The sequence below is a fragment of the Eleutherodactylus coqui genome, chromosome 11, assembly GCF_035609145.1.
Source record: "Eleutherodactylus coqui strain aEleCoq1 chromosome 11, aEleCoq1.hap1, whole genome shotgun sequence".
Classification (NCBI taxonomy): Eukaryota; Metazoa; Chordata; class Amphibia; order Anura; family Eleutherodactylidae; genus Eleutherodactylus; species Eleutherodactylus coqui.
In genome coordinates, this window is record NC_089847.1 from 91,993,807 (window position 1) to 92,282,164 (window position 288,358).

Genomic DNA, 288,358 nt, shown 5'->3' on the forward strand with positions numbered 1-288,358 from the left:
CACACCCATCTACTGTTCAGAGAAGTCTGGTCAGAAGTGATCTTCATGGATGATTTGTGGCCAAAAAGTCAAACCTCCCAAGTAGAAACAAGACCGAGTGACTCAACTATACAAAAAACATAGTGCAGCAGATGAAAGACACATCAGAGCACATTTACAAAAGAGCACATTTCCCACAGTAAAAAAGTACGCAGGTGCCTGTAATTTCCTGGGACCGAGTCCCTTAGGACTATTTCAGACGACCGTATAGCGGCTCGGTTTTCATGCCGAGCCGATATACGGTGTCCTTGTCTGCAGGGTGGGGAGGATGGAAGAGCCAGGAGCAGGAATTGAGCTCCCGCCGCTTCCCTGCCCCTCACCACTATTTGCAATGGGAGGGGTGGGGGCAGAGCTAAGCACCGGGACTTAGCTGCGCCCCTGTCTCGCCCCCTCCTATTGCAAATAGTGGCAAGGGGCGGAGAGGGGGCGGGAGCTCAGTTCCTGCTCCTGGCTCTTCCATCCTCGCCCCCCTGCAGACAAGGACACCGTATATCGGCTCGGCGTGAAAACCGAGCCGATATACGGTCGTCTGAAATAGCCCTAAGGGACTCAGTCCCAGGAAATTACAGGCATCTACATACTTTTTCACTGTGGGAAATGTGCTCTTTTGTAAATGTGCTCTGATGTGTTTTTCATCTGTTGCACATTATATATACGGTTGTCTAAATAAGCCCTTAGGCAGAGATCCCTTCACATGTGCAATCCTTTGGTGAGTGTTATGCCCAAAAGTTTATAAACACCTAGAGACCTAAGGATGTAGCAGAGCCAGTATGGTGTAGCTGTGTTTTCTCCAGTCATGGTAAGATTACGGCAACTCCCAATGAATCTTGTGATCATCAAAAGAAAATCTGACTGCATTCTCATAAGTAATTGTTCAGTTCAGAAAATGGTGACTGCCCTGCACTGGTGCCAGGTTGGCATTACCCCCTCAGTATGTGTTGTACATGGTACCAGTAATGCCTTCTTTTGCCTTGACAGAATGTGCAGTCATGATTGATGTCCGCACGGCTCCAGGATCCAACCTTTACCCAGTCTTGTTTGTAGATGACAAGCCGCTCAGCAATTATGCATTTGTGCTGACAAGTGGGAGCCCCGTGGCCACCGACAGGGGTGAGCATCTCGGAGATGAATGAGATTTACATAGATATTCTTACACTGTGGGTTGACATCTTGATGCCTGAATCTATAACTTTGTACTTGTTAGGTGCACTGTTCAGACACGGTCTTCTGTGTCTGGCAAACATGGGTGTCGTCCCATTCTGTCTGTTCCCTGAGCTTGTGTTTGGTGTCTTCCAGCACTCCTAGGGTTAATAGCTTCAGGCCTCCTGTAGCTGCCCTGGGCCTTTCAGACCTTGCTGCAGTGTTGTGTAAAAACACATGCATGTAAAGCATACCATTTTTGTTTTTAAGGGCTTATTCAGATGACCGTATATCGGCCGGGTATTCACGCCCGGCCAATATACGGCGTCCCTCTCTGGGGTGAGCTCAGAGCACTGCTCCCGGCTCTTCCAGCCTTCTCCTCCTGCAGAGAGGGACGCCGTATATCGGCCAGGCGTGAATGCCCGACCAATATACGGTCGTCTGAATAAGCCCTAATATTGTATGCACTGTATACCTTTTTGATAAATTTGATTTATTTTTGCAAATTTTTTTTTATGTTTAATAAAGTTTTGTAGTTGAACGCCTTTTTTTTTTTAAAGTCCCCATTTATGCCCATGTTTGCGGCTCCTGACAATTTTGCCACGGAGGTGGCATGGGATTGGAATTATAATCATACGTCAATTTATCATCAATTCTCATCAGCATTGTGGGCTATCGCCCACCACTTTCAAAGAGGGTCGCTGCCTGGCGCTGCCAACCCTCTGCAGTGTGTGCCTCCGGTTCCTCCTCACCCAAGACGCACTTATAAATAGACATGAGGCTGGTGTGGCTATCAAGACAGCGTGTGGCATGAGGGCAGCTGAACGCTGTGCATGGACAGTTTGGTGTGCGCTGTGGACGCAGGGTCGTGCGGGGGGGTTGGGCAGCATGTAACCCAGGAGAAGAGGCAGCGGTGTCACCTGCAGGCAGTTATTGTCCTTGGTTGCAGCTAGTGTGGTGCTTAGCTAAGATGTGCCAGCGCATGTGCCTTGCTACCTTTGGTCTGTCCCAAGTAAATTGTTAGAGGGGTGACTGCCAGGCTCTTGCCCCCAATTTGGCTTAATAGTGGGACCTGAGAGCCTCAGATGCACCCATGCATGCTGCCCCTGCCATTCCCTATCCATTTCTGTGGTGTTTCAATGACTTTCTGATTTTTTTTCAGATGTTTCACACAACCTCCCCCATGCGGAGCATCGGTCAGCTTGAAAAATGCTCCAGTCCCCCATTGACTTCAATGGGGTTCGTTATTCGAAACGAGCTCTCGAGCATTACGAAAAGTTCGACTCGAGTAACGAGCACCTGAGCATTTTGGTGCTCGCTCATCTCTAGTCCCAACCATCTGCTAAAAGCCACTGCCCTCTAATGTGGGCCACCATCTTCTACCATGGACTAGTGGCCTCTAATGAGGGTAACATCCTCTACCATGTGCTACTGGCCTTGTTGACAATCATCCCACCTCCAGTCAACGTTTTACAATAGTTAAAGCAACCACAGATACTGGAAGCCTTTTATATATTTACAAACAAATTATTGGTCTTGCTCAAATCCGTAATATACAGTATGTGATATTCTGTGTTTTGGCATTGTAAAAGACTTTTAATCACATGCAAAGTGAAAGTTGATACAAAAGAAGTAAACATTATTGTAGCGTTTGGCTTGAACAACTTAAAGGGGTTGTCCCGCGGCAGCAAGTGGGTCTATACACTTCTGTATGGCCATATTAATGCACTTTGTAATATACATTGTGCATTAATTATGAGCCATACAGAAGTTATAAAAAGTTTTATACTTACCTGCTCCGTTGCTGGCGTCCTCGTCTCCATGGTGCCGACTAATTTTCGCCCTCCGATGGCCAAATTAGCCGCGCTTGCGCAGTCCGGGTCTTCTGCTTTCTTCTATGGAGCCTTTCGTGCAGGATGCCGTCTCCGTGTAGCTCCGCCCCGTCACGTGCCGATTCCAGCCAATCAGGAGGCTGGAATCGGCAATGGACCGCACAGAAGAGCTGCGGTCCACGGAAGAAGAGGATTCCGGCGGCCATCTTCACAGGTAAGTATAGAAGTCACCGGAGCGCGGGGATTAAGGTAAGCGCTCCGGTAAGCTTTCTGTACGTCCCTGCATCAGGGTTGTCTCGCGCCGAACGGGGGGGGGGGGGGGGGGGTTTGAAAAAAAAAAAACCCGTTTCGGCGCGGGACAACCCCTTTAATAACTTTTTTAAAAGCCTTTCATTCAAACAAACAGGCTGTGCGGCTGCTCGGCGGGCGGAGATCTGTGGTGGGACGTTGCAGTGGTCTCTTATCATTCACAAGTGTCATCACATTTCCTAAAGGTTAGTTGACATGACCGTTGGGAACCTCCGTCGCTGATTTTCACTTTAAAAAACAGGATGAAATAGCGCAGAAAGCAGAGATCTCTCTCCCTCTCTCTCTCCCTCTCCCTCTCTCTCTCTCTCCCTCTCCCGCCTTCTCTCCCCCTCTCTTCCCCCCTCTCTTCCCCCCTCTCTTCCCCCCTCTCTTCCCCCTCTCTTCCCCCCTTCTCTCTCCCCTCTCTTCCCCCCTCTCTTCCCCTCTTCTCTTCCCCCCTCTCTTCCCCTCTTCTCTTCCCCCCTCTCTTCCCCTCTTCTCTTCCCCTCTTCTCTTCCCCCCTCTCTTCCCCCCTCTCTTCCCCCCTCTCTTCCCCCCTTCTCTCCCCCCCTCTCTTCCCCCCTCTCTTCCCCTCTTCTCTTCCCCTCTTCTCTTCCCCTCTTCTCTTCCCCTCTTCTCTTCCCCTCTTCTCTTCCCCTCTTCTCTTCCCCTCTTCTCTTCCCCTCTTCTCTTCCCCTCTTCTCTTCCCCTCTTCTCTTCCCCTCTTCTCTTCCCCTCTTCTCTTCCCCTCTTCTCTTCCCCTCTTCTCTTCCCCACTCTCTTCCCCACTCTCTTCCCCCCTCTCTTCCCCACTCTCTTTCCCACACTCTCTCTCCTCCACAACCCCCCGCTCACCCCTGCGTTCCCCCCAAATCTTCAGGGACGAGCCAGCAGGTACTCAAAAAAGGCGATGCTCTCTCAAGTATATCGCCTTACCGAGTATGCTCGCTGATCTCTAATTATATTCCAGAGAGCCAAGCTGTCTATTAATCATTATGTGACATACTGTATGTTGTGAGTAAAAGAAATGAAAAAGGAGGGTGGAGCAAGACCCAGTGAGGGTAGTGGAATATTTATGGAGTACAAAGAGTTTTCAATGATTGAGTATTTTGAATGGTGGAGGTGCTGCCAACCAGATGACGCTCCACCAGTGTGGGCGTAAGTGTAGCGAAAAGGATGTGAAAAGAACTGGTATGGAGGTGCAACACTCTAAGCTACTAGAAGATGTAGATCAAAGTCCAATGTGTAATGGTGAAAGCACTTCTTTTTTATTATTTTTTCAGAAATTAAAAACCAGCAATGGAATACGCGTTTCGGGGAAGAACCCCTTCGTCAGTTCGGCTGGATAGGACTGTGTGATAAGTACAAATAGATAATGGAGGAGTGATTAACAAAGAAGGGGAGGAGAGGGGAGAGGAAAAAAAAATTCATATACATAATGAAGTCTCACAAATGTGTCAATAAGAACAATAAATATATGATGAAAGCATCGATCTGAACAGTGATAAAATATATATGAGACAAAAAACATAAAAGAATAGGAGCATCCGTACATGTAAATTAACATGAAATTTATACAAAACAAATATCTGCTAAAATAGGATGAAGACAATCCTGAGTAAAATACCAATCTTAAAAGTACCAATATGAGAGCGGATGGACTCAAAATCGTGTGGTTGCTTTCAGCTGAATGGAATGACTACAGAATTAAAATGCATGTACAGCCTTCTCCCCCCCCCCCCCCCTCTTTTTTTTTTTTTCTTCCCAACTTTATCCCACACCATGAACCCAATGCTGTCAATGCACACCATTCTGAAGTAGCTTTCCAATAGATTCCCTTTTTTTTTTTCTTCTTTTCTCATTTTTACATACATATACACATTTATTTATGCACCCCCTCGGGTGTAGCAATCATATCATATTTCCCAATAGGCTGTACATGCATTTTAATTCTGTAGTCATTCCATTCAGCTGAAAGCAACCACACGATTTTGAGTCCATCCGCTCTCATATTGGTACTTTTAAGATTGGTATTTTACTCAGGATTGTCTTCATCCTATTTTAGCAGATATTTGTTTTGTATAAATTTCATGTTAATTTACATGTACGGATGCTCCTATTCTTTTATGTTTTTTGTCTCATATATATTTTATCACTGTTCAGATCGATGCTTTCATCATATATTTATTGTTCTTATTGACACATTTGTGAGACTTCATTATGCATATGAATTTTTTTCCCCTCTCCCCTCTCCTCCCCTTTCTTTGTTAATCACTCCTCCATTATCTATTTGTACTTATCACACAGTCCTATCCAGCCGAACTGACGAAGGGGTTCTTCCCCGAAACGCGTATTCCATTGCTGGTTTTTAATTTCTGAAAAAATAATAAAAAAGAAGTGCTTTCACCATGACACATTGGACTTTGATCTACATCTTCTAGTAGCTTAGAGTGTTGCACCTCCATACCAGTTCTTTTCACATCCTTTTCGATACTGTATGTTGTGTCACTACAACTTCTGCGGTGCAACACGAACCCTCTGTACAGTAGATAAAGCTACACATAGAGGTAACAGCTTATTCAGAACGGGGTCAAAGTCTAGAGCCACAACTATTAATGGGGTTGTCTGGGACTGCGATACTGATAAGCTATCCTCAGTCTATCAGTATCAGGACTCAAGCTGATCACCTGTCTAAAGTGACCGCAGCACTCAAGCGTACTCCATGGCCACTTCACTGCATATCACGCACAGCGCCATACATTTCATAGCAGCTGAGCTTGGTATGACAGCAGCTCAATTCCATTTTTCTGAATTGGACTGAGCTGCTCCTAGGTCACCGATGAAAAGGATGTCCTAGTCCTGATAAGAGGCTGCAGTGCTCACCCAAGCACCATAGGGGATTGATTGTGGGAGTCCCAAGCAGCGTATCTCCACCAATCTGATATTGATGACGTATCCTGAGGATAGGTCATTAATATCTTAGTCAATGAAAACCCCGTTAGGTATAGAAGCTACTACCTACATAATTTAGAAGTATTGCAAGGTTTGTTGTTCTAATAGGTGTAGGTACCGGTGGTACCATGTGTCTTAAAAAGGAGAGGGTAAAATAGCAACAAAAAAAAACATATTCTGTAAATTAAATTGTGATACGTTGTAATTGTGCACTGTGGACACCAGATGGCACTATTTATAATGTATAAAGTTAGTGAACTGCTTGCTGATTTGTCCCTATGTTAACCCTTGAGTGAACTGAAACAGTTGAAGCCTGTTTTAGATTCACCTTTGCTAAAAGTTTGGTTTGATGTTAAGCTGGACCATGGGTGGTTTGTCTCAGCCAAACCCAGTAAAAGGAGAAGGAAGGAGAAGAATAGGACGAGAAAGTAGGAAACAACAAGGGGAAGAAGGAAAAAGAAGAATGGAAAAGATGGAGAAGGGAAAGAAGAAAGGGGTGAAAAGGAAGAAAAAAGGGGAAGAATGGAAAAAGGAGAATAAAAAAATATTTTTCTTCTTTCTTTTACATTCTCCTCATTCTTCTTCTCTTCCTTCTTCTTGTTTTATTTTCCTTTTCTTCCTCGTTGTTTCTTCTTTAACTTTACCTTAAAAACAGATGAAAGGTACTTAGATACACTCCTAGATGATCTGAGGGTGTTTTATGGCTGTGAGACAGTGCTATACAGCAGTTTTAGGGATATTGGGGAAGTTCCAGCCCAGATCGAACTAACTTGTGCGTAACCGAACTTCATGCCGAAGTTCAGCAAAGCGGCAGAGCCAAACTTATTAGTTGGCTCATCGCTACTATTGTATATTGAGTTGCCCTTATCGTGAGCTTTGTCATTGCACACCCTGTCTTATCCACAGTAATGTCACATATATTATTTGTGAATTAACCCCAAAACATGATAGATCCCAGTAACAAATCTTTGGCTCTGTATTCAGCCTCATATACGATTGTCTACTTTTGGACCTCACAGGTCCCCGTGTCAGAGAGTCCCATTACATCCGTCTATCAGCTCAAACTTACTTGCAGCCGGATACAATTTCTTTACTGTACCTGACCTGTAGTGCCATCTTGTGTTGTACATGTGTGTCTCCACGCCCAGGAAAAGGATTCTTTAAAACAAAGTTCTACCTTTAAAGAGCGGGTTGGACGATTGTATAAATAGCAATAATCTAAATTACCTTTTTACTGGTAACTGCAGTTAGTGTTCTAAAAGTTCCCTACTTTATTCCCATACGGCCACCCATCTTCTTGGTGGTCAGCTCCTGTAAGAGAATCACTCCAATGTGTAATGTTGCCACAGCAATATAATGATGCAAAAATTGCATGAAGATTGTAGCGTGCACCAAAATTTGGTGTAGCATGCTCACTGGACACTAACCGATTGGTTGATGCCTTGACATAAAAAAGGGCAATTTCTGAAGCGTAGAGAGTTGACTAGGTGCCGAACTGAAGAGTAAGGCCGGGGTCACATCTGCGCTGGAACCTTCTCTCTAAGGTTCCATCCTAGATCCGGCACAAAATACCAAAAGAAATAGCACTGCATACAGCACTTTTTCTTCCAGTAAAATGCTGGGCAACTCAGTGGAAACTGAACGGACCCCATTATAGTCAATACGGTCTATTCAGCGCTGTTCAGTTCCATCATAAGACGGACCCGTTCAGCCAGGGGATTCTCCTTTCCTGCTCCCCGACACAGATGTGAAAGCAGCCTAAGAAGTTGCTGGCCATGCTGCCTTGAGGTGAGAAAGTGAGAGTAAGATAGCAATAGCCTTGACAGTGGGAGGACTGGCGTAACTATAGGGGATGCAGAGGATGTGTTACCATGCAGAGCGGCGCAGGGTCCCGCGGTCGGCGCACGCTGATCCGGTGTCGGCTCTGGTGTCCTGGACCTGTGGAGTCGGGGCTCTCCCGGCGGCGTGGGGCAGCCAGTGTGCGGCGGCGTGGGCGTGTCCGCCCGTAGGGTGCCGCCCGCACTCCTCCACCTTCTTATGCAGCAGTGGGAGAGTCGGCTCCTCCCACTCTCCGCCCCTGGGCAGAGGCTTGCAGTCATAAGGCTGGCAGTGACCTGAGCTCACTGCCAGTTATTGGTTCGGTCAGCGTCTAGTAGGTCCTGTCTGCAGCTAGCCTCAGTTCAGCCTCTAGTTTGCCTGTCTGCTTCCATCTCCAGCTTTGCTTTGCTCTGTATGTTCTGTTGGTCATTTCCATCTGCCTTCTCTGTCGGCACTCTGTCCCCCCATTTAGTTAGTCACATCTTGTCAGTCGCCAGGTCTCTAGCCAGTGCAGGGACCGCCGTCCAGTTGTCCGCTTGAGCTTAGCCAGGGCCGAGGCAAGTAGGCAGGGACAGTGGGGTGCAGGAAGTTCAGGGCGCCACCTGGCGCTCGGGGGGTCAGAGTGCCGTAACAGGATGCAGTTGCACCCGGGCCCAGAAGCCTTAGGGGGCCCATAAGGTCTCTCTTCTCCATATAGGGAGCCCAGTACTATGAATAAAGCATTATAGTTGGGGGCCCTGTTACAGGTTTTGAATTAGGGCCCAGGAACCTCAAGTTATTTACAGCACCTAGTGCCTGGAAATTTTGTGCTACTTGTCCATTAGAAGCCATAGACCAGCAGTCTGAAAATGGATATGAACCTCATTTGACATGCAAATTGACAATATCAGAAGTTCGTTAATGAATCAATGCAAGAAATGTGAAAGATATACGTGAGAGGTGGGCAAGCAAATTGGCGAGGGATGCAAGCAGTGGCACTCGGTAACTCAGCATCTCCAATCTCGACCTTTAGAGGCACTGAAACTCCCTCCAAGTACTCTGCCCAGACTGTAGTAGTTGAGGCATGCTTCAATCCTAAGCGCCTGGCACAACTCCTTCAGTTTTTTGGTATTTGCAGACTACTACAAACTCTCAGCAATCCACGTGTCTGGCAACATTCACTAATTGCAACTCCGCAGCTTAATTATTTGACTGCCTTATATTTTATCTCTACCTTTTGGAAGACCTCCATTGTGTAAAACTGGTATTTGTTCCCTAGCACCTAAGAGTACAAAACTTCAAACCATAAAAACAAGATTACATTAAACAAAACTTTAGACACAGATCGCCTTCTTACAATAGTTAGTCTTGTCGAGTCTGCTTAGCTCTATTACATTGCCAGAACCCTGTTCGGCTATAACACACTGTGAAAACCCAACACAGATCTGGTATATCATTGTGAAGGCTTGTCTGCTGGTCTACGCAGCAGAATTATAATTCATTTATTACCATTGGTTGATAAAACAAACACAACATGAATATGCAAGATGAAGAATTTAACATCTAAAATGTCAAACAAACATATGTAGGCGCAGTAGAATCATACATGATTGGCTTCTCGGAACACGGGTACACAAATGAAAAACAATAGAATGTTTAGTATAAATATTTTGGAACATATGCGAACAGCGAGAAACACGTCACGTCGACACGGGGGCCAGTCTGGAGGCGTTTTGATTATCTTCTGGTAGTTCCAGCCTCGGCTGTTCACTAAAGGCTTTTTGAACAACTATTTCTATTATCTGTAGTATCTTATTGTGAAGGGAAAAATGACATTGTATGAAGGATGATACAAGATCCCTACCGCATACATTCATTTCACTAACATAAGCTACTCCCTAATCTCCAGTCTGATCACAGTTTTGTAAGACTCCAACTGCTATTGTAGACATCGTCACACCAAGGAGTTGTGTTGGCCCTGCACTAATGTCTAAGTGGTCAATCTGTCCCTGTTGTGAATTTTTTATAGCATTTCCCTAGGTAGAAATATTATGTACCTACTACTATACACTTTGGTAGATACAACCTATATCAAGCTTTTCTTTTCTCATCCATGAAGAATATTTTCAGCCATGTGATATTTGAGTGAATTCTTGAATGCACAGCGCGTTTCGATTTTTTTTTTTTTTTTTTCCCCCTCAGCATCTTCTTGGGGGAGGGTGTATATATTAAACAGATACCCTCAATATAACATCTTATTTATTACCTTGTGGCCTGTTTTCTACCTTTCAGCAAGTACAGTAAGACACACGCCTCCAAACTAAACAGCATATGTTCTCTTGCCGATGAAATCCCCACAAAAGACTATTTGTTAGGAAGCAGAAAATCGTGAAAAGATCTGCAAATATAGGTGAAAATGAGAAAGTAAATATATTAAATGAATATATGGTATATTCAAATTCTTGTTTGTTTTTGTTTTACAAGACCCAATTTATTTAGTTCTGGTTGTAGATTTCTCCAGGGAACATTTAGATAAACTAATGGGTTGAAGTAAATAAGAAGACACTTACAACATACAAGACGATGTATGTGTGACTTGCCACACTTCATGCTTCTGTGGCATCTCAAGAGTCGCTTGTCTAAGGAATCCTGAAACTCCTTAAATACATGCTTGCAAATTAGGAAAATCAATTCAAAATATGTACAGTGCAGTTTCTTTAATGTGGCGTTAAAGCGACACTCTGGTTTCAGGGCAAAATTATATCCTGGTACTGGAGGGCTTGAAAAAATATTATCTGCAATTTTTCTTCTTTGCCGTCCGATCTGCTAGTTCTGGTCCTGGTTTTTGGCTGCTACAATTTCCTATCTAGCACACTGTGCACTGCTCTGACTGGCCAGTGCTGATCACGTGACCAACATCAGTCAATCAGAGAGCAGGTATAGTGCATTGATAGTCTAACACCACTAATGCACTATGAGGATTAGGTAATCTGAAAATTGTGTCAGCCATCTTGAACAGCTAAAAATGTGAACTGGAACCGGTAGTTCAGACAGACAGCAGTGAGAAACATCTGCAGGTAATATACCACAGGTATACTACAGATAATATACCACCCACTCTCTTCAGTCCCAGGATAGAATGTTGTCCAAAAACGGGAGGGTCGCTATAATGGTGTCAGGGAAATTCTAAGTACAGCACCAATCAGGCCCACCCCACTTGCCCCGCTGCCGGCGGAAAGAAGAAAACACCACACGGAGGTCTGGTATAGTTTCTCACACGGGGACATGACTGCGCTGCGCGCTTTATTACAGATTACATGAGATCTTATACCCTTTGGTCTCATCACTAGAAATGGGTGATGGGCTCATTGGCTAAAATTCACAGCATAACCATATATGGGAAGTCCGGATTTCCGGCCTGAGACAGTGAAAGTTCAGATGCATAGTTGAACGGTCTCCATCTTGATAAGGCACTTCTGGGAAAACAGCCAAGTACACGCGGCCTTGTGTCTGGTTCTTCTTGTGTTCAAGATACATTTTGTCTTCGCCTTGCAAGGCCTCTTGGAATATCTGATGTAAGGCGACATATAAGTTTTTCTCATTTTAACTTTGAATAGAACTTGCATACAGGTATAAAAGCATAAAGAACATATGGCAATATATACATATACCCTCACAAACCCCCCTAAAAACTTATATGGAGATCAAGCATCAGACCTTGCACTCTTCCTCGGTCGCCTCCCTTGCATCAGGGTTTCTCCACTGCCCGTAAGGCCCTACTCCTAGGAAGGGGATCCCTACCTCACCTCAGAAGGAGGCCATGGATTCCCTGGGCTCATTTCCGGACATCCATACCCTCTATCTGTACAAGTTAACACCCCACAGGGTGTGCCCTCGCTCGAACCTAAGGTCTTCTGCACTATCCCTAGGCAAATGGGAATTCCACTGACAGTCCATCTTAGGAGATTGGGGCAGGTGCAGTACTAGTACATTTCTCCATTCTTCTGATAACATATCTGGTTGGCATTATCGGAACTGGCTCTTCATCTTTTTCAAACAAGGGAAATTTTGGTCACATTATCCAGTCCCTTACTCATACTCTTTTTGATTAAAGGGATAATACACATACAGGAAGTTACATACCCCACCTCTTTCTGCTAAAATCATATCCAGGGCCACTCTAGGGCCATGGATGCAGTGGGCCCTAATTGGTCAGCTAACCCTTGTAAAGCATGCCTGGTGTAGTTTACAAACCTCTGCTGATTGGAATAGATATAATTCATCCAATCTACATTATTATTAACAGTGACAATAGCAAATAAGGACTCAAAACCTGCTTTAACCTGATCTCTAGAATTAAATTAATCTCGCACCCCCCTTGGTACTCCTATTACATCTATGTATACATGTGGATCAAAGTTACCACCTGGAGCGTCAACTTCTCTCTTAGCACAATGCGGTGTTAGATTCTCACCTTCAGTGTACTCTTCATATTGCACATTTGATTGTATTAATTTGTTCTGAAACAGGGGGCTAGTGTACAGTAGTCAAAGGTGTGTGTTAGAGGAATTGTACCACATTATAGCATGTAAATGATATGCAGGATCATGAGTTCTTTCAGTGCGAAGTGTGGATCCAAGTGGGCTTTCCTTCGAGCTTGACTGCAGTTGGGGTGGTGAACAACATCTGGTAGGGACATTCAAACAAGGTTTCTCTCTTAAATTTTTTCACATAGACCCTGTCACCTGGTTTCAGATTGTGACACTCATCTGTAGGACCTGGGAGAAAAGCAGAGACTGCAGAATGCATTATTGACAATTCCTTGGAGAGGCCTACCGGTATGACAAAATTAACAAGAAAATCATTCCCCAAATTCAGCTACTGTGGCATGTACCCTCCTGGGAAAAAGAAAAACTAATGAAAGACACTCAATTCAAAATTTGCCCATTTCCTCTATTGTCTTTTGTATCTACTTTCCCCCTACTCCGCGGATGGTAGGGTGTGTGAAAAGCCTGGAATATACCCAAAGCAGACATGATGTGTTGCATTATTTCACCTGTGAAGTGTGTACCTTTGTTTGACTCAATCACTTCCGGTGCCCCATATCTGCAGATTACCTCATTCATGAGCTTCTGTGCGGTTACCTGCTTATTTACTTTGGTAACAGAGTAGGTCTCTCCAACCTGAAAAACATCAACAATAGAGATGAGCGAGCACCAAAATGCTCGGGTGCTCGTTACTCGGGACGAAATTATCGCGATGCTCGGGGATTCGTTTCGAATAACGAACCCCATTGAAGTCAATGGGCGACCCGAGCATTTTTGTATTTCGCCGATGCTTGCTAAGGTTTTCATGTGTGAAAATCTGGGCAATTCAAGAAAGTGATGGGAATGACACAGCAACGGATAGGGCAGGCGAGGGGCTACATGTTGGGCTGCATCTCAAGTTCACAGGTCCCACTATTAAGCCACAATAGCGGCAAGAGTGCCCCCCCCCCTCCCAACAACTTTTACTTCTGAAAAGCCCTCATTAGCAATGCATACCTTAGCTAAGCACCACACTACCTCCAACAAAGCACAATCACTGCCTGCATGACACTCCGCTGCCACTTCTCCTGGGTTACATGCTGCCCAACCCCCCCGCACGACCCAGTGTCCACAGCGCACACCAAAGTGTCCCTGCGCAGCCTTCAGCTGCCCTCATGCCACACCACCCTCATGTCTATTTATAAGTGCGTCTGCCATGAGGAGGAACCGCAGGCACACACTGCAGAGGGTTGGCACGGCTAGGCAGCGACCCTCTTTAAAAGGGGCGGGGCGATAGCCCACAATGCTGTACAGAAGCAATGAGAAATATAATCCTGCGCCACCGCCATCAGGAGCTGCACACGTGGGCATAGCAATGGGGAACCTATGTGCCACACACTATTCATTCTGTCAAGGTGTCTGCATGCCCCAGTCAGACCGCGGTTTTTAATTCATAGACACAGGCAGGTACAACTCCCTATTGTGAAGTCCCTGTGGACCGACAGCATGGGTGGCTCCCTGGAACCCACCGGCGGTACATAAAAATATCCCATTGCATTGCCCAACACAGCTGAGGTAGTAATGTCGTGCTTAATGCAGGTGGGCTTCGGCCCACACTGCATGCCCCAGTCTGACTGGGGTTCTTTAGAAGTGGAAACAGATGCATTTATAATTCCCTGTGGACCCACAGCATGGGTGGGTGCCAGGAAGCCACCGGCGGTACATAAAAATATCCCATTGCATTGCCCAACACAGCTGAGGTAGTAATGTCGTGCTTAATGCAGGTGGGCTTCGGCCCACACTGCATGCCCCAGTCAGACTGGGGTTCTTTAGAAGTGGAAACAGATGCATTTATAATTCCCTGTGGTTCCGACAGCATGGGTGGCTCCCTGGAACCCACTGGCGGTACATAAAAATATCCCATTGCATTGCCCAACACAGCTGAGGTAGTAATGTCGTGTGCTTAATGCAGGTGGGCTTCGGCCCACACTGCATGCCCCAGTCAGACTGGGGTTCTTTAGAAGTGGAAACAGATGCATTTATAATTCCCTGTGGACCCACAGCATGGGTGGCTCCCTGGAACCCACCGGCGGTACATAAAAAGATCCCATTGCATTGCCCAACACAGCTGAGATAGTAATCTCGTGCTTAATACAGGTGGGCTTCGGCCCACACTGCATGCCCCAGTCTGACTGGTAATATGTACCTTAACAGTAACCTCGTTGGTGGTAATGTGGGGGTGACTGCGGACCTGGTAGCGCGGTTTTATGTAGTTGGTTTTCGGAATGTAGCCAGGATTAAGTGGGTCGTGGCGGGGGGATGGTGGTGGTGCTCTCTTGTTGTGTCGTTAAAGGTGAAATTCTTGGACTGCCACCAGACGGACCAATGCAAAGGTATTTGCGAAGAATGTTTTCATTGTTGGAGGAGGAGGGGGATGTTTTGGAGGCACTATGTGTCCTCTACACGTGTCCATGGTTATATGCACCTTAACAGTAACAGCGTTGGTGGGAAATGGCCTCGCCGCCATCATGTCTTTGTGAAGCCTCTGTTTCCACACCCCAGTGACATACCATTAGCAGCGGTATAGGCAGAGCCCACAATTATTAACATTTCAGCGGTAGCATTAGGGACAGGCCCCACTAACATATCACTAGCAGCAGTATAGGGGGAGCGCAGTCTTAGTTCCATTTCAGTAATAGTAGCACTCAAGACAGGCCCCAGTAACATTCCCATTGCAGCAGTTTAGGGAGATAACAGTCTCTTTCACATTTCAGTATCTGCAGTATAGACAAGGCCCCAGTTACATTTATGTAGCTAAAGTGTAGGCCAACCCCACACACCTTTCTGTACCATGAGTGCAGGCGAAGAACATAGAAATTACTATGATTGATTACACTGTAGGTGAGGGCCCAAAAAAATTGGTGTACCAACAGTAGTAATGTACCTCAGAAAAAATTGGCCATGCCCAACCAAGATGGCAGGTGAAACCCATTAATCGCTTTGGTTAATGTGGCTTAAGTGGTAACTAGGCCTGGAGGCAGCCCAGTTTAACGAAAAATTGGTTCAAGTTAAAGTTTCAACGCTTTTAAGAGCATTGAAACGTATAAAAATTGTTTAGAAAAATTATATGAGTGAGCCTTGTGGCCCTAAAAAAAATTGCCCGTTCGGCGTGATTACGTGAGGTTTCAGGAGGAGGAGCAGGAGGAGGAGGAGGAATATTATACACAGATTGATGAAGCAGAAATGTCCCCGTTTGGATGGTGAGAGAGAACGATGCTTCCATCCACGGGTGCAGCCTACGTATTGTTTAGGTATCGCTGCTGTCTGCTGGTGGAGAAGAAAAGTCTGGGGAAATCCAGGCTTTGTTCATCTTTATGAGTGTAAGCCTGTCGGCACTGTCGGTTGACAGGCGGATACGCTTATCTGTGATGATTCCCCCAGCCACACTAAACACACTCTCTGACAAGAAGCTAGCCGCAGGACAAGCAAGCACCTCCAGTGCATACAGCGCGAGTTCAGGCCACGTGTCCAGCTTCGACACCCAGTAGTTGTAGGTGGCAGAGGCGTCAGGGAGGACGGTCGTGCGATCGGCTACGTACTCCCTCACCATCCTTTTACAGTGCTCCCGCCGACTCAGCCTTGACTGGGGAGCGGTGACACAGTCTTGCTGGGGAGCCATAAAGCTGTCCAGGGCCTTAAAGACTGTTGCACTGCCTGTGCTGTACATGCTGCTCGATCTCCGCACCTCCCCTGCTACCTGGCCCTCGGAACTGCGCCTTCTGCCACTAGCGCTGTCGGATGGGAATTTTACCATCAGCTTGTCCGCCAGGGTCCTGTGGTATAGCAACACTCTCGAACCCCTTTCCTCTTCGGGAATGAGAGTGGAAAGGTTCTCCTTATACCGTGGGTCGAGCAGTGTGTACACCCAGTAATCCCTAGTGGCCAGAATGCGTGTAACGCGAGGGTCACGAGAAAGGCATCCTAACATGAAGTCAGCCATGTGTGCCAGGGTACCTGTACGCAACACATGGCTGTCTTCACTAGGAAGATCACTTTCAGGATCCTCCTCCTCCTCCTCAGGCCATACACGCTGAAAGGATGACAGGCAAGCAGCATGGGTACCGTCAGCAGTGGGCCAAGCTGTCTCTTCCCCCTCCTCCTCCTCATGCTCCTCCTCCTGAACGCGCTGAGATATAGACAGGAGGGTGCTCTGACTATCCAGCGACATACTGTCTTCCCCCGGCTCTGTTTCCGAGCGCAAAGCGTCTGCCTTTATGCTTTGCAGGGAACTTCTCAAGATGCATAGCAGAGGAATGGTGACGCTAATGATTGCAGCATCGCCGCTCACCACCTGGGTAGACTGCTCAAAGTTTCGAAGGACCTGGCAGATGTCTGCCAACCAGGCCCACTCTTCTGAAAATAATTGAGGAGGCTGACTCCCACTGCGCCGCCCATGTTGGAGTTGGTATTCCACTATAGCTCTACGCTGCTCATAGAGCCTGGCCAACATGTGGAGCGTAGAGTTCCACCGTGTGGGCACGTTGCACAGCAGTCGGTGCACTGGCAGAGTAAACCGATGTTGCAGGGTCCGCAGGGTGGCAGCGTCCGTGTGGGACTTGCGGAAATGTGCACAGAGCCGGCGCACCTTTACGAGCAGGTCTGACAAGCGTGGGTAGCTTTTCAGAAAGCGCTGAACCACCAAATTAAAGACGTGGGCCAGGCATGGCACGTGCGTGAGGCTGCCGAGCTGCAGAGCCGCCACCAGGTTACGGCCGTTGTCACACACGACCATGCCCGGTTGGAGGCTCAGCGGCGCAAGCCAGCGGTCGGTCTGCTCTGTCAGACCCTGCAGCAGTTCGTGGACTTTTGAAGGACTCAGTTTCCACAACCCTATACGGCAGCATCTCAAGGCTAATAAATTTGGCTATGTGGACGGTTAACGCTTGAGCGTGCGGGTGCGTGGCGGCGTACTTGCGCTTGCGCTCAAACACTTGCGCTAGCGACGGCTGGACGGTGCGGTGCGAGATATTGCTGGATTGGGCCGAGGACAGCGGAGGTGAGGGTGTGGGTGCAGGCCAGGAGACGGTAGTGCCTGTGTCCTCAGAGCGGGGTTGGATCTCAGTGGCAGGTTGGGGCACAGGGGGAGAGGCAGCGGTGCAAACCGGAGGCGGTGAACGGCCTTCGTCCCACCTTGTGGGGTGCTTGGCCATCATATGTCTGCGCATGCTGGTGGTGGTGAGGCTGTTGGTGGTGGCTCCCCGGCTGATCTTGGCGCGACAAAGGTTGCACACCACTGTTCGGCGGTCGTCAGGCGTCTCTGTGAAAAACTGCCAGACCTTAGAGCACCTTGGCCTCTGCAGGGTGGCATGGCGCGAGGGTGCACTTTGGGAAACAGTTGGTGGATTATTCGGTCTGACCCTGCCTCTACCCCTGGCCACCGCACTGCCTCTTGCAACCTGCCCTGCTGCTGCCCTTGCCTCCCCCTCTGAAGACCTGTCCTGAGTAGGCGTTGCAAACCAGGTGGGGTCAGTCACCTCATCGTCCTGCTGCTCTTCCTCAGAATCCTCTGTGCACTCCTCCCTCGGATTTACTGCCCTTACTACTACCTCAGTGATAGACAACTGTGTCTCATCGTCATCGTCCTCCTCACCCACTGAAAGGTCTTGAGACAGTTGCCGGAAGTCCCCAGCCTCATCCCCCGGACCCCGGGAACTTTCCAATGGTTGGGCATCAGTGACGATAAACTCCTCTGGTGGGAGAGGAACCACTGCTGCCCAATCTGAGCAGGGGCCCGAGAACAGTTCCTGGGAGTCTTCCCGCTCCTGAGCATGTGTCATTGTAGTGGAGTGAGGAGGCTGGGAGGAAGGAGGAGCAGCAGACAGAGGATTCGGATTTGCAGCAGTGGACGGCGCAGAACTGTGGGTGGACGATAGGTTGCTCGAAGCACTTTCTGCCATCCACGACAGGACCTGCTCACACTGCTCATTTTCTAATAAAGGTCTCCCGCGTGGACCCATTAATTGTGCGATGAATGTGGGGACGCCAGAAACGTGCCTCTCTCGTAATCGGGCAGCAGTCGGCTGCGATACACCTGGATCAGGAGTTCGGCTTGTGCCCACGCCCTCACTTGGCCCTCCGCGTCCTCGGCCGTGTCCACGTCCTCTAGGCCTACCCCTACCCCTCAGCATGCTGTATTACCAGTGATTTGATTTCCCAGGCAGGAAATAAATTGGCGCAAGCCTGCTGTTAAACGTAGCTGGCTGCGTATGATTTCTTTACGTTCTCCACCCACCACACACGTACCCAGAACGCTGAGGACTGTCAGAGGCAGGCCAAATAGAATGTTTCCCTTTTTTTTTAAAGGGAAGGCCCACTGACTATATTCAATCAGATTAGAAATGTGTTCCACAGAACTGCAGTGTTATATGAAGTGCAGCAGAGCGGTGATTTTTCCCAGGCAGGAAATAAATTGGCGCAAGCCTGCTGTTAAACGTAGCTGGCTGCGTATGATTTCTTTACGTTCTCCACCCACCACACATGTACCCAGAACGCTGAGGACTGTCAGAGGCAGGCCAAATAGAATGTTTCCATTTTTTTTTTAAAGGGAAGGCCCACTGACTATATTCAATCAATAATATATGTCTTCTGGCCCTACCTACACAGTTCTGTCCCTGTAGTATTACTGCAGGGCGCAATGCTCTGCACAGCCGATTTTGAAAAAAAAAAAATGCAACACTGCTAACAGCAGCCTGCACAGTACTGCACACGGTTAAATGTGGCCCTAAGAAGGACCATTGGGGTTCTTGAAGCCTACACTCACTCCTAACACTCTCCCTGCCTAACCACCACTTCTGTCCTTGTAGTATTACTGCAGGGCGCAATGCTCTGCACAGCCGATTTTGAAAAAAAAAAAAAATGTGCAACACTCCTGACAGCAGCCTCCACACTACTGCACACGGATAGATGTGGCCCTAAGAAGGACCGTTGGGGTTCTTGAAGCCTACACTCACTCCTAACACTCTCCCTACAGCAGCTCCAACACAACAGCACTTTCCCTCAGCTAACTCACAACGCATCTGAGGCGAGCCGCGGGAGGGGCCGATTTTTATACTCGGGTGACATCTGATCTCGCCAGCCACTCACAGCAGGGGGTGGTATAGGGCTTGAACGTCACAGGGGGAAGTTGTAATGCCTTCCCTGTCTTTCAATTGGCCAGAAAAGCGCGCTCACGTCTCAGAGATGAAAGTGAAAGTAACCCGAACACCGCGTGGTGCGCGTTAAGAGTAACGAGCATCCCGAACACCATAATATTCGCCCGAGCATCAAGCTCGGACGAGTACGTTCGCTCATCTCTACTCTTAACACATTAAAGAATTTCGTAGAAGGCAATGCATTGGAGGACAGGATATGCCCAGAGTTTCTGACATTGCTTGCATTTGAAATGAAACTTTCTGGTGTTCAATCCGAGTTCTAATTTGTATATGACGCTGCATATAAAAGGTCAAAATCAGAAAGGCAGGTCTTTGGCAGTGTTACACTAATAACGGCTGCACAAATAGTGTCTAACCTATCTATCTACCCATCTCATAACTATCTATCTATCTATCTCATATCTATCTATCTATCTATCTCATATCTATCTATCTATCTCATATTTATCTATCTATCTCATATTTATCTATCATATATCTATCTTAATATCTTTTTATCTATCTCATATCTATCCATTTTATATTTATCTATCTCATAATTATCTATCTTATATCTATCTTAATATCTGTTTATCTATCTATTTCATATATATCTAATATCTATCTATCTAGTATCTATCTATATATTTATCTCATAACTATTTATCTATCTATCATCTATCTTCATATCGATTTATCCATCTACCTCATGTATATCTATCTATCTCCTATCTATCTATCTATCTATCTATCTATCTATCTATCTATCTATCTATCTATCTATCTATCTATCTATCTATCATCTATCTATCTCATATTTATCTATCTTATATCTATCTTAATATCTATGTATCTATCTCATGTATATCTATCTATCTTCTATCCATCTCATATCTATTTATCTACCTATCATCCATCTATCTATCTATCTATCTATCTAATATCTATTAATCTCTCTATCTATCTATCTTCTATCTATCTCATATCTATTTTTCCATCTATCAACTATCTATCTTCTTTCTATCTATCTAATATCTATCTATCTTTCTCATATCTATTTATCTATCTATCTATCACCTATCTATCTTATATCGATCTATCTATCTATCTATCTATCTATCTATCTATCTATCTATCTATCTATCTATCTATCTATCTATCTATCTATCTATCTATCTATCGTATATCTATCTATCAGAAGTGGCAATTGGTATAAATGGTTTAATAATATGAAATGTTGTGCTGCTGTTTTATTGCTCTTTTATATGTCTATTTATTATGTACAGGGTGGTGGCTCTGTCTCTATCACAGGCCAGGCTCACACAACATTGTAAGCTGGTGTGCCGCAAACGAGAGCCGCTGGCACAGCATGCAGCAAATATGCAATGATATTGCATACCTGCTGTGTATCACCATGCACTATCTTGGCGTGTATGCTCGTGTTTTATGTGCCGAAATAGTGCATACTGCGATTTTTCTTGTGCGCGTAGTTCATCTAATTTGTATGAGCTGCAACATTGCAGCCTATGGGAGATTGGTGCAGCGTATTTGCTAGGTACCTGTATCCCCAGAGGCCCCTTTTTTAAGGAAGAGGTACTGTTAGGGTTGCTGCTGGGATCTGTTGTACTGTATAGGTTTTCAGCAGCATAGTCCCACAGGAGTGGAATGATTGACCTTGTTGGGTGTGGATTTCCCCAGTCAGCCAATCCCTAAGGTCTGTGCTCATATATATACCAGCTCCTTTGCGTGAGACTGCTGTTCTTTTTCCAGTCTGTTCTGGTCTGAACAGTGTCATGCTCCTGCGTGTCTGAGCAGGCTCTGTTCTGCATGAACTGTGCCTTACTTCTGCATGTCTGTGCAACCTTCTGTATCTTTTGTGCTTATTCTGTATTTCCAGTGTGAACAGTGTTTGTTCCTTAAGTGTCTGCGCAGCATTCAGGATGTTCAGTGTGAACAGTGTTTGTTCCTGAAGAGTCTGTGCAGCGTTCAGGATATTCAGTGTGAACAGTGTTTGCTCCTGAAGTGTCTGTGCAGCGTTCAGGATGTTCAGTGTGAACAGTGTCATGCTCCTGAATGTCTGTGGCTCTCAGTATGTGTGGTGTGAACTGTATCTTGGTGTGGGTCGTGTATCATCTAGAACGAGGTAGGTCCCTAGGTTCCAGCACAGGGTCGACCCTATCAGGACGATCGCCCCACATTGCAGGAAAGTTTTCCTGGGGTTAGTTGTCTCATTAGTGTAGGGACTCTTGAAGTTGGGCTCGCTGGCTTTTAAGTATCTTGGCCAAAATACAAACTAATTTCATTGGTTCATTCTATAGTTATTCAAACTGGCTATGCGTGCAAGAATGCTGGTAAGTGTTTTGAGTGTTTGTCAGTCAGTGTATTATGTCTATCCTTTAGTTATGTTTGCTGCTTCTGAGTTTGCCTGCTGGCGATTTGCATGTCCAGCCCGCAGTTCGGCAGTTTGCGGGCCAGTAAAACTCTGTTGAGTGTTCATGACCCAGTTTGATGTTACAGTATTACTCGCTCAAAACCTGCTCATGTAATAAACTGTGACCATACGCTCATGTAAGTCAGGCCTCACGCTGCTATACAAATTGAGGTCATTTCCCAAAGTCTATGCAAAGCAGGGGAATGAGTAAAGGTTATATAGTCTAGACCTCAGCTTGTGAAGCTTAGAGTAAGCTTACAAAGCTTGTAGTCCTGCATTGAGTTTGGTTACGCCTGGAAGATGTGGCCTATTGATTGATTCAAAGCAGAATAGCTTGAACATAGAACTACCACCACTTGTCAGCATGAAGGATGAGAGCAGGGGCAGTGAGGCCTGGTGTATGCCACCAGCAATATTGGTGCTGAACCTGACCATACATAGTAGGTGTGATTCTGCAAGAGGGTAAAGGGGAACATTTTCAGTGAAGTGCAGAAAGCAGGAAGTCATTGGCCGACTGGGGCACCTAGCTGTGGAACGAATCTGAGTGGGTGGAACTAATAACCATAAGAAGTAACCAAGGTCCAGTAACATTGACTGAGATGGAGTGAGAGTGCTACAGCCACCTGTTAGGTTGTGCTTCTGGGACCTGTAGTATTATGGGTTGTCAGGACTACATTTCCACAGGTGTGGAATGATTGAGCTGGCTGGGTGTGATGTTCTCTAGCCAGCCAATCATCACCGGTCTGTTGCATATAAAAATCAGCCCTCTGGCTGGAAAGAGCTGGTATTACTCATTCCCCCTTGTGTTTGCATTCATGCTTGTTGCTTTGTGGTTGTGAGCTCTGATGTGTTCTGTGTGACTGAGCTGGTTGCAGAGATGTAGTGTAAACAGTCCTGTTCCATTTTGTATGTGTTTCCATGCTGTATTAGTGTGAATTGTGTCCTAATCTGCTTTGATTATTTACCATATCTGGGTGAGTTAGTACTTGGTTTGCAGCATGGGGCTGTCCTAATCAGATGATCACCCTGTTTGCAGGCCGGTTTTCTGGGTGTAGTTGTCTCATTAGAGTAGGGACCCGCAAGACAACAAGGACCTTTGAAGTGAGCTTGCGGGCTTAAGTGACTTGGCCAATCCACAAACCAATACCTCCTACATTCTTGATCTGTTCCCCCTATTATGTGTGTAGGTATGTATGGTGCATGTTTTGGTTGCCAGTCCATTAGTTATGCCTGCTGTCTCCGTGTTCCACCGGGGTTTGACAGTTCATGTGCATGAAAGACATAGCACCACCACTACGAGTAACTGGTCAGTTTTGGATAAATTTTTAAATTGTGTGTAAAGTGCGCAATCATATACAGGAAATATCCAGGTTATATCAGAATGGTCAATATCACTATATACAGGAAATGTATAGCTTATACCAGTTGTACATATATAATTATATACAGGAGATGTGATTTTTTTTTTTATTATAAAAAATTGCTAAAATGTAACAAAAACTATATAAATTAGGTATCGTCACAAAATGAAGCTAAAATATTTGCACTGTGTAGTGAACTCTATAAAAGCAACCCCCCCCCCAAAAAAAAAATTAATTGTGTTTTTTTCCCTATTTCTTCTCACAAAAAATTGAAAGATGGGCTTTCCTCATATGTACAACTCTGCTGAAAAAATGACAACGAAGGTATAGGCAATGAAAAATAAGCCAAAGGAAGCCCCGAAACGATAAACTTCAGCCGGGGCCCCAAGAATCGTCACCGCTGACATAAAGCTGGCAGTCAGGGATAATGCCACCGGTCCGCATGTCATCTGTTTACCGCCAACAAGAAAGTCAGCCGAGGTTGTTTTTTTTCTCTCTTTTACAGCAAAAAATACTCCAATTCCTGCAGATATCAAAAACAACGACCCAAAAACAAGGTAGTCCCACACCGCAAATGTGATGATTTCTGGAATCTGTAATCTGGGCATTTTGTTATTAAATTATTATTGAATATTTTGAGGGAAAAATCTTCACTATTAACATTGAGAAGAAAAGTCATTAAGAAGGGCAAGAAGTTCAGAAAGGCCTTTTATGTACTTTTTTGGATCGAGTTAACCATTAGTTATATACTCAGCAGTTCTCCACCTCTAATTTACTGCCTGTGACAATGTTGGATTCAAGAGTAGACATCATTTCTGAAATGCCTCCCTAAGTTAAATGGCATTGGTTTCTTAAAAATTATTCTATAATTATATTATTATCACATATGTTGAAATAAGGCCCATCACCATCACATTTACCTTCTTACATTAATTAGTTCTTAGATGAAAATCTAGTTTTACCTATATAATTTCAGTGGCTGCCACTAGTAATTGTATCCCTTAGTGTTCCCAAAAGTAGTAGTGCTCCAATAGTAGAAATACCTGCAGTAGTAATAGCACCCTCAGAGGTCACCCCAATAGTAATAGTGCTCAAAGGAGTGGCCCCAATAGTTACAGTACTCAAAGTAGTGGCCCCAGTAGTAACAGTGCTCTCAGTAGTGCCCCAGTAATAACAGTGTCCACAATAGTGTCCCCATAGTAACAATGCACCTAGTAGTGGCCCCAATAGTAACAATGCCTGCAGTAGTAATAGTACTCCCAGAAGTGGCCCCAGTAGTAACAGTGCCCACAGTAGTAGTGTCCCCAGAAGTGGCCCCAATAGTAACAGTGCTCATAGTAGCAATAGTACCCCCAGAAGTGACCCCAATAGTAACAGTGCCCCAGTAATAACAGTGTCCACAATAGTGTCCCCATAGTAACAATGCACCTAGTAGTGGCCCAAATAGTAACAGTGCCCACAGTAGTGGTAGTGCCCCCGAAAGTGGCCCCAATAGTATTAGTGTTCTCAGTAGTGCCTTAGTAGTAATAGTGCCCGCAATAGTGTCCCCATAGTAACAATGTACCCAGTAGTGGCCCCAATAGTAACAGTGACTGCAGTAGTAATAATGCCCCCAGAAGTGACTCAATGGTAACAGTGCTCATAGTAGTAATAGTACCCCCAGAAATGGCCCCAATAATAACAGTGCTCTTAGAGATGCCCCAGTAGTAATAGTGCCCACAATAGTGTCCCCATAGTAACAATGCACCCAGTAGTGGCCCCATTAGTGACAGTGTCTGCAGTAGTAACAGTGCCTCTTGTAGCAATAGTGCTTCTATTAGTAACAGTGCTCCCAGTAGTGGTCCCCAGTAGTAATAATGCCCCTAGTAGTGGCCCCCAATAGTAATAGGGCTCCCATTGTACACTACCCACCTTGAACCTGCGGCCAGGCAGCAAACCAGCACCATCCAATATGTCAGTCACTCTGTCTAGCTCCTATCCGGTCGCCACTGTTGTGATCAGAGGATGTGACTCCTGACCTCTCCTCCTGGCATCTGCAGTGCATGCAGGACATAGATGTTGGGAGGAGAGGTCAGCGGTCACAGTGTCTGTTTACAACAGCAATGGCCCACTGGAAGCTTGACAAGGTAAGTGACATACTGGATGGTGCTGGATTGCTGCCTGGCCACAGGTGAGACCACCTGACATTTATTTTTTATTACCCATTAATATGGCTGATGAAAAATAAATACTGGTACCGAGGCCTTTGGACTTGATTACCAACTGGGCCAGTGAGTTACCGGCTGGGTGTCAACCCTATCGAGCTGGAATGCCTACAGGTCGTAACCAGATAAACACTTCTGAAGTTCCAGTAGAAGATGATGGTTTATAACCACACTGAAAACCTTAAAAACGTTTGATTACCATTCTCTGACAGCAACTTTGGGTAACCGGAATATCCCTTTAATAGTAACAGATTTTAATTATTTAACCCCTTCATGACATGGCCTACTTTAGGCTTAAGGACGCAACAATTTTTGGCGGATTTTCTTCTCCGTTTATCAAAGCCATAACTTTTTTATTTTTCCGTCGATGCGGCCGTATAAGGGCTTGTTTTTTGCGTGGCAAACTGTAGTTTTTATCCGTGCCACTTTTGGATACATTGACTATATTGTAAAACTTTTATTTTTTTTTATGATAGCATGGAGAGAAAACGCATCAATTCTGCCATAGATTTTTTTTTCTTTTTTTACAGCGTTAATCATGCAGCATAAATGAGACATTCCATTTTTTCTGCGGGTCGGTACGGTTACAACGATACCAAAATTCTTACATTTTTTTTTCCACTTTTCTGCAATAAAATCCCTTTTTTTTTCTAAATCGCTGCATTCAAAGTCCTGTAACTTTTTAATTTTTTTATGTACGGAGCTCTGTGAGGGCTTATTATTTGTGAGACGAGCTGCAGTTTTTATTGGTACCATTTTGGGGTACATACGGGTTTTTTGATCACTTTTATTGCATTTTTAGGGAGGCAAAATGCTAAAAAGTAGCATTTTGCCTCAGTTTTGTAGCTTTTTTTTAACGCTTTTTTCCATGCACACTCAAAAGCATGTGCAGCTTATTGTACGCGTCGTTGTAGACGCGACAATACCAAATATGTGGGGTTTTAATTTTTTTAACCTTTTTTTTATGGCAATATGAGAAAAAGCATAAAAAAAGGGTTTTTTTAAACAGTTAACTATTCTATTAGTCATTGATGCAGAAAACCATTATGGTAATGATCGGCAAATTTGTACAATAAATAACTAGACATCATGGGAATGACCTGTCCAGGATCAGAGCACGCTGTAGTATCCGGGTAAGCAAATGTAAGCAGCACTCTCTGCAAACATCCTTTAATCTGTTCCCCAACTCCAGTCCTCAGGGACCCCCACACATCATGTTTTCAGGATTTCCTCAGTGTTGCACAAGTGATGTAATTATTGTCAGTGCCTCAGACATTGCCACAGGTGTTCTTACTAGAGGATATCCTGAAAACATGACCTGTCGGTTATGACCTGGTGACATGACCTGGTCATTAAATGGCCAGGATCTGGGGTTTCTTTGATTCCAACAGTTAGAGCAGGAGCCTGGCTGTCAGGCATCTAAGCCCCAGCTCTTCCTAGAATGGGATTTACATGGCAGACTTAGTAGGACACCGTGTGTTTATGGTACCACTGTAAAAACACGTATTCCCAGCTTGATAATCCACAAGCCTCTGTGCATTGTCTTTATTATTTACTTTTGAAATTGTTTTGTGACCCCACTTACTTGCGTTGGCCTCAACTCTTGCCAAGGTGAACCTACGTACAATTGTAGCAATGCTAACACAAATCTCATTAGCATGCTACAGAGGTAGCGAGACTATTTGTGTAGCACAGACAGCCATTAAAACTAAATGGCAGCGGACATGCTAGAGTAGCATAGCCACCTACTCAATTTATGTAGCGTGCCAGCTGTCATGGTTGGCTGTACTATATTGGGTCTGGAAAATCTTCAGACCCTTATACTTTTATTTACATTTTATGTTGTGGCTAGAGATGAGCGAGCATGCTCGGTTAAGGCAGGTACTCGAGCGAGCATCGCTCTTCTCGAGTAACTGGATACTTGCCTGAGCAAATGTGGGGGGGGGGAGGGGGGCGGCAGAGGTGAGCGAGGGGAAACGGGGGTGAACGGGGGAAGAGAGAGATCTCTCTCACTCTCCCCTTGCCCCCCCAGCATTTGCTCGGATGAGTATTCAGTTACTCGAGAAGGGCAATGCTTGCTCGAGTATCTGCCTTAACAGAGCATGCTCGCTCATCTCTAGTTGTAGCCTTGTGCAAATTAAAAATATATACACTACCGTTCAAAAGTTTGGGGTCACATTGAAATGTCCTTAATTTTGAAGGAAAAGCACTGTACTTTTCAATGAAGATAACTTTAAACTAGTCCTAACTTTAAACAAATGCACTCTATACATTGCTAATGTGGTAAATGACTATTCTAGCTGCAAATGCCTGTTTTTTTGTGCAAAATCTACAAAGGTGAATAGAGGCCCATTTCCAGCAACTATCACTCCAGTGTTCTAATGGTACAATGTGTTTGCTCATTGGCTCAGAAGGCTAATTGATGATTAGAAAACCCTTGTGCAATCATGTTCACAAATCTGAAAACAGTCTAGCTCGTTACAGAAGCTATAAATCTGACCTTCCTGTGAGCAGATTGAGTTTCTGGAGCATCACATTTGTGGGGTCAATTAAACGCTCAAAATGGCCAGAAAAAGAGAACTTTCATCTGACACTCGACAGTCTATTCTTGTTCTTAGAAATGAAGGCTATTCCATGCGAGAAATTGCTAAGAAATTGAAGATTTCCTACAACGGTGTGTACTACTCCCTTCAGAGGACAGCACAAACAGGCTCTAAACGGAGTAGAAAAAGAAATGGGAGGCCGCGTTGCACAACTAAGCAAGAAGATAAGCACATTAGAGTCTCTAGTTTGAGAAACAGACGCTTCACAGGTACCCAACTGGCATCTTCATTAAATAGTACCCGCAAAACACCAGTGTCAACATCTACAGTGAAGAGGCGGCTGCGGGATTTGGGGCTTCAGGGCAGAGTGGCAAAGAAAAAGCCATATCTGAGACTGGCCAATGAAATAAAAAGATTAAGATGGGCAAAAGAACACAGACATTGGACAGAGGAAGACTGGAAAAAAGTGTTGTGGACGGATGAATCCAAGTTTGAGGTGTTTGGATCACAAAGAAGAACGTTTGTGAGACGAAGAACAAATGAAAAGATGCTGGAAGAATGCCTGACGCCATCTGTTAAGCATGGTGGAGGTAATGTGATGGTCTGGGGTTGCTTTGGTGCTGGTAAGGTGGGAGATTTGTACAGGGTAAAAGGGATTCTGAATAAGGAAGGCTATCACTCCATTTTGCAACGCCATGCCATACCCAGTGGACAGCGCTTGATTGGAACCAATGTCATCCTACAACAGGACAATGACCCTAAACACACCTCCGAATTGTGCAAGAACTATTTACAGCAGAAGCAGGCAGCTGGTATTCTATCGGTAATGGAGTGGCCAGCGCAGTCACCAGATCTGAACCCCATTGAGCTGTTGTGGGAGCAGCTTGACCGTATGGTACGCCAGAAGTGCCCATCCAACCAATCCAACTTGTGGGAGATGCTTCTAGAAGCGTGGGGTGCAATTTCACAAGCTTACCTCAACAAATTAACAGCTAGAATGTCAAAGGTGTGCAATGCTGTAATTGCTGCAAAAGGAGGATTCTTTGACGAAAGCAAAGTTTGATGTAAAAACAATGTTATTTCAAATACAAATCATTATTTCTAACCTTGTCAATGTCTTGACTCTATTTTCTATTCATTTCACAACGCATGGTGGTGAATAAGTGTGACTTTTCATGGAAAACACAAAATTGTTTGGGTGACCCCAAACTTTTGAACGGTAGTGTATATATATCAATTTCCCTCCCATTATTCACACTCATTACCCCATAATAACAAAGAGAAAACAGAATTTTAGAAATCTTTGTAATCAAAAAAGAAAAATTAAAAACTAATATTTTGCATTCACATAAGTGTTCAGACGCTTTGCCATGACACTTAAAATTTAGCTCTAGTGCCTCCAATTTCTCTTGATCATCTTTGAGATGTATGGCTTTATGGCAGAGTGTCCAGAAAGAAGCTTTACTCACACATGAAAGCCCATCTGGAGTTTGTCAAAAAGCACCTAAAGGACTCTCAGAGTGTGAGAAACAAGATTTCTGATCTGATAAAACCGAGACAGAATTTTTTAAATCTCAATTCTAAGCGTTCTGTCTGGAGGAAACCACCCACTGCCCATCACCTGCTCAATACCATACCTATAGTAAAGCCTAGTGGTGATGGCATCATGTTGTGGGAGTATTTTTCAGTGGTTGGGTCAAGGAAACTGGTTAGAGTTGATGGAAAGCTAAACGGAGCAAAGTAGGAAGATGTTCTTAATGAAAACCTGATTTAAAGTGCAAGAGACCTCAGACTGAGCAGAAGGTTCACTTACCAACAAGACAATGACCCTAAGCATACATCTAAGACAACACAGGAGAAGCTTAAGGACAACTCTGTAAATGTCCTTGAGTGGCCCAGCCAGAGTCCTGGCTTGAAGTCAATTGAACATCTCTAGAGTGACCTGAGAATGATGTCCACAAACGGTCACCATCCAACCTGACAGAGCTTGAGAAGAACTGCAGAGAGGAATGACAGCAAATCCCAAATCCAAGTGTGCTGGGATTTTCTTATACTAGAGTGAGATCAACTTGGATTCCTGAAGTGGCACTACCCAACTGCTGCAAAGCGAGTGCCAGAGGTTGGTCTGCCAAGCAGATGTCAGCTGCAACTATCGACCACAAGTGCCGAACTTTCACTGGGAAAGAAATCACCAGTGAGAGCAAAAAGACTGAGCGCCAGTATCTGGATATTAAAGTTTTGGTGGTATGTAATCATGAGTGCCATCACCCAGGCTCATCACCAGTAAGGATGGCTTCAGACGAGCGTATATTTTGTGCGTGCAGAAGCACGCACAAAAACACACGTCTATTGGCCCCAATGCATTCCCTATGGTGTGTGCACATGTCTGTGCTTTACAGGCATGTGCCTGCAAAGATAGGACATGTGTGCACCATAATGAATGCATGCATTGTTTTCAATGGAGCCGCGGCTGCTCCCAGCGGCTCCATTGGAAGCAATGGTCTGCCGGCACCCTTGATTTGTTTTTCATGGAAGGGCTTTACATATAAGCCCTTCCCTGAAAAACAAAAATTTTAGTGTAAAAAATAAATAAAAAAATAAACTTACCCGTCCGCCGCTGCCGTGTACCCCGCAGGGATGAAGAACACATCTGGCCTGTCATTCATTCAGCGAGAGCTGCCTGTGATTGGCTGAGCACCTCAGCCAAGCACATTTAGTTGTTTTAGCAGGCGGAGATTTCAAATCCCCACCTGCTGATAGATCAGCACTACAGAGCAGGGGCCAGCAGGAGAAGATGTGGCTGAGCCCCGGCAGCTGAAGCAAGGTGAGTATCTATTTTGTTGTTGTTTTTTACAGCCCTTTTACTTGATTTTCAGGGAATGGCTTATATTTAAAGCCCTTCCCTGAAAACCAATGACAGGGTGCCGGCAGGAGCATCCTCTACCCCAGCTGTCATGTGTGACAGCTGCGGTAGAGAATTGAAGAATTCCTTTGCTGCATCTGTCACAGATGTGGCAGATGTAGTAACAAGGAATTCTTTTTACTAGCAGGGATGAAGGAAACATCTGCCGCATGCGGCAGATGTGTTCTTCATCCCTGCAGAGTACATGGCAGCGGTGGACAGGTAAGTTTATTTATTTATTTATTTTTTTATACTAAAATTTTTGATTTTTCAGGGAAGGGCTTATATGTAAAGACCTTCCCTGAAAAACAATGCAGGGGTGCCGGCAGACCATTGTTTTCAATGGAGCCGCCTGCAGCAGCCGCGGCTCCCTTTTAAACAATGCACAGACCTGCATTCACGTGTGTTTTTGCAAGTACATGAGTGCGCACTTATGTACACACCTATGTACGCACAAAAACACGCTTGTGTGAAGCCACCCTAAAACGGATAGTTCTTACTTAATCACTGCCCGGCCTCCCCAGAGGTTCTGTGCTAATAATTTGTTCAGGGAACAGTGATTGAATATTTCGGTTAGCAGATTTAGTCATTTCGTTAACTGAAGTTCCTGCCGAACTAAATTATTTTAAAGGAGACTTCTACTTTCCACCAGCATCTGTGGGGCTATTTACCCCTGGCCAGGGTAAACCATTTATTGACTGTGATAATTCTATATTGTGTGCAAAATATTAAGGACACCCTATTTGTACGGTATGGACCAAGTTAAAGCATTGCTGAATGTTTGTAAACTGCAGTGTATCCAAATAATACCATTGTATGCTATCGCCATATGATTTTTTATTCTAATTTAGTAAAGCATTGTTTGTTTAACCGAACTTGTGTAAAGTCTCTGCATAACTGCTGTCATATTCCACACCTGCAACCCATTTCACCCGGTCCCATTTTCAGGAGTTAGGACCCTTTTACATGAGATAACCTGTCAGACACAGATGCGCAACATGTCCCTGTGCAAAACTATCGCTCAGGGGGCGTGGCCAGCGAATGAGCGGAGGGGGCGTGGCCAGCGAATGAGCGGAGGGGGCGTGGCCAGCGAATGAGCGGATAGGTCGCGTTCCTGCACCGCTCCCGAGCCCAGCACCGCAAAACAGCTCCGGAGGAGACCGGGACCCCACAGCAGTTCAGCATAGGCAAAAGAAAGACGCTGGAGACACCAAAGAAGACGGCGGGCACGCTGGGAGGACGACTCACGGCTTACCTGCGACCACAGACGGAGCCAGGAGGAAGCGGAGAGAGGAGCAAGATGGCGCCGGCAGGGGAGAAGGAGGAAGACCACGTGACCGGCCGGCGGCTGAACACAGCGCACAGCGAGAGCGCCGCATCCAGAGCGGAGAAGCGAGAAGAGAACGGGTCCGACGGACAGGTAATGGGAGCGGAGGCAACGGGGCCCCCAGCAGGCGAACCCCTGACGAACGAGCAGGAGAGGGAGAGCAGTCTCAGGGCCAGCGCTCGAGAAGGGCGCACATTAAATAGCACAATGGCCAAACAGCCCTGCACGAGCACACAGGGAGGAGGGGGCAGCATGGAGGAACTTTATACAGATTCCCCAGCTCTTGCCAGAGCAGAAGAAAAGAGGAACGAGGACACTCTAAAAGCCCCGCAGAAGGGCAGCTTAAAGGGGGCCTCCTCACACCAAGATGCAGCATAGAACCCCCCGTACGAAGGTCAAAGTGCAGAGGCGAGAAGACACCCCTCCCCCTCCCACCAGCCCCATTACCCGGACCCGCAGGAAACGAGAAGGGACATGAGACCCCTCACGAACAGCCCCAGCTCCGCAAGGGAGAAGCAAACCAATTGGGGAAAAGCAAGGGGAGATGACACAGCCCCAGAACCAGAGCCCCCGGCCCCGGAATATAGGGGTGGCAAAAACGACTGCACAAGGTACCAAAACAGAAGCCCAGAACATGCAACCCCCCACGCAGAATGGGACTGGAAGGCACATCTTCAGGCCCTCCCCACTAGAGGGGAAATAAACGAACTTTTTAAAAACATGGAAGCCTCGCACAAAAAAAATATTATAGTACTACAACAAGACATCCGTCACATAGGGCAAAGGGTGGAAACAGTAGAAGAGAGTCAGGAACAAATCTCTAATACCATTGACTCGCATACGCAGGAACTACATCAACAAGCACAGCAGATAACAGAACTCTATGCCGCGATAGACGACTTAGAAAATCGCCACTGTAGAAATAACATTAGGATCAGGGGCCTCACGGAAGACATCACCCCCCCTCAACTAGAAACTTGGGCACGCAAGTTTTTCAATGACCTTTTGCAAAAACCCAAAGACGCGGCTATTGAAATAGACCGAATCCATCGCTCGCTAGGCCCAAAACCATCCGATCCGAACAAGCCCAGAGACGTTATTTGTAGAATACACTTCTACTCAACCAAAGATCAGATTCTCCAGCGTGCGAGAAGAGCAGGAGACCTATCATACCAGGGAGTACCGCTGTTGATCCTCACAGACCTCTCACGCCGCACACTACAATTCCGCAGGGCCCTGAGACCACTTCTGGCGCTACTCAAAGAAAAAGAAATTAATTACCGCTGGGGATTCCCATTCCAGCTATTTGTCAATAAAGATGGCAAGACCGCCCGGTTCGGAGGACTGGGAGATCTGCCGAAACTACTAGCCACATTTGAACTGCCATCCATAGCGCTACCAGATTGGCCTAACATATGCTCCCTGCCAATCCCGCCGCCAAGAAATGAGTGGCAAGAAGTGGACCAAAGAACAAGACGCAGATCCGCGCGCAAAGGGTCGCAAGGGACACGCGCGCCATCAGCCAGCGGCCACACTTGAGGAACCAGTGTTACTCCTGCTAATTTATTTAGTTAGACGGATACAAATATGTCCGAGAGGGGTCCTGGGCCTATTTGGAGTTGAAATCAGTTTGCAACGTTACATAATAAACGTACGGTGCGGGTGGAGGAAGCGGGGACGAGTTTGTCCAAAAGTTGTTCGCTTCCACGAACCCACCGGGAAGCGAGGGTCTGAATAACCCTTGCTGTCAGTCGTATAACGATAGTTCCCGCATGTTTAATACAGTTATACAAAGTTTCCCCAAGTCTCGTGTGTCTCCTACCCTCTGTGTCCACCCACCCTTCCCACCTCTCATTCCACCCCCCCTTCCCAACCCACACCTGGGGGGAACATGGGCGTTTACTTGACATCCCAAAATGGCTTCAACAATAGCAGGTGACCTAACATGCTGCACATTTAATGTAAAGGGCCTGAATATTGCGCAAAAGAGAAATCAGATACTCCTACACCTGCACAAAAAGAGGGTGATGGTGGCCATGCTCCAAGAAACGCATTTTAAAGCAGAAGGGGTCCCCAGCTGCGCGACCAAATATTACCCTGTCTGGGTTCATGGCCCCCACCCCTCGAAAAAAGCAGGAGGAGTATCGATTGCCTTCCACAAGGAATTTAGACACCAGATACTAGAAGCCAAAATTGACCCAGAAGGGCGATACGTTTTCCTAAAGCTAGAAACAGAAAACAATGTTACAACAATAGCTAACATTTATCTTCCAAACCAGGAGCAAGTCAAGTACGCGACGAGATTTCTACAGCTGCTGGCAGACTTCGCAGGAGGCTCCAAGATTCTTCTAGGTGGAGACTTAAACCTGGCCCTGGACCCGGACCTGGACACGTCTTCAGGTAGGACTTCTACCCCCAAAGCAGCAATCCGATCACTTAAACGCACACTGGATGCAATGCATTTAGTGGACTTATGGAGGATACTGCACCCGGGGATCAGGGACTACACATTCCACTCACTAGCCCACAATTCGTACAGTAGGATAGATCTACTACTAGTATCCCAGAGTTTCCTAGACTGTACCCCGAGATGTTCACAGGGCGACTTCATCTGGTCCGATCACGCACCAGTATTAGGTGGGTTCTCGGGCTTGAGAGAACGTAAGAGAGGACTCTCATGGAGGCTTAATGACAACTTGCTTAAAGATTCGCTCTGCATCCTAGAGGTTAAAAAAACAATAGCAGAATTCATAGAGGTACATAAAAAAGACAAAACGAGCGCCCCTAATCAGTGGGAGGCACTGAAGTGCATAATAAGAGGAGTATTAATATCCCATGACTCAAGACTTAAAAAAGAAAATTCAGCAAAACTGACCAAATTAATCAACAAACTCCAGGCGAAAGAATCAGCAAATAAAAACTCACAACAAGATACCTTAAAAGCAGAAATCTCCATTTTAAGACAGGAAATACTAAGTGTTTTAGATCAGAGGTCCCTAGCACTAAGAGATAAATACCGAAGGGGAGCCTTCGAGTTTGGAGACAAATGTGGAAGCTGGTTGGCCAAAACCCTACACCCCAAAATCCAAGCAACACATGTCCCCAAGATACAAGTAAGTGGAGGAGGGATAGTGCACGCCACTTCAGACATCATAAGGGAGTTCAAAAACTACTATGAAAAATTATACAACATAAAAAGCAACAGCTCAAACAGTAACTCAGAGGGAGGGACTGAGACAGAGGCATATCTCCACCTTAACGGCCCAAACAGAATACCACACGAGGATACGGAGACCCTAGAACTGGACTTTACCACAGCTGAACTGGCAGAAATCATAAGAAATCTAAAAGTAAACAAAAGTCCAGGCCCAGACGGGCTTACAGGGAGATTTTATAAAACATTCAGAGAAGAAATCACGCCCATCCTACTAAGAGCATTCAATGCTATAGGAGGAGGGAACCCATTCCCAACGCAAGCGCTCATGGCACACATTTCGGTTATACCCAAGCCAGGCAAGGACGCCTCGATCTGCGGCAACTACAGACCTATATCACTGCTCAATATAGATGTTAAAATGTTCGCTAAGCTAATCGCAACACGCTTGCAAGATATCATCCCGGGTTTGATACATAAGGAACAAGTCGGTTTTGTCCCGGGCAGAGAGGCCAGGGACAATACAATCAAGTCCCTGAGCATCATAGCCAGAGCTAAGCGGGGGGGCCGTCCCCTGTGCCTCCTGGCAATAGACGCTGAGAAGGCGTTCGACAGGGTCAATTGGAATTTCTTACGGTCAACTTTGATTAAGATCGGAATAGGACAGCGGATGTTGGAGAGGATAATGTCCCTGTACAGAGACCCCTCTGCCAGAGTTAGAGTGAACGGAACCCTGTCGGACGTCTTCCAAATTAAAAACGGCACTAGGCAAGGGTGTCCCCTGTCTCCGTTCCTCTACATTCTCATAATGGAGGCACTGGCGAACGCGATTCACTCGAACGATTCCATAGCGGGATGTCGTTTCGGAGGTGTGGAACACAAGATGGCACTCTTCGCAGACGACCTCTTGCTATATTTGTCTAACCCACGCATCGGACTACCAGCTTTACACCGAGAGTTCATGCAGTTCGGTAGATTGAGCAATTATAAAGTCAACTTGCAAAAATCAGAAATACTCAATGTCTCGTTGCCGCAGACCGAGGTGTCACAATTAGAGGGCCAGTTCCCCTATCGCTGGAAACACACGGCAATAAAATATCTAGGAATACAACTGCCAGCAGATACCTCACAAGCTTTCGAGTTAAATTACCGGCCTTTCGCCACGAGCCTAGAAAGGGATTTGAGCAGATGGAGAGCCCTGCTCCTCTCGTGGGGGGGGGAGGATCAATGCCCTTAAAATGGACTATGTTTCAAAATTTTTGTATATCTGCCAGACAGTGCCTGTGAAACTTCCAAGCACTTTCCTTAAAAAACTAAGGTCACTACTTACAGCGTTTGTATGGAGGGGAAGGAAGCCCCGAATGCGATATTCCCTACTCACTAGGCCAAGAGGAAAAGGGGGGTTGGGCTTGCCTGACCTGGCCATGTATTATAAAGCGAACATAGCTAACTGTATGGTTGATATACTAAAAAACGAAAACACGAAACTTTGGGTGGAAATGGAGAATGAACCATCACCGGGATCATTACAGGGAGCAATTTGGATCCCGCCTAGACTCATTAAAGACATACCCAAGATATCCCCGTTCATGGAACACCTCCTACGAACATAGGCGGAGTTCGCGCCAAACGCAGGTCTCATAACCGTTCCGGGCCCTCTCACCCCGTTAACATATAACCCTCAATTCAAGACAACCGTACAGGGGTCCCTGATACTGGGGATGCCGCCCTCCCCAATCCCACGCCTCAGGGAGGTGCTGAACCCTTCAGGAATGAAGTCACTACTGGAAATCTTGGGAGACAGGGGAACACAACCGGGATCGTGGCTGCAGTATTTTCAGCTTAAGGGGTTTGTGGGGTCCCTGGTCCCTCGGGTGAACCTCACTAAAACACTCACAGCCTTTGAGCAACGCTGCATGTCTACAGACACCCAGAAACATGCAATATCCAGGGTTTACGATATGCTGCTGGCACAGGGGTTGGAGTCCCAAGCACCTGCATACGTGTCCGGTTGGGAGAGAGAGCTGGGACGGAGCATTCCAAGGGAGGATTGGGAGAAAGCATGGACCATGTGTCATAAAATGTCCTCTGCATGCAAACTACAGGACCTCAATTTTAAGATAATGTCCCGGTGGTACAGGACCCCGGAAACCCTAAATAGGATCTACCCACTCACCCCTCCCACATGTTGGAGATGCAACACAGGCAGCGGGGACATGTCCCACATCTGGTGGAGCTGCCCAACAGTGGCCACCCTGTGGAGGGAAGTGATGGAGGTTCACAATACAATTTGCGCCACACAGATATCACTAACAATATAAATGGCCCTTCTCTCAATCCTCCCAGGCTCAATTAAAACAATCAAAAGAGGAATATTACGCTTCTTCATTCTAGCGGTTAGAAGAATTATCCCAAGACTGTGGTGGTCCACTTCCCCTCCGACGAGGACTATGTGGGTTGAGGAACTAAATGAACTAATGAGATTTGATGAAATGGGTGCTGAGGGGGATGGAGCGATGAATAAATTTTACGGAGTGTGGCAGACATGGATTTCTTTCCGAGCTTCGGGAAGATTCACAACCTGGATAGACACAGGCCAACTGTGAAGTCCAAGGCCTCAAAAAAGTTACCTGGAGAAACAAAGGGAAAAGGGGAGCTCCGCTCCCGTCAGCACCTCATAAATTGCTCAAGCCCATCCACCCCCTCCCCTTCTCCACCCTACCCCCACCCCCACTTCCCCCACACACACCTAATGTGTTTTAGTCCAGTTAAATGTTATTTGTTTGCAGGCCTTAATTAAAGTTTTAGGTCAAATAGCAGTGAAGAAATATTTCAAAGGCGATTGAAGAATGTTTGATTTTTATTGCGCTCTGCAGGATCTAAAGATATATGCACATTTTGTTGATTTGAACGTAATGTATGTAACTGATAGAAAATGCAAATAAAAATTGTTTGAACAAAAACTATCGCTCAGCGAGCCACTGTCCAAGCTGCCTTAGGTCAGGAGTAAAACTCTACTGCATCATTGCCTTTGCTTCTAGTCGCACTCCAGCTGCCCCATTGGGTTGAGGTAGTTACACAACAACTTTTTCCTTCTGGACCTCTGGCAGCTTGCATACCAGGTCCCTGTGTGCAGAGCCCACTGCACTTTCCACACAGGCAGGCTCTATGCTCCCACTACTCTTCTTCTGCCTCATCATCCGCAGACCCTCTGTAAGCTATGACACCTCTTTCTAATGGTGCTCCAGGAGCATCTCCTGCTTACTACTGAAGACTCTGTGCTGTCTTGTTGAGAAGCAAGATATTGTCCCATTTATATGCAAGGCATCAACCACTCAATAAGTGTCCACTAGGCATCTATGCTGAAGATGGCACAGAAGTTGGAGCACATAATAATTTAGTGCAGATTTTGATGCATTTTACAGTCTGTTACTATAGCAAAATGTTAAGCCTTTAGGGTAGCCCCTTACTTTAGCATCCATCTCAAGAATGTTCTTCTGTAGTGTAGAGTGACCTGGCGAGTCTACCAGAACCTTCCAGCAGGTTCCTTTAGATTAACATTGCTCCTTTCATTTCTAATGGAGAATGTCTTTTTCTCCATATTGGAGCTACCTCTTGTTTCCAAACCTGGTACTGCAGTATCTCATATATCAACAGTAGCAGACAACCTGTATCAGGGGATTCTGACACCCTGCTACAGCAGAATACAATTTAACATAATGCACTAGTAAGATTGCTAGTTGCATAGTTATAGTTCCTCATAAAGTCCATTATAAAATCTTGGAAAATGAAAAAAAAATGGTGTAAAACATTGCAAATAGTTTCCTTTGTACACCTACTATGCAGCAGCTGCAACAGTGACAAAACACAAGGCAATGTAAAAGACTCTGCAATTTCACTCATGTGGAAAAAGGACCTTTTTCTCTGCTGAATTGATACAGGTAAATCTCAGATTTTGGAAGATATTTCCTTGTTATATACAAAATCCTGTATATTAAAATATAGAAGTCAACTAAACAGAACCAATGAGATAGTGCCGGAGAGTCTGTGGGCTTCCAGTTCTTGATGATTGCCGAGTGCCAGACCCTTGGGTGGGGAAGACAGTGGGGAGAAATTATGGTTGTCTACGGTGGCTCTGCTGTCTCCTCCCATTACACCCAAAATACGGCCTGAACTGGCTGCGTGCAGGGGTAAAGTTAGCAACCGTGCTAAGAAGACTTATGACTTACTGTTTCATGTGACGCCAGTGCCCTTTTTTCAAGTAATTAAATAAACGAGTCATCAGTCAAATTGCAAGTTTAAATCGGAGGCACACGGTTCTTTACTTAACATTTCCAACTGTTAAACAGCAGAATAGAACAGTTACAGAAAACTTGTGCAGTTTTTTTTAAGACTTAGGGTATGCAAAAATTGCAAATGAGAATTAACCCATTGAACCCAAATATAAGCCACCCTTAAAGGGGTATTACAGAAGATGGGAACATTTTTCAAAATGTCATTATCATTTCCACTTATTGTCATATTCCAAACACTTATCTAAATCGTCAAATTGAACTCCAATACCTTTTTTGCTGACCCGCACCACTGCGCGAGCTTCAGATTTCCACATTGCTATCTAAAATGGTGCCAAGAAGTACTAAAAATACATCTCCCACAATGCCCCATTGCAAGTGCACATTCACAACTGTAGAAACTGTGTCATCATTACAGAACGAGAAGGCGCTGAGTATACCTGACTAGTAAAACAATAAAACATTCAGGCTTTAATCAATTGAGAACTAAGCGGATGGAAGGAGGGGGGGGGGGAGATCACAAAAACAATATCTCAGCAGCTTTGTAAAACAAGTTCTAACATTATATTGAAAAATTACATGTTATCACTAGAGATGAGCGAACGTACTCGTCCGAGCTTGATACTCATTCGAGTATTAGCGTGTTCGAGATGCTCGTTACTCGTAACGAGTACCACGCGGTGTTCGAGTTACTTTCACTTTCCTCTCTGAGACGTTAGCGCGCTTTTCTGGCCAATTGAAAGACAGGGAAGGCATTACAACTTCCCCCTTGCGACGTTTAAGCCCTATACCACCCCCCTGCAGTGAGTGGCTGGCGAGATCAGGTGTAAAAAGTCGGCCCCTCCTGCGGCTCGCCTCAGATGCGTTGTGAGATAGCTGAGGCACAGTGCTATTGCTGCCGGAGCTGCTATAGGGAGAGTGTTAGGAGTTAGTGTAGGCTTCAAGACCCCCAACGGTCCTTCTTAGGGCCACATCTAACCGTGTGCAGTACTGTGGAGGCTGCTGTTAGCAGTGTTGCACATTTTTTTTTTTTTTTGCTATATCGGCCGTGCAGAGCATTGCGCCCTGCAGTAATACTACACGGACAGAAATGGTGGTTAGGCAGGGAGAGTGTTAGGAGTTAGTGTAAGCTTCAAGAACCCCAACGGTCCTTCTTAGGGCCACATCTAACCGTGTGCAGTAGTGTGGAGGCTGCTGTTAGCAGTGTTGCACATTTTTTTTTTTTTTGCTATATCAGCCGTGCAGAGCATTGCGCCCTGCAGTAATACTACAGGGACAGAATTGTGTAGGCAGGGCCAGAAGACATCTTATAGATTGAATATACGCAGTGGTCCTTTTGCAAAAAAAGATTTGAAAAAAATCTATTTGGCCTGCCTGTCACTGTGCTCAGTGTTGTGGGACCGTGTGTGCTGGGGGTAAAATTTCTCCAAATAAATACGCAGCCAGCTAAGTGTTACAGCAGGCTTGCGCCAAATTATTTCCTGGCGTTCCGTAAACGAAGTCAGCCTCCAACCACAGGCCAATAAGCGGCACATTTAATTACAGCGTTCTGTTTCTGCACTACTGCTAATACACCATGCTGAGGGGTAGGGGTAGGCCTATAGGACGTGGACGCAGGCGAGGACGCGGAGGCCCAAGTCAGGGTGTGGGCACAGGCCGAGCCAGTGCGGTGTCCAGGGGTAGAGGCAGGGCCAGACCGAATAATCCACCAACTGGTTCCCAAAGCGCCCCCTCGCGCCATGCCACCCTGCAGAGGTCAAGGTGCTCTACGGTGTGGCAGTTTTTCACAGAGACACCTGACGACCGACGAACAGTGGTGTGCAACCTTTGTCGCGCCAAGATCAGCTGGGGAGGCACCACCACCAGCATGCGCAGGCATATGATGGCCAAACACCCCACAAGGTGGGACGATGTCCGTTCAGCGCCTCCGGTTTGCACGACTGCCTCTCCCCCTGTGCCCCAACCTGCCACTGAGATCCAACCCCCCTCTGAGGACACAGGCAGTACCGTCTCCTGGCCTGCACCCACACCCTCACCTCCGCTGTCCTCGGCCCCATCCAGCAATGTCTCTCAGCGTAGCGTCCAGAAGTCGCTAGCGCCGCAGTTTGAGCGCAAGCGCAAGTACGACGCCACGCACCCGCACGCTCAAGCGTTAAACGTGCACATTGCAAAATTGATCAGCCTAGAGATGCTGCCGTATAGGCTTGTGGAAACGGAGGCTTTCAAAAGCATGATGGCGGCGGTGGCCCCGCGCTACTCGGTTCCCAGTCGCCACTACTTTTCCCGATGTGCCGTCCCAGCCCTGCACGACCACGTCTCCCGCAACATTGTACGCTCCCTCACCAACGCGGTTACTGCCAAGGTCCACTTAACAACAGACACATGGACAAGCACAGGCGGGCAGGGCCACTATATCTCCCTGACGGCACACTGGGTGAATTTAGAGGAGGCTGGGACAGAGGCAGAGCCTGGGACCGCTCACGTCCTACCCACCCCCCGAATTGCGTGCCCCAGCTCGGTGGTGGTATCTGCGGGGGTGTATGCTTCCTCCACTAAACCCTCCTCCTCCTCCTCCTACGCAACCTCTGTCTCGCAATCAAGATGTGTCAGCAGCAGCAGCACATCACCAGCAGTCGGTGTCACGCGGCGTGGCAGCACAGCAGTGGGCAAGCGTCAGCAGGCCGTGCTGAAACTACTCAGCTTAGGAGAGAAGAGCCACACGGCCCACGAACTGCTGCAGGGTCTGACAGAGCAGACCGACCGTTGGCTTGCGCCCCTGAGCCTCCAACCGGGCATGATCGTGTGTGACAACGGCCGTAACCTGGTGGCGGCTCTGCAGCTCGGCAGCCTCACGCACGTGCCATGCCTGGCCCATGTCTTTAATTTGGTGGTTCAGCGCTTTCTGAAAAGCTACCCCCACTTGTCATACCTGCTCGTAAAGGTGCGCCAGCTCTGCGCACATTTCCGCAAATCCCACACGCACGCTGCCACCCTGCGGACCCTGCAACATCGGTTTAATCTGCCAGTGCACCGACTGCTGTGCGACGTGCCCACACAGTGGAACTCTACGCTCCACATGTTGGCCAGACTCTATGAGCAGCGTAGAGCTATAGTGGAATACCAGCTCCAACTTGCGCGGCGCAGTGGGAGTCAGCCTCCTCAATTATTTACAGAAGAGTGGGCCTGGTTGGCAGCCATCTGCCAGGTCCTTGGAAAATTTGAGGAGTCTACCCAGATGGTGAGCGGGGATGCTGCAATCATTAGCGTTACCATTCCTCTGCTATGCCTCTTGAGAAGTTCCCTGCAAAGCATAAAGGCAGACGCTTTGGAATCAGAAACGGAGGCGGGGGAAGACAGTATGTCGCTGGATAGTCAGAGCAACCTCATGTCTATATCTCAGCGCGTTGAGGAGGAGGGGGAAGAGCATGAGGAGGAGGGGGAAGAGACAGCTTGTCCCACTGCTGAGGGGACAGATGCTGCTTGCCTGTCATCCTTTCAGCGTGTATGGCCAGAGGAGGAGGAGGGGGAGGAGCATGAGGAGGAGGGGGAAGAGACAGCTTGGCCCACTGCTGAGGGTACAGATGCAGCTTGCCTGTCATCCTTTCAGCGTGTATGGCCAGAGGAGGAGGAGGAGGAGGTACCCTGGCAGGTACCCTGGCACACATGGCTGACTTCATGTTAGGATGCCTTTCTCGTGACCCTCGCGTTACACACATTCTGGCCACTACGAATTACTGGGTGTACACACTGCTCGATCCACGGTATAAGGAGAGCCTTTGCACTCTCATTCCCGAAGACGAAAGGGGTTCGAGAATGATGCTATACCACAGTGCGCTGGTGGACAAACTGATGGTAAACTTCCCATCCGACAGCGCTAGTGGCCGAAGGCGCATTTCCGAGGCCCAGGTAGCAGGGGAGGCGCAGAGATCAGGCAGCATGTACAGCGCAGGCAGGGGAACACTCTCTAAGGCCTTTGACAGCTTTATGGCTCCCCAGCAAGACTGTGTCACCGGTCCCCAGTCAAGGCTGAGTTGGCGGGAGCACTGTAAAAGGATGGTGAGGGAGTACGTAGCCGATTGCAGCACCATCCTCGGTGATGCCTCTGCCCCCTACAACTACTGGGTGTTGAAGCTGGACACGTGGCCTGAACTCGCGCTGTATGCCCTGGAGGTGCTTGCTTGTCCTGCGGCTAGCGTCTTGTCACAGAGTGTGTTTAGTGTGGCTGGGGGAATCATCACGGATAAGCGTACCCACCTGTCAACCGACAGTGCTGACAGGCTAACACTCATCAAGATGAACAAAGCCTGGATTTCCCTAGACTTCTCTTCTCCACCAGCGGACAGCAGCGATACCTAAGCAATGCGTAGGCTGCACCCGCGGATGGAAGCATCGTTCTCTATCATCATCCAAAACGGGGACCTTTTCGCTTCATCTATCTGTGTATAATATTCCTCCTCCTCCTCCTGCTCCTCCTCCTGAAACCTCACATAATCACGCCGAACGGGCAATTTTTCTAAGGCCCACAAGGCTCAGTCATATAATTTTTGTAAACAATTTTTATACGTTTCAATGCTCATTAAAGCGTTGAAACTTTCACCTGAACCAATTTTTATTGTAACTGGGCTGCCTCCAGGCCTAGTTACAAATTAAGCCACATTAACCAAAGCGATTAATGGGTTTCACCTGCCCTCTTGGTTGGGCATGGGCAATTTTTCAGAGGTACATTAGTACTGTTGGTACAGCAATTTTTGTGGGCCCTCGCCTACAGTGTAATCAAATTAATTTTTAGCCCACCTGCATTAAAGCTGACATTACCTCAGCTGTGCTGGGCACTGCAATGGGATATATTTATGTACCGCCAGTGGGTTCCAGGGAGCCACCCATGCTGTCGGTCCACAGGGAGTTGTAACTGCATGTGTCCACTTCTAAAGAACCCCAGTCTGACTGGGGCATGCAGTGTGGGCCGAAGCCCACCTGCATTAAACATGACATTATTACCTCAGCTGTGATGGGCACTGCAATGGGATATTTTTATGTACCGCCAGTGGGTTCCAGGGAGCCGCCCATGCTGTGGGTCCACAGGGAGTTGTAAATGCATCTGTTTCCACTTCTAAAGAACCCCAGTCTGACTGGGGTATGCAGTGTGGGCCGAAGCCCACCTGCATTAAACATGACATTACTACCTCAGCTGTGTTGGGCAATACAATGGGATATATTTATATACCGCCGGTGGCTTCCTGGCACCCACCCATGCTGTGGGTCCACAGGGAGTTGTAAATGCATCTGTTTCCACTTCTAAAGAACCCTAGTCTGACTGGGGCATGCAGTGTGGGCCGAAGCCCACCTGCAATAAACATGACATTACTACCTCAGCTGTGATGGGCACTGCAATGGGATATTTTTATGTACCGCCGGTGGGTTCCAGGGAGCCACCCATGCTGTGGGTCCACAGGGAGTTGTAAATGCATCTGTTTCCACTTCTAAAGAACCCCAGTCTGACTGGGGCATGCAGTGTGGGCCGAAGCCCACCTGCAGTAAGCACGACATTACCTCAGCTGTGATGGGCGCTGCAATGGGATTTATTTATGTACCGCCGGTGGGTTCCAGGGAGCCACCCATGCTGTGGGTGCACACGGAATTCCCATTGCGGAGTTGTACCTGCCTGTGACTATTTATAAAAAAACGCGGTCTGACTGGGGCGTGCAGACACCTTGACAGAATGAATAGTGTGTGGCACATAGGTTCCCCATTGCTATGCCCACGTGTGCAGCTCCAGATGGAGGTGGCACAGGATTGGATTTCTCATTGCTTCTGTACAGCATTGTAGACTATCGCCCCGCCCTTTTAAAGAGGGTCGCTGCCTAGCCGTGCCAACCCTCTGCAGTGTGTGCCTGCTTTTCCTGTGGCAGACGCACTTATAAATAGACATGAGGGTGGCGTGGCATGAGGGCAGCTGAAGGCTGGGCAGGGACAGTTTGGTGTGCGCTTTGGACACTGGGTCGTGCAGGGGGGGTTGGGCAGCATGTAACCCAGGAGAAGTGGCAGCGGAGTGTCATGCAGGCAGTGATTGTGCTTTGTTGGAGGTAGTGTGGTGCTTAGCTAAGGTATGCATTGCTAATGAGGGCTTTTCAGATGTTAAAGTTGTTGGGGGGGGGCCCACTCTTGCCGCTATTGTGGCTTAATAGTGGGACCTGAGAACTTGAGATGCAGCCCAACATGTAGCCCCTCGCCTGCCCTATCCGTTTCTGTGTCGTTCCCATCACGTTCTTGAATTGCCCAGATTTTCACAAATGAAAACCTTAGCGAGCATCGGCGATATACAAAAATGCTCGGGTCGCCCATTGACTTCAATGGGGTTCGTTACTCGAAACGAACCCTCGAGCATCGCGAAAAATTCGTCTCGAGTAACGAGCATCCGAGCATTTTGGTGCTCGCTCATCTCTAGTTATCACCTTATAAAGCCTCGAATTTTCACTTTAAATAATCAAAAAACTCCTTTAATAGTCAGGTTATGCCTACATTTGTTGATAGCACTTGTGTAAATTTTCTGTGCCACTGAGAGACCGAGAGTGGCTACTCCCTACCACATGTGCCGCCTAGGCATTGCTCACATGATTGCACCCGTCTCTTTTTCATCGCCCAATATGCGCATAGCCTCTTGGATATAGGAGGACTTGTCACGTAGAACAATGTCCCCTGATTTCTCGGATTTGGCCCATCCTATCACAGGATCCTTAGCTCACCAAACATATTCCACAAAATCTACAAATTACCTTAAGAAGGGCACGTATACTGAAATCAATATTGGCACCTTGTAAACTAAAATTGGCAGCAAAACCACAATGGCGTGCCCTTATTTCCCAATTAATATGTTGTTACCATTGTGGGAAAAGAGGCTACAAGAAAAAATGTTTTACAAGCTGCGTGACTGACGAGAGCTTTCCAATTAAATCACCTTTAAATTGTTACTGAATTTTGTTATGTATTTACTAGAATGTCCCTGCCGCTTACATTGAATGTATCACCCAGGCATTAAGGTGCCAGATCAACAAGCACAGATCCAACTCCAACTTTTTTAAACACAGCCTTTCCAGACATTACCCAAAGGCCAAATGCCCACGGCCGGGTCGGATTCCGACTGCAAAATCTCTGCAGATCCGAAACTTGCAGTGGGACGGACGGTTTCCATTCACTGCAATGGAAGCTGCCCGTGCAAGGCCGGCACTAAAATAGGACATGCTGCGATTTTCCTCCATGAGCGGAAAATTGCAGTTGATTTCCGCTCGAAGGCATGGAAATTTGTTTTCTTTTCATGTCCTATGGGGAGTATTTACTGCGAGATCCGGGGGCGAACGCTCACTCCAGATCCCGCAGTACAAATACGGCCATGGGCATTGGGCCTAACAAAGATTTTACAGTATTCTCTGTTACCATTTTGGAACAAGAAAGACTAGATAATCTTTATGATGGGCCATAGATCCCACTGGAAAGCAGCAGTTTGAAAAAAAAGTTTTTATTGCCCATGTTCCCCGGCACACGAGGCGGCACTTCCGCACACATCCACAGAAAAAAGAAGACCTGGACAGGTAAGCACTGGCCGTGGGCAGGTTCAGATTCCGCTGTGGGCTCTCGCATGCGGAATCTGACCCGCCCGTGGACATGAGGCCTTAATGCAGCGGATGAGTAGATGCCAGAGAGTTAAACTTCAAAATATATTTATGAAATGTAATGTATCAGAATAAGGAACCCACGGGGCAATAGGCTTCTCGGTCTTGAGTTCATGCTGCCCGTAGTTCAGGTAGCATAAATCTTTCAAAATTATCCCTTTAAACAGGAAGACAGCGCAGAATGACAGATTATTCCCATTACTGAAGACCTGAGATTACTTCGGAATAACAATGGGTGTTTTTATAACCTGACAGCTATAGTAGGAATTGTAGCTCTGGAATTGCACTTCCATCAGCAAAGAGTTTGGACCCTGATCCTTGTTAATGGTACAACCCTAAATGATCATTAACAAAACCACCAGTATTATTTGCTGTACACATGTTTAAAAGGAGAATTACAACTAAAGGCCATAAGGTTAAATACAAGGTAGAATCTCAATGCTACTCTGTTTTGCTTCAGAGCTTTTAGTAGAAGACTATGTTTCCAAGACCATCGGTTACCTCAAAAATTTGCATGGTGTTTGTCAGGAGGGGACTTGCGGCCGTCGGCGGTCATGAGCGGCACGGGTGTGGTGGAGTGCCTAGGGTCGTTGGTGGCCTTGGTGATGTCACCCGGGGTCTCCTGGGGTGGTTGGTGTCTGGTACGGTGTTGGGTGTGGGGTCCATGGCACTGCTGGGCGGGGCCTCGGCCGGGCTCGGAGTTCCCCTGTTACGGGGCGCGGCCGGAGGAGGGCTTCATGCTTTACCGGCTGGCGCGTCACCAGGTTCTGCCTCAACCTAGGTGGGGCTTTGGGTATTTAGCTCTGCAGACACTGTCAGTCCCTGCCAGTGGTTGCTAATTGTTCTCCAGCTAACACCCGCTCACATTGCTCGCTCCAGTCCTCTAACGCGGTTTGCTCTGACCTATCTGTCTTCCTTTGGATTCTTTGGTAGTTCTTTGGTGATTATTTGACCCTCTTAGTTCTAAGTTGGATTTTGTGATATTCTGTCTTCTGGTTAGTTGGTCTCTCCTGTCCCTGTCCCCGGGGTTTAGCCCAGGGGGACAAGTAGGTAGGGACAGGGGAGCGGGTTGGTTGTAGAGACTTCCTGTCATCCGTTCCTAAACCTGTCACGACAGTGTTCTTGTTTTGCAATTAAGGGTGCCTACCCACTTGCGATTTTTTTTCCTGCGATGTTTTGCGTTTTTTCTCAAGAGCAATTAGTATAGAATGTGTTCTTGTCCATCTGGGTTTTGTTTTCCGTTTCGTGGGGTTTTTTCACATAGGAACTGTCAGTTGCATATGTGTCCTTATTTTTCTCTTAATGCACCCATGATTGTCAATGGAGGGCTGCAAAAAACGTGCAAAAAACGCCACGACAAACGCACAAAAAATACGCGAAAATGCCGCGTTTTTCACGCGTGAAAATCGGCAACGCAAGTGGGTAGGCGCCCTAAGGCAGATAGTAGACCGTAATGAATGTGTAGTATGTGTCTTCATCTGCAAATAAAGTTGAATTTGTTAAGAACTTTTTTTTTTTTAAATGAAGGTACGGTAGGCTAGAAAACGGCAAATCCCATCTACAGTTGGCTAGGGCACAAAATATAAGATTGTCTTATGTTTATATGTATTCATCCATTCCAACTGTATTCCCTCTAGCGAAGTACAGGAAACAATGCAAAACCGATCCTGCAGTTTTCTAAGGGGTCGGTTCGGATCAGGTGATGACAATTTTTCCATCGGTTGGACAAAAAATAACCAGGAAAATGTATGTTACTGAAAGCACAGTTGGGTGGGGTCATGGTCTGTTTTTAAAGATGTTCTATGGTTTGTGTAGGGTCAGATGTCTATTTCTCATGTGTGGGTTCATTAAGGGGTTGTATCAGAATCACAAGTTACAACCTATTCGCAATATAGCGGATAGCTCACTGATTGGTAGGGGTCCGACCACTGAGACACCCATTGCTCTCGAGAATGGGCGGTCCCGTGTACCCCTACTTTCCTACACCCCTCGTAGTGATGAGGAAGCTAAATGGTTAATTTTATATGGGACTGCCAGAGATAGCCAAGTAGCAAGCACTCAAGTACTTCCGTCAGCCCCATTGAAATTAATGGAGTCGCGACTGTGCATGCTCAGCAATCTTGGGATTGGTTTAAATATGAACTAATAGTGCTTCCCCTGTAGGTTCAATCTCCAAAATGCAGCTATGCTCCGTACCGGTGAGCGCAGTTGCGCATACGCCCATTTGAAGAAGCACTAAGTTAAATAAACTTTATTTGTGCAGTACTGAAAACCCCCAAAAGTGTTTGTTTGGGACATTAAAATTAATGAAAATGCAAATGCATAAAAAATGTATCGCCCTCTAATAGCTAGACAGTGCAATCTTAGATAGTCTAAAAATGTATCAGATTTATCAGAGTGATGTATGCTGAATGAAGAACTGGCAAATTTTTTAGTCAGCTCTGTCTAACTTTATTCAACTTATTGGCTTAGTTTACTCCAGTTTTTCCACCAAAGTTTTGGTGCAATTTTTGACATGCGATGTCCTATTTATGTCACTTCCCCTTTCCCACTAAACCACACCCTCTTCCAGTGAAGCCACGCCCCATTTCAGGCACAGCAAAAAGTGTCAAAAAATGTCTACAACAATCATGACGTGGTATAAACATGTAGGGCAGTTTTTTGCTACAGTTTGTACATTTTCTGGTGCATCTTCAACAGCAAATCTGCCCTAATATGCCTAGCAAAATGCCATCACCTCTTCTGTATTATATTCATATACATTTACCCCTGAGGCATGCTTCATTTGAAAGTGACATTCAGTGGATATTATTTAGACTGCAGTTTCAAATGCACAATTTTTCATACATTAGGCGCATCTCGGGCGGTCCAAGCGTCTAAAAAGAAATCTACACCGGCTGTGAGCTTGAGTAGATTTCTGGCACAATTTATGCCAGTTTCTGATGTAAATATATATATATATATATATATATATATATATATATATATATATATATATAAAGGTGAAAGCACTGACTGACTGACTGACTGACTCACTGACTGACTGGCCACTAAGGATGAGCGAGTATACTCGCTAAAGCACTACTCGTCCGAGTAATGTGCTTTAGCCGAGTATCTCCATGCTCGTCCTTAAAGATTCGGGGACCGCTGCGGCTGGCAGGTGAGTCGCGGCGGGGAGCAGGGGAGAGCGGGCGGGAGAGAGGGAGAGAGAGATCTCCCCTTTGTTCTTCCCCGCTCTAACCCGCAGCTCCCCGCTCCGCGGCGGTCCCTGAATCTTTAAGGACGAGCAGGGAGATACTCGTCTAAAGCACATTACTCGGACGAGTAGTGCTTTAGCTAATATACTCGCTCATCCTTACAGGCCACTAATTCTCCAACTTCCCGATGTCGTAGAAACATGAAATTTGGCATGAGCATTCTATAGGTCCTAAATAGGAAAAGTAAAGGGGTTAGACCTCTATCAGTTAATGCTAAGTGCAAAAGTAAGTGCGCCCCTATGTAATATAACTTCCTGGTGTCAGCGTAAAATTTGGCACAAGCATTCCTTAGGTCCTAAACTTGATTATTCAATTCTAAGTGTAAAAAGTCAGTGTCTATATCTGTCTATATACTGATTAGAATCTACCTCATACATCCGGGTTTATACTGAAGAGAATATAACACTGTTCTGTGTGAGTATAGTGAGGACAATCTACATTACCTATCTGCCTACATACTGATTACATAAGGAAGTGACCATGGACTGCAGACATGGAGCATGCCTTTAAGGCATGCTTTGGAGATACAGTGACATGTCATTGTTTTAGAGTTTACATTTTTATTTTTTGGGAAATTTTTTTTCTTGGGGGGGGGGGGGGGAGTTGTCACACCTCTCAACTGACAAAACACAACATTCTCCGTATGTTTGTAGGTTATAAACATAATAAATGTTCCTATGATTGAGTTACATATCGTTTCTGTTTTTCTTTTTTTTTAGAATTTCTAGTTTTGGAACGCTTTTGAAGTGTAAAATTTGCTATATCAAAATGCCACAAAATTGTGTCAATTTAGTGAATAATGTTTATTAGATTTGTGGGGAAATAACATTTTCGTCACAGAAACACAATCTGACGCCTCTTGTGAAGACTGCCTATCATCATTTTTTTGGTATGAAGGTCGGGGACCAGGATAAGGTTTGGCTCCACATATATGTTGCAGCTCTTGTTCAGTTAAACTACGAGAATGGCTGAAAAATAAAAAACGCTCTATGGCTTTTGCTGTGCCTAGGGTTTGGCGGGAGCCTACAAACCATACAGATGACTGCTATGTCTACTTGACTCCACCTATAAAGGCAGGATTGTCAATGAAGAAAATAGGAACAGTTCAATACCTGAATCTTCCATCTGCTATTCGACCTATTCCACATTTAGATAGTTTACCATTCCTACTCCACCACAACATTACGAGCTTGAAGTAGAAAATGAAGAAAGTGTGGAAAAAGAGGAACCCAACAAGCCTTTCACATCCCATGACCCTGAGTTTCCCATGGGAGAGTTGAGGGCCCCAAAAATAAGCCTTAGCAAGATGTTTAAATAGTGTCCCGACAGTTATATGTGTAAAAAAATAAATATTTTGGAGCAAAAGTTAATATAAGACCCTGTCTTATTTTCGGGGAACACGGGATTATGGATCATTTCTGGGAGTTGTGGCATTTTTCTCTCTGTAGGTATAGGAGGTGAGGGGATGTAGGACATGAAGCTGCAGAGCCCAGCTGAGGAGGAGGTTTTTGAAGGATTAATTCCTTGTCAGCTTAAATGGAAAGCCCCATATGTATTGTATCCTTTCTTGTTGCAGGATCAATAAGTACAGCTTGAGGGCCCTCCTCTTGGATAGTGTTGATGGTGCGAAGTTGGGAAACAACTGATAGTTAACCCCTTAGTGACGAAGCCTGTTTGCGCCTTAGTGACGGACCCAAATTTTGGAAATCTGACATGCGTCGTTCAACATAGCATAATGCCGTAACGTTTTTGCATATCCAAGTGATTCTGACATTGTTTTTTCGCCACATGTTGTACTTCATTTAGGTGGTAAGAATAGACCCATAGCATTTGTGTATATTTATTAAAAGTGCCAATATTGGAAAAATTTTCAACTGTAATATCTCAAATATGTCCAAATATACTGTACAAATTTTTTGATAGGATATATATTTCCATCTGTTTACTTTATTCTAAATGCACATATGAAAAACTTGTGTTTTTTTTAACCATTTAGATGACGTACAAATTTAACATTACTTTTCAGCATTTTGAGGAACACTTTGTTTTCTTTCAGCAAGCCAAATTTGCAAAGGCTCATAGGTGTCAGAATGATAGATACTCCCCCAAATGACCCCATTTTAAAAACTACACCCCTTAATGTATCCACAGTTTTTTTTTTCAGGAATTAATTCAATTTAGAGGGGAAAAAAATAAAATTTCATATTTTTCAAATATTTCATTTTAAAGAAAATGAGGATTGACACCCAAAATGGATCCCCCTGTTTGTCCTGTGTTCAGAAACATACCAATTGGGGCCCTAATCTTATGCCTGGATGCACAACGGGGCAAAAACCGAAAGGAGTAGTCAGTGTCTTTCAGAACATACATTTTGCTTGAAGGCGTTTTAGGCCCCATAGCACACTTGTAGAGCCCTTGAGCGTCCAAAACAATAGAAAACCCCCACAAATGACCCCATTTTGAAAAATAGGCCCCTTAACGAATTTATCTAGGGGTGTACTGCCCATTTTGACCCTACAGTTTTTGAATTAATTCAAGCAAAGCAAAAGGAAAAAAATTGTGATTTTCCTTTTTTTAGCAATTCTGTCATTTTAAAAACAGCTTTTTTGGTACAGCACACATATGAATGAAGACTTTCACCCCAAAATGGATACCCCTATTTGTCCCGTGTTCAGAGACATACCCATTGTGGCCCTATTCTTATGTTTGGATGCATAATGGGGCCCAAAATGTAAGGAGTAGTCGGTGGCTTTCAGAACAGAAATTTAGCATGAAGGTGATTTAAGCCCCATTGCCCACTTGTAGAGTTCTTGAGCGGCCAAAACGACAGAGAACCCCCATAAATGACCCCATTTTGAAAACTACATCCTTAGCAAATTCCTCTAGGGGTGTACTGTGTATTTTTACCCTACAATTTTTGAATAAATCTAAGCAAAGCAGTAGGAAAAAATTACAATTTTCAGTTTTTTGGCAATTGTATCAATTTAAAAACTGTTTTTTTTTGTACAGCACACAAATGAATGAAGACATTCACCCCAAAATGGATCCCTCTGTTTGTCCCGTGTTCAGAAACATAACCATTGTGGCCCTAATCTACTTAAAGGACACATGGCTAGGCCTATAATGGAAGGAACACCCGTTGGATTTCAGGGTACAACGGAATAAATTCCGGGCCCCATCTCCCACTTATAGAGCTATTTAGCATCTAAAACGATAAAGAACCCCCACAAATGACCCCATTTTGAAAACTAGACTTCTTAACTAATTCATCTAGGGGTGTACTGCATATTTTGACCCCACAGTATTTGAATGAATCTAAGCAAAGCAGAAGGAAAAATTACGATTTTAATTTTTTGGGCAATTTTGTCAATTTAAAAACAGGTTTTTTTTGTACAGTGTACATAGGAATGAAGACGTTAACCCCAAAATGGATCCCCCCGTTTGTCCCGTGTTCAAAAACATACCCCTTGTGGCCCTAATCTACTTATAGGACACATAGCAAGGCCTGCAATGGAGGGAACACCCGTTGGATTGCAGGGCACAACTGAATAAATCCCAGGCCCCATTGCTCACTTGTACGGAATAAAAATTGACACGTAAAAAAAAATTCCCTCCACCCCCCCCCCCTTGCTCCCAAATCTTAGATAAAAGTAATAATATGAACTGTGTGGTATTTCCGAAGACAGGGGCAATTACGGAGGCTGCTTGGGGTAATTAAACCGGTATCCCCCCTCCTCTCATGCTTTTTGGGGGTATTTTGTGACCTCAGTGGCGGGTATGGGGTGTAAAAAGTATCACTCTGTGAGGCTCCGTAAGCTTAATGAGGTGCGGCGGTCTCACACAGAAGACGCTCAATAAGCTGCTCCTGGAACTGCAGGAAGGCGAGCGTTCCCGGGGCTTCTTGTAAATTACGTATTACAGGTAGCGGTCTGAATAAGGCCGGGCTCACGCAGCCGTAGGTGGAATCCGCTTGCGGAGGTCCGCAACGGATCCCATCTGTGAGCCCGGCTGTGGCCCTGCGTACGGCCGCTTAATATACTGCGCATAACTGCCTACTCACACAGGCGGTCATGCGCAGTACATTTTTTTTGTTGTTTGTTTTTCCCGCACCGTCACTTAGCGATGACGCGGGTACCCACTGCCCATATACAATGTAGTAGCGTATGGGCTGCGGGTATATCCGTGACCATGGAGCACAATGGGCTCTATGTTGCGGATATCCACGGTAAAATAGAACATGCTGCGTTCTCTTTTCTGCGAATGGATTATGCAATTCCAACCCGCTAATGTGAGCGGAATTGTGTAATCCAATGCGATTGATCTGCGTATTACTGCGGATCAGACGCATGTGGAATCCGTAATTCCTATCCGGTCATGTGACACCGGCCTAATGTAGATCCTTTTTATCCTACCTTTTTATTACGTGACCGGCGACCGCTCAACAAGGTCACTGCTCCAGGCTCTTGGCGACCATTGGTTGCTGGGAGCAAGGAGATTTTACGTTTCCTGGGCTCCCCGCCTCCTGCCCATGCGTCCAGTGTTTTGCCGGTGGTCGCATGTGCAAAATCAGGGAAAGTTCACAGAGGAAGATCGCGTCGGGGTGCAAATACGGAGCCTCTGGTAAAAAGTTTCATCTCCTCTCACCGATCGCATTGGTGAGGGGAGATGAAGCTTCACATTTTTTTTACTTTTACGTGATCGCCATTATCCACTGGATAACGGCGAACACGTGATCAGGAACCGCTCACCACGGCCCCCGTGAAATCTTCAGGCTCTCGGCTAAGTTTTGTAGCCAGGAGGAGGGAGATTTTGAATTTCCCGGGCAATCTTTGACTTTCGCGAATGCGTCCGCAATTTTGGCGATTGGCGCGTGCGCAGAAGCTGGGGTAAGGTCCGCGGATAAGTCCGGGGGCCCTATGTAAGTCATTTCATGCTCCCTCGCGGATATGATCCGGTGGGGGGAGATGAAAGGTAAGCTTTTTAACTTTTTTTTTACTTTTCAAAACTTTTTTTTTTACTTTTAGCATTGTCCATCCTGTCTTGAAGAGTAATTGTCCTCTGGCTAAGCTCTCAGAATTCGTTGGAAAGTTTAGTCGTTATTTTGGAGTCTATTTAGAAACCAGAGTCTCTTTCTTGATACACTTTCGGTAGGATGCACTGGTGTGGCGATGCGTGCGTTATAGGTATGTTGTACTGCAGAGGCTACGGCAAGCTTTCGTCTGCGCTGTAACTAAAGCACGATTGCTTTTTGCTTGTCATAGCAATACTGACCACTACGTGGCAACAGATTCCTCCTACTGTGTATATCTAGCAAGGTGTACTGCAGTTGGAGAAAACTTAGAGCTTTGCAGTGGGTCATGAACTACCAGCACTGACCAATGTAGGTGAGGTGTTGTTCACAGTGCTGGAAGGGATAGAAAACCCTGCATGGGTCCACACAAGGTGGAGAATGCCCTTTTACAGAGCTGGCACTGGTTGTGGGGTGGAGCCAACTAGGAATGGTGGGAGAGTCCGGCCTTAGTGCAGGTGGTGGCCTTACAAGGCTTGCAGGTATTGTGGCAGTAGGGACTCTATTATAAGAGGCCATATGCAGGGTGCCGTCTGTCCTATGTGGTGCCCCTGTGGTTCTGAGTGGCCTATGGTGTATGCGCTGCCGGCTCTGCTGTGCGGGGTGTAGCAGAGCAGCAGGGGACTCACCCTGGTAGATGCTGCAGTCATTTCACCAGCACTCTGCAGGTCCAGCTGCCGTGCCTCCGCTGTGAATAGGGTTGCCACCCGACCTGTAAATCACCGGTCTGGCCAGTATTTTTACCGCCCAGGCTGGTGCCGGTATTTTTTTTTTACCGGCCCTATTACAGGCCAGTGTTATTATCGGGCCCCGGGGACTGCGGCAGGCTGCGACAAAAATACTGGCCTGTATAGTCTGCAGGAGGCAACCCATGATACAGGGCAGCGTCAGTCAGCAGCCAGCAGACTATGCTGATGACGCGCCCCTGTCGTGTGTCCGCCAGAGCACAGGAAGTCTCGCACATGCGCTTTAGCCTCCTGGACTACTAGCGTGCGCAGGCAGCAGAGAGATACAGCCCGCGTGTGTATGGCGGGAGTCAGGACTCAGGAGTGGGAGTACTGACTCGGGACTTGGTCGGACCTTGGACATCGGTGGCTGTACAGGCAGGGGTGAGTCTGGTGGTGAGACCGTGACTGAGAGAGAGGTAAAAAGGCTGCAGAGCAGAACAGAAGACTAGTCAGTATGGTGGCGAGGAGGGGGCTGCTCGCTGCTTGGGGAGTGGGGACTCGGGAGTCTGGGTCCCAGGGAGTGTGGGACACACAAAAGAGCCTGAACGGTGCCTGACTGCAGACAGTCAATATAGGAGCACTGGGTGCGTGGGGATGTAGGAGCACTGGATGGGGCTACTATAGGAGCACTGTTATTGTATGGAGCTATAGGAGCACTGTATGGACTCCTATAGCTCCATACAGTGCTCCTATAGCTCCATACAGTGCTCCTGTAGTAGCCCCATTCAGTGCTCCTATAGCCACATACAGTGCTCCTGTAGCTCCATATAGTGCTCCTGTAGCCCCATCCAGTGCTCCTGTAGCTCCATATAGTGCTCCTATAGCCCCATCCAGTGCTTCTATAGCTCCATATAGTGCTCCTGTAGTAGCTCCATGCAGTGCTCCTATAGCTCCATACAGTGCTCCTATAGCTCCATACAGTGCTCCTATAGCTCCATACAGTGCTCCTATAGCTCCATACAGTGCCCCTATAGCTCCATACAGTGTTCCTGTAGCTCCATATAGTGCTCCTGTAGTAGCCCCATCCAGTGCTCTTATAGCTCCATACTATGGAGCTATAGGAGCACTGGATGAGGCTACAGGAGCACTGAATGGCGCTGTAGGTGCACTGGATGGCAGTATATGGCATACTTGTACGGCATCCAGAGGTCAGGCACAGGCTGCTGTCATTCCTGGTGGCCTGGGTACTAGCAGGTGAGGGTACAGCAGTCAGTAAGTGACACCAACTTTCCAGGTTGGATCACAACTGTTGCAGGAGGGGCAGTGGGCAGAGCAGTCACACAGAGATGTAGCAGAGCTCTGCTGCAGCCTGCGCCACATTACAGAAAAGTCACACTGAGATGTAGCAGAGCTCTGGGCATCTCCTGTATATAGCGATGTGCGGTCAGAATTTTCAATTGTGGGAAAGGGCACCAAGGGGGGAACTATTACCAGTGGAGCAGCTTAGGGGGCACTATCACCAGCAGAATGCCGTGATAAGCCACACCCAAGCCCCGCCCCCTTTTAACCATGGCCGGTATTTTTTCGTGACAAGGGTGGCAACCCTAGCTGTGCAGCTTCTTTCTCCCGGGGGCAGGGGGTCTTCTCTGACACCCGGGAGTACCTCAACCTGCAGAGGAGTGCTGTGAGCGTCTCGCGCTCTGTCACTGATGGGGAGCCGCTGGTCCCTCACACGTGGTTCTCTGAGCTGCGTCTAGCTGCCGGAGCTCCCGCTACCAGCGGTATGAGGAGTGCGGTGTGTGGCCTGCTGCTACTCTCTCTGTGGGAGCCTGCAGCGGTCCTTCCAGGTTTGCGGCAGATGAAGTGTGGCTCTCGTTTCCCGCTCTCCACATTGTAAACCATGTTAAATCACATTTTTGCTCACACTCGCAGATACGAATTATGTATTCCGTGACCAGGGGAAAAATTGCCGCATGCCATATTTTGCTACGGACTCCGCACAGACGGCCTCCATTGAAGTCAGTGGAGTCAGTCCAACCCGCAGCCCATACGCAGCTAACATTGTGTATGGCCCGCAGGTACCCATGCCATTGCTAAGCGACTGCACCGGAAATACAAGCATTAAAAAAGGAAAAAAAACTACAGCACATGACCGACGGACAGAAAATTCAGGTATGTGGGGTCACCGGCTTCATAGCCCGAATCCGCTGCAGGCCCTTCCGCATGCGGAATCCGGTTCGCCCGTGTGAAGCCGGCTATATTGTATCTTATCCATACAGCGTTTCACAAATCTCTACTTTTTTATTTATGGCCCTAGGTCGCAGCAAAAAAACAACCCAAGCATCCAGAGCTTCAAGATGCTGAACAAACTAATCAGGACGATGAAGTTGCTGTGTCACAACCTTCAAGGAGCCAAGAGGTATGTTATTACTTAGAAGGTTTTCCAGGACTACACTATTGATGACCTATCCTTAAAAGTAGGTCAACAATAGTTGATCATGGAGGGTGCAGGGCTTGGGATCCCCTCCGATTGAAATGCTGTGCTCTGATGAGTGCCACATCCTCTTCTCAGGCATGTGACATCACGTTCATCAGTCATGGCTAGAGAGCAGCTCAGTCCATTTCACTTGAACTGCAGTACCAGGCACAGGCACTGTACAGTGTATGGTGCTGTGCCTGGCATCGACTGAAGTGACAGAGGTTCTTATCCGAGTGTTGCTGTCTCTTCAGTCAGCTGATTGGTAGGGATCCCAAATAGTGGACCCTCACTGATCAACTATTGATGACCTATCCTGAGCACAGAAAACCACTTTAATGTTATTGGTCACAGCGTTCATCTGTTGTCCAGGGGGACATCATCTCTGCGGTTATGTAGGGAGGGCTTCATTCCACGTCAGATGACCTAATTTGGGAGAGGGTGCCTGCTCGAATATCTTCAATTTTTCTGAAGTTTTTAAAGAATGTTCATTGTTCATACACCACCTGTATGAAGTTTTGCAAAGTTCCAGCTTAGGGCGCAGTCACACGGACGTTTGTAACCGGCGTTTTTCCGCACGTCCAAAAATTGGCACCAGTTAGAACCAATGCTTTTCAATGTGAGCGGTCACATGGGCAAATTTTACATGCAGAAAAACGCCTGCGGTGAAAATTATAGAACAAACTGGTGTTCTGTGTATGCTGTCGCATCCGGGGGTTTCACCTTGTGCTTCATGTGGCCGGTGGCAGCAGTGCCGACCCCACTGAGAACATATATGAAGATAGTGATCCTCTGCCATAGCTGTCACAGCTGTGGAAGAGGAGAAAGATGTTCTCCCATTGAATTCAATGGAGCCGGCAATACAGCCGACTGCATTGAAAGCAATGGGCTGCTGGCAAGGGCTGCAGTGATTTTCGGGGAAAGGCTTAAAATATAAGCCCTTCCCTGAAAACCATCCTAAAAATGTGTAAAAATAAAAAAAAAACCAATGTATACTCACCTCTCTGCAGCTGCCAGGGCTCAGCCGTGTCCAGCCGCCTCTTCTCCTGCACTGCTCTGAGGAGCTTTCAGCAGGCGGGGATTTAAAATCAGTGCTATCAGTCGCCCCCCAGCCGGCGCGGCTGATCTCACACAGGCGTTGCGGAGATTCACCGCGGGAGCAAGAGCCAGCAGACAGATCTCCGCGGTGAGCCTATCTGACAGCCTATATTGTGCTGTGCATATAGAAGAGCTGTGTGTGTAAATACAGAGCGGATCATGGCACCACACTGTTATAAAAACTGTCTCTGTTACCAATAGCAACCAAACACAGCTGTGCTGTGATTGGTTGCTAAGCCTCTAGCTTAGATATAATCTGTGCTACAGATGGAGACTCTAGTACCCTGTTGTCCCACCTCTAGCTTGGATACAAGGTGTGATATGGGTTGGTATGGAAGCCCTAGTACCCAGTTGTACCACCGCTAGCTTGGATACAAGATGTAATAGGGGGGCATGGAGGCTCTAGTACCCTGTTCTACCGCCTCTAGCTTAGATACAAGATGAGATGGAGCATGGCGGCTCTAGTATCCTGTTGCACTGCCTCTAGCATGGATACAAGATGTGATACGGGCAGGCATGGAGGCTCTAGTACCCTGTTGTACCGACTCTAGCTTGGATAGAAGATGTGATACGGGCAAGCATGGAGGCTCTAGTACCCTATTGTACCGCCTCTAGCTTGGATAGAAGATGTGATACGGGCAGGCATGGAGGCTCTAGTACCCTGTTGTACCGCCTCTAGCTTGGATAGAAGATGTGATACAGGCGGGCATGGAGGCTCTAGTACCCTGTTATAATACGGTACCTGTACCTTGGATAGAAGATGTGATATGGTCAGACATGGAGGCTCTAGTACCCTGTTGTACTGCCTCTAGCTTGGATACAATATGTGATAGGGGCAGGCATGGAGGCTCTAGTATCTTGTTGTACCACCTCTAGCTTGGATACAAGATGTGATACAGGTGGGCATGGGAGCTCACGTAACCTGTTGTATCACCTCCAGCTTGGATACAAGGTGTGATATGGGTGGGCATGGATGCTTAGTATCTTGTTGTACCACGTCTACCTTGGATACAAGATGTGATGCAGGCGGGCATGGAGACTCTTGGAGCCTTTTGTACAGCCTCTAGCTTGGATACAAGAAGTGATATGGGTGGGCATGCAGGCTCTAGTACCCTGTTGTACTGCCTCTAGCTTGGATACAGTATGTGATAAGGGCAGGCATGGAGGCTCCAGTATCTTGCTGTACCCCCTTTAGCTTGAATACATGATGTGATACTGGCAGGCATTAAGGCTCTAGTACCCTGTTGTACCATATCTAGCTTAGACACAAGATGTGATACAGGTTGGCATGGAGGCTCTAGTACCCTGTTTTACTGCCTCTAGCTTAGATACAAGATATAATATAGGCGGGCATGGAGACTCTAGTACCCTGTTGTACCACCCCTAGCTTGGATAAAAGGTGTGATATGGGTTGGCATAAGGGCTCTAGTACCCCGATGGGCCACCTCAAGCTTGTATATAAAATGTGATACGGGCGGGCATGGATAATTTACTATCGTGTTGTACCACCTCTAGCTTAGATACAAAATGTGATACGGGCCACCTTAAGCTTGTATATAAGATGTGATACAGGTGGACATAGAGGCTCTAGTATCCTGTTGTACCGCCTCTAGCTTGTATATAAGATATGATACAGGTGGGCAAAGATGCTCTAGTATCCTGTTGTACTGCTTCTAACTTGTATATAAGATATGATACGGGTCGGCATGGAGGCTCTAGTACCCTGTTGTACCGCCCTTAGCTTGGATACAAGATGTCATACGGGTAGACATGGAGGCTCTAGTACCCTGTTGTAACGCCTTTAGCTTAGATACAAGATGTGATACAGGCAGGCATGGAGATTCTTGGAGCCTGTTGTACCATCTCTAGCTTGAATACATGATGTGATACGGGCGGGCATGAAAGCTCTAGTACCCTGTTGCACCGCCTCTAGCTTAGACAAAAAATGTGATACAGGTGAGCATGGAGGCTCTAGTACCCTGATGCGCCACCTCAAGCTTGTATATAAGATGTAATACAGGCGGGCATGGAGGCTCTAGTATCCTGTTGTACCGCCTCTAGCTTAGATACAAGATGTGATACGGGCGGACATGGAGGCTCTAGTACCCTGTTGGGCCACCTCAAGCTTGTATATAAGATATAATACGGGTGGGCATGGAGGCTCTAGTATCCTGTTGTACTGCCTCTAGCTTGGTACAAGGTGTGATATAGGCGGGCATGGATATACATATTTTCTGTATGATACCCTGCAGCTCATCGCTTCACATTTGCTGTTACTGAGCCTCTAGATCGTCCAAACTTGTTGTCTGTCGTAGTTGGCGCCAACGATGGTCCCATATATTAATCTGGTGCCCAGGCAGCCACGAAACTGTGACAATGTTGTGGAGGCTCCTGTGACGCCTTTGTGTGCGCGGCCAAGCATTATCCTGCTGGACAATATACAGGAGATGTATAACTTATACCAGCTGTACATATATACAGGTATACAAGGCCCCTGCAGCCTTTCTTTGTGTGTGCCCTCACATCACATCTCCCATTGATTTCAATGGTGCCGGCGGCATCATCGTACCATGTGCTGGGTGCATGCAATGCGATGCCAGGTTTCTCTGTTGAAACTACTTCCCCGGAGTGATGCAAGACATTTTTGATACAAAAATGCCTCGCATCCGCGGTGAATTCGCATATTGGCGAGCGCGATATCGGGCCGTGATTCCTGAAGCCACTCTCATTCAGACTTTTTTTTCAATGATTACAGCGGCGTTTTGAACGCCGAGGTAATCGCAGTATAACGCTCTCATTGATTTCAATGGGGGCTCACAGACATGTGCTCAAACGGGGCGCTTTTCGAGCGCTGTCTGTTTTATTTTTTGCCTATAGCGCACTTCATCAATGATGTGGTGTGCTAAAGCCACTGTTGCAGCCAGAAACGCTGCCTCCGAAAACGAAGGTAAAATGGCGGCAAAGCGCGGTGCTTTGCCAGGGCCATGTGTGATAGAGGCTTAAGGGGTCCAGAAATAAGTCATGTTTGGAAATGCCACGGCGCCAGATCATGTATGGAAATTTGCTTTGCAGCTGTATGCAGCACGGTTTAGGTATGGGTGCCGGTAAAGAAAGGGGGGCCAAGCTGAACTTTTGTATCCGGGCCCCTGAGCCTTTAGTTACGCCCCTGCTATATGTGCACGCTGGGAGCTACAGCAGCTGGAAACTGCAATACGCTAAGGCCTAGTGGCCCATTACATATAGTGGGGCTTCCCGGTTCCCTTCACCCCTATGTGCCATCCTCATCCACCATGTCGTCCATGTAGTCCTCCGGTTCACTGAATGACATCTCCTCCTCGGTGGCTTCCTCTTCCTCCATGTCGAGCTCCGGCTCATCTATCGTGTTATCCGCCTGGTGCATTTCCAACTCTCACCGCTCCGCTCGTACTCGAGGTCTCCGTGCTTCCCCATGGAGCTGCTGGGTTCGGGATCTCCCTCAGACTTTGGGGGTCACGATGGAACGACGTTCGAGGCTCGGCAGCACTAACAGGCCATGTGCACTGGACCCGGCGGCGGGCGAAAAAGGAGCGAACCAACGGACGGCAGAGGGGAGTACTCATCCCGGGTCATGGCTCTACATAACCTGTGCTGATATATAGAAAGATAATTATTGCTGACCTGTCAGTGCCGTATCCAGTCTCTTGTAGTTACAGGAAATGAACGTGACACAGCAGCCTCTGATTGGCTGCAATCAACTGACTACCTGTGGTGGCCGCTGTCACAACAAACACCAGTACTGCAGCGCTGGATCCTATCAGAGTGGTAAGTGTTGCGATTTATTAATTTAGTACAGACAGCCCTATTAGGCCGCGTTCACACATGGCGTTTTTTTGTAGAGTTTTTTTTTAATTCAGTTTTTAATTGCCGTTGAAAAACGCCATGTGTGAACACAGGTTTAAAAAGATTCTGTCTGGTAATTGGACAACCCCTTTAAAAGCAACCAGTCGTCCCCTATAAGCACTATGAAGTTTTGGTGCACATAGGACAGGTTAGGAGGAGTCCGGGGTGTGTTCTGCTTACCTCCCCAGCTCACGGTTCCTGCGGCGTAGCCCCTGGAAGTTGGCACGCGGTCTGTGTGATTCTTCAGTCAGTGTGCGCGCATACTGATCTCCAAGGGAATGCGCCTGCGCTGGCTGAAAAGTCCCGCTCACATCCCCGGACTACTTCAGACCTGAACTATGGGCGCCATAAGGCCGGCTTCACATGGGGGATACAATCACTCAAGATTTGTGCATTTTGAGACGCACAAATATGAACCACCACCTTCTGAATGGAGTCATACACATGAGCGATGCGGGAAACAAACCGCGGCATGTTCTATCTGGCTGCGTGATCTCGCATCCCAGCATCCATTGTTTTCAATGGGGCCGGCGGCAGCAATGGGGGAGGAAAGCGATTGCAGAGTTCCTCCCATGCTCTGCGACAGCTGCGGCAGAGGATTGATTCCTCCCGGAAGCCGTGCAAGGCTGTTTTCACATGAAAACGCCTCGCACCCCTGTGAATTCACATGGTGGGGGCGCGATATGGTGGTTTGGATTCACAGCCCCGTATCGCGCTCACCCGTGTGAAGTTAGCCTAACTTAGTTGTGACTTTGGACAGTATTGTGTCTCTCATTACACTGTGCGGCACATGACCTGTACATAGAGACTGGCCTAATGTAAGCAATAATGCACTGCACTACAAAAGTACTGCAGTGCAACATCATAGCAAACAGAGCTTTTATGGTTCAAATCCCCCACAGTGACATTAAAAAAAAATGGTGTTAAAAAAAGAAGTAAAGTTAAATTAACAAGAAAACTCTTTTACGCACTTTCTCCTTTCATTAAAAAATATATATATTTAAACCCACAATTTTGGTATCCGTAACGACATGTACAGTGAATTGAACGCACTATTCATCTTGCACAGCAAAAAACGTAAATATAAACCCTTAAAAAAGCAGAGGCAAAATGCTAATTTTGTTCATTTTGTCTCCCAAAATAACGCCAAGTCAGCGGAAAAAAATGTTATGTCTTTTGAAAATTGGAGATGAAAATACCCCAAAAATCTTCACGCCTTTATGGCCAAAATAGGCGGAGCGATCAGCTGGGCGGGCTGAACCATCTACTAGCAGCTTATTCGGCTCCAAAGTCCACCCCTCCCAACTCCTTAGCCGTGGATAACACAGTAGGCGTCATCCATGTAGCGCTGCCAAGTCTCACATGTGCGCCGCGAGGTCTTCCGCTGGCGCATGCACAGATGAACTGTCTCTTTGTGGGAATATTCACGTTACTCGTTGTCCATGCAGCGGTTGTGACCTCACGGCGCACACAAGTGCAAGTGCAAAATAACGCAGCATGTCCTGTTTTGAGGCAATTCCACTGCAAGAACTGCTCATTCTTTCTTTTTTATTATTTTTCACGTTTAAAATCGCACCTACAGTGATGCGAATAGCGCATTTTGAACATGGGAACGTTTCGCAGAAACCTGAAAAATGCAGGTTTACAACTGTGATATATATACACGATTTTCTCTCACCTATATCGCACTGGCCTGTGTAAATACAGTGTAAAGCACGCGGTGCGGAGCGCGGTGTGTAAGGGTATAGTCACACCAAATCTAAGAATCCCGGCAGTTTTGCCACAGATGTGAGATGTGTTTTTTGGTCACATGGCTTTTACAGGTAAAAGTACACGCGGTCTTTGATGTGGTTCTCAGCCGCACCCTGACTGCGACACGTGAATACGCTTTACGGACGTTTTTACTCCCGCGCATTTATAGTGACGTATTTTTCGTGACGTTTTTCTGGATTATTTTTTTCCATAAACCCTGCGGCCGGATTTTAGCAGTAGATCAACAGTGAAGTGTGGAGCTCCATAAACACTACAGGGATCCTTTGTGGGGGGTTTCTCTTTTAGTCGTGCGTTTCTTGGGTCAGTGGCTATTTTTGTAATCGCAGCATCCTGCAGGTTTGGCGTTACTGCAGGTCACCGCATCGTATGTGGTGCGGACATGTCAACGCTGGGACAGGAAGAACAGACAGGCTCATTAATCTAATCTATCTAGAAGACAAACCTGCCTTGTTGCCCATAGCAACCAATCAGAGCGCAGCTGTCATGTAACTAGAGCCGTTTCAGAAATCAGAGCTGTGCTGTGATTGGTTGCTATGGGCAACAAGGCCAAATTTTTTTTTCAGACAGCTTTGATAAATGAAGGCGAGAGAAGGGTGGTATCGCCAGCATCAGGGGGCAGGAGAGTGGTGAAGGGTCTTGGTAGCGCCGGCATCAGGGGGCAGGAGAGCGGTGGAGGACCCTGGTAGTGCTGGCATCAGGGGGCAGGAGAGCGGTGGAGGACCTTGGTAGCGCCAGTATCTGGGGGCCTGAGAGCGGTGAAGGACCCTGGTAGTGCTGGCATCAGGGGGCAGGAGAGCGGGTGGTGGACCCTGGTAGTGCTGGCATCAAGGGGCAGGAGAGCAGTGGAGGACCTTGGTAGCACCAGTATCTGGGGTCAGGAGAGCGGTGGAGGACCCTGGTAGTGCCGGTATCTGGGGGCAGGAGAGCGGTGGAGGACCCTGGTAATGCCGGTATCTGGGGGCAGGAGAGCGGTGGAGGACCCTGGTAGTGCCGGTATCTGGGGGCAGGAGAGCGGTGGAGGACCCTGGTAGTGCCGGTATCTGGGGGCAGGAGAGCGGTGGAGGACCCTGGTAGTGCCGGTATCTGGGGGCAGGAGAGCGGTGGAGGACCCTGGTAGTGCCGCTATCTAGGGTCAGGAGAGCGGTGGAGGACCCTAGTAGCGCCGGTATCTGGGGTCAGGGGAACAGTAATGTGACGGCTTCTCCTCTTATCTTACAAGATATATGATGTTTAACCCTCGCGATTCTAGTACACTAGCCGTTTTTATTAAGTTCAGGTCCCTGCAGGGTGTTAATGTGAGTGATTATCACATGTTTATGCTATATTGCACTGTGATATTCCTTGTAGTATTCGCCTACACGAACGCATTACACTGAATCTGTACCTGCAGTGTCATGCGGATCTGATCTTGTGATGGTGAAAATCCCGCATTGTCGTATTTTTTAGGTTTTTGACAGAAATCGTATTACAGAGCCCTCCCCAAGTAGCAACAAACGCGGCTCACATATTGCAGTATGGCGGCATAAGCTGCGTAACGCTGGGCTGAATATGGGGCGCTTCATCAGAACATATAGTCAAATATTGGTGAAAGGGTCATAGTCCGGTTTGGTTGCTGATTTAGCACCGAAATTCCAATTAGAGTCAAATACCGGTGAATGGGGATTTCACTCACAGCGGAAAACAATCTGCCGTGGATTGGAGTCTCGCTGGATTTTCCCCTTCCCAGCATGCTCTGCAGGTTGTGGATATTTCAAGGCGGATTTTATTCATTTTAATATGAGTGAAATCTGCGCCAAAAGCCTCAGAATTTGTTGTGGATTATTCTGCTGAATTCCAGTGTGGATTTACGCAATATGTGAGAAATGAGCCTAAAACATGTATAGAAGATCCCTGGTTAGAGAGGCCTGCGGCCGGTCCTGCCCACCTGTGAGGGTGTGTGTATGTGCGGTCGAGTGAGGTCACAGGGGTTTCTATGGAATTCCTGTGAGGTCACAGCGGTCTGCAGTTCTAGAAGCAGATAGAACCCGTCCACACAGGCAGTTCCTGCAGCAGCGGCACTACAACAGTCACCGGAGCTCTGCTGCCTCTGCTACACCCCATAACTTCTCCTCAACCGTTGGCTGCGTACATCATCCCTGTCCGAGAGGAGCTTCTGGGCGCTCTAGGTGGACGTTACGTGGATATAACCGCTGCTGCTCGCTGTTAGCAGCCTACATCATCTCTGTCTGAGAGGAGCTTCTGGGCGCTCTAGGTGGACGTTACGTGGATATAACCGCTGCTGCTCGCTGTTAGCAGCCTACATCATCTCTGTCTGAGAGGAGCTTCTGGACGCTCTAGGTGGACATTACGTGGATATAACCGCTGCTGCTCGCTGTTAGCAGCCTACATCATCTCTGTCCGAGAGGAGCTTCTGGACGCTCTAGGTGGACGTTACGTGGATATAACCGCTGCTGCTTGCTGTTAGCAGCCTACATCATCCCTGTCTGAGAGGAGCTTCTGGACGCTGCAGGTGGACGTTACGTGGATGTAACCGCTGCTGCTCGCTGTTAGCAGCCTTCATCATCCCTGTCCGGAGGAGCTTCTGGCCGCTCACAGATAAGTGTCACATCTCTCTGGGTTTCCATGTTTATATACTGAGCCGGTGATTGTTAGATATCATGGGGAACCCTTTTATATGAGGGGATTGTATTCTCAGCCGCTCGCTAGAGAACATCTAATAGACAAGTCCTTCCTTTATACTGCAGGCGCATTTTTTTGTGTGTCTTTTTGATGCGCTTTGCTGCTAAACTGCTGTGAAAAATCATTTTTTTTAAACCCCTTAAGGACCACTTTTTCTGGATTTTACCTGTATGGTGATTTTACTCCCCTATTTTTTGTTTGTTTTCTTTAGCTACCAAAATGATTTTTGCTGCATTTTTCTTTCTATGACATATAGGGCCATTTTTTATTTATTTTTTATTTATTTATTTTTTTTTAAATATCTAGTAATAAGCTAAAAAATGTTGTTTTTTTTAAATAATAGTTGTTTATTTGTAAAATTAGAATATTTACACTAAAATAAAGTAGGGAATGGGTTCCTCATTTCGGTTTCGCTGTATAGATATATAATTTGTATAGTTTTAGATTACAGGGCGCAAATAGCGCTGATTTTGGCTGGCGTCGGTGTTGAGTCGTTTTATTTAATATATATTTAATTCTGTATTTATTTATTTTTACATCAAACACCTCCTGGGGGGTCATTTATATTGCCTCTTTTCTATTTCACACTTTCCCACTATAGCTGAGGCATCCATATCAGCCCCAGTTAGGGCTCATGTCCATGGGCGTTTTCCCACCACGAATTCCGCATGCATTGCACGCATGAGTGATATGCATAGAATGGAGGCAATGAAAGTATATGGGCTTCCATTGCTCCATACACACCTGCGTGTGGGCACTGCCTATCGATACGCAAGGGAAATAAATTGCAGCATGCACTATTCTCTGTGTATCACACTGCCCTTGTTTGGGCTGTGTATCAATACGCTGTCCATACACAATACATTGATACAGGCAGCGTTTCCATACACATCCCTGCGCTGTTCAGAGCAGGGAATTAAAAAGAGAAAATCAGACTGCGCATGTGCGTGACGACAGATTCCCAGGCATACGCAGTGCCATACACAGCCCATAAAAGGTCTCTGCCGGAGGAGTGTATTGGCTATATATGTGTACAACACTGCGGGAGACCCGAAGTGTTTTATATATATACCCGTGGACATGAGCCCTTAAAGGGGAGACATCCCCCTATAGTGACAATAGTGTGGAGGAGGGGAAGAAAAATGGATGGAGCGCCCCTGGGGAAGAGGAAATGGGATAAAAATGGAAGTGGGACTGCTTGATCTCGGGTGTTTTGTCAAAAAAGAACTCAGTTTTTTTTCATTTAAAACCAGCTTGTATCCGCGTCTGGGGGTTTGGGAACGTCTTCCTCAGTACTTGCTGGGGTTACACGATACAACACATTCATATATGGTGTAGAGTCACAGTGGAGTAAAAGGTGACGTGGACAGTAGTTGGTAGTGTGATATACCAGGCGCTTTTACGCTACGCAGGAAAGATAGTCCTGGAACTATCTTTCCCGGCCGGAATATAGCCACTGCCATAGACTCCTATGGGAGCCAATGACAGCTGCCGGAGAGGGGAGATGGGAGGGAGTTTAGCAGCGTGACTGCTGAACTCTCTCCCCCTTCTCTCCTCCTCTTTGCCCCTCGCCAGTTGTTTGCAATGGGAGGGGGCGGGGACGGAGCTAAGCACCACCCCTCCTATTGCTGGCGGCCAACAAGGGACGGAGAGGGGGCGGGAGCTTGGCACACTAGCTCCTGCCCCGTCCCGCCTCCTCCCTTTGCAGAGAGTCGGTGAGGGGAAGGGGGAGAACAGCTTAGCAGAGCTAAACTGTCTTCTTCCCCTGCCCAACGGCATTGCGGCTTCAGCGTATATGCACTGGGCTCAGGCCGTCTGAACGGGCGCACAAACGTTCGATTTCTGTGCCCGTTCACACGTTTTTATGGCGCCGGTGGGCACACGTCAAAACACCAACGGTCGTGTGAAAGAGCCCTCATAGTAATAAAACCAATAGTAGCGATAATGGCAATAGAGACTATCAAATAAAATGAGTCTTGGCATAACGTTAGTCCCTGCATGGCAGCTATAGGGCAAAAGAAAATGTACATTTAAAAGACGATATAACTAACTGTATATACCGTATTTTTTGCTTTATAAGGCCTTAGTCACAGGGGTGTTTTCTCCTGCGATTTGCGGATCGCATGACGGATGCGCATCCGCAAATCGCGTGACCGGGGCCGAAAAATCGCCCGACTGACTGAGCCCTAAGGGTGCATTCAGATGAGTGTGTGCGTGTGCCATACATAGGTGCGCACAAAGCACGCACCCACATATGTGCACAAACACGCGTGAATGCAGGTCCGTGTAGCATTGCTTTCAATGGAACACATAGGATGCCGGCAACCCCTGCAGTGATTTTCAGAGAAGGGTTTGAAATATAAGCCCTCCCCTGAAAATCAGCCATGGTTTCTCTTTAAGGAAAAAAATAATAATATATACATATATAGGCTGAAGACTTCCTCTGCCACAGCTCTTCCTGATTGGTTGAGCGCTTTGACCAATCACAGCTATAATATATATATTTTAATTTTTTTTTACTGCATCTAGGGCTCATTTAAGGGCTTTGACTAAGATTTCATATTGTCAAAGTTGCATCCATTTGCACGAAAACAGCATTTTTGTGCGAATCAAAAAAACATTGTCCTATTTTTTTGCAGGAGCGAATTGTTCACTAGTAAAAAATGGATATGTGACCACATTCATTACAAAGCATTTGCTCTATGGATGCGGGGAAAAACCGCTCCTCTGACTGAGCCCTAAAAATCTATATATTTTGGAAGACGTTTTTCCATGAAATAGATCTTAAGAGACGCCCGCAGTGCAATTGGCTGTGTGTGTGGAAAAAAAAGGATGTCTGTGGTGCGATTGGCTGTGTGTGGCAAAAAGAAAAAAAAAGATGCCCGCAGTGCGATTGGCTGTGTGTGGCAAAAAGAAAAAAAAAAGATGCCCGCAGTGCGATTGGTTGTGTGTGGAAAAAAAAGGATGTCTGTTGTGCGATTGGCTGTGTGTGGCAAAAAGAAAAAAAACATGCCCGCAGTGTGATTGGCTGTGTGTGGCAAAAAGAAAAAAAAGATGCCCGCAGTGCGATTGGCTGTGTGTGGCAAAAAGAAAAAAAAAAGATGCCCGCAGTGCGATTGGCTGTGTGTGGAAAAAAAAGGATGTCTGTGGTGCGATTCGCTGTGTGTGGCAAAAAGAAAAAAAAAATAGATGCCTGCAGTGCGATTGGCTGTGTGTGGCAAAAAGAAAAAAAAAAACATGCCACAGTGCGATTGGCAGTGTGTGTAAAAGAAAGGGTGTCTATGATGCGATTGGCTGTGTGTGGCAAAAAGAAAAAAAACATGCCCGCAGTGTGATTGGCTGTGTGGCAAAAATAAAAAAAAAGATGCCCGCAGTGCGATTGGCTGTGTGTGGCAAAAAGAAAAAAAAAAAGATGCCCGCAGTGCGATTGGCTGTGTGTGGCAAAAAAAAAAAAAAAGATGCCCGCAGTGCGATTGGCAGTGTGTGTAAAAGAAAGGGTGTCTGTGATGCGATTGGCTGTGTGGGGAAAAAAAAAAAAAAAACATGCCGCAGTGCGATTGGCAGTGTGTGTAAAAGAAAGGGTGTCTGTGATGCGATTGGCTGTGTGTGGCAAAAAGCAAAAAAAAAAAAGATGCCCGCAGTGCGATTGGCTGTGTGTGGAAAAAAAGGATGTCTGTGGTGCGATTGGCTGTGTGGGGCAAAAAAAAAAAAAAAACATGCCGCAGTGCGATTGGCACTGTGTGTAAAAGAAAGGGTGTCTGTGATGCGATTGGCTGTGTGTGGCAAAAAGGAAAAAAAAAGATGCCTGCAGTGCGATTGGCTGTGTCTGGCAAAAAAACCGTGTCTATGGTGCGATTGGCTGTGTGTGGCAAAAAGGAAAAAAAAACATGCCCGCAGTGCGATTGGCTGTGTGTGGCAAAAAGAAAAAAAAAAAGATGCCCGCAGTGCGATTGGCTGTGTGGCGCAAAAAGGAAAAAAAAAAAGATGCCCGCAGTGCGATTGGCTGTGTGTGGGGAAAAAATGGATGTCTGTGGTGCGATTGGCTGTGTGTGGCAAAAAGAAAAGAAACATGCCCGCAGTGCGATTGGCTGTGTGTGGCAAAAAGAAAAAAAAAAGATGCCCACAGTGCGATTGGCTGTGTGTTGAAAAAAAAAGGATATATATGGTGCGATTGGCTGTGTGGCAAAAAGAAAAAAAAACATGCCCGCAGTGCGATTGGCTGTGTGTGGCAAAAAGGAAAAAAAAAGATGTCCGCAGTGCGATTGGCTGTGTGTGGCAAAAAGGAAAAAAAAAAAGATGCCCGCAGTGCGATTGGCTGTGTGTGGCAAAAAGAAAAAAAAACATGCCCGCAGTACGATTGGCTGTGTGTTGAAAAAAAAGGATGTCTGTGGTGCGAATGGCTGTGTGGCAAAAAGAAAACAAAGATGCCCGCAGTGCGATTGGCTGTGTGTGGCAAAAAGAAAAAAAAAAAAACATGTCCGCAGTGCGATTGGCTGTGTGTGGCAAAAAGAAAAAAAAAACATGTCCGCAGTGCGATTGGCTGTGTGTGGCAAAAAGAAAAAAAAAAGATGCCCGCAGTGCGATTGGCTGTGTGTGGGAAAAAAAGGATGTCTGTGGTGCGATTGGCTGTGTGTGGCAAAAAGAAAAAAAAAAAAAGATGCCCGCAGTGCGATTGGCTGTGTGTGGCAAAAAGAAAAAAAAAAAAAGATGCCCGCAGTGCGATTGGCTGTGTGTGGCAAAAAGAAAAAAAAAAGAAGCCCGCAGTGCGATTGGCTGTGTGTGTAAAAGAAAGGGTGTCTGTGATGCGATTGGCTGTGTGTGGCAAAAAGAAAAAAAAGATGCCCGCAGTGCGATTGGCTGTGTGTGGCAAAAAAAAAAAAAAAAAGATGCCCGCAGTGCGATTGGCTGTGTGTGGCAAAAAAAAAAAAAAAAAGATGCCCGCAGTGCGATTGGCTGTGTGTGGCAAAAAGAAAAAAAAAAGATGCCCGGAGTGCGATTGGCTGTGTGTGGGAAAAAAAGGATGTCTGTGGTGCGATTGGCTGTGTATGGCAAAAAGAAAAAAAAAAAAAGATGCCCGCAGTGCGATTGGCTGTGTGTGGCAAAAAGAAAAAAAAAGATGCCCGCAGTGCGATTGGCTGTGTGTGGAAAAAAAAGGATGTCTGTGGTGCGATTGGCTGCGTGGGGCAAAAAAAAAAAAAAAAACATGCCGCACTGCGATTGGCAGTGTGTGTAAAAGAAAGGGTGTCTGTGATGCGAATGGCTGTGTGTGGCAAAAAGAACAAAAACATGCCCGTAGTGTGATTGGCTGTGTGTGGCAAAAAGAAAAAAAAGATGCCCGCAGTGCGATTGGCTGTGTGTGGCAAAAAGAAAAGAAAAAAAAGATGCCCGCAGTGCGATTGGCTGTGTGTGGCAAAAAGAAAAGAAAAAAAAGATGCCCGCAGTGCGATTGGCTGTGTGTGGCAAAAAGAAAAGAAAAAAAAGATGCCCACAGTGCGATTGGCTGTGTGTGGCAAAAAGGAAAAAAAAAGATGCCCGCAGTGCGATTGGCTGTGTGTGGCAAAAAGGAAAAAAAAAAAGATGCCCGCAGTGCGATTGGCTGTGTGTGGCAAAAAGAAAAAAAAACATGCCCGCAGTGCGATTGGCTGTGTGTTGAAAAAAAAGGATGTCTGTGGTGCGATTGGCTGTGTGTGGCAAAAAGAAAAAGAAAAAAAAGATGCCCGCAGTGCGATTGGCTGTGTGTGGCAAAAAGAAAAAAAAAAGATGCCTGCAGTGCGATTGGCTGTGTGTGGCAAAAAGAAAAAAAAAAGATGCCCGCAGTGCGATTGGCTGTGTGTGGGAAAAAAAGGATGTCTGTGGTGCGATTGGCTGTGTGTGGCAAAAAGAAAAAAAAAAAAAAGATGCCCGCATTGCGATTGGCTGTGTGTGGCAAAAAGAAAAAAAAAAACATGCCGCAGTGCGATTGGCAGTGTGTGTAAAAGAAAGGGTGTCTATGATGCGATTGGCTGTGTGTGGCAAAAAGAAAAAAAACATGCCCGCAGTGTGATTGGCTGTGTGGCAAAAATAAAAAAAAAAGATGCCCGCAGTGCGATTGGCTGTGTGTTGCAAAAAGAAAAAAAAAAAAGATGCCCGCAGTGCGATTGGCTGTGTGTGGCAAAAAAAAAAAAAAAGATGCCCGCAGTGCGATTGGCAGTGTGTGTAAAAGAAAGGGTGTCTGTGATGCGATTGGCTGTGTGGGGAAAAAAAAAAAAAAAACATGCCGCAGTGCGATTGGCAGTGTGTGTAAAAGAAAGGGTGTCTGTGATGCGATTGGCTGTGTGTGGCAAACAGCAAAAAAAAAAAAGATGCCCGCAGTGCGATTGGCTGTGTGTGGAAAAAAAGGATGTCTGTGGTGCGATTGGCTGTGTGGGGCAAAAAAAAAAAAAAACATGCCGCAGTGCGATTGGCACTGTGTGTAAAAGAAAGGGTGTCTGTGATGCGATTGGCTGTGTGTGGCAAAAAGGAAAAAAAAACATGCCCGCAGTGCGATTGGCTGTGTGTGGCAAAAAGAAAAAAAAAAAGATGCCCGCAGTGCGATTGGCTGTGTGGCGCAAAAAGAAAAAAAAAAAAAGATGCCCGCAGTGCGATTGGCTGTGTGTGGGGAAAAAATGGATGTCTGTGGTGCGATTGGCTGTGTGTGGCAAAAAGAAAAGAAACATGCCCGCAGTGCGATTGGCTGTGTGTGGCAAAAAGAAAAAAAAAAGATGCCCACAGTGCGATTGGCTGTGTGTTGAAAAAAAAAGGATATATATGGTGCGATTGGCTGTGTGGCAAAAAGAAAAAAAAACATGCCCGCAGTGCGATTGGCTGTGTGTGGCAAAAAGGAAAAAAAAAGATGTCCGCAGTGCGATTGGCTGTGTGTGGCAAAAAGGAAAAAAAAAAAGATGCCCGCAGTGCGATTGGCTGTGTGTGGCAAAAAGAAAAAAAAACATGCCCGCAGTACGATTGGCTGTGTGTTGAAAAAAAAGGATGTCTGTGGTGCGAATGGCTGTGTGGCAAAAAGAAAACAAAGATGCCCGCAGTGCGATTGGCTGTGTGTGGCAAAAAGAAAAAAAAAAAAACATGTCCGCAGTGCGATTGGCTGTGTGTGGCAAAAAGAAAAAAAAAAGATGCCCGCAGTGCGATTGGCTGTGTGTGTAAAAGAAAGGGTGTCTGTGATGCGATTGGCTGTGTGTGGCAAAAAGAAAAAAAAGATGCCCGCAGTGCGATTGGCTGTGTGTGGCAAAAAAAAAAAGATGCCCGCAGTGCGATTGGCTGTGTGTGGCAAAAAAAAAAAAAAAAAGATGCCCGCAGTGCGATTGGCTGTGTGTGGCAAAAAGAAAAAAAAAAGATGCCCGGAGTGCGATTGGCTGTGTGTGGGAAAAAAGGGATGTCTGTGGTGCGATTGGCTGTGTATGGCAAAAAGAAAAAAAAAAAAAGATGCCCGCAGTGCGATTGGCTGTGTGTGGCAAAAAGAAAAAAAAAGATGCCCGCAGTGCGATTGGCTGTGTGTGGAAAAAAAAGGATGTCTGTGGTGAGATTGGCTGCGTGGGGCAAAAAAAAAAAAAAAAACATGCCGCACTGCGATTGGCAGTGTGTGTAAAAGAAAGGGTGTCTGTGATGCGAATGGCTGTGTGTGGCAAAAAGAACAAAAACATGCCCGTAGTGTGATTGGCTGTGTGTGGCAAAAAGAAAAAAAAGATGCCCGCAGTGCGATTGGCTGTGTGTGGCAAAAAGAAAAGAAAAAAAAGATGCCCGCAGTGCGATTGGCTGTGTGTGGCAAAAAGAAAAGAAAAAAAAGATGCCCGCAGTGCGATTGGCTGTGTGTGGCAAAAAGAAAAGAAAAAAAGATGCCCACAGTGCGATTGGCTGTGTGTGGCAAAAAGGAAAAAAAAAGATGCCCGCAGTGCGATTGGCTGTGTGTGGCAAAAAGGAAAAAAAAAAAGATGCCCGCAGTGCGATTGGCTGTGTGTGGCAAAAAGAAAAAAAAACATGCCCGCAGTGCGATTGGCTGTGTGTTGAAAAAAAAGGATGTCTGTGGTGCGATTGGCTGTGTGTGGCAAAAAGAAAAAGAAAAAAAAGATGCCCGCAGTGCGATTGGCTGTGTGTGGCAAAAAGAAAAAAAAAGATGCCTGCAGTGCGATTGGCTGTGTGTGGCAAAAAGAAGAAAAAAAGATGCCCGCAGTGCGATTGGCTGTGTGTGGGAAAAAAAGGATGTCTGTGGTGCGATTGGCTGTGTGTGGCAAAAAGAAAAAAAAAAAAAAGATGCCCGCATTGCGATTGGCTGTGTGTGGCAAAAAGAAAAAAAAAACATGCCGCAGTGCGATTGGCAGTGTGTGTAAAAGAAAGGGTGTCTATGATGCGATTGGCTGTGTGTGGCAAAAAGAAAAAAAACATGCCCGCAGTGCGATTGGCTGTGTGTGGCAAAAAGAAAAGAAAAAAAGATGCCCACAGTGCGATTGGCTGTGTGTGGCAAAAACGAAAAAAAAAGATGCCCGCAGTGCGATTGGCTGTGTGTGGCAAAAAGGAAAAAAAAAAAGATGCCCGCAGTGCGATTGGCTGTGTGTGGCAAAAAGAAAAAAAAACATGCCCGCAGTGCGATTGGCTGTGTGTTGAAAAAAAAGGATGTCTGTGGTGCGATTGGCTGTGTGTGGCAAAAAGAAAAAGAAAAAAAAGATGCCCGCAGTGCGATTGGCTGTGTGTGGCAAAAAGAAAAAAAAAAAAAAAAAGATGCCTGCAGTGCGATTGGCTGTGTGTGGCAAAAAGAAAAAAAAAAGATGCCCGCAGTGCGATTGGCTGTGTGTGGGAAAAAAAGGATGTCTGTGGTGCGATTGGCTGTGTGTGGCAAAAAGAAAAAAAAAAAAAAGATGCCCGCATTGCGATTGGCTGTGTGTGGCAAAAAGAAAAAAAAAACATGCCGCAGTGCGATTGGCAGTGTGTGTAAAAGAAAGGGTGTCTATGATGCGATTGGCTGTGTGTGGCAAAAAGAAAAAAAACATGCCCGCAGTGTGATTGGCTGTGTGGCAAAAATAAAAAAAAAGATGCCCGCAGTGCGATTGGCTGTGTGTGGCAAAAAGAAAAAAAAAAAAGATGCCCGCAGTGCGATTGGCTGTGTGTGGCAAAAAAAAAAAAAAAGATGCCCGCAGTGCGATTGGCAGTGTGTGTAAAAGAAAGGGTGTCTGTGATGCGATTGGCTGTGTGTGGCAAAAAGCAAAAAAAAAAAAGATGCCCGCAGTGCGATTGGCTGTGTGTGGAAAAAAAGGATGTCTGTGGTGCGATTGGCTGTGTGGGGCAAAAAAAAAAAAAAACATGCCGCAGTGCGATTGGCACTGTGTGTAAAAGAAAGGGTGTCTGTGATGCGATTGGCTGTGTGTGGCAAAAAGGAAAAAAAAAGATGCCTGCAGTGCGATTGGCTGTGTCTGGCAAAAAAACCGTGTCTATGGTGCGATTGGCTGTGTGTGGCAAAAAGGAAAAAAAAACATGCCCGCAGTGCGATTGGCTGTGTGTGGCAAAAAGAAAAAAAAAAAGATGCCCGCAGTGCGATTGGCTGTGTGGCGCAAAAAGGAAAAAAAAAAAGATGCCCGCAGTGCGATTGGCTGTGTGTGGGGAAAAAATGGATGTCTGTGGTGCGATTGGCTGTGTGTGGCAAAAAGAAAAGAAACATGCCCGCAGTGCGATTGGCTGTGTGTGGCAAAAAGAAAAAAAAAAGATGCCCACAGTGCGATTGGCTGTGTGTTGAAAAAAAAAGGATATATATGGTGCGATTGGCTGTGTGGCAAAAAGAAAAAAAAACATGCCCGCAGTGCGATTGGCTGTGTGTGGCAAAAAGGAAAAAAAAAGATGTCCGCAGTGCGATTGGCTGTGTGTGGCAAAAAGGAAAAAAAAAAAGATGCCCGCAGTGCGATTGGCTGTGTGTGGCAAAAAGAAAAAAAAACATGCCCGCAGTACGATTGGCTGTGTGTTGAAAAAAAAGGATGTCTGTGGTGCGAATGGCTGTGTGGCAAAAAGAAAACAAAGATGCCCGCAGTGCGATTGGCTGTGTGTGGCAAAAAGAAAAAAAAAAAAACATGTCCGCAGTGCGATTGGCTGTGTGTGGCAAAAAGAAAAAAAAAAGATGCCCGCAGTGCGATTGGCTGTGTGTGTAAAAGAAAGGGTGTCTGTGATGCGATTGGCTGTGTGTGGCAAAAAGAAAAAAAAGATGCCCGCAGTGCGATTGGCTGTGTGTGGCAAAAAAAAAAAAAAAAAGATGCCCGCAGTGCGATTGGCTGTGTGTGGCAAAAAAAAAAAAAAAAGATGCCCGGAGTGCGATTGGCTGTGTGTGGGAAAAAAGGGATGTCTGTGGTGCGATTGGCTGTGTATGGCAAAAAGAAAAAAAAAAAAAGATGCCCGCAGTGCGATTGGCTGTGTGTGGCAAAAAGAAAAAAAAAGATGCCCGCAGTGCGATTGGCTGTGTGTGGAAAAAAAAGGATGTCTGTGGTGCGATTGGCTGCGTGGGGCAAAAAAAAAAAAAAAAAACATGCCGCACTGCGATTGGCAGTGTGTGTAAAAGAAAGGGTGTCTGTGATGCGAATGGCTGTGTGTGGCAAAAAGAACAAAAACATGCCCGTAGTGTGATTGGCTGTGTGTGGCAAAAAGAAAAAAAAGATGCCCGCAGTGCGATTGGCTGTGTGTGGCAAAAAGAAAAGAAAAAAAAGATGCCCGCAGTGCGATTGGCTGTGTGTGGCAAAAAGAAAAGAAAAAAAAGATGCCCGCAGTGCGATTGGCTGTGTGTGGCAAAAAGAAAAGAAAAAAAGATGCCCACAGTGCGATTGGCTGTGTGTGGCAAAAAGGAAAAAAAAAGATGCCCGCAGTGCGATTGGCTGTGTGTGGCAAAAAGGAAAAAAAAAAAGATGCCCGCAGTGCGATTGGCTGTGTGTGGCAAAAAGAAAAAAAAACATGCCCGCAGTGCGATTGGCTGTGTGTTGAAAAAAAAGGATGTCTGTGGTGCGATTGGCTGTGTGTGGCAAAAAGAAAAAGAAAAAAAAGATGCCCGCAGTGCGATTGGCTGTGTGTGGCAAAAAGAAAAAAAAAAAAAAAAAGATGCCTGCAGTGCGATTGGCTGTGTGTGGCAAAAAGAAAAAAAAAAGATGCCCGCAGTGCGATTGGCTGTGTGTGGGAAAAAAAGGATGTCTGTGGTGCGATTGGCTGTGTGTGGCAAAAAGAAAAAAAAAAAAAAGATGCCCGCATTGCGATTGGCTGTGTGTGGCAAAAAGAAAAAAAAAACATGCCGCAGTGCGATTGGCAGTGTGTGTAAAAGAAAGGGTGTCTATGATGCGATTGGCTGTGTGTGGCAAAAAGAAAAAAAACATGCCCGCAGTGTGATTGGCTGTGTGGCAAAAATAAAAAAAAAGATGCCCGCAGTGCGATTGGCTGTGTGTGGCAAAAAGAAAAAAAAAAAAGATGCCCGCAGTGCGATTGGCTGTGTGTGGCAAAAAAAAAAAAAAGATGCCCGCAGTGCGATTGGCAGTGTGTGTAAAAGAAAGGGTGTCTGTGATGCGATTGGCTGTGTGGGGGAAAAAAAAAAAAAAACATGCCGCAGTGCGATTGGCAGTGTGTGTAAAAGAAAGGGTGTCTGTGATGCGATTGGCTGTGTGTGGCAAAAAGCAAAAAAAAAAAAGATGCCCGCAGTGCGATTGGCTGTGTGTGGAAAAAAAGGATGTCTGTGGTGCGATTGGCTGTGTGGGGCAAAAAAAAAAAAAAACATGCCGCAGTGCGATTGGCACTGTGTGTAAAAGAAAGGGTGTCTGTGATGCGATTGGCTGTGTGTGGCAAAAAGGAAAAAAAAAGATGCCTGCAGTGCGATTGGCTGTGTCTGGCAAAAAAAACGTGTCTATGGTGCGATTGGCTGTGTGTGGCAAAAAGGAAAAAAAAACATGCCCGCAGTGCGATTGGCTGTGTGTGGCAAAAAGAAAAAAAAAAAGATGCCCGCAGTGCGATTGGCTGTGTGGCGCAAAAAGGAAAAAAAAAAAGATGCCCGCAGTGCGATTGGCTGTGTGTGGGGAAAAAATGGATGTCTGTGGTGCGATTGGCTGTGTGTGGCAAAAAGAAAAGAAACATGCCCGCAGTGCGATTGGCTGTGTGTGGCAAAAAGAAAAAAAAAAGATGCCCACAGTGCGATTGGCTGTGTGTTGAAAAAAAAAGGATATATATGGTGCGATTGGCTGTGTGGCAAAAAGAAAAAAAAACATGCCCGCAGTGCGATTGGCTGTGTGTGGCAAAAAGGAAAAAAAAAGATGTCCGCAGTGCGATTGGCTGTGTGTGGCAAAAAGGAAAAAAAAAAAGATGCCCGCAGTGCGATTGGCTGTGTGTGGCAAAAAGAAAAAAAAAAGATGCCCGCAGTGCGATTGGCTGTGTGTGGGAAAAAAAGGATGTCTGTGGTGCGATTGGCTGTGTGTGGCAAAAAGAAAAAAAAAAAAAAGATGCCCGCATTGCGATTGGCTGTGTGTGGCAAAAAGAAAAAAAAAACATGCCGCAGTGCGATTGGCAGTGTGTGTAAAAGAAAGGGTGTCTATGATGCGATTGGCTGTGTGTGGCAAAAAGAAAAAAAACATGCCCGCAGTGTGATTGGCTGTGTGGCAAAAATAAAAAAAAAGATGCCCGCAGTGCGATTGGCTGTGTGTGGCAAAAAGAAAAAAAAAAAAGATGCCCGCAGTGCGATTGGCTGTGTGTGGCAAAAAAAAAAAAAAGATGCCCGCAGTGCGATTGGCAGTGTGTGTAAAAGAAAGGGTGTCTGTGATGCGATTGGCTGTGTGGGGGAAAAAAAAAAAAAAACATGCCGCAGTGCGATTGGCAGTGTGTGTAAAAGAAAGGGTGTCTGTGATGCGATTGGCTGTGTGTGGCAAAAAGCAAAAAAAAAAAAGATGCCCGCAGTGCGATTGGCTGTGTGTGGAAAAAAAGGATGTCTGTGGTGCGATTGGCTGTGTGGGGCAAAAAAAAAAAAAAACATGCCGCAGTGCGATTGGCACTGTGTGTAAAAGAAAGGGTGTCTGTGATGCGATTGGCTGTGTGTGGCAAAAAGGAAAAAAAAAGATGCCTGCAGTGCGATTGGCTGTGTCTGGCAAAAAAAACGTGTCTATGGTGCGATTGGCTGTGTGTGGCAAAAAGGAAAAAAAAACATGCCCGCAGTGCGATTGGCTGTGTGTGGCAAAAAGAAAAAAAAAAAGATGCCCGCAGTGCGATTGGCTGTGTGGCGCAAAAAGGAAAAAAAAAAAGATGCCCGCAGTGCGATTGGCTGTGTGTGGGGAAAAAATGGATGTCTGTGGTGCGATTGGCTGTGTGTGGCAAAAAGAAAAGAAACATGCCCGCAGTGCGATTGGCTGTGTGTGGCAAAAAGAAAAAAAAAAGATGCCCACAGTGCGATTGGCTGTGTGTTGAAAAAAAAAGGATATATATGGTGCGATTGGCTGTGTGGCAAAAAGAAAAAAAAACATGCCCGCAGTGCGATTGGCTGTGTGTGGCAAAAAGGAAAAAAAAAGATGTCCGCAGTGCGATTGGCTGTGTGTGGCAAAAAGGAAAAAAAAAAAGATGCCCGCAGTGCGATTGGCTGTGTGTGGCAAAAAGAAAAAAAAACATGCCCGCAGTACGATTGGCTGTGTGTTGAAAAAAAAAGGATGACTGTGGTGCGAATGGCTGTGTGGCAAAAAGAAAACAAAGATGCCCGCAGTGCGATTGGCTGTGTGTGGCAAAAAGAAAAAAAAAAAAACATGTCCGCAGTGCGATTGGCCGTGTGTGGCAAAAAGAAAAAAAAAAGATGCCCGCAGTGCGATTGGCTGTGTGTGGGAAAAAAAAGGATGTCTGTGGTGCGATTGGCTGTGTGTGGCAAAAAGAAAAAAAAAAAAAGATGCCCGCAGTGCGATTGGCTGTGTGTGGCAAAAAGAAAAAAAAAAAAGATGCCCGCAGTGCGATTGGCTGTGTGTGGCAAAAAGAAAAAAAAACATGCCCGCAGTACGATTGGCTGTGTGTTGAAAAAAAAAGGATGTCTGTGGTGCGAATGGCTGTGTGGCAAAAAGAAAACAAAGATGCCCGCAGTGCGATTGGCTGTGTGTGGCAAAAAGAAAAAAAAATAAACATGTCCGCAGTGCGATTGGCTGTGTGTGGCAAAAAGAAAAAAAAAAGATGCCCGCAGTGCGATTGGCTGTGTGTGGGAAAAAAAGGATGTCTGTGGTGCGATTGGCTGTGTGTGGCAAAAAGAAAAAAAAAAAAAGATGCCCGCAGTGCGATTGGCTGTGTGTGGCAAAAAGAAAAAAAAAAAGATGCCCGCAGTGCGATTGGCTGTGTGTGGCAAAAAGAAAAAAAAAAGAAGCCCGCAGTGCGATTGGCTGTGTGTGTAAAAGAAAGGGTGTCTGTGATGCGATTGGGTGTGTGTGGCAAAAAGAAAAAAAAGATGCCCGCAGTGCGATTGGCTGTGTGTGGCAAAAAAAAAAAAAAAAAAGATACCCGCAGTGCGATTGGCTGTGTGTGGCAAAAAAAAAAAAAAAAGATGCCCGCAGTGCGATTGGCTGTGTGTGGCAAAAAGAAAAAAAAAAGATGCCCGGAGTGCGATTGGCTGTGTGTGGGAAAAAAAGGATGTCTGTGGTGCGATTGGCTGTGTATGGCAAAAAGAAAAAAAAAAAAAGATGCCCGCAGTGCGATTGGCTGTGTGTGGCAAAAAGAAAAAAAAAGATGCCCGCAGTGCGATTGGCTGTGTGTGGAAAAAAAAGGATGTCTGTGGTGCGATTGGCTGCGTGGGGCAAAAAAAAAAAAAAAAACATGCCGCACTGCGATTGGCAGTGTGTGTAAAAGAAAGGGTGTCTGTGATGCGAATGGCTGTGTGTGGCAAAAAGAACAAAAACATGCCCGTAGTGTGATTGGCTGTGTGTGGCAAAAAGAAAAAAAAGATGCCCGCAGTGCGATTGGCTGTGTGTGGCAAAAAGAAAAGAAAAAAAAGATGCCCGCAGTGCGATTGGCTGTGTGTGGCAAAAAGAAAAGAAAAAAAAGATGCCCGCAGTGCGATTGGCTGTGTGTGGCAAAAAGAAAAGAAAAAAAAGATGCCCACAGTGCGATTGGCTGTGTGTGGCAAAAAGGAAAAAAAAAGATGCCCGCAGTGCGATTGGCTGTGTGTGGCAAAAAGGAAAAAAAAAAAGATGCCCGCAGTGCGATTGGCTGTGTGTGGCAAAAAGAAAAAAAAACATGCCCGCAGTGCGATTGGCTGTGTGTGGAAATAAAAGGATGTCTGTGGTGCGATTGGCTGTGTGTGGCAAAAAGAAAAAGAAAAAAAAGATGCCAGCAGTGCGATTGGCTGTGTGTGGCAAAAAGGAAAAAAAAAAAGATGCCCGCAGTGCGATTGGCTGTGTGTGGCAAAAAGCAAGAAAAAAAAACATGCCCACAGTGCGATTGGCTGTGTGTGGAAATAAAAGGATGTCTGTGGTGCGATTGGCTGTGTGTGACAAAAAGAAAAAGAAAAAAAAGATGCCCGCAGTGCGATTGGCTGTGTGTGGCAAAAAGCAAAAAAAAAAAAGATGCCCACAGTGCGATTGGCTGTGTGTGGCAAAAAGAAAAAAAAAAAAACATGTCCGCAGTGCGATTGGCTGTGTCTGGCAAAAAGAAAAAAAAAAGATGCCCGCACTGCGATTGGCTGTGTGTAGAAAAAAAAGGATGTCTGTGGTGCGATTGGCTGTGTGTGGCAAAAAAAAAAAAAAAAAAAAAAGATGCCCGCAGTGCGATTGGCTGTGTGTGGTGGAAAAAAAGGATGTCTGTGGTGCGATTGGCTGTGTGTGGCAAAAAGAAAAAAAAATAAAAGATGCCCGCAGTGCGATTGGCTGTGTGTGGCAAAAAGAAAAAAAAGATGCCCACAGTGCGATTGGCTGTGTGTGGCAAAAAGAAAAGAAAGATGCCCGCAGTGCGAATGGCTGTGTGTGGCAAAAAGAAAAACAAAAGATGCCCGCAGTGCGATTGGCTGTGTGTGGCAAAAAGAAAAAAAAAAGAAGCCCGCAGTGCGATTGGCTGTGTGTGGAAAAAAAGGATGTCTGTGGTGCGATTGGCTGTGTGGGGCAAAAAAAAAAAAAAACATGCCGCAGTGCGATTGGCACTGTGTGTAAAAGAAAGGGTGTCTGTGATGCGATTGGCTGTGTGTGGCAAAAAGGAAAAAAAAAGATGCCTGCAGTGCGATTGGCTGTGCCTGGCAAAAAAACGGTGTCTATGGTGCGATTGGCTGTGTGTGGCAAAAAGGAAAAAAAAACATGCCCGCAGTGCGATTGGCTCTGTGTGGCAAAAAGAAAAAAAAAAATGCCCGCAGTGCGATTGGCTGTGTGTGGCAAAAAGGAAAAAAAAAAAGATGCCCGCAGTGCGATTGGCTGTGTGTGGGAAAAAATGGATGTCTGTGGTGCGATTGGCTGTGTGTGGCAAAAAGAAAAGAAACATGCCCACAGTGCGATTGGCTGTGTGTGGCAAAAAGAAAAAAAAAAGATGCCCACAGTGCAAATTGGCTGTGTGTGGCAAAAAGGGGGAAAAAAAGATGCCCGCAGTGCAATTGGCTGTGTGTTGAAAAAAAAGGATATATATGGTGCGATTGGCTGTGTGGCAAAAAGAACAAAAAAACATGCCCGCAGTGCGATTGGCTGTGTGTGGCAAAAAGGAAAAAAAAAGATGCCCGCAGTGCGATTGGCTGTGTGTGGCAAAAAGGAAAAAAACGAAGATGCCCGCAGTGCGATTGGCTGTGTGTGGCAAAAAGAAAAAAAAACATGCCCGCAGTGCGATTGGCTGTGTGTTGAAAAAAAAGGATGTCTGTGGTGCGATTGGCTATGTGGCAAAAAGAAAACATAGATGCCCGCAGTGCGATTGGCTGTGTGTGGCAAAAAGAAAAAAAAAGATGCCCGCAATGCGATTGGTTGTGTGTGGCGAAAAGGAAAAAAAAAAGATGCCCGCAGTGCGATTGGCAGTGTGTGGAAAAGAAACGGTGTCTGTGATGCGATTGGCTGTGTGTGGCAAAAAGCGAAAAAAAGATGCCCGCAGTGCGATTGGCTGTGTGTGGCAAAAAGAAAAAAAACATCATGCCCGCAGTGCGATTGGCTGTGTGTGGCAAAAAGAAAAAAAAAACATGCCCGCAGTGCGATTGGCTGTGTGTGACAAAAAGGAAAAAAAAAAGATGCCCGCAGTGCGATTGGCTGTATGTGGGAAAAAAAGGATGTCTGTGGTGCGATTGGCTGCGTGTGGCAAAAATAAAAGAAACATGCCCGCAGCGCGATTGGCTGTGTGTGGCAAAAAGAAAAAAAAAAGATGCCCGCAATGCGATTGGCTGTGTGTGGGAAAAAAAGGATATATGTGGTGCGATTGGCTGTGTGTGGCAAAAAGAAAAAAAACATGCCCGCAGTGCGATTGGCTGTGTGTGGCAAAAAGAAAAAAAAAAGATGCCCGCAGTGCGATTGACAGTGTGTGGAGAAGAAAGGGAGTCTGTGATGCGATTGGCTGTGTGTGGCAAAAAGCAAAAAAAAAAAGATGCCCGCAGTGGGATTGGCTGTGTGTGGCAAAAAGGAAAAAAAAACATGCCCGCAGTGCGGGCTAGAGTGGGGGCGGAGCTATAGGGCTTCTCTCAGATTTCCCATAGCAAATATATAGAGGGTGGGGCTAGAGCTTGGATCCTCCACCCACGCTTTCTGGAAAGCCCTCGGGAAAGCCCTGTAACTCCACCCCCTCTCTATTTCTGCTATATGGAAATCCCTGGGGGAGAGCATCCACTACTGCTCTGAACTGCTGGCTGGAGAATTGCCCACCAGCAGAGCTGGAGGAATACCCCGCTGGTTACAGCAGGACATTTTAAAACATGCTGCCGAGAAGCACATTGTAAATGTCCTGTTGTAAATTCCTGTTAGTCCCCGCAGGGATTAGGGGAACCCTCAGGGAGGACTAATAGGAGTTTACAGCAGTCATTTAAAATGTGCTTCTGGACAGCGGGTTTTAAATGTCCTGCATAAGCTCCTGCTCCCATAGGGGTCAATGGAAACTCCTGCACAGAGCACACCAAAAATAGGACAGGTCCTATCTTTGGTGCGCACCGCAGAGCTGCATGTGACCTGCGGCATGTCCTATCTTTGTTAGGTGTGCGAACCGTTTTACGCAACTACATTCTTTGATGTGAGCGCTTCCATAGGAACCCATTGGTTATTTTAGAAGCGCTATTTTTGCCCGCGCAAAAAATAAACACTTGCCTGACCCAGAAAAAGCCTTTAAATGAAATGTATAACCGGGTCACTAATGAATCATGTCAGCAAGGGGATTGGAATACCTAAGAGATGGTCTCTTGCCAGGAAAAACTGGGACAAGCCGGGAGCCGGCTAATTCTGACTAGGGGGCGCAATTTTTTTCAAATTTTAAGGGGGATTTCCTTTTCAGGTAGACACCTTTTTTCCCCCAGCAGATTTGTAGTGGTCACCTGGTTCATATATCCCCTGTGACACAGAGGGACAACCAACAGCCAATGCATGGCTAATCATTTCATTGACAAATCTAGGATCCACCTTTTAGCTCTCTTCACCGGGGTCATCAGCTGTCAAGTCCACAATACATAGGAATAGGAAAGGAACTGCTGTATCCGCCTATGTATTGTATCTACTATGGTGGACTAATAATTGTGGAAATGAATTCATCTCCAAACCACATGTAAGGTATGGGGCTGATGGATCGAGAACGTAGGATGTTAATGCTGATTTTCTGATTGTATCGTCTTATTTGGTATTGTGATATAACCTGAAAAAGTTTTTGGCAGATTACTGAAGGCTCGTGGTTGTCATCTGGCAGAGAAGCTACTGGACGAGTCCCCACAGAAGATACTTTGCTGCAGATGGAGAAACAAGCAGGTATGTGAAATTATCCACTTATTGGTATGTAATAAACTATGGCAGGAGCTGGTGCGGTGCGCATGGCTGAACAACCAGGGAGCTGCAGTTACCGATGTGCTACAGAAGACTGGGAGCTCTAGCTATCAATATACCACAAAGGAATGGGAACTATATCACCAGGGCCTTTAAATGTCACCGGGTCGCCAGGGCCTCTGGATATTGCGGCAGTTATGCACTTGAGAATCTTAATGAGGTCATTCAAATCATTTGGGTTTCATTTTCTTGCAGACTTGGAAGAAGAGTGTGCAGTCTGGAAGAGTCATGAGGAAGAGGAAGAACCCCAACCCCAGCCTGAAGTTCTGGAGGGAAGAGAGCTGTCCAGATGCCATACAAATTCATCTTCCCTGTCAGATTGCAGCTGGAACATGCGGAGGACATTGGGTGCCAGATTCGGAATCCTTATTTTCCCAGTTTTCAAAATAAAGATTTCAAAATAAAATGAAGTTTTAACAAGTGCTGTTCAGGTTTTTTTTTGAAAAGGCAAAAAAAAAAGGGCCAACATTGAGGACCGTAGATGCAGTGGTCGGCTAAGGGAGGTTGGTGCAGTAGCTGAAAGACACATCATGCTTACTTCCCTTCCAAATCAGAAAATGTCCAATAGTGCCACCAGCTCAGAACTAGTAGAGACCAGTGGGACCCAGGCACACCCATCTACTGTTCAGAGAAGTCTGGTCAGAAGTGATCTTCATGGATGATTTGTGGCCAAAAAGTCAAACCTCCCAAGTAGAAACAAGACCGAGTGACTCAACTATACAAAAAACATAGTGCAGCAGATGAAAGACACATCAGAGCACATTTACAAAAGAGCACATTTCCCACAGTAAAAAAGTACGCAGGTGCCTGTAATTTCCTGGGACCGAGTCCCTTAGGACTATTTCAGACGACCGTATAGCGGCTCGGTTTTCATGCCGAGCCGATATACGGTGTCCTTGTCTGCAGGGTGGGGAGGATGGAAGAGCCAGGAGCAGGAATTGAGCTCCCGCCGCTTCCCTGCCCCTCACCACTATTTGCAATGGGAGGGGTGGGGGCAGAGCTAAGCACCGGGACTTAGCTGCGCCCCTGTCTCGCCCCCTCCTATTGCAAATAGTGGCAAGGGGCGGAGAGGGGGCGGGAGCTCAGTTCCTGCTCCTGGCTCTTCCATCCTCGCCCCCCTGCAGACAAGGACACCGTATATCGGCTCGGCGTGAAAACCGAGCCGATATACGGTCGTCTGAAATAGCCCTAAGGGACTCAGTCCCAGGAAATTACAGGCATCTACGTACTTTTTCACTGTGGGAAATGTGCTCTTTTGTAAATGTGCTCTGATGTGTTTTTCATCTGTTGCACATTATATATACGGTTGTCTAAATAAGCCCTTAGGCAGAGATCCCTTCACATGTGCAATCCTTTGGTGAGTGTTATGCCCAAAAGTTTATAAACACCTAGAGACCTAAGGATGTAGCAGAGCCAGTAGGGTGTAGCTGTGTTTTCTCCAGTCATGGTAAGATTACGGCAACTCCCAATGAATCTTGTGATCATCAAAAGAAAATCTGACTGCATTCTCATAAGTAATTGTTCAGTTCAGAAAATGGTGACTGCCCTGCACTGGTGCCAGGTTGGCATTACCCCCTCAGTATGTGTTGTACATGGTACCAGTAATGCCTTCTTTTGCCTTGACAGAATTTGCAGTCATGATTGATGTCCGCACGGCTCCAGGATCCAACCTTTACCCAGTCTTGTTTGTAGATGACAAGCCGCTCAGCAAGTATGCATTTGTGCTGACAAGTGGGAGCCCCGTGGCCACCGACAGGGGTGAGCATCTCAGAGATGAATGAGATTTACATAGATATTCTTACACTGTGGGTTGACATCTTGATGCCTGAATCTATAACTTTGTACTTGTTAGGTGCACTGTTCAGACACGGTCTTCTGTGTCTGGCAAACATGGGTGTCGTCCCATTCTGTCTGTTCCCTGAGCTTGTGTTTGGTGTCTTCCAGCACTCCTAGGGTTAATAGCTTCAGGCCTCCTGTAGCTGCCCTGGGCCTTTCAGACCTTGCTGCAGTGTTGTGTAAAAACACATGCATGTAAAGCATACCATTTTTGTTTTTAAGGGCTTATTCAGATGACCGTATATCGGCCGGGTATTCACGCCCGGCGAATATACGGCGTCCCTCTCTGGGGTGAGCTCAGAGCACTGCTCCCGGCTCTTCCAGCCTTCTCCTCCTGCAGAGAGGGACGCCGTATATCGGCCAGGCGTGAATACCCGGCCAATATACGGTCGTCTGAATAAGCCCTAAGGCCTTAGTCAGACGGGCGTTTTTAGCCACGAATTGCGCATGCGCATGCGTCCGGCGATTTTATAAAACCATTGCTTTGCAATGGTATCGGACACATGAGCGCTTTTTATGCGCTCGTCCGATAAATTATAGAACAAAAAAATCGCAGATCGCACCTATCTGCGATCTGCGATTCCTGTTCTTTTCTCTATATGCGCTCAATGGGGCCGGCGGGAGCAGCGCCGACCCCATTGAGAACATATAGAAGACAAATCATTCTTCTCTGCCACAGCTGTGGCAGAGAAGAATGATGTTTGCCCATTGAATTCAATGGAGCGGCAATACAGCCGCTCCATTGAAAGCAATGGGCTGTCGGCGTGCGCGGGGTGAATTGTCGGGAAGGGGTTAAATATATAAACCCTTCACTGCAATTGATCCTAAAATGTGTTAAAATAAAAACAAATTGTATACTCACCTTTCCGCTGCAGCCGGAGTCCAGCCGCGGCCGCTGTCAGTTCTCCTGAACTGCTTCTCGGCACTATTCAGCCGGCGGGGCTTTAAAATCCCCGCCTGCTGAATGATCTGCCTCTGATTGGTCACAGCCCTGACCAATCAGAGGCAGGTTTCACTCACACACCCATTCATGAATTCATGAATGGGTGAGTGACTGCTGCCTCTCAGCTCTGAGCCAATCAGGGGCAGGTCTGACTCACATCCATTCATGAATTCATGAATGGGTGTGAGTGAGGCATGCATCTGATTGGCTCAGCGCTGAGCCAATCAGGGGGCAGGTCTGACTCACACCCCCTTCACACCCACTGCAGGACGGCCGCACGGAGCTCCGGCTCCCGGCAGAAGGTGAGTATACAATTTTTTTTTTTATTTTAACACATTTTAGGATTAATTGCAGGGAAGGGCTTATATATTTAAGCCCTTACCGACAATTCATCCCGGGCTCGCCCGCAGCGCATTGCTTTCAATGGAGACGGCTGTATTGCCGTCTCCATTGAATGCAATGCGCTGGACAGCTCCGGCCCGTTTCTAATGAAACGCGGCTAGGAGCAGATTTTCGGGCGATTTGCGGGCGACTTGCGCGCACCGATCACGCTATTTGCGGATGCGCATCCGTCATGCGATCCGCAAATCGCGCGAAAAAACGTCCGTCTGACTAAGGCCTAATATTGTATGCACTGTATACCTTTTTGATAAATTTGATCCATTTTTGCAAATTTTTTTTTTTATGTTTAATAAAGTTTTGTAGTTGATCGCCTTTTTTTTTTTTTTAAAGTCCCCATTTATGCCCATGTTTGCGGCTCCTGACAATTTTGCCACGGAGGTGGCATGGGATTGGAATTATAATCATACGTCAATTTATCATCAATTCTCATCAGCATTGTGGGCTATCGCCCACCACTTTCAAAGAGGGTCGCTGCCTGGCGCTGCCAACCCTCTGCAGTGTGTGCCTCCGGTTCCTCCTCACCCAAGACGCACTTATAAATAGACATGAGGCTGGTGTGGCTATCAAGACAGCGTGTGGCATGAGGGCAGCTGAACGCTGTGCATGGACAGTTTGGTGTGCGCTGTGGACGCAGGGTCGTGCGGGGGGGTTGGGCAGCATGTAACCCAGGAGAAGAGGCAGCGGTGTCACCCGCAGGCAGTTATTGTCCTTGGTTGCAGCTAGTGTGGTGCTTAGCTAAGATGTGCCAGCGCATGTGCCTTGCTACCTTTGGTCTGTCCCAAGTAAATTGTTAGAGGGGTGACCGCCAGGCTCTTGCCCCCAATTTGGCTTAATAGTGGGACCTGAGAGCCTCAGATGCACCCATGCATGCTGCCCCTGCCATTCCCTATCCATTTCTGTGGTGTTTCAATGACTTTCTGATTTTTTTCAGATGTTTCACACAACCTCCCCCATGCGGAGCATCGGTCAGCTTGAAAAATGCTCCAGTCCCCCATTGACTTCAATGGGGTTCTTTTTCGAAACGAGCTCTCGAGCATTACGAAAAGTTCGACTCGAGTAACGAGCACCTGAGCATTTTGGTGCTCGCTCATCTCTAGTCCCAACCATCTGCTAAAAGCCACTGCCCTCTAATGTGGGCCACCATCTTCTACCATGGACTAGTGGCCTCTAATGAGGGTAACATCCTCTACCATGTGCTACTGGCCTTGTTGACAATTATCCCACCTCCAGTCAACGTTTTACAATAGTTAAAGCAACCACAGATACTGGAAGCCTTTTATATACTTACAAACAAATTATTGGTCTTGCTCAAATCTGTAATATACAGTATGTGATATTCTGTGTTTTGGCATTGTAAAAGACTTTTAATCACATGCAAAGTGAAATTTGATACAAAAGAAGTAAACATTATTGTAGCGTTTGGCTTGAACAACTTAATAACTTTTTTAAAAGCCTTTCATTCAAACAAACAGGCTGTGCGGCTGCTCGGCGGGCGGAGATCTGTGGTGGGACGTTGCAGTGGTCTCTTATCATTCACAAGTGTCATCACATTTCCTAAAGGTTAGTTGACATGACCGTTGGGAACCTCCGTTGCTGATTTTCACTTTAAAAAACAGGATGAAATAGCGCAGAAAGCAGAGATCTCTCTCCCTCTCTCTCTCCCTCTCCCTCTCTCCCTCTCTCTCCCTCTCTCTCTCCCTCTCCCGCCTTCTCTCCCGCCTTCTCTCCCGCCTTCTCTCCCCCCCTTCTCTCCCCCCCTTCTCTCCCCTCTCTCTTCCCCTCTCTCTTCCCCCCTCTCTTCCCCCCTCTCTTCCCCCCTCTCTTCCCCCCTCTCTTCCCCACTCTCTTCCCCACTCTCTTCCCCACTCTCTCTCTCCTCCACAACCCCCCGCTCACCCCTGCGTTCCCCCCAAATCTTCAGGGACGAGCCAGCAGGTACTCAAAAAAGGCGATGCTCTCTCGAGTATATCGCCTTACCGAGTATGCTCGCTGATCTCTAATTATATTCCAGAGAGCCAAGCTGTCTATTAATCATTATGTGACATACTGTATGTTGTGAGTAAAAGAAATGAAAAAGGAGGGTGGAGCAAGACCCAGTGAGGGTAGTGGAATATTTATGGAGTACAAAGAGTTTTCAATGATTGAGTATTTTGAATGGTGGAGGTGCTGCCAACCAGATGACGCTCCACCAGTGTGGGCGTAAGTGTAGCGAAAAGGATGTGAAAAGAACTGGTATGGAGGTGCAACACTCTAAGCTACTAGAAGATGTAGATCAAAGTCCAATGTGTCATGGTGAAAGCACTTATTTTTTATTATTTTTTCAGAAATTAAAAACCAGCAATGGAATACGCGTTTCGGGGAAGAACCCCTTCGTCAGTTCGGCTGGATAGGACTGTGTGATAAGTACAAATAGATAATGGAGGAGTGATTAACAAAGAAGGGGAGGAGAGGGGAGAGGAAAAAAAAATTCATATACATAATGAAGTCTCACAAATGTGTCAATAAGAACAATAAATATATGATGAAAGCATCGATCTGAACAGTGATAAAATATATATGAGACAAAAAACATAAAAGAATAGGAGCATCCGTACATGTAAATTAACATGAAATTTATACAAAACAAATATCTGTTAAAATAGGATGAAGACAATCCTGAGTAAAATACCAATCTTAAAAGTACCAATATGAGAGCGGATGGACTCAAAATCGTGTGGTTGCTTTCAGCTGAATGGAATGACTACAGAATTAAAATGCATGTACAGCCTTCTCCCCCCCAACTTTTTTTTTTTTTCTTCCCAACTTTATCCCACACCATGAACCCAATGCTGTCAATGCACACCATTCTGAAGTAGCTTTCCAATAGATTCCCTTTTTTTTTTTCTTCTTTTCTCATTTTTACATACATATACACATTTATTTATGCACCCCCTCGGGTGTAGCAATCATATCATATTTCCCAATAGGCTGTACATGCATTTTAATTCTGTAGTCATTCCATTCAGCTGAAAGCAACCACACGATTTTGAGTCCATCCGCTCTCATATTGGTACTTTTAAGATTGGTATTTTACTCTGGATTGTCTTCATCCTATTTTAGCAGATATTTGTTTTGTATAAATTTCATGTTAATTTACATGTACGGATGCTCCTATTCTTTTATGTTTTTTGTCTCATATATATTTTATCACTGTTCAGATCGATGCTTTCATCATATATTTATTGTTCTTATTGACACATTTGTGAGACTTCATTATGTATATGAATTTTTTTTTCCTCTCCCCTCTCCTCCCCTTTCTTTGTTAATCACTCCTTCATTATCTATTTGTACTTATCACACAGTCCTATCCAGCCGAACTGACGAAGGGGTTCTTCCCCGAAACGCGTATTCCATTGCTGGTTTTTAATTTCTGAAAAAATAATAAAAAAGAAGTGCTTTCACCATGACACATTGGACTTTGATCTACATCTTCTAGTAGCTTAGAGTGTTGCACCTCCATACCAGTTCTTTTCACATCCTTTTCGATACTGTATGTTGTGTCACTACAACTTCTGCGGTGCAACACGAACCCTCTGTACAGTAGATAAAGCTACACATAGAGGTAACAGCTTATTCAGAACGGGGTCAAAGTCTAGAGCCACAGCTATTAATGGGGTTGTCTGGGACTGCGATACTGATAAGCTATCCTCAGTCTATCAGTATCAGGACTCAAGCTGATCACCTGTCTAAAGTGACCGCAGCACTCAAGCGTACTCCATGGCCACTTCACTGCATATCACGCACAGCGCCATACATTTCATAGCAGCTGAGCTTGGTATGACAGCAGCTCAATTCCATTTTCCTGAATTGGACTGAGCTGCTCCTAGGTCACTGATGAAAAGGATGTCCTAGTCCTGATAAGAGGCTGCAGTGCTCACCCAAGCACCATAGGGGATTGATTGTGGGAGTCCCAAGCAGCGTATCTCCACCAATCTGATATTGATGACCTATCCTGAGGATAGGTCATTAATATCTTTTTTTAAAAATTCGTTTTATTTATTAATGATAAGCAGTCTGTGAGACACATAATAGAAAAGGTTTGTACAGTACATATAAACGTAAATAGGAATATATTCGTACTTTAAAGGTTAACATCAAACTTGTTACTGTGTCTTCCAAACTATCCGTCTGTAACTTTATTAACAATAAACATTTTCAAACTTATATAAACCGTAAGTTGAGTTTTGCTCTTCCTTATTTTGGGTCTTAGTGGTTACAGGTCTTCCAGGCGCTTGTCAGTGTGGGGGGGGGGGGGGGGATGTTAGGGGGTGGGGGGGGGAGGGAGGGGATTTTCAGTTGATGATTAGAGTAGAGTAAGAGTTTAGCCAGGCTCCCCATACTTTTTGGAATTTAGCCGGGCATCCTCTGTGTTGGTATATGATTTTTTCATACAAGGTTACAGTATTTACGTTCTGAATCCAATGTAGGGTCGAAGGGGGTTCTATTGCCATCCATTTCATGGCTATTTCTTTGCAGGCCAGTAATAGTGTCTTCTGTAGGAAGACCCGAATATGGAATGGCCACACCTCCTCCTCCAATAAACCAAACAGCGCCACCTTAGGGTCTAGTTCAATGGATAATGGGGGTTGTAACAGCGAGTTTACAAGATTTATTACTTCTGACCAGAACTCCCTAACGTACTGACATTTCCAGATCAAGTGCCAGAAGTCCGCCCTTGGTTGGCGGCATCTCTGGCATGAATCCGAGGTCGTATTGCGCATTTTGTGTAGTCGATTGGGAGTGAGGTAGGCTTGGTGTATAATGTATAGCTGGATTAGCTTGTTATTTACAGCTGGTGATACTGATAGGTGGGATTCAGAAACATCCTGCCATTCCTCAGGTGTAAGGGAAGCAATGGCAAATTTCCATTTATCATATGCTGGGGGGGGTGGGGGGGTTAGGATCTATTTTAGCTGAGAGGAGGTGTGTGTATAGAGCTGATATTAGGCCTTTGGGTCCTTGGGATTTGAGAATTCCTATTGTGGGGAATTTGGATATGCGGGCCGAAGGGGGGGGGGGGGGAAATTGGGAGTTTAGTGCATGTCTTAACTGAAAGAATCTGAACAGTTGGAGGTGTGGGGCCTGTAGCTTATCTCGCAGTTGTGTAAAAGTGGGGAGTATTCCGTCTATATATATATCTTTTATTGTTTGTATCCCTTGGGCGATCCAGTATTGTGGGTCTGGGACGGTCTGTAGTGCGGTAAGCCCAGGATTGTTCCAGAGGGGGAGTTCTGGTATTACACCCTGGTAGTTCTGCAGAGTCTTTACTTCTTTCCAAACGCTAAGAGCCAGTTTATGAAGTGGGACTAATTTGGTGGTTTTGGTGCCTTCTGGGAATTCTAAGAAGTTCAGGAGATTTTGTCCTACTTGTTACTTGTTTAGCAAGTTGTTTGTCTGCTATGGGTAGTTCTTTTCCCAAGACCCAGGCTCTGATGTTTCGCAGTTGCCCTGCCAGGTAGTAAAGCCGGAGGTCCGGTAGGGCCATTCCGGCTTGCTCTTTGGGTCTTTGTAGGATTGATAGACTCAGCTTAGAGCGGGAGGAGTTCCAGATAAATGTTATAATTAGGGAATTTAGGGACTTAAAGAGGCGCTTGGGGACATTCACTGGCATATGCTGCAATATGTATAGGCATTTGGGTTGGACGACCATTTTGATAAGATTTATGCGTCCGGCTACGGATAGTCGTAGTTTAGCCCACCGCTTCAGTTTGTGTTTTATATTTTCTAAGAGTGGGTTTATGTTATCTGTTATTGCATTATTATGATCGTGTGACATGATCATACCCAAATATTTGAATGTTGAGACTGGTTTTAGTCCGTATCTTGCGACGCAGGGGTCGTTTTTTGGGTTGGCCTCTGTGTAGAGCAGTGTTTCTCAACTCCAGTCCTCAGGACCCCCCAACAGGTCAGGTTTTCAGGATTTCCTCAGTATTGCACAGGTGATGTAATTATTGTCGGTGCCTCAGACATTGCCACAGGTGTTCTTACTATAGGAGATCCTGAAAACATGACCTGTTGGGGGGTCCTGAGGACTGGAGTTGAGAAACACTGGTGTAGAGGATTGTTGATTTGGACCAATTAACGTGTAGTCCGGAAAAGTGGGAGAATCTGTCTATGTGTGTCATGGCTTGGGCAAAGGAGTCTGATGGGTTCGATAAGAATAGGATTGTATCATCTGCGTATAGTCCTAGTTTGCTTTCGAGGTCTGACCATTTAATGCCGGTTACACTAGGGGCACTTCTTAGTCGGATCGCCAGTGCTTCTATGGCTATGGCGAACAAGGCCGGGGATAGAGGGCATCCTTGTCGGGTACCTCTTGCCAGCTGGAAATCCGCCGAAGGGACACCATTGACGACCACATTTGCAGTCGGGGATTTGTATATAGTTTTAACCCATTGTTGAAATTTGGGTCCGAATCCGAAACGGATCAAACAGGCCTCCAGAAAAGCCCATTCCACAGAGTCAAAGGCTTTTGCCATGTCGAGTGAGACCAGAGCCCAGGGCATGTTGTATTGTTTACCTAACTGGATAGCTGTTTGGACTCTGCGGATGTTAATGGTTGTAGACTTCCCGGGCATGAAGCCCGTTTGGTCGGGGTGTATGATGGAGAGGATCACCTGGTTCAATCTAGTGGCCAGAATTTTAGTTAGGATCTTGTAATCCACGTTCACCAGTGATATGGGTCGATAAGATCCACAATCTGTGGGGTCTTTCCCAGGTTTCAGGATGACTACTATGGATGCTTTATAGAATGAGGCTGGGAGTGTTTTATCTAGTTGCGCTTGATTTAGAAGTTGTGGGCCTAGTTGCTCGTGGTATTTGCGGTATGTCTCTATGGGAAGACCATCGGGTCCTGGTGATTTGTTAAGAGCCATGTCTTGGATTATTAGCTGGATCTCTTCCAGAGTGAAGGGGGCTTCCAGGAGATTGACCTGTTCTTCAGAGAGGGTAGGGAAGTCTAGATCGTTCAGATAAGCCAAGACATCTGTTACCGTATTATGAGAGGTGGAGGTGTATAAGTTAGCATAGAATTCTTTAAAGCAATTGGTGATGGATGGGGCGTCAGTGTACTCTATTCCTTGCTGGTTTTTGATCTTAAGGATCGTGTTTGTTTGATTTTCCCGTTTGATGAGGCTAGCGAATAGGTGGCTGGATTGGTTCCCTAACTCAAAGTAATGTTGTTTGGAGAAAAATAGTTGACGTTTAGCTTTGGCATGTATTTGATGCTTATAGAGTCGGGATAAACTGAGCCAGGCTACTTTGTTGGCGTCTGTGGGGGCTGCTATATATGTTTTCTCGGCCTCTAGGGTTTGGTTTTCTATCTCCCTGTCGGCCTGGGATGTCGTTTTTTTAATGTGTGAGATAGCTGATTTGAGGAATCCTCTAATATAGGCCTTGAGTGTGTCCCATTTCAGGGCGGGGTGAGTATTGTCCTTATGGGCGTCTAGGAATAAGGAGATATGAAAAGGCATCTGGTCGTCCGATCCAATAAGCTTGAGCCAGAATGGGTGCAGTTTCCATGTGGGCCTTATTTTAATTTGTGGGAATTTTAGGGTTAGCAATATGGGGCTGTGGTCTGAGATGCCTCTCGGGCAGTGTGTTATGCTTGCGAGATGTATTGCCAGTTCTCTGGAGCTAAATATGTAGTCTGTTCTTGTCAGTGCGTTGTATCCCGGTGAGTGGCAAGTGTATTCCCGTGTCTCGGGGTGGCGTAGTCGCCAGAGGTCGACCCATCCGACCATTTCGATTAATTGTCTCAAAGGGGAGTTTGAGGTAGAGGTGGGATTAGAGGATGTGTAGAATTTGTCTTTAATAGGGTCCATTATCATATTAAAATCACCTAGACACATCACCTCCGCTAATGGATAGCGATGTGCAAACGCAATGGCAGCCTGCAAAATATGGAGATTATTGTGAGGCGGTTTGTATATGGATAAGATGACATATGGTTTGGAGTCTATTTCTCCGTATATAAATATGTACCTTCCTTCGGGGTCCCTGCGGGTGGTGATTGGGTTCCAGCGCACTGATTTGTGAACTAGCACCGAGACGCCCCTGGAGGAGGAGGTGTGAAAGGAATGGGAAGTCCACTGGATCCATGGTTTTGACATGGTGTCTGCTTTATCTTTGACGAGGTGGGTCTCCTGTAAGCTAATGATATGCGGACTTAGTTGTTTGATGTATGCGAATACAGTCCTTCGTTTGAGTGCTGTACCAAGCCCTCGGACGTTCCAGCTAAGGCATTTTAGGGACGTCATTGTTTACGTGGATGTAAGATTTAGTCTTGTGTCTGTGGTTTTGGGATGGGAGGGGGTTGGTATTGATGTGTGTAAGGGGGGGAATTGTGTTAGCGCCTGCTTGTGGAAGACATTGTTGAAGAGCAAAAACATAACAATTCAAAACATTGAACATTGACATCTCACTAAAATTATACCGTGGATATCAGAGAAAGCAGCAGAACAGAGAAGTTGAAGAAAGGGTAGGGAAGGGGGGGGAGGGGGAAGGAGAGGGAGAATAAGGAAAAAGGGGAAGACAAAGAAGAAGAAAACAAGAAAACAATTTAGCTACAATCTAATTAGAAGTAGCGGATGTTCTGTCTTTTTTGGGGGGGAGACTTCTGTTGGCCTTTAGAGGCTTAAGGCTGACCGCTGGGCTCCAACAATGAGTTTAGCAGTGTCCCGTTCGTGTAGCACACAGTCTATGTGTCAAAGGAGTGTTAGGCGTTTGGGTCACAACAAGGTTTAAAGTCCCATTAATTAATGTTGTGGGGGCGTTCATCCTTTTGGTGTTTCAGGGTGCATATCTAGCCACTCCAAGGCCTCTGCGGGAGATTGGAGGAAGATCGCCCTTCCCTGGGCTACGATTCGTAGGCGGGCGGGGTACGCCATTGAGTAAGGAATCTGTCTCTCTTTGAATTTTCTTTTCGTCTCTGTAAAGGTGGCTCTTTGTTTTTGTAGCTCAGCAGAGAAGTCAGGAAATATGGAAATCGTTGTGTTGTTATACTTTAGCGGACCTTTAATTCTGGCTTGGCGCAATGCCGCATCTCGGTCCCTGCAGTTTAGGATCCTTATTAGAAAGGGGGGCGGGGGAGCTCCCGACTGTGGCGGTTTTGCAGGGACTCGATGGGCTCTTTCTACTGTAAAGTGGGTAGAGAAGGTGTCGTCTCCTAGTAGTGTTTTTAGCCAGGTTTCGGCGAATGTTTCCATATGGGAACCCTCTGATTTTTCAGGTAAACCTATTATGCGTAAGTTGTTACGACGCGAGCGATTCTCCAAATCGTCTGCTTTGGATTGGCAGAATTCTATAGCTCTTGTTGCCTTTTTGACCGCCGTAGTTAATGGACGCAGTGAGTCTTCTGCGTTGGAGACACGTTCTTCCATTTCCCGCATTCTGTCGCGCATATTGTGTAAGTCCTGTCTCAGTAGGGAGACGTCAGATTTAATCTCTTCTATTTTATTAGTAAGAGAAGATTTACAAGTATTGATCGCGTCTAGGAGTTGACGCATGGTAGGTTCTGGGTTTTGCCCTGTTTCGGTTTCAGGTTCTTTCGCCTGTGTAGGTCGCGTTGCACGCGGGGTGTGATCAGGGGTTTCGGAACGAGAGAATTCCTTTAGTTTTTCGGTGGCAGTGCCACCTTTCGCGCGCGTACTCATGTTAGAACTCGTTGGGTTGGTATGGCGGGTTATGAGAGTTGTTGTTATAGTATAGACTGTGTCGGTATTTGCTTGTAGAGATCAGGGGTCTATATCTTTGCGTTGTCATGGGCTGCTAAACGGAGAGTGTTCGTTTGTCTAGATCTTGGTAGTGCCCGGTTGTCTCTGGCCTAGGTCTGGCCACGGTAAAAGATGGTAGGAGGTTATGCCACTCAAGTATGGCGGTCGACCGACCGCGGGATATTATAATCTGCTTCTACTGGTATAGTTTATAGTCAGGGATGGGTCGGTACCTGTTGCTGGGTCTTTTGTTTGTTGGCCCGGCCCTGTGCAGTCTGTTCGCAGGAGAATAAGAATAAGATAGCAGCCAGTCCCTCGGCAGTCTTAGGAATTAAGGTGATTCAGTTGTGTTATAGGCCGCCTGGCCTGTGCCTGCGTATGTGAGGAGTCTATACAGTCTTGGGTATTGTCCCCCAGCCCCTTGTACGTAACTCACGTTTTTTTCGTCGCCGGCTCCGCAGGACCGGTCTCGAAGGGGGGATTCCCTCAGGGGTCGAGCTTCAGATGGTGTAGTTCGCTGACGGCTGAGCAGACCGGTGATGTATTGATCCGCAGAAACTGATCAGTCTGGGGTGGTCGAATCCGCTGCAACCGACGCTGAGGATAGGGAGAGAGGCTTGCAGCTTGCAGTGCCGGGATCAGGTCGTCGCGTGGCCCTACACCCGGTACGTGAGAGGCGCCGTGTGCCAGCGGTATATGGCAATGGAGGAGCTGCTGTGTGATGGCTCCGGCGAGGCGCGGCTTCCGTCGGGTCCCGCGGCAGCAGTACGGGCGCAGGAGATATCTTCCGCCGCTCTCCAAGGAGGGGGATGTCCGGTGACGACGCAGCTCCGCTTCTGGCTCGATCGGCGGCGACTATTTACCAGCGGGGAGCGGGCGGGGAGCCTCGGTTTCTGCGATCGGCTTCGGATGAGCGGTGTCAGGGCTGCCGGCGCCGGCGGTCTCTCTGCGGCTCCTGCAGCAGTGGTCTGGGTCCGGGTGCGGCGTGAGCGGAGCGTCGCACCTCTCCGAGGTGAGTCTATCTGGTTCGGCCGGGGGGGCTGCCCCCACCCGACTTGCGGCAAGCTCCGGTCTCCGTGGTCCGGAGACAGCGCGGAGGGGGCTCCAGTGAGGCCGGAGCGGCGCGGCTGGTCCCAAGCGCCGGCGGGGTGGTAGCTGGAGGGAGGTAGCCCGTTAGGGCTCCGGGTCGGTCAGGCGGCGGGCTGGGGTGGCGAGGGTGGCTGTGTCTGAAGCGCGGGAAGAGTTAGCAGGGCGTTGGCGCCGTCTCCCTCTCACGGCTCTGTTGTAGGAGTTAGAGGGCTGCAATCGCTCTCGGGCTCGGTCCAGGATGTCCCTAAAGGTCTAGGAGCCCCTTGGTGTTGTTAGGGCTTCTCTGGTTCTGGTCAGGCCAGGATTTTAGCAGGATTTTGTTATCCCCCCTGGGGAGCTACTCTCAGTTGCGACCTTCCATGCTGGTCGCAGGCCACGCCCCCCAGGTCATTAATATCTTAGTCAATGAAAACCCCGTTAGGTATAGAAGCTACTACCTACATAATTTAGAAGTATTGCAAGGTTTGTTGTTCTAATAGGTGTAGGTACCGGTGGTACCATGTGTCTTAAAAAGGAGAGGGTAAAATAGCAACAAAAAAAACATATTCTGTAAATTAAATTGTGATACGTTGTAATTGTGCACTGTGGACACCAGATGGCACTATTTATAATGTATAAAGTTAGTGAACTGCTTGCTGATTTGTCCCTATGTTAACCCTTGAGTGAACTGAAACAGTTGAAGCCTGTTTTAGATTCACCTTTGCTAAAAGTTTGGTTTGATGTTAAGCTGGACCATGGGTGGTTTGTCTCAACCAAACCCAGTAAAAGGAGAAGGAAGGAGAAGAATAGGACGAGAAAGTAGGAAACAACAAGGGGAAGAAGGAAAAAGAAGAATGGAAAAGATGGAGAAGGGAAAGAAGAAAGGGGTGAAAAGGAAGAAAAAAGGGGAAGAATGGAAAAAGGAGAATAAAAAAAATATTTTTCTTCTTTCTTTTACATTCTCCTCATTCTTCTTCTCTTCCTTCTTCTTGTTTTATTTTCCTTTTCTTCCTTGTTGTTTCTTCTTTAACTTTACCTTAAAAACAGATGAAAGGTACTTAGATACACTCCTAGATGATCTGAGGGTGTTTTATGGCTGTGAGACAGTGCTATACAGCAGTTTTAGGGATATTGGGGAAGTTCCAGCCCAGATCGAACTAACTTGTGCGTAACCGAACTTCATGCCGAAGTTCAGCAAAGCGGCAGAGCCAAACTTATTAGTTGGCTCATCGCTACTATTGTATATTGAGTTGCCCTTATCGTGAGCTTTGTCATTGCACACCCTGTCTTATCCACAGTAATGTCACATATATTATTTGTGAATTAACCCCAAAACATGATAGATCCCAGTAACAAATCTTCTGCTCTGTATTCAGCCTCATATACGATTGTCTACTTTTGGACCTCACAGGTCCCCGTGTCAGAGTCCCATTACATCTGTCTATCAGCTCAAACTTACTTGCAGCCGGATACAATTTCTTTACTGTACCTGGCCTGTAGTGCCATCTTGTGTTGTACATGTGTGTCTCCACGCCCAGGAAAAGGATTCTTTAAAACAAAGTTCTACCTTTAAAGAGCGGGTTGGACGATTGTATAAATAGCAATAATCTAAATTACCTTTTTACTGGTAACTGCAGTTAGTGTTCTAAAAGTTCCCTACTTTATTCCCATACGGCCACCCATCTTCTTGGTGGTCAGCTCCTGTAAGAGAATCACTCCAATGTGTAATGTTGCCACAGCAATATAATGATGCAAAAATTGCATGAAGATTGTAGCGTGCACCAAAATTTGGTGTAGCATGCTCACTGGACACTAACCGATTGGTTGATGCCTTGACATAAAAAAGGGCAATTTCTGAAGCGTAGAGAGTTGACTAGGTGCCGAACTGAAGAGTAAGGCCGGGGTCACATCTGCGCTGGAACCTTCTCTCTAAGGTTCCATCCTAGATCCGGCACAAAATACCAAAAGAAATAGCACTACATACAGCACTTTTTCTTCCAGTAAAATGCTGGGCAACTCAGTGGAAACTGAACGGACCCCATTATAGTCAATACGGTCTATTCAGCGCTGTTCAGTTCCATCATAAGACGGACCCGTTCAGCCAGGGGATTCTCCTTTCCTGCTCCCCGACACAGATGTGAAAGCAGCCTAAGACGTTGCTGGCCATGCTGCCTTGAGGTGAGAAAGTGAGAGTAAGATAGCAATAGCCTTGACAGTGGGAGGACTGGCGTAACTATAGGGGATGCAGAGGATGTGTTACCATGCAGAGCGGCGCAGGGTCCCGCGGTCGGCGCACGCTGATCCGGTGTCGGCTCTGGTGTCCTGGACCTGTGGAGTCTGGGCTCTCCCAGCGGCGTGGGGCAGCCAGTGTGCGGCGGCGTGGGCGTGTCCGCCCGTAGGGTGCCGCCCGCACTCCTCCACCTTCTTATGCAGCAGTGGGAGAGTCGGCTCCTCCCACTCTCCGCCCCTGGGCAGAGGCTTGCAGTCATAAGGCTGGCAGTGACCTGAGCTCACTGCCAGTTATTGGTTCGGTCAGCGTCTAGTAGGTCCTGTCTGCAGCTAGCCTCAGTTCAGCCTCTAGTTTGCCTGTCTGCTTCCATCTCCAGCTTTGCTTTGCTCTGTATGTTCTGTTGGTCATTTCCATCTGCCTTCTCTGTCGGCACTCTGTCCCCCCATTTAGTTAGTCACATCTTGTCAGTCGCCAGGTCCCTAGCCAGTGCAGGGACCGCCGTCCAGTTGTCCGCTTGGGGTTAGCCAGGGCCGAGGCAAGTAGGCAGGGACAGTGGGGTGCAAGAAGTTCAGGGCGCCACCTGGCGCTCAGGGGGTCAGAGTGCCGTAACAGGATGCAGTTGAACCTGGGCCCAGAAGCCTTAGGGGGCCCATAAGGTCTCTCTTCTCCATATAGGGAGCCCAGTACTATGAATAAAGCATTATAGTTGGGGGCCCTGTTACAGGTTTTGAATTAGGGCCCAGGAACCTCAAGTTATTTACAGCACCTAGTGCCTGGAAATTTTGTGCTACTTGTCCATTAGAAGCCATAGACCAGCAGTCTGAAAATGGATATGAACCTCATTTGACATGCAAATTGACAATATCAGAAGTTCGTTAATGAATCAATGCAAGAAATGTGAAAGATATACGTGAGAGGTGGGCAAGCTAATTGGCGAGGGATGCAAGCAGTGGCACTCGGTAACTCAGCATCTCCAATCTCAACCTTTAGAGGCACTGAAACTCCCTCCAAGTACTCTGCCCAGACTGTAGTAGTTGAGGCATGCTTCAATCCTAAGCGCCTGGCACAACTCCTTCAGTTTTTTGGTATTTGCAGACTACTACAAACTCTCAGCAATCCACGTGTCTGGCAACATTCACTAATTGCAACTCCGCAGCTCAATTATTTGACTGCCTTATATTTTAGCTCTACCTTTTGGAAGACCTCCATTGTGTAAAACTGGTATTTGTTCCCTAGCACCTAAGAGTACAAAACTTTAAACCATAAAAACAAGATTACATTAAACAAAACTTTAGACACAGATCGCCTTCTTACAATAGTTAGTCTTGTCGAGTCTGCTTAGCTCTATTACATTGCCAGAACCCTGTTCGGCTATAACACACTGTGAAAACCCAACACAGATCTGGTATATCATTGTGAAGGCTTGTCTGCTGGTCTACGCAGCAGAATTATAATTCATTTATTACCATTGGTTGATAAAACAAACACAACATGAATATGCAAGATAAAGAATTTAACATCTAAAATGTCAAACAAACATATGTAGGCGCAGTAGAATCATACATGATTGACTTCTCGGAACACGGGTACACAAATGAAAAACAATAGAATGTTTAGTATAAGTATTTTGGAACATATGCGAACAGCGAGAAACACGTCATGTCGACACGGGGCCAGTCTGGAGGCGTTTTGATTATCTTCTGGTAGTTCCAGCCTCGGCTGTTCACTAAAGGCTTTTTGAACAACTATTTCTATTATCTGTAGTATCTTATTGTGAAGGGAAAAATGACATTGTATGAAGGATGATACAAGATCCCTACCGCATACATTCATTTCACTAACATAAGCTACTCCCTAATCTCCAGTCTGATCACAGTTTTGTAAGACTCCAACTGCTATTGTAGACATCGTCACACCAAGGAGTTGTGTTGGCCCTGCACTAATGTCTAAGTGGTCAATCTGTCCCTGTTGTGAATTTTTTATAGCATTTCCCTAGGTAGAAATATTATGTACCTACTACTATACACTTTGGTAGATACAACCTATATCAAGCTTTTCTTTTCTCATCCATGAAGAATATTTTCAGCCATGTGATATTTGAGTGAATTCTTGAATGCACAGCGCGTTTCGATTTTTTTTTTTTTTTCCCCCCTCAGCATCTTCTTGGGGGAGGGTGTATATATTAAACAGATACCCTCAATATAACATCTTATTCATTACCTTGTGGCCTGTTTTCTACCTTTCAGCAAGTACAGTAAGACACACGCCTCCAAACTAAACAGCATATGTTCTCTTGCCGATGAAATCCCCACAAAAGACTATTTGTTAGGAAGCAGAAAATCGTGAAAAGATCTGCAAATATAGGTGAAAATGAGAAAGTAAATATATTAACCCCTTAACGACCAATGACGTACCTGGTACGTCATGGAGCGTCGGGGTATGTATGAAGAGAGGTTGCGTGGCAACCTCTCTTCATACAGTGCGGGCATCAGCTGTTTATAACAGCTGACACCCGCGGGCAATAGCCGCGAGCGGCCGCGCGGCCGATCGCGGCTATTAACCATTTAAACGCCGCTGTCAATTCTGACAGCGGCATTTAAATCCCCCGAACGATGTTCGGGGGTCCCGCGCGGCCCCCCCGCGGTGAGATCGGGAGAGCCGTGCATGTGTCATGGCAGCCGGGGGCCTAATGAAAGGCCCCAGGGCTGCCTTAGCAGACTGCCTATCAAGCCGTCCCCGTGGGGTGGCTTCATAGGCTGCCTGTCAAAAAGCAGTATGACGTAATGCTATAGCATTACGTCATACTGCAGGAGCGATCAAAGCATCGCATCTTAAAGTCCCCCAGGGGGACTTCAAAGTAAAGTAAAAAAAAGAATCAATAAAGTTTTTTTTTAATTGAAAAAAAAAAAAGTTGTAAAAGTTTAAATCACCCCCCTTTTGCCATATCTATTATTAAAAAATCTAAATAATAAATTAAAAATATGTATTTGATATCGCCGCGTCCGTAAAAGTCCGATCTATCAAAGTAGCACATAATTTTTTCCGCACGGTGAACGTCATCCGAAACAAAAAATGAAGAACGCCAGAAATGCACTTTTTTAGTTACCATGTCTCCAAGAAAAAACGCAATAAAAAGCGATCAAAAAGTCATATGTATTCCAAAATGGTACTATCAGAAACTACAGGACATCCCGCAAAAAATGAGACCTTGCTCAACTACGTCGACGGAAAAATAAAAAAGTTATCGCGCGCACAAAATGACGACAGAAAATAATTGAAAAAAATGTTATGTCTTTTTAAAAAAAAAAGAGGAGTATAGTAAAAAAAAACCTAAACAAGTTTGGCATCGTAGTAATCGTACCGACCCATAGAATAAAGTTATCATGTCGTTTTTGTTGCCATTTGTGCGCCGTAGAAGCAAGACGTACTAAAAGATGGCAAAATGTCGGTTTTTTTCCATTTTACTCCACTTAGAATTTTTTAAAAGTTTTTCAGTACATTATATGGTACTTTAAATAGCACCATTGAAAAATACAACTCATCCCGCAAAAAACAAGCCCTCATACAGTGACGTGGATGGATAAATAAAGGAGTTATGATTTTTTTAAAGGGGGGAGGAAAAAACGAAAATGGAAAAAGAAAAATGGCCGCGTCATTAAGGGGTTAAATGAATATATGGTATATTCAAATTCTTGTTTGTTTTTGTTTTACAAGACCCAATTTATTTAGTTCTGGTTGTAGATTTCTCCAAGGAACATTTAGATAAACTAATGGGTTGAAGTAAATAAGAAGACACTTACAACATACAAGACGATGTCTGTGTGACTTGCCACACTTCATGCTTCTGTGGCATCTCAAGAGTCGCTTGTCTAAGGAATCCTGAAACTCCTTAAATACATGCTTGCAAATTAGGAAAATCAATTCAAAATATGTACAGTGCAATTTCTTTAATGTGGCGTTAAAGCGACACTCTGGTTTCAGGGCAAAATTATATCCTGGTACTGGAGGGCTTGAAAAAATATTATCTGCAATTTTTCTTCTTTGCCGTCCGATCTGCTAGTTCTGGTTTTTGGCTGCTACAATTTCCTATCTAGCACACTGTGCACTGCTCTGATTGGCCAGTGCTGATCACGTGACCAACATCAGTCAGAGAGCAGGTATAGTGCATTGATAGTCTAACACCACTAATGCACTATGAGGATTAGGTAATCTGAAAATTGTGTCAGCCATCTTGAACAGCTAAAAATGTGAACTGGAACCGGTAGTTCAGACAGACAGCAGTGAGAAACATCTGCAGGTAATATACCACAGGTATACTACAGATAATATACCACCCACTCTCTTCAGTCCCAGGATAGAATGTTGTCCAAAAACGGGAGGGTCGCTATAATGGTGTCAGGGAAATTCTAAGTACAGCACCAATCAGGCCCACCCCACTTGCCCCGCTGCCGGCGGAAAGAAGAAAACACCACACGGAGGTCTGGTATAGTTTCTCACACGGGGACATGACTGCGCTGCGCGCTTTATTACAGATTACATGAAATCTTATACCCTTTGGTCTCATCACTAGCAATGGGTGATGGGCTCATTGGCTAAAATTCACAGCATAACCATATATGGGAAGTCCGGATTTCCGGATTGGCACGGCTAGGCAGCGACCCTCTTTCAAAGGGGTGGGGCGATAGCCCACAATGCTGTACAGAAGCAATGAGAAATATAATCCTGTGCCACTGCCATCAGGAGCTGCACACGTGGGCATAGCAATGGGGAACCTATGTGCCACACACTATTCATTCTGTCAAGGTGTCTGCATGCCCCAGTCAGACTGGTAATATGCACCTTAACAGTAACCGCGTTGGTGGTAATGTGGTGGTGACTGCGGACCTAGTAGCACGGTTGTATTTTGTTGGTTTTCGGAATGCGGCCAGGATTAAGTGGGCCGTGGCGGGGGGATGGTGTGGGGGCTCTCTTGTTGTGTCGGTAAAGGTGAAATTCTTGGACTGCCACCAGACGAACCAATGCAAAGGCATTTGCCAAGAATGTTTTCCCTGTTGGAGGAGGAGGGGGATGTTTTTGAGGCACTATGTGTCCTCTCCACGTGTCCGTGGTTATATGCACCTTAACAGTAACCGCGTTGGTGGGAAATGGCCTCGCCGCCATCATGTCTTTGGGAAGCCTCTGTTTCCACACCCCAGAGACATACCATTAGCAGCGGTATAGGCAGAGCCCAGAATTCGTAACATTTCAGCCGTAGCATTAAGACAGGCCCCACTAACATATCAGTAGCAGCATTATAGGAGGAGCGCAGTCTTCGTTCCATGTCAGCAATAGTAGCACTCAAGACAGGCCCCAGTAACAATTCCGAAGCAGCAGTATAGCGGGAGCGCAGTCTTCGTTCCATGTCAGCAATACTAGCACTCAAGACAGGCCCCAGTAACAATTCTGAAGCAGCAGTATAGTGGGAGCGCAGTCTTAGTTCCATTTCAGTAGCCTTAGTATAGCCAAGGCCCAAGTTACATTTATGTAGCTAAAGTGTAGGCCAACCCCACACACCTTTCTGTACCATGAGTGCAGGCGGAGAACATACAAATTGCTATGATTACACTGTAGGTGAGGGCCCCAAAAAATTGGTGTACCAACAGTACTAATGTACCTCAGTAAAAATTGGCCATGCCCAACCAAGATGGCAGGTGAATCACTTTGGTTAATGTGGCTTAAGTGGTAACTAGGCCTGGAGGCAGCCCAGTGTAACGAAAAATTGGTTCAAGTTAAAGTTCCAACGCTTTTAAGCGCATTGAAACTTATAAAAATTGTTCAGAAAAATTATTTGAGTGAGCCTTGTGGCCCTAGGAAAAATTGCCCGTTCAGCGTGATTACGTGAGGTTTCAGGAGGAGGAGCAGGAGGAGGAGGAGGAATATTAGACACAGATTGATGAAGCAGAAATGTCCCCGTTTTGGATGGTGAGAGAGAACGTAGCTTCCATCCGCGGGTGCAGCCTACGTATTGCTTACGTATCGCTGCTGTCCGCTGGTGGAGAAGAGAAGTCTGGGGAAATCCAGGCTTTGTTCATCTTGATGAGTGTTAGCCTGTCGGCACTGTCGGTTGACAAGCGGCTACGCTTATCTGTGATGATTCCCCCAGCCGCACTAAACACCCTCTCCGACAAGACGCTAGCCGCAGGACAAGCAAGCACCTCCAGGGCATACAGCGCTAGTTCAGGCCATGTGTCCAGCTTCGACACCCAGTAGTTGTAGGTGGCAGAGGCGTCACGGAGGACGGTCGTGCGATCGGCTACGTACTCCCTCACCATCCTTTTACAGTGCTCCCGCCGACTCAGCCTTGACTGGGGAGCGGTGACACAGTCTTGGTGGGGAGCCATAAAGCTGTCCAGGCCCTTAAAGACTGTTGCACTGCCTGGGATGTACATGCTGCTCGATCTCCGCACCTCCCCTGCTACCTTGCCCTCGGTACTGCGCCTTCTGCCACTAGCGCTGTCGGCTGGGAATTTTACCATCAGCTTGTCCGCAAGGGTCCTGTGGTATAGCAACACTCTCGAACCCCTTTCCTCTTCGGGAATGAGAGTGGGTAGGTTCTCCTTATAGCGTGGGTCGAGCAGTGTGTACACCCAGTAATCCGTTGTGGCCAGAATGCGTGCAACGCGAGGGTCACGAGAAAGGCATCCTAACATGAAGTCAGCCATGTGTGCCAGGGTACCAGTACGCAACACATGGCTGTATTCACTAGGAAGATCACTTTCAGGATCCTCCTCCTCCTCCTCAGGCCATACACGCTGAAAGGATGACAGGCAATCAGCCGGTGTACCGTCAGCAGTGGGCCAAGCTGTCTCTTCCCCCTCCTCCTCATCCTCCTCATGCTCCTCCTCCTCCTGTACGCGCTGAGAAATAGACAGGAGGGTGCCCTGACTATCCAGCGGCATACTGTCTTCCCCCGTTTCCGAGCGCAAAGCAGCTGCCTTTATGCTTTGCAGGGAATTTCTCAAGATGCATAGCAGAGGAATGGTGACGCTAATGATTGTAGCATCGCCGCTCACCACCTGGGTAGACTCCTCAAAATTACCAAGGACATGGCAGATGTCTGCCAACCAGGCCCACTCTTCTGAAAGGAATTGAGGAGGCTGACTCCCACTGCGCCGCCCATGTTGGAGTTGGTATTCGACTATAGCTCTACGCTGTTCATAGAGCCTGGCCAACATGTGGAGCGTAGAGTTCCACCGTGTGGGCACGTCGCACAGCAGTCGGTGCACTGGCAGCTTAAAGTGATGTTGCAGGGTGCGCAGGGTGGCAGCGTCCGTGTGGGACTTGCGGAAATGTGCGCAGAGCCGGCACGCCTTTACGAGCAGGTCTGACAAGCGTGGGTAGCTTTTCAGAAAGCGCTGAACCACCAAATTAAAGACGTGGGCCAGGCATGGCACGTGCGTGAGGCTGCCGAGCTGCAGAGCCGCCACCAGGTTACGGCCGTTGTCACACACGACCATGCCCGGTTGGAGGCTCAGCGGCGCAAGCCAACGGTCGGTCTGCTCTGTCAGACCCTGCAGCAGTTCGTGGGCCGTGTGCCTCTTATCGCCTAAGCTGAGTAGTTTCAGCACGGCCTGCTGACGCTTGCCCACCGCTGTGCTGCCACACCGCGCGACACCGACTGCTGGCGACATGCTGCTGCTAACACATCTTGATTGCGAGACAGAGGAGGAGGAGGAGGAGGGTGCTTTAGTGGAGGAAGCATACACCTCCGCAGATACCACCACCGAGCTGGGGCCCGCAATTCTGGGGGTGGGTAGGACGTGAGCGGTCCCAGGCTCTAACTCTGTCCCAGCCTCCACTAAATTCACCCAATGTGCCGTCAGGGAGATGTAGTGGCCCTGCCCGCCTGTGCTTGTCCACGTGTCCGTTGTTAAGTGGACCGTGGCAGTAACCGCGTTGGTGAGGGCGCGTACAATGTTGCGGGAGACGTGGTCGTGCAGGGCTGGGACGGCACATCGGGAAAAGTAGTGGCGACTGGGAACTGAGTAGCGCGGGGCCGCCGCCTCCATGATACTTTTGAAGGACTCAGTTTCCACAACCCTATACGGCAGCATCTCAAGGCTGATGAATTTTGCTATGCGGACTGTTAACGTTTGAGCGTGCGGGTGCGTGGTGGCGTACTTGCGCTCCAACAGTTGCGCAAGCGACGGCTGGACGGTGCGCTGAACTACACTGCTGGATGGGGCCGAGGACAGCGGAGATGAGGGTGTGGGTGCAGGCCATGAGGCGGTAGTGCCTGTGTCCTGAGAGGGGGGTTGCATCTCAGTGGCAGGTTGGGGCACAGGGGGAGAGGCAGGGGTGCAAACCGGAGGCGCTGAACGGCCTTCGTCCCACCTTGTGGGGTGCTTGGCCATCATATGTCTGCGCATGGTGGTGGTGGTGAGGCTGTTGGTGTTGGCTCCCCGGCTGAGCTTTGCGCGACAAAGGTTGCACACCACTGTTCGTCGGTCGTCAGGCGTCTCTGTGAAAAACTGCCAGACCTTAGAGCACCTCGGCCTCTGCAGGGTGGCATGGCGCGAGGGGGCGCTTTGGGAAACAGTTGGTGGATTATTCGGTCTGGCCCTGCCTCTACCCCTGGCCACCGCACTGCCTCTTGCAACCTGCCCTGCTGATGCCCTTGACTCCCCCTCTGAAGACCTGTCCTGAGTAGGCGTTGCAAATCAGGTGGGGTCAGTCACCTCATCGTCCTGCTGCTCTTCCTCCGAATCCTCTGTGCGCTCCTCCCTCGGACTTACTGCCCTTACTACTACCTCAGTGATAGACAACTGTGTCTCATCGTCATCGTCCTCCTCACCCACTGAAAGGTCTTGAGACAGTTGCCGGAAGTCCCCAGCCTCATCCCCCGGACCTCGGGAACTTTCCAATGGTTGGGCATCAGCGACGATAAACTCCTCTGGTGGGAGAGGAACCACTGCTGCCCAATCTGAGCAGGGGCCCGAGAACAGTTCCTGGGAGTCTTCCCGCTCCTGAGCATGTGTCATTGTAGTGGAGTGAGGAGGCTGGGAGGAAGGAGGAGCAGCAGACAGAGGATTCGGATTTGCAGCAGTGGACGGCGCAGAACTGCGGGTGGACGATAGGGTGCTCGAAGCACTTTCTGCCATCCAGGACAGGACCTGCTCACACTGCTCATTTTCTAATAAAGGTCTTCCGCGTGGACCCATTAATTGTGCGATGAATGTGGGGACGCCAGAAACGTGCCTCTCTCGTAATCGCGCAGCAGTCGGCTGCGATACACCTGGATCAGGAGTTCGGCCTGTGCCCACACCCTCACTTGGCCCTCCGCGTCCTCGGCCGCGTCCACGTCCTCTAGGCCTACCCCTACCCCTCAGCATGCTATATTACCAGTGATTTGATTTCCCAGGCAGGAAATAAATTGGCGCAAGCCTGCTGTTAAACGTAGCTGGCTGCGTATGATTTCTTTAAGTTTCTCCACCCACCACACGCGTACCCAGAACGCTGAGGACTGTCAGAGGCAGGCCAAATAGAATGTTTCCCTTTTTTTTTTTTAAAGGGAAGGCCCACTGACTATATTCAATCAGATTAGAAATGTGTTCCACAGAACTGCAGTGTTATATGAAATGCAGCAGAGCGGTGATTTTTCCCAGGCAGGAAATAAATTGGCGCAAGCCTGCTGTTAAACGTAGCTGGCTGCGTATGATTTCTTTACGTTCTCCACCCACCACACACGTACCCAGAACGCTGAGGACTGTCAGAGGCAGGCCAAATAGAATGTTTCCCTTTTTTTTTTTAAAGGGAAGGCCCACTGACTATATTCAATCAGATTAGAAATGTGTTCCACAGAACTGCAGTGTTATATGAAGTGCAGCACAGCGGTGATTTCTCCCAGGCAGGAAATAAATTGGCGCAAGCCTGCTGTTAAACGTAGCTGGCTGCGTATGATTTCTTTACGTTCTCCACCCACCACACACGTACCCAGAACGCTGAGGACTGTCAGAGGCAGGCCAAATAGAATGTTTCCCTTTTTTTTTTAAAGGGAAGGCCCACTGACTATATTCAATCAATAATATATGTCTTCTGGCCCTGCCTACACAATTCTGTCCCTGTAGTATTACTGCAGGGCGCAATGCTCTGCACAGCCGATTTTGAAAAAAAAAAAAATGCAACACTGCTAACAGCAGCCTGCACAGTACTGCACACGGTTAAATGTGGCCCTAAGAAGGACCGTTGGGGTTCTTGAAGCCTACACTCACTCCTAACACTCTCCCTGCCTAACCACCACTTCTGTCCCTGTAGTATTACTGCAGGGCGCAATGCTCTGCACAGCCGATTTTGAAAAAAAAAATGTGCAACACTTCTAACAGCAGCCTGCACACTACTGCACACGGATAGATGTGGCCCTAAGAAGGACCGTTGGGGTTCTTGAAGCCTACACTCACTCCTAACACTCTCCCTACAGCAGCTCCAACACAACAGCACTTTCCCTCAGCTAACTCACAACGTATCTGAGGTGAGCCGCGGGAGGGGCCGATTTTTATACTCGGGTGACATCTGATCTCGCCAGCCACTCACAGCAGGGGGGTGGTATAGGGCTTGAACGTCACAGGGGGAAGTTGTAATGCCTTCCCTGTCTTTCAATTAGCCAGAAAAGTGCGCTAACGTCTCAGAGATGAAAGTGAAAGTAACCCGAACACCGCGTGGTGCTCGTTAAGAGTAACGAGCATCCCGAACACCCTAATATTCGCCCGAGCATCAAGCTCGGACGAGTACGTTCGCTCATCTCTACTCTTAACACATTAAAGAATTTCGTAGAAGGCAATGCATTGGAGGACAGGATATGCCCAGAGTTTCTGACATTGCTTGCATTTGAAATGAAACTTTCTGGTGTTCAACCCGAGTTGTAATTTGTATATGACGCTGCATATAAAAGGTCAAAATCAGAAAGGCAGGTCTTTGGCAGTGTTACACTAATAACGGCTGCACAAATAGTGTCTAACCTATCTATCTATCTATCTATCTATCTATCTATCTCATATCTATCTATCTATCTATCTATCTATCTCATATTTATCTATCATATATCTATCTTAATATCTTTTTATCTATCTCATATCTATCCATTTTATATCTATCTATCTCATAATTATCTATCTTATATCTATCTTAATATCTGTTTATCTATCTATTTCATATATATCTAATATCTATCTATCTATCTAGTATCTATCTATCTATCTCATAACTATTTATCTATCTATCATCTATCTATCTTCATATCGATTTATCCATCTACCTCATGTATATCTATCTATCTATCTATCATCTATGAATTTATGTATCTCATATTTATCTATTTTATATCTATCTAAATATCTATGTATCTATCTCATGTATATCTATCTATCTTCTATCCATCTCATATCTATTTATCTACCTATCATCTATCTATCTATCTATCTATCTATCTATCTATCTATCTATCTATCTATCTATCTATCTATCTAATATCTATTAATCTCTCTATCTATCTATCTTCTATCTATCTCATATCTATTTTTCCATCTATCAACTATCTATCTTCTTTCTATCTAATATCTATCTATCTTTCTCATATCTATTTATCTATCCATCACCTATCTATCTTATATCGATCTTTCTATCTATCTATCTATCTATCTATCTATCTATCTATCTATCTATCTATCTATCTATCTATCTATCTATCGTATATCTATCTATCGTATATCTATCTATCGTATATCTATCTATCTATCTATCTATCAGAAGTGGCAATTGGTATAAATGTTTAATAATATGAAATGTTGCGCTGCTGTTTTATTGCTCTTTTATATGTCTATTTATTATGTACAGGGTGGTGGCTCTGTCTCTATCACAGGCCAGGCTCACACAACATTGTAAGCTGGTGTGCCGCAAACGAGAGCCGCTGGCACAGCATGCAGCAAATATGCAATGATATTGCATACCTGCTGTGTATCACCATGCACTATCTTGGCGTGTATGCTCGTGTTTTATGTGCCGAAATAGTGCATACTGCGATTTTTCTTGTGCGCGTAGTTCATTTAATTTGTATGAGCTGCAACATTGCAGCCTATGGGAGATTGGTACAGCGTATTTGCTAGGTACCTGTATCCCCAGAGGCCCCTTTTTTTAAGGAAGAGGTACTGTTAGGGTTGCTGCTGGGATCTGTTGTACTGTATAGGTTTTCAGCAGCATAGTCCCACAGGAGTGGAATGATTGACCTTGTTGGGTGTGGATTTCCCCAGTCAGCCAATCCCTAAGGTCTGTGCTCATATATATACCAGCTCCTTTGCGTGAGACTGCTGTTCTTTTTCCAGTCTGTTCTGGTCTGAACAGTGTCATGCTCCTGCGTGTCTGAGCAGGCTCTGTTCTGCATGAACTGTGCCTTACTTCTGCATGTCTGTGCAACCTTCTGTATCTTTTGTGCTTATTCTGTATTTCCAGTGTGAACAGTGTTTGTTCCTGAAGTGTCTGCGCAGCGTTCAGGATGTTCAGTGTGAACAGTGTTTGTTCCTGAAGAGTCTGTGCAGCGTTCAGGATATTCAGTGTGAACAGTGTTTGCTCCTAAAGTGTCTGTGCAGCGTTCAGGATGTTCAGTGTGAACAGTGTCATGCTCCTGAATGTCTGTGGCTCTCAGTGTGTGTGGTGTGATCTGTATCTTGGTGTGGGTCGTGTATCATCTAGAACGAGGTAGGTCCCTAGGTTCCAGCACAGGGTCGACCCTATCAGGACGATCGCCCCACATTGCAGGAAAGTTTTCCTGGGGTTAGTTGTCTCATTAGTGTAGGGACTCTTGAAGTTGGGCTCGCAGGATTAAGTATCTTGGCCAAAATACAAACTAATTTCATTGGTTCATTCTATAGTTATTCAAACTGGCTATGCGTGCAAGAATGCTGGTAAGTGTTTTGAGTGTTTGTCAGTCAGTGTATTATGTCTATCCTTTAGTTATGTTTGCTGCTTCTGAATTTGCCTGCTGGCGATTTGCATGTCCAGCCCGCAGTTCGGCAGTTTGCGGGCCAGTAAAACTCTGCTGAGTGTACATGACCCAGTTTGATGTTACAGTATTACTCGCTCAAAACCTGCTCATGTAATAAACTGTGACCATACGCTCATGTAAGTCAGGCCTCACGCTGCTAAACAAATTTAGGTCATTTCCCAAAGTCCATGCAAAGCAGGGGAATGAGTAAAGGTTATATAGTCTAGACCTCAGCTTGTGCAGCTTAGAGTAAGCTTACAAAGCTTGTAGTCCTGCATTGAGTTTGGTTATGCCTGGAAGATGTGGCCTATTGATGGATTCAAAGCAGAATAGCTTGAACATAGAACTACCACCACTTGTCAGCATGAAGGATGAGAGCAGGGGCAGTGAGGCCTGGTGTATGCCACCAGCAATATTGGTGCTGAACCTGACCATACATAGTAGGTGTGATTCTGCAAGAGGGTAAAGGGGAACATTTTCAGTGAAGTGCAGAAAGCAGGAAGTCATTGGCCGACTGGGGCACCTAGCTGTGGAACGAATCTGAGTGGGTGGAACTAATAACCATAAGAAGTAACCAAGGTCCAGTAACATTGACTGAGATGGAGTGAGAGTGCTACAGCCACCTGTTAGGTTGTGCTTCTGGGACCTGTAGTATTATGGGTTGTCAGGACTACATTTCCACAGGGGTGGAATGATTGAGCTGGCTGGGTGTGATGTTCTCTAGCCAGCCAATCATCACCGGTCTGTTGCATATAAAAATCAGCCCTCTGGCTGGAAAGAGCTGGTATTACTCATTCCCCCTTGTGTTTGCATTCATGCTTGTTGCTTTGTGGTTGTGAGCTCTGATGTGTTCTGTGTGACTGAGCTGGTTGCAGAGATGTAGTGTAAACAGTCCTGTTCCATTTTGTATGTGTTTCCATGCTGTATTAGTGTGAATTGTGTCCTAATCTGCTTTGATTGTTTACCATATCTGGGTGAGTTAGTACTTGGTTTGCAGCATGGGGCTGTCCTAATCAGATGATCACCCTGTTTGCAGGCCGGTTTTCTGGGTGTAGTTGTCTCATTAGAGTAGGGACCCGCGAGACAACAAGGACCTTTGAAGTGGGCTTGCGGGCTTAAGTGACTTGGCCAATCCACAAACCAATACCTCCTACATTCTTGATCTGTTCCCCCTATTATGTGTGTAGGTATGTATGGTGCATGTTTTGGTTGCCAGTCCATTAGTTATGTCTGCTGTCTCCATGTTCCACCGGGGTTTGACAGTTCATGTGCATGAAAGACATAGCACCACCACTACGAGTAACTGGTCAGTTTTGGATACATTTTTAAATTGTGTGTAAAGTGTGCAATCATATACAGGAAATATCCAGGTTATATCAGAATGGTCAATATCACTATATACAGGAAATGTATAGCTTATACCAGTTGTACATATATAATTATATACAGGAGATGTGATTTTTTTTTTATTATAAAAAATTGCTAAAATGTAACAAAAACTATATAAATTAGGTATCGTCACAAAATGCAGCTAAAATATTTGCACTGTGTAGTGAACTCTATAAAAGCAATCCCCCCCCCAAAAAAAAATTAATTGTGTTTTTTTTCCTATTTCTTCTCACAAAAAATTGAAAGGTTTTTCAATACTATATATGTTACATTAAATGGTGCCATTAAAAATTACAACTCATTTCACAAAAAGCAAGCCCTCATACAGCTATGTCATGGGAAATATCAAAAAGTTATGGCTCTTGGGAGGTGGGGTGAAAAAAAAATAAAAAAAATAAAGCTGGCTGGTCTATAAGCGGTTAAAATTATGTTAATAGGAAAGTCATGCTAAATTATTAATATCACATCTAAATATTTTCCGTAATCACTGATTATAACATCCATTGTTGGCAATGTCTGGTAAAGATGGGCTTACCTCATATGTACTAGTAATTCCAGCTCTATAGAACACAGGTACAAACAACTCTGCTGAAAAAATGACAACGAAGGTATAGGCAATGAAAAATAAGCCAAAGGAAGCCCCGAAACGATAAACTTCAGCCGGGGCCCCAAGAATCGTCACCGCTGACATAAAGCTGGCAGTCAGGGATAATGCCACCGGTCCGCATGTCATCTGTTTACCGCCAACAAGAAAGTCAGCCGAGGTTGTTTTTTTTCTCTCTTTTACAGCAAAAAATACTCCAATTCCTGCAGATATCAAAAACAACGACCCAAAAACAAGGTAGTCCCACACCGCAAATGTGATGATTTCTGTAATCTGTAATCTGGGCATTTTGTTATTAAATTATTATTGAATATTTTGAGTGAAAAATCTTCACTATTAACATTGAGAAGAAAAGTCATTAAGAAGGGCAAGAAGTTCAGAAAGGCCTTTTATGTACTTTTTTGGATCGAGTTAACCATTAGTTATATACTCAGCAGTTCTCCACCTCTAATTTACTGCCTGTGACAATGTTGGATTCAAGAGTAGACATCATTTCTGAAATGCCTCCCTAAGTTAAATGGCATTGGTTTCTTAAAAATTATTCTATAATTATATTATTATCACATATGTTGAAATAAGGCCCATCACCATCACATTTACCTTTTTACATTAATTAGTTCTTAGATGAAAATCTAGTTTTACCTATATAATTTCAGTGGCTGCCACTAGTAATTGTATCCCTTAGTGTTCCCAAAAGTAGTAGTGCTCCAATAGTAGAAATACCTGCAGTAGTAATAGCACCCTCAGAGGTCACCCCAATAGTAATAGTGCTCAAAGGAGTGGCCCCAATAGTTACAGTACTCAAAGTAGTGGCCCCAGTAGTAACAGTGCTCTCAGTAGTGCCCCAGTAATAACAGTGTCCACAATAGTGTCCCCATAGTAACAATGCACCTAGTAGTGGCCCCAATAGTAACAATGCCTGCAGTAGTAATAGTACTCCCAGAAGTGGCCCCAGTAGTAACAGTGCCCACAGTAGTAGTGTCCCCAGAAGTGGCCCCAATAGTAACAGTGCCCCAGTAATAACAGTGTCCACAATAGTGTCCCCATAGTAACAATGCACCTAGTAGTGGCCCAAATAGTAACAGTGCCCACAGTAGTGGTAGTGCCCCCGGAAGTGGCCCCAATAGTATTAGTGTTCTCAGTAGTGCCTTAGTAGTAATAGTGCCCGCAATAGTTTCCCCATAGTAACAATGCACCCAGTAGTGGTCCCAATAGTAACAGTGACTGCAGTAGTAATAATGCCCCCAGAAGTGACTCAATGGTAACAGTGCTCATAGTAGTAATAGTACCCCCAGAAATGGCCACAATAATAACAGTGCTCTCAGAGATGCCCCAGTAGTAATAGTGCCCACAGTAGTGTCCCCATAGTAACAATGCACCCAGTAGTGGCCCCATTAGTGACAGTGTCTGCAGTAGTAGCAGTGCCTCTTGTAGCAATAGTGCTTCTATTAGTAACAGTGCTCCCAGTAGTGGTCCCCAGTAGTAATAATGCCCCTAGTAGTGGCCCCCAATAGTAATAGGGCTCCCCTTGTACACTACCCACCTTGAACCTGCGGCCAGGCAGCAAACCAGCACCATCCAATATGTCAGTCACTCTGTCTAGCTCCTATCCGGTCGCCACTGTTGTGATCAGAGGATGTGACTCCTGACCTCTCCTCCTGGCATCTGCAGTGCATACAGGACATAGATGTTGGGAGGAGAGGTCAACGGTCACAGTGTCTGTTTACAACAGCAATGGCCCACTGGAAGCTTGACAAGGTAAGTGACATACTGGATGGTGCTGGATTGCTGCCTGGCCACAGGTGAGACCACCTGACATTTATTTTTTATTACCCATTAATATGGCTGATGAAAAATAAATACTGGTACGGAGGCCTTTGGACTTGATTACCAACTGGGCCAGTGAGTTACCGGCTGGGTGTCAACCCTATCGAGCTGGAATGCCTACAGGTCATAACCAGATAAACACTTCTGAAGTTCCAGTAGAAGGTGATGGTTTATAACCACACTGAAAACCTTAAAAACTTTTGATTACCATTCTCTGACAGCAACTTTGGGTAACCGGAATATCCCTTTAATAGTAACAGATTTTAATTATTTAACCCCTTCATGACATGGCCTACTTTAGGCTTAAGGACGCAACAATTTTAGGCGGATTTTCTTCTCCGTTTATCAAAGCCATAACTTTTTTATTTTTCCGTCGACGCGGCCGTATAAGGGCTTGTTTTTTGCGTGGCAAACTGTAGTTTTTATCGGTGCCACTTTTGGATACATTGACTATATTGTAAAACTTTAATTTTTTTTTATGATAGCATGGAGAGAAAACGCATCAATTCTGCCATAGATTTTTTTTTTCTTTTTTTACAGCGTTAATCATGCAGCATAAATGAGACATTCTATTTTTTCTGCGGGTTGGTACGGTTACAACAATACCATAATTCTTACATTTTTTTTCCACTTTTCTGCAATAAAATCCCTTTTTTTTTTATCTGTTTTTTTTTTCTAAATCGCTGCATTGAAAGTCCTGTAACTTTTTTATTTTTTTATGTACGGAGCTCTGTGAGGGCTTATTATTTGTGAGACGAGCTGCAGTTTTTATTGGTACCATTTTGGGGTACATACGGGTTTTTTGATCACTTTTATTGCATTTTTAGGGAGGCAAAATGCTAAAAAGTAGCATTTTGCCTCAGTTTTGTAGCTTTTTTTTTACGCTTTTTTCCGTGCACACTCAAAAGCATGTGCAGCTTATTGTACGCGTCGTTGTAGACGCGACAATACCAAATATGTGGGGGTTTAATTTTTTTAACCTTTTTTTTATGGCAATATGAGAAAAAGCATAAAAAAAAGGGTTTTTTTAAGCAGTTAACTATTCTATTAGTCATTGATGCAGAAAACCATTATGGTAATGATCGGCAAATTTGTACAATAAATAACTAGACATCATGGGAATGACCTGTCCAGGATCAGAGCACGCTGTAGTATCCGGGCAAGCAAATGTAAGCAGCACTCTCTGCAAACATCCTTTAATCTGTTCCCCAACTACAGTCCTCAGGGACCCCAACAGGTCATGTTTTCAGGATTTCCTCAGTGTTGCACAAGTGATGTAATTATTGTCAGTGCCTCAGACATCGCCACAGGTGTTCTTACTAGAGGATATCCTGAAAACATGACCTGTCGGTGGTCCCTGAGGACTGGAGTTGGAAAATACTGAGTTAGAAGGATTACCAGTTCTAGATACATGTCTAATAGCTTTTGTAACATTCTAGCCCTAAAATAAGTACTAGAGATGAGAGAGTATACTCGCTAAAGGCAATTGCTCGAGCGAGCATTGCCTTTAGCGAGTATCTCCCCGCTCGAGACGGAAGGTTCAGGTGCCGGCGCCAGGGAGCGGTGAGTAGCGGCTGTCAGCAGGAGGGGGCGAGAGAGGGAGAGAGAGATCTCCCCTCCGTTCCGCCCCGCTCTCCCCCGAAGCTCCCTGCCCGCTGCCTGCACCCGAACCTTTGGTCTCAAGCGGGCAGGTACTCGCTAAAGGCAATGGTCACTCGAGCAATTGCCTTTAGCGAGTATACTCGCTCATCTCTAATAAGTACACACCACCACCACTTTAGTCAGAGTGTTATCGACGCAAGGGAGCCCACAGAAAATACGGCCATCATGCTGGTACTGATTCTACCACAACACCCTATCATACAGCACCCCATTGGTCCCTGCAATGTGATTGTGGAGTGCTGATGGTTTGCCATGGCAGCCTAGGGCCTATTGAATGTCAGGTCTTCAAGGACTTAATACATTTTTGAAAATTAGACTTCCTACCTGTATTCTTGCTAAATTATACTCAGCAATGTGTATCGGCATATTTTTTGGCATGCAGATGTCATCAGTTTACATGTCATGATAGATACCATGGCATTTAAGGGATTAAATGGCCAGGATCTGGGGTTTCTTTGATTCCAACAGTTAGAGCAGGAGCCTGGCTGTCAGACATCTAAGCCCCAGCTCTTCCTAGAATGGGATTTACATGGCAGACTTAGTAGGACACCGTGTTTTTATGGCACCACTGTAAAAACAGGTATTCCCAGCTTGATAATCCACCAGCCTCTGTGCATTGTCTTTATTGTTTACTTTTGAAATTGTTTTGTGACCCCACTTACTTGCGTTGGCCTCAACTCTTGCCAAGGTGAACCTACGTACAATTGTAGCAATGCTAACGCAAATCTCATTAGCATGCTACAGAGGTAGCGAGACTATTTGTGTAGCACAGACAGCCATTAAAACTAAATGGCAGCGGACATGCTAGAGTAGCATAGCCACCTACTCAATTTATGTAGCGTGCCAGCTGTCATGGTTGGCTGTACTATATTGGGTCTGGAAAATCTTCAGACCCTTATACTTTTATTTACATTTTGTTATGTTGTGGCTAGAGATGAGCGAGCATGCTCGGTTAAGGCAGGTACTCGAGCGAGCATCGCTCTTCTCGAGTAACTGAATACTTGCCCAAGCAAATGTGGGGGGTGGGGGAGGGGGGGGGGGGCGGCAGAGGTGAGCGAGGGGAAACGCGGGTGAACGGGGGAAGAGAGAGATCTCTTTCACTCTCCCCTTGCCCCCCCAGCATTTGCTCGGATGAGTATTCAGTTACTCGAGAAGGGCGATGCTTGCTCGAGTATCTGCCTTAACAGAGCGTGCTCGCTCATCTCTAGTTGTAGCCTTGTGCAAATTCAAAATATATATATATCAATTTCCCCCCCATTATTCACACTCATTACCCCATAATGACAAAGAGAAAACAGAATTTTAGAAATCTTTGTAATCAAAAAAGAAAAATTAAAAACTAATATTTTGCATTCACATAAGTGTTCAGACGCTTTGCCATGACACTTAAAATTTAGCTCTAGTGCCTCCAATTTCTCTTGATCATCTTTGAGATGTATGGCTTTATGGCAGAGTGGCCAGAAAGAAGCTTTACTCACACATGAAAGCCCATCTGGAGTTTGTCAAAAAGCACCTAAAGGACTCTCAGAGTGTGAGAAACAAGATTTCTGATCTGATAAAACCGAGACAGAATTTTTTTATCTCAATTCTAAGCGTTCTGTCTGGAGGAAACCACCCACTGCCCATCACCTGCTCAATACCATACCTATAGTAAAGCCTAGTGGTGATGGCATCATGTTGTGGGAGTATTTTTCAGTGGTTGGGTCAAGGAAACTGGTTAGAGTTGATGGAAAGCTAAACGGAGCAAAGTAGGAAGATGTTCTTAATGAAAATCTGATTTAAAGGTCTGCCGGAGCCGGAAGCCCGCAGGGCGGTAGGAGGAAGGCAGCATGATAGGGTTAACGGGGAGGAGGGGGGTTAATTAGAGTAGAGGATGGCAGGAGGGGGCGGAGCTTAGGAAGAGGGGGTTAAATAGAGAGCTTAGAGCAGGGAAAGGCATTACAGCGTCCAGAAGAAGAAGAAGAAAGAAGCTGAAGTTAGAAGAGCCCAGCGGACCGAAGACCCAAGCGGACCGAAGACCCCAGCGGACCGAAGACCCCAGCGGACCGAAGACCCCAGCGGACCGAAGACCCCAGCGGACCGAAGACCCCAGCGGACCGAAGACCCCAGCAGTCCCAAAGAGCCCAGCAGACCTGAGGTGCCCAGCGGAGCTGAAGAGCGCAGCAGACGTCAGCGAGGCAAGAAGACTGAAGACCGGAGACCCGAGGTGCCAGAAAAGAAGCAGCGGAGCCCGAAGACCAGCCACTTACCGGGAGAAGATGGAGGCGATCCTCGAGAAGATCCGGGTGAAGCCCTGGAAGCAGCGGCGGTATGCACGGCAGCGGCGGCAGAAGCAGGAGCAGCGGGAGCTCGAGTGGAGGCGGCGGGAGGTGCAGAGGCGGCTGCAGAGGTCCGGACCGCGGACCGGAGTCGGAGGACAGGTGCGGGGCCGGCGGCGGGAGCACCAGCGGGGCTGGCAAAAGAGCGGCCGCGGAGGGCGCGTGCACCCGAGAGACTGAGCCCCGAACATGCTCCCTCGCGCAGGCAGAGGCTGCGGAGTGCCTCTCCGGCCCCCCCCCCCCCCGTAGTAGGCTCCCCCCGGCAACACCAACAGGCAGGGGGAGCAGGGCGGGGAGGACTCCCGCCAAAAGACGAGGTGCGGCGGGCAGCGCGAGGTCCCGTGCTGAGAGGGGGGCGGGGCCAAGCGCTGCACAGAAAGCAAAGAGCGTGGTAGGGGTCAGGGGCTGCTCACCCGGAGGTGCATCGGAGGGGGAGCAGCCCTGCAACAGTTCCAGTGACGGGCGGCCCGCGGTTTCTCGGGGTCCGGCGGCGGAGTCATCCGGAAGGCGTGCGACGGCGACAGAGGTGGCCTATGTTTCTTCGGCACCAAGAAGATCAGCGGCGGTTGCGGTCCCAGCGGAGCGGTCACAGCCCGGCGTTAGCTGAGTCCAGGAGGAAGAGCAACAAGACTGGTCGGCGGCTGGTGGGTTCACAGCCCCTACGCAGCCAGGTGAGTCATGCTCTATGTCTGGTGTGTCCAGCAATGTTAGCCGCGTGGCGCATGCGGGGTCTAGTAGTGGGGTATTTGCGGGGGGTAGCGCTGCGTTAACTAACGCGCTAGGGGTAGGCGGCGAAGCAGGCGCATTGCTGGGGGTTGTATTAGAATTGTTTGTTAAGGAGGCAGGGGGTAGGTTACGCTCCGTCGCCTGTCACAGCATGGAGCTCACCATGCAGTGCGTCGTCCAGCATTAGGGACGGACCGGGAGGACCGTTGGCTGGTGGGACTGGGGTAGGACAGGCGGTTGGGGTGTTACAATCTGCCCCGCTGGTAGGACAGATGTCCACGGGCGGGTTACAGACGGGGGCACAATCCACTGGGGAAATCTCTCAAGTGGGGGGTGCAGCAGGTACGTTGGAGTCAGGGGGGTCGGCCGGGGTGGCAGTAGCGGTCCAGACAGAAAAGGACGGGGAGGGGGTGCGGCTAGACGATAAGGCAAAAGGCGAGGTCTACGTCTGCTTTGAGGGCCCGTTGGGGGGCCCACCTAAAAAAAGGTGAGGGAAAAGATTTGGAGGGACGAATATGTCGAGATATTCTCCCTCCTACCCTTGGAAAAATTTAATTTAGACAAGGGAAAGCGGACTGAGATTAAAAAAGAGGAGGAGGAGAAGCGTAGGTGGCGCCTTATACCCCAGACGTTCGCGAACTGGCTGCAGGCGTTTGCCATTCTAGCGAGCGTAATCGGAGAAAAAGCGCCGGACAATTGCTCCGGCCTTTTCTGTTACATGGACTCCATTCGTGAGGCCTATCGAGTATATGGGGGACAGACCTGTCTGCGCTATGATGAGCAGTTCAGGCAGCGCAAGGCAGTGTGCCCATCTATCAGATGGGATCACAAAGATATAGGGTTGTGGTTGAGAGTAATGGCCCCCGCGCGGTTCGGTCAGCCCTTTCAGGGCAGTGCCGGGTCCTTCGGCTCGGCCTCTAGTTCAGCCGGGGGGCAGGGTGGTTCAGCAGGGGGGAGTAGGACCGGGTACAGCTGGCAGTACAACGAGGGTCAGTGCAAATTCGGAACAACATGCAAGTTCCGTCATGCCTGCTCTCACTGCGGCGCGGGGTCTCACGGGGCTGCCAGATGTTTCAAGAAGGGAAAGGGTAAAGGTCCAGGGGGTTTTACGAAAAGGGATGACCCCAGTGATTCTGGAAGAGATGGTACCGTACCTAAGTAGGTACCCGGATAGAGAGAAGGCAGAGTTACTGTTTAAGGGTTTTAGGGATGGTTTTCGCATCCCGCCTCCGGTTCATGGGGTCCCCTTTTCGTTAAAAAATTTACGTTCGGCGTTAGAATATCCGGAAGTGGTGACGGAGAAGTTAATGAAAGAGGTTAGCTTATGGCGCATGGCGGGGCCGTTTGAAGAGCCACCCGTGCAAGAGTTTGTGGTGTCACCTTTGGGAGTGGTACCGAAGAAGGAGCCGAATAAATTCCGGCTTATTCACCACTTATCGTACCCAAAGGGGGCGTCTGTAAACGACGGAATAGACCCCGAGCTATGCTCGGTGGTGTATACATCGTTTGATGCGGCGCTTCAATGGGTTCGGAAATATGGAAGGGGGGCATTGATGGCAAAGGCTGACATAGAGTCAGCCTTTCGCTTGCTGCCAGTAACACAGGAAAGTGTGAGGTTGTTGGGGTGTTTTTGGGCAGGGAGTTATTTTGCGGATCGTTGCTTGCCCATGGGATGTTCAATCTCATGTGCATACTTCGAAGCGTTTAGTTCGTTTTTAGAGTGGGTGGTGAAGGACACGGCGGCAGTGCAGTCGGTCATTCATTACCTGGATGATTTTCTATGCGTAGGGCCCGGGGGTTCGCCAATTTGTGCGAACTTACTGGGAACCTTGCAATGGGTGGCCAAACGGTTCGGGGTGCCTCTGGCACTGGAAAAGACGGAGGGGCCCACAACTTGTTTAAGTTTTTTGGGCATCACCATTGACTCGGAGGCAATGGAGTGCCGATTACCAGAAGAAAAAATAAGAAACTTGCAGGAGGAATTAGGTGCGGCGCGGGTGGCGAAGAAAATCACGCTCAAAGGGCTGCAGTCACTGCTGGGCAAGCTGAATTTTGCCTGCAGGATCATGCCCATGGGCCGGGTTTTCAGTAGACGGTTGACGGCGGCAACAGCAGGGATTCGGGCCCCTCATCACTTTATCCGTTTGGGAGTTAGTCACAAGGCGGACCTGGCAGTCTGGTCCGTCTTTTTGGAGAAGTACAATGGCAGGTCGGTAATTATGGGGGAGGTCAGTAGCAACGTGGACTGGGAGCTCTATACTGATGCAGCAGGAAGCGCAGGGTTTGGGGCCTATTTTCAAGGTAGATGGTGTGCGGGGGAATGGCCGGAGCAGTGGAAGCAAGAAGGCTTAGTTCGGAACTTAGTACTATTGGAATTATTTCCAATAGTAGTGGCTATCACGCTGTGGGGTAACCACTTCCGGGATAGAAAAGTGAGATTCCACTGTGACAATATGGGGGTGGTGCAGGTAATTAACAACCTCTCGGCGTCATCCCCCCCCGGTGGTTAACCTGCTGCGTCAGTTGGTGCTAGAGGCCTTGTCATTAAACATGTGGGTAGTAGCTGTACACGTTCCAGGTGTCGAGAATTCAATTGCGGATGCTCTCTCTCGCTTTCAGTGGGAGCGGTTCCGGACACTGGCGCCGAGTGCGGAGAAGGAGGGGAGGAAGTGCCCGTCTCGAATCTGGAACGTGGTAAGCGAGCAGTGGGGGGCCTGATAGAACGGCCACTGGCTCGGCGGACTAGGGCGGCATATTGCGCAGCATGGAGCGAGTGGGAAGAATGGTTGAGGCAGCGTGGGGGGGAGCGTTCAGAGGAGGATAGAGTGGGCTTACTGTTGAGTTGGTTGGGAGTGAGTGCAGATTTGGGTCGGTCAGTGGCAAAAGTGAACCAGTTTATAGCAGGGGTGGCTTTTGGGTTTAAAATACGGGGGGTGGAGGACGCGGCGAAAAAATTTTTTGTAAAACAGGCGCTGAAGGGTCTGAGGAGAGGGAAGGGGAGACAGGACACTAGGCGACCGGTATCATTTGATGTTTTGGAGAAATTAGGGGAGGCGGTTGACGTTATTTGCGGAAAAGAGTTCGAGCGGCGGTTGTTTAGGGCGGCTTTTTCATTTGCATTTTTCGGGGCCCTACGGGTAAGCGAATTGGTGTCACCTAGCAAGAACGTGGGGGGCGGCCTGCAGGCGGAGGATGTACGGTTGGTAGACGGGAGGTTGGACTTGCTTATCCGTCGGTCCAAGACGGATCAGCAAGGACGCGGGCAGGTGATTCGGTTGGGTGAGGTGCCGGGGGCCAGTATGTGCCCTCTGAGTGCCTGGGAGCAGTATAGCAAAGGGTTAAATTTTCGCACGGGACCATTTTTGCGGCACGAGAACGGGCAGTTTTTGTCGCGTTTTCAGTTTATAGCGGTGTTCAAGAAGGCCTTAGAGGTGGCGGGTTTTAATAATACACAATTCGGGTCTCACTCATTTCGGGTGGGGGCGGCGACGGAAGCGTCAGTAAGAGGTATGGGGGAGGAGGCAGTGAAGAGAATAGGTCGGTGGGAGTCAGGGCGTTTTAAATCATACGTGCGACCCCACCTGCTTTAAGTTCAAGGCGGGGTCGTCTGGAGGGGGGGGGGGTCATAATGGCGGTTTGCTAATATAGTATTGTTGCTGTTTATTTTACAGATGGTCGTCCAGCATTAGTTTGGATCTTGGGAGACTCCTATGTTTTTTGGGGAGCAGAGAGAGCGGGGGTACGGCCGAATGGGAGGCAGCTACGGTTTAAAAAGAGTGAGGCGGTAGTGAGATGGATGGGGATTAGAGGGATGACTTGGGGCAGCGTATTGGAGGAAGTTGAAAGGAGGGTTAGGTGGGATAGGGCGCCGGAGGTTTTGGTCATACACGCGGGAGGAAACGATTTGGGAAAAAGGAGGTTTAGGGACCTATCAAGGGACATAAGGTATGACTGTCTTAGACTGCAAGCGTCATACCCGGGAACGGTCGTGGTGTGGTCCGAAATCGTGCCTAGGAAAGTTTGGAGGGGGGCGCAGTCGGAGAAGGACCTGAACAGAGCAAGAGTGAAGCTCAACAGGGAAGTGTCGCGGTTCCTGGGCAGCAAAGGGGGGGTAGCAGCGAGACATATAGACCTGGAGAAAGGGGTCGGCAATTACTGGAGGTCAGACGGCGTCCACTTAAATGACATCGGCATTGACCTATGGACGGAAGGATTACAGGAGGGCATTGAGCGGGCGCTATTGGTGTGGGGGGCGGCGCAGGCTCAAGGTGGTCGAGCCTCACTTGCTGTGGCAGGGGAGGGGGAGGGGCCCTTGGAGCCCGTGTAGAAGGTTAGTGGGGGAAAGCAGGGGCTACATAGCCCCTTCCCCCCTTTTTTGTATTTGGTCAATCGTGGCCTGTCGCCTCCTGGGTTAGAGGGCGGAGCCCTGATAGCCGGTGGGAGAGGCTAGCCAGGGGTGGCTAGCTGGCCTCGGGGTCGGGAAGAAACGGCGGCCGGAGGTTAATGGGGAATTTGCTTGGGCTCCCGAGTCTGCCACCGGCGGCGGGAGGAAGAAGGTTTTGGAAATAGCATCGCCTGAGTCAGCCAAGTTGCGGCGGGTGACCGGGACAGCTATTTCCTTTGTTGGTTTGAGGCGACAGGATATTTTTAGAAGTAGGAGGGGCTCCAAGGTCCTCTTCGCAGGTTTTTCATTAGGGAATGTTTATAATGGTTAGGAGGTTATAATGGTGTATGATATATTTGAAAGGAAATGCGTTTAAAATTGTATGTTAATGTTGTTTGTTTTAATAAATTGGCTGCTGTGGCCAAATTTTATCCAACAGATGGTGTCCGTGGTCTGTTCGGGTAATGGTAGGTGGGGAGGGGGATTTTAAAGGGGTAGGTCATAGCAGCATACGACTCCGTTATACCCGGGTCAAGTGCAAGAGACCTCAGACTGAGCAGAAGGTTCACTTACCAACAAGACAATGACCCTAAGCATACATCTAAGACAACACAGGAGAAGCTTAAGGACAACTCTGTAAATGTCCTTGAGTGGCCCAGCCAGAGTCCTGGCTTGAAGTCAATTGAACATCTCTAGAGACCTGAGAATGATGTCCACAAATGGTCACCATCCAACCTGACAGAGCTTGAGAAGAACTGCAGAGAGGAATGACAGCAAATCCCAAATCCGAGTGTGCTGGGGTTTTCTTATACTAGAGTGAGATCAACTTGGATTCCTGAAGTGGCACTACCCAACTGCTGCAAAGCAAGTGCCAGAGGTTGGTCTGCCAAGCAGATGTCAGCTGCAACTATCGACCACAAGTGCCGAACTTTCACTGGGAAAGAAATCACCAGTGAGAGCAAAAAGTCTGAGCGCCAGTATCTGGATATTAAAGTTTTGGTGGTATGTAATCATGAGTGCCATCACCCAGGCTCATCACCAGTAAGGGTGGCTTCAGACAAGCGTATATTTTGTGTGTGCAGAAGCACGCACAAAAACACACGTCTATTGGCCTCAATGCATTCCCTATGGTGTGTGCACATGTCTGTGCTTTACAGGCATGTGCCTGCAAAGATAGGACATGTGTGCACCATAATGAATGCATGCATTGTTTTCAATGGAGCCGCGGCCGCTCCCAGCGGCTCCATTGGAAGCAATGGTCTGCCGGCACCCCTGATTTGTTTTTCATGGAAGGGCTTTACATATAAGCCCTTCCCTGAAAAACAAAAATTTTAGTGTAAAAAATAAATAAATAAAAAAATAAACTTACCCGTCCGCCGCTGCCGTGTACCCTGCAGGGATGAAAAACACATCTGGCAGCTCTCGCTGAATGAATGACAGGAGAGATCTGCCTGTGATTGGCTGAGCACCTCAGCCAAGCACATTTAGGGCTCATGTCCACGGGCAAAATGTGATTTAAGATCCGCAGCGGATCTCCCGCATGCGGATCCGCATCCCATAGGGATGCATTGACCACCCGCGGGTAGATAAATACCCGCGGATCGTCAATAAAAGGGATTTAAAAAAAAATGGAGCATGGAAAAATCTGGACCATGCTCCATTTTCGTGCGGGTCTCCCGCGGGGACCTAAAATAGGAATTTAAAGTATTTACCATCCGTAGCGGACTGGGAAGGTCTCCTCTTCCTCACGGCCGCATCTTCCTTGCTTCGGCTCGGCGGATGTGCCCGGCGCATGCGCGCGGCACGTCGACGACGTGCCGGCGACGTGCCGCCGGCGTCAGGAATTCATCCGCCGGCCGAAAATGAAGATCCGGCCGTGAGGAACAGCTGACCTTCCCCGCCCGCGCCGGATAGGTAAATGCTTTTAAATTCTTATTTTCGGCGCTCATGTCCGCGGGGCAGGAGGGACCCGCTGCAGATTCTACATGGAGAATCTGCAGCGGATCTTATTTTCCCCGTGGACATGAGGCCTTAGTTCTTTTAGCAGGCGGAGATTTCAAATCCCCACCTGCTGATAGATCAGCACTACAGAGCAGGGGCCAGCAGGAGAAGATGTGGCTGAGTCCCGGCAGCTGAAGCAAGGTGAGTATCTATTTTGTTGTTGTTTTTTACAGCCCTTTTACTTGATTTTCAGGGAATTGCTTATATTTAAAGCCCTTCCCTGAAAACCAATGACAGGGTGCCGGCAGGAGCATCCTCTACCCCAGCTGTCATGTGTGACAGCTGCGGTAGAGAATTGAAGAATTCCTTTGCTGCATCTGTCACAGATGTGGCAGATGTAGCAGCAAGGAATTCTTTTTACTAGTGGGGATGAAGGAAACATCTGCCGCATGCGGCAGATGTGTTCTTCATCCCTGCAGGGTACATGGCAGCGGTGGACAGGTAAGTTTATTTATTTATTTATTTTTTTACACTAAAATTTTAGATTTTCAGGGAAGGGCTTATATGTAAAGACCTTCCCTGAAAAACAATGCAGGGGTGTTGGCAGATCATTGTTTTCAATGGAGGCACCTGCAGCAGCCGCGGCTCCATTTTAAACAATGCACAGACCTGCATTCACGTGTGTTTTTGCAAGTACATGGGTGCGCACTTATGTACACACCTATGTACGCACAAAAACACGCTTGTGTGAAGCCACCCTAAAACGGATAGTTCTTACTTAATCACTGTCCGGCCTCCCCAGAGGTTCTGTGCTAATAATTTGTTCAGGGAACAGTGATTGAATATTTCGGTTAGCAGATTTAGTCATTTAGTTAAAGGGGTTGTCCCGCGCCGAAACGGGTTTTTTCTTTTTTTTTAACCCCCCCTCCCCCCGTTCGGCGCGAGACAACCCCGATGCAGGGGTTAAAAAAACAAACCGGAGACTGCTTACCTGAATCCCGGCGGTCCGGCGTCTTCATACTCACCTGCTGAAGATGGCCGCCGGGGTCTGCTCCCTCCGTGGACCGCAGCTCTTCTGTGCGGTCCATTGCCGATTCCAGCCTCCTGATTGGCTGGAATCGGCACGTGACGGGGCGGAGCTACACGGAGCCGGCATTCTGCACGAGCGGCCCCATTGAAGACAGCAGAAGACCCGGACTGCGCAAGCGCGGCTAATTTGGCCATCGGAGGCCGAAAATTAGTCGGCACCATGGAGACGAGGACGCCAGCAACGGAGCAGGTAAGTATAAAACTTTTGATAACTTCTGTATGGCTCATAATTGATGCACAATGTACATTACAAAGTGCATTAATATGGCCATACAGAAGTGTATAGACCCACTTGCTGCCGCGGGACAACCCCTTTAACTGAAGTTCCTGCCAAACTAAATTATTTTAAAGGAGACTTCTACTTTCCACCAGCATCTGTGGGGCTATTTACCCCTGGCCAGGGTAAACCATTTATTGACTGTGATAATTCTGTATTGTGTGCAAAATATTAAGGACACCCTATTTGTAGGGTATGGACCGAGTCAAAGCATTGCTGAATATTAGTAAACTGCAGTGTATCCAAATAATACCATTGTATGCTATTGCCATATGATATTTTATTCTAATTTAGTAAAGCATTGTTTGTTTAACTGAACTTGTGTAAAGTCTCTGCATAACTGCTGTCATATTCCACACCTGCAACCCATTTCACCATTTTCAGGAGTTAGGGCCCTTTTACACGAAATAACCTGTCAGAAACAGATGCGCAACAGGTCCCTGTGCAAAACGATCGCTCAGCGAGCCACTGATCCAAGCTGCCTTAGGTCAGGAGTACAACTCTACTGCGTCATTGCCTTTGCTTCTAGTCGCACTCCAGATGCCCCATTGGGTTGAGGTAGTTACACAACAACTTTTTCCTTCTGGACCTCTGGCAGCTTGCATACCAGGTCCCTGTGTGCAGAGCCCACTGCACTTTCCACACAGGCAGGCTCTATGCTCCCACTACTCTTCTTCTGCCTCATCATCCGCAGACCCTCTGTAAGCTATGACACCTCTTTCTAATGGTGCTCCAGGAGCATCTCCTGCTTACTACTGAAGACCCTGTGCTGTCTTGTTGAGAAGCAAGATATTGTCCCATTTATATGCCACTCATCAACCACTCAATAAGTATCCACTAGGCATCTATGCTGAAGTTTGGCACAGATTTTGAAGCACATAATAATTTAGTGCAGATTTTGGTGCATTTTACAGTCTGTTGATATAGCAAAACTTTAACCCTTTAGGGTAGCCCCTTACTTTAGCATCCATGTCAAGAATGTTCTTCTGTAGTGTAGAGTGATCTGGCAAGTCTACTAGAACCTTCCAGCAGGTTCCTTTAGATTAACATTGCTCCTTTCATTTCTAATGGAGAATGTCTTTTTCTCCGTATTGTAGCTACCTCTTGTTTCCAAACCTGGTACTGCAGTATCTCATATATCAACAGTAGCAGACACCCTGTAGCAGGGGATTCTGACGCCCTGCTACAGCAGAATAAAATTTAACATAATGCATTACTAGTAAGATTGCTAGTTGCATAGTTATAGTTCCTCATAAAGTCCATTATAAAATCTTGGAAAATGAAAAAAAAATGGTGTAAAACATTGCAAATAGTTTCCTTTGTACACCTACTATGCAGCAGCTGCAACAGTGACAAAACACAAGGCAATGTAAAAGACTGCAATTTCACTCATGTGGAAAAAAGGCCTTTTTCTCTGCTGAATTGATACAGGTAAATCTCAGATTTTGGAAGATATTGCCTTGTTATATACAAAATCCTGTATATTAAAATATAGAAGTCAACTAAACAGAACCAATGAGATAGTGCTGAAGAGTCTGTGGGCCTCCAGTTCTTGATGATTGCCGAGTGCCGGACCCTTGGGTGGGGAAGACAGTGGGGAGAAATTATGGTTGTCTACGGTGGCTCTGCTGTCTCCTCCCATTACACCCAAAATACGGCCTGAACTGGCTGCGTGCAGGGGTAAAGTTAGCAACCGTGCTAAGAAGATTTATGACTTACTGTTTCATGTGATGCCAGTGCCCTTTTTTAAGTAATTAAATAAACGAGTCCTCAGTCAAATTGCAGGTTTAAATCGGAGGCACACGGTTCTTTACTTAACATTTCCAACTTTGATTTTCCAAACATTACACAGCAACGGTCTTTGACATAATACCTTTGGCATACTTGTTTCCCACTTTACAATCCCCAAACACATTTGCATTTGAGCGGCGCTTCTTCCCAGGAACACAGTCATCACCAGTCTTAGTTATCTGCTGGAAAACGTCCTTGGGAGAACACTTCGAAGACCAGGAGCATAACACACAGTGTTCTCTACTGTTCCTTACACCTCTTCCTTCTTCCAGTCCACCAAGAGAACATATCCCAAGACAAATTGGAATTTTCACATCCTGCGCTTAGACTTCAGAAGGAGAGCCTCAGCCTACATGTCCTTCTTTTCCGACAACATTCCGACTCTCAACCCACTTTACTTTAAGTAGAACAGAAGTATAATTTCGCTAGAGTCCCTACACGGCTTGACTTTTTTTCTCATACTTGGGCACAATCTGTTAAACAGCAGAATAGAACAGTTACAGAAAACTTGTGCAGTTTTTTTTAAGACTTAGGGTATGCAAAACAAGTAAATGAGAATTAACCCATTGAAACCAAATATAAGCCACCCTTAAAGGGGTATTACAGAAGATGGGAACATTTTTCAAAATTTCACTATCATTTCCACTTATTGTCATATTCCAAACATTTATCTAAATCGTCAAATTGAACTCCAGTACCTTTTTTGCTGACCCGCACCACTGTGCAAGCTTCAGATTTCCACATTGCTATCTAAAATGGTGCCAAGAATTACTAAAAATACATCTCCCACAATGCCCCATTGCAAGTGCACATTCACAACTGTAGAAACTGTGTCATCATTACAGAACGTGAAGGCGCTGAGTATACCTGACTAGTAAAACAATAAAACATTCAGGCTTTAATCAATTGAGAACTAAGCGGATGGAAGGAGGGGGGGGGGGGGTGAGACTACAAAAACAATATCTCAGCAGCTTTGTTAAACAAGTTCTAACATTATATTGAAAAATTACATGTTATCACCTTATAAAGCCTCTAATTTTCACTTTGAATAATCAATAACTCCTTTAATAGTCAGGCTGTGCCTAAATTTGCTGATAGCACTTGTGTAAATTTTCTGTGCCACTGAGAGACCGAGAGTGGCTACTCCCTACCACAACATGTGCCGCCTAGGCATTGCTCACATGATTGCACCGCCTCTTCTTCATCGCCCAATATGCGAATAGCCTCTTGGATATAGGAGGACTTGTCACGTAGAACAATGTCCCCTGATTTCTCGGCTTTGGCCCATCCTATCACAGGATCCTTAGCTCACCAAACATATTCCACCCAATCTACAAATTACCTTTAGAAGGGCACGTATACTGAAATCAATATTGGCACCTTGTAAACTAAAATTGGTAGCAAAACCACAATGGCGTGCCCTTATTTCCCATATAATATGTTGTTACCATTGTGGGAAAAGAGGCTACAAGAAAAAATGTTTTACGAGCTACGTGACTGACGAGAGCTTTCCAATTAAATCACCTTTAAATTGTTACTGAATTTTGTTATGTATTTACTAGAATGTCCCTGCCGCTTACATTGAATGTATCACCCAGGCATTAAGGTGCCAGATCAACAAGCACAGATCCAACTCCAACTTTTTTAAACACAGCCTTTTCAGACATTACCCATAAGGCCAAATGCCCACGGCCGGGTCGGATTCCGACTGCAAAATCTCTGCAGATCCGAAACTCGCAGTGGGACGGACGGCTTCCATTCACTGCAATGGAAGCTGCCTGTGCAAGGCCGGGACTAGAATAGGACATGCTGCGATTTTTCTCCGTGAGCGGAAAATTGCAGTCGATTTCCGCTCGAAGGCGTGGAAAATTGTTTTCTTTTCATGTTCCATGGGGAGTATCTACTGCGAGATCCAGGGGCGAACGCTCACTCCAGATCCCGCAGTACAAATACGGCCATGGGCATTGGGCCTAACAAAGATTTTACAGTATTCTCTGTTACTATTTTGGAACAAGAAAGACTAGATAATCTTTATGATGGGCCGTGGATCCCACAGGAAAGCAGCAGTTTGAAAAAAAAGTTTTTATTGCGCATGTTCCCCGACACACGAGGCGGCACTTCCGCACACATCCACAGAAAAAAGAAGACCTGGACAGGTAAGCAGGGTCACTGGCCGTGGGCAGGGTCAGATTCCACTGTGGGCTTTCGCATGCGGAATCTGACCCGCCCGTGGACATGAGGCCTTAATGCAGCGGATGAGTAGATGCCAGAGAGTTAAACTTCAAAATATATTTATGAAATGTAATGTATCAGAATAAGGAACTCACAAGGCAATAGGCTACTCTGTCTTGAATTCATGCTGCCCGTAGTTGAGGTAGCATAAATCTTTCAAAATAATCCCTTTAAACAGGAAGACAATGCAGAATGACCCATTATTCCCATTACTGAAGACCTGAGATTACTTCGGAATAACAATGGGTGTTTTTATAACTAGAGATGAGCGAACGTGTTCGTCCGAACTTGATATCCGTGCGGATATTAGGGTGTTCGGGATGTTCGTTATTCGTAACGAACACCATGCGGTGTTCGGGTTACTTTCACTTCGTTCCCTGAGAGGTTAGCGCGCTTTTCTGGCCAATTGAAAGACAGGGAAGGCATTACAACTTCCTCCTGTGTTGTTCCAGCCCTATACCACCCCCCTGCTGTGAGTGGCTGGCGAGATCAGGTGTCCGCCTAATATAAAAGTCGGCCCCTCCCGCGGCTTGCCTCAGATGCCTTGTGAGTTAGATGAGGGACAGTGCTGTTTGTACCGGAGCTGCTGTAGGGAAAGAATTGGTAGTTAGTGTAGGCTTCAAGACCCCCAAAGGTCCTTATTAGGGCCACTGATAGCTGTGTGTTGGCTGCTGTTAGCAGTGGCAATGTTTTTTCTTCTCAAAATCGCCTCTGCAGAGCGTTGCACCCGGCATTAGGGACAGAAGTGTTGCATAGGCAGGGAGAGTGTTAGGAGTGAGTGTAGCCTTCAAGAACCTCAACGGTCCTTTCTAGGGCCATATTTAACCGTGTGCAGTACTGTGCTGGCTGCTGTTAGCTGTGCTGCATATTTTTTTTCTTCTCAAAATCGCCTCTGCAGAGCATTGCACCCTCCATTGATACTGCAGGGAAAGAATTGTGTAGGCAGGGCCACAACACAGTTATTATTCATTGAATATACGCAGTGCGGCCTTTTGCTTGTAAAACAAGTGACAAAAATTCTATTTGACCTGCCTCTGTCCGTCCTAAGGGCTGTGGACACGTGTCGGCGGCGTGTGCAACGTTTAAAAATCAGACGCACCCAGCTACGTTTTACTGCTGGCTTCGCCATTTGCTTTCCTTAATTTGGAAAAAAAATACCAGCTCTGCCAGAGTTATAATAACTCTGCTACCCTCAAGTTCTGTGCCACATTAGCAGGGCCACAGCACAGTTATTAAACTTCTCATGTTCATTGAATATACGCAGTGCTGCCTTTTGGTGGAAAAAAACTGAAAAAAATTCTATTTGTCCTACCTCTGTCCGTCCTAAGGGCGGTGGACACGTGTCGGCTGCGTGTGCAACGTTTAAAAATCAGACGCACCCAGCTACGTTTTACTCCTGGCTTCGCCATTTGCTTTCCTTAATTGGGAAAAAAATACCTGCTCTGCCAGAGTTATAATAACTCTGCTACCCTCAAGTTCTGTGCCACATTAGCAGGGCCACAGCACAGTTATTAAACTTCTCATGTTCATTGAATATACGCAGTGCTGCCTTTTGGTGGAAAAAAACTGAAAAAAATTCTATTTGTCCTGCCTCTGTCCGTCCTAAGGGCGGTGGACACGTGTCGGCTGCGTGTGCAACGTTTAAAAATCAGACGCACCCAGCTACGTTTTACTCCTGGCTTCGCCATTTGCTTTCCTTAATTGGGAAAAAAATACCTGCTCTGCCAGAGTTAATAACTCTGCTACCCTCAAGTTCTGTGACACATTAGCAGGGACACAGCACAGTTATTAAACTTAGATTATTCATTCACTAGAGGCAGTGGGGCCTTTCCTTTTTTTAAAAAGGGAAAAAATTATATTTGGCCTGCAGTCTTGCGCCAATTTATTTCCTGCCTGTGAAATCAAATCACTGGTAATACAGCATGCTGAGGGGTAGGGGTAGGCCTAGAGGACGTGGACGTGGCCGAGGACGCGGAGGGCCAAGTCAGGGTGTGGGCACAGGCCAAACTCCTGATCCAGGTGTATCGCAGCCGACTGCAGCGCGATTAGTAGAGAGGCACGTTTCTGGCGTCCCGACAGTCATCGCACAATTCATGGGTCCACGCGGGAGACGGTTATTAGAAAATGAGCAGTGTGAGCAGGTCCTGTCCTGGATGGCAGAAAGTGCTTCGAGCAACCTATCGTACAACCGCAGTTCTGCGCCGTCCACTGCTGCAAATCAGAATCCTCTGTCTGCTGCTCCTCCTTCCTCCCAGCCTCCTCACTCCACTACAATGACACCTGCTCAGCTGCGTGAAGACTCCCAGGAACTGTTCTCTGGCCCCTGCTCAGATTGGGCAGCAGCGGTTCCTCTCCCACCAGAGGAGTTTATCGTCACTGATGCCCAACCATTGCAAAGTTCCCGGGGTCCGGGGGATGAGGCTGGGGACTACCGCAAACTGTCTCAAGAACTTTCTGTGGGTGCGCAGGACGATGACGATGAGACACAGTTGTCTTGCAGTCAGGTAGTAGTGAGGGCAGTAAGTGCGAGGGAGGAGCGCACAGAGGATTCTGAGGAAGAGCAGCTGGATGATGAGGTGACTGACCCCACCTGGTTTGCAACGCCTACTCAGGACAGGTCTTCAGAGGGGGAGGCAGGGGCAGCAGCAGGGCAGGTTGCAAGAGGCAGTGCGGTGTCCAGGGGTAGAGGCAGGGCCAGACCGAATAATCCACCAACTGTTTCCCAAAGCGCACCCTCGCGCCATGCCACCCTGCAGAGGCCGAGGTGCTCTAAGGTCTGGGAGTTTTTCACAGAGACGCCTGACGACCGACGAGCAGTGGTGTGCAACCTTTGTCGCGCAAAGCTCAGGCGGGGAGCCAACACCAACAGCCTCAGCACCACCAGCATGCGCAGACATATGATGGCCAAGCACCCCACAAGGTGGGACGAAGGCCGTTCACCACCTCCGGTTTGCACCGCTGCCTCTCCCCCTGTGCCCCAACCTGACACTGCTATCCAACCCCCCTCTCAGGACACAGGCACTACCGCCTCATGGCCTGCACCCACACCCTCACCTCCGCTGTCCTCGGCCCCATCCACCAGTGTAGTTCAGCGCACCGTCCAGCCGTCGCTTGCGCAACTGTTTGAGCGCAAGCGCAAGTACGCCGCCACGCACCCGCACGCTCAAGCGTTAACCGTCCGCATAGCAAAATTCATCAGCCTTGAGATGCTGCCGTATAGGGTTGTGGAAACGGAGTCCTTCAAAAGTATCATGGAGGCGGCGGCCCCGCGCTACTCAGTTCCCAGTCGCCACTACTTTTCCCGATGTGCCATCCCAGCCCTGCACGACCACATCTCCCGCAACATTGTACGCACCCTCACCAACGCGGTTACTGCCACGGTCCACTTAACAACGGACACGTGGACAAGCACAGGCGGGCAGGGCCACTACATCTCCCTGACGGCACATTGGGTGAATTTAGTGGAGGCTGGGACAGAGTCAGAGCCTGGGACCGCTCACGTCCTACCCACCCCCAGAATTGCGGGCACCAGCTTGGTGGTTGTATCTGCGGAGGTGTATGCTTCCTCCACTAAAGCACCCTCCTCCTCCTCCTCTGTCTCACAATCAAGATGTGTTAGCAGCAGCATGTCGCCAGCAGTCGGTGTCGCGCGGTGTGGCAGCACAGCGGTGGGCAAGCGTCAGCAGGCCGTGCTGAAACTACTCAGCTTAGGCGATAAGAGGCACACGGCCCACGAACTGCTGCAGGGTCTGACACAGCAGACCGACCGCTGGCTTGCGCCGCTGAGCCTCCAACCGGGCATGGTCGTGTGTGACAACGGCCGTAACCTGGTGGCGGCTCTGCAGCTCGGCAGCCTCACGCACGTGCCATGCCTGGCCCATGTCTTTAATTTGGTGGTTCAGCGCTTTCTGAAAAGCTACCCACGCTTGTCAGACCTGCTCGTAAAGGCGCGCCGGCTCTGCGCACATTTCCGCAAGTCCCACATGGACGCTGCCACCCTGCGCACCCTGCAACATCACTTTAAGCTGCCAGTGCACCGACTGCTGTGCGACGTGCCCACACGGTGGAACTCTACGCTCCACATGTTGGCCAGGCTCTATGAACAGCGTAGAGCTATAGTCGAATACCAACTCCAACATGGCGGCGCAGTGGGAGTCAGCCTCCTCAATTCCTTTCAGAAGAGTGGGCCTGGTTGGCAGACATCTGCCATGTCCTTGGTAATTTTAAGCAGTCTACCCAGGTGGTGAGCGGCGATGCTACAATCATTAGCGTCACCATTCCTCTGCTATGCATCTTGAGAAATTCCCTGCAAAGCATAAAGGCAGCTGCTTTGCGCTCGGAAACGGGGGCGGGGGAAGACAGTATGCCGCTGGATAGTCAGGGCACCCTCCTGTCTATTTCTCAGCGCGTACAGGAGGAGGAGGAGGAGCATGAGGAGGATGATGAGGAGGGGGAAGAGACAGCTTGGCCCGCTGCTGACGGTACACCGGCTGATTGCCTGTCATCCTTTCAGCGTGTATGGCCTGAGGAGGAGGAGGAGGATCCTGAAAGTGATCTTCCTAGTGAAGACAGCCATGTGTTGCGTACTGGTACCCTGGCACACATGGCTGACTTCATGTTAGGATGCCTTTCTCGTGACCCTCGCGTTGCACGCATTCTGGCCACAACGGAATACTGGGTGTACACACTGCTCGACCCACGCTATAAGGAGAACCTGCCCACTCTCATTCCCGAAGAGGAAAGGGGTTCGAGAGTGTTGCTATACCACAGGACCCTTGCGGACAAGCTGATGGTAAAATTCCCAGCCGACAGCGCTAGTGGCAGAAGGCGCAGTACCGAGGGCAAGGTAGCAGGGGAGGTGCGGAGATCGAGCAGCATGTACATCCCAGGCAGTGCAACAGTCTTTAAGGGCCTGGACAGCTTTATGGCTCCCCACCAAGACTGTGTCACCGCTCCCCAGTCAAGGCTGAGTCGGCGGGAGTACTGTAAAAGGATGGTGAGGGAGTACGTAGCCGATCGCACGACCGTCCTCTGTGACGCCTCTGCCACCTACAACTACTGGGTGTCGAAGCTGGACACATGGCCTGAACTAGCGCTGTATGCCCTGGAGGTGCTTGCTTGTCCTGCGGCTAGCGTCTTGTCGGAGAGGGTGTTTAGTGCGGCTGGGGGAATCATCACAGATAAGCGTACCCGCCTGTCAACCGACAGTGCCGACAGGCTAACACTCATCAAGATGAACAAAAGCTGGATTTCGCCAGACTTCTCTTCTCCACCAGCGGACAGCAGCGATACGTAAGCAATACGTAGGCTGCACCCGCGGATGGAAGCTACGTTCTCTCTCACCATCCAAAACGGGGACATTTCTGCTTCATCAATCTGTGTCTAATATTCCTCCTCCTCCTGCTCCTGCTCCTCCTCCTGAAACCTCACGTAATCACGCTGAACGGGCAATTTTTCTTAGGGCTACAAGGCTCACTCAAATAATTTTTCTAAACAATTTTTAAAAGTTTCAATGCGCTTAAAAGCATTGGAACTGTAACTTGAACCAATTTTTCGTTACACTGGGCTGCCTCCAGGCCTAGTTACCACTTAAGCCACATTAACCAAAGCGATTAATGGGTTTCACCTGCCCTCTTGGCTGGCCATGGCCAATTTTTGGGATGTACATTAGTACTGTTGATACAGCAATTTTTGTGGGCCCTCGCCTACAGTGTAATCAAATAAATTTTTAGCCCACCTGCATTAAGCACGACATTACTACCCCAGCTGTGTTGGGCAATGCAATGGGATATTTCTATGTACCGCCGGTGGCTTCCTGGCACCCACCCATGCTGTCGGTCCACAGGGAGTTGTAAATGCATCTGTGTCCACTTCTAAAGAACCCCAGTCAGACTGGGGCATGCAGTGTGGGCCGAAGCCCACCTGTATTACGCACGACATTACTACCTCAGCTGTGTTGGGCAATGCAATGGGATATTTTTGTGTACCGCCGGTGGGTTCCAGGGAGCCACCCATGCTGTAGGTGCACACGGAGTGTAACCTACATGTGTCCACTTGTAAAGAACCCCAGTCTGACTGGGGCATGCAGTGTGGGCCGAAGCCCACCTGTATTACGCACGACATTACTACCTCAGCTGTGTTGGGCAATGCAATGGGATATTTTTGTGTACCGCCGGTGGGTTCCAGGGAGCCACCCATGCTGTCGGTCGACAGGGACTTCACAATAGGGAGTTGTACCTGCCTGTGTCTATGAATTAAAAAGCCCGGTCTAACTGGGGCATGCAGACACCTTGACAGAATGAATAGTGTGTGGCACATAGGTTCCCCATTGCTATGCCCACGTGTGCAGCTCCTGATGGCGGTGGCACAGGATTCTATTTCTCATTGCTTCTGTACAGCATTGTGGGCTATCGCCCCGCCCCTTTTAAAGAGGGTCGCTGCCTAGCCGTGCCAACCCTGTCCAGTGTGTGCCTGCTGTCCCTCGTCATGGCAGACGCACTTCTAAATAGACATGAGGGTGGTGTGGCATGAGGGCAGCTGAAGGCTGCCCAGGGACACTTTGGTGTGTGCTGTGGGGGGGAGGGGGGGCGGTTGGGCAGCATGTAACCCAGTAGAAGTGGCAGTGGAGTGTCATGCAGGCGGTGATTGTGCTTTGTTGGAGGTAGTGTGGTGCTTAGCAAAGGTATGCCATGCTAATGATGGCTTTTCAGAAGTAAAAGTTGTTGGGAGGGGGGGGGCCCCACTCTTGCCGCTATTGTGGCTTAATAGTGGGACCTGTGAACTTGAGATGCAGCCCAACATGTAGCCCCTCGCCTGCCCTATCCGTTGCTGTGTCGTTCCCATCACTTTCTTGAATTGCCCAGATTTTCACACATGAAAACCTTAGCGAGCATCGGCGAAATACAAAAATGTTCTGGTCGCCCATTGACTTCAATGGGGTTCGTTATTCGAAACGAACCCTCGAACATCGCGGGAAGTTCGTTTCGAATAACGAACACCCGAACATTTTGGTGTTCGCTCATCTCTATTTATAACCTGACAGCTATAGTAGGAATTGTAGCTCTGGAATTGCACTTCCATCAGCAAAGAGTTTGGACCCTGATCCTTGTTAATGGTACAACCCTAAATGATCATTAATAGAGATGAGCGAACACCAAAATGTTCGGGTGCTCGTTATTCGGAACGAACTTCCCGCGATGCTCGAGGGTTCGTTTCGAACAACGAACCCCATTGAAGTCAATGGGCGACCAGAACATTTTTGTATTTCGCCGATGCTCGCTAAGGTTTTCATGTGTGAAAATCTGGGCAATTCAGCAAAGTGATGGGAACGACACAGCAACGGATAGGGCAGGCGAGGGGCTACATGTTGGGCTGCATCTCAAGTTCACAGGTCCCACTATTAAGCCACAATACCGGCAAGAGTGGGCCCCCCCCCCCCCTCCCAACAACTTTTACTTCTGAAAAGCCCTCATTAGCATGGCATATCTTTGCTAAGCACCACACTACCTCCAACAAAGCACAATCACTGCCTGCATGACACTCCACTGACACTTCTCCTGGGTTACATGCTGCCCAACCGCCCCCCCTCCCCCCACAGCGCACACCAAAGTGTCCCTGGGCAGCCTTCAGCTGCCCTCATGCCACACCACGCTCATGTCTATTTAGAATTGCGTCTGCCATGACGAGGGACCGCAGGCACACACTGCAGAGGTTGGCACGGCTAGGCAGCGACCCTCTTTAAAAGTGGCGGAGCGATAGCCCACAATGCTGTACAGAAGCAATGAGAAATAGAATCCTGTGCCACCGCCATCAGGAGCTGCACACGTGGGCATAGCAATGGGGAACCTATGTGCCACACACTATTCATTCTGTCAAGGTGTCTGCATGCCCCAGTCAGACCGGGCTTTTTAATTCATAGACACAGGCAGGTACAACTCCCTATTGTGAAGTCCCTGTCGACCCACAGCATGGGTGGCTCCCTGGAACCCACCGGCGGTACACAGAAATATCCCATTGCATTGCCCAACACAGCTGAGGTAGTAATGTCGTGCTTAATGCAGGTGGGCTTCGGCCCACACTGCATGCCCCAGTCTGACTGGGGTTCTTTATAAGTGTACAGATGTAGTAAAAACTCCGTGTGCACCTACAGCATGGGTGGGTGCCAGGAAGCCACCGGCGGTACATAGAAATATCCCATTGCATTGCCCAACACAGCTGAGGTAGTAATGTTGTGCTTAACCCTTTCCAATCCAATTTGTATATGGTTTTCCTAGGGGGCTTACTCTTTTTCTGCCGTTATACAACGGCGCTATATGCTGGCTAAAGCCAGTACTGCATGAGCTGACACGTAGGATAGGCTCCGACAGCAGAGAGGCTGGCAATATACAGTAAGAGAACCCCGACGGACGTCTACCAACAACGGAGCTGTACAGCCTTAAACCCTAATGTCTTCACAGGTCACACAGTGGACTGGAAAGGGTTAATGCAGGTGGGTTTCGGCCCACACTGCATGCCCCAGTCAGACTGGGTTTCTTTATAAGTGGAAACAGATGCATTTATAATTCCCTGTGGACCCACAGCATGGGTGGGTGCCAGGAAGCCACCGGCGGCACATAGAAATATCCCATTGCATTGCCCAACACAGCTGAGGTAGTAATGTTGTGCGTAATACAGGTGGGCTTCGGCCCACACTGCATGCCCCAGTCAGACTGGGGTTCTTTAGAAGTGGACACATGTATTAAAAACTCCGTGTGCACCTACAGCATGGGTGGCTCCCTGGAACCCACCGGCGGTACATAAAAATATCCCATTGCATTGCCCAACACAGCTGAGGTAGTAATGTCGTGCTTAATGCAGGTGGGCTTCGGCCCACAATGCATGCCCCAGTCAGACTGGGGTTCTTTAGAAGTGGACACATGTAGGTTAAACTCCCTGTGGACCCACTGCCTGGGTGGGTGCCAGGAAGCCACCGGCGGTACATAGAAATATCCCATTGCATTGCCCAACACAGCTGAGGTAGTAATGTCGTGCGTAATACAGGTGGGCTTCGGCCCACACTGCATGCCCCAGTCAGACTGGGGTTCTTTAGAAGTGGACACATGTATTAAAAACTCCGTGTGCACCTACAGCATGGGTGGCTCCCTGGAACCCACCGGCGGTACATAAAAATATCCCATTGCATTGCCCAACACAGCTGAGGGAACGTCAGCTGTAATGCAGGTGGGCTAAAAATTAATTTGATTACACTGTAGGCGAGGGCCCACAAAAATTGCTGTATCAACAGTACTAATGTACATCCCAAAAATTGGCCATGGCCAGCCAAGAGGGCAGGTGAAACCCATTAATCGCTTTGGTTAATGTGGCTTAAGTGGTAACTAGGCCTGGAGGCAGCCCAGTGTAACGAAAAATTGGTTCAAGTTACAGTTCCAATGCTTTTAAGCGCATTGAAACTTATAAAAATTGTTCCGAAAAATTATTTGGGGGAGCCTTGTGGCCCTAAGAAAAATTGCCCGTTCAGCGTGATTACGTGAGGTTTCAGGAGGAGGAGCAGGAGGAGGAGGAGGAGGAATATTAGACACAGATTGATGAAGCAGAAATGTCCCCGTTTTGGATGGTGAGAGAGAACGTAGCTTCCATCCGCGGGTGCAGCCTACGTATTGCTTACGTATCGCTGCTGTCCGCTGGTGGAGAACAGAAGTCTGGGGAAATCCAGGCTTTGTTCATCTTGATGAGTGTTAGCCTGTCGGCACTGTCGGTTGACAAGCGGCTACGCTTATCTGTGATGATTCCCCCAGCCGCACTAAACACCCTCTCCGACAAGACGCTAGCCGCAGGACAAGCAAGCACCTCCAGGGCATACAGCGCTAGTTCAGGCCACGTGTCCAGCTTCGACACCCAGTAGTTGTAGGGGGCAGAGGCGTCACCAAGGATGGCCGTGCGATCCGCTACGTACTCCCTCACCATCCTTTTACAGTGCTCCCGCCGACTCAGCCTTGACTGGGGAGCGGTGACACAGTCTTGGTGGGGAGCCATAAAGCTGGCCAGGCCCTTAAAGACTGTTGCACTGCCTGGGATGTACATGCTGCTCGATCTACGCACATCCCCTGCTACCTTGCCCTCGGTACTGCGCCTTCTGCCACTAGCGCTGTCGGCTGGGAATTTTACCATCAGCTTGTCCGCAAGGGTCCTGTGGTATAGCAACACTCTCGAACCCCTTTCCTCTTCGGGAATCAGAGTGGGCAGGTTCTCCTTATACCGTGGATCGAGCAGTGTGTACACCCAGTAATCCGTCGTGGCCAGAATGCGTGCAACGCGAGGGTCACGAGAAAGGCATCCTAACATGAAGTCAGCCATGTGTGCCAGGGTACCTGTACGCAACACATGGCTGTCGTCACTAGGAAGATCACTTTCAGGATCCTCCTCCTCCTCCTCCTCAGGCCATACACGCTGAAAGGATGACAGGCAATCAGCCGGTGTACCGTCAGCAGCGGCCCAAGCTGTCTCTTCCCCCTCCTCCTCATCCTCCTCATGCTCCTCCTCCTCCTGTACGCGCTGAGAAATAGACAGGAGGGTGCCCTGACTATCCAGCGGCATACTGTCTTCCCCCGCCCCCGTTTCCGAGCGCAAAGCAGCTTCCTTTATGGTTTGCAGGGAATTTCTCAAGATGCATAGCAGAGGAATGGTGACGCTAATGATTGTAGCATCGCCGCTCACCACCTGGGTAGACTCCTCAAAATTACCAAGGACATGGCAGATGTCTGCCAACCAGGCCCACTCTTCTGAAAGGAATTGAGGAGGCTGACTCCCACTGCGCCGCCCATGTTGGAGTTGGTATTCGACTATAGCTCTACGTTGTTCATAGAGCCTCGCCAACATGTGGAGCGTAGAGTTCCACCGTGTGGGCACGTCGCACAGCAGTCGGTGCACTGGCAGCTTAAAGTGATGTTGCAGGGTGCGCAGGGTGGCAGCGTCCGTGTGGGACTTGCGAAAATGTGCACAGAGCCGGCGCGCCTTTACGAGCAGGTCTGACAAGCGTGGGTAGCTTTTCAGAAAGCGCTGAACCACCAAATTAAAGACGTGGGCCAGGCATGGCACGTGCGTGAGGCTGCCGAGCTGCAGAGCCGCCACCAGGTTACGGCCGTTGTCACACACGACCATGCCCGGTTGGAGGCTCAGCGGCGCAAGCCAGCGGTCGGTCTGCTGTGTCAGACCCTGCAGCAGTTCGTGGGCCGTGTGCCTCTTATCGCCTAAGCTGAGTAGTTTCAGCACGGCCTGCTGACGCTTGCCCACCGCTGTGCTGCCACACCGCGCGACACCGACTGCTGGCGACATGCTGCTGCTAACACATCTTGATTGCGAGACAGAGGAGGAGGAGGAGGAGGAGGAGGGTGCTTTAGTGGAGGAAGCATACACCTCCGCAGATACCACCACCGAGCTGGGGCCCGCAATTCTGGGGGTGGGTAGGACGTGAGCGGTCCCAGGCTCTGACTCTGTCCCAGCCTCCACTAAATTCACCCAATGTGCCGTCAGGGAGATGTAGTGGCCCTGCCCGCCTGTGCTTGTCCACGTGTCCGTAGTTAAGTGGACCGTGGCAGTAACCGCGTTGGTGAGGGCGCGTACAATGTTGCGGGAGACGTGGTCGTACAGGGCTGGGACGGCACATCGGGAAAAGTAGTGGCGACTGGGAACTGAGTAGCGCGGGGCCGCCGCCTCCATGATACTTTTGAAGGACTCCGTTTCCACAACCCTATACGGCAGCATCTCAAGGCTGATGAATTTTGCTATGCGGACGGTTAACGTTTGAGCGTGCGGGTGCGTGGCGGCGTACTTGCGCTTGCGCTCCAACAGTTGCGCAAGCGACGGCTGGACGGTGCGCTGAACTACACTGCTGGATGGGGCCGAGGACAGCGGAGGTGAGGGTGTGGGTGCAGGCCAGGAGACGGTAGTGCCTGTGTCCTGAGAGGGGGGTTGCATCTCAATGGCAGGTTGGGGCACAGGGGGAGAGGCAGGGGTGCAAACCGGAGGCGCTGAACGGCCTTCGTCCCACCTTGCGGGGTGCTTGGCCATCATATGTCTGCGCATGGTGGTGGTGGTGAGGCTGTTGGTGTTGGCTCCCCGGCTGAGCTTTGCGCGACAAAGGTTGCACACCACTGTTCGTCGGTCGTCAGGCGTCTCTGTGAAAAACTGCCAGATCTTAGAGCACCTCGGCCTCTGCAGGGTGGCATGGCGCGAGGGGGCCCTTTGGGAAACAGTTGGTGGATTATTCGGTCTGGCCCTGCCTCTACCCCTGGCCACCGCACTGCCTCTTGCAACCTGCCCTGCTGATGCCCTTGACTCCCCCTCTGAAGACCTGTCCTCCTGAGTAAGCGTTGCACACCAGGTGGGGTCAGTCACCTCATCGTCCTGCTGCTCTTCCTCCGAATCCTCTGTGCGCTGCTCCCTCGGACTTACTGCCCTTACTACTACCTCACTGCAAGACAACTGTGTCTGATCGTCATCGTCCTCCTCACCCACAGAAAGTTGTTGAGACAGTTGGCGGAAGTCCCCAGCCTCTTCCCCCGGACCCCGGGAACTTTCGAATGGTTGGGCATCAGTGACGATAAACTCCTCTGGTGGGAGAGGAACCGCTGCTGCCCAATCTAAGCAGGGGCCCGAGAACAGTTCCTGGGAGTGCTCCCGCTCCTGAGCAGGTGTTATTGTAGTGGAGTGAGGAGGCTGGGAGGAAGGAGGAGCAGCAGACAGAGGATTCGGATTGGCAGCAGTGGACGGCGCAGAACTGCGGGTAGACGATAGGTTGCTCGAAGCACTTTCTGCCATCCAGGACAGGACCTGCTCACACTGCTCATTTTCTAATAACCGTCTCCCGCGTGGACCCATTAATTGGGCGATGAATGTGGGGACGCCAGAAACGTGCCTCTCTCCTAATCGCGCAGCAGTCGGCTGCGACACACCTGGATCAGGAGCTTGGCCTGTGCCCACACCCTGACTTGGCCCTCCGCGTCCTCGGCCGCGTCCACGTCCTCTAGGCCTACCCCTACCCCTCAGCATGCTGTATTACCAGTGATTTGATTTCACAGGCAGGAAATAAATTGGCGCAAGACTGCAGGCCAAATATAATTTTTTCCCTTTTTTGAAAACGAAAGGCCCCACTGCCTCTAGTGAATGAATAATCTAAGTTTAATAACTGTGCTGTTTTCCTGCTAATGTGTCACAGAACGTGAGGGTAGCAGAGTTATTAACTGTGGCAGAGCAGGTATATTTTTTCCCAATTAAGGAAAGCAAATGGCGAAGCCAGGAGTAAAACGTAGCTGGGTGCGTATGATTTTTAAAGGTGTCACACGCAGCCGACACGTGTCCACCGCCCTTAGGACGGACAGAGGCCGGACAAATAGAATTATTTTCCGTTTTTTGGCACCAAAAGGCAGCACTGCGTATATTCTATGAACATGAGAAGTTTAATAACTGTGCTCTGTCCCTGCTAATGTGTCACAGAACGTGAGGGTAGCAGAGTTATTAACTGTGGCAGAGCAGGTATTTTTTTTCCCAATTAAGGAAAGCAAATGGCGAAGCCAGGAGTAAAACGTAGCTGGGTGCGTATGATTTTTAAAGGTGTCACACGCAGCCGACACGTGTCCACCGCCCTTAGGACGGACAGAGGCCGGACAAATAGAATTATTTTCCGTTTTTTGGCACCAAAAGGCAGCACTGCGTATATTCTATGAACATGAGAAGTTTAATAACTGTGCTGTGTCCCTGCTAATGTGTCACAGAACGTGAGGGTAGCAGAGTTATTAACTGTGGCAGAGCAGGTATTTTTTTTCCCAATTAAGGAAAGCAAATGGCGAAGCCAGGAGTAAAACGTAGCTGGGTGCGTATGATTTTTAAAGGTGTCACACGCAGCCGACACGTGTCCACCGCCCTTAGGACGGACAGAGGCCGGACAAATAGAATTATTTTCCGTTTTTTGGCACCAAAAGGCAGCACTGCGTATATTCTATGAACATGAGAAGTTTAATAACTGTGCTGTGTCCCTGCTAATGTGTCACAGAACGTGAGGGTAGCAGAGTTATTAACTGTGGCAGAGCAGGTATTTTTTTTCCCAATTAAGGAAAGCAAATGGCGAAGCCAGGAGTAAAACGTAGCTGGGTGCGTATGATTTTTAAAGGTGTCACACGCAGCCGACACGTGTCCACCGCCCTTAGGACGGACAGAGGCCGGACAAATAGAATTATTTTCCGTTTTTTGGCACCAAAAGGCAGCACTGCGTATATTCTATGAACATGAGAAGTTTAATAACTGTGCTGTGTCCCTGCTAATGTGTCACAGAACGTGAGGGTAGCAGAGTTATTAACTGTGGCAGAGCAGGTATTTTTTTTCCCAATTAAGGAAAGCAAATGGCGAAGCCAGGAGTAAAACGTAGCTGGGTGCGTATGATTTTTAAAGGTGTCACACGCAGCCGACACGTGTCCACCGCCCTTAGGACGGACAGAGGCCGGACAAATAGAATTATTTTCACTTGTTTTACAAGCAAAAGGCAGCACTGCGTATATTCAATGAATAATAACTGTGTTGTGGCCCTGCCTATACAATTCTTTCCCTGCAGTATCAATGGAGGGTGCAATGCTCTGCAGAAGCGATTTTGAGAAGCAAAAAAAAATGCAGCACAGCTAACAGCAGCCTGGACAGTACTGCACATGGATAAATATGGCCCTAGAAAGGACCGTTGAGGTTCTTGAAGGCTACACTCACTCCTAACACTCTCCCTGCCTATGCAGCACTTCTGTCCCTAATGCCAGGTGCAACGGTCTGCAGAGGCGATTTTGAGGAAAAAAAAATTGCCACTGCTAACAGCAGCCAACACACAGCTATCAGTGGCCCTAATAAGGACCTTTGGGGGGTCTTGAAGCCTACACTAACTACCAATTCTTTCCCTACAGCAGCTCCGGTACAAACAGCACTGTCCCTCATCTAACTCACACGGCATCTGAGGCGAACCGCGGGAGGGGCCGACTTTTATGTTCGGGTGACACCTGATCTTCCCAGCCACTCACAGCAGGGGGGTGGTATAGGGCTTGAACGTCACAGGGGGAAGTTGTAATGCCTTCCCTGTCTTTCAATTGGCCAGAAAAGCGCGCTAACGTCTCAGGGAAGGAAGTGAAAATAACCAGAACACCGCATGGTGTTCGTTACGAATAACGAACATCCCGAACACCCTAATATTCGCACGAATATCAAGCTCGGAAGAACACGTTCGCTCATCTCTAATCATTAACAAAACCACCAGTATTATTTGCTGTACACATGTTTAAAAGGAGAATTACAACTAAAGGCCATAAGGTTAAATACAAGGTAGAATCTCAATGCTACTCTGTTTTGCTTCAGAGCTTTTAGTAGAAGACTATGTTTCCAAGACCATCGGTTACCTCAAAAATTTGCATGGTGTTTGTCAGGAGGGGACTTGCGGCCGTCGGCGGTCATGAGCGGCACGGGTGTGGTGGAGTGCCTAGGGTCGTTGGTGGCCTTGGTGATGTCACCCGGGGTCTCCTGGGGTGGTTGGCGTCTGGTACGGTGTTGGGTGTGGGGTCCATGGCACTGCTGGGCGGGGCCTCGGCTGGGCTCGGAGTTCCCCTGTTACGGGGCGCGGCCGGAGGAGGGCTTCATGCTTTACCGGCTGGCGCGTCACCAGGTTCTGCCTCAACCTAGGTGGGGCTTTGGGTATTTAGCTCTGCAGACACTGTCAGTCCCTACCAGTGGTTGCTAATTGTTCTCCAGCTAACACCCGCTCACATTGCTCGCTCCAGTCCTCTAACGCGGTTTGCTCTGACCTATCTGTCTTCCTTTGGATTCTTTGGTAGTTCTTTGGTGATTATTTGACCCTCTTAGTTCTAAGTTGGATTTTGTGATATTCTGTCTTCTGGTTAGTTGGTCTCTCCTGTCCCTGTCCCCGGGGTTTAGCCCAGGGGGACAAGTAGGTAGGGACAGGGGAGCGGGTTGGTTGTAGAGACTTCCTGTCATCCGTTCCTAAACCTGTCACGACAGTGTTCTTGTTTTTGCATTTTGAGACGCACAAATCTGAACCACCACCTTGTGAATGGAGTCATACACATGAACGATGCGATGCGGGAAACAAACCGCGGCATGTTCTATCTGGCTGCGTGATCTTGCATTGCAGCGTCCATTGTTTTTAATGGGGCCAGCGACAGCAATGGGGAGAGAACAGCCGCGGCAGAGGATTGAATTCACATGGTGGGGGCACGATATGGTGGCGGGATTCACGGTCTCGTATCACGCATACCTATGTGAAGTTAGGCCAACTTAGTTGTGACTTTGGCCAGTATCGTGTCTCCCATTACACTGTGCGGCACATGACCTGTACATAGAGACTGGCCTATGGTAAGCAATAATGCACTGCACTACAAAAGTACTGCAGTGCAACGTCATAGCAAACAGAGCTTTTACGGTTCAAGTCCCCCACAGTGACATAAAAAATGAAAGAAAAAAAAGAAGTAAAATTAAATTACCAAAAAAACTCTTTTACGCACTTTCCCCTTTCTATAAAAAAAAAAAAATAATATATATATATATATATATATATATATATATATATATATACATATACATATATATATATATATATATATATATATATATATATATATATAAACCCACATTTCTGGTATCCGTAACGATCTCTACAGTGAATTGAACGCACTATTCATCTTGCAAAAAACGTAAATATAAACCCTAAAAGATGCAGAGGCAAAATGCTCATTTTGTTCATTTTGCCTTACAAAATAACGCCAAGTCAGCGGAAAAATAAAAAAGTTATGTCTTTTGAAAATTAGAGATGAAAATACCCCAAAAATCATCATGACTTTATGGCCAAAATAGGCGGAGCGATCAGCTGGGCGGGCTGAACCATCTACTAGCAGCTTATTCGGCTCCAAAGTCCACCCCTCCCAACTCCTTAGCCGTGGATAACACAGTAGGCGTCATCCATGTAGCGCTGCCAAGTCTCACATGTGCACCGCGAGGTCTTCCGCTGGCGCATGCACAGATGAACTGTCTCTTTGTGGGAATATTCACGTTACTCGTTGCTCATGCAGCGGTTGTGACCTTACGGCGCACACAAGTGCAAGTGCAAAATAACGCAGCATGTCCTGTTTTGAGGCAATTCCACTGCAAGAACTGCTCATTCTTTCTTTTTTATTATTTTTCACGTTTAAAAACGCACCTACAGTGATGCGAATAGCGCATTTTGAACATGGGAACGTTTCGCAGAAACCTGAAAAACGCAGGTTTACAACTGTGATATATATATACGATTTTCTCTCACCTATATCGCACTGGCCTGTGTAAATACAGTGTAAAGCACGCGGTGCGGAGCGCGGTGTGTAAGGGTATAGTCACACCAAATCTAAGAACCCCGGCAGTTTTGCCGCAGATGTGAGATGTGTTTTTGGTCACATGGTTTTTACAGGTAAAAGTACACGCGGTCTTTGATGTGGTTCTCAGCCACACCCTGACTGCGACACGTGAATACGCTTTACGGACGTTTTTACTCCCGCGCATTTATAGTGACGTATTTTTAGGGACGTTTTTCTGGATTATTTTTTTCCATAAACCCTGCGGCCGGATTTTAGCAGTAGATCAACAGTGAAGTGTGGAGCTCCATAAACACTACAGGGATCCTTTGTGGGGGGTTTTCTCTTTTAGTCGTGCGTTTCTTGGGTCAGTGGCTATTTTTGTAATCGCAGCATCCTGCAGGTTTGGCATTACTGCAGGTCACCGCATCGTATGTGGTGCGGACATGTCAGCGCTGGGACAGGAAGAACAGACGGGCTCATTAATCTAATCTATCTAGAAGACAAACCTGCCTTGTTGCCCATAGCAACCAATCAGAGCGCAGCTGTCATGTAACTAGAGCCGTTTCAGAAATCAGAGCTGTGCTGTGATTGGTTGCTATGGGCAACAAGGCCAAATTTTTTTTTCAGACAGCTTTGATAAATGAAGGCGAGAGAAGGGTGGTATCGCCATCATCAGGGGGCAGGAGAGTGGTGAAGGGTCTTGGTAGCGCCGGCATCAGGGGGAAGGAGAGCGGTGGAGGACCCTGGTAGTGTCGGTATCTGGGGGCAGGAGAGCGGTGGAGGACCCTGGTAGTGCTGGCATCAGGGGGCAGGAGAGCGGTGGAGGACCCTGGTAGTGCTGGCATCAAGGGGCAGGAGAGCAGTGGAGGACCTTGGTAGCACCAGTATCTGGGGTCAGGAGAGCGGTGAAGGACCCTGGTAGTGCCGGTATCTGGGGGCAGGAGAGCGGTGGAGGACCTTGGTAGCACCAGTATCTGGGGTCAGGAGAGCGGTGGAAGACCCTGGTAGCGCCGGTATCTGGGGGCAGGAGAGCGGTGGAGGACCCTTGTAGCGCCGGTATCTGGGGTCAGGGGAACAGTAATGTGACGGCTTCTCCTCTTATCTTACAAGATATATGATGTTTAACCCTCGCGATTCTAGTACACTAGCCGTTTTTATTAAGTTCAGGTCCCTGCAGGGTGTTAATGTGAGTGATTATCACATGTTTATGCTATATTGCACTGCGATATTCCTTGTAGTATTCGCCTACACGAACGCATTACACTGAATCTGTACCTGCAGTGTCATGCGGATCTGATCTTGTGATGGTGAAAATCCCGCATTGTCGTATTTTTTAGGTTTTTGACAGAAATCGTATTACAGAGCCCTCCCCAAGTAGCAACAAACGTGGCTCACACATTGCAGTATGGCGGCATAAGCTGCGTAACGCTGGGCTGAATATGGGGCGCTTCATCAGAACATATAGCCAAATATTGGTGAAAGGGTCATAGTCCGGTTTGGTTGCTGATTTAGCACCGAAATTCCAGTTAGAGTCAAATACCGGTGAATGGGGATTTCACTCACAGCGGAAAACAATCTGCCGTGGATTGGAGTCTCGCTGCGGATTTTCCCCTTCCCAGCATGCTCTGCAGGTTGTGGATATTTCAAGGCGGATTTTATTCATTTTAATATGAGTGAAATCTGCGCCAAAAGCCTCAGAATTTGTTGTGGATTATTCTGCTGAATTCCAGTGTGGATTTACGCAATATGTGAGAAATGAGCCCAAAACGTGTATAGAAGATCCAGGTTAGAGAGGCCTGCGGCCGGTCCTGCCCACCTGTGAGGGTGTGTGTATGTGCGGTCGAGTGAGGTCACAGGGGTTTCTATAGAATTCCTGTGAGGTCACAGCGGTCTGCAGTTCTAGAAGCAGATAGAACCCGTCCACACAGGCAGTTCCTGCAGCAGCGGCACTACAACAGTCACCGGAGCTCTGCTGCCTCTGCTACACCCCATAACTTCTCCTCAACCGTTGGCTGCGTACATCATCCCTGTCCGAGAGGAGCTTCTGGGCGCTCTAGGTGGACGTTACGTGGATATAACCGCTGCTGCTCGCTGTTAGCAGCCTACATCATCTCTGTCCGAGAGGAGCTTCTGGACGCTCTAGGTGGATGTTACGTGGATATAACCGCTGTTGCTCGCTGTTAGCAGCCTACATCATCTCTGTCTGAGAGGAGCTTCTGGACGCTTTAGGTGGACGTTATGTGGATATAACCGCTGCTGTTCGCTGTTATCAGCCTACATCATCTCTGTCCGAGAGGAGTTTCTGGACGCTCTAGATAGACGTCACGTGGATATAACCGCTGCTGCTCGCTGTTAGCAGCCTACATCATCTCTGTCCGAGAGGAGCTTCTCGACGCTCTAGGTGGACGTTACGTGGATATAACCGCTGCTGCTTGCTGTTAGCAGCCTACATCATCCCTGTCTGAGAGGAGCTTCTGGACGCTGCAGGTGGACGTTACGTGGATGTAACCGCTGCTGCTCGCTGTTAGCACCCTTCATCATCCCTGTCCGGAGGAGCTTCTGGCCGCTCACAGATAAGTGTCACATCTCTCTGGGTTTCCATGTTTATATACTGAGCCGGTGATTGTTAGATATCATGGGGAACCCTTTTATATGAGGGGATTGTATTCTCAGCCGCTCGCTAGAGAACATCTAATAGACAAGTCCTTCCTTTATACTGCAGGCGCATTTTTTTTGTGTCTTTTTGATGCGCTTTGCTGCTAAACTGCTGTGAAAAATCATTTTTTTAAAACCCCTTAAGGACCACTTTTTCTGGATTTTACCCGTATGGTGATTTTACTCCCCTATTTTTTGTTTGTTTTCTTTAGCTACCAAAATGATTTTTGCTGCATTTTTCTTTCTATGACATATAGGGCCATTTTTTATTTATTTTTTATTTATTTTATTTTTTTTTAAATATCTAGTAATAAGCTAAAAAATGTTGTTTTTTTAAATAATAGTTGTTTATTTGTAAAATTAGAATATTTACACTAAAATAAAGTAGGGAATGGGTTCCTCATTTCGGTTTCGCTGTATAGATATATAATTTGTATAGTTTTAGATTACAGGGCGCAAATAGCGCTGATTTTGGCTGGCGTCGGTGTTGAGTCGTTTTATTTAATATATAATTCTGTATTTATTTATTTTTACATCAAACACCTCCTGGGGGGTCATTTATATTGCCTCTTTTCTATTTCACACTTTCCCACTATAGCTGAGGCATCCATATCAGCCCCAGTTAGGGCTCATGTCCACGGGCGTTTTCCCGCCACGAATTCCGCATGCATTGCACGCATGAGTGATATGCATAGAATGGAGGCAATGAAAGTATATGGGCTTCCATTGCTCCATACACACCTGCGTGTGGGCACTGCCTATCGATACGCAAGGGAAATAAATTGCAGCATGCACTATTCTCTGTGTATCACACTGCCCTTGTTTGGGCTGTGTATCAATACGCTGTCCATACACAATACATTGATACAGGCAGCGTTTCCATACACATCCCTGCGCTGTTCAGAGCAGGGAATTAAAAAGAGAAAATCAGACTGCGCATGTGCGTGACGACAGATTCCCAGGCATACGCAGTGCCATACACAGCCCATAAAAGGTCTCTGCCGGAGGAGTGTATTGGCTATATATGTGTACAACACTGCGGGAGACCCGGAGTGTTTTATATATATATACCCGTGGACATGAGCCCTTAAAGGGGAGACATCCCCCTATAGTGACAATAGTGTGGAGGAGGGGAAGAAAAATGGATGGAGCGCCCCCGGGGAAGAGGAAATGGGATAAAAATGGAAGTGGGACTGCTTGATCTCGGGTGTTTTGTCAAAAAAGAACTCAGTTTTTTTTCATTTAAAACCAGCTTGTATCCGCGTCTGGGGGTTTGGGAACGTCTTCCTCAGTACTTGCTGGGGTTACACGATACAACACATTCATATATGGTGTAGAGTCACAGTGGAGTAAAAGGTGACGTGGACAGTAGTTGGTAGTGTGATATACCAGGCGCTTTTATGCCACGCAGGAAAGATAGTCCTGGAACTATCTTTCCCGGCCGGAATATAGCCACTGCCATAGACTCCTATGGGAGCCAATGACAGCTGCCGGAGAGGGGAGATGGGAGGGAGTTTAGCAGCGTTACTGCTGAACTCTCTCCCCCTTCTCTCCTCCTCTTTGCCCCTTGCCAGTTGTTTGCAATGGGAGGGAGCGGGGCGGGGACGGAGCTAAGCACCACCCCTCCTATTGCTGGCGGCCAACAAGGGACGGAGAGGGGGCGGGAGCTTGGCACACTAGCTCCTGCCCCGTCCCGCCTCCTCCCTTTGCAGAGAGTCAGTGAGGGGAAGGGAAGGGGGAGAACAGCTTAGCAGAGCTAAACTGTCTTCTTCCCCTGCCCAACGGCATTGCGGCTTCAGCGTATATGCACTGGGCTCAGGCCGTCTGAACGGGCGCACAAACGTTAGATTTCTGTGCCCGTTCACACGTTTTTATGGCGCCGGTGGGCACACGTCAAAACACCAACGGCCATGTGAAAGAGCCCTCATAGGAATAAAACCAATAGTAGCGATAATGGCAATAGAGACTATCAAATAAAATGAGTCTTGGCATAACGTTAGTCCCTGCATGGCAGCTATAGGGCAAAAGAAAATGTACATTTAAAAGACGATATAACTAACTGTATATATCGTATTTTTTGCTTTATAAGGCCTTAGTCACAGGGGTGTTTTCTCCTGCGATTTGCGGATCGCATGACGGATGCGCATCCGCAAATCGCGTGACCGGGGCTGAAAAATCGCCCGACTGACTGAGCCCTAAGGGTGCATTCAGATGAGTGTGTGCGTGTGCCATACATAGGTGCGCACAAAGCACGCACCCACATATGTGCACAAACACGCGTGAATGCAGGTCCGTGTAGCATTGCTTTCAATGGAACACATAGGATGCCGGCAACCCCTGCAGTGATTTTCAGAGAAGGGTTTGAAATATAAGCCCTTCCCTGAAAATCAGCCATGGTTTCTCTTTAAGGAAAAAAATAATAATATATACATATATAGGCTGAAGAATTCCTCTGCCACAGCTCTTCCTGATTGGTTGAACGCTTTGACCAATCACAGCTATAATATATATATTTTAATTTTTTTTTACTGCATCTAGGGCTCATTTAAGGGCTTTGACTAAGATTTCATATTGTCAAAGTTGCATCCATTTGCACGAAAACAGCATTTTTGTGCAAATCAAAAAAACGTTGCCCTATTTTTTTGCAGGGGCGAATTGTTCACTAGTAAAAAATGGATATGTGACCACATTCATTACAAAGCATTTGCTCTATGGATGCGGGGAAAAACCGCTCCTCTGACTGAGCCCTAAAAATCTATATATTTTGGAAGACGTTTTTCCATGAAATAGATCTTAAAAGACGCCCGCAGTGCAATTGGCTGTGTGTGGAAAAAAAAGGATGTCTGTTGTGCGATTGGCTGTGTGTGGCAAAAAGAAAAAAAACATGCCCACAGTGCGATTGGCTGTGTGTGGCAAAAAGAAAAAAAAAAAAAGATGCCCGCAGTGCGATTGGCTGTGTGTGGCAAAAAGAAAAAAAAGATGCCCGCAGTGCGATTGGCTGTGTGTGGAAAAAAAAGGATGTCTGTGATGCGATTGGCTGTGTGTGGCAAAAAGCAAAAAAAAAAAAAAGATGCCCGCAGTGCGATTGGCTGTGTGTGGCAAAAAGAAAAAAAAAAAAAAAGATGTCCGCAGTGCGATTGGCTGTGTGTGGCAAAAAGGAAAAAGAAAAAAAACATGCCCGCAGTGTGATTGGCTGTGTGTGGCAAAAAGAAAAAAAAGATGCCCGCAGTGCGATTGGCTGTGTGTGGCAAAAAGTAAAAGAAAAAAGATTCCCGCAGTGCGATTGGCTGTGTGTGGCAAAAAGAAAAAAAAAAGATGCCCGCAGTGCGATTGGCTGTGTGTGGAAAAAAAAGGATGTCTGTGTTGCGATTGGCTGTGTGTGGCAAAAAGAAAAAAAAAAAAAAGATGCCCGCAGTGCGATTGGCTGTGTGTGGCAAAAAGAAAAAAAAAAGATGCCCGCAGTGCGATTGGCTGTGTGTGGAAAAAAAAGGATGTCTGTGGTGCGATTGGCTGTGCGGGGCAAAATAAAAAAAAAACATGCCGCAGTGCGATTGGCAGTGTGTAAAAGAAAGGGTGTCTGTGATGCGATAGGCTGTGTGTGGCAAAAAGAAAAAAAACATGCCCGCAGTGTGATTAGCTGTGTGTGGCAAAAAGAAAAAAAAGATGCCCGCAGTGCGATTGGCTGTGTGTGGCAAAAAGAAAAAAAAAAGATGCCCGCAGTGCGATTGGCTGTGTGTGGCAAAAAGAAAAAAAAAAAAAGATGCCCGCAGTGCGATTGGCTGTGTGTGGAAAAAAAAGGATGTCTGTGGTGCGATTGGCTGTGTGTGGCAAAAAGAAAAAAAAAAAAAGGTGCCCGCAGTGCGATTGGCTGTGTGTGGCAAAAAGAAAAAAAAAAGATGCCCGCAGTGCGATTGGCTGTGTGTGGGAAAAAAAGGATGTCTGTGGTGCGATTGGCTGTGTGTGGCAAAAAGAAAAAAAAAAGATGCCCGCAGTGCGATTGGCTGTGTGTGGCAAAAAGAAAAAAAAAAGATGCCCGCAGTGCGATTGGCTGTGTGTGGCAAAAAGGAAAAAAAAAAGATGCCCGCAGTGCGATTGGCTGTGTGTGGCAAAAAGGAAAAAAAAAAGATGCCCGCAGTGCGATTGGCTGTGTGTGGCAAAAAGAAAAAAAAAAAGATGCCTGCAGTGCGATTGGCTGTGTCTGGCAAAAAACGGCGTCTATGGTGCGATTGGCTGTGTGTGGCAAAAAGGAAAAAAAAAAGATGCCCGCAGTGCGATTGGCTGTGTGTGGGAAAAAAAGAATGTCTGTGGTGCGATTGGCTGTGTGTGGCAAAAAGAAAAGAAACATGCCCGCAGTGCGATTGGCTGTGTGTGGCAAAAAGAAAAAAAAGATGCCCGCAATGCAATTGGCTGGGTGTGGCAAAAAGGAAAAAAAAAAGATGCCTGCAGTGCGATTGGCTGTGTGTGGCAAAAAGGAAAAAAAAAAGATGCCCGCAGTGCGATTGGCTGTGTGTGGCAAACAGGAAAAAAAAAAGATGCCCGCAGTGCGATTGGCTGTGTGTGGCAAAAAGGAAAAAAAAAGATGCCTGCAGTGCGATTGACAATGTGTGGAAAAGAAAGGGTGTCTGTGATGCGATTGGCTGTGTGTGGCAAAAAGCAAAAAAAAAAAGATGCCTGCAGTGCGATTGGCTGTGTGTGGCAAAAAGCAAAAAAAAAAGATGCCTGCAGTGCGATTGGCTGTGTCTGGCAAAAAACGGTGTCTATGGTGCGATTGGCTGTGTATGGCAAAAAGGATAAAAAAAACATGCTCGCAGTGCGATTGGCTGTGTGTGGCAAAAAGAAAAAAAAAAAGATGCCCGCAGTGCGATTGACTGTGTGTGGCAAAAAGGAAAAAAAAAAAGATGCCCGCAGTGCGATTGGCTGTGTGTGGGAAAAAAAGGATGTCTGTGGTGCGATTGGCTGTGTGTGGCAAAAAGAAAAGAAACATGCCCGCAGTGCGATTGGCTGTGTGTGGGAAAAAGAAAAAAAAAAGATGCCCACAGTGCGATTGGCTGTGTGTGGCAAAAAGGGGGAACATAGATGCCCGCAGTGCGATTGGCTGTGTGTGGCAAAAAGGAGAAAAAAAAGATGCCCACAGTGCGATTGGCTGTGTGTGGGAAAAAGGAAAAAAAAAAAGATGCCCGCAGTGCGATTGGCTGTGTGTGGCAAAAAGAAAAAAAAACATGCCCGCAGTGCGATTGGCTGTGTGTTGATAAAGAAGGATGTCTGTGGTGCGATTGGCTGTGTGGCAAAAAGAAAACAAAGATGCCCGCAGTGCGATTGGCTGTGTGTGGCAAAAAGAAAAAAAAAATATGCCCGCAATGCGATTGGCTGTGTGTGGCAAAAAGAAAAAACAAATATGCCCGCAGTGCGATTGGTTGTGTGTGGCGAAAAGGAAAAAAAAAAGATGCCCACAGTGCGATTGGCTGTGTGTGGCAAAAAGGAAAAAAAAAAAGATGCCCGCAGTGCGATTGGCTGTGTGTGGCAAAAAGAAAAAAAAACATGCCCGCAGTGCGATTGGCTGTGTGTTGATAAAGAAGGATGTCTGTGGTGCGATCGGCTGTGTGGCAAAAAGAAAACAAAGATGCCTGCAGTGCGATTGGCTGTGTGTGGCAAAAAGAAAAAAAAAATATGCCCGCAATGCGATTGGCTGTGTGTGGCAAAAAGAAAAAACAAATATGCCCGCAGTGCGATTGGTTGTGTGTGGCGAAAAGGAAAAAAAAAAGATGCCCGCAGTGCGATTGGCAGTGTGTGGAAAAGAAACGGTGTCTGTGATGCGATTGGCTGTGTGTGGCAAAAAGCAAAAAAATGATGCCCGCAGTGCGATTGGCTGTGTGTGGCAAAAAGAAAAGAAAAATCATGCCCGCAGTGCGATTGGCTGTGTGTGGCAAAAAGCAAAAAAAAACATGCCCGCAGTGTGATTGGCTGTGTGTGGCAAAAAGGAAAAAAAAAAGATGCCCGCAGTGCGATTGGCTGTATGTGGGAAAAAACGGATGTCTGTGGTGCGATTGGCTGTGTGTGGCAAAAATAAAAGAAACATGCCCGCAGCACGATTGGCTGTGTGTGGCAAAAAGAAAAAAAAAAGATGCCCGCAGTGCGATTGGCTGCGTGTGGCAAAAAGGAAAAAAAAAAAGATGCCCGCAATGCGATTGGCTGTGTGTGGGAAAAAAAAGATGTCTGTGGTGCGATTGGCTGTGTGTGGCAAAAATAAAAGAAACATGCCCGCAGCGTGATTGGCTGTGTGTGGCAAAAAGAAAAAAAAAAGATGCCCGCAGTGCGATTGGCTGTGTGTGGCAAAAAGGAAAAAAAAAAGATGCCCGCAATGCGATTGGCTGTGTGTGGGAAAAAAAGGATGTCTGTGGTGCAATTGGCTGTGTGTGGCAAAAAGAAAAAAAACATGCCCGCAGTGCGATTGGCTGTGTGTGGCAAAAAGAAAAAAAAAAGATGCCCGCAGTGCGATTGACAGTGTGTGGAGAAGAAAGGGTGTCTGTGATGCGATTGGCTGTGTGTGGCAAAAAGCAAAAAAAAAAAGATGCCCGCAGTGGGATTGGCTGTGTGTGGCAAAAAGGAAAAAAAACATGCCCGCAGTGCGGGCTAGGGTGGGGGCGGAGCTATAGGGCTTCTCTCAGATTTCCCATAGCAAATATATAGAGGGTGGGGCTAGAGCTTGGATCCTCTAGCCCCACCCCCTCCACCCACGCTTTCTGGAAAGCCCTCGGGAAAGCCCCGTAACTCCACCCCCTCTCTATTTCTGCTATATGGAAATCCCTGGGGGAGAGCATCCCCTACTGCTCTGAACTGCTGGAGAATTGCCCACCAGCAGAGCTGGAGGAATACCCCGCTGGTTACAGCAGGACATTTTAAAACATGCTGCCGAGAAGCACATTGTAAATGTCCTGTTGTAAATTCCTGTTAGTCCCCGCAGGGATTAGGGGAACCCTCAGGGAGTCCCCTCATCCCCGCGAGGACTAATAGGAGTTTACAGCAGTCATTTAAAATGTGCTTCTGGACAGCGGGTTTTAAATGTCCTGCATAAGCTCCTGCTCCCATAGGGGTCAATGGAAACTCCTGCACAGAGCACACCAAAAATAGGACAGGTCCTATCTTTGGTGCGCACCGCAGAGCTGCATGTGACCTGCGGCATGTCCTATCTTTGTTAGGTGTGCGAACCGTTTTACGCAACTACATTCTTTCATGTGAGCGCTTCCATAGGAACCCATTGGTTATTTTGGAAGCGCTATTTTTGCCCGCGCAAAAAATAAACACTTGCCTGACCCAGAAAAAGCCTTTAAATGAAATGTATAACCGGGTCACTAATGAATCATGTCAGCAAGGGGATTGGAATACCTAAGAGATGGTCTCTTGCCAGGAAAAACTGGGACAAGCCGGGAGCCGGCTAATTCTGACTAGGGGGTGCAATTTTTTTCAAATTTTAAGGGGGATTTCCTTTTCAGGTAGACACCTTTTTTCCCCCAGCAGATTTGTAGTGGTCACCTGGTTCATATATCCCCTGAGACACAGAGGGACAACCAACAGCCAATGCATGGCTAATCATTTCATTGACAAATCTAGGATCCACCTTTTAGCTCTCTTCACCGGGGTCATCAGCTGTCAAGTCCACAATACCGTATATACCGGCGTATAAGGCGACGGGGCGTATAAGACGACCCCCCAACTGTCACCTTATACGCCGGTATTCAGTGGAGAAAAAAAAAAAATTTTATTACTCACCTCCCCCGGCGTCCTGTCGCGCTCCGGCAGGATGTCGCTCGCTCCGGCAGGCTGTCGCTCGCTCCTTGTCCCCGCCGCAGCATAGCTTTCTGAATGTGGGGCTTGAAATCCCCGCTTCCAGAAAGCTAATACACACGCCGGCAGCCATGACATCATTGAATGGCTGTGATTGGCTAAAGCACACGTGGCTTCAGCCAATCACACTATTCAATGACATCATTGAATGGGTGTGATTGCTAACACGTGCGCCTTCAGCCAATCACAGCCATTCAATGATGTCATTGAATAGTGTGATTGGCTGAAGCCACGTGTGCTTTAGCCAATCACAGCCATTCAATGCTGTCATGGCTGCCGGCGTGTGTATTAGCTTTCTGGAAGCGGGGATTTCAAGCCCCGCATTCAGAAAGCTATGCTGCAGCGGGGACGAGGAGCGAGCGACAGCCTGCCGGAGCGAGCGACATCCTGCCGGAGCGCGACAGAACGCCGTGGGAGGTGAGTAATAAAATTTTTTTTTTTTACACTTTTTTTTTTTTTGTATTACCGGCGCATAAGACGACCCCCGACTGCAGAGCAGATTTTTCGGGGTTCAAAAGTCGTCTTATACGCCGGTATATACGGTACATAGGAATAGGAAAGGAACTGCTGTATCCGCCTATGTATTGTATCTACTATGGTGGACTAATAATTGTGGAAATGAATTCATCTCCAAACCACATGTAAGGTATGGGGCTGATGGATCGAGAACGTAGGATGTTAATGCTGATTTTCTGGTTGCATCGTCTTACTTGGTATTGTGATATAACCTGACTAAGTTTTTGGCAGGTTACTGAAGGCTCGTGGTTGTCATCTGGCAGAGAAGCTACTGGACGAGCCCCCACAGAAGATACTTTGGTGCAGATGGAGAAACAAGCAGGTATGTGAAATTATCCACTTATTGGTATGTAATAAACTATGGTAGGAGCTGGTGCGGTGCGCATCGCTGAACAACCAGGGAGCTGCAGTTACCGATGTGCTACAGAAGACTGGGAGCTCTAGCTATCAATATACCACAAAGGAATGGGAACTATATCACCAGGGCCTTTAAATGTCACCGGGTCGCCAGGGCCTCTGGATATTGCGGCAGTTATGCACTTGAGAATCTTAATGAGGTCATTCAAATCATTTGGGTTTCATTTTCTTGCAGACTTGGAAGAAGAGTGTGCAGTCTGGAAGAGTCATGAGGAAGAGGAAGAACCCCAACCCCAGCCTGAAGTTCTGGAGGGAAGAGAGCTGTCCAGATGCCATACAAATTCATCTTCCCTGTCAGATTGCAGCTGGAACATGCGGAGGACATTGGGTGCCAGATTCGGAATCCTTATTTTCCCAGTTTTCAAAATAAAGATTTCAAAATAAAATGAAGTTTTAACAAGTGCTGTTCAGGTTTTTTTTTTGAAAAGGCAAAAAAAAAAAGGGCCAACATTGAGGACCGTAGATGCAGTGGTCGGCTAAGGGAGGTTGGTGCAGTAGCTGAAAGACACATCATGCTTACTTCCCTTCCAAATCAGAAAATGTCCAATAGTGCCATCGGCTCAGAACTAGTAGAGACCAGTGGGACCCAGGCACACCCATCTACTGTTCAGAGAAGTCTGGTCAGAAGTGATCTTCATGGATGATTTGTGGCCAAAAAGTCAAACCTCCCAAGTAGAAACAAGACCGAGTGACTCAACTATACAAAAAACATAGTGCAGCAGATGAAAGACACATCAGAGCACATTTACAAAAGAGCACATTTCCCACAGTAAAAAAGTACGCAGGTGCCTGTAATTTCCTGGGACCGAGTCCCTTAGGACTATTTCAGACGACCGTATAGCGGCTCGGTTTTCATGCCGAGCCGATATACGGTGTCCTTGTCTGCAGGGTGGGGAGGATGGAAGAGCCAGGAGCAGGAATTGAGCTCCCGCCGCTTCCCTGCCCCTCACCACTATTTGCAATGGGAGGGGTGGGGGCAGAGCTAAGCACCGGAACTTAGCTGCGCCCCTGTCTCGCCCCCTCCTATTGCAAATAGTGGCAAGGGGCGGAGAGGGGGCGGGAGCTCAGTTCCTGCTCCTGGCTCTTCCATCCTCGCCCCCCTGCAGACAAGGACACCGTATATCGGCTCGGCGTGAAAACCGAGCCGATATACGGTCGTCTGAAATAGCCCTAAGGGACTCAGTCCCAGGAAATTACAGGCATCTACGTACTTTTTCACTGTGGGAAATGTGCTCTTTTGTAAATGTGCTCTGATGTGTTTTTCATCTGTTGCACATTATATATACGGTTGTCTAAATAAGCCCTTAGGCAGAGATCCCTTCACATGTGCAATCCTTTGGTGAGTGTTATGCCCAAAAGTTTATAAACACCTAGAGACCTAAGGATGTAGCAGAGCCAGTATGGTGTAGCTGTGTTTTCTCCAGTCATGGTAAGATTACGGCAACTCCCAATGAATCTTGTGATCATCAAAAGAAAATCTGACTGCATTCTCATAAGTAATTGTTCAGTTCAGAAAATGGTGACTGCCCTGCACTGGTGCCAGGTTGGCATTACCCCCTCAGTATGTGTTGTACATGGTACCAGTAATGCCTTCTTTTGCCTTGACAGAATTTGCAGTCATGATTGATGTCCGCACGGCTCCAGGATCCAACCTTTACCCAGTCTTGTTTGTAGATGACAAGCCGCTCAGCAATTATGCATTTGTGCTGACAAGTGGGAGCCCCGTGGCCACCGACAGGGGTGAGCATCTCGGAGATGAATGAGATTTACATAGATACTCTTACACTGTGGGTTGACATCTTGATGCCTGAATCTATAACTTTGTACTTGTTAGGTGCACTGTTCAGACACGGTCTTCTGTGTCTGGCAAACATGGGTGTCGTCCCATTCTGTCTGTTCCCTGAGCTTGTGTTTGGTGTCTTCCAGCACTCCTAGGGTTAATAGCTTCAGGCCTCCTGTAGCTGCCCTGGGCCTTTCAGACCTTGCTGCAGTGTTGTGTAAAAACACATGCATGTAAAGCATACCATTTTTGTTTTTAAGGGCTTATTCAGATGACCGTATATCGGCCGGGTATTCACGCCCGGCCAATATACGGCGTCCCTCTCTGGGGTGAGCTCAGAGCACTGCTCCCGGCTCTTCCAGCCTTCTCCTCCTGCAGAGAGGGACGCCGTATATCGGCCAGGCGTGAATGCCCGACCAATATACGGTCGTCTGAATAAGCCCTAATATTGTATGCACTGTATACCTTTTTGATAAATTTGATTTATTTTTGCAAATTTTTTTTTATGTTTAATAAAGTTTTGTAGTTGAACGCCTTTTTTTTTTTTTTTTTTTTTAAAGTCCCCATTTATGCCCATGTTTGCGGCTCCTGACAATTTTGCCACGGAGGTGGCATGGGATTGGAATTATAATCATACGTCAATTTATCATCAATTCTCATCAGCATTGTGGGCTATCGCCCACCACTTTCAAAGAGGGTCGCTGCCTGGCGCTGCCAACCCTCTGCAGTGTGTGCCTCCGGTTCCTCCTCACCCAAGACGCACTTATAAATAGACATGAGGCTGGTGTGGCTATCAAGACAGCGTGTGGCATGAGGGCAGCTGAACGCTGTGCATGGACAGTTTGGTGTGCGCTGTGGACGCAGGGTCGTGCGGGGGGGTTGGGCAGCATGTAACCCAGGAGAAGAGGCAGCGGTGTCACCTGCAGGCAGTTATTGTCCTTGGTTGCAGCTAGTGTGGTGCTTAGCTAAGATGTGCCAGCGCATGTGCCTTGCTACCTTTGGTCTGTCCCAAGTAAATTGTTAGAGGGGTGACTGCCAGGCTCTTGCCCCCAATTTGGCTTAATAGTGGGACCTGAGAGCCTCAGATGCACCCATGCATGCTGCCCCTGCCATTCCCTATCCATTTCTGTGGTGTTTCAATGACTTTCTGATTTTTTTTCAGATGTTTCACACAACCTCCCCCATGCGGAGCATCGGTCAGCTTGAAAAATGCTCCAGTCCCCCATTGACTTCAATGGGGTTCGTTATTCGAAACGAGCTCTCGAGCATTACGAAAAGTTCGACTCGAGTAACGAGCACCTGAGCATTTTGGTGCTCGCTCATCTCTAGTCCCAACCATCTGCTAAAAGCCACTGCCCTCTAATGTGGGCCACCATCTTCTACCATGGACTAGTGGCCTCTAATGAGGGTAACATCCTCTACCATGTGCTACTGGCCTTGTTGACAATCATCCCACCTCCAGTCAACGTTTTACAATAGTTAAAGCAACCACAGATACTGGAAGCCTTTTATATATTTACAAACAAATTATTGGTCTTGCTCAAATCCGTAATATACAGTATGTGATATTCTGTGTTTTGGCATTGTAAAAGACTTTTAATCACATGCAAAGTGAAAGTTGATACAAAAGAAGTAAACATTATTGTAGCGTTTGGCTTGAACAACTTAAAGGGGTTGTCCCGCGGCAGCAAGTGGGTCTATACACTTCTGTATGGCCATATTAATGCACTTTGTAATATACATTGTGCATTAATTATGAGCCATACAGAAGTTATAAAAAGTTTTATACTTACCTGCTCCGTTGCTGGCGTCCTCGTCTCCATGGTGCCGACTAATTTTCGCCCTCCGATGGCCAAATTAGCCGCGCTTGCGCAGTCCGGGTCTTCTGCTTTCTTCTATGGAGCCTTTCGTGCAGGATGCCGTCTCCGTGTAGCTCCGCCCCGTCACGTGCCGATTCCAGCCAATCAGGAGGCTGGAATCGGCAATGGACCGCACAGAAGAGCTGCGGTCCACGGAAGAAGAGGATTCCGGCGGCCATCTTCACAGGTAAGTATAGAAGTCACCGGAGCGCGGGGATTAAGGTAAGCGCTCCGGTAAGCTTTCTGTACGTCCCTGCATCAGGGTTGTCTCGCGCCGAACGGGGGGGGGGGGGGGGGTTGAAAAAAAAAAAACCCGTTTCGGCGCGGGACAACCCCTTTAATAACTTTTTTAAAAGCCTTTCATTCAAACAAACAGGCTGTGCGGCTGCTCGGCGGGCGGAGATCTGTGGTGGGACGTTGCAGTGGTCTCTTATCATTCACAAGTGTCATCACATTTCCTAAAGGTTAGTTGACATGACCGTTGGGAACCTCCGTCGCTGATTTTCACTTTAAAAAACAGGATGAAATAGCGCAGAAAGCAGAGATCTCTCTCCCTCTCTCTCTCCCTCTCCCTCTCTCTCTCTCTCCCTCTCCCGCCTTCTCTCCCCCTCTCTTCCCCCCTCTCTTCCCCCTCTCTTCCCCCCTTCTCTCTCCCCTCTCTTCCCCCCTCTCTTCCCCTCTTCTCTTCCCCCCTCTCTTCCCCTCTTCTCTTCCCCCCTCTCTTCCCCTCTTCTCTTCCCCTCTTCTCTTCCCCCCTCTCTTCCCCCCTCTCTTCCCCCCTTCTCTCCCCCCCTCTCTTCCCCCCTCTCTTCCCATCTTCTCTTCCCCTCTACTCTTCCCCTCTTCTCTTCCCCTCTTCTCTTCCCCTCTTCTCTTCCCCTCTTCTCTTCCCCTCTTCTCTTCCCCTCTTCTCTTCCCCTCTTCTCTTCCCCACTCTCTTCCCCCCTCTCTTCCCCACTCTCTTCCCCACTCTCTTCCCCACTCTCTTCCCCACTCTCTTTCCCACTCACTCTCTCCTCCACAACCCCCCGCTCACCCCTGCGTTCCCCCCAAATCTTCAGGGACGAGCCAGCAGGTACTCAAAAAAGGCGATGCTCTCTCAAGTATATCGCCTTACCGAGTATGCTCGCTGATCTCTAATTATATTCCAGAGAGCCAAGCTGTCTATTAATCATTATGTGACATACTGTATGTTGTGAGTAAAAGAAATGAAAAAGGAGGGTGGAGCAAGACCCAGTGAGGGTAGTGGAATATTTATGGAGTACAAAGAGTTTTCAATGATTGAGTATTTTGAATGGTGGAGGTGCTGCCAACCAGATGACGCTCCACCAGTGTGGGCGTAAGTGTAGCGAAAAGGATGTGAAAAGAACTGGTATGGAGGCGCAACACTCTAAGCTACTAGAAGATGTAGATCAAAGTCCAATGTGTCATGGTGAAAGCACTTCTTTTTTATTATTTTTTCAGAAATTAAAAACCAGCAATGGAATACGCGTTTCGGGGAAGAACCCCTTCGTCAGTTCGGCTGGATAGGACTGTGTGATAAGTACAAATAGATAATGGAGGAGTGATTAACAAAGAAGGGGAGGAGAGGGGAGAGGGAAAAAAAATTCATATACATAATGAAGTCTCACAAATGTGTCAATAAGAACAATAAATATATGATGAAAGCATCGATCTGAACAGTGATAAAATATATATGAGACAAAAAACATAAAAGAATAGGAGCATCCGTACATGTAAATTAACATGAAATTTATACAAAACAAATATCTGCTAAAATAGGATGAAGACAATCCTGAGTAAAATACCAATCTTAAAAGTACCAATATGAGAGCGGATGGACTCAAAATCGTGTGGTTGCTTTCAGCTGAATGGAATGGTTTGATGTTAAGCTAGACCATGGGTGGTTTGTCTCAGCCAAACCCAGTAAAAGGAGAAGGAAGGAGAAGAATAGGACGAGAAAGTAGGAAACAACAAGGGGAAGAAGGAAAAAGAAGAATGGAAAAGATGGAGAAGGGAAAGAAGAAAGGGGTGAAAAGGAAGAAAAAAAGGGGAGGAATGGAAAAAGGAGAATAAAAAAATATTTTTCTTCTTTCTTTTACATTCTCCTCATTCTTCTTCTCTTCCTTCTTCTTGTTTTATTTTCCTTTTCTTCCTCGTTGTTTCTTCTTTAACTTTACCTTAAAAACAGATGAAAGGTACTTAGATACACTCCTAGATGATCTGAGGGTGTTTTATGGCTGTGAGACAGTGCTATACAGCAGTTTTAGGGATATTGGGGAAGTTCCAGCCCAGATCGAACTAACTTGTGCGTAACCGAACTTCATGCCGAAGTTCAGCAAAGCGGCAGAGCCAAACTTATTAGTTGGCTCATCGCTACTATTGTATATTGAGTTGCCCTTATCGTGAGCTTTGTCATTGCACACCCTGTCTTATCCACAGTAATGTCACATATATTATTTGTGAATTAACCCCAAAACATGATAGATCCCAGTAACAAATCTTTGGCTCTGTATTCAGCCTCATATACGATTGTCTACTTTTGGACCTCACAGGTCCCCGTGTCAGAGAGTCCCATTACATCCGTCTATCAGCTCAAACTTACTTGCAGCCGGATACAATTTCTTTACTGTACCTGACCTGTAGTGCCATCTTGTGTTGTACATGTGTGTCTCCACGCCCAGGAAAAGGATTCTTTAAAACAAAGTTCTACCTTTAAAGAGCGGGTTGGACGATTGTATAAATAGCAATAATCTAAATTACCTTTTTACTGGTAACTGCAGTTAGTGTTCTAAAAGTTCCCTACTTTATTCCCATACGGCCACCCATCTTCTTGGTGGTCAGCTCCTGTAAGAGAATCACTCCAATGTGTAATGTTGCCACAGCAATATAATGATGCAAAAATTGCATGAAGATTGTAGCGTGCACCAAAATTTGGTGTAGCATGCTCACTGGACACTAACCGATTGGTTGATGCCTTGACATAAAAAAGGGCAATTTCTGAAGCGTAGAGAGTTGACTAGGTGCCGAACTGAAGAGTAAGGCCGGGGTCACATCTGCGCTGGAACCTTCTCTCTAAGGTTCCATCCTAGATCCGGCACAAAATACCAAAAGAAATAGCACTGCATACAGCACTTTTTCTTCCAGTAAAATGCTGGGCAACTCAGTGGAAACTGAACGGACCCCATTATAGTCAATACGGTCTATTCAGCGCTGTTCAGTTCCATCATAAGACGGACCCGTTCAGCCAGGGGATTCTCCTTTCCTGCTCCCCGACACAGATGTGAAAGCAGCCTAAGAAGTTGCTGGCCATGCTGCCTTGAGGTGAGAAAGTGAGAGTAAGATAGCAATAGCCTTGACAGTGGGAGGACTGGCGTAACTATAGGGGATGCAGAGGATGTGTTACCATGCAGAGCGGCGCAGGGTCCCGCGGTCGGCGCACGCTGATCCGGTGTCGGCTCTGGTGTCCTGGACCTGTGGAGTCGGGGCTCTCCCGGCAGCGTGGGGCAGCCAGTGTGCGGCGGCGTGGGCGTGTCCGCCCGTAGGGTGCCGCCCGCACTCCTCCACCTTCTTATGCAGCAGTGGGAGAGTCGGCTCCTCCCACTCTCCGCCCCTGGGCAGAGGCTTGCAGTCATAAGGCTGGCAGTGACCTGAGCTCACTGCCAGTTATTGGTTCGGTCAGCGTCTAGTAGGTCCTGTCTGCAGCTAGCCTCAGTTCAGCCTCTAGTTTGCCTGTCTGCTTCCATCTCCAGCTTTGCTTTGCTCTGTATGTTCTGTTGGTCATTTCCATCTGCCTTCTCTGTCGGCACTCTGTCCCCCCATTTAGTTAGTCACATCTTGTCAGTCGCCAGGTCTCTAGCCAGTGCAGGGACCGCCGTCCAGTTGTCCGCTTGAGCTTAGCCAGGGCCGAGGCAAGTAGGCAGGGACAGTGGGGTGCAGGAAGTTCAGGGCGCCACCTGGCGCTCGGGGGGTCAGAGTGCCGTAACAGGATGCAGTTGCACCCGGGCCCAGAAGCCTTAGGGGGCCCATAAGGTCTCTCTTCTCCATATAGGGAGCCCAGTACTATGAATAAAGCATTATAGTTGGGGGCCCTGTTACAGGTTTTGAATTAGGGCCCAGGAACCTCAAGTTATTTACAGCACCTAGTGCCTGGAAATTTTGTGCTACTTGTCCATTAGAAGCCATAGACCAGCAGTCTGAAAATGGATATGAACCTCATTTGACATGCAAATTGACAATATCAGAAGTTCGTTAATGAATCAATGCAAGAAATGTGAAAGATATACGTGAGAGGTGGGCAAGCAAATTGGCGAGGGATGCAAGCAGTGGCACTCGGTAACTCAGCATCTCCAATCTCGACCTTTAGAGGCACTGAAACTCCCTCCAAGTACTCTGCCCAGACTGTAGTAGTTGAGGCATGCTTCAATCCTAAGCGCCTGGCACAACTCCTTCAGTTTTTTGGTATTTGCAGACTACTACAAACTCTCAGCAATCCACGTGTCTGGCAACATTCACTAATTGCAACTCCGCAGCTTAATTATTTGACTGCCTTATATTTTATCTCTACCTTTTGGAAGACCTCCATTGTGTAAAACTGGTATTTGTTCCCTAGCACCTAAGAGTACAAAACTTCAAACCATAAAAACAAGATTACATTAAACAAAACTTTAGACACAGATCGCCTTCTTACAATAGTTAGTCTTGTCGAGTCTGCTTAGCTCTATTACATTGCCAGAACCCTGTTCGGCTATAACACACTGTGAAAACCCAACACAGATCTGGTATATCATTGTGAAGGCTTGTCTGCTGGTCTACGCAGCAGAATTATAATTCATTTATTACCATTGGTTGATAAAACAAACACAACATGAATATGCAAGATGAAGAATTTAACATCTAAAATGTCAAACAAACATATGTAGGCGCAGTAGAATCATACATGATTGGCTTCTCGGAACACGGGTACACAAATGAAAAACAATAGAATGTTTAGTATAAATATTTTGGAACATATGCGAACAGCGAGAAACACGTCACGTCGACACGGGGGCCAGTCTGGAGGCGTTTTGATTATCTTCTGGTAGTTCCAGCCTCGGCTGTTCACTAAAGGCTTTTTGAACAACTATTTCTATTATCTGTAGTATCTTATTGTGAAGGGAAAAATGACATTGTATGAAGGATGATACAAGATCCCTACCGCATACATTCATTTCACTAACATAAGCTACTCCCTAATCTCCAGTCTGATCACAGTTTTGTAAGACTCCAACTGCTATTGTAGACATTGTCACACCAAGGAGTTGTGTTGGCCCTGCACTAATGTCTAAGTGGTCAATCTGTCCCTGTTGTGAATTTTTTATAGCATTTCCCTAGGTAGAAATATTATGTACCTACTACTATACACTTTGGTAGATACAACCTATATCAAGCTTTTCTTTTCTCATCCATGAAGAATATTTTCAGCCATGTGATATTTGAGTGAATTCTTGAATGCACAGCGCGTTTCGATTTTTTTTTTTTTTTTTCCCCCTCAGCATCTTCTTGGGGGAGGGTGTATATATTAAACAGATACCCTCAATATAACATCTTATTTATTACCTTGTGGCCTGTTTTCTACCTTTCAGCAAGTACAGTAAGACACACGCCTCCAAACTAAACAGCATATGTTCTCTTGCCGATGAAATCCCCACAAAAGACTATTTGTTAGGAAGCAGAAAATCGTGAAAAGATCTGCAAATATAGGTGAAAATGAGAAAGTAAATATATTAAATGAATATATGGTATATTCAAATTCTTGTTTGTTTTTGTTTTACAAGACCCAATTTATTTAGTTCTGGTTGTAGATTTCTCCAGGGAACATTTAGATAAACTAATGGGTTGAAGTAAATAAGAAGACACTTACAACATACAAGACGATGTATGTGTGACTTGCCACACTTCATGCTTCTGTGGCATCTCAAGAGTCGCTTGTCTAAGGAATCCTGAAACTCCTTAAATACATGCTTGCAAATTAGGAAAATCAATTCAAAATATGTACAGTGCAGTTTCTTTAATGTGGCGTTAAAGCGACACTCTGGTTTCAGGGCAAAATTATATCCTGGTACTGGAGGGCTTGAAAAAATATTATCTGCAATTTTTCTTCTTTGCCGTCCGATCTGCTAGTTCTGGTCCTGGTTTTTGGCTGCTACAATTTCCTATCTAGCACACTGTGCACTGCTCTGATTGGCCAGTGCTGATCACGTGACCAACATCAGTCAATCAGAGAGCAGGTATAGTGCATTGATAGTCTAACACCACTAATGCACTATGAGGATTAGGTAATCTGAAAATTGTGTCAGCCATCTTGAACAGCTAAAAATGTGAACTGGAACCGGTAGTTCAGACAGACAGCAGTGAGAAACATCTGCAGGTAATATACCACAGGTATACTACAGATAATATACCACCCACTCTCTTCAGTCCCAGGATAGAATGTTGTCCAAAAACGGGAGGGTCGCTATAATGGTGTCAGGGAAATTCTAAGTACAGCACCAATCAGGCCCACCCCACTTGCCCCGCTGCCGGCGGAAAGAAGAAAACACCACACGGAGGTCTGGTATAGTTTCTCACACGGGGACATGACTGCGCTGCGCGCTTTATTACAGATTACATGAGATCTTATACCCTTTGGTCTCATCACTAGAAATGGGTGATGGGCTCATTGGCTAAAATTCACAGCATAACCATATATGGGAAGTCCGGATTTCCGGCCTGAGACAGTGAAAGTTCAGATGCATAGTTGAACGGTCTCCATCTTGATAAGGCACTTCTGGGAAAACAGCCAAGTACACGCGGCCTTGTGTCTGGTTCTTCTTGTGTTCAAGATACATTTTGTCTTCGCCTTGCAAGGCCTCTTGGAATATCTGATGTAAGGCGACATATAAGTTTTTCTCATTTTAACTTTGAATAGAACTTGCATACAGGTATAAAAGCATAAAGAACATATGGCAATATATACATATACCCTCACAAACCCCCCTAAAAACTTATATGGAGATCAAGCATCAGACCTTGCACTCTTCCTCGGTCGCCTCCCTTGCATCAGGGTTTCTCCACTGCCCGTAAGGCCCTACTCCTAGGAAGGGGATCCCTACCTCACCTCAGAAGGAGGCCATGGATTCCCTGGGCTCATTTCCGGGCATCCATACCCTCTATCTGTACAAGTTAACACCCCACAGGGTGTGCCCTCGCTCGAACCTAAGGTCTTCTGCACTATCCCTAGGCAAATGGGAATTCCACTGACAGTCCATCTTAGGAGATTGGGGCAGGTGCAGTACTAGTACATTTCTCCATTCTTCTGATAACATATCTGGTTGGCATTATCGGAACTGGCTCTTCATCTTTTTCAAACAAGGGAAATTTTGGTCACATTATCCAGTCCCTTACTCATACTCTTTTTGATTAAAGGGATAATACACATACAGGAAGTTACATACCCCACCTCTTTCTGCTAAAATCATATCCAGGGCCACTCTAGGGCCATGGATGCAGTGGGCCCTAATTGGTCAGCTAACCCTTGTAAAGCATGCCTGGTGTAGTTTACAAACCTCTGCTGATTGGAATAGATATAATTCATCCAATCTACATTATTATTAACAGTGACAATAGCAAATAAGGACTCAAAACCTGCTTTAACCTGATCTCTAGAATTAAATTAATCTCGCACCCCCCTTGGTACTCCTATTACATCTATGTATACATGTGGATCAAAGTTACCACCTGGAGCGTCAACTTCTCTCTTAGCACAATGCGGTGTTAGATTCTCACCTTCAGTGTACTCTTCATATTGCACATTTGATTGTATTAATTTGTTCTGAAACAGGGGGCTAGTGTACAGTAGTCAAAGGTGTGTGTTAGAGGAATTGTACCACATTATAGCATGTAAATGATATGCAGGATCATGAGTTCTTTCAGTGCGAAGTGTGGATCCAAGTGGGCTTTCCTTCGAGCTTGACTGCAGTTGGGGTGGTGAACAACATCTGGTAGGGACATTCAAACAAGGTTTCTCTCTTAAATTTTTTCACATAGACCCTGTCACCTGGTTTCAGATTGTGACACTCATCTGTAGGACCTGGGAGAAAAGCAGAGACTGCAGAATGCATTATTGACAATTCCTTGGAGAGGCCTACCGGTATGACAAAATTAACAAGAAAATCATTCCCCAAATTCAGCTACTGTGGCATGTACCCTCCTGGGAAAAAGAAAAACTAATGAAAGACACTCAATTCAAAATTTGCCCATTTCCTCTATTGTCTTTTGTATCTACTTTCCCCCTACTCCGCGGATGGTAGGGTGTGTGAAAAGCCTGGAATATACCCAAAGCAGACATGATGTGTTGCATTATTTCACCTGTGAAGTGTGTACCTTTGTTTGACTCAATCACTTCCGGTGCCCCATATCTGCAGATTACCTCATTCATGAGCTTCTGTGCGGTTACCTGCTTATTTACTTTGGTAACAGAGTAGGTCTCTCCAACCTGAAAAACATCAACAATAGAGATGAGCGAGCACCAAAATGCTCGGGTGCTCGTTACTCGGGACGAAATTATCGCGATGCTCGGGGATTCGTTTCGAATAACGAACCCCATTGAAGTCAATGGGCGACCCGAGCATTTTTGTATTTCGCCGATGCTTGCTAAGGTTTTCATGTGTGAAAATCTGGGCAATTCAAGAAAGTGATGGGAATGACACAGCAACGGATAGGGCAGGCGAGGGGCTACATGTTGGGCTGCATCTCAAGTTCACAGGTCCCACTATTAAGCCACAATAGCGGCAAGAGTGCCCCCCCCCCTCCCAACAACTTTTACTTCTGAAAAGCCCTCATTAGCAATGCATACCTTAGCTAAGCACCACACTACCTCCAACAAAGCACAATCACTGCCTGCATGACACTCCGCTGCCACTTCTCCTGGGTTACATGCTGCCCAACCCCCCCGCACGACCCAGTGTCCACAGCGCACACCAAAGTGTCCCTGCGCAGCCTTCAGCTGCCCTCATGCCACACCACCCTCATGTCTATTTATAAGTGCGTCTGCCATGAGGAGGAACCGCAGGCACACACTGCAGAGGGTTGGCACGGCTAGGCAGCGACCCTCTTTAAAAGGGGCGGGGCGATAGCCCACAATGCTGTACAGAAGCAATGAGAAATATAATCCTGTGCCACCGCCATCAGGAGCTGCACACGTGGGCATAGCAATGGGGAACCTATGTGCCACACACTATTCATTCTGTCAAGGTGTCTGCATGCCCCAGTCAGACCGCGGTTTTTAATTCATAGACACAGGCAGGTACAACTCCCTATTGTGAAGTCCCTGTGGACCGACAGCATGGGTGGCTCCCTGGAACCCACCGGCGGTACATAAAAATATCCCATTGCATTGCCCAACACAGCTGAGGTAGTAATGTCGTGCTTAATGCAGGTGGGCTTCGGCCCACACTGCATGCCCCAGTCTGACTGGGGTTCTTTAGAAGTGGAAACAGATGCATTTATAATTCCCTGTGGACCCACAGCATGGGTGGGTGCCAGGAAGCCACCGGCGGTACATAAAAATATCCCATTGCATTGCCCAACACAGCTGAGGTAGTAATGTCGTGCTTAATGCAGGTGGGCTTCGGCCCACACTGCATGCCCCAGTCAGACTGGGGTTCTTTAGAAGTGGAAACAGATGCATTTATAATTCCCTGTGGACCGACAGCATGGGTGGCTCCCTGGAACCCACTGGCGGTACATAAAAATATCCCATTGCATTGCCCAACACAGCTGAGGTAGTAATGTCGTGTGCTTAATGCAGGTGGGCTTCGGCCCACACTGCATGCCCCAGTCAGACTGGGGTTCTTTAGAAGTGGAAACAGATGCATTTATAATTCCCTGTGGACCCACAGCATGGGTGGCTCCCTGGAACCCACCGGCGGTACATAAAAAGATCCCATTGCATTGCCCAACACAGCTGAGATAGTAATCTCGTGCTTAATACAGGTGGGCTTCGGCCCACACTGCATGCCCCAGTCTGACTGGTAATATGTACCTTAACAGTAACCTCGTTGGTGGTAATGTGGGGGTGACTGCGGACCTGGTAGCGCGGTTTTATGTAGTTGGTTTTCGGAATGTAGCCAGGATTAAGTGGGTCGTGGCGGGGGGATGGTGGTGGTGCTCTCTTGTTGTGTCGTTAAAGGTGAAATTCTTGGACTGCCACCAGACGGACCAATGCAAAGGTATTTGCGAAGAATGTTTTCATTGTTGGAGGAGGAGGGGGATGTTTTGGAGGCACTATGTGTCCTCTACACGTGTCCATGGTTATATGCACCTTAACAGTAACAGCGTTGGTGGGAAATGGCCTCGCCGCCATCATGTCTTTGTGAAGCCTCTGTTTCCACACCCCAGTGACATACCATTAGCAGCGGTATAGGCAGAGCCCACAATTATTAACATTTCAGCGGTAGCATTAGGGACAGGCCCCACTAACATATCACTAGCAGCAGTATAGGGGGAGCGCAGTCTTAGTTCCATTTCAGTAATAGTAGCACTCAAGACAGGCCCCAGTAACATTCCCATTGCAGCAGTTTAGGGAGATAACAGTCTCTTTCACATTTCAGTATCTGCAGTATAGACAAGGCCCCAGTTACATTTATGTAGCTAAAGTGTAGGCCAACCCCACACACCTTTCTGTACCATGAGTGCAGGCGAAGAACATAGAAATTACTATGATTGATTACACTGTAGGTGAGGGCCCAAAAAAATTGGTGTACCAACAGTAGTAATGTACCTCAGAAAAAATTGGCCATGCCCAACCAAGATGGCAGGTGAAACCCATTAATCGCTTTGGTTAATGTGGCTTAAGTGGTAACTAGGCCTGGAGGCAGCCCAGTTTAACGAAAAATTGGTTCAAGTTAAAGTTTCAACGCTTTTAAGAGCATTGAAACGTATAAAAATTGTTTAGAAAAATTATATGAGTGAGCCTTGTGGCCCTAAAAAAAATTGCCCGTTCGGCATGATTACGTGAGGTTTCAGGAGGAGGAGCAGGAGGAGGAGGAGGAATATTATACACAGATTGATGAAGCAGAAATGTCCCCGTTTGGATGGTGAGAGAGAACGATGCTTCCATCCACGGGTGCAGCCTACGTATTGTTTAGGTATCGCTGCTGTCTGCTGGTGGAGAAGAAAAGTCTGGGGAAATCCAGGCTTTGTTCATCTTTATGAGTGTAAGCCTGTCGGCACTGTCGGTTGACAGGCGGATACGCTTATCTGTGATGATTCCCCCAGCCACACTAAACACACTCTCTGACAAGAAGCTAGCCGCAGGACAAGCAAGCACCTCCAGTGCATACAGCGCGAGTTCAGGCCACGTGTCCAGCTTCGACACCCAGTAGTTGTAGGTGGCAGAGGCGTCAGGGAGGACGGTCGTGCGATCGGCTACGTACTCCCTCACCATCCTTTTACAGTGCTCCCGCCGACTCAGCCTTGACTGGGGAGCGGTGACACAGTCTTGCTGGGGAGCCATAAAGCTGTCCAGGGCCTTAAAGACTGTTGCACTGCCTGTGCTGTACATCCTGCTCGATCTCCGCACCTCCCCTGCTACCTGGCCCTCGGAACTGCGCCTTCTGCCACTAGCGCTGTCGGATGGGAATTTTACCATCAGCTTGTCCGCCAGGGTCCTGTGGTATAGCAACACTCTCGAACCCCTTTCCTCTTCGGGAATGAGAGTGGAAAGGTTCTCCTTATACCGTGGGTCGAGCAGTGTGTACACCCAGTAATCCCTAGTGGCCAGAATGCGTGTAACGCGAGGGTCACGAGAAAGGCATCCTAACATGAAGTCAGCCATGTGTGCCAGGGTACCTGTACGCAACACATGGCTGTCTTCACTAGGAAGATCACTTTCAGGATCCTCCTCCTCCTCCTCAGGCCATACACGCTGAAAGGATGACAGGCAAGCAGCATGGGTACCGTCAGCAGTGGGCCAAGCTGTCTCTTCCCCCTCCTCCTCCTCATGCTCCTCCTCCTGAACGCGCTGAGATATAGACAGGAGGGTGCTCTGACTATCCAGCGACATACTGTCTTCCCCCGGCTCTGTTTCCGAGCGCAAAGCGTCTGCCTTTATGCTTTGCAGGGAACTTCTCAAGATGCATAGCAGAGGAATGGTGACGCTAATGATTGCAGCATCGCCGCTCACCACCTGGGTAGACTGCTCAAAGTTTCGAAGGACCTGGCAGATGTCTGCCAACCAGGCCCACTCTTCTGAAAATAATTGAGGAGGCTGACTCCCACTGCGCCGCCCATGTTGGAGTTGGTATTCCACTATAGCTCTACGCTGCTCATAGAGCCTGGCTAACATGTGGAGCGTAGAGTTCCACCGTGTGGGCACGTTGCACAGCAGTCGGTGCACTGGCAGAGTAAACCGATGTTGCAGGGTCCGCAGGGTGGCAGCGTCCGTGTGGGACTTGCGGAAATGTGCACAGAGCCGGCGCGCCTTTACGAGCAGGTCTGACAAGCGTGGGTAGCTTTTCAGAAAGCGCTGAACCACCAAATTAAAGACGTGGGCCAGGCATGGCACGTGCGTGAGGCTGCCGAGCTGCAGAGCCGCCACCAGGTTACGGCCGTTGTCACACACGACCATGCCCGGTTGGAGGCTCAGCGGCGCAAGCCAGCGGTCGGTCTGCTCTGTCAGACCCTGCAGCAGTTCGTGGACTTTTGAAGGACTCCGTTTCCACAACCCTATACGGCAGCATCTCAAGGCTAATAAATTTGGCTATGTGGACGGTTAACGCTTGAGCGTGCGGGTGCGTGGCGGCGTACTTGCGCTTGCGCTCAAACACTTGCGCTAGCGACGGCTGGACGGTGCGGTGCGAGATATTGCTGGATTGGGCCGAGGACAGCGGAGGTGAGGGTGTGGGTGCAGGCCAGGAGACGGTAGTGCCTGTGTCCTCAGAGCGGGGTTGGATCTCAGTGGCAGGTTGGGGCACAGGGGGAGAGGCAGCGGTGCAAACCGGAGGCGGTGAACGGCCTTCGTCCCACCTTGTGGGGTGCTTGGCCATCATATGTCTGCGCATGCTGGTGGTGGTGAGGCTGTTGGTGGTGGCTCCCCGGCTGATCTTGGCGCGACAAAGGTTGCACACCACTGTTCGGCGGTCGTCAGGCGTCTCTGTGAAAAACTGCCAGACCTTAGAGCACCTTGGCCTCTGCAGGGTGGCATGGCGCGAGGGTGCACTTTGGGAAACAGTTGGTGGATTATTCGGTCTGACCCTGCCTCTACCCCTGGCCACCGCACTGCCTCTTGCAACCTGCCCTGCTGCTGCCCTTGCCTCCCCCTCTGAAGACCTGTCCTGAGTAGGCGTTGCAAACCAGGTGGGGTCAGTCACCTCATCGTCCTGCTGCTCTTCCTCAGAATCCTCTGTGCACTCCTCCCTCGGATTTACTGCCCTTACTACTACCTCAGTGATAGACAACTGTGTCTCATCGTCATCGTCCTCCTCACCCACTGAAAGGTCTTGAGACAGTTGCCGGAAGTCCCCAGCCTCATCCCCCGGACCCCGGGAACTTTCCAATGGTTGGGCATCAGTGACGATAAACTCCTCTGGTGGGAGAGGAACCACTGCTGCCCAATCTGAGCAGGGGCCCGAGAACAGTTCCTGGGAGTCTTCCCGCTCCTGAGCATGTGTCATTGTAGTGGAGTGAGGAGGCTGGGAGGAAGGAGGAGCAGCAGACAGAGGATTCGGATTTGCAGCAGTGGACGGCGCAGAACTGTGGGTGGACGATAGGTTGCTCGAAGCACTTTCTGCCATCCACGACAGGACCTGCTCACACTGCTCATTTTCTAATAAAGGTCTCCCGCGTGGACCCATTAATTGTGCGATGAATGTGGGGACGCCAGAAACGTGCCTCTCTCGTAATCGGGCAGCAGTCGGCTGCGATACACCTGGATCAGGAGTTCGGCTTGTGCCCACGCCCTCACTTGGCCCTCCGCGTCCTCGGCCGTGTCCACGTCCTCTAGGCCTACCCCTACCCCTCAGCATGCTGTATTACCAGTGATTTGATTTCCCAGGCAGGAAATAAATTGGCGCAAGCCTGCTGTTAAACGTAGCTGGCTGCGTATGATTTCTTTACGTTCTCCACCCACCACACACGTACCCAGAACGCTGAGGACTGTCAGAGGCAGGCCAAATAGAATGTTTCCCTTTTTTTTTTAAAGGGAAGGCCCACTGACTATATTCAATCAGATTAGAAATGTGTTCCACAGAACTGCAGTGTTATATGAAGTGCAGCAGAGCGGTGATTTTTCCCAGGCAGGAAATAAATTGGCGCAAGCCTGCTGTTAAACGTAGCTGGCTGCGTATGATTTCTTTACGTTCTCCACCCACCACACATGTACCCAGAACGCTGAGGACTGTCAGAGGCAGGCCAAATAGAATGTTTCCATTTTTTTTTTTAAAGGGAAGGCCCACTGACTATATTCAATCAATAATATATGTCTTCTGGCCCTACCTACACAATTCTGTCCCTGTAGTATTACTGCAGGGCGCAATGCTCTGCACAGCCGATTTTGAAAAAAAAAAAATGCAACACTGCTAACAGCAGCCTGCACAGTACTGCACACGGTTAAATGTGGCCCTAAGAAGGACCATTGGGGTTCTTGAAGCCTACACTCACTCCTAACACTCTCCCTGCCTAACCACCACTTCTGTCCCTGTAGTATTACTGCAGGGCGCAATGCTCTGCACAGCCGATTTTGAAAAAAAAAAAAAAATGTGCAACACTCCTGACAGCAGCCTCCACACTACTGCACACGGATAGATGTGGCCCTAAGAAGGACCGTTGGGGTTCTTGAAGCCTACACTCACTCCTAACACTCTCCCTACAGCAGCTCCAACACAACAGCACTTTCCCTCAGCTAACTCACAACGCATCTGAGGCGAGCCGCGGGAGGGGCCGATTTTTATACTCGGGTGACATCTGATCTCGCCAGCCACTCACAGCAGGGGGTGGTATAGGGCTTGAACGTCACAGGGGGAAGTTGTAATGCCTTCCCTGTCTTTCAATTGGCCAGAAAAGCGCGCTCACGTCTCAGAGATGAAAGTGAAAGTAACCCGAACACCGCGTGGTGCTCGTTAAGAGTAACGAGCATCCCGAACACCATAATATTCGCCCGAGCATCAAGCTCGGACGAGTACGTTCGCTCATCTCTACTCTTAACACATTAAAGAATTTCGTAGAAGGCAATGCATTGGAGGACAGGATATGCCCAGAGTTTCTGACATTGCTTGCATTTGAAATGAAACTTTCTGGTGTTCAATCCGAGTTGTAATTTGTATATGACGCTGCATATAAAAGGTCAAAATCAGAAAGGCAGGTCTTTGGCAGTGTTACACTAATAACGGCTGCACAAATAGTGTCTAACCTATCTATCTACCCATCTCATAACTATCTATCTATCTCATATCTATCTATCTATCTATCTATCTATCTCATATCTATCTATCTATCTCATATTTATCTATCTATCTCATATTTATCTATCATATATCTATCTTAATATCTTTTTATCTATCTCATATCTATCCATTTTATATTTATCTATCTCATAATTATCTATCTTATATCTATCTTAATATCTGTTTATCTATCTATTTCATATATATCTAATATCTATCTATCTAGTATCTATCTATCTATTTCATATATATCTAATATCTATCTATCTAGTATCTATCTATCTATTTATCTCATAACTATTTATCTATCTATCATCTATCTTCATATCGATTTATCCATCTACCTCATGTATATCTATCTATCTCCTATCTATCTATCTATCTATCTATCTATCTATCATCTATCTATCTCATATTTATCTATCTTATATCTATCTTAATATCTATGTATCTATCTCATGTATATCTATCTATCTTCTATCCATCTCATATCTATTTATCTACCTATCATCCATCTATCTATCTATCTATCTATCTAATATCTATTAATCTCTCTATCTATCTATCTTCTATCTATCTCATATCTATTTTTCCATCTATCAACTATCTCTCTTCTTTCTATCTATCTAATATCTATCTATCTTTCTCATATCTATTTATCTATCTATCTATCACCTATCTATCTTATATCGATCTATCTATCTATCTATCTATCTATCTATCTATCTATCTATCTATCTATCTATCTATCTATCTATCTATCGTATATCTATCTATCTATCTATCAGAAGTGGCAATTGGTATAAATGGTTTAATAATATGAAATGTTGTGCTGCTGTTTTATTGCTCTTTTATATGTCTATTTATTATGTACAGGGTGGTGGCTCTGTCTCTATCACAGGCCAGGCTCACACAACATTGTAAGCTGGTGTGCCGCAAACGAGAGCCGCTGGCACAGCATGCAGCAAATATGCAATGATATTGCATACCTGCTGTGTATCACCATGCACTATCTTGGCGTGTATGCTCGTGTTTTATGTGCCGAAATAGTGCATACTGCGATTTTTCTTGTGCGCGTAGTTCATCTAATTTGTATGAGCTGCAACATTGCAGCCTATGGGAGATTGGTGCAGCGTATTTGCTAGGTACCTGTATCCCCAGAGGCCCCTTTTTTAAGGAAGAGGTACTGTTAGGGTTGCTGCTGGGATCTGTTGTACTGTATAGGTTTTCAGCAGCATAGTCCCACAGGAGTGGAATGATTGACCTTGTTGGGTGTGGATTTCCCCAGTCAGCCAATCCCTAAGGTCTGTGCTCATATATATACCAGCTCCTTTGCGTGAGACTGCTGTTCTTTTTCCAGTCTGTTCTGGTCTGAACAGTGTCATGCTCCTGCGTGTCTGAGCAGGCTCTGTTCTGCATGAACTGTGCCTTACTTCTGCATGTCTGTGCAACCTTCTGTATCTTTTGTGCTTATTCTGTATTTCCAGTGTGAACAGTGTTTGTTCCTTAAGTGTCTGCGCAGCATTCAGGATGTTCAGTGTGAACAGTGTTTGTTCCTGAAGAGTCTGTGCAGCGTTCAGGATATTCAGTGTGAACAGTGTTTGCTCCTGAAGTGTCTGTGCAGCGTTCAGGATGTTCAGTGTGAACAGTGTCATGCTCCTGAATGTCTGTGGCTCTCAGTATGTGTGGTGTGAACTGTATCTTGGTGTGGGTCGTGTATCATCTAGAACGAGGTAGGTCCCTAGGTTCCAGCACAGGGTCGACCCTATCAGGACGATCGCCCCACATTGCAGGAAAGTTTTCCTGGGGTTAGTTGTCTCATTAGTGTAGGGACTCTTGAAGTTGGGCTCGCTGGCTTTTAAGTATCTTGGCCAAAATACAAACTAATTTCATTGGTTCATTCTATAGTTATTCAAACTGGCTATGCGTGCAAGAATGCTGGTAAGTGTTTTGAGTGTTTGTCAGTCAGTGTATTATGTCTATCCTTTAGTTATGTTTGCTGCTTCTGAGTTTGCCTGCTGGCGATTTGCATGTCCAGCCCGCAGTTCGGCAGTTTGCGGGCCAGTAAAACTCTGCTGAGTGTTCATGACCCAGTTTGATGTTACAGTATTACTCGCTCAAAACCTGCTCATGTAATAAACTGTGACCATACGCTCATGTAAGTCAGGCCTCACGCTGCTATACAAATTGAGGTCATTTCCCAAAGTCTATGCAAAGCAGGGGAATGAGTAAAGGTTATATAGTCTAGACCTCAGCTTGTGAAGCTTAGAGTAAGCTTACAAAGCTTGTAGTCCTGCATTGAGTTTGGTTACGCCTGGAAGATGTGGCCTATTGATTGATTCAAAGCAGAATAGCTTGAACATAGAACTACCACCACTTGTCAGCATGAAGGATGAGAGCAGGGGCAGTGAGGCCTGGTGTATGCCACCAGCAATATTGGTGCTGAACCTGACCATACATAGTAGGTGTGATTCTGCAAGAGGGTAAAGGGGAACATTTTCAGTGAAGTGCAGAAAGCAGGAAGTCATTGGCCGACTGGGGCACCTAGCTGTGGAACGAATCTGAGTGGGTGGAACTAATAACCATAAGAAGTAACCAAGGTCCAGTAACATTGACTGAGATGGAGTGAGAGTGCTACAGCCACCTGTTAGGTTGTGCTTCTGGGACCTGTAGTATTATGGGTTGTCAGGACTACATTTCCACAGGTGTGGAATGATTGAGCTGGCTGGGTGTGATGTTCTCTAGCCAGCCAATCATCACCGGTCTGTTGCATATAAAAATCAGCCCTCTGGCTGGAAAGAGCTGGTATTACTCATTCCCCCTTGTGTTTGCATTCATGCTTGTTGCTTTGTGGTTGTGAGCTCTGATGTGTTCTGTGTGACTGAGCTGGTTGCAGAGATGTAGTGTAAACAGTCCTGTTCCATTTTGTATGTGTTTCCATGCTGTATTAGTGTGAATTGTGTCCTAATCTGCTTTGATTATTTACCATATCTGGGTGAGTTAGTACTTGGTTTGCAGCATGGGGCTGTCCTAATCAGATGATCACCCTGTTTGCAGGCCGGTTTTCTGGGTGTAGTTGTCTCATTAGAGTAGGGACCCGCGAGACAACAAGGACCTTTGAAGTGAGCTTGCGGGCTTAAGTGACTTGGCCAATCCACAAACCAATACCTCCTACATTCTTGATCTGTTCCCCCTATTATGTGTGTAGGTATGTATGGTGCATGTTTTGGTTGCCAGTCCATTAGTTATGCCTGCTGTCTCCGTGTTCCACCGGGGTTTGACAGTTCATGTGCATGAAAGACATAGCACCACCACTACGAGTAACTGGTCAGTTTTGGATAAATTTTTAAATTGTGTGTGAAGTGCGCAATCATATACAGGAAATATCCAGGTTATATCAGAATGGTCAATATCACTATATACAGGAAATGTATAGCTTATACCAGTTGTACATATATAATTATATACAGGAGATGTGATTTTTTTTTTTATTATAAAAAATTGCTAAAATGTAACAAAAACTATATAAATTAGGTATCGTCACAAAATGAAGCTAAAATATTTGCACTGTGTAGTGAACTCTATAAAAGCAACCCCCCCCCCAAAAAAAAAAATTAATTGTGTTTTTTTCCCTATTTCTTCTCACAAAAAATTGAAAGATGGGCTTTCCTCATATGTACAACTCTGCTGAAAAAATGACAACGAAGGTATAGGCAATGAAAAATAAGCCAAAGGAAGCCCCGAAACGATAAACTTCAGCCGGGGCCCCAAGAATCGTCACCGCTGACATAAAGCTGGCAGTCAGGGATAATGCCACCGGTCCGCATGTCATCTGTTTACCGCCAACAAGAAAGTCAGCCGAGATTGTTTTTTTTCTCTCTTTTACAGCAAAAAAATACTCCAATTCCTGCAGATATCAAAAACAACGACCCAAAAACAAGGTAGTCCCACACCGCAAATGTGATGATTTCTGGAATCTGTAATCTGGGCATTTTGTTATTAAATTATTATTGAATATTTTGAGGGAAAAATCTTCACTATTAACATTGAGAAGAAAAGTCATTAAGAAGGGCAAGAAGTTCAGAAAGGCCTTTTATGTACTTTTTTGGATCGAGTTAACCATTAGTTATATACTCAGCAGTTCTCCACCTCTAATTTACTGCCTGTGACAATGTTGGATTCAAGAGTAGACATCATTTCTGAAATGCCTCCCTAAGTTAAATGGCATTGGTTTCTTAAAAATTATTCTATAATTATATTATTATCACATATGTTGAAATAAGGCCCATCACCATCACATTTACCTTCTTACATTAATTAGTTCTTAGATGAAAATCTAGTTTTACCTATATAATTTCAGTGGCTGCCACTAGTAATTGTATCCCTTAGTGTTCCCAAAAGTAGTAGTGCTCCAATAGTAGAAATACCTGCAGTAGTAATAGCACCCTCAGAGGTCACCCCAATAGTAATAGTGCTCAAAGGAGTGGCCCCAATAGTTACAGTACTCAAAGTAGTGGCCCCAGTAGTAACAGTGCTCTCAGTAGTGCCCCAGTAATAACAGTGTCCACAATAGTGTCCCCATAGTAACAATGCACCTAGTAGTGGCCCCAATAGTAACAATGCCTGCAGTAGTAATAGTACTCCCAGAAGTGGCCCCAGTAGTAACAGTGCCCACAGTAGTAGTGTCCCCAGAAGTGGCCCCAATAGTAACAGTGCTCATAGTAGCAATAGTACCCCCAGAAGTGACCCCAATAGTAACAGTGCCCCAGTAATAACAGTGTCCACAATAGTGTCCCCATAGTAACAATGCACCTAGTAGTGGCCCAAATAGTAACAGTGCCCACAGTAGTGGTAGTGCCCCCGAAAGTGGCCCCAATAGTATTAGTGTTCTCAGTAGTGCCTTAGTAGTAATAGTGCCCGCAATAGTGTCCCCATAGTAACAATGCACCCAGTAGTGGCCCCAATAGTAACAGTGACTGCAGTAGTAATAATGCCCCCAGAAGTGACTCAATGGTAACAGTGCTCATAGTAGTAATAGTACCCCCAGAAATGGCCCCAATAATAACAGTGCTCTTAGAGATGCCCCAGTAGTAATAGTGCCCACAGTAGTGTCCCCATAGTAACAATGCACCCAGTAGTGGCCCCATTAGTGACAGTGTCTGCAGTAGTAACAGTGCCTCTTGTAGCAATAGTGCTTCTATTAGTAACAGTGCTCCCAGTAGTGGTCCCCAGTAGTAATAATGCCCCTAGTAGTGGCCCCCAATAGTAATAGGGCTCCCCTTGTACACTACCCACCTTGAACCTGCGGCCAGGCAGCAAACCAGCACCATCCAATATGTCAGTCACTCTGTCTAGCTCCTATCCGGTCGCCACTGTTGTGATCAGAGGAAGTGACTCCTGACCTCTCCTCCTGGCATCTGCAGTGCATGCAGGACATAGATGTTGGGAGGAGAGGTCAGCGGTCACAGTGTCTGTTTACAACAGCAATGGCCCACTGGAAGCTTGACAAGGTAAGTGACATACTGGATGGTGCTGGATTGCTGCCTGGCCACAGGTGAGACCACCTGACATTTATTTTTTATTACCCATTAATATGGCTGATGAAAAATAAATACTGGTACCGAGGCCTTTGGACTTGATTACCAACTGGGCCAGTGAGTTACCGGCTGGGTGTCAACCCTATTTAGCTGGAATGCCTACAGGTCGTAACCAGATAAACACTTCTGAAGTTCCAGTAGAAGATGATGGTTTATAACCACACTGAAAACCTTAAAAACGTTTGATTACCATTCTCTGACAGCAACTTTGGGTAACCGGAATATCCCTTTAATAGTAACAGATTTTAATTATTTAACCCCTTCATGACATGGCCTACTTTAGGCTTAAGGACGCAACAATTTTTGGCGGATTTTCTTCTCCGTTTATCAAAGCCATAACTTTTTTATTTTTCCGTCGATGCGGCCGTATAAGGGCTTGTTTTTTGCGTGGCAAACTGTAGTTTTTATCCGTGCCACTTTTGGATACATTGACTATATTGTAAAACTTTTATTTTTTTTTATGATAGCATGGAGAGAAAACGCATCAATTCTGCCATAGATTTTTTTTTCTTTTTTTACAGCGTTAATCATGCAGCATAAATGAGACATTCCATTTTTTCTGCGGGTCGGTACGGTTACAACGATACCAAAATTCTTACATTTTTTTTTCCACTTTTCTGCAATAAAATCCCTTTTTTTTTTCAAATCTTTTTTTTTTTTCTAAATCGCTGCATTCAAAGTCCTGTAACTTTTTAATTTTTTTATGTACGGAGCTCTGTGAGGGCTTATTATTTGTGAGACGAGCTGCAGTTTTTATTGGTACCATTTTGGGGTACATACGGGTTTTTTGATCACTTTTATTGCATTTTTAGGGAGGCAAAATGCTAAAAAGTAGCATTTTGCCTCAGTTTTGTAGCTTTTTTTTTACGCTTTTTTCCATGCACACTCAAAAGCATGTGCAGCTTATTGTACGCGTCGTTGTAGACGCGACAATACCAAATATGTGGGGTTTTAATTTTTTTAACCTTTTTTTTATGGCAATATGAGAAAAAGCATAAAAAAAGGGTTTTTTTAAACAGTTAACTATTCTATTAGTCATTGATGCAGAAAACCATTATGGTAATGATCGGCAAATTTGTACAATAAATAACTAGACATCATGGGAATGACCTGTCCAGGATCAGAGCACGCTGTTTTATCCGGGTAAGCAAATGTAAGCAGCACTCTCTGCAAACATCCTTTAATCTGTTCCCCAACTCCAGTCCTCAGGGACCCCCACACATCATGTTTTCAGGATTTCCTCAGTGTTGCACAAGTGATGTAATTATTGTCAGTGCCTCAGACATTGCCACAGGTGTTCTTACTAGAGGATATCCTGAAAACATGACCTGTCGGTTATGACCTGGTGACATGACCTGGTCATTAAATGGCCAGGATCTGGGGTTTCTTTGATTCCAACAGTTAGAGCAGGAGCCTGGCTGTCAGGCATCTAAGCCCCAGCTCTTCCTAGAATGGGATTTACATGGCAGACTTAGTAGGACACCGTGTGTTTATGGTACCACTGTAAAAACACGTATTCCCAGCTTGATAATCCACAAGCCTCTGTGCATTGTCTTTATTATTTACTTTTGAAATTGTTTTGTGACCCCACTTACTTGCGTTGGCCTCAACTCTTGCCAAGGTGAACCTACGTACAATTGTAGCAATGCTAACACAAATCTCATTAGCATGCTACAGAGGTAGCGAGACTATTTGTGTAGCACAGACAGCCATTAAAACTAAATGGCAGCGGACATGCTAGAGTAGCATAGCCACCTACTCAATTTATGTAGCGTGCCAGCTGTCATGGTTGGCTGTACTATATTGGGTCTGGAAAATCTTCAGACCCTTATACTTTTATTTACATTTTATGTTGTGGCTAGAGATGAGCGAGCATGCTCGGTTAAGGCAGGTACTCGAGCGAGCATCGCTCTTCTCGAGTAACTGGATACTTGCCTGAGCAAATGTGGGGGGGGGGGAGGGGGGCGGCAGAGGTGAGCGAGGGGAAACGGGGGTGAACGGGGGAAGAGAGAGATCTCTCTCACTCTCCCCTTGCCCCCCCAGCATTTGCTCGGATGAGTATTCAGTTACTCGAGAAGGGCAATGCTTGCTCGAGTATCTGCCTTAACAGAGCATGCTCGCTCATCTCTAGTTGTAGCCTTGTGCAAATTAAAAATATATACACTACCGTTCAAAAGTTTGGGGTCACATTGAAATGTCCTTAATTTTGAAGGAAAAGCACTGTACTTTTCAATGAAGATAACTTTAAACTAGTCCTAACTTTAAACAAATGCACTCTATACATTGCTAATGTGGTAAATGACTATTCTAGCTGCAAATGCCTGTTTTTTTGTGCAAAATCTACAAAGGTGAATAGAGGCCCATTTCCAGCAACTATCACTCCAGTGTTCTAATGGTACAATGTGTTTGCTCATTGGCTCAGAAGGCTAATTGATGATTAGAAAACCCTTGTGCAATCATGTTCACAAATCTGAAAACAGTCTAGCTCGTTACAGAAGCTATAAATCTGACCTTCCTGTGAGCAGATTGAGTTTCTGGAGCATCACATTTGTGGGGTCAATTAAACGCTCAAAATGGCCAGAAAAAGAGAACTTTCATCTGACACTCGACAGTCTATTCTTGTTCTTAGAAATGAAGGCTATTCCATGCGAGAAATTGCTAAGAAATTGAAGATTTCCTACAACGGTGTGTACTACTCCCTTCAGAGGACAGCACAAACAGGCTCTAAACGGAGTAGAAAAAGAAATGGGAGGCCGCGTTGCACAACTAAGCAAGAAGATAAGCACATTAGAGTCTCTAGTTTGAGAAACAGACGCTTCACAGGTACCCAACTGGCATCTTCATTAAATAGTACCCGCAAAACACCAGTGTCAACATCTACAGTGAAGAGGCGGCTGCGGGATTTGGGGCTTCAGGGCAGAGTGGCAAAGAAAAAGCCATATCTGAGACTGGCCAATGAAATAAAAAGATTAAGATGGGCAAAAGAACACAGACATTGGACAGAGGAACACTGGAAAAAAGTGTTGTGGACGGATGAATCCAAGTTTGAGGTGTTTGGATCACAAAGAAGAACGTTTGTGAGACGAAGAACAAATGAAAAGATGCTGGAAGAATGCCTGACGCCATCTGTTAAGCATGGTGGAGGTAATGTGATGGTCTGGGGTTGCTTTGGTGCTGGTAAGGTGGGAGATTTGTACAGGGTAAAAGGGATTCTGAATAAGGAAGGCTATCACTCCATTTTGCAACGCCATGCCATACCCAGTGGACAGCGCTTGATTGGAACCAATGTCATCCTACAACAGGACAATGACCCTAAACACACCTCCGAATTGTGCAAGAACTATTTACAGCAGAAGCAGGCAGCTGGTATTCTATCGGTAATGGAGTGGCCAGCGCAGTCACCAGATCTGAACCCCATTGAGCTGTTGTGGGAGCAGCTTGACCGTATGGTACGCCAGAAGTGCCCATCCAACCAATCCAACTTGTGGGAGATGCTTCTAGAAGCGTGGGGTGCAATTTCACAAGCTTACCTCAACAAATTAACAGCTAGAATGTCAAAGGTGTGCAATGCTGTAATTGCTGCAAAAGGAGGATTCTTTGACGAAAGCAAAGTTTGATGTAAAAACAATGTTATTTCAAATACAAATCATTATTTCTAACCTTGTCAATGTCTTGACTCTATTTTCTATTCATTTCACAACGCATGGTGGTGAATAAGTGTGACTTTTCATGGAAAACACAAAATTGTTTGGGTGACCCCAAACTTTTGAACGGTAGTGTATATATATCAATTTCCCTCCCATTATTCACACTCATTACCCCATAATAACAAAGAGAAAACAGAATTTTAGAAATCTTTGTAATCAAAAAAGAAAAATTAAAAACTAATATTTTGCATTCACATAAGTGTTCAGACGCTTTGCCATGACACTTAAAATTTAGCTCTAGTGCCTCCAATTTCTCTTGATCATCTTTGAGATGTATGGCTTTATGGCAGAGTGTCCAGAAAGAAGCTTTACTCACACATGAAAGCCCATCTGGAGTTTGTCAAAAAGCACCTAAAGGACTCTCAGAGTGTGAGAAACAAGATTTCTGATCTGATAAAACCGAGACAGAATTTTTTAAATCTCAATTCTAAGCGTTCTGTCTGGAGGAAACCACCCACTGCCCATCACCTGCTCAATACCATACCTATAGTAAAGCCTAGTGGTGATGGCATCATGTTGTGGGAGTATTTTTCAGTGGTTGGGTCAAGGAAACTGGTTAGAGTTGATGGAAAGCTAAACGGAGCAAAGTAGGAAGATGTTCTTAATGAAAACCTGATTTAAAGTGCAAGAGACCTCAGACTGAGCAGAAGGTTCACTTACCAACAAGACAATGACCCTAAGCATACATCTAAGACAACACAGGAGAAGCTTAAGGACAACTCTGTAAATGTCCTTGAGTGGCCCAGCCAGAGTCCTGGCTTGAAGTCAATTGAACATCTCTAGAGAGACCTGAGAATGATGTCCACAAACGGTCACCATCCAACCTGACAGAGCTTGAGAAGAACTGCAGAGAGGAATGACAGCAAATCCCAAATCCAAGTGTGCTGGGATTTTCTTATACTAGAGTGAGATCAACTTGGATTCCTGAAGTGGCACTACCCAACTGCTGCAAAGCGAGTGCCAGAGGTTGGTCTGCCAAGCAGATGTCAGCTGCAACTATCGACCACAAGTGCCGAACTTTCACTGGGAAAGAAATCACCAGTGAGAGCAAAAAGACTGAGCGCCAGTATCTGGATATTAAAGTTTTGGTGGTATGTAATCATGAGTGCCATCACCCAGGCTCATCACCAGTAAGGGTGGCTTCAGACGAGCGTATATTTTGTGCGTGCAGAAGCACGCACAAAAACACACGTCTATTGGCCCCAATGCATTCCCTATGGTGTGTGCACATGTCTGTGCTTTACAGGCATGTGCCTGCAAAGATAGGACATGTGTGCACCATAATGAATGCATGCATTGTTTTCAATGGAGCCGCGGCTGCTCCCAGCGGCTCCATTGGAAGCAATGGTCTGCCGGCACCCTTGATTTGTTTTTCATGGAAGGGCTTTACATATAAGCCCTTCCCTGAAAAACAAAAATTTTAGTGTAAAAAATAAATAAAAAAATAAACTTACCCGTCCGCCGCTGCCGTGTACCCCGCAGGGATGAAGAACACATCTGGCCTGTCATTCATTCAGCGAGAGCTGCCTGTGATTGGCTGAGCACCTCAGCCAAGCACATTTAGTTGTTTTAGCAGGCGGAGATTTCAAATCCCCACCTGCTGATAGATCAGCACTACAGAGCAGGGGCCAGCAGGAGAAGATGTGGCTGAGCCCCGGCAGCTGAAGCAAGGTGAGTATCTATTTTGTTGTTGTTTTTTACAGCCCTTTTACTTGATTTTCAGGGAATGGCTTATATTTAAAGCCCTTCCCTGAAAACCAATGACAGGGTGCCGGCAGGAGCATCCTCTACCCCAGCTGTCATGTGTGACAGCTGCGGTAGAGAATTGAAGAATTCCTTTGCTGCATCTGTCACAGATGTGGCAGATGTAGTAACAAGGAATTCTTTTTACTAGCAGGGATGAAGGAAACATCTGCCGCATGCGGCAGATGTGTTCTTCATCCCTGCAGAGTACATGGCAGCGGTGGACAGGTAAGTTTATTTATTTATTTATTTTTTTATACTAAAATTTTTGATTTTTCAGGGAAGGGCTTATATGTAAAGACCTTCCCTGAAAAACAATGCAGGGGTGCCGGCAGACCATTGTTTTCAATGGAGCCGCCTGCAGCAGCCGCGGCTCCATTTTAAACAATGCACAGACCTGCATTCACGTGTGTTTTTGCAAGTACATGAGTGCGCACTTATGTACACACCTATGTACGCACAAAAACACGCTTGTGTGAAGCCACCCTAAAACGGATAGTTCTTACTTAATCACTGCCCGGCCTCCCTAGAGGTTCTGTGCTAATAATTTGTTCAGGGAACAGTGATTGAATATTTCGGTTAGCAGATTTAGTCATTTCGTTAACTGAAGTTCCTGCCGAACTAAATTATTTTAAAGGAGACTTCTACTTTCCACCAGCATCTGTGGGGCTATTTACCCCTGGCCAGGGTAAACCATTTATTGACTGTGATAATTCTATATTGTGTGCAAAATATTAAGGACACCCTATTTGTACGGTATGGACCAAGTTAAAGCATTGCTGAATGTTTGTAAACTGCAGTGTATCCAAATAATACCATTGTATGCTATCGCCATATGATTTTTTATTCTAATTTAGTAAAGCATTGTTTGTTTAACCGAACTTGTGTAAAGTCTCTGCATAACTGCTGTCATATTCCACACCTGCAACCCATTTCACCCGGTCCCATTTTCAGGAGTTAGGACCCTTTTACATGAGATAACCTGTCAGACACAGATGCGCAACATGTCCCTGTGCAAAACTATCGCTCAGGGGGCGTGGCCAGCGAATGAGCGGAGGGGGCGTGGCCAGCGAATGAGCGGAGGGGGCGTGGCCAGCGAATGAGCGGATAGGTCGCGTTCCTGCACCGCTCCCGAGCCCAGCACCGCAAAACAGCTCCGGAGGAGACCGGGACCCCACAGCAGTTCAGCATAGGCAAAAGAAAGACGCTGGAGACACCAAAGAAGACGGCGGGCACGCTGGGAGGACGACTCACGGCTTACCTGCGACCACAGACGGAGCCAGGAGGAAGCGGAGAGAGGAGCAAGATGGCGCCGGCAGGGGAGAAGGAGGAAGACCACGTGACCGGCCGGCGGCTGAACACAGCGCACAGCGAGAGCGCCGCATCCAGAGCGGAGAAGCGAGAAGAGAACGGGTCCGACGGACAGGTAATGGGAGCGGAGGCAACGGGGCCCCCAGCAGGCGAACCCCTGACGAACGAGCAGGAGAGGGAGAGCAGTCTCAGGGCCAGCGCTCGAGAAGGGCGCACATTAAATAGCACAATGGCCAAACAGCCCTGCACGAGCACACAGGGAGGAGGGGGCAGCATGGAGGAACTTTATACAGATTCCCCAGCTCTTGCCAGAGCAGAAGAAAAGAGGAACGAGGACACTCTAAAAGCCCCGCAGAAGGGCAGCTTAAAGGGGGCCTCCTCACACCAAGATGCAGCATAGAACCCCCCGTACGAAGGTCAAAGTGCAGAGGCGAGAAGACACCCCTCCCCCTCCCACCAGCCCCATTACCCGGACCCGCAGGAAACGAGAAGGGACATGAGACCCCTCACGAACAGCCCCAGCTCCGCAAGGGAGAAGCAAACCAATTGGGGAAAAGCAAGGGGAGATGACACAGCCCCAGAACCAGAGCCCCCGGCCCCGGAATATAGGGGTGGCAAAAACGACTGCACAAGGTACCAAAACAGAAGCCCAGAACATGCAACCCCCCACGCAGAATGGGACTGGAAGGCACATCTTCAGGCCCTCCCCACTAGAGGGGAAATAAACGAACTTTTTAAAAACATGGAAGCCTCGCACAAAAAAAATATTATAGTACTACAACAAGACATCCGTCACATAGGGCAAAGGGTGGAAACAGTAGAAGAGAGTCAGGAACAAATCTCTAATACCATTGACTCGCATACGCAGGAACTACATCAACAAGCACAGCAGATAACAGAACTCTATGCCGCGATAGACGACTTAGAAAATCGCCACTGTAGAAATAACATTAGGATCAGGGGCCTCACGGAAGACATCACCCCCCCTCAACTAGAAACTTGGGCACGCAAGTTTTTCAATGACCTTTTGCAAAAACCCAAAGACGCGGCTATTGAAATAGACCGAATCCATCGCTCGCTAGGCCCAAAACCATCCGATCCGAACAAGCCCAGAGACGTTATTTGTAGAATACACTTCTACTCAACCAAAGATCAGATTCTCCAGCGTGCGAGAAGAGCAGGAGACCTATCATACCAGGGAGTACCGCTGTTGATCCTCACAGACCTCTCACGCCGCACACTACAATTCCGCAGGGCCCTGAGACCACTTCTGGCGCTACTCAAAGAAAAAGAAATTAATTACCGCTGGGGATTCCCATTCCAGCTATTTGTCAATAAAGATGGCAAGACCGCCCGGTTCGGAGGACTGGGAGATCTGCCGAAACTACTAGCCACATTTGAACTGCCATCCATAGCGCTACAAGATTGGCCTAACATATGCTCCCTGCCAATCCCGCCGCCAAGAAATGAGTGGCAAGAAGTGGACCAAAGAACAAGACGCAGATCCGCGCGCAAAGGGTCGCAAGGGACACGCGCGCCATCAGCCAGCGGCCACACTTGAGGAACCAGTGTTACTCCTGCTAATTTATTTAGTTAGACGGATACAAATATGTCCGAGAGGGGTCCCGGGCCTATTTGGAGTTGAAATCAGTTTGCAACGTTACATAATAAACGTACGGTGCGGGTGGAGGAAGCGGGGACGAGTTTGTCCAAAAGTTGTTCGCTTCCACGAACCCACCGGGAAGCGAGGGTCTGAATAACCCTTGCTGTCAGTCGTATAACGATAGTTCCCGCATGTTTAATACAGTTATACAAAGTTTCCCCAAGTCTCGTGTGTCTCCTACCCTCTGTGTCCACCCACCCTTCCCACCTCTCATTCCACCCCCCCTTCCCAACCCACACCTGGGGGGAACATGGGCGTTTACTTGACATCCCAAAATGGCTTCAACAATAGCAGGTGACCTAACATGCTGCACATTTAATGTAAAGGGCCTGAATATTGCGCAAAAGAGAAATCAGATACTCCTACACCTGCACAAAAAGAGGGTGATGGTGGCCATGCTCCAAGAAACGCATTTTAAAGCAGAAGGGGTCCCCAGCTGCGCGACCAAATATTACCCTGTCTGGGTTCATGGCCCCCACCCCTCGAAAAAAGCAGGAGGAGTATCGATTGCCTTCCACAAGGAATTTAGACACCAGATACTAGAAGCCAAAATTGACCCAGAAGGGCGATACGTTTTCCTAAAGCTAGAAACAGAAAACAATGTTACAACAATAGCTAACATTTATCTTCCAAACCAGGAGCAAGTCAAGTACGCGACGAGATTTCTACAGCTGCTGGCAGACTTCGCAGGAGGCTCCAAGATTCTTCTAGGTGGAGACTTAAACCTGGCCCTGGACCCGGACCTGGACACGTCTTCAGGTAGGACTTCTACCCCCAAAGCAGCAATCCGATCACTTAAACGCACACTGGATGCAATGCATTTAGTGGACTTATGGAGGATACTGCACCCGGGGATCAGGGACTACACATTCCACTCACTAGCCTACAATTCGTACAGTAGGATAGATCTACTACTAGTATCCCAGAGTTTCCTAGACTGTACCCCGAGATGTTCACAGGGCGACTTCATCTGGTCCGATCACGCACCAGTATTAGGTGGGTTCTCGGGCTTGAGAGAACGTAAGAGAGGACTCTCATGGAGGCTTAATGACAACTTGCTTAAAGATTCGCTCTGCATCCTAGAGGTTAAAAAAACAATAGCAGAATTCATAGAGGTACATAAAAAAGACAAAACGAGCGCCCCTAATCAGTGGGAGGCACTGAAGTGCGTAATAAGAGGAGTATTAATATCCCATGACTCAAGACTTAAAAAAGAAAATTCAGCAAAACTGACCAAATTAATCAACAAACTCCAGGCGAAAGAATCAGCAAATAAAAACTCACAACAAGATACCTTAAAAGCAGAAATCTCCATTTTAAGACAGGAAATACTAAGTGTTTTAGATCAGAGGTCCCTAGCACTAAGAGATAAATACCGAAGGGGAGCCTTCGAGTTTGGAGACAAATGTGGAAGCTGGTTGGCCAAAACCCTACACCCCAAAATCCAAGCAACACATGTCCCCAAGATACAAGTAAGTGGAGGAGGGATAGTGCACGCCACTTCAGACATCATAAGGGAGTTCAAAAACTACTATGAAAAATTATACAACATAAAAAGCAACAGCTCAAACAGTAACTCAGAGGGAGGGACTGAGACAGAGGCATATCTCCACCTTAACGGCCCAAACAGAATACCACACGAGGATACGGAGACCCTAGAACTGGACTTTACCACAGCTGAACTGGCAGAAATCATAAGAAATCTAAAAGTAAACAAAAGTCCAGGCCCAGACGGGCTTACAGGGAGATTTTATAAAACATTCAGAGAAGAAATCACGCCCATCCTACTAAGAGCATTCAATGCTATAGGAGGAGGGAACCCATTCCCAACGCAAGCGCTCATGGCACACATTTCGGTTATACCCAAGCCAGGCAAGGACGCCTCGATCTGCGGCAACTACAGACCTATATCACTGCTCAATATAGATGTTAAAATGTTCGCTAAGCTAATCGCAACACGCTTGCAAGATATCATCCCGGGTTTGATACATAAGGAACAAGTCGGTTTTGTCCCGGGCAGAGAGGCCAGGGACAATACAATCAAGTCCCTGAGCATCATAGCCAGAGCTAAGCGGGGGGGCCGTCCCCTGTGCCTCCTGGCAATAGACGCTGAGAAGGCGTTCGACAGGGTCAATTGGAATTTCTTACGGTCAACTTTGATTAAGATCGGAATAGGACAGCGGATGTTGGAGAGGATAATGTCCCTGTACAGAGACCCCTCTGCCAGAGTTAGAGTGAACGGAACCCTGTCGGACGTCTTCCAAATTAAAAACGGCACTAGGCAAGGGTGTCCCCTGTCTCCGTTCCTCTACATTCTCATAATGGAGGCACTGGCGAACGCGATTCACTCGAACGATTCCATAGCGGGATGTCGTTTCGGAGGTGTGGAACACAAGATGGCACTCTTCGCAGACGACCTCTTGCTATATTTGTCTAACCCACGCATCGGACTACCAGCTTTACACCGAGAGTTCATGCAGTTCGGTAGATTGAGCAATTATAAAGTCAACTTGCAAAAATCAGAAATACTCAATGTCTCGTTGCCGCAGACCGAGGTGTCACAATTAGAGGGCCAGTTCCCCTATCGCTGGAAACACACGGCAATAAAATATCTAGGAATACAACTGCCAGCAGATACCTCACAAGCTTTCGAGTTAAATTACCGGCCTTTCGCCACGAGCCTAGAAAGGGATTTGAGCAGATGGAGAGCCCTGCTCCTCTCGTGGGGGGGGAGGATCAATGCCCTTAAAATGGACTATGTTTCAAAATTTTTGTATATCTGCCAGACAGTGCCTGTGAAACTTCCAAGCACTTTCCTTAAAAAACTAAGGTCACTACTTACAGCGTTTGTATGGAGGGGAAGGAAGCCCCGAATGCGATATTCCCTACTCACTAGGCCAAGAGGAAAAGGGGGGTTGGGCTTGCCTGACCTGGCCATGTATTATAAAGCGAACATAGCTAACTGTATGGTTGATATACTAAAAAACGAAAACACGAAACTTTGGGTGGAAATGGAGAATGAACCATCACCGGGATCATTACAGGGAGCAATTTGGATCCCGCCTAGACTCATTAAAGACATACCCAAGATATCCCCGTTCATGGAACACCTCCTACAAACATAGGCGGAGTTCGCGCCAAACGCAGGTCTCATAACCGTTCCGGGCCCTCTCACCCCGTTAACATATAACCCTCAATTCAAGACAACCGTACAGGGGTCCCTGATACTGGGGATGCCGCCCTCCCCAATCCCACGCCTCAGGGAGGTGCTGAACCCTTCAGGAATGAAGTCGCTACTGGAAATCTTGGGAGACAGGGGAACACAACCGGGATCGTGGCTGCAGTATTTTCAGCTTAAGGGGTTTGTGGGGTCCCTGGTCCCTCGGGTGAACCTCACTAAAACACTCACAGCCTTTGAGCAACGCTGCATGTCTACAGACACCCAGAAACATGCAATATCCAGGGTTTACGATATGCTGCTGGCACAGGGGTTGGAGTCCCAAGCACCTGCATACGTGTCCGGTTGGGAGAGAGAGCTGGGACGGAGCATTCCAAGGGAGGATTGGGAGAAAGCATGGACCATGTGTCATAAAATGTCCTCTGCATGCAAACTACAGGACCTCAATTTTAAGATAATGTCCCGGTGGTACAGGACCCCGGAAACCCTAAATAGGATCTACCCACTCACCCCTCCCACATGTTGGAGATGCAACACAGGCAGCGGGGACATGTCCCACATCTGGTGGAGCTGCCCAACAGTGGCCACCCTGTGGAGGGAAGTGATGGAGGTTCACAATACAATTTGCGCCACACAGATATCACTAACAATATAAATGGCCCTTCTCTCAATCCTCCCAGGCTCAATTAAAACAATCAAAAGAGGAATATTACGCTTCTTCATTCTAGCAGTTAGAAGAATTATCCCAAGACTGTGGTGGTCCACTTCCCCTCCGACGAGGACTATGTGGGTTGAGGAACTAAATGAACTAATGAGATTTGATGAAATGGGTGCTGAGGGGGATGGAGCGATGAATAAATTTTACGGAGTGTGGCAGACATGGATTTCTTTCCGAGCTTCGGGAAGATTCACAACCTGGATAGACACAGGCCAACTGTGAAGTCCAAGGCCTCAAAAAAGTTACCTGGAGAAACAAAGGGAAAAGGGGAGCTCCGCTCCCGTCAGCACCTCATAAATTGCTCAAGCCCATCCACCCCCTCCCCTTCTCCACCCTACCCCCACCCCCACTTCCCGCACACACACCTAATGTGTTTTAGTCCAGTTAAATGTTATTTGTTTGCAGGCCTTAATTAAAGTTTTAGGTCAAATAGCAGTGAAGAAATATTTCAAAGACGATTGAAGAATGTTTGATTTTTATTGCGCTCTGCAGGATCTAAAGATATATGCACATTTTGTTGATTTGAACGTAATGTATGTAACTGATAGAAAATGCAAATAAAAATTGTTTGAACAAAAACTATCGCTCAGCGAGCCACTGTCCAAGCTGCCTTAGGTCAGGAGTAAAACTCTACTGCATCATTGCCTTTGCTTCTAGTCGCACTCCAGCTGCCCCATTGGGTTGAGGTAGTTACACAACAACTTTTTCCTTCTGGACCTCTGGCAGCTTGCATACCAGGTCCCTGTGTGCAGAGCCCACTGCACTTTCCACACAGGCAGGCTCTATGCTCCCACTACTCTTCTTCTGCCTCATCATCCACAGACCCTCTGTAAGCTATGACACCTCTTTCTAATGGTGCTCCAGGAGCATCTCCTGCTTACTACTGAAGACTCTGTGCTGTCTTGTTGAGAAGCAAGATATTGTCCCATTTATATGCAAGGCATCAACCACTCAATAAGTGTCCACTAGGCATCTATGCTGAAGATGGCACAGAAGTTGGAGCACATAATAATTTAGTGCAGATTTTGATGCATTTTACAGTCTGTTACTATAGCAAAATGTTAAGCCTTTAGGGTAGCCCCTTACTTTAGCATCCATCTCAAGAATGTTCTTCTGTAGTGTAGAGTGACCTGGCGAGTCTACCAGAACCTTCCAGCAGGTTCCTTTAGATTAACATTGCTCCTTTCATTTCTAATGGAGAATGTCTTTTTCTCCATATTGGAGCTACCTCTTGTTTCCAAACCTGGTACTGCAGTATCTCATATATCAACAGTAGCAGACAACCTGTACCAGGGGATTCTGACACCCTGCTACAGCAGAATACAATTTAACATAATGCACTAGTAAGATTGCTAGTTGCATAGTTATAGTTCCTCATAAAGTCCATTATAAAATCTTGGAAAATGAAAAAAAAATGGTGTAAAACATTGCAAATAGTTTCCTTTGTACACCTACTATGCAGCAGCTGCAACAGTGACAAAACACAAGGCAATGTAAAAGACTCTGCAATTTCACTCATGTGGAAAAAGGACCTTTTTCTCTGCTGAATTGATACAGGTAAATCTCAGATTTTGGAAGATATTTCCTTGTTATATACAAAATCCTGTATATTAAAATATAGAAGTCAACTAAACAGAACCAATGAGATAGTGCCGGAGAGTATGTGGGCTTCCAGTTCTTGATGATTGCCGAGTGCCAGACCCTTGGGTGGGGAAGACAGTGGGGAGAAATTATGGTTGTCTACGGTGGCTCTGCTGTCTCCTCCCATTACACCCAAAATACGGCCTGAACTGGCTGCGTGCAGGGGTAAAGTTAGCAACCGTGCTAAAAAGACTTATGACTTACTGTTTCATGTGACGCCAGTGCCCTTTTTTCAAGTAATTAAATAAACGAGTCATCAGTCAAATTGCAAGTTTAAATCGGAGGCACACGGTTCTTTACTTAACATTTCCAACTGTTAAACAGCAGAATAGAACAGTTACAGAAAACTTGTGCAGTTTTTTTTAAGACTTAGGGTATGCAAAAATTGCAAATGAGAATTAACCCATTGAACCCAAATATAAGCCACCCTTAAAGGGGTATTACAGAAGATGGGAACATTTTTCAAAATGTCATTATCATTTCCACTTATTGTCATATTCCAAACACTTATCTAAATCGTCAAATTGAACTCCAATACCTTTTTTGCTGACCCGCACCACTGCGCGAGCTTCAGATTTCCACATTGCTATCTAAAATGGTGCCAAGAAGTACTAAAAATACATCTCCCACAATGCCCCATTGCAAGTGCACATTCACAACTGTAGAAACTGTGTCATCATTACAGAACGAGAAGGCGCTGAGTATACCTGACTAGTAAAACAATAAAACATTCAGGCTTTAATCAATTGAGAACTAAGCGGATGGAAGGAGGGGGGGGGGGGGGGGGAGATCACAAAAACAATATCTCAGCAGCTTTGTAAAACAAGTTCTAACATTATATTGAAAAATTACATGTTATCACTAGAGATGAGCGAACGTACTCGTCCGAGCTTGATACTCATTCGAGTATTAGCGTGTTCGAGATGCTCGTTACTCGTAACGAGTACCACGCGATGTTCGAGTTACTTTCACTTTCCTCTCTGAGACGTTAGCGCGCTTTTCTGGCCAATTGAAAGGCAGGGAAGGCATTACAACTTCCCCCTTGCGACGTTTAAGCCCTATACCACCCCCCTGCAGTGAGTGGCTGGCGAGATCAGGTGTAAAAAGTCGGCCCCTCCTGCGGCTCGCCTCAGATGCGTTGTGAGATAGCTGAGGCACAGTGCTATTGCTGCCGGAGCTGCTATAGGGAGAGTGTTAGGAGTTAGTGTAGGCTTCAAGAACCCCAACGGTCCTTCTTAGGGCCACATCTAACCGTGTGCAGTACTGTGGAGGCTGCTGTTAGCAGTGTTGCACATTTTTTTTTTTTTTTGCTATATCGGCCGTGCAGAGCATTGCGCCCTGCAGTAATACTACACGGACAGAAATGGTGGTTAGGCAGGGAGAGTGTTAGGAGTTAGTGTAAGCTTCAAGAACCCCAACGGTCCTTCTTAGGGCCACATCTAACCGTGTGCAGTAGTGTGGAGGCTGCTGTTAGCAGTGTTGCACATTTTTTTTTTTTTTTGCTATATCAGCCGTGCAGAGCATTGCGCCCTGCAGTAATACTACAGGGACAGAATTGTGTAGGCAGGGCCAGAAGACATCTTATAGATTGAATATACGCAGTGGTCCTTTTGCAAAAAAAGATTTGAAAAAAATCTATTTGGCCTGCCTGTCACTGTGCTCAGTGTTGTGGGTCCGTGTGTGCTGGGGGTAAAATTTCTCCAAATAAATACGCAGCCAGCTAAGTGTTACAGCAGGCTTGCGCCAAATTATTTCCTGGCGTTCCGTAAACGAAGTCAGCCTCCAACCACAGGCCAATAAGCGGCACATTTAATTACAGCGTTCTGTTTCTGCACTACTGCTAATACACCATGCTGAGGGGTAGGGGTAGGCCTATAGGACGTGGACGCAGGCGAGGACGCGGAGGCCCAAGTCAGGGTGTGGGCACAGGCCGAGCCAGTGCGGTGTCCAGGGGTAGAGGCAGGGCCAGACCGAATAATCCACCAACTGGTTCCCAAAGCGCCCCCTCGCGCCATGCCACCCTGCAGAGGTCAAGGTGCTCTACGGTGTGGCAGTTTTTCACAGAGACACCTGACGACCGACGAACAGTGGTGTGCAACCTTTGTCGCGCCAAGATCAGCTGGGGAGGCACCACCACCAGCATGCGCAGGCATATGATGGCCAAACACCCCACAAGGTGGGACGATGTCCGTTCAGCGCCTCCGGTTTGCACGACTGCCTCTCCCCCTGTGCCCCAACCTGCCACTGAGATCCAACCCCCCTCTGAGGACACAGGCAGTACCGTCTCCTGGCCTGCACCCACACCCTCACCTCCGCTGTCCTCGGCCCCATCCAGCAATGTCTCTCAGCGTAGCGTCCAGAAGTCGCTAGCGCCGCAGTTTGAGCGCAAGCGCAAGTACGACGCCACGCACCCGCACGCTCAAGCGTTAAACGTGCACATTGCAAAATTGATCAGCCTAGAGATGCTGCCGTATAGGCTTGTGGAAATGGAGGCTTTCAAAAGCATGATGGCGGCGGTGGCCCCGCGCTACTCGGTTCCCAGTCGCCACTACTTTTCCCGATGTGCCGTCCCAGCCCTGCACGACCACGTCTCCCGCAACATTGTACGCTCCCTCACCAACGCGGTTACTGCCAAGGTCCACTTAACAACAGACACATGGACAAGCACAGGCGGGCAGGGCCACTATATCTCCCTGACGGCACATTGGGTGAATTTAGAGGAGGCTGGGACAGAGGCAGAGCCTGGGACCGCTCACGTCCTACCCACCCCCCGAATTGCGTGCCCCAGCTCGGTGGTGGTATCTGCGGGGGTGTATGCTTCCTCCACTAAACCCTCCTCCTCCTCCTCCTACGCAACCTCTGTCTCGCAATCAAGATGTGTCAGCAGCAGCAGCACATCGCCAGCAGTCGGTGTCACGCGGCGTGGCAGCACAGCGGTGGGCAAGCGTCAGCAGGCCGTGCTGAAACTACTCAGCTTAGGAGAGAAGAGCCACACGGCCCACGAACTGCTGCAGGGTCTGACAGTGCAGACCGACCGTTGGCTTGCGCCCCTGAGCCTCCAACCGGGCATGATCGTGTGTGACAACGGCCGTAACCTGGTGGCGGCTCTGCAGCTCGGCAGCCTCACGCACGTGCCATGCCTGGCCCATGTCTTTAATTTGGTGGTTCAGCGCTTTCTGAAAAGCTACCCCCACTTGTCATACCTGCTCGTAAAGGTGCGCCAGCTCTGCGCACATTTCCGCAAATCCCACACGCACGCTGCCACCCTGCGGACCCTGCAACATCGGTTTAATCTGCCAGTGCACCGACTGCTGTGTGACGTGCCCACACAGTGGAACTCTACGCTCCACATGTTGGCCAGACTCTATGAGCAGCGTAGAGCTATAGTGGAATACCAGCTCCAACTTGCGCGGCGCAGTGGGAGTCAGCCTCCTCAATTATTTACAGAAGAGTGGGCCTGGTTGGCAGCCATCTGCCAGGTCCTTGGAAAATTTGAGGAGTCTACCCAGATGGTGAGCGGGGATGCTGCAATCATTAGCGTTACCATTCCTCTGCTATGCCTCTTGAGAAGTTCCCTGCAAAGCATAAAGGCAGACGCTTTGGAATCAGAAACGGAGGCGGGGGAAGACAGTATGTCGCTGGATAGTCAGAGCAACCTCATGTCTATATCTCAGCGCGTTGAGGAGGAGGGGGAGGAGCATGAGGAGGAGGGGGAAGAGACAGCTTGTCCCACTGCTGAGGGGACAGATGCTGCTTGCCTGTCATCCTTTCAGCGTGTATGGCCAGAGGAGGAGGAGGGGGAGGAGCATGAGGAGGAGGGGGAAGAGACAGCTTGGCCCACTGCTGAGGGTACAGATGCAGCTTGCCTGTCATCCTTTCAGCGTGTATGGCCAGAGGAGGAGGAGGAGGAGGTACCCTGGCAGGTACCCTGGCACACATGGCTGACTTCATGTTAGGATGCCTTTCTCGTGACCCTCGCGTTACACACATTCTGGCCACTACGAATTACTGGGTGTACACACTGCTCGATCCACGGTATAAGGAGAGCCTTTGCACTCTCATTCCCGAAGACGAAAGGGGATCGAGAATGATGCTATACCACAGTGCGCTGGTGGACAAACTGATGGTAAACTTCCCATCCGACAGCGCTAGTGGCCGAAGGCGCATTTCCGAGGCCCAGGTAGCAGGGGAGGCGCAGAGATCAGGCAGCATGTACAGCGCAGGCAGGGGAACACTCTCTAAGGCCTTTGACAGCTTTATGGCTCCCCAGCAAGACTGTGTCACCGGTCCCCAGTCAAGGCTGAGTTGGCGGGAGCACTGTAAAAGGATGGTGAGGGAGTACGTAGCCGATTGCAGCACCATCCTCGGTGATGCCTCTGCCCCCTACAACTACTGGGTGTTGAAGCTGGACACGTGGCCTGAACTCGCGCTGTATGCCCTGGAGGTGCTTGCTTGTCCTGCGGCTAGCGTCTTGTCACAGAGTGTGTTTAGTGTGGCTGGGGGAATCATCACGGATAAGCGTACCCACCTGTCAACCGACAGTGCTGACAAGCTAACACTCATCAAGATGAACAAAGCCTGGATTTCCCTAGACTTCTCTTCTCCACCAGCGGACAGCAGCGATACCTAAGCAATGCGTAGGCTGCACCCGCGGATGGAAGCATCGTTCTCTATCACCATCCAAAACGGGGACCTTTTCGCTTCATCTATCTGTGTATAATATTCCTCCTCCTCCTCCTGCTCCTCCTCCTGAAACCTCACATAATCACGCCGAACGGGCAATTTTTCTAAGGCCCACAAGGCTCAGTCATATAATTTTTGTAAACAATTTTTATACGTTTCAATGCTCATTAAAGCGTTGAAACTTTCACCTGAACCAATTTTTATTGTAACTGGGCTGCCTCCAGGCCTAGTTACAAATTAAGCCACATTAACCAAAGCGATTAATGGGTTTCACCTGCCCTCTTGGTTGGGCATGGGCAATTTTTCAGAGGTACATTAGTACTGTTGGTACAGCAATTTTTGTGGGCCCTCGCCTACAGTGTAATCAAATTAATTTTTAGCCCACCTGCATTAAAGCTGACATTACCTCAGCTGTGCTGGGCACTGCAATGGGATATATTTATGTACCGCCAGTGGGTTCCAGGGAGCCACCCATGCTGTCGGTCCACACGGAGTTGTAACTGCATGTGTCCACTTCTAAAGAACCCCAGTCTGACTGGGGCATGCAGTGTGGGCCGAAGCCCACCTGCATTAAACATGACATTATTACCTCAGCTGTGATGGGCACTGCAATGGGATATTTTTATGTACCGCCAGTGGGTTCCAGGGAGCCGCCCATGCTGTGGGTCCACAGGGAGTTGTAAATGCATCTGTTTCCACTTCTAAAGAACCCCAGTCTGACTGGGGTATGCAGTGTGGGCCGAAGCCCACCTGCATTAAACATGACATTACTACCTCAGCTGTGTTGGGCAATGCAATGGGATATATTTATATACCGCCGGTGGCTTCCTGGCACCCACCCATGCTGTGGGTCCACAGGGAGTTGTAAATGCATCTGTTTCCACTTCTAAAGAACCCTAGTCTGACTGGGGCATGCAGTGTGGGCCGAAGCCCACCTGCAATAAACATGACATTACTACCTCAGCTGTGATGGGCACTGCAATGGGATATTTTTATGTACCGCCGGTGGGTTCCAGGGAGCCACCCATGCTGTGGGTCCACAGGGAGTTGTAAATGCATCTGTTTCCACTTCTAAAGAGCCCCAGTCTGACTGGGGCATGCAGTGTGGGCCGAAGCCCACCTGCAGTAAGCACGACATTACCTCAGCTGTGATGGGCGCTGCAATGGGATTTATTTATGTACCGCCGGTGGGTTCCAGGGAGCCACCCATGCTGTGGGTGCACACGGAATTCCCATTGCGGAGTTGTACCTGCCTGTGACTATTTATAAAAAAACGCGGTCTGACTGGGGCGTGCAGACACCTTGACAGAATGAATAGTGTGTGGCACATAGGTTCCCCATTGCTATGCCCACGTGTGCAGCTCCAGATGGAGGTGGCACAGGATTGGATTTCTCATTGCTTCTGTACAGCATTGTAGACTATCGCCCCGCCCTTTTAAAGAGGGTCGCTGCCTAGCCGTGCCAACCCTCTGCAGTGTGTGCCTGCTTTTCCTGTGGCAGACGCACTTATAAATAGACATGAGGGTGGCGTGGCATGAGGGCAGCTGAAGGCTGGGCAGGGACAGTTTGGTGTGCGCTGTGGACACTGGGTCGTGCAGGGGGGGTTGGGCAGCATGTAACCCAGGAGAAGTGGCAGCGGAGTGTCATGCAGGCAGTGATTGTGCTTTGTTGGAGGTAGTGTGGTGCTTAGCTAAGGTATGCATTGCTAATGAGGGCTTTTCAGATGTTAAAGTTGTTGGGGGGGGGCCCACTCTTGCCGCTATTGTGGCTTAATAGTGGGACCTGAGAACTTGAGATGCAGCCCAACATGTAGCCCCTCGCCTGCCCTATCCGTTTCTGTGTCGTTCCCATCACGTTCTTGAATTGCCCAGATTTTCACAAATGAAAACCTTAGCGAGCATCGGCGATATACAAAAATGCTCGGGTCGCCCATTGACTTCAATGGGGTTCGTTACTCGAAACGAACCCTCGAGCATCGCGAAAAATTCGTCTCGAGTAACGAGCATCCGAGCATTTTGGTGCTCGCTCATCTCTAGTTATCACCTTATAAAGCCTCGAATTTTCACTTTAAATAATCAAAAAACTCCTTTAATAGTCAGGTTATGCCTACATTTGTTGATAGCACTTGTGTAAATTTTCTGTGCCACTGAGAGACCGAGAGTGGCTACTCCCTACCACATGTGCCGCCTAGGCATTGCTCACATGATTGCACCCGTCTCTTTTTCATCGCCCAATATGCGCATAGCCTCTTGGATATAGGAGGACTTGTCACGTAGAACAATGTCCCCTGATTTCTCGGATTTGGCCCATCCTATCACAGGATCCTTAGCTCACCAAACATATTCCACAAAATCTACAAATTACCTTAAGAAGGGCACGTATACTGAAATCAATATTGGCACCTTGTAAACTAAAATTGGCAGCAAAACCACAATGGCGTGCCCTTATTTCCCAATTAATATGTTGTTACCATTGTGGGAAAAGAGGCTACAAGAAAAAATGTTTTACAAGCTGCGTGACTGACGAGAGCTTTCCAATTAAATCACCTTTAAATTGTTACTGAATTTTGTTATGTATTTACTAGAATGTCCCTGCCGCTTACATTGAATGTATCACCCAGGCATTAAGGTGCCAGATCAACAAGCACAGATCCAACTCCAACTTTTTTAAACACAGCCTTTCCAGACATTACCCAAAGGCCAAATGCCCACGGCCGGGTCGGATTCCGACTGCAAAATCTCTGCAGATCCGAAACTTGCAGTGGGACGGACGGTTTCCATTCACTGCAATGGAAGCTGCCCGTGCAAGGCCGGCACTAAAATAGGACATGCTGCGATTTTCCTCCATGAGCGGAAAATTGCAGTTGATTTCCGCTCGAAGGCATGGAAATTTGTTTTCTTTTCATGTCCTATGGGGAGTATTTACTGCGAGATCCGGGGGCGAACGCTCACTCCAGATCCCGCAGTACAAATACGGCCATGGGCATTGGGCCTAACAAAGATTTTACAGTATTCTCTGTTACCATTTTGGAACAAGAAAGACTAGATAATCTTTATGATGGGCCATAGATCCCACTGGAAAGCAGCAGTTTGAAAAAAAAGTTTTTATTGCCCATGTTCCCCGGCACACGAGGCGGCACTTCCGCACACATCCACAGAAAAAAGAAGACCTGGACAGGTAAGCACTGGCCGTGGGCAGGTTCAGATTCCGCTGTGGGCTCTCGCATGCGGAATCTGACCCGCCCGTGGACATGAGGCCTTAATGCAGCGGATGAGTAGATGCCAGAGAGTTAAACTTCAAAATATATTTATGAAATGTAATGTATCAGAATAAGGAACCCACGGGGCAATAGGCTTCTCGGTCTTGAGTTCATGCTGCCCGTAGTTCAGGTAGCATAAATCTTTCAAAATTATCCCTTTAAACAGGAAGACAGCGCAGAATGACAGATTATTCCCATTACTGAAGACCTGAGATTACTTCGGAATAACAATGGGTGTTTTTATAACCTGACAGCTATAGTAGGAATTGTAGCTCTGGAATTGCACTTCCATCAGCAAAGAGTTTGGACCCTGATCCTTGTTAATGGTACAACCCTAAATGATCATTAACAAAACCACCAGTATTATTTGCTGTACACATGTTTAAAAGGAGAATTACAACTAAAGGCCATAAGGTTAAATACAAGGTAGAATCTCAATGCTACTCTGTTTTGCTTCAGAGCTTTTAGTAGAAGACTATGTTTCCAAGACCATCGGTTACCTCAAAAATTTGCATGGTGTTTGTCAGGAGGGGACTTGCGGCCGTCGGCGGTCATGAGCGGCACGGGTGTGGTGGAGTGCCTAGGGTCGTTGGTGGCCTTGGTGATGTCACCCGGGGTCTCCTGGGGTGGTTGGCGTCTGGTACGGTGTTGGGTGTGGGGTCCATGGCACTGCTGGGCGGGGCCTCGGCTGGGCTCGGAGTTCCCCTGTTACGGGGCGCGGCCGGAGGAGGGCTTCATGCTTTACCGGCTGGCGCGTCACCAGGTTCTGCCTCAACCTAGGTGGGGCTTTGGGTATTTAGCTCTGCAGACACTGTCAGTCCCTGCCAGTGGTTGCTAATTGTTCTCCAGCTAACACCCGCTCACATTGCTCGCTCCAGTCCTCTAACGCGGTTTGCTCTGACCTATCTGTCTTCCTTTGGATTCTTTGGTAGTTCTTTGGTGATTATTTGACCCTCTTAGTTCTAAGTTGGATTTTGTGATATTCTGTCTTCTGGTTAGTTGGTCTCTCCTGTCCCTGTCCCCGGGGTTTAGCCCAGGGGGACAAGTAGGTAGGGACAGGGGAGCGGGTTGGTTGTAGAGACTTCCTGTCATCTGTTCCTAAACCTGTCACGACAGTGTTCTTGTTTTGCAATTAAGGGTGCCTACCCACTTGCGATTTTTTTTCCTGCGATGTTTTGCGTTTTTTCTCAAGAGCAATTAGTATAGAATGTGTTCTTGTCCATCTGGGTTTTGTTTTCCGTTTCGTGGGGTTTTTTCACATAGGAACTGTCAGTTGCATATGTGTCCTTATTTTTCTCTTAATGCACCCATGATTGTCAATGGAGGGCTGCAAAAAACGCGCAAAAAACGCCACGACAAACGCACAAAAAATGCGCGAAAATGCCGCGTTTTTCACGCGTGAAAATCGGCAACGCAAGTGGGTAGGCGCCCTAAGGCAGATAGTAGACCGTAATGAATGTGTAGTATGTGTCTTCATCTGCAAATAAAGTTGAATTTGTTAAGAACTTTTTTTTTTTTAAATGAAGGTACGGTAGGCTAGAAAACGGCAAATCCCATCTACAGTTGGCTAGGGCACAAAATATAAGATTGTCTTATGTTTATATGTATTCATCCATTCCAACTGTATTCCCTCTAGCGAAGTACAGGAAACAATGCAAAACCGATCCTGCAGTTTTCTAAGGGGTCGGTTCAGATCAGGTGATGACAATTTTTCCATCGGTTGGACAAAAAATAACCAGGAAAATGTATGTTACTGAAAGCACAGTTGGGTGGGGTCATGGTCTGTTTTTAAAGATGTTCTATGGTTTGTGTAGGGTCAGATGTCTATTTCTCATGTGTGGGTTCATTAAGGGGTTGTATCAGAATCACAAGTTACAACCTATTCGCAATATAGCGGATAGCTCACTGATTGGTAGGGGTCCGACCACTGAGACACCCATTGCTCTCGAGAATGGGCGGTCCCGTGTACCCCTACTTTCCTACACCCCTCGTAGTGATGAGGAAGCTAAATGGTTAATTTTATATGGGACTGCCAGAGATAGCCAAGTAGCAAGCACTCAAGTACTTCCGTCAGCCCCATTGAAATTAATGGAGTCGCGACTGTGCATGCTCAGCAATCTTGGGATTGGTTTAAATATGAACTAATAGTGCTTCCCCTGTAGGTTCAATCTCCAAAATGCAGCTATGCTCCGTACCGGTGAGCGCAGTTGCGCATACGCCCATTTGAAGAAGCACTAAGTTAAATAAACTTTATTTGTGCAGTACTGAAAACCCCCAAAAGTGTTTGTTTGGGACATTAAAATTAATGAAAATGCAAATGCATAAAAAATGTATCGCCCTCTAATAGCTAGACAGTGCAATCTTAGATAGTCTAAAAATGTATCAGATTTATCAGAGTGATGTATGCTGAATGAAGAACTGGCAAATTTTTTAGTCAGCTCTGTCTAACTTTATTCAACTTATTGGCTTAGTTTACTCCAGTTTTTCCACCAAAGTTTTGGTGCAATTTTTGACATGCGATGTCCTATTTATGTCACTTCCCCTTTCCCACTAAACCACACCCTCTTCCAGTGAAGCCACGCCCCATTTCAGGCACAGCAAAAAGTGTCAAAAAATGTCTACAACAATCATGACGTGGTATAAACATGTAGGGCAGTTTTTTGCTACAGTTTGTACATTTTCTGGTGCATCTTCAACAGCAAATCTGCCCTAATATGCCTAGCAAAATGCCATCACCTCTTCTGTATTATATTCATATACATTTACCCCTGAGGCATGCTTCATTTGAAAGTGACATTCAGTGGATATTATTTAGACTGCAGTTTCAAATGCACAATTTTTCATACATTAGGCGCATCTCGGGCGGTCCAAGCGTCTAAAAAGAAATCTACACCGGCTGTGAGCTTGAGTAGATTTCTGGCACAATTTATGCCAGTTTCTGATGTAAATATATATATATATATATATATATATATATATATATATATATATATATATATATATATATATATATATATATATATATATAAAGGTGAAAGCACTGACTGACTGACTGACTGACTGACTGACTGACTGGCCACTAAGGATGAGCGAGTATACTCGCTAAAGCACTACTCGTCCGAGTAATGTGCTTTAGCCGAGTATCTCCATGCTCGTCCTTAAAGATTCGGGGACCGCTGCGGCTGGCAGGTGAGTCGCGGCGGGGAGCAGGGGAGAGCGGGCGGGAGAGAGGGAGAGAGAGATCTCCCCTTTGTTCTTCCCCGCTCTAACCCGCAGCTCCCCGCTCCGCGGCGGTCCCTGAATCTTTAAGGACGAGCAGGGAGATACTCGTCTAAAGCACATTACTCGGACGAGTAGTGCTTTAGCTAATATACTCGCTCATCCTTACAGGCCACTAATTCTCCAACTTCCCGATGTCGTAGAAACATGAAATTTGGCATGAGCATTCTATAGGTCCTAAATAGGAAAAGTAAAGGGGTTAGAACTCTATCAGTTAATGCTAAGTGCAAAAGTAAGTGCGCCCCTATGTAATATAACTTCCTGGTGTCAGCGTAAAATTTGGCACAAGCATTCCTTAGGTCCTAAACTTGATTATTCAATTCTAAGTGTAAAAAGTCAGTGTCTATATCTGTCTATATACTGATTAGAATCTACCTCATACATCCGGGTTTATACTGAAGAGAATATAACACTGTTCTGTGTGAGTATAGTGAGGACAATCTACATTACCTATCTGCCTACATACTGATTACATAAGGAAGTGACCATGGACTGCAGACATGGAGCATGCCTTTAAGGCATGCTTTGGAGATACAGTGACATGTCATTGTTTTAGAGTTTACATTTTTATTTTTTGGGAAATTTTTTTTCTTGGGGGGGGGGGGGGGGAGTTGTCACACCTCTCAACTGACAAAACACAACATTCTCCGTATGTTTGTAGGTTATAAACATAATAAATGTTCCTATGATTGAGTTACATATCGTTTCTGTTTTTCTTTTTTTTTAGAATTTCTAGTTTTGGAACGCTTTTGAAGTGTAAAATTTGCTATATCAAAATGCCACAAAATTGTGTCAATTTAGTGAATAATGTTTATTAGATTTGTGGGGAAATAACATTTTCGTCACAGAAACACAATCTGACGCCTCTTGTGAAGACTGCCTATCATCATTTTTTTGGTATGAAGGTCGGGGACCAGGATAAGGTTTGGCTCCACATATATGTTGCAGCTCTTGTTCAGTTAAACTACGAGAATGGCTGAAAAATAAAAAACGCTCTATGGCTTTTGCTGTGCCTAGGGTTTGGCGGGAGCCTACAAACCATACAGATGACTGCTATGTCTACTTGACTCCACCTATAAAGGCAGGATTGTCAATGAAGAAAATAGGAACAGTTCAATACCTGAATCTTCCATCTGCTATTCGACCTATTCCACATTTAGATAGTTTACCATTCCTACTCCACCACAACATTACGAGCTTGAAGTAGAAAATGAAGAAAGTGTGGAAAAAGAGGAACCCAACAAGCCTTTCACATCCCATGACCCTGAGTTTCCCATGGGAGAGTTGAGGGCCCCAAAAATAAGCCTTAGCAAGATGGTTAAATAGTGTCCCGACAGTTATATGTGTAAAAAAATAAATATTTTGGAGCAAAAGTTAATATAAGACCCTGTCTTATTTTCGGGGAACACTGGATTATGGATCATTTCTGGGAGTTGTGGCATTTTTCTCTCTGTAGGTATAGGAGGTGAGGGGATGTAGGACATGAAGCTGCAGAGCCCAGCTGAGGAGGAGGTTTTTGAAGGATTAATTCCTTGTCAGCTTAAATGGAAAGCCCCATCTGTATTGTATCCTTTCTTGTTGCAGGATCAATAAGTACAGCTTGAGGGCCCTCCTCTTGGATAGTGTTGATGGTGCGAAGTTGGGAAACAACTGATAGTTAACCCCTTAGTGACGAAGCCTGTTTGCGCCTTAGTGACGGACCCAAATTTTGGAAATCTGACATGCGTCGTTCAACATAGCATAATGCCGTTACGTTTTTGCATATCCAAGTGATTCTGACATTGTTTTTTCGCCACATGTTGTACTTCATTTAGGTGGTAAGAATAGACCCATAGCATTTGTGTATATTTATTAAAAGTGCCAATATTGGAAAAATTTTCAACTGTAATATCTCAAATATGTCCAAATATACTGTACAAATTTTTTGATAGGATATATATTTCCATCTGTTTACTTTATTCTAAATGCACATATGAAAAACTTGTGTTTTTTTTAACCATTTAGATGACGTACAAATTTAACATTACTTTTCAGCATTTTGAGGAACACTTTGTTTTCTTTCAGCAAGCCAAATTTGCAAAGGCTCATAGGTGTCAGAATGATAGATACTCCCCCAAATGACCCCATTTTAAAAACTACACCCCTTAATGTATCCACAGTTTTTTTTTTTCAGGAATTAATTCAATTTAGAGGGGGAAAAAATAAAATTTCATATTTTTCAAATATTTCATTTTAAAGAAAATGAGGATTGACACCCCAAAATGGATCCCCCTGTTTGTCCTGTGTTCAGAAACATACCAATTGGGGCCCTAATCTTATGCCTGGATGCACAACGGGGCAAAAACCGAAAGGAGTAGTCAGTGTCTTTCAGAACATACATTTTGCTTGAAGGCGTTTTAGGCCCCATAGCACACTTGTAGAGCCCTTGAGCGTCCAAAACAATAGAAAACCCCCACAAATGACCCCATTTTGAAAAATAGGCCCCTTAACGAATTTATCTAGGGGTGTACTGCCCATTTTGACCCTACAGTTTTTGAATTAATTCAAGCAAAGCAAAAGGAAAAAAAATGTGATTTTCCTTTTTTTAGCAATTCTGTCATTTTAAAAACAGCTTTTTTGGTACAGCACACATATGAATGAAGACTTTCACCCCAAAATGGATACCCCTATTTGTCCCGTGTTCAGAGACATACCCATTGTGGCCCTATTCTTATGTTTGGATGCATAATGGGGCCCAAAATGTAAGGAGTAGTCGGTGGCTTTCAGAACAGAAATTTAGCATGAAGGTGATTTAAGCCCCATTGCCCACTTGTAGAGTTCTTGAGCGGCCAAAACGACAGAGAACCCCCATAAATGACCCCATTTTGAAAACTACATCCTTAGCAAATTCCTCTAGGGGTGTACTGTGTATTTTTACCCTACAATTTTTGAATAAATCTAAGCAAAGCAGTAGGAAAAAATTACAATTTTCAGTTTTTTGGCAATTGTATCAATTTAAAAACTGTTTTTTTTTGTACAGCACACAAATGAATGAAGACATTCACCCCAAAATGGATCCCTCTGTTTGTCCCGTGTTCAGAAACATAACCATTGTGGCCCTAATCTACTTAAAGGACACATGGCTAGGCCTATAATGGAAGGAACACCCGTTGGATTTCAGGGTACAACGGAATAAATTCCGGGCCCCATCTCCCACTTATAGAGCTATTTAGCATCTAAAACGATAAAGAACCCCCACAAATGACCCCATTTTGAAAACTAGACTTCTTAACTAATTCATCTAGGGGTGTACTGCATATTTTGACCCCACAGTATTTGAATGAATCTAAGCAAAGCAGAAGGAAAAATTACGATTTTAATTTTTTGGGCAATTTTGTCAATTTAAAAACAGGTTTTTTTTGTACAGTGTACATAGGAATGAAGACGTTAACCCCAAAATGGATCCCCCCGTTTGTCCCGTGTTCAAAAACATACCCCTTGTGGCCCTAATCTACTTATAGGACACATAGCAAGGCCTGCAATGGAGGGAACACCCGTTGGATTGCAGGGCACAACTGAATAAATCCCAGGCCCCATTGCTCACTTGTACGGAATAAAAATTGACACGTAAAAAAAAATTCCCTCCACCCCCCCCCCCCCTTGCTCCCAAATCTTAGATAAAAGTAATAATATGAACTGTGTGGTATTTCCGAAGACAGGGGCAATTACGGAGGCTGCTTGGGGTAATTAAACCGGTATCCCCCCTCCTCTCATGCTTTTTGGGGGTATTTTGTGACCTCAGTGGCGGGTATGGGGTGTAAAAAGTATCACTCTGTGAGGCTCCGTAAGCTTAATGAGGTGCGGCGGTCTCACACAGAAGACGCTCAATAAGCTGCTCCTGGAACTGCAGGAAGGCGAGCGTTCCCGGGGCTTCTTGTAAATTACGTATTACAGGTAGCGGTCTGAATAAGGCCGGGCTCACGCAGCCGTAGGTGGAATCCGCTTGCGGAGGTCCGCAACGGATCCCATCTGTGAGCCCGGCTGTGGCCCTGCGTACGGCCGCTTAATATACTGCGCATAACTGCCTACTCACACAGGCGGTCATGCGCAGTACATTTTTTTTGTTGTTTGTTTTTCCCGCACCGTCACTTAGCGATGACGCGGGTACCCACTGCCCATATACAATGTAGTAGCGTATGGGCTGCGGGTATATCCGTGACCATGGAGTACAATGGGCTCTATGTTGCGGATATCCACGGTAAAATAGAACATGCTGCGTTCTCTTTTCTGCGAATGGATTATGCAATTCCAACCCGCTAATGTGAGCGGAATTGTGTAATCCAATGCGATTGATCTGCGTATTACTGCGGATCAGACGCATGTGGAATCCGTAATTCCTATCCGGTCATGTGACACCGGCCTAATGTAGATCCTTTTTATCCTACCTTTTTATTACGTGACCGGCGACCGCTCAACAAGGTCACTGCTCCAGGCTCTTGGCGACCATTGGTTGCTGGGAGCAAGGAGATTTTACGTTTCCTGGGCTCCCCGCCTCCTGCCCATGCGTCCAGTGTTTTGCCGGTGGTCGCATGTGCAAAATCAGGGAAAGTTCACAGAGGAAGATCGCGTCGGGGTGCAAATACGGAGCCTCTGGTAAAAAGTTTCATCTCCTCTCACCGATCGCATTGGTGAGGGGAGATGAAGCTTCACATTTTTTTTACTTTTACGTGATCGCCATTATCCACTGGATAACGGCGAACACGTGATCAGGAACCGCTCACCACGGCCCCCGTGAAATCTTCAGGCTCTCGGCTAAGTTTTGTAGCCAGGAGGAGGGAGATTTTGAATTTCCCGGGCAATCTTTGACTTTCGCGAATGCGTCCGCAATTTTGGCGATTGGCGCGTGCGCAGAAGCTGGGGTAAGGTCCGCGGATAAGTCCGGGGGCCCTATGTAAGTCATTTCATGCTCCCTCGCGGATATGATCCGGTGGGGGGAGATGAAAGGTAAGCTTTTTAACTTTTTTTTTACTTTTCAAAACTTTTTTTTTTACTTTTAGCATTGTCCATCCTGTCTTGAAGAGTAATTGTCCTCTGGCTAAGCTCTCAGAATTCGTTGGAAAGTTTAGTCGTTATTTTGGAGTCTATTTAGAAACCAGAGTCTCTTTCTTGATACACTTTCGGTAGGATGCACTGGTGTGGCGATGCGTGCGTTATAGGTATGTTGTACTGCAGAGGCTACGACAAGCTTTCGTCTGCGCTGTAACTAAAGCACGATTGCTTTTTGCTTGTCATAGCAATACTGACCACTACGTGGCAACAGATTCCTCCTACTGTGTATATCTAGCAAGGTGTACTGCAGTTGGAGAAAACTTAGAGCTTTGCAGTGGGTCATGAACTACCAGCACTGACCAATGTAGGTGAGGTGTTGTTCACAGTGCTGGAAGGGATAGAAAACCCTGCATGGGTCCACACAAGGTGGAGAATGCCCTTTTACAGAGCTGGCACTGGTTGTGGGGTGGAGCCAACTAGGAATGGTGGGAGAGTCCGGCCTTAGTGCAGGTGGTGGCCTTACAAGGCTTGCAGGTATTGTGGCAGTAGGGACTCTATTATAAGAGGCCATATGCAGGGTGCCGTCTGTCCTATGTGGTGCCCCTGTGGTTCTGAGTGGCCTATGGTGTATGCGCTGCCGGCTCTGCTGTGCGGGGTGTAGCAGAGCAGCAGGGGACTCACCCTGGTAGATGCTGCAGTCATTTCACCAGCACTCTGCAGGTCCAGCTGCCGTGCCTCCGCTGTGAATAGGGTTGCCACCCGACCTATAAATCACCGGTCTGGCCAGTATTTTTACCGCCCAGGCTGGTGCCGGTATTTTTTTTTTACCGGCCCTATTACAGGCCAGTGTTATTATCGGGCCCCGGGGACTGCGGCAGGCTGCGACAAAAATACTGGCCTGTATAGTCTGCAGGAGGCAACCCATGATACAGGGCAGCGTCAGTCAGCAGCCAGCAGACTATGCTGATGACGCGCCCCTGTCGTGTGTCCGCCAGAGCACAGGAAGTCTCGCACATGCGCTTTAGCCTCCTGGACTACTAGCGTGCGCAGGCAGCAGAGAGATACAGCCCGCGTGTGTATGGCGGGAGTCAGGACTCAGGAGTGGGAGTACTGACTCGGGACTTGGTCGGACCTTGGACATCGGTGGCTGTACAGGCAGGGGTGAGTCTGGTGGTGAGACCGTGACTGAGAGAGAGGTAAAAAGGCTGCAGAGCAGAACAGAAGACTAGTCAGTATGGTGGCGAGGAGGGGGCTGCTCGCTGCTTGGGGAGTGGGGACTCGGGAGTCTGGGTCCCAGGGAGTGTGGGACACACAAAAGAGCCTGAACGGTGCCTGACTGCAGACAGTCAATATAGGAGCACTGGGTGCGTGGGGATGTAGGAGCACTGGATGGGGCTACTATAGGAGCACTGTTATTGTATGGAGCTATAGGAGCACTGTATGGACTCCTATAGCTCCATACAGTGCTCCTGTAGTAGCCCCATTCAGTGCTCCTATAGCCACATACAGTGCTCCTGTAGCTCCATATAGTGCTCCTGTAGCCCCATCCAGTGCTCCTGTAGCTCCATATAGTGCTCCTATAGCCCCATCCAGTGCTTCTATAGCTCCATATAGTGCTCCTGTAGTAGCTCCATGCAGTGCTCCTATAGCTCCATACAGTGCTCCTATAGCTCCATACAGTGCTCCTATAGCTCCATACAGTGCTCCTATAGCTCCATACAGTGCCCCTATAGCTCCATACAGTGTTCCTGTAGCTCCATATAGTGCTCCTGTAGTAGCCCCATCCAGTGCTCTTATAGCTCCATACTATGGAGCTATAGGAGCACTGGATGAGGCTACAGGAGCACTGAATGGCGCTGTAGGTGCACTGGATGGCAGTATATGGCATACTTGTACGGCATCCAGAGGTCAGGCACAGGCTGCTGTCATTCCTGGTGGCCTGGGTACTAGCAGGTGAGGGTACAGCAGTCAGTAAGTGACACCAACTTTCCAGGTTGGATCACAACTGTTGCAGGAGGGGCAGTGGGCAGAGCAGTCACACAGAGATGTAGCAGAGCTCTGCTGCAGCCTGCGCCACATTACAGAAAAGTCACACTGAGATGTAGCAGAGCTCTGGGCATCTCCTGTATATAGCGATGTGCGGTCAGAATTTTCAATTGTGGGAAAGGGCACCAAGGGGGGAACTATTACCAGTGGAGCAGCTTAGGGGGCACTATCACCAGCAGAATGCCGTGATAAGCCACACCCAAGCCCCGCCCCCTTTTAACCATGGCCGGTATTTTTTCGTGACAAGGGTGGCAACCCTAGCTGTGCAGCTTCTTTCTCCCGGGGGCAGGGGGTCTTCTCTGACACCCGGGAGTACCTCAACCTGCAGAGGAGTGCTGTGAGCGTCTCGCGCTCTGTCACTGATGGGGAGCCGCTGGTCCCTCACACGTGGTTCTCTGAGCTGCGTCTAGCTGTGGGAGCTCCCGCTACCAGCGGTATGAGGAGTGCGGTGTGTGGCCTGCTGCTACTCTCTCTGTGGGAGCCTGCAGCGGTCCTTCCAGGTTTGCGGCAGATGAAGTGTGGCTCTCGTTTCCCGCTCTCCACATTGTAAACCATGTTAAATCACATTTTTTGCTCACACTCGCAGATACGAATTATGTATTCCGTGACCAGGGGAAAAATTGCCGCATGCCATATTTTGCTACGGACTCCGCACAGACGGCCTCCATTGAAGTCAGTGGAGTCAGTCCAACCCGCAGCCCATACGCAGCTAACATTGTGTATGGCCCGCAGGTACCCATGCCATTGCTAAGCGACTGCACCGGAAATACAAGCATTAAAAAGGGAAAAAAAACTACAGCACATGACCGACGGACAGAAAATTCAGGTATGTGGGGTCACCGGCTTCATAGCCCGAATCCGCTGCAGGCCCTTCCGCATGCGGAATCCGGTTCGCCCGTGTGAAGCCGGCTATATTGTATCTTATCCATACAGCGTTTCACAAATCTCTACTTTTTTATTTATGGCCCTAGGTCGCAGTAAAAAAACAACCCAAGCATCCAGAGCTTCAAGATGCTGAACAAACTAATCAGGACGATGAAGTTGCTGTGTCACAACCTTCAAGGAGCCAAGAGGTATGTTATTACTTAGAAGGTTTTCCAGGACTACACTATTGATGACCTATCCTTAAAAGTAGGTCAACAATAGTTGATCATGGAGGGTGCAGGGCTTGGGATCCCCTCCGATTGAAATGCTGTGCTCTGATGAGTGCCACATCCTCTTCTCAGGCATGTGACATCACGTTCATCAGTCATGGCTAGAGAGCAGCTCAGTCCATTTCACTTGAACTGCAGTACCAGGCACAGGCACTGTACAGTGTATGGTGCTGTGCCTGGCATCGACTGAAGTGACAGAGGTTCTTATCCGAGTGTTGCTGTCTCTTCAGTCAGCTGATTGGTAGGGATCCCAAATAGTGGACCCTCACTGATCAACTATTGATGACCTATCCTGAGCACAGAAAACCACTTTAATGTTATTGGTCACAGCGTTCATCTGTTGTCCAGGGGGACATCATCTCTGCGGTTATGTAGGGAGGGCTTCATTCCACGTCAGATGACCTAATTTGGGAGAGGGTGCCTGCTCGAATATCTTCAATTTTTCTGAAGTTTTTAAAGAATGTTCATTGTTCATACACCACCTGTATGAAGTTTTGCAAAGTTCCAGCTTAGGGCGCAGTCACACGGACGTTTGTAACCGGCGTTTTTCCGCACGTCCAAAAATTGGCACCAGTTAGAACCAATGCTTTTCAATGTGAGCGGTCACATGGGCAAATTTTACATGCAGAAAAACGCCTGCGGTGAAAATTATAGAACAAACTGGTGTTCTGTGTATGCTGTCGCATCCGGGGGTTTCACCTTGTGCTTCATGTGGCCGGTGGCAGCAGTGCCGACCCCACTGAGAACATATATGAAGATAGTGATCCTCTGCCATAGCTGTCACAGCTGTGGAAGAGGAGAAAGATGTTCTCCCATTGAATTCAATGGAGCCGGCAATACAGCCGACTGCATTGAAAGCAATGGGCTGCTGGCAAGGGCTGCAGTGATTTTCGGGGAAAGGCTTAAAATATAAGCCCTTCCCTGAAAACCATCCTAAAAATGTGTAAAAATAAAAAAAAAAACAATGTATACTCACCTCTCTGCAGCTGCCAGGGCTCAGCCGTGTCCAGCCGCCTCTTCTCCTGCACTGCTCTGAGGAGCTTTCAGCAGGCGGGGATTTAAAATCAGTGCTATCAGTCGCCCCCCAGCCGGTGCGGCTGATCTCACACAGGCGTTGCGGAGATTCACCGCGGGAGCAAGAGCCAGCAGACAGATCTCCGCGGTGAGCCTATCTGACAGCCTATATTGTGCTGTGCATATAGAAGAGCTGTGTGTGTAAATACAGAGCGGATCATGGCACCACACTGTTATAAAAACTGTCTCTGTTACCAATAGCAACCAAACACAGCTGTGCTGTGATTGGTTGCTAAGCCTCTAGCTTAGATATAATCTGTGCTACAGATGGAGACTCTAGTACCCTGTTGTCCCACCTCTAGCTTGGATACAAGGTGTGATATGGGTTGGTATGGAAGCCCTAGTACCCAGTTGTACCACCGCTAGCTTGGATACAAGATGTAATAGGGGGGCATGGAGGCTCTAGTACCCTGTTCTACCGCCTCTAGCTTAGATACAAGATGAGATGGAGCATGGCGGCTCTAGTATCCTGTTGCACTGCCTCTAGCATGGATACAAGATGTGATACGGGCAGGCATGGAGGCTCTAGTACCCTGTTGTACCGACTCTAGCTTGGATAGAAGATGTGATACGGGCAAGCATGGAGGCTCTAGTACCCTATTGTACCGCCTCTAGCTTGGATAGAAGATGTGATACGGGCAGGCATGGAGGCTCTAGTACCCTGTTGTACCGCCTCTAGCTTGGATAGAAGATGTGATACAGGCGGGCATGGAGGCTCTAGTACCCTGTTATAATACGGTACCTGTACCTTGGATAGAAGATGTGATATGGTCAGACATGGAGGCTCTAGTACCCTGTTGTACTGCCTCTAGCTTGGATACAATATGTGATAGGGGCAGGCATGGAGGCTCTAGTATCTTGTTGTACCACCTCTAGCTTGGATACAAGATGTGATACAGGTGGGCATGGGAGCTCACGTAACCTGTTGTATCACCTCCAGCTTGGATACAAGGTGTGATATGGGTGGGCATGGATGCTTAGTATCTTGTTGTACCACGTCTACCTTGGATACAAGATGTGATGCAGGCGGGCATGGAGACTCTTGGAGCCTTTTGTACAGCCTCTAGCTTGGATACAAGAAGTGATATGGGTGGGCATGCAGGCTCTAGTACCCTGTTGTACTGCCTCTAGCTTGGATACAGTATGTGATAGGGACAGGCATGAGGGCTCTAGTACCCTGTTGTACCGCCTCTAGCTTGGATACAGTATGTGATAAGGGCAGGCATGGAGGCTCCAGTATCTTGCTGTACCCCCTTTAGCTTGAATACATGATGTGATACTGGCAGGCATTAAGGCTCTAGTACCCTGTTGTACCATATCTAGCTTAGACACAAGATGTGATACAGGTTGGCATGGAGGCTCTAGTACCCTGTTTTACTGCCTCTAGCTTAGATACAAGATATAATATAGGCGGGCATGGAGACTCTAGTACCCTGTTGTACCACCCCTAGCTTGGATAAAAGGTGTGATATGGGTTGGCATAAGGGCTCTAGTACCCCGATGGGCCACCTCAAGCTTGTATATAAAATGTGATACGGGCGGGCATGGATAATTTACTATCGTGTTGTACCACCTCTAGCTTAGATACAAAATGTGATACGGGCCACCTTAAGCTTGTATATAAGATGTGATACAGGTGGACATAGAGGCTCTAGTATCCTGTTGTACCGCCTCTAGCTTGTATATAAGATATGATACAGGTGGGCAAAGATGCTCTAGTATCCTGTTGTACTGCTTCTAACTTGTATATAAGATATGATACGGGTCGGCATGGAGGCTCTAGTACCCTGTTGTACCGCCCTTAGCTTGGATACAAGATGTCATACGGGTAGACATGGAGGCTCTAGTACCCTGTTGTAACGCCTTTAGCTTAGATACAAGATGTGATACAGGCAGGCATGGAGATTCTTGGAGCCTGTTGTACCATCTCTAGCTTGAATACATGATGTGATACGGGCGGGCATGAAAGCTCTAGTACCCTGTTGCACCGCCTCTAGCTTAGACAAAAGATGTGATACAGGTGAGCATGGAGGCTCTAGTACCCTGATGCGCCACCTCAAGCTTGTATATAAGATGTAATACAGGCGGGCATGGAAGCTCTAGTATCCTGTTGTACCGCCTCTAGCTTAGATACAAGATGTGATACGGGCGGACATGGAGGCTCTAGTACCCTGTTGGGCCACCTCAAGCTTGTATATAAGATATAATACGGGTGGGCATGGAGGCTCTAGTATCCTGTTGTACTGCCTCTAGCTTGGTACAAGGTGTGATATAGGCGGGCATGGATATACATATTTTCTGTATGATACCCTGCAGCTCATCGCTTCACATTTGCTGTTACTGAGCCTCTAGATCGTCCAAACTTGTTGTCTGTCGTAGTTGGCGCCAACGATGGTCCCATATATTAATCTGGTGCCCAGGCAGCCACGAAACTGTGACAATGTTGTGGAGGCTCCTGTGACGCCTTTGTGTGCGCGGCCAAGCATTATCCTGCTGGACAATATACAGGAGATGTATAACTTATACCAGCTGTACATATATACAGGTATACAAGGCCCCTGCAGCCTTTCTTTGTGTGTGCCCTCACATCACATCTCCCATTGATTTCAATGGTGCCGGCGGCATCATCGTACCATGTGCTGGGTGCATGCAATGCGATGCCAGGTTTCTCTGTTGAAACTACTTCCCCGGAGTGATGCAAGACATTTTTGATACAAAAATGCCTCGCATCCGCGGTGAATTCGCATATTGGCGAGCGCGATATCGGGCCGTGATTCCTGAAGCCACTCTCATTCAGACTTTTTTTTCAATGATTACAGCGGCGTTTTGAACGCCGAGGTAATCGCAGTATAACGCTCTCATTGATTTCAATGGGGGCTCACAGACATGTGCTCAAACGGGGCGCTTTTCGAGCGCTGTCTGTTTTATTTTTTGCCTATAGCGCACTTCATCAATGATGTGGTGTGCTAAAGCCACTGTTGCAGCCAGAAACGCTGCCTCCGAAAACGAAGGTAAAATGGCGGCAAAGCGCGGTGCTTTGCCAGGGCCATGTGTGATAGAGGCTTAAGGGGTCCAGAAATAAGTCATGTTTGGAAATGCCACGGCGCCAGATCATGTATGGAAATTTGCTTTGCAGCTGTATGCAGCACGGTTTAGGTATGGGTGCCGGTAAAGAAAGGGGGGCCAAGCTGAACTTTTGTATCCGGGCCCCTGAGCCTTTAGTTACGCCCCTGCTATATGTGCACGCTGGGAGCTACAGCAGCTGGAAACTGCAATACGCTAAGGCCTAGTGGCCCATTACATATAGTGGGGCTTCCCGGTTCCCTTCACCCCTATGTGCCATCCTCATCCACCATGTCGTCCATGTAGTCCTCCGGTTCACTGAATGACATCTCCTCCTCGGTGGCTTCCTCTTCCTCCATGTCGAGCTCCGGCTCATCTATCGTGTTATCCGCCTGGTGCATTTCCAACTCTCACCGCTCCGCTCGTACTCGAGGTCTCCGTGCTTCCCCATGGAGCTGCTGGGTTCGGGATCTCCCTCAGACTTTGGGGGTCACGATGGAACGACGTTCGAGGCTCGGCGGCACTAACAAGCCATGTGCACTGGACCCGGCGGCGGGCGAAAAAGGAGCGAACCAACGGACGGCAGAGGGGAGTACTCATCCCGGGTCATGGCTCTACATAACCTGTGCTGATATATAGAAAGATAATTATTGCTGACCTGTCAGTGCCGTATCCAGTCTCTTGTAGTTACAGGAAATGAACGTGACACAGCAGCCTCTGATTGGCTGCAATCAACTGACTACCTGTGGTGGCCGCTGTCACAACAAACACCAGTACTGCAGCGCTGGATCCTATCAGAGTGGTAAGTGTTGCGATTTATTAATTTAGTACAGACAGCCCTATTAGGCCGCGTTCACACGTGGCGTTTTTTTGTAGAGTTTTTTTTTTATTCAGTTTTTAATTGCCGTTGAAAAACGCCATGTGTGAACACAGGTTTAAAAAGATTCTGTCTGGTAATTGGACAACCCCTTTAAAAGCAACCAGTCGTCCCCTATAAGCACTATGAAGTTTTGGTGCACATAGGACAGGTTAGGAGGAGTCCGGGGTGTGTTCTGCTTACCTCCCCAGCTCACGGTTCCTGCGGCGTAGCCCCTGGAAGTTGGCACGCGGTCTGTGTGATTCTTCAGTCAGTGTGCGCGCATACTGATCTCCAAGGGAATGCGCCTGCGCTGGCTGAAAAGTCCCGCTCACATCCCCGGACTACATCAGACCTGAACTATGGGCGCCATAAGGCCGGCTTCACATGGGGGATACAATCACTCAAGATTTGTGCATTTTGAGACGCACAAATATGAACCACCACCTTCTGAATGGAGTCATACACATGAGCGATGCGGGAAACAAACCGCGGCATGTTCTATCTGGCTGCGTGATCTCGCATCCCAGCATCCATTGTTTTCAATGGGGCCGGCGGCAGCAATGGGGGAGGAAAGCGATTGCAGAGTTCCTCCCATGCTCTGCGACAGCTGCGGCAGAGGATTGATTCCTCCCGGAAGCCGTGCAAGGCTGTTTTCACATGAAAACGCCTCGCACCCCTGTGAATTCACATGGTGGGGGCGCGATATGGTGGTTTGGATTCACAGCCCCGTATCGCGCTCACCCGTGTGAAGTTAGCCTAACTTAGTTGTGACTTTGGACAGTATTGTGTCTCTCATTACACTGTGCGGCACATGACCTGTACATAGAGACTGGCCTAATGTAAGCAATAATGCACTGCACTACAAAAGTACTGCAGTGCAACATCATAGCAAACAGAGCTTTTATGGTTCAAATCCCCCACAGTGACATAAAAAAAAAATGGTGTTAAAAAAAGAAGTAAAGTTAAATTAACAAGAAAACTCTTTTACGCACTTTCTCCTTTCATTAAAAAATATATATATTTAAACCCACAATTTTGGTATCCGTAACGACATGTACAGTGAATTGAACGCGCTATTCATCTTGCACAGCAAAAAACGTAAATATAAACCCTTAAAAAAGCAGAGGCAAAATGCTAATTTTGTTCATTTTGTCTCCCAAAATAACGCCAAGTCAGCGGAAAAAAATGTTATGTCTTTTGAAAATTGGAGATGAAAATACCCCAAAAATCTTCACGCCTTTATGGCCAAAATAGGCGGAGCGATCAGCTGGGCGGGCTGAACAATCTACTAGCAGCTTATTCGGCTCCAAAGTCCACCCCTCCCAACTCCTTAGCCGTGGATAACACAGTAGGCGTCATCCATGTAGCGCTGCCAAGTCTCACATGTGCGCCGCGAGGTCTTCCGCTGGCGCATGCACAGATGAACTGTCTCTTTGTGGGAATATTCACGTTACTCGTTGTCCATGCAGCGGTTGTGACCTCACGGCGCACACAAGTGCAAGTGCAAAATAACGCAGCATGTCCTGTTTTGAGGCAATTCCACTGCAAGAACTGCTCATTCTTTCTTTTTTATTATTTTTCACGTTTAAAATCGCACCTACAGTGATGCGAATAGCGCATTTTGAACATGGGAACGTTTCGCAGAAACCTGAAAAATGCAGGTTTACAACTGTGATATATATATACGATTTTCTCTGACCTATATCGCACTGGCCTGTGTAAATACAGTGTAAAGCACGCGGTGCGGAGCGCGGTGTGTAAGGGTATAGTCACACCAAATCTAAGAACCCCGCCAGTTTTGCCGCAGATGTGAGATGTGTTTTTTGGTCACATGGTTTTTACAGGTAAAAGTACACGCGGTCTTTGATGTGGTTCTCAGCCGCACCCTGACTGCGACACGTGAATACGCTTTACGGACGCTTTTACTCCCGCGCATTTATAGTGACGTATTTTTCGTGACGTTTTTCTGGATTATTTTTTTCCATAAACCCTGCGGCCGGATTTTAGCAGTAGATCAACAGTGAAGTGTGGAGCTCCATAAACACTACAGGGATCCTTTGTGGGGGTTTTCTCCTTTAGTCGTGCGTTTCTTGGGTCAGTGGCTATTTTTGTAATCGCAGCATCCTGCAGGTTTGGCGTTACTGCAGGTCACCGCATCGTATGTGGTGCGGACATGTCAGCGCTGGGACAGGAAGAACAGACAGGCTCATTAATCTAATCTATCTAGAAGACAAACCTGCCTTGTTGCCCATAGCAACCAATCAGAGCGCAGCTGTCATGTAACTAGAGCCGTTTCAGAAATCAGAGCTGTGCTGTGATTGGTTGCTATGGGCAACAAGGCCAAATTTTTTTTTCAGACAGCTTTGATAAATGAAGGCGAGAGAAGGGTGGTATCGCCAGCATCAGGTAGCAGGAGAGCGGTGAAGGACCCTGGTAGTGCCGGTATCTGGGGGCAGGAGAGCGGTGGAGGACCTTAGTAGCGCCAGTATCTGGGGGCAGGAGAGCGATGGAGGACCCTGGTAGTGCTGGCATCAGGGGGCAGGAGAGCGGTGGAGGACCTTGGTAGTGCTGGCATCAGGGGGCAGGAGAGCGGTGGAGGACCCTGGTAGTGCTGGCATGAAGGGACAGGAGAGCGGTGGAGGACCTTGGTAGCGCCAGTATCTGGGGGCAGGAGAGCGATGTAGGACCCTGGTAGTGCTGGCATCAGGGGGCAGGAGAGCGGTGGAGGACCCTGGTAGTGCTGGCATCAGGGAGCAGGAGAGCGGTGGAGGACCTTGGTAGCACCAGTATCTGGGGTCAGGAGAGCGGTGGAGGACCTTGGTAGCACCAGTATCTGGGGTCAGGAGAGCGGTGGAAGACCCTGGTAGCGCCGGTATCTGGGGGCAGGAGAGCGGTGGAGGACCCTGGTAGCGCCGGTTTCTGGGGGCAGGGGAACAGTAATGTGACGACTTCTCCTCTTATCTTACAAGATATATGATGTTTAACCCTCGCGATTCTATTACACTAGCCGTTTTTATTAAGTTCAGGTCCCTGCAGGGTGTTAATGTGAGTGATTATCACATGTTTATGCTATATTGCACTGTGATATTCCTTGTAGTATTCGCCTACACGAACGCATTACACTGAATCTGTACCTGCAGTGTCATGCGGATCTGATCTTGTGATGGTGAAAATCCCGCATTGTCGTATTTTTTAGGTTTTTGACAGAAATCGTATTACAGAGCCCTCCCCAAGTAGCAACAAACGCGGCTCACACATTGCAGTATGGCGGCATAAGCTGCGTAACGCTGGGCTGAATATGGGGCGCTTCATCAGAACATATAGCCAAATATTGGTGAAAGGGTCATAGTCCGGTTTGGTTGCTGATTTAGCACCGAAATTCCAATTAGAGTCAAATACCGGTGAATGGGGATTTCACTCACAGCGGAAAACAATCTGCCGTGGATTGGAGTCTCGCTGCGGATTTTCCCCTTCCCAGCATGCTCTGCAGGTTGTGGATATTTCAAGGCGGATTTTATTCATTTTAATATGAGTGAAATCTGCGCCAAAAGCCTCAGAATTTGTTGTGGATTATTCTGCTGAATTCCAGTGTGGATTTACGCAATATGTGAGAAATGAGCCTAAAACGTGTATAGAAGATCCAGGTTAGAGAGGCCTGCGGCCGGTCCTGCCCACCTGTGAGGGTGTGTGTATGTGCGGTCGAGTGAGGTCACAGGGGTTTCTATGGAATTCCTGTGAGGTCACAGCGGTCTGCAGTTCTAGAAGCAGATAGAACCCGTCCACACAGGCAGTTCCTGCAGCAGTGGCACTACAACAGTCACCGGAGCTCTGCTGCCTCTGCTACACCTCATAACTTCTCCTTACCGTTGGCTGCCCACATCATCCCTGTCCGAGAGGAGCTTCTGGGTGCTCTAGGTGGACGTTACGTGGATATAACCGCTGCTGCTCGCTGTTATCAGCCTACATCATCCCTGTCTGAGAGGAGCTTCTGGACGCTTTAGGTGGACGTTACGTGGATGTAACCGCTGCTGCTTGCTGTTAGCAGCCTACATCATCCCTGTCCGAGAGGAGCTGCTGGACGCTCCAGGTGGACGTTTCGTGGATATAACCGCTGCTGCTCTCTGTTATCAGCCTACATCATCCCTGTCTGAGAGGAGCTTCTGGACGCTTTAGGTGGACGTTACGTGGATGTAACCGCTGCTGCTTGCTGTTAGCAGCCTACATCATCCCTGTCCGAGAGGAGCTGCTGGACTCTCCAGGTGGACGTTACGTGGATATAACCGCTGCTGCTCGCTGTTAGCAGCCTACATCATCCCTGTCCGAGAGGAGCTTCTGGACGCTCTAGGTGGACGTTACGTGGATATAACCGCTGCTGCTTGCTGTTAGCAGCCTACATCATCCCTGTCCGAGAGGAGCTTCTGGGCGCTCCAGGTGGACGTTACGTGGATATAACCGCTGCTGCTCGCTGTTAGCAGCCTACATCATCCCTGTCCGAGAGGAGCTTCTGGACGCTCTAGGTGGACGTTACGTGGATATAACCGCTGCTGCTTGCTGTTAGCAGCCTACATCATCCCTGTCTGAGAGGAGCTTCTGGACGCTGCAGGTGGACGTTACGTGGATATAACCGCTGCTGCTTGCTGTTAGCAGCCTACATCATCCCTGTCTGAGAGGAGCTTCTGGACGCTGCAGGTGGACGTTACGTGGATATAACCGCTGTTGCTCGCTGTTAGCTGCCTACATCATCCCTGTCCGGAGGAGCTTCTGGCCGCTCACAGATAAGTGTCACATCTCTCTGGGTTTCCATGTTTATATACTGAGCCGGTGATTGTTAGATATCATGGGGAACCCTTTTATATGAGGGGATTGTATTCTCAGCCGCTCGCTAGAGAACATCTAATAGACAAGTCCTTCCTTTATACTGCAGGCGCATTTTTTTTTGTGTCTTTTTGATGCGCTTTGCTGCTAAACTGCTGTGAAAAATCATTTTTTTAAAACCCCTTAAGGACCACTTTTTCTGGATTTTACCCGTATGGTGATTTTACTCCCCTATTTTTTGTTTGTTTTCTTTAGCTACCAAAATGATTTTTGCTGCATTTTTCTTTCTATGACATATAGGGCCATTTTTTATTTATTTTTGATTTATTTATTTTTTTTTTAAATATCTAGTAATAAGCTAAAAAAATGTTGTTTTTTTAAATAATAGTTGTTTATTTGTAAAATTAGAATATTTACACTAAAATAAAGTAGGGAATGGGTTCCTCATTTCGGTTTCGCTGTATAGATATATAATTTGTATAGTTTTAGATTACAGGGCGCAAATAGCGCTGATTTTGGCTGGCGTCGGTGTTGAGTCATTTTATTTAATATATATTTAATTCTGTATTTATTTATTTTTACATCAAACACCTCCTGGGGGGTCATTTATATTGCCTCTTTTCTATTTCACACTTTCCCACTATAGCTGAAGCATCCATATCAGCCCCAGTTAGGGCTCATGTCCACGGGCGTTTTCCCACCACGAATTCCGCATGCATTGCACGCATGAGTGATATGCATAGAATGGAGGCAATGAAAGTATATGGGCTTCCATTGCTCCATACACACCTGCGTGTGGGCACTGCCTATCGATACGCAAGGGAAATAAATTGCAGCATGCACTATTCTCTGTGTATCACACTGCCCTTGTTTGGGCTGTGTATCAATACGCTGTCCATACACAATACATTGATACAGGCAGCGTTTCCATACACATCCCTGCGCTGTTCAGAGCAGGGAATTAAAAAGAGAAAATCAGACTGCGCATGTGCGTGACGACAGATTCCCAGGCATACGCAGTGCCATACACAGCCCATAAAAGGTCTCTGCCGGAGGAGTGTATTGGCTATATATGTGTACAACACTGCGGGAGACCCGGAGTGTTTTATATATATACCCGTGGACATGAGCCCTTAAAGGGGAGACATCCCCCTATAGTGACAATAGTGTGGAGGAGGGGAAGAAAAATGGATGGAGCGCCCCCGGGGAAGAGGAAATGGGATAAAAATGGAAGTGGGACTGCTTGATCTCGGGTGTTTTGTCAAAAAAACTCAGTTTTTTTTCATTTAAAACCAGCTTGTATCCGCGTCTGGGGGTTTGGGAACGTCTTCCTCAGTACTTGCTGGGGTTACACGATACAACACATTCATATATGGTGTAGAGTCACAGTGGAGTAAAAGGTGACGTGGACAGTAGTTGGTAGTGTGATATACCAGGCGCTTTTATGCCACGCAGGAAAGATAGTCCTGGAACTATCTTTCCCGGCCGGAATATAGCCACTGCCATAGACTCCTATGGGAGCCAATGACAGCTGCCGGAGAGGGGAGGTGGGAGGGAGTTTAGCAGCGTGACTGCTGAACTCTCTCCCCCTTCTCTCCTCCTCTTTGCCCCTCGCCAGTTGTTTGCAATGGGAGGGAGTGGGGCGGGGACGGAGCTAAGCACCCCCCCCCCCCCTATTGCTGGCGGCCAACAAGGGACGGAGAGGGGGCGGGAGCTTGGCACACTAGCTCCTGCCCCGTCCCGCCTCCTCCCTTTGCAGAGATTCGGTGAGGGGAAGGGAAGGGGGAGAACAGCTTAGCAGAGCTAAACTGTCTTCTTCCCCTGCCCAACGGCATTGCCGCTTCAGCGTATATGCACTGGGCTCAGGCCGTCTGAATGGGCGCACAAACGTTAGATTTCTGTGCCCGTTCACACGTTTTTATGGCGCCGGTGGGCACACGTCAAAACACCAACGGCCGTGTGAAAGAGCCCTCATAGTAATAAAACCAATAGTAGCGATAATGGCAATAGAGACTATCAAATAAAATGAGTCTTGGCATAACGTTAGTCCCTGCATGGCAGCTATAGGGCAAAAGAAAATGTACATTTAAAAGACGATATAACTAACTGTATATACCGTATTTTTTGCTTTATAAGGCCTTAGTCACAGGGGTGTTTTCTCCTGCGATTTGCGGATCGCATGACGGATGCGCATCCGCAAATCGCGTGACCGGGGCCGAAAAATCGCCCGACTGACTGAGCCCTAAGGGTGCATTCAGATGAGTGTGTGCGTGTGCCATACATAGTTGCGCACAAAGCACGCACCCACATATGTGCACAAACACGCGTGAATGCAGGTCCGTGTAGCATTGCTTTCAATGGAACACATAGGATGCCGGCAACCCCTGCAGTGATTTTCAGAGAAGGGTTTGAAATATAAGCCCTCCCCTGAAAATCAGCCATGGTTTCTCTTTAAGGAAAAAAATAATAATATATACATATATAGGCTGAAGAATTCCTCTGCCACAGCTCTTCCTGATTGGTTGAGCGCTTTGACCAATCACAGCTATAATATATATATTTTAATTTTTTTTTTCTGCATCTAGGGCTCATTTAAGGGCTTTGACTAAGATTTCATATTGTCAAAGTTGCATCCATTTGCACGAAAACAGCATTTTTGTGCGAATCAAAAAAACGTTGTCCTTTTTTTTTTTGCAGGGGCGAATTGTTCACTAGTAAAAAATGGATATGTGACCACATTCATTAGAAAGCATTTGTTCTATGGATGCGGGGAAAAAACGCTCCTCTGACTGAGCCCTAAAAATCTATATATTTTGGAAGACGTTTTTCCATGAAATAGATCTTAAAAGACGCCTGCAGTGCAATTGGCTGTGTGTGGAAAAAAAAGGATGTCTGTGGTGCGATTGGCTGTGTGTGGCAAAAAGAAAAAAAACATGCCCACAGTGCGATTGGCTGTGTGTGGCAAAAAGAAAAAAAAAAAAAAAGATGCCCGCAGTGCGATTCGCTGTGTGTAGCAAAAAGAAAAAGAAAACATGCCCGCAGTGCGATTGGCTGTGTGTGGAAAAAAAAGGATGCCCGCAGTGCGATTGGCTGTGTGTGGCAAAAAGCAAAAAAAAAAAAAAGCCCACAGTGCGATTGGCTGTGTGTGGCAAAAAGAAAAAAAAAAAAACATGTCCGCAGTGCGATTGGCTGTGTGTGGCAAAAAGAAAAAAAAAAGATGCCCGCAGTGCGATTGGCTGTGTGTGGAAAAAAAAGGATGTCTGTGGTGCGATTGGCTGTGTGTGGCAAAAAGAAAAAAAAATAGATGCCCGCAGTGCGATTGGCTGTGTGTGGCAAAAAAAAAAAAAAGATGCCCGCAGTGCGATTGGCTGTGTGTGGCAAAAAGAAAAAAAAAAGATGCCCGCAGTGCGATTGGCTGTGTGTGGAAAAAAAAGGATGTCTGTGGTGCGATTGGCTGTGTGGGGCAAAAAACAAAGAAATACATGCCGCAGTGCGATTGGCAGTGTGTGTAAAAGAAAGGGTGTCTGTGATGATTGGCTGTGTGTGGCAAAAAGAAAAAAAAGATGCCCGCAGTGCGATTGGCTGTGTGTGGCAAAAAGAAAAAAAAAAGATGCCCGCAGTGCGACTGGCTGTGTGCGGGGAAAAAAAAGGATGTCTGTGGTGCGATTGGCTGTGTGTGGCAAAAAGAAAAAAAAAAAAAAGATGCCCGCAGTGCGATTGGCTGTGTGTGGCAAAAAGAAAAAAAAAAGATGCCCGCAGTGCGATTGGCAGTGTGTGGAAAACAAAAGGGTGTCTGTCATGCGATTGGCTGTGTGTGGCAAAAAGGAAAAAAAAAAAAAGATGCCCGCAGTGCGATTGGCTGTGTGTGGCAAAAAGGAAAAAAAGAAAAAAAGTTGCCCGCAGTGCGATTGGCTGTGTGTGGCAAACAGGAAAAAAAAAGATGCCCGCAGTGCGATTGGCTGTGTGTGGCAAAAAGGAAAAAAAAAAAAAGATGCCCGCAGTACGATTGGCTGTGTGTGGCAAACAGGAAAAAAAAACATGCCCGCAGTGCGATTGGCAGTATGTGGAAAAGAAAGGGTGTCTGTGATGCGATTGGCTGTGTGTGGCAAAAAGCAAAAAAAAAAAAGCTGCCCGCAGTGCGATTGGTTGTGTGTGGCAAAAAGAAAAAAAAAAACATGCCCGCAGTGCAATTGGCTGTGTGTGGCATAAAGGAAAAAAAAAACATGCCCGCAGTGCGATTGGCTGTGTGTGGCAAAAAAAAACAAAAAACCATGCCCGCAGTGCGATTGGCTGTGTGGCAAAAAAAGTCTGTCTATGGTGAGATTGGCTGTGTGTGGCAAAAAGAAAAAAAAAAGATGCCCACAGTGCGATTGGCTGTGTGTGGCAAAAAGAAAAAAAAAAAAATATGCCCGCAGTACGATTGGCTATGTGTGGTAAAAAAAAAAAAATTATGCCCGCAGTGCGATTAGCTGTGTGTGGAAACAAAGGATGTCTGTGGTGCGATTGGCTGTGTGTGGCAAAAAGAAAAAAAAAAACATGCCCGCAGTGCGATTGGCTGTGTGTGGAAAAGAAACGGTGTCTGTGATGCGATTGACTGTGTGTGGCAAACAGCAAATAAAAAAGATGCTCGCAGTGCGATTGGCTGTGTGCGGCAAAAAGAAAAAAAAAACATGCCCACAGTGCGATTGGCTGTGTGCGGCAAAAAGAAAAAAAAAACATGCCCGCAGTGCGATTGGCTGTGTGTGGCAAAAAAAAATATGCCCGCAGTGCGATTGGCTGTGTGTGGCAAAAAGAAAAGAAAAAACCTGCCTGCAATGCGATTGGCTGTGTGTGGCAAAAAAAAAACATGCCCGCAGTGCGATTGGCTGTGTGTGGAAAAAAAGGGTGTCTGTGGTGCGATTGGCTATGTGTGGAAAAAAAAAAAGATGCCCGCAGTGCGATTGGCTGTGTGTGGCAAACAGCAAAAAAAAAACACGCCCGCAGTGCGATTGGCTGTGTGTGGCAAAAAGAAAAAAAGAAAGGTGCCCGCAGTGCGATTGGCTGTGTGTGGCAAAAAGAAAAAAAAAACATGCCCGCAGTGCGATTGGCTGTGTGTGGCATAAAGGAAAAAAAAAAAAAAACATGTCCGCAGTGCGATTGGCTGTGTGGCACAAAAAAAAAGAAAAGCATGCCCGCAGTGCGATTGGCTGTGTGTGGCAAAAAAAAAAAAAAAAAAACATGCCCGCAGTGCGATTGGCTGTGTGGCAAAAAAAGTCTGTCTATGGTGAGATTGGCTGTGTGTGGCAAAAAGAAAAAAAAAAGATGCCCGCAGTGCGATTGGCTATGTGTGGAAAAAAAAATAAATTATGCCCGCAGTGCGATTAGCTGTGTGTGGAAACAAAGGATGTCTGTGGTGCGATTGGGTGTGTGTAGCAAAAAGAAAAAAAAAAACATGCCCGCAGTGCGATTGGCTGTGTGTGGCATAAAGGAAAAAAAAAACATACCCGCAGTGCGATTGGCTGTGTGTGGCAAAAAGAAAAAAAAAAGATTCCCGCAGTGCAATTGGCTGTGTGTGGCAAAAAGAAAAAAAAAAAGATGCCCGCAGTGCGATTGGCTGTGTGTGGCAAAAAGCAAAAAAAAAAAAAAAGCCCACAGTGCGATTGGCTGTGTGTGGCAAAAAGAAAAAAAAAAAAACATGTCCGCAGTGCGATTGGCTGTGTGTGGCAAAAAGAAAAAAAAAAGATGCCCGCAGTGCGATTGGCTGTGTGTGGAAAAAAAAGGATGTCTGTGGTGCGATTGGCTGTGTGTGGCAAAAAGAAAAAAAAATAAAGATGCCCGCAGTGCGATTGGCTGTGTGTGGCAAAAAAAAAAAAAAGATGCCCGCAGTGCGATTGGCTGTGTGTGGCAAAAAGAAAAAAAAAAGATGCCCGCAGTGCGATTGGCTGTGTGTGGAAAAAAAAGGATGTCTGTGGTGCGATTGGCTGTGTGGGGCAAAAAACAAAAAAATACATGCCGCAGTGCGATTGGCAGTGTGTGTAAAAAAAAAGGGTGTCTGTGATGATTGGCTGTGTGTGGCAAAAAGAAAAAAAAGATGCCCGCAGTGCGATTGGCTGTGTGTGGCAAAAAGAAAAAAAAAAGATGCCCGCAGTGCGACTGGCTGTGTGCGGGGAAAAAAAAGGATGTCTGTGGTGCGATTGGCTGTGTGTGGCAAAAAGAAAAAAAAAAAAAAGATGCCCGCAGTGCGATTGGCTGTGTGTGGCAAAAAGAAAAAAAAAAGATGCCCGCAGTGCGATTGGCAGTGTGTGGAAAACAAAAGGGTGTCTGTCATGCGATTGGCTGTGTGTGGCAAAAACGAAAAAAAAAAAAAGATGCCCGCAGTGCGATTGGCTGTGTGTGGCAAAAAGGAAAAAAAGAAAAAAAGTTGCCCGCAGTGCGATTGGCTGTGTGTGGCAAACAGGTAAAAAAAAGATGCCCGCAGTGCGATTGGCTGTGTGTGGCAAAAAGGAAAAAAAAAAAAAGATGCCCGCAGTACGATTGGCTGTGTGTGGCAAACAGGAAAAAAAAACATGCCCGCAGTGCGATTGGCAGTATGTGGAAAAGAAAGGGTGTCTGTGATGCGATTGGCTGTGTGTGGCAAAAAGCAAAAAAAAAAAAGCTGCCCGCAGTGCGATTGGTTGTGTGTGGCAAAAAGAAAAAAAAAAACATGCCCGCAGTGCAATTGGCTGTGTGTGGCATAAAGGAAAAAAAAAAACATGCCTGCAGTGCGATTGGCTGTGTGTGGCAAAAAAAAACAAAAAACCATGCCCGCAGTGCGATTGGCTGTGTGGCAAAAAAAGTCTGTCTATGGTGAGATTGGCTGTGTGTGGCAAAAAGAAAAAAAAAAGATGCCCGCAGTGCGATTGGCTGTGTGTGGCAAAAAGAAAAAAAAAAAATATGCCCGCAGTACGATTGGCTATGTGTGGTAAAAAAAAATAAATTATGCCCGCAGTGCGATTAGCTGTGTGTGGAAACAAAGGATGTCTGTGGTGCGATTGGCTGTGTGTGGCAAAAAGAAAAAAAAAAAACATGCCCGCAGTGCGATTGGCTGTGTGTGGAAAAGAAACGGTGTCTGTGATGCGATTGACTGTGTGTGGCAAACAGCAAATAAAAAAGATGCTCGCAGTGCGATTGGCTGTGTGCGGCAAAAAGAAAAAAAAAACATGCCCGCAGTGCGATTGGCTGTGTGCGGCAAAAAGAAAAAAAAAACATGCCCGCAGTGCGATTGGCTGTGTGTGGCAAAAAAAAATATGCCCGCAGTGCGATTGGCTGTGTGTGGCAAAAAGAAAAGAAAAAACCTGCCTGCAATGCGATTGGCTGTGTGTGGCAAAAAAAAAACATGCCCGCAGTGCGATTGGCTGTGTGTGGAAAAAAAGGGTGTCTGTGGTGCGATTGGCTATGTGTGGAAAAAAAAAAAGATGCCCGCAGTGCGATTGGCTGTGTGTGGCAAACAGCAAAAAAAAACACGCCCGCAGTGCGATTGGCTGTGTGTGGCAAAAAGAAAAAAAGAAAGGTGCCCGCAGTGCGATTGGCTGTGTGTGGCAAAAAGAAAAAAAAAACATGCCCGCAGTGCGATTGGCTGTGTGTGGCATAACGGAAAAAAAAAAAAAAACATGTCCGCAGTGCGATTGGCTGTGTGGCACAAAAAAAAAGAAAAGCATGCCCGCAGTGCGATTGGCTGTGTGTGGCAAAAAAAAAAAAAAAAAACATGCCCGCAGTGCGATTGGCTGTGTGGCAAAAAAAGTCTGTCTATGGTGAGATTGGCTGTGTGTGGCAAAAAGAAAAAAAAAAGATGCCCGCAGTGCGATTGGCTATGTGTGGAAAAAAAAATAAATTATGCCCGCAGTGCGATTAGCTGTGTGTGGAAACAAAGGATGTCTGTGGTGCGATTGGGTGTGTGTAGCAAAAAGAAAAAAAAAAACATGCCCGCAGTGCGATTGGCTGTGTGTGGCATAAAGGAAAAAAAAAACATACCCGCAGTGCGATTGGCTGTGTGTGGCAAAAAGAAAAAAAAAAGATTCCCGCAGTGCGATTGGCTGTGTGTGGCAAAAAGAAAAAAAAAAAGATGCCCGCAGTGCGATTGGCTGTGTGTGGCAAAAAAAAAAAAAAAAAAGATGCCCGCAGTGCGATTGGCTGTGTGTGGCAAAAAGAAAATAAAGATGCCCGCAGCGCGATTGGCTGTGTGTGGCAAAAAGAAAATAAAGATGCCCGCAGCGCGATTGGCTGTGTGTGGCAAAAAGGAAAAAAAAACATGCCCGCACTGCAATTGGCTGTGTGTGGGAAAAAAAAGTGTGTCTATGGTGCGATTGGCTGTGTGTGGCAAAAAGGAAAAAAAAAAAAAGATGCCCGCAGTGCGATTGGCTGTGTGTGGCAAAAAGGAAAAAAAAAAAAGATGCCCGCAGTGCGATTGGCTGTGTGTGGCAAAAAGGAAAAAAAAAAGATGCCCGTAATGCGATTGGCTGTGTGTGGCAAGAAGGAATAAAAAAAAAAGATGCTCGCAGTGCGATTGGCAGTGTGTGGAAAAGAAAGGGTGTCTGTGATGCGATTGGCTGTGTGTGGCAAAAAGCAAAAAAAAAAAAAAGATGCCCGCAGTGCGATTGGCTGTGTGGGAAAAAAAAGGATGTCTGTGGTGCGATTGGCTGTGTGTGGCAAAAAGGAAAAAAAAAGATGCCCGCAGTGCGTTTGGCTGTGTGTGGCAAAAAGGAAAAAAAAAAAAGATGCCCAAGAAAAAAAAAAGATGCCTGCAGTGCGATTGGCTGTGTGTGGCAAAAAGAAAAAAAGATGCCCGCAGTGCGATTGGCAGTGTGTGGAAAAGAAAGGGTGGCTGTGGTGCGATTGGCTGTGTGTGGCAAAAAGAAAAAAAAAAAAACATGTCCGCAGTGCGATTGGCTGTGTGTGGCAAAAAGAAAAAAAAAAGATGCCCGCAGTGCGATTGGCTGTGTGTGGAAAAAAAAGGATGTCTGTGGTGCGATTGGCTGTGTGTGGCAAAAAGAAAAAAAAATAAAGATGCCCGCAGTGCGATTGGCTGTGTGTGGCAAAAAAAAAAAAAAGATGCCCGCAGTGCGATTGGCTGTGTGTGGCAAAAAGAAAAAAAAAAGATGCCCGCAGTGCGATTGGCTGTGTGTGGAAAAAAAAGGATGTCTGTGGTGCGATTGGCTGTGTGGGGCAAAAAACAAAAAAATACATGCCGCAGTGCGATTGGCAGTGTGTGTAAAAGAAAGGGTGTCTGTGATGATTGGCTGTGTGTGGCAAAAAGAAAAAAAAGATGCCCGCAGTGCGATTGGCTGTGTGTGGCAAAAAGAAAAAAAAAAAGATGCCCGCAGTGCGACTGGCTGTGTGCGGGGGAAAAAAAGGATGTCTGTGGTGCGATTGGCTGTGTGTGGCAAAAAGAAAAAAAAAAAAAAGATGCCCGCAGTGCGATTGGCTGTGTGTGGCAAAAAGAAAAAAAAAAGATGCCCGCAGTGCGATTGGCAGTGTGTGGAAAACAAAAGGGTGTCTGTCATGCGATTGGCTGTGTGTGGCAAAAAGGAAAAAAAAAAAAAGATGCCCGCAGTGCGATTGGCTGTGTGTGGCAAAAAGGAAAAAAAGAAAAAAAGTTGCCCGCAGTGCGATTGGCTGTGTGTGGCAAACAGGAAAAAAAAAAGATACCCGCAGTGCGATTGGCTGTGTGTGGCAAAAAGGAAAAAAAAAAAAAGATGCCCGCAGTACGATTGGCTGTGTGTGGCAAACAGGAAAAAAAAACATGCCCGCAGTGCGATTGGCAGTATGTGGAAAAGAAAGGGTGTCTGTGATGCGATTGGCTGTGTGTGGCAAAAAGCAAAAAAAAAAAAAGCTGCCCGCAGTGCGATTGGTTGTGTGTGGCAAAAAAAAAAACATGCCCGCAGTGCAATTGGCTGTGTGTGGCATAAAGGAAAAAAAAAACATGCCCGCAGTGCGATTGGCTGTGTGTGGCAAAAAAAAACAAAAAACCATGCCCGCAGTGCGATTGGCTGTGTGGCAAAAAAAGTCTGTCTATGGTGAGATTGGCTGTGTGTGGCAAAAAGAAAAAAAAAAGATGCCCGCAGTGCGATTGGCTGTGTGTGGCAAAAAGAAAAAAAAAAATATGCCCGCAGTACGATTGGCTATGTGTGGTAAAAAAAAAAAAATTATGCCCGCAGTGCGATTAGCTGTGTGTGGAAACAAAGGATGTCTGTGGTGCGATTGGCTGTGTGTGGCAAAAAGAAAAAAAAAAACATGCCCGCAGTGCGATTGGCTGTGTGTGGAAAAGAAACGGTGTCTGTGATGCGATTGACTGTGTGTGGCAAACAGCAAATAAAAAAGATGCTCGCAGTGCGATTGGCTGTGTGCGGCAAAAAGAAAAAAAAAACATGCCCGCAGTGCGATTGGCTGTGTGCGGCAAAAAGAAAAAAAAAACATGCCCGCAGTGCGATTGGCTGTGTGTGGCAAAAAAAAATATGCCCGCAGTGCGATTGGCTGTGTGTGGCAAAAAGAAAAGAAAAAACCTGCCTGCAATGCGATTGGCTGTGTGTGGCAAAAAAAAAACATGCCCGCAGTGCGATTGGCTGTGTGTGGAAAAAAAGGGTGTCTGTGGTGCGATTGGCTATGTGTGGAAAAAAAAAAAGATGCCCGCAGTGCGATTGGCTGTGTGTGGCAAACAGCAAAAAAAAACACGCCCGCAGTGCGATTGGCTGTGTGTGGCAAAAAGAAAAAAAGAAAGGTGCCCGCAGTGCGATTGGCTGTGTGTGGCAAAAAGAAAAAAAAAACATGCCCGCAGTGCGATTGGCTGTGTGTGGCATAAAGGAAAAAAAAAAAAAAACATGTCCGCAGTGCGATTGGCTGTGTGGCACAAAAAAAAAGAAAAGCATGCCCGCAGTGCGATTGGCTGTGTGTGGCAAAAAAAAAAAAAAAAAAACATGCCCGCAGTGCGATTGGCTGTGTGGCAAAAAAAGTCTGTCTATGGTGAGATTGGCTGTGTGTGGCAAAAAGAAAAAAAAAAGATGCCCGCAGTGCGATTGGCTATGTGTGGGAAAAAAAATAAATTATGCCCGCAGTGCGATTAGCTGTGTGTGGAAACAAAGGATGTCTGTGGTGCGATTGGGTGTGTGTAGCAAAAAGAAAAAAAAAAACATGCCCGCAGTGCGATTGGCTGTGTGTGGCATAAAGGAAAAAAAAAACATACCCGCAGTGCGATTGGCTGTGTGTGGCAAAAAGAAAAAAAAAAGATTCCCGCAGTGCGATTGGCTGTGTGTGGCAAAAAGAAAAAAAAAAAGATGCCCGCAATGCGATTGGCTGTGTGTGGCAAAAAAAAAAAAAAAAGATGCCCGCAGTGCGATTGGCTGTGTGTGGCAAAAAGAAAATAAAGATGCCCGCAGCGCGATTGGCTGTGTGTGGCAAAAAGAAAATAAAGATGCCCGCAGCGCGATTGGCTGTGTGTGGCAAAAAGGAAAAAAAAACATGCCCGCACTGCAATTGGCTGTGTGTGGGAAAAAAAAGTGTGTCTATGGTGCGATTGGCTGTGTGTGGCAAAAAGGAAAAAAAAAAAAAGATGCCCGCAGTGCGATTGGCTGTGTGTGGCAAAAAGGAAAAAAAAAAAAGATGCCCGCAGTGCGATTGGCTGTGTGTGGCAAAAAGGAAAAAAAAAAGATGCCCGTAATGCGATTGGCTGTGTGTGGCAAGAAGGAATAAAAAAAAAAGATGCTCGCAGTGCGATTGGCAGTGTGTGGAAAAGAAAGGGTGTCTGTGATGCGATTGGCTGTGTGTGGCAAAAAGCAAAAAAAAAAAAAAGATGCCCGCAGTGCGATTGGCTGTGTGGGAAAAAAAAGGATGTCTGTGGTGCGATTGGCTGTGTGTGGCAAAAAGGAAAAAAAAAGATGCCCGCAGTGCGTTTGGCTGTGTGTGGCAAAAAGGAAAAAAAAAAAAGATGCCCAAGAAAAAAAAAAGATGCCTGCAGTGCGATTGGCTGTGTGTGGCAAAAAGAAAAAAAGATGCCCGCAGTGCGATTGGCAGTGTGTGGAAAAGAAAGGGTGGCTGTGGTGCGATTGGCTGTGTGTGGCAAAAAGAAAATAAAGATGCCCACGGTGCGATTGGCTGTGTGTGGCAAAAAGAAAAAAAGACGCCCGCAGTGCGATAGGCTGTGTGTGGCAAAAGAAAGGGTGTCTATGGTGCGATTGGCTGTGTGTGGCAAAAAGAAAAAAAAAAGATGCCTGCAGTGCTATTGGCTGTGTGTGGGAAAAAAAGGGTGTCTGTGGTGCGATTGGATGTGTGTGGCAAAAAAAAAAAAAAAAAAGATGCCTGCAGTGCAATTGGCTGTGTGTGGCAAAAAGAAAAAAAAAAAAGATGCCCGCAGTGCGATTGGCTGTGTGTGGCAAAAAGAAAAAAAAAACATGCCCGCAGTGCGATTGGCTGTGTGTGGCAAAAAAAGGCTGTCTATGGTGAGATTGGCTGTGTGTGGCAAAAAGAAAAAAAAAAGATGCCCGCAGTGCGATTGGCTGTGTGTGGGGGAAAAAAGGATGTCTGTGGTGCGATTGGCTGTGTGTGGCAAAAAGAAAATAAAGATGCCCGCAGTGCGATTGGCTGTGTGTGGCAAAAAGAAAAAAAAAACATGCCCGCGTGTGCGATTGGCTGTGTGTGGCAAAAAGAAAGAAAAAAACATGCCCGCAGTGCGATTGGCTGTGTGTGGAAAAAAAAGGGTGTCTGTGGTGCGATTGGCTGTGTGTGGAAAAAAAAAAAAAAACATGCCCGCAGTGCGATTGGCTGTGTGTGGCAAACAGGAAGAAAAAACATGCCCGCAGTGCGATTGGCTGTGTGTGGCAAAAAGGAAAAAAAAAGATGCCCGCAGTGCGTTTGGCTGTGTGTGGCAAAAAGGAAAAAAAAAAAAGATGCCCAAGAAAAAAAAAAGATGCCTGCAGTGCGATTGGCTGTGTGTGGCAAAAAGAAAAAAAGATGCCCGCAGTGCGATTGGCAGTGTGTGGAAAAGAAAGGGTGGCTGTGGTGCGATTGGCTGTGTGTGGCAAAAAGAAAATAAAGATGCCCACGGTGCGATTGGCTGTGTGTGGCAAAAAGAAAAAAAGACGCCCGCAGTGCGATAGGCTGTGTGTGGCAAAAGTAAGGGTGTCTATGGTGCGATTGGCTGTGTGTGGCAAAAAGAAAAAAAAAAGATGCCTGCAGTGCTATTGGCTGTGTGTGGGAAAAAAAGGGTGTCTGTGGTGCGATTGGATGTGTGTGGCAAAAAGAAAAAAAAAAAAGATGCCTGCAGTGCAATTGGCTGTGTGTGGCAAAAAGAAAAAAAAACATGCCCGCAGTGCGATTGGCTGTGTGTGGCAAAAAGAAAAAAAAAACATGCCCGCAGTGCGATTGGCTGTGTGTGGCAAAAAAAGGCTGTCTATGGTGAGATTGGCTGTGTGTGGCAAAAAGAAAAAAAAAAGATGCCCGCAGTGCGATTGGCTGTGTGTGGGGGAAAAAAGGATGTCTGTGGTGCGATTGGCTGTGTGTGGCAAAAAGAAAATAAAGATGCCCGCAGTGCGATTGGCTGTGTGTGGCAAAAAGAAAGAAAAAAACATGCCCGCAGTGCGATTGGCTGTGTGTGGAAAAAAAAGGGTGTCTGTGGTGCGATTGGCTGTGTGTGGAAAAAAAAACAAAAACATGCCCGCAGTGCGATTGGCTGTGTGTGGCAAACAGGAAGAAAAAACATGCCCGCAGTGCGATTGGCTGTGTGTGGCAAAAAGAAAAAAAAAAGGTGCCCGCAGTGCGATTGGCAGTGTGTGGAAAAGAAAGGGTGTCTGTGATGCGATTGACTGTGTGTGGCAAAAAGCAAAAAAAAAAGATGCCCGCAGTGCGATTGGCTGTGTGTGGCAAAAAGAAAAAAAAAAGATGCCTGCAGTGCTATTGGCTGTGTGTGGGAAAAAAAGGGTGTCTGTGGTGCGATTGGATGTGTGTGGCAAAAAGAAAAAAAAAAAAGATGCCTGCAGTGCAATTGGCTGTGTGTGGCAAAAAGAAAAAAAAAAAAGATGCCCGCAGTGCGATTGGCTGTGTGTGGCAAAAAGAAAAAAAAAACATGCCCGCAGTGCGATTGGCTGTGTGTGGCAAAAAAAGGCTGTCTATGGTGAGATTGGCTGTGTGTGGCAAAAAGAAAAAAAAAAGATGCCCGCAGTGCGATTGGCTGTGTGTGGGGGAAAAAAGGATGTCTGTGGTGCGATTGGCTGTGTGTGGCAAAAAGAAAATAAAGATGCCCGCAGTGCGATTGGCTGTGTGTGGCAAAAAGAAAAAAAAAACATGCCCGCATGTGCGATTGGCTGTGTGTGGCAAAAAGAAAGAAAAAAACATGCCCGCAGTGCGATTGGCTGTGTGTGGAAAAAAAAGGGTGTCTGTGGTGCGATTGGCTGTGTGTGGAAAAAAAAACAAAAACATGCCCGCAGTGCGATTGGCTGTGTGTGGCAAACAGGAAGAAAAAACATGCCCGCAGTGCGATTGGCTGTGTGTGGCAAAAAGGAAAAAAAAAGATGCCCGCAGTGCGTTTGGCTGTGTGTGGCAAAAAGGAAAAAAAAAAAAGATGCCCAAGAAAAAAAAAAGATGCCTGCAGTGCGATTGGCTGTGTGTGGCAAAAAGAAAAAAAGATGCCCGCAGTGCGATTGGCAGTGTGTGGAAAAGAAAGGGTGGCTGTGGTGCGATTGGCTGTGTGTGGCAAAAAGAAAATAAAGATGCCCACGGTGCGATTGGCTGTGTGTGGCAAAAAGAAAAAAAGACGCCCGCAGTGCGATAGGCTGTGTGTGGCAAAAGTAAGGGTGTCTATGGTGCGATTGGCTGTGTGTGGCAAAAAGAAAAAAAAAAGATGCCTGCAGTGCTATTGGCTGTGTGTGGGAAAAAAAGGGTGTCTGTGGTGCGATTGGATGTGTGTGGCAAAAAGAAAAAAAAAAAAGATGCCTGCAGTGCAATTGGCTGTGTGTGGCAAAAAGAAAAAAAAACATGCCCGCAGTGCGATTGGCTGTGTGTGGCAAAAAGAAAAAAAAAACATGCCCGCAGTGCGATTGGCTGTGTGTGGCAAAAAAAGGCTGTCTATGGTGAGATTGGCTGTGTGTGGCAAAAAGAAAAAAAAAAGATGCCCGCAGTGCGATTGGCTGTGTGTGGGGGAAAAAAGGATGTCTGTGGTGCGATTGGCTGTGTGTGGCAAAAAGAAAATAAAGATGCCCGCAGTGCGATTGGCTGTGTGTGGCAAAAAGAAAGAAAAAAACATGCCCGCAGTGCGATTGGCTGTGTGTGGAAAAAAAAGGGTGTCTGTGGTGCGATTGGCTGTGTGTGGAAAAAAAAACAAAAACATGCCCGCAGTGCGATTGGCTGTGTGTGGCAAACAGGAAGAAAAAACATGCCCGCAGTGCGATTGGCTGTGTGTGGCAAAAAGAAAAAAAAAAGGTGCCCGCAGTGCGATTGGCAGTGTGTGGAAAAGAAAGGGTGTCTGTGATGCGATTGACTGTGTGTGGCAAAAAGCAAAAAAAAAAGATGCCCGCAGTGCGATTGGCTGTGTGTGGCAAAAAGAAAAAAAAAAGATGCCCGCAGTGCGATTGGCTGTGTGTGGCAAAAAGAAAAAAAAAGATGCCCGCAGTGCGATTGGCTGTATGTGGGAAAAAAAGGATGTCTGTGGTGCGATTGGCTGTGTGTGGCAAAAAGAAAAGAAACATGCCTGCAGTGCGATTGGCTGTGTGTGGCAAAAAGAAAAAAAAAAAGATGCCCACAGTGCGATTGGCTGTGTGTGGCAAAAAGGGAAAAAAAAGATGCCCGCAGTGCGATTGGCTGTGTGTGGCAAAAAAAAAGAAATGTGCTTGTGGGTGCAATTGGCTTGTGGTGCAATTGGCTAGTGTGTCGAAAAACAAAAAAAGATGCCCGCACTGCGTTTGGCTGTGTGTGGCAAAAAGATCATTTGGCTTTTATAACGGTCGCTAAAAGTAACGCTGCCTGTTCTACTTTCGTGCGTTGCAGCGTGTTTCTGGAGTGTGTTTTTTACTCTTGTAATGCCGCTGGGAGAGAGAAAAAAGTGATGTCATCGCCGTACTCTGCCTGCATGTTACTACAGAAAATATGCTGTAAAGACGCTGCTCTCAACGCTGAAAAACACAGCGTGTTTACAAACGTTTGTGTGGGAGTGGCCTAAAGTTGAAAAACAGCGAATGTTTCTTGGATGTGTTTTGAGACTTTTCCAGCTTTCTGGTTTCTTCACACCTTGCAAATTCACTGGATTTTCTGCAGCTACAAGATTCGCACCAAATCCGTGCTAAATGGCGCAGGTTTTGATGTAGATTTGCCTCGGATTTCAGCACTGTGCATCCTAAGTGGTCTCTGTCTTCGTCACAGAAATGGGTCCCAATTTCCGTAGAGTCAGAGTATGAAATACTGTTAGGTGTGTCTCTTATAAGGAACCTGTTAGGACAAGGCTGGAAAAAGGATGGACGTCCATTTTCCAGTGTATTAGTGCAATAGGAATTTACCGTGGATGGTTTGTGGACATTTCCTAGGCAGACGTCACCTACAATGACCCATCCTAGGTCTAGTTTCTGTGCAAATGGAGAATTGTGAGGGCCATTTACCTGTTTTCTGACCTTGTGGACTCTTATGATATCCCTTCCAAGCAGAAGCACTATTTGAGCCTTAGGATCTAAGGCAGGGATGAGATGGGCCATGGTCTTCAAGTGCTTATGTGGTAATGCTGCTTCAGGCGTTGGAATCTCCTCTCTGTTGTTTGGAATTTGATTACATTCTATCAGTTTAGGTAGAGGCAGGGATGTTTCACCATCCATGGATTCTATTTGAAAACCAGTAGCTCTTCTCCCGGCTTCTTCAGTCATGCCTGTGCAAGTCTTAAGTGAATATGGAGAGCTATGTCCTTCAATGTTGAAGATGTCGAAGAAAGTAGAGCTGGCAAGGGACCTGTTGCTTTGATCGTCAAGAATGGTATACAACCTTACAGCCATTTCTTTGTGTCCAATTGGATAAACTTTAACAAGACAAATCTTAGAGCAGGATTTACCTCTGAGGCCCTCTCCACAGACTTGGGTACACTGGGGTGACACTTCAGGAAGTACTGTGACTTTCTCCTCCCCGCCATGCTCTGTAGCCTGATCTGAAGGCGTGAGAGTCCATGGGGCGGGCTCGGGATGTAAGGCCGTGGTATGCTCCTTACTTTGACATTCTGAACACTCGATGTTTGCTGTACAGTCTTTCGCCCGATGAGATGTTGAGGCACAACACTTGTAGCAAATTTGGTTTTCCTTGAGAAAGGCTTTCCGGTCCTTAAGAGGTTTTTCCCTGAATCCTCTACATTTCTGCAATGGGTGAGGCTTCTTATGTAGAGGGCAGTCTTTGCAAGGGTCTCTTGTTGAGGGATGCACAGCAGATACGCTGGTTTTGTGTACTGCAACAGGTGTAGCTTTCGGGTTACGAAGTGCAGCAGGTTTGTTAGTTCTGGTGTAAGTGGTTTCAAATGTTGAGAAGTCAAAACTTGGGTCGTTCCTAGTCTTTGATTGTTGGCGTATGAAATCCACAAAATAGGAGAATGGAGGGAATGAGACATTGTGCTGTTGTTTGTACTTGGAGCCTTGAGTAATCCACTTTTCTTGTAGACTGTAAGGTAATTTCTGTACAATGGGGTTGACACCACGTGCTGTGTCTAAAAATGCGAGACCTTGCAAGTCTCCCTCACCTTTAGCAACTTCGAGTTCCATCAGCAAGTCACTTAATTCTCTCAGCTTCTGAAATCCTTTATTGGGAATCTTAGGAAAATCCTCAATCCTTTTGAAGAGTGCGTTTTCTACCACTTCTGGTGAGCCATAACACTCCTCCAGTCTTTCCCATATCATTTTTAGTCCTCTGCTTGGGTAGTTAATGTTGATGTCTCTAATTCGCTTTGCATGTTCTGCTGACTCGTTGCCTAACCATTTGACAAGGAGGTCAACTTCTTCACTTACAGACAGGTCAAGATCTTTGATCATATTTCTGAATGACGAACGCCATGCTCTATAGCCTTCAGGTCTGTCATTAAACTTTATGAGTCCTTTAGTTATTAGCTCACGTCGTGCAAAGAACTTGATGAGGTCTGTCATACCTTGATCTCTGCGTGGTGGATCTGAAGGTAAGTTGCTTTGTGGAGGTCCTATTGAGTTACAGCGATTCTTTGACATGCTGCTATGATAATAGTCACAGTCTAAAGGTTCATTCTTATTGGTGGCGACCATGGTACGCTAAACATTTGTTGGTTCAAGCTTAGGTTGTACTGAGGGCCGATTGAATATCAAACTGCTATTTAATTTGATGTTGGGCATTTGGTGTGCTGAGGTCACTTGCTGTGTTACCGATTGCTGGCGGAGCTCTTTTTGGAGGTTTGACTCCTCTCCCGGATCTGAGCATGAGTCGTCACCCGACTTGGCATGTAGCTGAACATAGTCTGAAGTACGCTGGAGATTGTCTTGGTGACCAGAACTGTGCCTAGACATGTTGCTGAATCTCTCACTTGCGTAGATCGCTGCTTCTTCCAAAGCCTCTGCTTCGGCCACAGCAGCTGCAGCTTCTTTCTCTACTGATAGTTTTTCCAGTGCTGCTTCCATGCGTGCTTTCTCTACTTTTAATTGCCTTTCTTGCTCAGCATAATGCACTCGCATTTTGGCGGCTTCCGCTTTTGCACGAGCAATGGCGACTGTAGAGCTACTCACTGACCCTTTTGAGCTTCTGGAGCTAGCTGAGATGTGAGACCTTGTCTCATACAGTCCAGTCTCTAACGTTGACATGGTGACGCTCCGGACGAGCTTACGTGCTTACCGCTGTAGTGGGCGTCCTGTAGCAGTATCTCTGCGTATAGCACAAAACGTGGTTTAGTATCCTGCTGTCTAGACTGCTGGTGCCCTGTGTCCAGCCTGTGAGAAGTCCCTGTTTCTCTATCCAGCCTGCGAAGGGGCCGTCGTTTTACTGGTATCCAGTCTGTGAGGGGCCGTCGTTTTACTGGTATCCAGTCTGTGAGGGGCCGTCGTTTTACTGGTATCCAGTCTGTGAGTGGCCGTCGTTTTACTGGTATCCAGTCTGTGAGGGGCCGTCGTTTTACTGGTATCTAGTCTGTGAGGGGCCGTCGTTTTACTGTTCTGTCCTCCCTATGAGTGGAGCATAAGTAGACAGGCAGATAACCTTCCCTGCAACACAATGACGATGGAGCAATGTCCGCTTTCAACTTTATTGCAAGGTAGAGGTAAAACTGTAGAACAAAGAAAATGATGCACTTAGCAATGTACACTAACATAGCAGTACATAGAATACATTACATACATGTGAGAAGACAGGAAGCATGTAATACAGCCATGAGAGATGGTAAGTGTGCATGCGCATACACTAGGACACATGCTATGCTATCTGAGTAACACACATAAGACTAGAAACTATAAAAGTGGTATAATCATGGAACTGCAAACATATATACACTGGATGCTAAGAGTATGACTTCAGGTAGAAGTTCAGACATACCGACGATGCCGCTGTGAGCCTGGATAATAAAGGTTTCCAGAGGGTCTCTAGAGCAGTCCAGACATGGAGGGAATGTGCCAGAAAATGGCTACTGTGGGCTGAGCTGATGATGTCACTGAGGTCATGGGTAAAGATACAGAATCCCTCAGAGGACAAAATAGACTGAGGCTCAGTATATAAATGCCCACTAGATGGAGCCCTAACAGAAAGTCTATCTAGTAATGCCAGAAATAAAGCAATACCATATACCTTAGACAGTACAGACAATCTTACTGAACAGAGACTGCCAAAGGCATGACAACTTAGCTGATCTGTAGGAGTCCCAGGTAGTAGACCATGTCCTATCCTCAGGATGTCTGCAGAGTCAACGGGTCAGTGAATGGAGCTGGAAGTAGAGCGCTCTGAACACAGTCGGCTACTGATAAACTATTGATCTATTCTGAGAATAGGCCATCAATACTTCGTTAAAGGGGTTGTCCACTTTTGAACAGGTAAAGGCGTTTTTAAAACTTAAACCAGCTGTACACATTGAAGTGGACAAGATCGACGGATGATCTACCGTGTGTGGGGGGAACCCAAACAGCACCATGATGTCTACTGAGGGATGAGGCATATCGGATTTCAATATGCACAATCCAGAGATGTCAACCTGGGAGAGACTTTCACAGGACGAGTCTCTGGTCACAGCAAGAATGTGATTGGCCTTTTCATGACGTGGCTTATATAAGGGGCATGGCTATCCTACAGCAAGAGTAGTACATGGGGAGACAATGGAGAATAAAGTACATGAGAGAGAAGATGAACAACATTGTTGCTGCTACACCAAGAACAAATATTACCATCATACAGTATCTATATACGGCTATTGAACAAAACAGTATCTAAAAACCAACAATACCTCCACATCATGACCACCAAGTAGTGAATGAATACCACCAGACTGAATAAAAACCACTGTCCTAACATCATAGTGAAGCTAGTGTTGGCACGCTGAGGGCTTGTGTGTGGGGGATGCCAGGGCTGGGGACATGCTCAGCCTCTGTAGTATGACACTGGGCGAAACAGAGAGGTGATTGGGTAAAGAGGCTTAGGAAATCGGGAGACTCCTAGGAATTCTGCCTGGGCTGACATGTATAACAATCGTATGCATGTATATATACACACTTGGCCAAGTCCAGTGTACATGTGAATGAGCAGTCTGACCGCAGCTGAGTATTCCCAAACACAATACAGATGTATTGTTCAATCACTAGGTTTTATTGTTGTTACTTGAAATACTGCAGGCTTGAAAAGGAGAAGCGTCCATCTTTGAACACCCTTTTGATTTTATTTTGTAGATCTTTATAGAAGTCAGAAGTCTGTTTTTCTGTTCTAGATCCATTCCATAGCCATTCTGATTGCCATGCAGCCTTATGAGCCTACTGCATACTATACTGTCTCGTTAATAAAACCACACACAGTAAGCTCCCCCTAGTGGTGGCAACAAGCAGCCAGAATATCATCATTTAACCAGGTCTCTGCAGGAGAACTAAAGTTCTGTATCTATATGATTGTATTCCTTTTTAAAATTGTATACTGGTGTCCAAAATCCTTCCAACTTCTGATACACTTACTACTTTAGATGAATGTCAGAAAAGTGGAAAAGGTAATAATATGTCACCAGCCATTGCTCCAAGCATGAATGCTGTGCAAGAGCTTGATCACACAGGACACCATTTGTTTTTTGTGAAAAGGGTTTTCCAGAACTTAGATACAGAAAGTCATCAATATCAGATCAGTAAGGATGCAACTCCCAGCATCCTCGGCAATCAGCTATTTGAGATGGCCACACCACTCAGGAGAACACCACGGCCTCTTCCTTGGCCTGAGACGTCACGCTCATTGGTCAGAAGGACTTAGCACAGCTCAGTCTCATCCAAGCGAATGGGACCGACCTGCAAAACTGGGCACCGCCACTACGAAATAACCTGCACTGTGCGTGGTATAAAGGTCACATAGGTATACAGTGAGGTGGCCAGGAGTTGGACCCCCACGGACACGATATTGGCGACTTATCCAAAGGATAGGTTATAACCATCTACGTCATGAGAACCCCTGTAAATAACATCCCACTCCCCCCCAAACAGCTCTGTGTGTATAAGGGTATAGAGCGGTATTTGCCATATGCCGCCCTTTTGGTTACGTTTTTACACTTCTCCTCAATGAATAAAAAGCAAACATGAAAATATTAAAAACTATTTATAATAAAAAAATTCTTAAAACCCTTAGTTGTAATGGAAGCATGTTCAATATGATTCTGAGGTAAAACATAGTCCAGCGGGCGGTGGATTACATGGAGTCTTTTTCCGGTTTGCAAACTCAGGCCCTTTGGGTAAATTGTTCTATTCGCCATTAGCACGTCCGTTCGCTGCCATCTACAGCCTAAAGCTTTGACCTAATTATGTACAATACAGAAAGGTTTTCATCACTTCTCCATATACATGTGTGAGAAGAGGGGTCTCCATGCAGATACACAGATACTAAAACGTATTTACATATACACATCAACTACTATATACTACAGCTATACAATCACATTGCTAATCCCATCAGCTCCCCTCCCTGTATCTTAATGCAGCATCACAATGGGCACTGCCAGCACAGCTGGAGTGGCAACAGCAGCAGCAACTTCTGGGCACCAGGATGGGGTCCGCCAGGTCCTTCCGGAGGGTATCCAGCTTTCTTCGTCAAACACATCCTTCTCATCTCGAAGCTTTTTGTTCATTTCCCTAGAAAATACAAGTTCACAGCTGCATGACCAGTTATAATGCAAGGTAATGTTAGAACAACGCTGGCACTTGTACAGAAGGCACATGGGGGCATATCTACCATAAATGTAGGGTACACCATCGCTAGGGTTGTTTTTGGTAGCGGACTCTAACCAAACTTGGCATTGCATCCTTATGTGCATTTTTTGCATTGTCCAAGTTCTTCACTTGCCTATCTAGATTTCTAGAACATTCATGACTTTTTTAAGTCAGAAAGCAAGATAGAGCACGTCACTGCCACATTGTGTGTCTGTGTAGTGGACCAGGAGGCAGGGAGACTCTGCTGCTGCCATTTCCCCAGTACAGCTTACCCCTGACAACAATGGTATAATACTGGCAAGAACTCTTGCTGTAAGGTAATGAGCTGCATGTGTCATCGATGAGGTGAGTGATACTTTGTAAGGGTGTCAGCGAGGTCATGCGCTATAATGGCACAAATGAGATGATAGTCTAAGTGGGGCTAGAGATGTTATGTCAGACAGGTGATGCCAAGAGGGTGAGGTGTGAGGCAGCTACTGCCCACTTTCATCACATTCTGCAGCACAGATTTTGAGAGGATTGGCTGCATTCTAGTATCTTTCACAGGCAGCAGAACTGGTGAAATAATGACACAAGTATGACTGCTGCTGCATTCATTCAGGCACACTTGGAATCCCAATTTTCATGACGATGGAGGCCAGGGGCGTACCTAAAGCCTAAGGGGCCCGAGTGCAAAAGTTCAGCTGGGCCCCCCCCCCCCCCCCTCCATCTGTACCCGTACCTATACCTAAACTGTGCTAATTTACAAACATGATGCAGCCCCTTGACGTAAGCCTTCTCATCAGGACTCCTTTCCTTGACTACGTAAAAACCTGTTGGTAATGTCTTAGGCTGCTTTCACACGGCCGCAAAAATTGCGTGAGATTTGTCCGTTGCAAGAACCACAAATTGCACATGAATATGACCCCATTCTTTTGAATACAATCATACACAGGAGCGATGTTTTGGTTTTCTCTGCATCGCACGAGAATCTGATGATGTGATGCGAGCTGGTTTTAACACAACAACCCCTCACATCCGTGGGGAAGGCATACATTGGCGAGTGTGATAGGGGGCAGAGTTCCACGGCCCAATATCAGACTCACTCGTGTAAAATTAGCGTAAGGCCGGCTGCACACGGCTGGATTTGCATTGCGGAATATGGAGCGGGCGTCCGCCTACGGATTCCGCAGCATGTACCGGCCATAGCATGTTATGGAAAAGCGTTTTTTTCTTTACACGAGCGGAAAGCAATTGCGGTTTTCCACTCACGGAGGAAAAAGCATGGCGTGCTGTATTATAATGCATGTATATACCCAGGTTATACCAACTGTACATATATAATTATATACAGGAGAGGTATAACCCATACCAGCTGCACATATATAATTATATACAGGAGATACACAGGTTACACCAGCATGCTACATATAGCTATATACAGGATGTGTATCCCCCTGTATATAGTGGCATGTCCCATGCTGGTGTAACCTGTGTATTCCCTGTATATAATTATATATGTGCAGCTGGTATAACCTATACCAGCTATACATATATAATTATAATTCCTTCTCTACTCACCTCTGCAGCAGTCTCTGGGCAGCCTGTAATGGAAAGTCCCCCGTCGTTTATCACATGACCAGAGCCTGGTCATGTGATCTGCAGCCACAGGTCCTGTTACCATGCAGGGCGGCGCTGGGTCCCGCGGCAGGCGCGCGCCGCTCCGAGGTCGGCTTCAGCGTCCCGGAGCTGTGCTGTCGGGGCTCTCCCGACGGCGTGGAGCAGCCAGCCTGCAGCGGCATGGGCGTGTCTGCCCGTAGGGTGTCGCCCGCTCTCCTCCACCTTCCATATGCAACAGTGGGAGAGTCGGCTCCTCCCACTCTCCGCCCCTGGGCGGAGGCTTTAAGTTAAAAGGCTGGCAGTGACCTGAGCTCACTGCCAGTTATTGGTTCTGCTAGCCTCTAGTCAGGTCTGTTCCAGTCTGCCCTAGTTGCTTGTCAGTATCCTTTCGTTTGCCTGTGAGCTTCACCTCTAGCCTTGATTTACCTAGTAAGTTTTGTTGGTCTGTTACACCTGCCTCTTCTGTCAGCACTCTGTCCCCCGTTAGTTAGTTCCATCGTGGTAGTGGCCAGGTCCCTAGCTAGTACAGGGACCGCCGCCCAGTTGTCCGCCTGGGGTTAGCCAGGGCCGAGGCAAGTAGGGAAGTTCAGGGCACCCCACCTGGCGCTCGGGGGCAGAGTGCCGTAACATAATAACTGGCCATGGCCGTTTAAAACTGTTTGTCATGGAGGCGATCAGTTCCCTCACGAACCAGCTGCAGGCCCTGGTGCCTGTGATCCAGGATTTATCTGCCCGCATGGTGGCCCAGAAGCAGCGGGGGGTGTTGCAGGGGTCGGACGCCTCAACCAGCCCCGATCCCAAGTCCCCTTCTCCCGAGGTGTTTTCTGGGGAGAGGAACAAGTTTTTTTTGTTTTCCGACAGGCGTGTCGCCTGTTTTTTCGGATGCGTCCCCGTTCTTCCGGGTCGGAGGCTCAGAGGGTTGGGCTGATAATGTCCCTGCTGCGGGGCTTTTTCCATCCCCGAGGGTTCCTCCTGCCTGCAGTCTGTGGACTCCTTTTTTCAGGAACTCGGGGGTATCTTCGACGAACCGGACCGAGCGGGGTTGTCGGTTTCGCGGTTGTTGGCGCTGCGGCAGGGGTCGTCTTGTGTGGAGGATTATTGCTCCAACTTCAGACGCTATGCGGGGCATACGACATGGAACGATAGCACGCTGAAAGACGTTTTTCTGCAGGGCCTCTCGGACGCAGTTAAAGACCTGTTAATTTCCCATCCCGTTCCCGGGTCCTTAAGAGAGGCTATGGAGCTAGCGGTGAAGGCAGATAGGAGGCTCAGATCTAGGAAGCAGGACAGGCAGATCCGTAGAGTCAGGGAGGTCGGTTGCCCTGGTCCCTCTTCCTCCTTACCAGTCTCTGTGCCTGAGCCGATGCAAGTGGATCCGCTGGACCCCAAAGAGCGACGCCGGATCCGTTTGTTGCATCGTCTCTGCCTCTACTGCGGGAAAGCTGGACATCGGGTGAAAACCTGCCCACTGAGGTCTCAACGCTCGCAGCCGGAACCGGCGGAAAACTCCCGAGTCCTAGGCGATTGCAGGGAGGATCGCCTAGGACTTCAGGTACTTCCTAAACTTTTGGTACCGTGTCATGTTAGATTCCGGGATTTTTCCCGATCAGGGCAGGCGTTTATTGATTCCGGAGCAGCCGCTAACTTGATAAGTCTGTGTTTTGTCCGTTCTCTGATGGCGGAATTTGTGGCGCTGAAGACGCCAATTCATTTTACCAGTATTGATGCTACCCCTCTCTCTACAGGCTTGGTACGATGGAGGACCCCAAGATTACAGTTCACGGTGGGGATCCTCCACTCGGAAGAACTGTCTTTCCTGGTTATGGAAAAAATGTCGGTTGATGTGGTGCTTGGTATGCCCTGGTTGGCACTGCACAATCCCCAATTTGATTGGTCCACCCGGGAATTGACTCATTGGGGATCATCCTGTCATAATCACCTGTCTACCATAGCTGTGTGCTCCGCAGATACTGTGCTCATTCCGGAGTGTTTGTCAGACTTTCAGGATGTATTCTCCAAAAAACTGTCTAAGGCTCTACCTCCTCATAGGGAGTGGGACTGTGGGATTGATCTGGTTCCCGACAGTCCCATCCCTAAGGGAGCCATTTTCAATTTGTCAGGCCGTGAGCATGAAGCCCTCAAGTCCTATGTCTCGGAGGCTCTGGCCAACCGACATATCCGGCAGTCCAGGTCCCCCGCCGGGGCAGGTCTCTTCTTTGTAGAGAAGAAGGACGGGACACTAAGGCCTTGTGTGGATTATTGGGCCTTGAATAAAATCACTGTGAAGAACCAGTGCTCCTTGCCCCTAATTCCTGACTTGTTGAATCAGGTGGTAGGGGCCCACTGGTTCTCCAAACTGGACTTGCGGGGGGCTTACAATTTAATTCGCATTAGAGAGGGAGATGAATGGAAGACGGCGTTCAACACCCCATTAGGACATTTTGAATGTCTGGTCATGCCTTTTGGACTTTGTAATGCCCCCGCTGTGTTTCAGGGTTTTATGAACGCAGTCTTCCACGACTTCCTGGGGGTATTTCTGGTCATCTATCTTGACGACATTCTGGTATACTCGCCTGACTGGGACTCACATGTGCGGCACCTGAGGTTGGTCCTGACCCGTTTACGCGAGTATCAACCTTTTGTCAAGTTAGAGAAATGCACATTTGGTTCTAAACAAGTATCCTTCCTTGGTTATGTGATCTCACCCACAGAGATTCAGATGGAGTCTGATAAAGTAGCAGCAATCTCCCAATGGGTCAGACCCGACAACCTCAAGGCTCTCCAGCGGTTCCTAGGTTTTGCAAATTTTTACCGCAAATTCATTAGGAATTACTCAGTTATTGCTCAACCTCTGACCGACCTGACTAAGAAGGGAGCCGACTTGGTAAAGTGGTCGACTGCAGCCCTTGAGGCCTTTAGCCGTCTAAAAAAGGCATTCACGAGTGCCCCGATGCTAATACAGCCGGACGCACAACTACCCTTTTTTATTGAGGTAGACGCGTCTGAAGTGGGGACAGGAGCAGTATTGTCGCAGGAAGTCAGTGGGAGGTCTGGCTATAGCCCATGTGCGTTCTTTTCGCGAAAGTTCAATTCAGTAGAGCGCAACTACGATGTGGGTAACCGTGAATTATTGGCTATCAAATGGGCTCTGGAAGAGTGGCGACACCATCTTGAGGGTGCTAGACACACAATTACCGTATATACTGATCACAAGAATCTGGTATATCTCGCCAATGCGAAAAGACTCTCAGCCCGTCAAGCCAGGTGGGCATTGTTCTTCGCCAGGTTTAATTTCGTCGTGACATATATCCCAGGAGAGAAGAACGTGAAGGCGGACGCCATGTCACGGAGTTTCGGGGTACCAGATAGTGAGACCATGACTCCCGAGAATATCTTGGGCCCCGGCGTGGTGGTGGCAGCTGTAGAGTCTAACTTCGTCCCTCAACTACAGGATGCTCAGCGGGACGCTCCTTCGGGGGTGCCGGAGGGCAGATGGTTTGTGCCAGAGACCCTACGCCCTAGAGTCATGGATGAGTCTCACTCGTCGGTTCTCGCCGGGCATCCAGGGTTCCAGGGGACCCTGGAGCTTTGTTCCAGACACTTCTGGTGGCCAGGCATGTCTCAGGAGATCCGCAACTTTGTGAGGGGTTGCTCGGTCTGTGCTCGCAATAAGAGTCGGCGGCGTCCTCCGGAGGGTCCTCTGAGACCGCTACCGGTTCCTTCCAGCCCATGGTCGCACTTATCAGTAGATTTCATCACGGACCTACCAGAATCCCAGAAGTGCACCACTATCTTAGTGGTGGTCGACCGGTTCTCAAAGATGGCACATTTTGTGGCGTTAAAAAAGCTACCCTCGGCAAAAGAATTCGCCACAATTTTTGTAAAGGAAATAATTTGCCTACATGGGGTATTTTTAAGGTCTTTAGTATAGTGCACATGTCTATGATTCTACATGGCGCAGATGTTGTGGCGCCGGTACTTACCGCCAGCTGGGTGGTACTGCTGGCACACTCCTAAGGGGTCCCACGGTGTCTTTTCTCCTGATGTACTCATGGGGGCTCAGGAGGACCGCTCGCTCTGGTGGTTGTAAAGCCGGAGTCCAAGAGGGTCTTCAAGTTGGAGAATGAAAACCCTCTGAACATGGCCTGGTCTTTAGCTGATGGGCGGAAGTCCTTGGCCTCTGCTGCTTCCACGGCGTCCAGGTGGAATGGCTGAAGATGTTGAGGTTTAGATGACTGCAAGAAAAGAAAATACTATTCTGATTATGGTGAGAAGGGTTTTCCCATGTAAGACAAACTACGGACGTGTTTGCTGACTGCATTCGAATCAGTGGGATTGAGCTGCAATACCAGGCATAACCACTAAACGATATATGACGCTGTGCCTGATATACAAGGAAAATGCTGCAGCGCTCACTTTTCACTGTTCTAATATTGATGACCTATCCTAAGAATAAGTCATCAATATTTAAAGTTTGGGGTTTTCCAGTTGTGAACTATTGATGGTCCATCCTCTAGATAGGCAATCAGTAGTAGATCAGGGAGGGAGTCCCTCACCATCCAGGATCTAGTACAATTCTGCTCATTTACTTTCCTCAGGGATGTGCGGTGGGGGCACTCTAAGGGATTCCAGAGTCCCAGTCGATCAGCTGGAAGAACAGGTGCTTTCGGATGTTTCTGTTGACTCCGAGACGCTTGGCTGGGTTCTTTTTGAGGAGCTGAAATGAGAAATGTCACTGTTATTACTGACTATAATTACAAGAATCTGACTAGAAAAGGCAATAAAAGCATCACAAATTATTACAACATTAGAACTCAAAGAAATAAAAGTAACACTCTTACCTGTAAGATGATGTTCTTCGCTCCGGAGGTGGACTCATTAAAGAGTTTTGGTTTATACTCACGCTCGCCAGTAATCATTTTATTCATGATGACTCCAAATGAAAACCAATCGACGGCGGCGTTGTATTCCTCTCCGGCGTCCATCTGCCATAAACAGTAAACAGTAGGTTGGGAAATAAGTTTTACATCATTACATGGGATCTGGGCACTGCACTAGGCGAGCGCTGAGACCGCAGTCCTCTATACCATCCCTGGACTGCTGTCTCCAGGATCCATGACCCAAGAACATTAATACACTTATGGCAAAGAATAGTATAAAGAGTCTATTCCTCTCACCTCAGGAGCAATATAGCCTTCGGTCCCAGCATGATCGGTGGCCGTTCGGTCTCCGTGCATGTTCTCCAAGGCAAGACCGAAATCTGTGATCTTCACATGGCCCGTCTCAGCCACCAGGATGTTCTCGGGCTTCAGATCTCTGTGGATGATCCCCTTGGCGTGGAGGTGCTGGATGCCGCACACCATCTCTGCAGCGTAGAATCTGGTGCTGTTGACATCGAGCCGTCCCTTCGACTGCAGGAGTTGGTCCAGGTCCCCGCAGCTCAGATACTCCAGTCCGAGTAGAACGTGCGTCTGTAATGTAGAAGAGACATATGAAAAGGTACAGGTCCATACAATGGAAGAATCTGTCTCAAAATGGCCGCTAGATACAAAATGGAGCATTATAAGATGTAAATAAGCTTGTGTGTAGTGAAACAATAATTAAAGCAGAAATAACTTGCAGAGCATGGCATTCGGTGCAATGTCTAATGATTTGTTTTTTTTCTATTCATCCGAGAACATTTGCCTGGTACAGTCGCTATCAGAAGAGACTCCCCCACTCCTGAGCTATGGGAAAAGAGCAAATCGTGCTGATATGACGCTGCGATCATCCAAACTCCAAGGGAGGATGGGATAACGTCCGGGAGGAGTAATCATTTGAAGGACATTTCACATATTTATTCTCACTGCGCTGATTGTTGAACAAAGCACAATTCTTGACGTTTTTTCTAACCCAATGAAATTAACCCCATGACTAATGATGACGTATTCCTTTCCTGTATTTAGAACTATACTCAGTCAATAAACGCTCAGAGTATGTACGCCTAAAGCAGAGTGAGCTATATACTTGCCGTGGCTCTCTCTCCGTATCTGAGGAGAACTAGAAACCGACTCTGGTGTGGTTCTTGGCCTCCGTGCTGCAGCGGATACGAATTGATTTGGAACCCAAGACTTGAAAGGTTAATGTGACCTAGCGGTCCTTAACACATATAAGGAGGTTGGTTAGTATGACGTTATATTACAAAGTCCACATCTACGGGGCACATAGCGGTGAAGTTTGCAGATGTGCGATAAGAACTATACCTTGGTCTGAAATGCGAATTCTGCATGGACGAGGAAGGGACTCCCAATCGTAAGCTGCAGAACACGGTGCTCCACCATCACATCCGCCATCTCCACTTCCGCTAGCAGGGCTTTCTTCCTGATGACCTTCACTGCGAATTGCTGGCAGGTAGCGGTGTCCTCTGCCAGCACGACTTCCCCGTAGGCTCCCCGGCCGAGTACATGTTGGAACCGCAGTCTCTCTCGGATGGTCGTAGAGGTGGTGCTTCCTGAGCCAATTGGCCAAACACCGCTGGGTCCTCCTAACAGGGAGCAGAATAGTAGAAGTGGTGATGTTTGTAATATCTGCTGCACATTATTCACACTGATGGGAATAATGTACATGTGTAATGTATATGTGGTGTAGATATTTTCGAATATACATACAGAAGCAGTAAATACTACCTTAAGGGCCGCTTCACATGAGCGTATACGCAAAAGCTCTCTCCAATGCAACGTATTTGCACATAACAAGGTTGTTGAGGTTGATTTGCAGTCATGCCTAGTACTGTACTTTTTGTGCACACGGGGCCAGGTCACGTGACACCCCCTTCCATGGATTAAAAGGCTATTTATCCTAATGAAGTCCAGATGTGTTTTTTAGCAGTTTTGCACAGTGTTTTACGCATTCCCCTGGCATATTTGCGCACCTATGACTTTAGACTTCTATGAGGGGCATTTGCTACGCAAAACACAGAAAGATGGAGCAGAACCTAATTTTTTGCGTGTAACAAGATGGCGCACCACCACACTACCAACCGAGCCGTGATAGAATATCTCCATGATGGTCTGCCAAAATGCTGGATAGGATGGAGAGGTGCTGTTGAATTCCCTCTCTGTTCCCCTGATGTAACCCCCCTAATGTCTACCTGTGGGGAGCCCTAACGGATGTGGTATACCGTGGAAAACCAGCTACACTGGCTGCACTATGGAAAGAAACTGAAACTTAATGCAGATCAATCCCTGCGGACGCTGTAACCAGTGTTCTTCATGCAGAATCCATTTTCTCCCTTTTTCCTTGGGCTATCTGATAACACATTTATATCATAGTGTACCCTTAGAAGTCCAAGTTGTTGCATATTTTTTCCTATCCATAAACATCCTTATTCAGGATCGCTGATCCTCTTGGCCACAATCGGCCTTCAGGGATTCCTGTCTAGTTGTGTAAATGTGGTATCCTGGTCTTGGGTTCCAAATTAATTCTGTATTTTTGTCTGTCAATCACTTTCACGTTCATTCCAGTATCTACTTGGTCTGACGTGGATTATGTGTGTTCAAGTGCCCTGGTTTTTAATAGTATCTCAATAAAGTTTGGTTTTAGACATCTAATATAGGGGACATTATTGCAACTGGGGCTAATACAGGGGACACTATTACTACTGAGGCCACTGTGGGGGTCACTATTGCTACTGGTGCCACTGTGGAGGTTACTGTTACTACTGGGGCTAATATGGGGGACACTTACTACTGAGGTCACTATTACTACTGGGGCTAATATAGCCGACACTATTACTACTGAGGCCACTGTGGGGGTCACTATTGCTACTGGTGCCACTGTGGAGGTTACTGTTACTACTGGGGCTAATATGGGGGTCACTATTACTACTGAAGCCACTATAGAAGTCACTATTACTACTGGATAAGAAAAGTCAATTATAAAAACCCTGCGCTGGTTGGACAGCCTAATGACAATATTCAGCAGTCACTGGTGACCCTCATATCCAAATGAGAAGAGAAGAATAATGTGTGTATAAAAAAAGTTGATTGAAGCGCACCCCCATGTAAGGGAAGGCGTTATTGTTAATTTAACACTGTAGTGACCCCACAGCTGCATTGAGCGCATAGGCGTGGCGTCACGGGTTGCTGGGGTCGCCATGGTGACCCGGCCTCTGCGCTCAGGGGGCCCAAAGGCCGCCCTACGCCATACCTACATGCACATTCAGTGCATTAATGGGTGGCCGTTTTGTGTGCAGCATGATTCCAATCAGGCTGCATGCAGAACGGCCAGCCCAAGTGTAGCCCGGCAGAGCAGGGGGGAGGAGGAGGAGGGAGGAAGTCACATGGGCCGGCAGGGCACAATGATCATGTGCTGCCCCCTGCTTCCTGCTGAACGTGGAGTTGCAGCGTCGGGGTAAGTCTGTCCCTGTCTGTCCCTGTCTACTGCATGCAGGTTCTAAGGCCGCTCTCACACACGTGTTCAGAAAACGCAGCTTGAAATAGTGACCAGAATTTTAAGCCGTGTTTTCTAACACCGGTTACAGCGTTTGACGGCGCTTTTTAATGCACCCCATCATTGTGGTGGGTGATGAGGTGTGTTAAAACCACGAAAACGCAAAAATAGAACAGACAGCTCTGAAAAATCACAGTGATAGGGACACCGCGTTCCAGCGCGGATGTGAGTAAGCTCATTGATATCTATGGGAGTGTTGTACCGCGGTTAGTACGGCACTCGGGGCGCTGTGCTCATAGCGGTAAAAAGCGGTGTGTGTGAGAGTGGCCTGCGGAGCTACAAACAAATTTTCATGTGCAGGAAAGATTACATAAAGGGGCAGATCATGTTTGCAGCACGATCTAGGTATGAGTATGGGGGAGTGTGGGGTGGAGGCCCCAGGGGGGGGCCCCGAGCGGAACTTTTGCACCCGGGCCCCTGAGCCCTTAGGTACGCCCCTGATTGAGTGTGTTTTCTCTCCAGTACTTCTATGGAGAAGGAACGCGCAGCCACAATGACGTCGATACCCAGACATCGGCACACTATGTCCTCTGCCCTCCGAATGGAACACAATATGCGTAGCAGCCGGAGATTAGCAGTAGAGACAGCGAGGACGTAATGACGTCACCAGGGGATACACTGGAAGAATGACCTCAGGATGGAGCGCAATGAGCGTTCTTGCAGGAGACTAACAACGATGACAGCAACGTGTGGATGTAATGACGTTACTAGGTGACGTACCAGTAGAACCGCCCCTCTCTCCTGTAGCAGATACAGGAACATGTGCTAACTACCTACACAATCATATGGGGTAAATATGAATACTATACTATGTTTGTTTATGTATGGCTTAATAAAGGGACTGTTATGCACAGAAACGTGTTGCCAACTTCATCTATATACCGTCTGGAACATCGCATCTATACCTTCTATATACCTTGATGTACCATCACTAGGAGGGGCTGCTGTAGTTACCATATCCCCCTCCTTCAAAGAAAGTGCCAATTACTTCTCTGGATATTGTCACCAGTGACCGCTGGATATTGTTATTACCTGTCCTACCAGCCAGGGTTTATATAAGTGACTGTTTCTTTTCTAATCTATATGTCAGGGAGGTTCCCTCATTGGAGAGCTCCCCCGTAATCCGTATAGCTCTCCCCTTCTACAGTGGATACCACCGGTGTAGGAAACCACCTATTAGACATATATCCAGGACCACAGGTGAGACACCTGGAGATCCACACTGGGTCCAGGTCTTCACACCAGGTGAGTCCTGATCCTTTATATCCCAAGGCACTTTCCTGCGGCTATATAGACTATTACTACTGGGGCTGATATAGGGGACACTATTACTACTGGGGTTAATGTAGGGGACACTATAACTACTGGGGTTAATGTAGGGGACACTATTACCACTGGGGCTAATATAGGGGACACTATTACTACTGGGTTTAATATAGGGGACACTATTGCTACTGAGGCCTTTATGGAAAGTCACTATTACTACTGGGGCTAATATAGGGGGCACTATTACTACTGAGAGTGGAGAAGGCGCAACACTCCAGGTTAAAGCAAGTAGGAAGTGACCAAAGGTGTGGAACACTTCTCTTATTTCATAATTGGGACCCACCAATAGCTTGTATATTTTAAACACCAACCAAACTGATGAAGGGGTTATCCCCGAAACGCATTTTCATAAGCTTATCACGTACTTTATTAAATAAAAGAAGTTTTCCACACCTTTGGTCACTTCCTACTTGCTTTAACCTGCAGTGTTGCGCCTTCTCCACTACCCGTTTTTAGTCCTATTCTCTTGCTCTATCACCCCCCCCCCCAGGTGGTGCGTCATCTGGTCAGGCAGCACCTCCACTATTGAAGTTACCACTCCACTCTCTTCACCACGTATTTAGTATTATTGTTCACACGACTGTACGCGTTTGGCTCCAGCCTTTTCTTTCCTCCTCGTCCACAACTATTACTACTCTGTGGAAGTCACTATTACTACTGTGGCTAATATAGGGAACACTATTACTACTGGGTCTAATATAAGGGACACTATAACTGCGGGGTTTAATATATGGCACACTATTACTACTGGGGTTAATATAGGGGACACTATCACAACTAGGGTTAATATAGGGGACACTATTACTAATGAGGCCTCTGTGAAAGTCACTATTACTACTGTGGCTAATATAGGGGACACTATTACTACTGGGGCTAATATAGGGGACACTATTACTGCTGAGGCCACTATGGAGGTTACTATTACTACTTGGGCCAATATAGGGGACGCTATTGCTACTGACGCCACTCTGCACGTGGCAGCAAAACTCAACTTGACTTACAGTATGGAAAAGCACACAGTGGAAATGCTGCGCAATGTCCGAATTGGAAATTTCTGCACCAAATTCCATAGCATTTCCGCATCCAAAAAATAGTAAAAATCTGCTTCATTGGTGCAGATTCAGACTAGAAATCAGCTGTGTATCCGCAGCTGATTTCGTACTATGCGGCGCCCCCCTCGCCTCCTTTTGTAGGTTTCCTGCCATCAGCGCCCCCTGGCTTCCGGTCCCAGCGGCCTGGTCAGGCAGGACGCCGCTGGTTAGGTGAGGCCAGTACAGGCCGCTGGGAACCAGAAGCCAGGGAGCGCTGACAACGGGAAGCCTTTGGAGGAGGCGAGGGGAGCGTAGCATAGTATGAAATTAGCTGCGGGTATGCAGCTGATTTCCAGTCAAAATCCGCACCATTGGTAATCCTGTGCTCCAACTTGGAAAAAGTTGTCCCTATCTGTCCCTATCTGTCCCTATCTACTGCATGCAGGTTCTAAGGCCGCTCTCACACACGTGTTCAGAAAACGCAGCTTGAAATAGTGACCAGAATTTTAAGCAGTGTTTTCTAACACAGGTTACAGCGTTTGACGGCGCTTTTTAATGCACCCCATCATTGTGGTGGGTGATGAGGTGTGTTAAAACCATGAAAACGCAAAAATAGAACAGACAGCTCTGAAAAATCACAGTGATAGGGACACCGCGTTCCAGCGCGGATGTGAGTAAGCTCATTGATATCTATGGGAGTGTTGTACCGTGGTTAGTACGGCACTCGGGGCACTGTGCTCATAGCGGTAAAAAGCGGTGTGTGTGAGAGTGGCCTGCGGAGCTACAAACAAATTTTCATGTGCAGGAAAGATTACGTAAAGGGGCAGATCATGTTTGCAGCACGATCTAGGTATGAGTATGGGGGAGTGTGGGGTGGAGGCCCCAGGGGGGGGCCCCGAGCGGAACTTTTGCACCCGGGCCCCTGAGCCCTTAGGTACGCCCCTGATTGAGCGTGTTCTCTCTCCAGTACTTCTATGGAGAAGGAACGCGCAGCCACAATGATGTCGATACCCAGACATCGGCACACTATGTCCTCTGCCCTCCGAATGGAACACAATATGCGTAGCAGCCGGAGATTAGCAGTAGAGACAGCGAGGACGTAATGACGTCACCAGGGGATACACTGGAAGAATGATCTCAGGATGGAGCGCAATGAGCGTTCTTGCAGGAGACTAACAACGATGACAGCAACGTGTGGATGTAATGACGTTACTAGGTGACGTACCAGTAGAACCGCCCCTCTCCCCTGGAGCAGATACAGGAACATGTGCTAACTACCTACACAATCATATGGGGTAAATATGAATACTATGCTATGTTTGTTTATGTATGGCTTAATAAAGGGACTGTTATGCACAGAAACGTGTTGCCAACTTCATCTATATACCGTCCGGAACATCGCATCTATACCTTCTATATACCTTGATGTACCATCACTAGGAGGGGCTGCTGTAGTTACCATATCCCCCTCCTTCAAAGAAAGTGCCAATTACTTCTCTGGATATTGTCACCAGTGACCGCTGGATATTGTTATTACCTGTCCTACCAGCCAGGGTTTATATAAGTGACTGTTTCTTTTCTAATCTATATGTCAGGGAGGTCCCCTCATTGGAGAGCTCCCCCGTAATCCGTATAGCTCTCCCCTTCTACAGTGGATACCACCGGTGTAGGAAACTGCCTATTAGACATATATCCAGGACCACAGGTGAGACACCTGGAGATCCACACTGGGTCCAGGTCTTCACACCAGGTGAGTCCTGATCCTTTATATCCCAAGGCACTTTCCTGCGGCTATATAGACTATTACTACTGGGGCTGATATAGGGGACACTATTACTACTGGGGTTAATGTAGGGGACACTATAACTACTGGGGTTAATGTAGGGGACACTATTACCACTGGGGCTAATATAGGGGACACTATTACTACTGGGTTTAATATAGGGGACACTATTGCTACTGAGGCCTTTATGGAAAGTCACTATTACTACTGGGGCTAATATAGGGGGCACTATTACTACTGAGAGTGGAGAAGGCGCAACACTCCAGGTTAAAGCAAGTAAGAAGTGACCAAAGGTGTGGAACACTTCTCTTATTTCATAATTGGGACCCACCAATAGCTTGTATATTTTAAACACCAACCAAACTGATGAAGGGGTTATCCCCGAAACGCATTTTCATAAGCTTATCACGTACTTTATTAAATAAAAGGAGGAGTTTTCCACACCTTTGGTCACTTCCTACTTGCTTTAACCTGCAGTGTTGCGCCTTCTCCACTACCCGTTTTTAGTCCTATTCTCTTGCTCTATCACACCCCCCCAGGTGGTGCGTCATCTGGTCAGGCAGCACCTCCACTATTGAAGTTACCACTCCACTCTCTTCACCACGTATTTAGTCTTAATATAAGAGAGGGCACCCCTGCTGAGTGCCATTACTGATATCAATTGGTTTACAGCTTTTCCCATTTAACTGGACCTGTGGCGTGGGGATATTATATAGGGCCATTATCCAATTTAATAATCTGCTACCTAATCCTATCTTTTCTTGGCCTTCAAAAACGCCCGACTTACTTGGTCAAAAGTGTTCTCGGCATTACCTGCAAGCTATTCATATCTCGCACTTTTCCTATCAAGTAAAGTGTGCTGATTGTATTGTCTCTGGCCTCTCTCCCAGGGAAAAATCCCACCTGGTCCTGATGAATGAGCACCTGAGTGATAAAAGTTTTGTAGTAATAGTTCCTGTGGCAATAGTTTTCACAAAAAGTTTAGTATCTATATTCAGGAGGGAAATCGGGTGATAATTCCCGCATGACATGGGATCTCTGCCGGGAGGGCCTGTGATGGAAAGGGGCAATTCCCCGATACCACGTTAAAGGCCCTACCCAGGGGAGAGACTATGAGATCCCTGCAGGTTTTATAAAATCTGGGGGTAAAGCCATCAGGGCCGGGACTTTTTCCTATTTTTAAGTTCTTAATTTCCTTCAGAATTTCTGATTCTAGCATGTCTTCCTCTAATGTCGCCGATCTTTCTGCCGTGATCACAGACAAAGCGTCATTCTGTAAATATTGATAGATCACAGACGTATCCACCGCCCCCTCTATATTATATAACTCGCCATAGTAGCTGCTGAAGCACTCTAGGATATCATTTGTCGCATGTATTTTCCCTTTATCAGTTCATTGCAAAAATGTAGGACTGTTTTTCCAGAGGATTTAGTGCCCTTTCCAACCATTTATTACCGTACTTGTAACCCCCCCTTTAGTCTACCTCATATGCACAAATGTGCCCTATCCATAATCCTCAATATTTGTTGTTGTAGAGTCGAAATCTCTGCATTTAAAGATGGGGAAGCGTTTGACTTATTAGCTTGTTCTGTCTTATCCAGCCGAGAAATCAAGTCCGGCAAGTTACCCATCCTATCCTTCTTGAGCCTTGCCCTGTGTGAGATAAAGATGCCCCTCAGAACATACTTCAAGGCTTCCCATTGGATAGTCAGGCATGTAGTGTCTGTCTTGTGGATCTCCGCAAAAGTCTCTATTGTCTGTCTGACCTCCTGAAGGCAGCAAGCCTCACCTAAGAGATTGTCATTGAGTCTCCAAGAGTTCGCCCCCCCCTTCCCCTGCTCCCCTGTCCCAGCAAGGCCCCATAGACAGGTATGTGGTCTGACCATATAAAATTACCCATGAAGCATCTAGGATCCAAGTCCAGGAGACCATCTGAGACTAAAATGTAGTCCAACCAACCATAACTATTATGAGTGGCGGAGTGAATGGCTGTAGTCCCTGACCCTAGGATGAAGAATCTTCCAAAGGTCAATGAGTCACAGCTCAGACAATCGTCTCCGTAGTCTATGCAAGGCCACCAGGAAGGGCCCAGACTTACCCGAGGATGTATCCTGATCAGTGTCCAAGCCAACATTGAAATCCCCTCTGAGAATGATATTAGAACCCGAGGCAAACTGCGCCAGCTCCCCCAGCATACAACAGTCAAATGAAACCTGACCTGTATTGGGAGAATAGATATTATCCACTGTGAGAATACGACATCCAAGATTCAGTTTAAGGAAAATAAATCTACCCTTGCTATCCACCCTGGAGTCCATAACTCTATGTGGGAGGCTCTTATGGATTGCTACAGACACTCCGCATACCCTCCTTTCAGGATGCACTCTAGGATACCAGCTTGTGTAATATCTGTCATTCCCCTTGGGGAGATGGCCATCTCTGAAGGGTGTCTCCTGAAAGAGGGCTATCAGGACTTGTTTCTTGTGTAAATGTACCAGAATCTGGCTCCGCTTAGCAGAAGCATTCAGACCCCTGACATTATATGAACAAAAAGAAAGGCTAGTCATGGCGGTGGTTCAGAAACTGTAAGGAGAATTCTTGTGGCAGCCAGCATGCGAGGGACTAGCGAGGCAGTAATAAGAGAAAAGTGAAGAAACAGATAGAAGGGAAAAGAACATAAAGTAGGATGACCGAAGACATTCATTCTGTCGATCGGAGCATAGAATCCCAATCTCACAGGGTGGGAAACCAACCCTAGGTCAGTTATAGACGACACTGAAGTATCATCAGCCCAGGGGGAAAGAAGTCTAGGGTGCCAAAACAGACCCGCCCTCCCACCACCCCCGCCAGAAAACTATGTAACAAATTGGTTACATATTTTAAAGGCTCTCAGAGAATATGGAGCTTGAAATGAACTGTTATGTATTGTAATACCACAATACCAACATTGTCAAAAAGCAATCAGGTCAGGCATTTCTTCATGACTCAGTCTAAGCACATAACCAAATATTGCACCACAGAACATGTGAAACAGGAATGGACATTAACTTTCATCAAGTCCAGCACAAGCATACGCTGAGGACTTCTTGGGCCAGTCTCAATCAATGTGGTGATCTGCTATTCTGGGCCAGCAGGATATAAAATCCTGCCAGGACTCCCTTGGGGCCTGAATAGGTAGGGCTGGAATGTTAGGTTAGGCAGGGATCACCACCATGGGGAGCTCCAAACACAGAAACTCTAACCTCCAGTTTCCTGGATTCGATTGAGCTCCCGTCACTCACTGACTAGGATAAACACCTCCGGACCCAAGCATTTACTAGAGATGAAATTTTGGAAGTGCTATCATTCATAGACAGTGGGAAGGCTCCTGGTCCTGATGGTTTGCCAACCTGCTACTATAAAAGATACTAGCTCTGAGATTCCTGACGTTGTGTAACTCTCTTCTGAATGGCGAGCAATTTACAGAGCAAACTTTGATGGCCCATATTTCCCTAATTCCCAAAGAAGGCAAGGACAGCAAGGAATGTGACAGCTATCACCTAATTTCACTACTTAACGCTGATGTGAAGTGGTGGGCAAAGCAGCTGGGATATAGAATGCGAGACCTCCTACCTAAAATAATAGATCCAGAGCAAGTGGGCTTTGTTAAGCCACAAGAGGGTAAACACAATACCTCACGGTTAATTAACCTAATACACTACGCAAAGTCCCATGGGCTTCCACTAACTCTGTTAGGTACTGATACTGAATAGGCATTTGACAGTCAGCTGACCTTACATGCAGGCTACATTCACCAGATTCGGTTTCCCATGCCCCTTCATCCAAGCCATACTCACGCTTTACAAATTCCCCTCTGCACAACTTAGAATTAATAGCACCCTCTCTCCCCTTTTCCGTATTTTTAATGGAACAAGACAGGGATGCCCGCTCTCCCCCTCCCTTTTCATCTTTGTTATAGAAACATTAATACCAAAAATAAGACAGACCAAAGAGATAAGAGGTATAGAGACATGTGGCTATATGCATAAGACTACAGCATTCGCCGATAGCCTTTTATTAATAATTTCTAAACCAAAACCTAGATATTTGGAATATTCAACCAATTTGGTATTGCCTCAAATTTTCAAATAAACTATACTATATCTTAGATACTGAACATTTCCGCCCCGTGGTCGGAGTTGGTGGACCTCCCAAAGCTAGCCACCTTTAAGTGGCCAGATAAATATTTAAAGTATCTGGGCATTATGCTCACAAGATCACTGCAGGACCTGTACACTGCCAACTTCGAACCACTACTCATTAAGATCCATGGCCAACTGGGGTCAACCAAACTCCCCTTTATATCGTGGATGGGCAGAAAGAAGGCTTACCTGAAGGCTTATGTAATGCCTAAAATATTGTATGTATTACAGACAATTCCCATGAACATCCCACAAGCCTTCTTTACTAAAATCAAACAAGGTTTTACATATTTTCTATGGGAGAGAAGTAAACCACAACTGCCCCAAAGATTACTTGAGTAAACACAGGTCAAAAAGTAAGAGCAAACTAGATGCCAGGGAATTGAAACCAGAGGGATAAGAGCCTTTCTACATGGAATGATTACAACTGATCGTTGGATTGTGCAAAACTGAATGGTAATTGTTCAAGGTTTGCTGTTCATTTTATGCAGACCTAAAGATTATGGCTTGTGGTTTGCCAGTTGTTTCATGTAAAAAGGGATTATTCAGCCATTTGCAGACCTGGGATGGGTGATATTACTTCCCTGACAGACCAATGCTCAACTGAATGATCAAACAACTGGGTCATCATTCACTCGTTCCAATGATCAATCACTCTGTGATCTTTTAAGTTGGCGCCCCAATTGATTGGTCTTTATTAGAGATGAGCGAACACCAAAATGTTCGGGTGTTCGTTATTCGGAACGAACTTCCCGGGATGCTCGAGGGTTCGTTTCGAACAACGAACCCCATTGAAGTCAATGGGCGACCAGAGCATTTTTGTATTTCGCCGATGCTCGCTAAGGTTTTCATGTGTGAAAATCTGGGCAATTCAACAAAGTGATGGGAATGACACAGAAACGGATAGGGCAGGCGAGGGGCTACATGTTGGGCTGCATCTCAAGTTCCCAGGTCCCACTATTAAGCCACAATACCGGCAAGAGTGGGCCCCTCCCCCCTCCCAACAACTTTTACTTCTGAAAAGCCCTCATTAGCATGGCATACCTTTGCTAAGCACCACACTACCTCCAACAAAGCACAATCACTGCCTGCATGACACTCCACTGACACTTCTCCTGGGTTACATGCTGCCCAACCGCCCCCCCTCCCCCCCCCACAGCGCACACCAAAGTGTCCCTGGGCAGCCTTCAGCTGCCCTCATGCCACACCACACTCATGTCTATTTAGAATTGCGTCTGCCATGACGAGGGACCGCAGGCACACACTGCAGAGGTTGGCACGGCTAGGCAGCGACCCTCTTTAAAAGTGGCGGAGCGATAGCCCACAATGCTGTACAGAAGCAATGAGAAATAGAATCCTGTGCCACCGCCATCAGGAGCTGCACACGTGGGCATAGCAATGGGGAACCTATGTGTCACACACTATTCATTCTGTCAAGGTGTCTGCATGCCCCAGTCAGACCGGGCTTTTTAATTCATAGACACAGGCAGGTACAACTCCCTATTGTGAAGTCCCTGTCGACCCACAGCATGGGTGGCTCCCTGGAACCCACCGGCGGTACACAGAAATATCCCATTGCATTGCCCAACACAGCTGAGGTAGTAATGTCGTGCTTAATGCAGGTGGGCTTCGGCCCACACTGCATGCCCCAGTCAGACTGGGGTTCTTTACAAGTGGACACATGTAGGTTAAACTCCCTGTGGACCCACTGCCTGGGTGGGTGCCAGGAAGCCACCGGCGGTACATAGAAATATCCCATTGCATTGCCCAACACAGCTGAGGTAGTAATGTCGTGCGTAATACAGGTGGGCTTCGGCCCACACTGCATGCCCCAGTCAGACGGGTTCTTTAGAAGTGTACAGATGTATTAAAAACTCAGTGTGCACCTACAGCATGGGTGGCTCCCTGGAACCCACCGGCGGTACATAAAAATATCCCATTGCATTGCCCAACACAGCTGAGGTAACGTCAGCTGTAATGCAGGTGGGCTAAAAATTAATTTGATTACACTGTAGGCGAGGGCCCACAAAAATTGCTGTATCAACAGTACTAATGTACATCCCAAAAATTGGCCATGGCCAGCCAAGAGGGCAGGTGAAACCCATTAATCGCTTTGGTTAATGTGGCTTAAGTGGTAACTAGGCCTGGAGGCAGCCCAGTGTAACGAAAAATTGGTTCAAGTTAAAGTTCCAATGCTTTTAAGCGCATTGAAACTTATAAAAATTGTTCTGAAAAATTATTTGAGTGAGCCTTGTGGCCCTAAGAAAAATTGCCCGTTCAGCGTGATTACGTGAGGTTTCAGGAGGAGGAGCAGGAGGAGGAGGAGGAGGAATATTAGACACAGATTGATGAAGCAGAAATGTCCCCGTTTTGGATGGTGAGAGAGAACGTAGCTTCCATCCGCGGGTGCAGCCTACGTATTGCTTACGTATCGCTGCTGTCCGCTGGTGGAGAACAGAAGTCTGGGGAAATCCAGCCTTTGTTCATCTTGATGAGTGTTAGCCTGTCGGCACTGTCGGTTGACAAGCGGCTACGCTTATCTGTGATGATTCCCCCAGCCGCACTAAACACCCTCTCCGACAAGACGCTAGCCGCAGGACAAGCAAGCACCTCCAGGGCATACAGCGCTAGTTCAGGCCACATGTCCAGCTTCGACACCCAGTAGTTGTAGGGGGCAGAGGCGTCACCAAGGATGGTCGTGCGATCCGCTACGTACTCCCTCACCATCCTTTTACAGTGCTCCTGCCGACTCAGCCGTGACTGGGGAGCGGTGACACAGTCTTGCTGGGGAGCCATAAAGCTGGCCAGGCCCTTAAAGACTGTTGCACTGCCTGGGATGTACATGCTGCTCGATCTACGCACATCCCCTGCTACCTTGCCCTCGGTACTGCGCCTTCTGCCACTAGCGCTGTCGGCTGGGAATTTTACCATCAGCTTGTCCGCAAGGGTCCTGTGGTATAGCAACACTCTCGAACCCCTTTCCTCTTCGGGAATCAGAGTGGGCAGGTTCTCCTTATACCGTGGATCGAGCAGTGTGTGCACCCAGTAATCCGTCGTGGCCAGAATGCGTGCAACGCGAGGGTCACGAGAAAGGCATCCTAACATGAAGTCAGCCATGTGTGCCAGGGTACCTGTACGCAACACATGGCTGTCTTCACTAGGAAGATCACTTTCAGGATCCTCCTCCTCCTCCTCCTCCTCAGGCCATACACGCTGAAAGGATGACAGGCAATCAGCCGGTGTACCGTCAGCAGCGGGCCAAGCTGTCTCTTCCCCCTCCTCCTCATCCTCCTCATGCTCCTCCTCCTCCTCCTGTACGCGCTGAGAAATAGACAGGAGGGTGCCCTGACTATCCAGCGGCATACTGTCTTCCCCCGCCCCCGTTTCCGAGCGCAAAGCAGCTGCCTTTATGGTTTGCAGGGAATTTCTCAAGATGCATAGCAGAGGAATGGTGACGCTAATGATTGTAGCATCGCCGCTCACCACCTGGGTAGACTCCTCAAAATTACCAAGGACATGGCAGATGTCTGCCAACCAGGCCCACTCTTCTGAAAGGAATTGAGGAGGCTGACTCCCACTGCGCCGCCCATGTTGGAGTTGGTATTCGACTATAGCTCTACGTTGTTCATAGAGCCTGGCCAACATGTGGAGCGTAGAGTTCCACCGTGTGGGCACGTCGCACAGCAGTCGGTGCACTGGCAGCTTAAAGTGATGTTGCAGGGTGCGCAGGGTGGCAGCGTCCGTGTGGGACTTGCGGAAATGTGCGCAGAGCCGGCGCGCCTTTACGAGCAGGTCTGACAAGCGTGGGTAGCTTTTCAGAAACCGCTGAACCACCAAATTAAAGACGTGGGCCAGGCATGGCACGTGCGTGAGGCTGCCGAGCTGCAGAGCCGCCACCAGGTTACGCCCGTTGTCACACACGACCATGCCCGGTTGGAGGCTCAGCGGCGCAAGCCAGCGGTCGGTCTGCTCTGTCAGACCCTGCAGCAGTTCGTGGGCCGTGTGCCTCTTATCGCCTAAGCTGAGTAGTTTCAGCACGGCCTGCTGACGCTTGCCCACCGCTGTGCTGCCACACCGCGCGACACCGACTGCTGGCGACATGCTGCTGCTAACACATCTTGATTGCGAGACAGAGGAGGAGGAGGAGGAGGAGGGTGCTTTAGTGGAGGAAGCATACACCTCCGCAGATACCAGCACCGAGCTGGGGCCCGCAATTCTGGGGGTGGGTAGGACGTGCGCGGTCCCAGGCTCTGACTCTGTCCCAGCCTCCACTAAATTCACCCAATGTGCCGTCAGGGAGATGTAGTGGCCCTGCCCGCCTGTGCTTGTCCACGTGTCCGTAGTTAAGTGGACCGTGGCAGTAACCGCGTTGGTGAGGGCGCGCACAATGTTGCGGGAGACGTGGTCGTGCAGGGCTGGGACGGCACATCGGGAAAAGTAGTGGCGACTGGGAACTGAGTAGCGCGGGGCCGCCGCCTCCATGATACTTTTGAAGGACTCAGTTTCCACAACCCTATACGGCAGCATCTCAAGGCTGATGAATTTTGCTATGCGGACGGTTAAAGTTTGAGCGTGCGGGTGCGTGGCGGCGTACTTGCGCTTGCGCTCGAACACTTGCGCAAGCGACGGCTGAACGGTGCGCTGAACTACACTGCTGGATGGGGCCGAGGACAGCGGAGATGAGGGTGTGGGTGCAGGCCATGAGGCGGTAGTGCCTGTGTCCTGAGAGGGGGGTTGCATCTCAGTGGCAGGTTGGGGCACAGGGGGAGAGGCAGGGGTGCAAACCGGAGGCGGTGAACGGCCTTCGTCCCACCTTGTGGGGTGCTTGGCCATCATATGTCTGCGCATGGTGGTGGTGGTGAGGCTGTTGGTGGTGGCTCCCCGGCTGATCTTGGCGCGACAAAGGTTGCACACCACTGTTCGTCGGTCGTCAGGCGTCTCTGTGAAAAACTGCCAGACCTTAGAGCACCTCGGCCTCTGCAGGGTGGCATGGCGCGAGGGGGCGCTTTGGGAAACACTTGGTGGATTATTCGGTCTGGCCCTGCCTCTACCCCTGGCCACCGCACTGCCTCTTGCAACCTGCCCTGCTGATGCCCTTGACTCCCCCTCTGAAGACCTGTCCTCCTGAGTAAGCGTTGCACACCAGGTGGGGTCAGTCACCTCATCGTCCTGCTGCTCTTCCTCCGAATCCTGTGTGCGCTGCTCCCTCGGACTTACTGCCCTTACTACTACCTCACTGCAAGACAACTGTGTCTCATCGTCATCGTCCTCCTCACCCACAGAAAGTTGTTGAGACAGTTGGCGGAAGTCCCCAGCCTCTTCCCCCGCACCCCGGGAACTTTCGAATGGTTGGGCATCAGTGACGATAAACTCCTCTGGTGGGAGAGGAACCGCTGCTGCCCAATCTAAGCAGGGGCCCGAGAACAGTTCCTGGGAGTGTTCCCGCTCCTGAGCAGGTGTTATTGTAGTGGAGTGAGGAGGCTGGGAGGAAGGAGGAGCAGCAGACAGAGGATTCGGATTGGCAGCAGTGGACAGCGCAGAACTGCGGGTAGACGATAGGTTGCTCGAAGCACTTTCTGCCATCCAGGACAGGACCTGCTCACACTGCTCATTTTCTAATAACCGTCTCCCGCGTGGACCCATTAATTGGGCGATGAATGTGGGGACGCCAGAAACGTGCCTCTCTCCTAATCGCGCAGCAGTCGGCTGCGACACACCGGGATCAGGAGCTCGGGCTGTGCCCACACCCTAACTTGGCCCTCCGCGTCCTCGGCCGCGTCCACGTCCTCTAGGCCTACCCCTACCCCTCAGCATGCTGTATTACCAGTGATTTGATTTCACAGGCAGGAAATAAATTGGCGCAAGACTGCAGGCCAAATATAATTTTTGCCCTTTTTGGAAAACGAAAGGCCCCACTGCCTCTAGTGAATGAATTATCTAAGTTTAATAACTGTGCTGTGTCCCTGCTAATGTGTCACAGAACGTGAAGGTAGCAGAGTTATTATAACTCTTGGAGAGCAGGTATTTTTTTCCCAATTAAGGAAAGCAAATGGCGAAGCCAGCAGTAAAGCGTAGCTGGGTGCGTCTGATTTAGCAATGTTGTTCACGCAGCTCACACGTGTCCACCGCCCTTAGGACGGACAGAGGCTGGACAAATAGATTTGTTTTCAGTTTTTTTCCACCAAAAGGCAGCACTGCGTATATTCAATGAACATGAGAAGTTTAATAACTGTGCTGTGTCCCTGCTTATGTGTCACAGAACGTGAGGGTAGCAGAGTTATTATAACTCTTGGAGAGCAGGTATTTTTTTCCCAATTAAGGAAAGCAAATGGCGAAGCCAGCAGTAAAGCGTAACTGGGTGCGTCTGATTTAGCAATGTTGTTCACGCAGCTCACACGTGTCCACCGCCCTTAGGACGGACAGAGGCTGGACAAATAGATTTGTTTTCAGTTTTTTTCCACCAAAAGGCAGCACTGCGTATATTCAATGAACATGAGAAGTTTAATAACTGTGCTGTGTCCCTGCTTATGTGTCACAGAACGTGAGGGTAGCAGAGTTATTATAACTCTTGGAGAGCAGGTATTTTTTTCCCAATTAAGGAAAGCAAATGGCGAAGCCAGCAGTAAAGCGTAGCCTGGTGCGTCTGATTTAGCAATGTTGTTCACGCAGCTCACACGTGTCCACCGCCCTTAGGACGGACAGAGGCTGGACAAATAGATTTGTTTTCAGTTTTTTTCCACCAAAAGGCAGCACTGCGTATATTCAATGAACATGAGAAGTTTAATAACTGTGCTGTGTCCCTGCTTATGTGTCACAGAACGTGAGGGTAGCAGAGTTATTATAACTCTTGGAGAGCAGGTATTTTTTTCCCAATTAAGGAAAGCAAATGGCGAAGCCAGCAGTAAAGCGTAGCTGGGTGCGTCTGATTTAGCAATGTTGTTCACGCAGCTCACACGTGTCCACCGCCCTTAGGACGGACAGAGGCTGGACAAATAGATTTGTTTTCAGTTTTTTTCCACCAAAAGGCAGCACTGCGTATATTCAATGAACATGAGAAGTTTAATAACTGTGCTGTGTCCCTGCTTATGTGTCACAGAACGTGAGGGTAGCAGAGTTATTATAACTCTTGGAGAGCAGGTATTTTTTTCCCAATTAAGGAAAGCAAATGGCGAAGCCAGCAGTAAAGCGTAGCTGGGTGCGTCTGATTTAGCAATGTTGTTCACGCAGCTCACACGTGTCCACAGCCCTTAGGACGGACAGAGGCTGGACAAATAGATTTGTTTTCAGTTTTTTTCCACCAAAAGGCAGCACTGCGTATATTCAATGAACATGAGAAGTTTAATAACTGTGCTGTGTCCCTGCTTATGTGTCACAGAACGTGAGGGTAGCAGAGTTATTATAACTCTTGGAGAGCAGGTATTTTTTTCCCAATTAAGGAAAGCAAATGGCGAAGCCAGCAGTAAAGCGTAGCTGGGTGCGTCTGATTTAGCAATGTTGTTCACGCAGCTCACACGTGTCCACAGCCCTTAGGACGGACAGAGGCTGGACAAATAGATTTGTTTTCAGTTTTTTGGCACCAAAAGGCAGCACTGCGTATATTCAATGAATAACAACTGTGTTGTCGCCCTGCCTATACAATTCTTTCACTGCAGTATCAATGGAGGGTGCAATGGTCTGCAGAGGCGATTTTGAGAAGCAAAAAAAAATGCAGCACAGCTAACAGCAGCCTGGACAGTACTGCACACGGATAAATATGGCCCTAGAAAGGACCGTTGAGGTTCTTGAAGGCTACACTCACTCCTAACACTCTCCCTGCCTATGCAGCACTTCTGTCCCTAATGCCAGGTGCAACGGTCTGCAGAGGCGATTTTGAGAAAAAAAAATTTGCCACTGCTAACAGCAGCCAACACACAGCTATCAGTGGCCCTAATAAGGACCTTTGGGGGGTCTTGAAGCCTACACTAACTACCAATTCTTTCCCTACAGCAGCTCCGGTACAAACAGCACTGTCCCTCATCTAACTCACACCGCATCTGAGGCGAACCGCGGGAGGGGCCGACTTTTATGTTCGGGTGACACCTGATCTTCCCAGCCACTCACAGCAGGGGGGTGGTATAGGGCTTGAACGTCACAGGGGGAAGTTGTAATGCCTTCCCTGTCTTTCAATTGGCCAGAAAAGCGCGCTAACGTCTCAGGGAAGGAAGTGAAAATAACCAGAACACCGCATGGTGTTCGTTACGAATAACGAACATCCCGAACACCCTAATATTCGCACGAATATCAAGCTCGGAAGAACACGTTCGCTCATCTCTAGTCTTTATGAGATTATGGAAATAATCAATCTGTCCTCTTTCAGACTTGACATTCTGCATGCCTTTCATAATAGAGAGACATGACAGGTTCTCTTGGCATAGGTTAAGTCAACTGGTCCACCTAAAACACATCATTAACCAGCACCAGATACATTTCACTGCTTAGTAACCTTTTGTAGCCCCTCAGGGACTTCATGTACCCCCAAAATGATGGGATATTCCAGTCGGATAATGCATCGGGCACAAGTTGTCCAGAGTAGCAATCTGGAGAGTTAGTAGTAATGGTGGTTAACACGTACTCACATGAGCCCAATCAAGAATTTATGAGAGGTGGTGGAGAGGTCCATTTGTACCCAAGATCCAGAATTTACAAATACTATGCAGCCATGAATGACTAGCAATACCACAAGAGGATGTGCTTTCTCAAAAGCATTTGTGCATATAACAGGGAAGTAATTGGATAGGGTTGGCCAGATGTAAGCCTCCAGTGATGGATGTCAGCAAGGTAAACCAAGAAATCACTTAGCCCAGTTATTGGGATCAAGGGCACAAGGCAGGAAACTGAGACTTAGGGTTTGTCTGAGTTTGAGTGACTCAGCACCTGAATGCCTGCCCGTGTTGCATGTAGTAACTAGCAGTGTCCCTGTTACTAGTGAAGCAAAATGCCGAAGGACCAGCAGTAGATTGAAAAGGTGCTGGAAGGGAATCCCATAGTGGCCGCCACTTCAAACTTGATTTTCACTGACAAAGCAAACAAAAAGAATGTAAGTATATTACAAACTGATCTTTGCCATCGTGTAATCCTGAGGAACATGTGCACAGTCACCATCTTGCCGTTCTCTGCTGCCGATATCAGACTGCATTCCTTTAATATTATTGATATAAACATAGCTTGTACTACCATTGTTGTGCAAGATTGATTTCAGTCTTGTTCTTCAAGTTCAAGTAAAGTTATTCCTGAAGCATTGATATGTGGTATAACTACATCTGTCCACCCAACCGTCTCATGCACCACTATTGCACCAAAGAGCAGATGACCTACAGGTTGCCGATGCCGACTCAGGTAAAGAGACAGAACATTGTTCCTGCTACTGACCAAGCTCCCACTAGCCCCTCTGGTGATCCTGCTTGTGGTGTTCACTAGGATTCAGAGAGAAGAAAACCAAATAGAGCAGAGCTGAACTAGAAGAAAAGCAAAAAAGGAAAAGGCAAAATGAGCTACAAGTCTAGAATCAAGAACTGGACTAGAAAATTACAGATGCTAATTTTGCCGACCAGAGACAAAAATGAGCTAGAAAAAAAAACAAAACAAAAAAACAACACACTAGAAGCATGAATTAAAGCTGTATGCATAAAAAAAATGAAACCCAAAATAGAAGGACTCCTGCCAATGGCCGGATATTTGCTGCGTAATCCATAGTGGGGATCCACAGCAAATAGCGCCCATAGCATGCTATGGGAAATCGATTCTTTCTCCGCACTTGCGGAAACCAATTACGCTTTCCGCAAGTGGAGGAAAAATTGCAGCATGCTCCATTTTTTCACAGACAGCTTCTATTGAAGTCCATGGAAGCCGTCTGATACATGGCCCTTCCGCTAGGAGATTTCCAAAAGGACGCGGGAAAAGCAGTACAGATGAAAACTGAAAGTACCAGGTACACGCGGATACTGCTGCATTTCTGGTTTTTCATACTATTCATTTGTGGAAAACATTTTAAAGTTTAGTTAGGGTGCTTTTACACGGGATGAGCTGTCGGGCCAATGATGTCCTACAGGCTGCCCCAGCGATAACCGTTCCAGTGCTTTTACACAGGAACAAGCATCGTTGACTTAATGGGACTGGGATAATTCTGCCTCCATTCACAGTAAACAGGCAGTAGTTAATAACTGACAATAAGCAGGCCGTCCTTTAATACGTTGTTCAGTTTTCTGAATGCACAAGCTGGACAAATGAGAAGTGATGGACTTTGCTGCATACATTTAGACTGAATGATAATCTTTCAGATTCTCACTATGTGCCGCAGAGTGTTAAGGCAGCAGAAAAGCAGTCCTAAGCTTTCGCTCATGACCTGAAGGTTGTGGGTTCAATCCCCATGTGGTTCAGGTAGCCGGCTCAAGATTTACTCAGTCTTCCATTTTTTAATCCCTTAACGACGGCCCCATCAGGATTCTACGTCCTCAGCAAGTAGGCTTTATTCCTAGAGGACGTAGTTTTATGCGTCCTCTTAGGATTAATGCCCACTTGCCTGAGGACGTGACAGCTCCATGCTGTCGGTGCCCGCAGGTAGCCGACAGCATGGAGCTGTCATCCCAGGATGCGAGCAGTCACCCCCGGCATTGCAATCGGCGCTATCCAATAGATAGCGCCGATTGCAATAAAGTAAATAAAAGTGTCAAAAAAGTCAGATATTCAGCTGCCCTGATGGATCGGATCCATCAGGGCAGCTGAAAATACTCACCCGGCTTGTCCGCGGTGTCCCCACACGCATGCGCAGAAGCCCGGGAGCCCCCGGAAAATTTTAAATCTCCTGGCTCCCGGCTCTTGAAGGTAGCCGGGAACCAGGAGGTTTTACCAGGGACCGCTGTGAGCGGTCCCCGGGCACGTGATCGCCGCTATTCATTGGATAGCAGCGATCGCGAAAAAGTTTAAAAAGTGTTTTAAAAAGTGTCAGTTTCACCTCCCCTCATGGCTCGGATCCATGAGGGGAGGTGAAAATACTCACTTAAGTCCTCCCTGATGTCCTGATGTCCCGATGACCTGGGACCCAAAGTCCCCGTCTGCGCATGCGCGCCCGATGTCAATCATCGGGTGCGTGCAAAGACGGGCTTGAGCCCCGGGAAATTCAAAATCCCTCTGCTCCTGGCTGCCATGTGTAGCCCGGAGAAAAGGGATGTCACCAGGGACATGATCACTGTTATTCCATGGATAACAGTGATCATGTAGAGTAAAAAAAAAGTGTAAAAGTAAAAAAAAAAAGTTTAAAAAAAAGTTAAAAAAGCTTATGTTTCATCTCTCCCCACGGATCATATCCGTGAGGGAGGATGAAATGACGTACCTAAGGCCCAGCTTCTGCGCACGCGGCCGTCGCCACAATGGCAGGCACATGCGCAAAAGCCGTGGATTGCCAGGATAATTTAAAATCTCCCTGCTCCTGGCTACAAAACTTAGCCGAGAGCCTGGAGATTTCACAAGGGGCCGCGGTGAGCGGTTCCTCGTCACATGTTCGCCGTTATCCAATGGATAATGGCGATCACGTAAAAGTAAAAAAAAGGTGAAGGTTCATCTCCCCTCACCGATGCGATCGGTGAGAGGAGATGAAACTTTTTACCGGTGGCCTCCGTATTTGCACCCCGACGCGATCTTCCCCTGTGAACTTTCCCGGATTCTGCACATGCGACCGCCGGCAAAACACCGGACACATATGCAGGAGTCGGGGAGCCCAGGAAATTTAAAATCTCCTTGCTCCCAGCGACCAATGGTCACCGAGAGCCTGGAGCAGTGACGGGTGGCCTCGTTGAGCGGTCCCCGGTCACGTGAAAAAAAGGTAGCGATCTACCTTAGGCCAGTCTCACATGGCCGGATAGGAATTACGGATTCCACATGCATCTGATACACGGTAATATGCAGATCAATCGCATTGGATTACACAATTCCGCTCACATTAGTGGGTTGGAATTGCATAATTCACTCGCAGAAAAGAGAACGCAGCAGGTTCTATTTTACCGCAGATATCCGCAACATAGAGCCCATTGTGCTCCATGGTCGCAGATATACCCGCAGCCCATACGCAACTACCTTGTATGCGGGCTGCGGGTACCCGTGTCATCGCTAAGCGACGGTGCTGGAAATACAAACCAAAAAAGGTACTGCGCATGACCGCCTATGTGAGTAGGCAGTTATGCGCAGTACATTACGCAGCCGTACGCAGGGTCACAGCTGGGCTCACAGCTGGGATCCGCTGCGGGCCTTGGCAAGCGGATTCCACCTACGGCTGCGTGAGACCGGCGTTATTCAGACGGCTACCTGTAATACGCAATTTACAAGAAGCCCCGGGAACGTTCGCCTTCCTGCAGTTCCAGGAGCACCTTGTTGAGAGTCTTCTGTGCGAGACCGCCGCACCTCATTAAGCTTACGAAGACTCACAGAGCGCCACTTTTTACACCCCATACCCGCTACTGAGGTCACGAAATACCCCCAAAAAGCATGAGAGGAGAGGGGATACACGGTTTTATTTCCCCATGTACCCATCCCAACCAGCCTCCGTAATTACCCGTCTTCGGAAATACCACACAGTTCACATTATTACTTTTATCTAAAATTTGGGGAACGCCAAAAAGGGCGCGGGGGGGGGGGGGGGGGTATTTTTAGGGAGTCAATTTTTATTCCGTACAAATGAGCAATGGGGCCTTGAATTTATTCAGTTGTGCCCTGCAATCCAACGGGTATTCCTTCCATTATAGGCCTTGCCATGGGCCCTGTAAGTAGATTAGGGCTACAAGGGATATGTTTTTGAACACGGGACAAACAGGGGTATCCATTTTGGGGTAAAAGGCTTCATTCATTTGTGTGCTGTACAAAAAAAAAAGCTTTTAAATTGATACAACTGCCAAAAAAATGAAAATTGTAATTTTTTTCCTACAGCTTTGCTTAGATTTATTCAAAAATTGTAGGGTAAAAATATACAGTACACCCCTAGATGAATTCGTTAAGGGGTCTAGTTTTCAAAATGGGGTCATTTGTGGGGGTTCTCTGTCGTTTTTGCTGCTCAAGGGCTCTACAAGTGGGCAATGGGGCCTAAATCACCTTCATGCTAAATTTCTGTACTGAAAGCCACCGACTACTCCTTTCATTTTGGGCCCCGTTGTGCATCCACACATAAGATTGGGGCCACAATGGGTATGTCTCTGAACACGGGACAAACAGCGGTATCCATTTTGGGGTGCAAGTCTTCATTCATGTGTGTGCTGTACAAAAAAAACCAGTTTTTAAAACGACAGAATTGCCAAAAAAACGAAAATCACATTTTTTTCCTTTTGCTTTGCTTGAATTAATTCAAAAACTCTGGGGTCAAAATGGGCAGTACACCTCTAGATAAATTCGTTAAGGGGTCTAGTTTTCAAAATGGAGTCACTTGTGGGCGTTCTCTTTGGTTTTGGCCGCTCAAGAGCTCTACAAAAAGTGCTAAGGGGGGCTAAAACGTCTTCAAGCAAAAATTATGTTCTGAAAGACACGGACTACTCCTTTCATTTTGGGTCCCGTTGTGCATCCAGACATAAGATTAGGGCCACAATGGGTATGTTTCTGAACACGGAAAAAATGGGTGTATCCATTTTGGGGTGTAAATCCTCATTTTCATGGACACTATAGGGAAAAAAAATGTCTTTAAAATGACATATTTGCAAAAATATGAAATTTTATTTTTTCTCCTCTAAATTGAATTAATTCCTGAAAAAAACTGGTGGGGTCAAAATACTCATGACACCCCTCAGTGGATACATTAAGGGGTGTAGTTTTTAAAATGGGGTCATTTTGGGGGGGGGGTCTATTATTCTGACACTCATGAGCCTTTGCAAACTTGGCTTG

The 288,358-nt window shown here is 47.1% G+C and overlaps 1 protein-coding gene and 1 long non-coding RNA gene across 2 annotated transcripts; one reads left to right on the plus strand and one right to left on the minus strand.

Moving 5' to 3' along the window:
* The first annotated feature begins 59,036 nt into the window (after positions 1 to 59,036).
* LOC136582805 (uncharacterized) lies at positions 59,037 to 166,164 on the plus strand. The gene is made up of 3 exons (XR_010787225.1): positions 59,037 to 59,057; positions 165,596 to 165,686; positions 165,957 to 166,164. It is a non-coding gene; the product is annotated as an uncharacterized lncRNA (long non-coding RNA).
* A 96,085-nt stretch (positions 166,165 to 262,249) lies between these two features.
* LOC136582809 (protein kinase C delta type-like) lies at positions 262,250 to 264,143 on the minus strand. The gene is made up of 3 exons (XM_066584065.1): positions 263,893 to 264,143; positions 262,828 to 263,121; positions 262,250 to 262,635 (listed from the first exon to the last, which is right to left on the minus strand). Exons 1-3 carry the CDS (start codon positions 263,980 to 263,982, stop codon positions 262,465 to 262,467), a joined length of 555 nt encoding a protein of 184 aa, XP_066440162.1. The 5' UTR covers positions 263,983 to 264,143; the 3' UTR covers positions 262,250 to 262,464.
* Positions 264,144 to 288,358: the final 24,215 nt, after the last annotated feature.

What these genes read in the sequence shown, in the direction of transcription:
- LOC136582809 (XM_066584065.1), bottom strand. Translation starts at nt 263,982, where the DNA reads ATGGCGGATGTGATGGTGGAGCACCGTGTTCTGCAGCTTACGATTGGG. An exon ending in AATTCGCATTTCAGACCAAG is followed by an intron (nt 263,122 to 263,892) that starts GTATAGTTCTTA and finishes TCTACATTACAG; the next exon opens with ACGCACGTTCTACTCGGACT. An exon ending in AAGGCTATATTGCTCCTGAG is followed by an intron (nt 262,636 to 262,827) that starts GTGAGAGGAATA and finishes TGTTTATGGCAG; the next exon opens with ATGGACGCCGGAGAGGAATA.